Source organism: Dendropsophus ebraccatus, chromosome 1 (assembly GCF_027789765.1).
Source record: "Dendropsophus ebraccatus isolate aDenEbr1 chromosome 1, aDenEbr1.pat, whole genome shotgun sequence".
NCBI classification, from domain to species: Eukaryota; Metazoa; Chordata; class Amphibia; order Anura; family Hylidae; genus Dendropsophus; species Dendropsophus ebraccatus.
Window position 1 is genome coordinate 143272435 of NC_091454.1, and position 247374 is coordinate 143519808.

The window sequence follows — 247374 nt, forward strand, 5'->3', positions numbered from 1 at the left end:
GGTATGAAGTGCCGGCAGCCTATGGGAGAGAATACAGGAGGAGGACGCTGACAGGTCCTTCTCCTGTATTCTGATTGCTTCAATGTTCCGCCCGCTTAATGTGCGGGCGGAACATCAAAGCGATCAATGCATCCGGAGAAGCTGCGCGGCCGCAGCTTCTCAGGATGCTCAGAAACAGGTGGCAAGGGGGGCCGTGCGGGCCCCCCTAGCGTAGCGGTGGGGGGCGGCGGCCGGCGGGCCCGCCGGGCCCCCCCCCCGTGTCTCTTAGGGTCCGGGCCCCATACGGCAGTACCAGTTGTACTGCCCTATCGGCGGCCCTGCAGATAACACCCACATAGTAAACACCCACATATTGCCTGTAACTAAAATGACACACCTTCTCTTCTGAGCCCTGCTGTGTGCCCATACAGTGGTTTATGCCCACATATGGGGTACCATTGTACTCAGGAGAACCTCCGTTACAAGTTTTGGGGTGCTTTTTCTCCCTTGTTCCTAGTGAAATTGATAAATTTCAAACTAAACAAACATGTTATTGAAAAAATTCAATTTTTTTCATTTTTACGGTCTAGTTTTGAATACTTTCCTCCAATACCTGTGGGGTCAAAATGCTCACCACACCCCAAGATAAATTCCTTGAGGGGTGTACTTTCCAAAATGGGGTGATTTTGGGGGGGAGGGTTCTATTCTGTAGACATTACAGGGGCACTGCAAACGCACCTGACGCTCAGAAACTTCTTCAGGAAAATCATGCACTGAAAATGCTTGGCGCTCCCTTCCTTCTGTGGCCCGCTGTGTGCCCACACAGTGGTTTATGCCCACATATGGGATATCATTCTACTCAGGAGTACCTGCGTTACATATATTGGGGTGAGTTTTCTCCCCTGTTTCTCGTGAAATTGAGAAATTTCAAACTAAACAAACATGTTATTGGAAAAATTCTATTTTTTCATTTTTACTGTCTTCTTTTGAATACTTTCCTCTAATACCTGTGGGGTCAAAATGGTCACCACACCCCAAGATGTATTCTTTGATGGGTGTACTTTCCAAAATGGGGTGACTTTTGGGGGGGTTCTATTCTGCTAACACTACAGGGGCTCTGCAAACGCACCTGGCGCTCAGAAATTTCTTCAGCAAAATCTGAACTGGAAATGCTAATTGGCGCTCCTTCCCTCCTGAGCCCCGCTGTGTGCCCACACAGTGGTTTATGCCCACATATGGGGTATCGTTCTACTCAGGAGTACCTGCGTTACATATATTGGGGTGAGTTTTCTCCCCTGTTCCTCGTGAAATTGAGAAATTTCAAACTAAACAAACATATTATTGGAAAAATTCTATTTTTTCATTTTTACTGTCTTCTTTTAAATACTTTCCTCTAATACCTGTGGGGTCAAAATGGTCACCACACCCCAAGATGTATTCTTTGATGGGTGTACTTTCCAAAATGGGGTGACTTTTGGGGGGGGTTCTATTCTGCTGACACTACAGGGGCTCTGCAAACGCACCTGGCGCTCAGAAATTTCTTCAGCAAAATCTGAACTGGAAATGCTAATTGGCGCTCCTTCCCTTCTGAGCCCCGCTGTGTGCCCACACAGTGGTTTATGCCCACATATGGGGTATCGTTCTACTCAGGAGTACCTGCGTTACATATATTGGGGTGAGTTTTCTCCCCTGTTCCTCGTGAAATTGAGAAATTTCAAACTAAACAAACATATTATTGGAAAAATTCTATTTTTTCATTTTTACTGTCTTCTTTTGAATACTTTCCTCTAATACCTGTGGGGTCAAAATGGTCACCACACCCCAAGATGTATTCTTTGATGGGTGTACTTTCCAAAATGGGGTGACTTTTGGGGGGGTTCTATTCTGCTGACACTACAGGGGCTCTGCAAACGCACCTGGCGCTCAGAAATTTCTTCAGCAAAATCTGAACTGAAAATGCTAATAGGTGCTCCCTTCCTTCTGAGGCCTGCTGTGTGCCCATACAGTGGTTTACGCTCACATATGGGGTACCGTTCTACTCAGGAGAACCTGCATTACATAATTTGGGGTGCATTTTCTCTCATGTTTATTATGAAAATGAGATACTTTAATCTTAACAAATATATTATTGGAAAATTTCTATTTTCCATTTTTTTCCGGCCTAATTGTGAATACTTTCCTCCAGCCCCTGTAGGGTTAAAATGCTCATTATTCCCCTAGATTAATTCTTTAAGGTGTCTAGTTTCCAAAATGGGGTCACTTATGGGGGTTTCCAGTATACAAGCCTCCTAAATCAACTTAAAAAAAGAACTGGTCCCTAAAAAAATCAGTTTTGGAAATTTCATGAAAATTTGATAATTTGCTGATACATTTCTAAGCCCCGTAACACCCTAAAAAAGTGAAATATGTTTACTAAATAAAGCCAGAATAAAGAGGACATATTGATAATGTGACTTACTAACTAATTTTTGTCATGTGCCTTTTTTTTTTTTTAGAAGCAAAGAATTTCAAAGTTCGTAAAGTGCAAAATTTTCAAATTTTTCATTATATTTTGCTGTTTTTCACAAAAAACACACAAGACAGTGACCAAATTTTGCCACTAACATAAAGTACCATATGTTACGAAAAAACAATCTCAGAATCGCTAGCATACGTTAAAGCATCACTGAGCTATAAGCGCATAAAGTGAGACAGGTCAGATTTTGAAAAATGAGCCTGGTCATTAAGGCCCAAACAGGCTTGGTCCCTAAGGGGTTAAAGAAGAATTAAAAAAAAAAAGGATCCCTTCCCCTTCTACACGCTGGCATATACTCACCAGTGATGATCGGTGTCCCACAGTGTGGCTTCAGAGAGCAGAGGAGAAGGGCCTTGGTGAGAGAATTGACCAAGAGAGAAGCCTCTCCTCAGTAAAAGACACATGAAATCCATTATGGTATTTGCAAAAAAGTACAGTATTGGATAAGGGTATGTTCACATCTTGTTTTTAGCCGCACGTCGGGCTACACGGCAGAAATCAGTGAAAAAAGGACGCTGCAGTGCAGCCCGACGTGTGGCCGACGGCCACATGACTTTAATGAGTAGGACGGAGTCATTATGTGACTGTGTTTTGCTCATTTGCAGTACGTACACGGCTTTTGTGCAGGACTCAAAAGCGTGGTCGAGGGAGGTTCTTGACAATAAGTTATCGGATTATATGAGGGAGATGGCCCTACCCACAGTAGATGATGAAACTAGAGAGAGCCTTGACGTACCTTTTACGGAGGAGGAAGTGGGGACAGCTATTGCAGCCTCCAAGAACGGCAAAAGTCCTGGGCCTGATGGCTTTACGGCAGCGTTCTACAAAAAGTTCAAGGACTGCCTACTTCCTTTCCTGACGAAGGTCTTCAACGCTGTTTCAGCGGGAGTACAATTTCCAAAACAGGCGTTGGAAGCTCATGTGGTGGTCCTGCCCAAGCCAGGGAAAGATGAGGCCCACTGTAGTAGTTACCGCCCAATATCTCTCATCAACTGTGATATTAAATTGTACTCAAAGATGCTGGCAACTCGCCTAAACCCTGTAGTCTCGAAGGTGATACATTTAGACCAAGTGGGTTTTGTTCCTGGACGGGAGGCAAGGGACAATACCCTACGCACCATTTCTCTTGTAGCTCATGCCCACAGCGCTAAGACCCCGTTGTGCCTGATCTCAGTTGACGCGGAAAAGGCCTTCGACAGGGTCCATTGGAAATTCCTGGTGGCATCCCTGACACAGATAGGCTTGAGCACTGCCTTTGTCAGCAAAATCATGGCACTTTACACCCATCCTTCTGCCCGTGTCAGAGCCTGTCGGAGGTCTTCCACATCAAAAACGGTACACGTCAGGGGTGCCCCTTGTCTCCTCTCCTGTATGTGCTGACCATGGAACACTTGGCTGTCTCCCTTCGCAATGACCCGAATGTTAAAGGAATGGTAATTGGGCAGGACCACCATAAGTTAGCCTTATATGCGGACGACCTGCTACTTTACACAACATCCCCGCATACGTCTTTGCCCTCAATTTTAAAGATATTTGAGGCTTTCGGGAGGCTTAGCAACTTTAAAGTGAACCTGTCTAAGACGGAATGCCTCAATATCTCCTTACCAGCATCTGATTTGGCCCGGTTGAAGTCTAACTTTAACTTTCGCTGGCAAACTGATAGCATCACCTACTTGGGGATACAGATACCGAATAGGCTGGATCTGCTGTTCTCTCTGAACTATGTTCCCTTGCAAAAAAAGACGTTAGACCGTTTACAATCCTATCATAGACAATTTCTATCGTGGTTTGGTAGGATGAGCATCCACAAGATGGACATCCTCCCCCGCTTCCTCTATGTATTCCAAACAGTTCCTATCAGTGTCCCGGTGGCTTACTTCCGTACACTACAAAAAGCCTTCACCTTGTATGTTTGGGGGGGCAGAAGATCCCGCTTGAGCCGACTAGTCCTGACAAAACCCAAAACTGATGGAGGGGTGGGTCTTCCGGACCTACGCCTTTACCACGAGGCCGCGATGCTGACCAGGACCCTGGACTGGGCTCACAAGGGGGCCGTCAAACGGTGGGTGGGCTTAGAACAGAAGATCCCTCCGAGCAATCTACTTGCATCTTTATGGATACTCCCACTAGACAGGGAAGCATTGGTGGGATGGCCATTCCTAGCTAAACATACCTTTCACACATGGGATAGGTGGGTGAGACAGTTCAGGATTTCGTTTCGGCCGGGCCCCATGACGCCCGTTTGGGAACCCGGCTTTTCTGGCGGGGCTAGACGTAGGGATTTTCCTAATCTGGCACCAAGACACTAACCCCCGCCTCCACCAGATAGTGCCTGACAAGAGACTTTCTTCGTTGCAGGCTTTCCGGGAGGCCAATCCTGCAAGAGCTTTGTCTTGGTTGGCACATAATCAATTACAATCTTTTCTCCAAACCTCTACCATGCATGCGGCATTAGACCTTTCCCTGACAGACTTTGACCATTGGGTGTTAGCCTCGGATGGAGGCACACAGGTGCTGTCCAGACTCTACAGTATGCTCATGTCTCTCAGCAACCCTGGCATAGCCCCTTACTTTTCCTTATGGGAAAGAGACGTAGCAGTTTGTTTCACTGCGGAGGAGGTGACTAAGATGTGCACTTTTGCTTATGGCATGTCTATGGCATCCCACGCAAAAGAGAAAAACTTTAAAATCCTGTCACGTTGGTATCGCTGCCCGACTTCGCTGCATCGCATGTACACCGAGGTGTCAGACTTATGTTGGAGGTGCAACCAGGAGGAGGGGACCTTGCTGCATGTATGGTGGGGTTGTGCCCGTATTAAACCTTTCTGGGAGGGGGTCCTCAGAATTTATGAGAGGATCTCTGGGAAACGTGTTGTTAACTCCCCCCAAATTGCTCTATTGTCCCTGCTGCCCGGTACCCTGTCTGCGCTCAAGAAAGACGTGCTGAGACACTTTCTTATGGCTGCTAGAACTGTAATACCTCGCCACTGGAGAACGACAGTCTTGCCTACTCTACAAGACTGGTTTGCAGAGCTGTGTGCCATACAACGCGCGGAAGAGATGGTAGCCGAGGCACAGGGCCGATCGGCCTGGACAGCATGGACGTTCCACGTAGAGGCCCCAGGTTTTTACAGATACCCTAAGGTGAACTGATGGATGATATCTGGATTCCCCGATTATATCCCTCTTGTGCCTTCCCTTGTTCTTCTTTCTTTTCTTTTGTGGTGTTTGTTCGTCTTTCTTCTGTGTCTTGTGGTTTATGTATGGCGTATTTTTCGGCTTCAGATATAGCCAGATGAGGATCAGCGGAAGGTGTAACACTATGGTTTATTGTATAATGTGCTGACCATAATGCCACGATTCTTTTTTTTCTGCCCTTACTGTTCATTTTGAGGTCACTATTTGTGGCACAAGCTTTATTTTGTATTGGCTTCCTGTTTCTTTGAATGTAAACTTTGTTGTTAATCTTTCTACTATTTCTAAAAACGTAATAAAATCATAAACATAAACACAAGGAGGAAAAAACGAAAATGCAAAAACAAAAATTGGCTCCGTCCTTAAAGGACAACTCCGGCGGGACCCCCCCCCCCAAAAAAAAAAAAACAGAGACACACAGACACCATACTCACCATCCCTCCGGTGACGATCGCCACTCCATTCGCCTGCCATCCGCCTCACCGTCACCTGCGTCCGCCATCCAGCGATGCCTCTTACTTCTGGGTCCATGGGAGAGAAAAGGCTGCCAGTGCGCTTGCGCACCGGCAGCCTTTTCATTGGCTGGAGCGCATCACATGGCTTCCAGCAAGCTCAGCCAATCAGGGCTGAGCAAGCTGGAAGCCATGTGATGCGCTCCAGCCAATGAAAAGGCTGCTGGTGCGCATGTGCACCAGCAGCCTTTTCTCTCCCATTCACTTTCAATGAAGACGCCGAGGAGGAAGAAGACCCGGACCGCCCCCCCCCCGGCTCTGACGTCGTCGTCACCAGATGCCGCCCGGGAGAAGAGGACCGCGACGATCGTAATAGGTAATGTATACATTCTTTAACTTCTGGGGGGGGGGGGCGGAAAGTGGGGGAAGGGGGCCAGACCGGGCATTTAATCACATTACAAAGTTATATAACTTTGTAATGTGTGTGAAATAAGCCAAAAAATTTTTTCGTGGGAGTTGTCCTTTAAGGGTTAATTGCAAACCGTACCTGGGCTGGAGACGAGTCGTGTTGTCTCTGAAAGTGGCCATTTTTTTGTAGCACTGGATAACCCCTTTAAGAGTCTCAAAACACAGGACAAGCCAGATATCACTCCAGGGATGAACCTAGCATAGGGATGGCTCCTCTATGGAGACCACCAAAATCACAATATTAAAGTGACTGTACCACCAGGCCCAAGCAGAAGCACTGGAGGCAGGCCGACCCACCCTTAGTGGAAAGAAACTCCAGCCCCTTCATGACGTGACTCCATTAGAATCAATGGAACCCTATCATGGAGGGGATGGGGTTTCTTCCCACTAAGGGTGGGTCGGCCTGCCTCCAGTGCTTCTGCCTGGGCCTGGTGGTACAGTCACTTTAAGTGTCCCCTTCAGTCAATATCCAACTCAATTACAAATCTGATCGTATGACCAGTAAAATACTAAAGCCAGGTATCTATCCAGACTGCTGTTCCTGGGTGTTGCCCCTCATCAGTGTGGAGCCGGATTCTGGCTAGGTGGGAGCAATGCCTAGTAGACCAAAGATCTCTGATCTCAGGGAGACCAGCGAAAGATACGGCTGTTAGCTGCTGGTAAAGCTCCATACAGTGGAATCCTAGTTTCTTTGCCCCCTGGGAAACATCAATATGTTTTTTTTTTTTTTTTTTGTATTTTAGCACAAGAATGCAAGATAACATAATGTGGACAAACTTAAAGGATCTGAAGACTTTCTTCTTCATATCTTCTACAGCCAATAAGATGGCTAGCACTTTGTAAGCACTAGGTACTTTGCCCCTTCCTATGGAGTCCCTGCTGCAGCATGCCACTGTCTATCCTCCACCAGTCACACAGGACATGTGATCCCATGGTCGTCACTGCCACAACCAATATGGTTCCCTCAGTAAGTGGCCCTCTTTGCCACACACACACCCTGACATAGCTTTTTCTTTCCACACCCAAGATGGCGAAGTGACTTCGCCGGAAACTGGACGCCGTCGCTCAGGTGGTGATGCGCTAACGTGCTCGTGCGTGACGCTACCGCCCCTTTGTTGGCTGAGCGACGGGAGCTGCACGGTGTCTCCAGGAGACCGGAACCGGGGGAGGGGGGGTTGTCCGTTACTTGGCGACTGAGAATCCCTGCTGCCGCGCGGCTTGTGGGCTCGGAGGAGGAGCGGACTCTTCGCCCCGGGAGCGCGCACTCACCGGAACGGGGGCGCGCATTGGGAAGGGGCGGTGATAGAGGGGCCTGAGGCCTGTCTGCTCCGGACATACCGGAGACCCCGTGTGTGTATAGAGCCCGAGGTCCGGTGAGCCAGGCCCCGTACACACCGTCTGTAGGAGACGCAGCTTATATCGGCCATAGAGGAGAGGCAGTTCCTGTGTGGAGCCGGTGACTCATTCATAGTATCGGGCGGCAGAGGGGCAGTCCTCAGACACTACACCGGCTGTAGGCGAGCCGTGCCGGACAGCCACATGTCATGCTAGGACTGCCACCTCCTCGCCTTCCCTCCAGGTAGTGCCCCTAGGCTTCCAGTGCAGCTGTAGGCTGAGGTGGGCATCAGTTCTCTGCCCAGACACACTGCCACCTGGGTACAGCAGCTGCCAGGTATGTGAGTATATACAGGGACTTACTAGGGGAAGCAGCGCTGCTGGCACATAGGGGGGAGGATGAGCTGGAAGTGACAGGACAGTCTTACCACATCTCCCTCCCAAGCCCACCCTAGTCAAGGGCCCCACTGGCACCTTACAATAGGGTGGTCCTATATATGTTGACTTTGATATACAGAGCTGACAGAATTACTGACGTTCAGGGGGTAGAAGGAGCAGCGTTCTTTATTATTTTAAGTTCTCTGTTGTGCCGTCTCCTTTGCCGGGACTCTTAAGACGCTGCAGACTTTGTAGCTGATACCCCATATTGGTTTGTAGTTGTGTTTATCTTGTCCCTACAACTGGGAACATGGACTCAGACGAAGGCTACAACTATGATTTTGATGAAGACGAAGAGTGCAGCGAAGACAGCGCGGCCGATGACCACGAAGACGAGCTAGAGCTGGGAGATGTGGAGCTGGTGGAAGCTGGACTTGGCGGATCTGAGAGAGCCGGGATATGCGGAGAAGGAGGCGGAGGTGTTCTTGGACCTGGTCCTGGTGGTGAGGAAGACGATGACTACCGATACGAGGTCCTCACTGCTGAGCAGATTTTACAGCACATGGTAGAATGCATTCGGGAAGTCAATGAAGTCATCCAGGTATACTGTGTAGCATGGTATTTATTTTAGCGGACATGACATTTTTTTTTAGATTTGGCTGGTGGCACATAAAAACAAAAACGGTCTTATTCTCCTTACCCCTGCATCCTGAGGTGAGTCATCTTGGCAGGATCTACCTTTTCAGTCAATCACTCACCTGAGGTGGGACACTGTTACCAGTAGTGATTGGCTGACAGGGCACATCCTGCTGAGACAACTCATCACAGGAACAGAACATGGTGGCGACGGGGATTGCCATAGCATAAGCTATAGGGGACTCATTTAGCTTTCAAAGCACCCCCAGCCATTTGTAAAAAAAAATTGTGTCTAAGGACAACTCCTTTAATGTCTTTTGCAGTATATATGCTACTCCTTGCTGGGCAGACCCCAGGAACCAGTGCTCTAATAAATGAATTACCCATGGTTCAGTTTACACACACTTGCTTCATGGTTTCCATCACGGGCTCTTGTGTTGGGCGGTAAGGGTATCGCAATCCGCTGTGGTAGATATACCTGAACCCTGATGGAAACCAGGATCCAGTGTAGCTGTCAGGGATCTGTTATGAAGAGGAGCCAAGACACCTGTGTGACCACAGATTACCTTTTTTGATTGTCTCTATTGGTGGTGTGGCACATAGTAATAAAGTGGAAATTGTTACTTATTTTAAAGGAGAACTCTGGGCTGGGGCGATTTTTGGCCGAGTGCTGTGGAGGGGGAAGATGAAAGAAATGACATGCTCTCACCTCCCCCGCTGCAGTGCCGCTGCTGGTATTCTGCAGCTCTTGTCCCACGATCCCGGCCATTTTGGGGTCTAAGTGCCCATCGGCACTCGAGGCAGAAGCCCTCTGGGGAGGCTGACTGGCTGAGCGGGCCTGGCATGTCACTTCCCAAATCCCCACTCAGCTCCTGAGGTCCAGGATCAGAGCTGCGGGATACCATTGGTGGAACAGGGGAGGTGAGAGCATGTTTCTTCTCTCATCCTCCCTCTCACCAGCACTCTGACAAAAATCACCCCAGCCCAGGGTTCTCTTTTAATGAGTACAATGACATCTCATTGACTTGAATGTGTAATGTCCAGTTTTCCTTGCAGTGGAGCTGCAGGTAAATTAAACACTTCCAGGTTTTTCTTGCAGATTACAGCTAATCGCTAGTAGTTCCAGCAGTAAGGATTGTTAGGAATTGGTGTATTGTCAAAGTATCCTTATATAAAGTCAGAATTGTCTGAAGTAAAAAGCCCCTTTAAGTTGTACGGCGTTAATCTACTGGTACATAACATGGAATCCATCTATTATTTAATATACCGTATGTATTTTCTGAATAGCAGCCTTCCAGCTGGAGCACAAAACAGTGGAAGATTATTCAGATTCTATTGTAGGTTCTCTTTTCATGGTGTATATCATGTTTTGTTTTTTTCCCTTTAACAGCTCATGTAAAGTTAAAGCACTTACTATCTTTTAATACTTCAAGATTCCTAAGTGTAAAAATACTTGTGGCCATATATAAACAACACAGGCGGAGGCAGCTAGTCCGTGTGGCATCAATGTTGGTTATATCACAGGACTGTTAGATCTATGGCACGGCTCAGTTTACTTCTGTGCACATTAACAAGAAACCTTTAGGTTAATCTGTGTCTGGGGAACCCGCTGATTCTGGCATGACTGGCTGACCATCCAATGTGAATGGGGGCATGCTGAATTTAAACTTCCTGATCTTTTTGTTTTCAGCAAAATAACCTGCCGGTGTCTGGCTTCGGCTTTCTTCCCTGTCCCTGTTCCGAATACTTGTGAAAATGTCTGGGGAATTGGAAAATTAGGGTCCTATTACATTGGCTGCCTACTGCCCGATTATTTTAGTATTAGATGGCCCGATAATTGGGCAGTTAGGGCTGCATGGACATTGTTAGCGATGTCCATGCAGCCTTTGCCCAAACACCTGATACCTTACCTCTCCCGCTTCCGGATTATCGCTCCGTGTTATAGGGCCCTTATTTGTTGGTCGAATGCAAGTTTGTCTGACATCGATGATTTTAATTTTTAAAAATTTTTTTTTATAAACATTCTTTGTCTGACAGCAACCAGACACACCAATAGAAGTCTATGGAATCCATATTTTTGCTGACATTCTGGACGTTCCATCCATAACAACTGCAAAAAGTTCTAGCCAGTGTCAGCATTTTAACTATTCCTCCTTCCCTTTTTTTTTTTTTTTTTTTTTACAAGTACTTTCCTTACTCTTATGGACCTTCAGACTCAGTACCTACAGACTCAATACATATGCATTTTTGCGGATCACGGGCTAAAAATTGCGGGCATAATATACAGACCTGAAAAAAGTCAGGAACTTGTGAATATTGCCTTACTCTGGACACTGGAGCATTTCAGAGTGTTTCTCCTCCTTTGTGTAGCAGGAGGGAATTTGGTTAAAAAATGCAGATTTTCTGCTTTGAAAAGTATGCTTTGTTAATGCTACATGTGACCATACTTGCATAGTACTTCTCTGCGCAAGGTCCAAAGCCATGTGTCACATGACTGCCTGACCGTGACGTCACATGGATAAGAGAAGCCTATTAAATGCAAATCAAAATGAAAGGTTACTCATAAAATAACTTTATTAAAGAGATTCTTTTCAGCTTGGTGGCACTTGGTGGCTTACTTGGCTCTTGACTCTGTAGGGGAAGGAATGTTAGTATGATATCAATGCAGTGACACAGTATGAATAAACACATTAAGATGCAGTTGTGTGACTTTATCGTATGGATAATTTCTATGTCAAGCAAATGATTCACTGCCTGTAGATTGTCCCTGTGACTGTGCCCTCTCCTGGTATGAGCGTCTGGTATATCTGTGTAAGTGACACAATTATACATGAAACATTATTTAAGGTAATGTTGCATAATATAAATTCTGTGAGTGCAACAGGTACCAGGGTTTTATTAGTTTGGCTTTAGTTAGAAATCTGTTCCCCTGTAGAGAAGAAACTTTCCCTAATGTTTTCCTATAGAATGTATCTCCTCTGCCCGCTGCCATGAACCTAATTATTATAAAAAGGGACTCCTTAGGCTGCAGTCACACACAGCTACCACTGCTGTTTTCTAAAGAAAAACTAAGACTGGTTTCAAAGGGAACAGAAAATATATAGGACGGACTTAAGGACCTATCACACTAAACGATTATCGGCATTACTTGGCCGATTACCGGCCGTTCAGGCAGAGAATCGTTTAGTGTCAGGCTAGAAAAACTGATAATTTCCCATGCAATAAAGAATTAATTGTGTTTCTATCAAATCTACTGTCTTTTTCTCCTGAAATATCTATTTGGGTGCGTTCACACATATAGGATCTGCAGCAGATTTGATGGCACAGATTTGAAGTTGCAGATTCAATGCAAAGTAACTCTGGGCCATCAAATCTGCTGCAGATCCTGTACATGTGAGCGCACCCTTAGAGGGACAGTCTGGAGACCTCAACTCACCTTGTAGGCCAATTTCTGCCAAAATCTGTGGCTTTCAATGACTCTTATCTCATGGTGCCATTGAGAACACTGGTGTACCCACTGTTGTTACTCACATTGAAGTAAACAGGGCTGCCGCAGCGCCAGCCATTTAACCATGAGAGAGGAGTAGGCCATCAGTGTTAAACTCTCTGGGATAATCTTACCTTCCATCCTCTGACACTGCTCTCCTTAGCCCAACCATGTACCATGTAGGGGACTGAAGTAATCTGTTCCCTGTCAGTAGAAGCCTAAACACAGGGTTCATATTGAGCCCTGTCTTCCTAAATGCAACAGGGCAATGCTAGAGTGTATCCTATGGCATCATTGATGTCACTGGAATTCCCTGTGCAGAACTTCAGGACATGTAAAGAAGAAGGTGATCTGTGTCCTTTTTACATTTTTCTTAATGCAGATGACTGGTAACTTTTATGTACTAGACTACCAGTTTTATCAGCCAGCCATATGTATCAAGACTGTCGGGAAAACACAGATCATGTGTTTCCTCCTAACCTGAGCCCCAGTAGTGTAGACCTCTATTCACACCATGTCAGTAGTGTCTGTTTGGTGTATGTGTCAGGAAATCCCCTCCCCCCCCCCCCAGCAAATATACAGAAGCAAATATACAGAAATTAATAAAATAAAACAAAACAGTCCAGCATAGATTCTATAGGGGCTACTGGTTAGTTTTTGTTTGCCGTGATACTGTCTGTATGACCAGCCTGTATCCAGAAATGATCTTAGGCATTATTTGTGGCAGAGGTCCCATCATACTCCTTTATTTTGACATTTTGATTGCTTTCTTTTCTATTTTTTGAAAGCAGATTAAAAAAACAGCATTTTTTTTTAACTTGAGTAATTTTATAGTTTAGGTCATTGTGGCAATACTAAATATGTGTATTTGTTTTATTTTATTGTTTCATGGTGTTGTTTTTTAAGTTTCGGGGAATGTGTATGCTCATGTAGGCCTAGGACTGGACTGTGTCTGGTAAAGTCATGTGGTGGAGCGCGTTGTGTACACTCGCTTCTAGACAGCTGTGTTCTGTATTTCATATTTGTAAAACAGAGTAATCCAAGGATATAAAAGAATATTAAAAAAATGTTTTTTGCTTGACCTCAGGTCCACTGGCAAACCAATTTTATGTCTACTTTTGAAATTCAGCATTAATACATGCTTCATATACATGGTATATGTCACATGTTCTACTCACATAAACTCAGCGAGTAAGCATAGGGGAATGTGGAAATGTACCACATGGTACTTATTTTATGGGGGTTATCCAGGATCAGGGGAAAAAACAGCTACTTTCTAGGAAAAACAGCACCATCCTCTGTGTGGTATTACAATTCAGCTCAATTTATTTAAGTGGAAATGAGTTGCAGCACTCCACCCAAACCGAGGACAGGAGAGGTGCTGTTTCTGAAAGAAATCTGCCATGGTTTGCAAAGCATGGGTAACCCCTTTTAATAAAGGGGGAAAAATGGACTTACTATATGAGGGTATAATGGCATACAATAGTGATGTGAGGGACCTAGGTTGGGCAATACATCTAACTGAATCTTACGTGTTAAGCCCTTCATGTAATCGGGAAAGGTGTCCCTCTGCAGTCATTACATAGCGGTATATGCTATGTACATACATGCATACACATATGTGCCCAGGAAGTAGACCTTCTCTTACATTATAGAGTAGAATTATTTCATGAGTTTTTGTGCAGGGCTGTTCTTTAAGGGTACAAACACACTGGTCGTATCCACAGCGGATTTCTCGCTTCTAATTCACAGCGAGATCCGCTGCGGATCCCTGCCCTTTACATTCAATGTGCAGACAAACTGGCAGCGGGATTAACATCCCACTGCCAGTATGTCAGCAGCCCACCCCGTTAACACCCCCGCTACCGGGAATGTGAAATCAGACAGTGTATATCAGTAACAGTGTAAATCAAGTTACAACAAAGGGTTTTTTATGGACAAAACAGATGTCACTAATAGTGACCACATAGTGATGGGGGCCAGGAGCCAACTGCTCCTGTGGTAGTGACATGTGACTACAATACTGTACCTGTAACCATGCTGCCCACTGTCCAGTGATCAGTGTAGTGCAGGTGCTGGGTGTTGTCACCTCACTGATCAGTGGTTGATCACCTATGTTATGGTTGGGACTTCCTGGATCAGGGTTGGCATGAGACATTTCCTAGCTGCTGATTGGCTGAGCAGGCAATGTTTAGAATGCATTTAAATAAGAGGGAAAAAGTGTTTCTCTGGGACCATTGTTTTGTCTACTTCTTGTATATACAGTTTGCTGAGATATCTAATATTTGTTGATAGAGAAGCTTCATGAAACCCACTCCTGGTTTTGAATCTTTGAAAGGTCTTGATCGAAATACTATGTGTGAAGCCCACTGATTTTAGGTTATGTTCCTACTACAACAAACAATATACAACTATAAACAATAGCCGTTATTTGACACACAAAACACGAACGTTGTTTTAAATGAAAAATTGCATTGAAGTCTATGGACAATGTCCAAAAATAAAGGACGAACATTATTTCAATGGCAGTTGCCTAACAATGGCCGATGTTAAATACATTGTTTGAAACAATGTCCGGTGTTTGAATTGACTTTAGTGGAGATCAATGCATTATGAAAACAATGGCCGTTCTTTTTATAAAAAGAACATAGTCTCAAACTGGCTTGTAAGGCATTTTCACTTCAGTTTATGGCAGGGAAGCCCATAATATTTTAGGCTTTAGATCACTGATTGACTTGACAATAGTTTTCAGAAAATGTTGGATAGATGCTTAGACTTATTGTTTTGTGGAATTAAAAGGCTCATATCATGCCCGACCCCTGTCATCACTGGCGTCATCTGTCGTTTGTCATTCGGGAGAGCTTTATACTTTATAAATTCGGGAGTCACTTTATACTGACGGCCGAACCACTGTGTCATAAATATGGGGTGTATGGAGACCTTTAGTTTCCACTGTACATGCAAGCAAGAGGGACTGTGGGAAAGTGTGTGCTCCGTTGCATGGCAACAGCGCAGCCACATATCAGAGAGGAAACCAGGAAGTGATCAAATCCATGGGGGAGAAGAACTCTACAGATATTTAAGTAACTTAAGAACAGCACATTTGAACTCTTTTACATACAAGTATGTGGTACACATCAGATTTTAGCATCCTGTTGACCATTAAAAAATTGCAGTACTTTTAAACACAAAACCCTCTTAGGTGGGTTCACGTGTAACGGAATCACAGTGAAATCCACTGTGATTCCTCTCCTGTCACTTTCAATAGCATTACATACTCGCAGCAGAATTGTCATTCAGCGGGACAGCGCCCTGATCGGCTAAGTGGGACGTCCAGACACCAGGAGCCACAGAACAAGCTGGAGCGCGGACCGTGTACTGTATGTATCGGGCTGCTGGGGGGTTAAGAGGGCTGCCGCCTACATACTCGCAACAAGATGACAATTCTGCTGTGAGTATGTAATCCTATTGAAACTGACAGGAGGGGAATCGCACCAGATGTTGCGAATTTACATCGTGAAATTGGCTGTGATTACTTTACTTGTGAACCCACCCTTAGACACAGAGCAAGAGCGGCGGAATTGTCGCGCGAGCTTCCCATAGAGTGTAATTATGACACGGAGACTGGCGGCATTCCGCCGCTCTTGCTCTGTGTGCACGGGGCCTAAGGGTTAGTTCACACATCTCACCAGCAGATCTCTCCTGGAAACTTTTGCGGCAGAAATCTGTTCCATACATTTGAAATAGATTTGTGAAGTTCTAGCGTGTGCAGCAGAAACACTTCAAGTTATATAGGATGGATTTCTTTTGCAGACATTTTTTTTTATTTTACAGAGATTTGTGTTGTGACATTAATTTGCCCGGCCGGTACTGCCCATATGAACCTTAATAATCTTTATTTATATTTTGAGACTTTCTATATTCGCATGTGAATAGCTGTGTAGATAACACAGCCTATAAAAAGTTGACTGGTTAGGTAAATGGTATGTGTTTCTTAATGTATGGAAATTTTCTTTCTGATGAAGCTTTAGCTTTATTGCCCCTTTAGAGCAAACAGGTTAATTCCTGGGCCTCGGCAGAAGCTTCTTATGTGTGACGCAGAAGCTAATCACTAGTCCCTGTCTCAGTACCTGCCCCCTAAATGTCTCCGGATATTTACTCATCCTGGATTCAGCTTTAATCAGCTTTTATATACACTATTTCTTTATAGAAATGACACAGAGGCAATGTTTTACAACAGAATTTGTTTTTCTTTAATATTAAAGCAAGAAGTCCTGATTTATGGTATGTTCAAACAAAATACGTCCATAAATAATTATTTACAGTTTTATGGATTTTTATCCATAAAACATTGTGTGAACATACCCTTAACCCCTTAAGGTCAAAGCCAATTTTCGTTTTTGCACTTTTTCTTTTTCCACTTTATGTTTAAAAGGGCCATATTTTTCACCTAGAGACCCACATGAGCCCTTATTTTTTGCGAAACCAATTGTACTTTGCAATGACAGGCATCATTTTTCCATAAAATATCCAGCGAAACCAGAAAAAATCATTTGCACTGTCAAATTGAAAGAAAAAAGGAATTTGTTTTGGTTTCAGGGAGTTACGCGTTTACGCTGTTCGCCCTATGGTAAAACTGACATGTTATCTATGTTCCTCACATCAGTACGATTACAGTGATATGTAACTTGCATAACTTTTATATTATTTAACGGCTTTTAAAAAATTAAAACCTTTTAAAAAAACTAAATGTGTTTAAAATTGCTCTGTTCCCATCCTTATAACGCTTTTATTTTTTGGTCTATGGGGGTGTAATTTTTTGAGCCATGATCTATCCTTTCTTTCGGTACCTTGTTTGCGTATATGCGACTTTTTGATCACTTTATGTTAGATTTTTTTCTGGATTTGATGCACCCAAAAATGCGCAATTTTGCACTTTGGAATTTTTTTGCACTTACACAGTTTACCGTGCGAGATCAGGAATGTGATAATTTAATTGTTCAGGCAATTACGCACGCAGCAATACCAAACAGGTTTATTTATTTGTTTATTTATATTTCTAAAATGGGAAAAGGGAGGTGATTTGGACTTTTATTAGGGGAGGGGATTTTTTTATTAATAAAAAAACTTTTTCACTTTATTTTACATTAACTAGGAGTCCCCCTGGGGGACTTGTGTATATACACAGCAAGGATCCATTAGATGGGTGATACAGTGCTTTGGCCTGCTGCAGGCCAGAACAATGATCCCGGCTCGGCAATACAGCGTCATTGCGACGCTCAGGCCAGGCCAGTAGAATGGATCATTGAAATGGCAATACCAAGTACCAAAGTTGTGGTATTGTGGAAAGAATATGATTGATAGACATATTAATGATATGCAAATAATGAAAAAATGGAAATTAAATATTTGAAGCATCTCGATTTATTCGGTATCGCTTATGAGCACCCTATGCAGAAATGTACGCTGCTTACAGTAGCCTGACCAACATGCGCCCTGACTAAAGGGGTCCGACTAATGTCATTTTCCTTTGCGAAGGCCTTGTGGTGATATTGCCCACATTGTTTCCACACCAATCTCGGACAACCATGATAACAGACAACCTAAATGATGCCAAGTATAGTCTTAGGTTACAGTCACTCTGTGTATATATACTCATGTATAAGTTTTAGAATAAAAGTGTGAATGGATGGTAAAAATGGATGCTGCTTTATGCCATACAACAGACAATTGATTTACATTACAAAAAAAAATTTATCGCAGTGTATACATCTTTATTTTTGACGCATACAGTAAATTTTTTGTAAAGTATTGTATTACCCCCTAAAGTTATACAAATCCCCAATATACGCTTATTACAGGAAATGCTTATAAAGTGCTTTTTTCCCTGCACTTACTACTGCATCAAGGCTTTACTTCCTGAATAACATGGTGATGTCACGACCCGACTCCCAGAGCTGTGCGGGCTGTGGCTGCTGGTGAGGATGATGGCAGAGGGACACAGGGCACTGGAGGGACGCTGAGCTTCCCTCTGCCTTATCCTATATGCATTTCCTGTAATAAGTGTATATTGGTAATTTGTGTAACTTTTGGAGGGCAATAAAATACTTTAATATAACTTTTTGCTGGACTTCTCCTTTAATTCTAATGAAATGGAAATGGTGAAACATAACCATAGCCTTAAAGTGTACCTGTCATTCTAACTTTGAAAATCTAAATCAGCAGGGCATGTGATATAAGGTAGAGATGAGCAAATCTACTATAGGAACTAAGTGAATTGCTTTCTCCCTCTCTGCATTCTGCTCCTCAGGCTGTTGGCTTTGAAGTCTGTTCTGTGCTGCTCCTCCCCAGGTGCTGGAAAAAGATGGATCCAGTCCTGGGAAATTTTTCCCAGTTTCCCAGAACTGGATCTATCTTTTCCCAGCACCTGGGGAGGAGCGTCAGGGAGCGGAGCAGACTTTAAAGCCGGCAGCCTGATGAGTGGCCATCACTTACCACCCCAGTGGAGGTTTCAGTCGGGTAATTGGGGGGTCTTCATATGCTATTTAACCTGTGTGGGAATAGGATGTCAAAGACTTGATCCTAATGTCTTTATACATGAGTCTGGCTGCTTTTTAGTTGACCTTGCATTTTAGACCTAGATGAACTATTTACTATTATTCTATTTTGACTAGAACAGTTTATATGAATTTCTACACGTTGTACCTGTGAAATGGCCAGGTACTGCATTTAATGTCCCTGGTTGTGTCAAGTGTCCGAGTTGTGTACACCATGTCCTTGAAACCGGAGAGCTTGTAGCAAAGGAAGATCTCGTAATGTCACTGAATGGTTGCATTAACCTCTCCACTGCCAGCTGTAGCAGCTATGCATTTGTTGACTATGACCCTTTATGTAATCTTTATAATATGTTTGAAGAAATCAATCTTACGTGTCGGTTATTTAAAGTACTATAACGTTTGGGGATTTTGTCTGGATTTAGGTGCTGAAAGTGTGAAAATATCCTTAGGTGTTTTAGATCTAGCGCTGTGGAATCTGTTGGCACTATACAAATAAATAAATAATAATAATATTATTATTATTATTGTTATGATGATTGTTGTTATTATTATTATTATTTTTGATAAAGCAAGGAATTAAAGGGGTTATCCAGTGCCACAAAAACATGGCCACTTTCTTCCAGAGACAGCCCCACTCTTGTCTCCAGTTTGGGTGCAAGTTTTGCTGCTCAGTTCCATTGAAGTGAATGGAGCTTAAAGGAGAAGTCCGGCGAAAATTATTTTTTTATATGTTATTACTTATGGAAAGTTATACAATTTTCTAATGTACATTAATTATGGGAAATGCTCATATACTGCTATTTCCCTTAATTTAGTGTATCAGGAAGTGTTAGAATTATCTCTGAAGCAGTGACATCACGACCAACGGTGTAATTCCTATGGAGTGTCCAGCAGGGGGCGCTATATATATAGAAGTCAATGAGTACCATTGACTTCTATATATAGTGCGCCCCTGCTGGACACTCCATAGGAATTACAGTGTATGTAATGTAATGTAATGCACTGTACTGTTGTGACTTTATGAATACATTTATGGAATACTTTGGGGAGCAAGTGTCCTTGCTCCCCAAAGTATCCCATAAATGTATTCAATGAATACATTTGCAGGGCACCGAGCAGGGAGGGAGAGAGGTGCCATCTACCTCCCCCCTCCCTGCTCGGTGCTGGGAACATATACAAAGTACTACTCCCCCATTATCTGCAGATAATGGGGGAGTAGTACCTGTGCTATCCCTATCACCGCCCGCGCCGCCGCTCACACAGGGGCTGCTATTCATCGCGCCGCTGATTCCCCGCCGCCCGCGCCACTCCTAACTACCCGCCCGCTCGCTCGCCTGCCCCGTTCCTGGCCGCCGCTCTCTGCTCATGCCAGCCGCGTCGGCCCACCCCCACCCCGGCCGGGAGCACGGCGCTTCCTGGTGTCCCCGGCCGGGGTGGGGGCGGGCTGAAGCGGCCGGCATGAGCAGAGAGCGGCGGCCAGGAACGGGGCGGGCGGGCGGGTAGTTAGGAGCGGCGCGGGCGGCGAGGAATCAGCGGCGCAAACGTAAGTTTGATGCCGGGAGGAGGAGGGGGAGCGGCGGGGGGCATGAATAGCAGCCCCTGTGTGAGCGGCGGCGATAGGGATAGCACAGGTACTACTCCCCCATTATCTGCAGATAATGGGGGAGTAGTACTTTGTATATGTTCCCAGCACCGAGCAAGGGGGGGGGGAGGTAGATGGCACCTCTCTCCCTCCCTGCTCGGTGCCCTGCAAATGTATTCATTGAATACATTTATGGGATACTTTGGGGAGCAAGGACACTTGCTCCCCAAAGTATTCCATAAATGTATTCATAAAGTCACAACAGTACAGTGCATTACATTACATTACATACACTGTAATTCCTATGGAGTGTCCAGCAGGGGCGCACTATATATAGAAGTCAATGGTACTCATTGACTTCTATATATAGAGCGCCCCCTGCTGGACACTCCATAGGAATTACACCGTGGGTCGTGACGTCACTGCTTCAGAGATAATTCTAACACTTCCTGATACACTAAATTAAGGGAAATAGCAGTATATGAGCATTTCCCATAATTAATGTACATTAGAAAATTGTATAACTTTCCATAAGTAATAACATATAAAAAAAATAATTTTCGCCGGACTTGTCCTTTAATTGCAAACTGCACCTGAACTGGAGGCAAGAGTTGTGTGGCCATGTTTTTGTAGCACTGGATAACCCCTTTAAAACTAGCCATTAGAGATGAGCACAGCTCGAGCATGCTAGCCATATATTGAAAAACAATTTTTTGCAGCATTGGCTGATTCAGATTTGTGGGGCTCTGACTGATTTGTAAAAGCTAGCCTATGTTTGGTGCTTTCATTGGAAGGAGCCTTCTGAAAGCCTTGCAGAAAGTGCCCTGCTAAAAGAAAAGTGGTGGGCTTGTTTCTAGTGTCATAGACTTCTAGTTACATCTATGAAGAGACTGATGAGATGTGTACACTTAGCAGAGTGTGATGAGGAAAGCATCACCAATGTGACAATATTCTCAGTATTATCGTTATCCAATGACTATTAACTTTGCATGTTTCTGATCAGTGCACACTTATGTGATCTAGGTTACTAGTCAAATATGGCAGATGTTGATAAAGCTATATTGCAGAGTAAAATTTGAAACTAAAAACTATATTCCATGGCTGTGTTAAAGCATCTGGATTACACTTACCCCTTAGTCAGTGCAGCCAGAAATGTGCCTGCCATGCATATTTTAGGTGTATGTTACACCCTGTTGGTTTCTGTCTGCTTGTCGTGTATGCAAGCCCTTTCTGGTGTTGAGTAGCTCTGTCTCCTTTGCTCACAATTTGCTGTGGATTTGTCTTGCAGATTTCCTCTCCAGTTGTTTGCGGACAGTGCAGAAATTGTTAACTGCAGATCCAAACTATGTGGGTGGGATACGAAGGGGCTGCTGGAAGTTTGGAAGGTGCCACATTCCCCTGTAGTCTCAAATAATCACATGTAGTAACCTGGAAAGATGATCAAACTGGCTACGGCTTACCCCACCCTTCCTCATAGACAACACTTGTACGGGGCGACAGATCAGTTGGCTGAATGAACATTTGCAAGAGAATATCTGATCTGGAATATGTAAATTGCATAGTTTAGTCTGCTATGCAATTCTTCATTTTGTGTATTATACTAGTATAATAAGTGGGAAGCCAAATGGACACTCTTCTGGCTGCCTTCTGACCCCTGTGAGGTCTAAGGGTATATTCACATGCTGCAGATTTTTGTTAGAAACTTTTAAGATATCAATTCTGTTCATGTAAGAAGAGTTGTGTTTGGCAGCAAGCACAAGGGTTTCTACAAACCCCATTCAGATGACTAAAACGGTAACAGAAGCAAATCTGCCTTGTGTGATGTACAGTTGTGCAAAGATTTAAACTGTTTCGGACCTCACAACATTCATAATAAATGATGGTGCCAGGAGCTGCAAGGTCCGTTCCGTAGCACGTTGTTCGTATATACGGACCTCACATGAAATGCAAAAATGAGGCCTTAGACAGAAGCTGAATAAGTAAAATCGCCCTCTGTGGTAATAATATCAGAGCACTTTTTATCTTTAATCCAGATCCAGAAGGAAAACTCCATTTATAGTATTCAAGTCCTATTTGACATTTTCTATGCAGTTGTACAATTTGTTTCTTACAAGATTTGTAAGGGCCTGTTCACACTATGGAAAACAGGCGGAAATTTGGGGTTCCGCTCTGAATTTCTTCCTATTGTCCATAGTGTGAACAGGCGCTTAGTGAGCATGCAGAAAGAAAAAGATGAGTATGATGAAGAAAATATCTTTTTGTGAATATAGTTAGTTGCAAGTATGAAGAATAATCTATAAATGTGACCTCGGGTTTGCCTAACTGTATTCTAATTTTATGAAATCCCTAGAATCCAGCTACCATCACTAGAATACTCCTCAGCCATTTCAACTGGGACAAGGAAAAGCTAATGGAGAGGTGAGACTTTTGCTGTGCCAAATCATGGACGTTTAGTACTTATCCATTTAAAATGTTGAGTAAATTCTTACACTGGAAAACAAGATGCTTAGTTGTTCTGTTCAGGGAAAAAAATAAAAATAAGAGTTTAAGAGCTGTGAACAGTCACTCCACTGTGCATGATGTTTGGGTAATACCATGTTAAGCTTTGACAGCCTCCCTTTATGGACCTGTGAATGGAGATGGAGCACTGCTGCGTTACACAGGCTGTCTTTTGTGTACGGTAACAAAATAGGCCCATACTGTATAACTGCTGTAAAATGCAGTGCCTTTATGGATAAATAGCTGTGTAAAAACAGTGGATTGAAAATAAAGACTTCATATGTGCTCATATATCCTCTAACTCAATATCATGCTAATAAGACTTAAGAGGATCCCCATGTTTTGTCTGTGGCCATTTTAACCAGCTTGCTGTCTATTGCAATCCCTGTGAATGTAACTGGTGTCTTTAAAAACAACTTTCTTCTGGGAGTTTATGCATTTGTACCATAGGCTATCAATAGTTGGAGTAGGGTGCTGACACCCCAGCCAGTCAGCTGTTCAGCGCATGCACTACATTGAGAATAGAGCTAGAAGCATTTGGCTCTGTACCCTGTGTACTGGCAACAACCGAGTACTACAGCCACAGCTCCTGTTCATTTCTGTATGAGCTAAGACATTAGTATCCCGGCAGTACAGAGCCGACTCCTTCCAGCAATTTTCTCAGTGTAATGCAGACACCCAGCTGATCAGCTACTGATAGACTATCAATGCTTTTTTTTTTTTTAAATTCCCTTTAAGCTTTTCAGTAGTCTTGACTCATTGTTTAGATATCCTTTGCAGGTTTTTGCCCTCTGGCTCCAGTCTCAGTTACCAGATGGTTCTGTTTTTCTTGCATAGGTATTTTGATGGCAACCTGGAGAAACTGTTCTCAGAATGTCATGTTATAAACCCAAGTAAGAAGTCTCGGACACGGCAAATGAACACACGGTCCTCTGCCCAAGATATGCCCTGTCAAATCTGCTACTTGAATTACCCAAATTCAGTATGTGATTTTGTATCTTATAAAGTAGTCCTACATATCACTCTAGAATTTTCTGTCTGTACTTTTTAGTGTCTGTGTTATCAAGTGAAATGTCAGAATAGGAACATGAGATATTATTCATTGTCGATAAGCTTTAATGCTGTTTGCATATCTACATTGGTCCATCTAAATTGTTTGCTTGTAAATTGATGTTAGTTACCAGTTAAAGCCAGCTAGTCTTGCAGGAGTGAGTTATGAGCAATGCTGGTAATATGAGCACCATTTTTAACCTCTGGGGAGCAAAAACTTAGTGTTTGATCTAGGTGGCTGAATATGGCCCAAGCTGGGGAGAGGGGCAGAAAGCTAACTAGTGTGTTAGAGCTGATGACCTGATTTGTGACCACAAGTTGCAAGTAGAATAGGTTAAAGGAGTAGTGCGGCGTTTAACTTTTATTCACTAAATAACACACATTACCAAGTTATACAACCATTGACTGAGCATAGCTATGCTCAGCCGATCGCAGCTGATGACGCAGCAGTGGGGGGCCGACATGAGGGACGGCTGGAGCCGTCGACCCAAAATAGCGGTATAATGCACCACACTTCCGGGGTGGGGGAAACATGGGGAAGGGGCCATTCACTTAAATAACACACATTACAAAGTTGTATAACTTTGTAATGTGTGTTTTTTAGTCAATAAAAGTTAAACGTTGCACTACCCCTTTAAGGGTCCATTTACGCAGAAAGATTATCTGACAGATTTGACGCCAAAGCCAGGAATGGATTTGAAAAGAGGAGAAATCTCAGTCTTTCCTTCATGACCTGATCTCTGTTTATAGTCTTTCTGGCTTTGGCTTCAAATCTTTGGCAGATAATCTGTCAGATAACACAGGTCAACAGCATTTTTGGGGCCAAAGATATTTCAACGAATTTAGGGTAACTTTGGGGTGCTGATACTGAATATGTCATCAGTTTTGCCAGATTGGCTCAAGTTTTTGATAATTTTCGTGAAATGTGTGTAAAAAAAAAAAAAAAGACGTAATTTGCTACACTGGCATTAACTTTATTGCTATTGTCATGAATACAATAAATTTTACAAAGTAAATGTTGATTTTAGTTTATTTTAACTAGTTTTAGAAAGTAATCTTCAAAAATGAACAAGACATGAAAAAAAACTTGAGCCAATCTGGCATAACTGATAGCATATTCAGAATCAGCACCCCAAAAATACCCCCAAATCATTAAAATATTTTGGACACCAGTAAATTTTTTTTTTTTTTTTTTTTTTGTTGACCTGTGTAATCTTTCTGTGTAAATAGACCCTGAGTCAGTAAAACAACTAAACTTGCAACAACTTAAGCAATTTTCTCAATTACAGATGGAATTTGCGCTTTCAAACCAGCAGTTCCATATTGCCTATACGGTCATGATTCTCCCCTTCTCCCTACCACTCCAGGTTACATCCAGTTGCATTTTTACACTGACCAGGAACAAGAGTGATCAGTGGGAGGTATCTCCTAATTCTACAGGCCCATTACAATTCTACAGGCTTTTACTAGAACATGTTACTAATCCAAAAAAGGAAAGAAATCCCCCTCCCCATTAAATATACATAATGAAATGAGGTGAAGCGAATCCCACTATGTCCCTTAATGAGTCCTACATGCTTTCTCAGATCATTGTGGTACACAGGGTTTATAGGACTCTTTTTCTTCAGTATATGTGTAGATAACTCCATTGTGTCACCTTTTCAGTGATATTTGATGTGAAAGTGTCCACAATTGTTCAGGTATGTGAGAAAGTACTGGATACAATGAACTCTTTAATTCAAACTTTTCTTTTAACACTCAAACTTTACAAAGAAATCCAGAGAATTGATTGTTTTAAATTATCAGTTGGTCATATATTATATATGGCATGGAAACTGATAGCCTGACGTTAAATGGTTGAGGATCCTTCTGTCCATAGCAAGTTTATTACTAAGGGGATAAACTCACTAAGATCACTTGGCTAGTTGTTTATGAAAAGTACATTTTTTTTAAACAAAAAAGTTTCAGGATTGGCTCCACTATCATAGACTCAAGACAGAATCCTGGATCATTAGCCATCATTAAAGCAAATTTACCAACAGATTTCTTTTCTTGAGTGGCGCTGTTCAAAACACCGTCTGGTTGACACACTCGGCTCTTTTCCTGTGCACCGACCTGGGTCTATGCACTGGGCACGGGACAATACACAGGAACTATCACTAAACACAGGAATCAAGCGGCATTTTGAAAAAAGGACGGTGCCACCGCGATCCCCATGCTGGTGCCAATTGAGAAATGTAATTTAAAAAAGCAATGTATGTGATGGCACATTCGTTTTATGTTTGCATCAAGTATTCTCACTTTCTATTTCCCTAAAGTAATTCCTGGTTGCCCCACCATTGTTTTTGAGTTAATGTGACATTTTCCTTTTTATTTGTCCGCCAGAGCACTCTGTGTAACATTTATCACAGTCCTGTCTTGGACTTTCTGATACTTCTTTTTTTGTTATTGGACCTTTACATGCTAGCTACAGTGTTAAGTTTGTTTTGTATGAGATACTACTGTATGTTTTGTTTTATGGGGAGAGAGATGGATTTTCATGGTGTAAATAAGGGTGAAAAGGAACTTTTTCTGGTGTTTGCTTTACATTTCGTTAAAAAAGTAATATGTGATTTGGGGAAAAAATGAAAAAGGCATTTCTTTGCTAAGTAAAAGGTAAAGCTTTGGTATGTGATAAAGTAGAGACCTGACCCCATATGTTTGTTTTGAGTAGTTCAGGGGGGTAAATGCAGAAAGTTTCATTTAGAAATAGAATACCAAAGTGGTGACTGTTACATAGTTCTTGTGGAAAGGATACACACATTACTTTTTCATTTAGCTGTTGGTGACTACAATGTGCTAAATGATTGTTTTATGTTGAATTGATATAGAAAAGTGGTGTGGCCTGGGCAGTACAGAGCGTTTGGCACTTAAATATGGCAAAAAAAACAGCAGGGAAGATAGAGCCAGGTGTTATGCAAATTTTTTTCTAGAAATTTAGTGAATGTTTAACAGCTTAGCCCGTTTTATGCTTTTTAGCACTTTGTATGCAATTCTCTTCAATGTGCATCTTAAAATCTCTTTTATTTCCTACAGTATTTCACAGGCCTTGAGTGTGGTCATAAGTTCTGCATGCAGTGCTGGGGTGAATATTTAACCACCAAAATCATAGAAGAAGGAATGGGCCAGGTAATAACCATAGACCCTACATCTGTCTGGACAGCAATACCATTTGTGCTCTTTTAGTTGCTTGTTTTATCTAAAGTTTACTGATGTTACCTTCACATATATTCTCTTTCTTTTAGACCATTTCCTGTCCAGCTCATGGCTGCGATATTTTAGTTGATGACAATACAGTAATGTAAGTGGTGAGCTAATATACAATATGTTATCTGTATCTTAACATTTTTTCATTGCCTTACATATACGTTGTTGTGACACCATATATGTTCCAAAATATTATATAACAAATATGAGCCTTAACTTTTTTTGTAGTTTTTATACAGATATGACCAATATTTTGACCCTTATTTGTATGCAGTAAATTCTGTAAAGTCTAGAACCAGTTGCCAGATTTCCTGCTAAAGGCCCTATATCACGGAGCGATTAACAATTATCGGCCGTTACGGCCGATAATCTTTCTGTGGAATAGAAGGCAACGATCATCCGACATCGTTCATGTCGGCTGATCGTTGCGTCGTTTGTCTTTCAAACATGTTGAAAGGCAAACGACTTGTACAGCAACGAAATGCTGCCGTTGCTCCGTGGAATAGCAGCGGTGGCAGCAGACTGCTGTTGTATGCTATGCCTTATAAATCATATGACCTCAGCTCTGTATGTAAATAGTTAAAGGGATATTCACATGGTATATTGGTGGGATATGCCATCACTTTATAATAGGAACAGTTCTGTTTTCTGGAACACCTACAATGAAGTGGGAATTAAAGGGGTTATCCAGCGCTACAAAAACATGGCCACTTTTCCCCCTACTGTTGTCTCCAGTTCAGGTGAAGATTGCAATTAAGCTCCATTTATTTCAATGGAACTGAGTTTCAAAATCCCACCCAAACTGGAGACAACAGTAGGGGGAAAGTGGCCATGTTTTTGTAGCGCTGGATAACCCCTTTAAAAGGACACACAGCTGATTTATTGCTGGGTCCCATTCACTGTTTTTCCTTGCACTGTGGAGCTCCTGGCCACCAGGCTTTGCAGGGAGAAAAATCAGGAGGGAATGCATGGCTACATCAGTGCTCTGTTCTCATAATTCTCATGATTGATGGCAATCCCAAATTAGAAAGTGATGGTATAATGATAAGCAGAACATTGCCCAGTGTAATCCAGGCATTATTACATGTGTATTGGCCACTGCATGAGGTTTTGGTGGCGCTTTAAAGTAAAAATAAAACAACAACTAAAAAGCTTTTATCAGATGTAAAGCTAAGGATTTACTTTTTTAAACATTGTTCCAACCAATTTCTTTCCTTTTTTTTTTCTTTATTTAAGGTCTCTTATTTTTGTTCGCTTTTCACAATGACGCCATGTCACCAATTGGCATGACATGAAAGCCAATTTTCTGATCAATTTATGATATATTTTTCTACATTATAACCTGATTCTTCTCTTGTCTCTATTAGGCGTTTAATCACAGATTCAAAAGTGAAGTTAAAGTATCAGCATTTAATAACTAATAGCTTTGTAGAGGTAAGTTCTTGACCTTGTTAGTATACAGTATCTCTGAGAGTCTTATCCTGGGGACTAGTAGCTAGTGTCATGTTTCCTTACATTACAAGTCAGTAGCATTTTTTTATTTATTTATTTAATATTTCTAGCATTCATAAGAATAAATTGACATGTGAATGTTACCAATTACTTTATTTGTTAGCCTGGCCCGTTATAAGTTTGACATTGTCCGGTTTGTACTGACAGACTGTGATAAGACCTACTCTGTTGACAAGGGGAGTGGCAGCACCCAGTTGATAATTTTCTCATACATTTCTAGGAGGTTTAGCCAATAAAGCATACTGCTGAATTTTAGTCACTGCTGAGTCAACTACTGCTGAGTCAACGTCAAAAAGTTATACAGATTTGTAATTTACTTCTATTTAAAAATCTTAAGCTTTCAAGTACTTATTAGTTGCTGTATGTCCTGCAGGAAGTTGTGTTTTCTTTCCAGTCTGGCACAGTGCGCTTTGCTGCCACGTCTGTCTGTGACAGGAAATGTCCAGACCAGGGAAGCTTTTCTATGGGAATTTTCTACTATTCTGGACAGTTCCTGTCATGAACAGAGGTGACAGCACTGTGCCAGACTGGAAAGAATACCACTTCCTGCAGGACATACAGCAGCTGATAAATAGATATATTTTACAAATCTTTATAACTATCTTACTCCAGTTCACTTCAAAATATTTTTATCCTTTCAAGTACCTCCTAACTGGTGTTTCAAACAATGTTACAGAAATCAAAAGTATAAGCAAAAATGAAAGATTCTGTATTAAATACCTTTTGAATAAAATGCTTCCGTCTCTACTTTCAAGTCTATTGAGAGGGGAGGGGCAGGTAGCATAGGGAGAGGGGGGATAAAGGAAGAAGAGTGTGCTAGAGACACAGACAGATATCTGTCTCATCCCAGGTGCTAGATTGACAGCTCAGGTACTTATAATGTCCTCCATGCTGCTGCTACTTATGAAGGTTTGCTACAGAGAGAGTAATACAATGTAAACACAAAATGCTGTGTGACTTTAGCCGTATGTGTACTGTTTCAGTAATGCTAAATAAGAGATATCATGCATAAAATTCTTTGTTGATTTATTAATGTGCTTACAAATATGTGTTTCTTCTCTGTAGTGTAACAGACTATTGAAGTGGTGCCCTGCCCCAGATTGTCATCATGTTGTTAAAGTTCAGTATCCAGATGCCAAGCCTGTGCGTTGCAAATGTGGCCGTCAGTTCTGGTAAGACACAAGTACAATAATTGATATGTAAAGATTACCTCTTTGTGTCCAGTAGTGCAGTAACCATATAAAACCAGGCCCTCTTTTGGCTGTGCAGTTTTGCTGAAAGCCCTGGCAGCTTTACAAAGCCATTAAAGAATGCAAGGGGATCTGGTTTAAGATTAAGACACATGGGTTTGCATGCATGTGAGAACACAGCCTGGGGCTATGTTCACACATAGCATTTAATGCGCGTTTAATTAGCCCTATCTTGCTGCGGATTGCATAACTCACAATAAAATATAAAAAATTTTGCAACATTTCGATCATAATTGCTGCAGAAAAATTGCTATTTTACTACAAAATTGTGAGTTTCTGGCAGAATAACGCTAATTAAACGCACATTTAAAGCTGTGTGTTAACATAGCCTAAAGACTTCATTGGAAACTTAGTCGGCTGTTTATATATCTCCCATTCATATGAAACAACTGAATATACAGGTGTAATGGTCTTCCTCTCCAGCTGAGAATGTATTTGGGGCCTCCTGTGAACGCAGAGGTTTAACTGCCTCAACTAATACAGTGGTATCTTAACTTACAATATTTTTTAACATACAATGATTCTATCTGGACCATTTTAACTTGAGGCTTTAACATACAGTGCTACAGACAGTCAGGATCTGCGTCACATGTGAATAGTTAGATGATTGCATAATAAGTGTCCATTGTATAGTGGTAGATAAAAAGGCAACTCTAGGGGACATCCCCTGTCGGGATATTATGCGGAATGGAAGTATAAAGATAAAGGAAGACTTCTACGTTGGATGAGTCCTCACCATTTAAAAGGGTTAAGGGAGGGATAGGGGGGGGATAAAGGGATGGGTAAGGGGAAAAAAGGAATAATAATGTATATTATGTGTGACAAGATTGTATAATATTTTGTATGGAAATAAAGAATATTATAATAAAAAAAAAGTGTCCATTGTACTGGTAGAACCCCAGTGTTACTGTAGTGCATGGAATGATTACCTGTCTAGTAGCATCCATACAACATGTCTTGCACTGCTCTTTACCTGGGCCAGGATGAGATGTTACTTTGTGCACCAGGGGAGGATGGCTTCAAGTTATTTTCTGGGACCCTGTGTGGTCTGTACCAGACCTGAAAACGCTCTAGTCTTCTACATATAAAGTGATTTACAGTCTCCAGTAGATCTTTGGGTATGTGTACACAAATTAAGTGAGGAAATTCAAGTGGAGTCCACATGACTGGTTTCACTTGAGATTTTGCCTGTCCCAGTGACTCAATGTAATTTGCCAAGTGCAGTCTGCGATCCACCCAAGGAATTGACATGTCATCTCTTTGGGCGGATTGCCCTTGAGAAATCACATTGTCAATGGGACAGGCAAAACTTCAAGTGGAAGCCGTCACACAGACTCCGCTTTAAATTTGTCACTTAATTCCATAGTGTGCACGTACTCTTTCTGACAGTTTTATGTAAGGACTTTATCCATATTAGTTATCTTATTATCTTCATCTTTTCTTGCTTTTAAATGGTATTTTGGGGGCTTTAGAACTAGATACTAGCGGTCCATAGAGTTTTGTTCTCAAGATACAATATTTTCAACATATGATGGTTGTCCTGGAACCAATTAATATTGTAACTTGAGGGACCTTTGTACTATCAGTCTTGTGTTAGTTTTGAGAAATGTTTGACTGTTTTAGAGCACATGTTGTGGTGTTTGATATGTAGTGGTGTGTTTAGACAGAGATTTATAGCCAGGAACAGGCTATAAACAGAGAACAGGTCATAAATGAAAAACTGAGATTTCTCCTTTTTTCAAATACATTCCTGGCTTTGGCTTCAAAAATCTGTCCGATAAATCTCTTTGTAAACTCACCCTAAGGGTGGGTTTATACTGAGGAATTCTTGCAGATAATGTCCGTGGAATTGCGCTGTCTGTACGCACGCCTTTCCGCCAGCTCCATAGGCACCATTCTATGTGCCGGCGTATTCCGCCGAAAGAAGTGACATGTCCCTGATATCTCCCTGATATTCGACTATTCAATCGAATATTCGATCCAATTAAAGTCTATGGGAACAAGTATTCGATTATTGAAAAACATCTATTTGACCACTTGGAGGTTCACCAAGTCCACAATGACACCTCAGGGAAAGGAAAAGGGGATTTGAACGCTTATCGAATATTTATCGAATATTCGGCGTACTATTCGATAATATTCAATACTATTGAATATTTTACTATTCAATCGAATATCTATTCAAACGAACAGTATTCGCTCATCACTACCTTTCAACTCTGCTCCTCTTTGATTTAATACCATATAGAAACCCCTAAGCAGGAAGTTGCATTTGGGCAACCTATTACTTGCCACTGGTAGCTTCTAACTTAGATTGATTTAGCTCCATGCACTTGGCGTTGGGCAGAAGAGCCCATATGCTGAATAGCTGAGAAGCTTGGAAGACGCTTATTGCAGATTGTCATCCCCTAATATAAATTTCATTCAGTAAATGCAGGGTGGCTTCACAAAATTATCATATAAGCATATGGTGTCCGTCTGTTAAGAAAGCAAAACTTGTACATGATGTGCTATTATGATAAATTATTTACCGTGACTGTTGCTTCTCCTTGTCTTGCGTTCAATAAAACACAGGCTCTATAGACTATGGAGCCTGTCTTCAGCGAGTGTAAGACATCAGGGAGCAGCAACACTCAGCCACACATGTCTCTACTGTCTCTTGGTGAGAGTCTCTGTACCCAGACCCCCCACAGAAGAAAACGTTTGACGTTTCTTTATGACAAGTCAAAAGTTTTCTGCGATGACAGTACCACTTTAAGGAGTACCTGTTACAGCTATATGTTGGGAGGATCTTCCAGCATATATTTCTCAATATCTCTCAACATACAACATATACTGATGTGTTTTAGCTAACAAAAGGGTGTGTTTGGCATGTGCTGAGCTGGTATGCCATGGAAGTTTTTTGTATGTTTTGCAGTATGAGATTTGTTTGAATAGAGCTGCAGTCAAACCTGTGCACTGCTGTTCCATTTATATACTATATACTGAAATGATCAACACTAATGGATTATTAATAAAATAATCCTGCTCTCAGCTGAGATGTGGATACAGTCTGGACTCCAGGATAATACATAGTAATAAACTAGTTGCTGCTGCTGATGTGTGCTAGAAGGCTAGATACAATTGTGCCAACTTCTAAGCTAAGTGCACGACTATGGTCTGGTTTTGTAGCTGAGAATGTCATTAAGTATTTTATTTACTTACAGCAAAATCTCCTGACCATTATGAAAATATCAAAGGCCTGCTATGTGTTTAGGGGTTTCCTGACCCGTCCAATGTCTCTGGGGGAAAAAAGGATCGGGCGTTCTGGATTTCAACGTCCTCAATACTTTGGGTGTGTTTACACAGAGATTTATCTGACTGACTGACAGAAACAGACTATAAACAGAGGACAGGTCATAAAGGAAAGACTGAGATTTCTCCTCTTTCCAAATCCATTCTTGGTGTTGGCTTCAAAAAGCTGTCAGATAAATCTCTGTGTAAACGCACATTTTGTTTCTACAGGAGATATGCTGATTCAAGATGGGTGTGGTAGCGTCATGTTGTCGTGTCCGGTGCTCCCCCCCCACCTTTTTTAAATACATAGCCGCATAGATTATTTTTATTAATCTAAAACTGGAAGAAAAACACTAAAACAAGGACAGTTTGTCAGCAGAACATATTGAAGAGTAGATTGTCTTCCTGATCTGATTTTGCCAGTGCCCTTGAGTTGTTTTGCTGTTTGTGAAAGGCAAATAGATAGTTGACCAAATATTTCTGTGTTCTGAGTTTTATTGTCTAATAAATTATAGTTATATAGTTATGATAAAGGTGATTTTATTTGTGTATTGTATTATAAACTTCTATCAGAACACTAACCAATAGCTCAGGGGTTTTATTATACCTAATAAAGCTTAGCACGTATGCCATCTGCAGGTAATTTGCTCTACACTGTGTAATGCTTTATATCCAAGTATAACTATATACATGCTGTTCCACTCTATTGTCATTTGCTGTACTGGAAGTGCAGACTAAATTGATTTTTTTTTTAAGAAACTCTTTTCTTATAGGTGGTGTCAGATAATAATTTTCTCCTTTTGTTACAGCTTCAATTGTGGAGAGAATTGGCATGATCCTGTTAAATGTAAGGTATGTACATTTGGTATGCAAAGCGTTTACATTACATTGCCCCGTCTCGTTTCCTGGAAACAAAATATAGCAGTATTACATTAAGGGTACAAACCCACTTGACGTATTTGCTGCGTGAATCAGTCTTAAAAAAAAGCAGGCAAAACGCAGGTTGGCTTCATACGATTGTTCTGCATTAAAATACGCAATTGCGTATTTTTGAAGCGTGAAGCTTGTTGTTAGCAAAGCATCAGTTGTTAAAATACGCAATTGCGTATTTTTGAAGCGTGAAGCTACATGCGTTTTTCACACAGGTTGTTAACAACTGATGCTTTGCTAACAACAAGCTTCACGCTTCAAAAATACGCAATTGCGTATTTTAATGCAGAACAATCGTATGAAGCCAACCTGCGTTTTGCCTGCTTATTTTTAAGACTGATTCACACAGCAAATACGTCAAGTGGGTTTGTACCCTAAGGGTATAAACCCACACACCGTATACACAGCGTATTTACTGCTGCGATACGCAGCAAAAACGCAACAAATACGCAACAAAAACGCAGCAGATTAGATCTAAATAACTGAACTCAGCATTAAATCTTCACCATCAACCTGCTGCGTATTTGCTGCGTATTTGTTGCGTATACGGTGTGTGGGTTTGTACCCTAAGGGTGCGTTCACACCTACAGGATCTGCAGCTGATTTTCTGCAGCAGATTTCAGTTAAATAACTGAACACAGCATCAAATCTGATGCTGTGTTCAGTTATTTAACTGAAATCTGCTGCAGAAAATCAGCTGCAGATCCTGTAGGTGTGAACGCACCATAAAAGTGGAAAATCTTAAATTGTAAGGTAATTCCAAGTGATTTGTTTGCAGTGGCTAAAAAAATGGATTAAGAAGTGTGATGATGACAGTGAGACATCAAATTGGATTGCAGCTAACACAAAGGTAAGATTTTTATGTTACTTTACTGGCTCCAGTCTTCTAGATGTCCACATTTCTTTTGTTTGAAAGGGTCGATTATTTAGTAGCATCATTCTAGCATTCCCCAGACTTTGAGCACTGTATTTATAATCAGCATTGTTCAGCACCATTAGTTTTTTTTTTACCAGTATGCTAGAGTAATCCAAGAGTATTGCATTTAAGTGATTCTCTGTCTAAGGGCCCTATTCCACCGGATGATTATCGTTTGCATAATCGTTAACGATTAACTATCTCAAACGACCGCTATTGCGAAAGACCTGAAAACGTTCACTCATTTCCATGGAACGATAATCGTTACTTATGATCGTATTTGCGATCGCTTTTTCTTCGCTATTGCGTTCGTATCTACTGCGAATGACCAAACGACGTCTTATTCAATGTGAACGTTTTGTGAACGAGCAACGATAAAAATAGGTCCAGGTCTTATAAAGTGATAAACGATTTCTCGTTCGTCATTGTTAACTGCATTTCAACTGAACGATTATCGTTCAGATTAGAACGATTTAACGATAATCTGAACGATAATCGTCCGGTGGAATAGGGCCCTGGTTAACCGAGTGTCTGTCAGCTAGACCTGCGCTCGCTTACAGAGCTCAATTATTTAATTCATTATTGTTAGCAATGTCCGTGCAGCCCTTGCTTCATATAGAAAATAATAAAGTTTTATACTTAACGTTAGGCTCTCCCGTGCCCTGCTGCTTTTTCCATGCTCACTGCAGCCGCAGCGACTTCAGAAGCTTTGGCTGTGGTGGGCAGGGAAAAGCCAACAGGACACGAGGAAGCCTGAACAGGTAAGTCTAATCTTTATTATTTTATGTGCATCACTATTATACATAGCAAAGCCCGGTCTAATGTAGCCACGTCATAGAGGGGAGGGGGTTTCTCCCACTGGGGGCAGGCCCTTTCTCGGTAATAGACCGGTGCCAGGTGGGGCAACCAGGCCGCGGTTCAAAAGAAGGACCGTGGCACCAGCATCACAGTGTTGGCGCTGGTCTATTCATGGGTAAAAACAGAAAAGCGATGTACCGCTGGTACACTTGTTTTAATTATACCCTGCAATATTATTACACTCCAAAAATGTGTCCAGGCCGCCTTTGAATTCTTGCAGTAAGTTCACTATGACAACGTCCATAGCCTCACTGCTCTTGAAGTAAAGAATCATCTTCTGCATCAGTGTGGAAACGTTTCATCTGTAGGCAAAGCAAATAGCCCGAATTTCGCTAATCTATCTGGGAACTGTAGTCTCCTCATTTTATTTTTTACTCTGGTTACCTATCTTTGAACCTGCCCCAACTCCACTATGTCTGTCTTGTACATTGGTGTCTAAAACCACACACAATATTCCATGTGCGTTATGACTAGTAATGACCTTACAGATGCCGTTAGGATTTTGTTACCCTTGGCGGAAGCTGCCTTACACTGGTTTGCTAAGTTAAAGGGGTTGCTTGTAGACCAGAAAACAGCTTATGCCTTTTGCTCTCTGTGCTTACCTCCACTGTTCTCACATCTTCAAGCAGAAAAGAAGACGGCATAAAGCCCCTATTCCACGGGGCGATGCAGAGGAGCAAACAAGCGATCGTTTGCACCTTGTTTCCCACTCACTGCCGCAGCTATTCCACGTGTCGGCAGTGAGGGGGTGAGTACTGTAGGGGCCGCAGGGAGCTGCAGGCGGGGGTTTCTGGGTGGTCGCTAGATCGTCTGGGCAGCCCGTAGAGGATAGTGGCGGTCTGCTGCCGCTGCTCCTGTCTCACGGAGCGACGGCAGCAGTTCGCTGCTATCACAGTCGCTCATTTTTCAACATGTTTGAAAAACAAGCGACGCAACGATCAACCGACATGAACGATGTCTGCTGATCGTTGCCCTCTATTGCAAGGGACGATTATCGGCTGAATACGGCCGATAATCGTTCCGTGGAATAGGGCCTTTAGTCTTTACTACTGTATGCGGGTGTGATTTTGCATGCTGTTGCAATGATCGCGACTTAAAGTGGCACTGTTACCTCCTTTGTGCATTCTGACATCTCTACACAGGTGTAAAGGGTAAATTTAGCATTTTTCATACCTTATTTCATATCATACGTCATGGTGTTTGTTCAAGTAGAAAGTGTCCTTTTATCAACTGCAGATTGTATTAAGTGGGCGTAGCCTCGCGGCATTAGCGCCACTTAGCTCCCACAATGGCACCGTTGGCCCCGCCCCCTCTCCGGGCATTGGAACAGGCTGGCCGAAAGGTCTAGACCCCACCCCCTTTACGTCGACCAACCAATGGGCGTCAGGGGGCGGGACCACCGTTGCTGTTGTGGGCAGGGCTAAGTGGCGCTAATGCCCACTTAATACAATCTGCAGTTGATAAAAGGACACTTTTTACTTGAACAAACACCATGATGTATGATATGAAATAAGGCATGAAAACTGCTAAATTTACCCTTTACACCTGTGTAGAGATGTCAGAATGCACAAAGGGGGTGACAGTGTCACTTTAAACCCATCCCCTCACTTCTCGTTAGGTATACTTCTATCCAAGACAAGGAAAAAGTGGAAGTGAGTGCTGCTGGGGAGCAGTAGGCATGAGCTGTTTTGTGCTCCCCAAACAATTCCTTCTCCTACTTCTAATGGTGTGTTTACACTGATCAGATTTATGTGACAGATTATTGAAGCCAAAACCAGGAATGTATTTGAAAAGAGGAGAAATCTCAGTTTTTCTTTTATGACTTGTTCTCTGTTTAACCCCTTAGCGACCCATGACGTATCTGATACGTCATGGTGCCGCTCGGGGTGTTCAGAGCGCGGTCCCGCCAGGACCCCGCTCTGAACGGCGCTGATCCCGGCTGACACGTGCAGCCGGGCAGTGCCTCTATTAGCCGGCGCGGGTCCCGTTGCCGCGCCGGCTAATTAAGCCTCTAAGTGCAGCTGTCAAACCTGACAGCTGCACTTAGAGGCTTCAGACCTCACGTCCCTGGTGTCTAGTGGGACGGATCTCCCCCCCGCGATGCGATCGCGAGTGGGAGATCCGTTCTTCTGCCCGTGCCGGGCCTCAGCGTCGGAATGACGCTGATCCCGGCTCGGCAATAGATTGCTATGGCCTGCAGCAGGCCATAGTAATCTATGACCGATCTAATCGATCTTTGCTGTGTATATACACAGCATTGATCTCTATGAGAGATCAGTGCTGTCTATATACAAGTCCCCCAGGGGGGCTTCTAGTTACAGTAAAAAAAAAAGTAAAAAAGTGTTTTTATTAATAAAAAAATCCCCTCCCCTAATAAAAGTCCAAATCACCCCCCTTTTCCCATTTTATAAATATAAATTAATAAATAAATAAACATATTTAGTATCGCCACGCGTAATCGCCCGAACTATTAATCACATTCCTGATCTCGCACGGTAAACGGCGTCAGCGCAAAAAAATTCCAAAGTGCAAAATTGCGCATTTTTGGTCGCATCAAATCCAGAAAAAATGTAATAAAAAACGATCAAAAAGTCGTATATGCGCAATCAAGGTACCGATAGAAAGAACACATCATGGCGCAAAAACTGACACCTCACACAGCCCCATAGACCAAAGGATAAAAGCGCTATAAGCCTGGGAATGGAGCGATTTTAAGGAACGTATACTTGTTAACAATGGTTTGAATTTTTTACAGGCCATCAGATACAATATAAGTTATACATGTTATATATCATAGTAATCGTAACGACTTGAGGAACATGCATAACAAGTCAGTTTTACCATAGGACGGACGGTGTAAATGCAAAACTCCTCGAAATCAAAACAAATTTGTTTTTTTTTCAATTTGACAGCGCAAATGATTTTTTTCCGGTTTCGCAGCATATGTTATGGAAAAATAATGCCTTTCATTGCAAAGTACAATTGGTTTTGCAAAAAATAAGCGCTCATATACGTCTCTAGGTGAAAAAATGCAAGCGCTATGGACTTTTAAACTTAAAATGGAATAAGCAAAAACGAAAATAGGCTTTGACCTTAAGGGGTTAAAGTCTGTTCCTGGCTTTGGCTTCAATAATCTGTCAGCTAAATCTCTCTGTGTAAACACACCATAGTCATTTTTCAATTTAGCATATTATCTTGGTCGGTTTTCATAGTCTGTTTTTCAATTTAGCTTATTATCTTTGCATAGATGATCCTCCCCTTACAATTTTCAGTGTTGAAGCTCATCTGCCACTTCTTGCCCCAAGCCTGCAGCTTATCCAGATCCACTTGTAACAATGGCTGCCCCATTTTGTGTTACCTACTTTAATAAATTTAGTTTCATTTATAAAAATTAGTATTTATTTTGCAGTCCCTCTACAAGGTTGTTACTAAATACATTAAAGACAATTGTGACCAATACTGATCCCTGCATTAATGCTCCAACAGTGACCCAGTGAATATGTAATGACTTCCCCCTAGTTCTATCACTGAGCCAGTTGCTTAACCACTTATACACTTTTCACCAGCATATCTTTTTATGTTCAGTACTAACCTATTATGTGGCACAGTATCAAATGCTTTGGAAAAATAAATATATCACATCCAGCAAGTTTCCCCTGTATAGGCAGCAATTTCACACTCACACTTCCTGTAATTTGCCATGACATCTCTCTACTGCTAGAGACAAACTTATGACGACAAACAGTGGACAGCAAGTTAGAGGAATCAATTAGCTTTTATAAGATAACAATTACACCACACAAAGCTAAATATTAAATGTAACAATTTTTATTAACATGATTTAAAATCACATAAATCTTTTTAGTGCAAAAGGGAATCCAGTAATAGATGATGACCAGAACACCTCGGTCTTGCAAAATCCTATTATATACCACTATGTCATGTAAGCGTCTAAGTCAGTACACAAATGACCATGCAGTGTATCCAGACAGCCTCGGGTAGCTATACAAAATGTCAGCCCAATCCCTGCAAATGCCTAAAGTAATCTAATAAGACGCTTACCCATCGTGGTGTCTGGCATCAGTAACCCCGACGCACGTTTCGCGTACAGGTCGCTTTGTCAAGGGGCGTCGCTGTGTGGATACACTGCATGGGCATTTGTGTACTGACTTAGACGCTTACATGACATAGTGGTATATAATAGGATTTCGCAAGACCGAGGTGTTCTGGTGATCATCTATTACTGGATTCCCTTTTGTACTAAAAAGATTTTTTATGTGATTTTAAATCATGTTAATAAAAATTGTTACATTTAAAATTTAGCTTTGTGTGGTGTAATAGAAATCAATAGTACAAGCAATTTTAAGAAACTTTGTAACTGGGTTTATTAGTTTAATATGCCATTATCTGCATTCAAAAAGGCTTTCCCCAGGTCCCCCCCTCCCTTCCTCTCTCTCATCCACTGCTCATTATCAGGAAATCTTGACTCTCTTATTCGGGCCCTGTCTGTTCTATGGAGAGGAGAGGGGGGAGGAGGGAGATTAGTCGGCAGCAGAGAACAAAGGATTACACAGCAGGAGCTGTGAGAAAGTTGCTATTCAGAGGTCAGATAAGTCAGTGCTGACCTCAGAGGAGATCATAGGTGATGTAGCTGTCAATTAACTCTTTGTTGTTCTGTTTTGGTGCCTCATCTCCCTCCACCCCTCCCCTCTCCATAGAGAACACTGAAGACAGGGGGAGAGCTTCAAACTCATTTTTCATGATAAAAATGCATTTTCCAGCAAATAAACCCAATTACAAAGTTTCTTAAAATCGCCTGTACTATTGTTTTCTGCAAAAAAAAAATTAACGACAGTGACACTTAAAATTTGTATAGAATATAGAGCCTATGAAATGGTTTCTCGTGGTTTTGGAACTTTTTGTTTCTTAAAAGTTTATATTCTAATAATTTTTTCTATTAAAATCTATTAAATCTCCCATTCATACATTTATTTTTAATAGTTATCCATCAGGGAAATATTTACTACACCAAAAAATCATCTTCTTACTGCCACGTTTGTAGCTCATAGGAAATTCTTTTTGTTTTTGTTTCCTCTTCGCCAGGAGTGTCCCAAATGTCATGTTACCATAGAGAAAGATGGAGGCTGTAATCACATGGTGTGTCGGAACCAAAATTGCAAGGCTGAATTCTGCTGGGTGTGTCTAGGTCCTTGGGAGCCCCATGGATCGGCTTGGTAAGGGTAGTAGTATTTGGAGCTTTGACACTACTGGGAATATTGTGAATATAACTTTTCATACATAAAGAATATAGATAGCGTTATGCTATCATGGTATTTGTTTCTGGCAAGTTAGTTTGAAGATGGCTCAATTGTTTTCATACAGAATTACCAATATTTTTTTTTCCAATTTCTTGGGCTTTTATTGACAGGCAGGAGATACTGGTCTCTGTGTATAGAAACAAGATTGTCAGCAGAAAAAGACCACCTAGTCCATTTTAGTCTGCCTTTTAGTTATTACTTATCTTAGGATAGATATATGATTTATATTGTTTAACATTCAGTTCAATTACCTTTTATGTCAGAGGCCCCTGTTAATTTCTATTATATAGTTTAATAACTGTACCAAATATTACAGGTATAATTGTAATCGCTACAATGAAGACGATGCAAAAGCTGCCCGAGATGCACAAGAGGTGAGTAGATAGAAGTGGAAAAGTTACAGGTTGTAGAATATTTTGAAATTTATTTACAGTTATTTACAGTTTTTTTACAATCAGTAGATTAGACTATTATAACCTGCTGATAGCTCCGTATTGTGCAGGAGACGTCAAGAGTGTCTCCTACCTTTTATCCTCGGCGCCGATCCCGTGCACTTAGACGTTTACTCCATTGTCCGGTAAGACCATTTGGAGCACTGGGACCCCGTTAGGAGCATTGCACCACCCCCATAGCGCTGATCCACCCCTTCCCCTTCTAATGATAATCGATGGAGTGTGCTGAATCGTTGCTATGGGGGTAGGGCAGTGATTCTAATGGTCCTGACCAAGTACTAAATGACTAAGTGCATGGGAACAGCACAGAATGAAGGTGGGAGACTTACCTTTATCCACGGTGTCTCCTGCGCTATAGGGAGCTATCAGCAGGGTAAATTTGTCTAAACTGCAGATAGTTCCCCTTTAAAGGTGTTATTAAGGGATTTATTTATTTGGTTTTATAAATGTTCTCACGCAGGTGGTTAAAAAAAAATAAAAAATCTATACTTACCTTCCTCTCCCTCCTGCTCCCTCCTCCTTCTGAGGCCCTATGTGTTCGGTTCAGTACAATGCACTGCTTACTTGAAGCGTAACTGTCATGTTTTTTTTTATTGCAGAAATCAGTAGTATAAGCGATTTTAAGAAACTCTGTAATAGGCTTCATCAGCCAAAAAAGCCTCCTTCTGTACTCAAGAAGCAATCTCCCAGCCTCCCCCCCCCCCCCCCCCCCCCCCCCCCCCCCCCCCCCCCCCCCCCCCCCCCGACTTCTTATCTGTGCATTATGAGGCAAGCACGTCTTCATTACAGAGAAGCCAGTGAAGACGGGTTCTGCTCTCTCCATTGTAAGCCTATGAAGGGGGGAGGGGCTGAGGGAGCAGGAAGAGGTGACATGAAGGTCAGCTGTTTGTAGACTCTCTGGGCACCTAAAACGCAGGATTCAGGTTTCAGAAAGGTCAGTGCTTATCTATGAACTTACTGAGAGAAGATTGCAGGGTGTTGTGCTGTGCAGGACTGCTCTGTGCTCAGTCACTCCTAACAGCCCCTCCCCTCTCCATAGCCACATAATGGAGACAGAAATCCTGCTTCATTTGATGTGAGGGGGAGGCTGGGAGATTGCTTTTTCAGTACAGAAGGAAACTCTTTCAGTACATAAAACCTATTACAGAGTTTCTTAAAATCGCTTGTACTGTTGATATTTAAGGTTTCAGAAAAATGACCCTGAAATGACAGTTACGCTTTAAAGGGGTACTCTGGAAAGTTATATAGCTTTGTAAATTACTTTTATTTAAAAATCTCCAGTCTTAAAGTATTTAAAAGCTGCTGTAAGTTCTGCAGGAAGTGGTGGTTTCTTTCTAATGTGACACCGTGCTCTCTGCTGACATCTCTGTCCAAGACAGGAACTGTCCAGATCAGTAGCAAATCCCCATAGAAAACCTCTCCTTCTGATGTCAGACTGGAAAGAATATTTATATATATATATATATATATATATATATATATATATATATATAAATAAATAAAATCCTGGACAACTCCTTTTATTACAGTCATTTTGCATATAGAAGTGATTTGGTTGAAATGTTTATTTGTCTCGGTTCTACTAAACAAACTTAATTTAAGATAGCGCTCTATGGTTATCTCAATTTGGTTTATTAGAATTGCAGGAGATCTGTGTATTGTGACTGAAATATGAATGCTAAAATGGATCCACATTAAAGGCAGACCTAGTAATGAAAATTCTGTAACTAACAGCAATAAGGAGGGGTAATTAGCTTGTACTGATGGTTACTGCTTAAGTATGTTTTTGTGTATTTTTCATGTTTGGCCTGGAATATGTCCAGTGTCCAATATGATTTGCACTTTTAATTTGAGAAAGAGCTTATAATTGTACTGTGTTCCACTGGTGCAGCGATCCAGAGCAGCCTTACAAAGATATCTGTTCTACTGCAACCGATACATGAACCACATGCAGAGCTTGCGATTTGAGCACAAGCTATATGCCCAAGTCAAACAGAAGATGGAGGAGATGCAGCAACATAACATGTCATGGATTGAAGTGCAGTTTCTGAAAAAGGCTGTGGACGTACTGTGCCAGTGCCGCTCCACACTCATGTACACCTATGTCTTCGCGTTCTACCTCAAGAAGAACAACCAGTCAATTATCTTTGAGGTATGTTTTAATACTTTGTGGATATTGGTGTAAAAGGTACAAATACTCCTGATTATGGCTTACCAATTCTCATGCAAAATACTGGTCCAAATGTGCCGATATAAAAGGGGCTTAACACTGATTCCAGGGCACACAGAATGGGTTGCTTGTTAGAGTAACTGGTGGACATTGCCACCTCACCTGCAGGTAAGGATTCATGTCTGACTGTTATCCTTATCTGTGAGCACACCCTGCTTCTCCTTTACAAGTTTCTTGCCATTAGATAAAAGCCTTCGGGCAAGAAATCCAGTGTGATTTATGATTTAAGATAGGATTTATATAATTTCTAGAGGTTAGCTTTAGCACCTAAATAAAAATCTGCAGAAAGTAAGTCATTCCTCGGTTCAGTATTCCTCTTCTACTAGTTCTTGAGTTTCATGATCACTCACACTGAGGAAAAACTTCAGAACAAGCCTACTACATCTACTGTAGTCTAGCCTGCAAGGACACAGAATATTTTATTATTCAAACAATGACATACTGTATTGACTTTGGGGATTTTGGGGGGTTGTTGGGGATTTAAAGAGGCATTCTGTTTGTTTTTTATTTTTATTTTTTATTGTTCCCTCAGCTGCAGGCTGCCACTTACTAATAATGAACGGTGCAGCAGCTTCGTTCCTGTTCCTGTTCTACAGCGCCACAGGAGGACGGTCTCCAATGCATCTCTATGAGAGTGCTTTTTTAGTGATGCATTTGAGACACTGACTTCTGGCCTTCAATAGACCTGTAGAAAGAAGAGAGTCAGAATAGCAGTGACATCCCCAACAGCGGGATGCACCATAGGACAGGAATGAAGCTGTGCCGCAGGACACCGATCATCATTGGCAAGTATATGTGGCAGCCTGCATCCGGGGAACAGTGTAAAAAAAAAAAAGTATGCTTCTTTAATTAATGTGATATGAACATTTTGTGTCAGTGGTGGCTTAGTATAATGTTATGTACAGTATTTTTACATTTTGGAAAGAGCTGTGTTTTTAGCACAATCTAATATTTAGCATTTTAACTTTGTAGAATAATCAGGCAGATTTAGAAAATGCAACAGAAGTTCTGTCTGGATATTTGGAAAGGGATATTTCCCAAGATTCCCTTCAAGATATTAAGCAAAAAGTACAAGATAAGTACAGGTGAGAACTTTTTTGGTATTTGGGTCATTAAGTGCATGATGATTGTTTATTGCTTAGTTGATTCTCATGTAAAAAACTAATAAATCATTTGTAAAGACAGTCTTACAGTGCCCATACGCATAAAACCAAAGGCATCCAACCCCGCTGATTTTGGCAGGATTGGCCAACTACCTAATGTCTTTGTGTATGGGTCCGTTTACACACACAGATTATCTGACAGATATCTGACAGATTTTTGCAGCCAAAACCAGAAATGGATTTGAAAAAAAGAGAAATCACAGTCTTTCCTTTATGACCTCTTCCCTGTTTATAGTCCATTCCTGGCTTTGGCTGCAAAAATCTGTCAGATATCTGTCAGATAATCTGTGTGTGTAAACGGACCCTTTGAGGCGCTGATCAGTAAATATAAAAAACTTCTCAGCATATGGGCTGATAGGTTTGCTTTAAAGTGTATTTGTTCTGTCACTTACAACATTCCATTAGATTTTATTTGTCTATGTGAATATTGAAAGACATACATTTTTCTTTATTTAAAACTTTCCTCAAGCTGCTATTCCATCCAGTGATCTTAGAATATTTTTATAGGTGCATTGCCGGTTTTAAAAGTATTTCTTAGAAATGGAGCTGTGAATTTGTTAGTTTTTGGCATACTTGGATGAGTCACGTGTACATAGAAGCCAGGAGCTCCATCTTTATCAGGGCTTCTTGCTGTGTCTACTACTAGGCCATTTTGAAAAATATTCATTAGGGAATTCTTGCACGTCCTTTTTCCGTGTTTTTTTTTTTTCTTGTTTCAGACTTTACAGTTTGGCTATTTGTTTCTTGTGCAGTTCTAAATTTGTAAAGCAGAAAAAATGCTAAGTACAAAACATGATGTAACCAAAGCCTTACCTACTTTTGAGCCAGGAGGTCAAGTCTTGATTGAAGTCAGCTCCTGAATGCAAATGTAGTAACTGCAAGCCCATTACAAAACATGTACATTGCTGTAGTGCTGTTTGTTACTGTTTTTTTTTGCTTCCTTTCCTTAGATACTGCGAGAGTAGGAGGCGAGTTCTGCTTCTTCATGTGCACGAAGGTTATGAGAAGGACTTGTGGGAATATATTGAGGACTGAGCCGTCATCACAGACCAACCTGTTGCCACCTGACACTAGATTTCAAATCCCATTAAATGCATCTCTGCCCCATGAGGCCGGTCCCTGCACATTCAGCAGTCTACTTTCCAATTTCTTGCTCTCATTTATTGCGCTCCTATGAGATTGATATTATTTTTTTTCCCTTTTATTTTTTTTTTTTTGTTAACAGAAAGTTTAAGTAAATTATATTGTAATAATAAAAAGAAAGCAGTTAGCAGAGGCAGTGGTTTGACAGTATTGTAGGCTTATTTAACCCCTTGGTAAACAGTGACTGGGAAAGCACTGATCTGCATGTAATATTGTTCGATAAGGCGTTGCTAGTTACTTTGAGCACCAAGGGGTTAAAATGTGTGCAGCACCTCAGCTATTTGCAAATGCTTTCTCCTAACTTTTGGCTTGCCATAATCAGGCTGATTACCCTTCCACTTTCCCCCTCAAGAACGTTTCCCTTCGTTCTTTATACCATTTTGCCAGCCTCGTTTCTGCCTATGTCTCCCCTGTTAAACCAGTCTGCTTTCTATGCCAGTTTCTCCCCCTTTTCTCTGTTTCCTTTTTATCTCCAGACTGCCCCTCAGCACCTTTTTCTATTCCTGGGTTGGAGCTGAACTGCTTTGAAAAGTTGAAAAAATAGAAGAAAAAAATAAAAAAAAAAATAGCTTTGTACATGACTTTTAAAAACAAAACAAGATTAAACTGAACAGAAGACAGCAGTATTTTTCAACCTTGTAAATAGTGCATCTGCATGAGAAGGGTTGAGGTGGGACGCATGGTGTTTGCATCATGTTTAAGTACAAAACAGGAAAAAATATTTATTCTTTCTTGAAGATCATTGGTCCTGGCTGTGCTGTTTATTCTTGAGATCTTTTTGACTGAGCAATGTGTCTACACAGTCTAAAAAAAAAAAGATCCTCCCAGTTGCCACAATAACTACTCAGTAGAGAATGTCGATTGCGTTCATTGCATTAAATCTGGCTGTGCTGGCTGAAATAACATTTCCAGGGAGGCGCTGTGTGTGAATAAGAGTGGATGCCGGTAGATATTAAGACTCCATTAACTATGTTACTTGAAGTGATTAAAATGAGAATGAGTGAAGGGACATTTTGCTTGAATTGGACATAACTTTCTTGCAGATTGTCTCTGTATTGAGTATTTTTGCTAATGTGATGCTACAGAGTTCCTGCAGCACTATGAGAGTTGACCATTAGTGAGCATTGTACAGTAGGTGAACATAATTATTTTTGCCTTTGATATTACAGCAAACCATACATCTGAACAAGAAGAATCAAACAAAAGGGTTAACTATACAAAGCATACATTTTGTTAAATGTGTTATACAACTGTTGAAACTTTTCTTTCAAGAGCTGCTCACGTAATGTTCATTAAATTTGGTAAGACCAAATGATGAAAGCGAAAAATTTGTTCCCCCCCCACAATATTGTGCATTGGATCCTTTTGAATGAACACATTAACTGTATAGACGTTATATTGACACCCGATTGAAGTAATGCAGAAGCTGCTAGTATTTGACTGTTGATGTCATCTCACAGGTTTTCAAATAAGATTCTAGTATGACTGCTCTTTTTTCTATTTTAGGTGTTAGGAGGAATGTAAAAAAGTGGCTTTAAATATGAGTTTTAGCAATTGAATGTGCTGTTTTAAGATTGGCACAAGTTTGAAAGTATAAATTAATTTTCCAGTTTTTTTTTTTTAAATTAAGTGGCCAAATTGCAATGAAATCTGTAACTTAAAGGGACTCTGTAACCTCCAACCCACCCTCCTCAAGACTCCATACGAAATTCATCTGTAGATAACATAAAGGGTGCTGATTCCAAATCTGTAATCTGGAGAGGACTCCTTAGACTGCTTCATTTGTGGGCTTATCGCAAAGAAACGCAAGAACATAGAACAATAAAAAATGCAGATATAGAATCAGTCTACTGATGTATAATCTATTCTAGCAGGTGTTTTGGAGGTGACGGAATCCCTTTAATAATATAGTAATGTCTATAACTGCAATGCCTCTCTGCACCATGACCATGCTCCTGGTGTTTGTCACCAGCTCGTGTGAAATCTGGAACTCTAAATGTCCTGTAGTACTGAACATCACAAATAACATGCTCTCATGTCCACTGCCTCCTAGCACTACCCCTCACATTGTGTTTCACATACAATCAGTGAACAGTACAACAAGGAGAGTTATTAGATTTGTGTTGTGTGAAGGGGTACTCCGGAGACTAATGGCATTTTTATCTTTACCAATTCACAGCTTTAATAACATTACCGTATATTTCTTTGTAATTAATTTTTTTTAAAGTATATATATTTTTTTATATACATGCACACTTCCATTTAGTGGCAGCAGTAAGGGGCAACACGGCCCCTCTGCTGCCACAAATGTTTGTGTTGGGAACTGCAAGGCTATAAGCCCAGCAGTTTCCAGAAGCAAGCTCCAGGTCTCTGATCCCCTGCTCTGTTCTAGCACTGCTATAGCTATGCAGAGCAGGGGCTGTCGTGGTGACTGCTGTCACCGCTCCCTCTGCTTCTAGCACAGAGTACTGATAGTAGTCACTGCTCCCACTGCAGACCCTGCCTGCACTGCTCTCTCCCTTGTGCACTGTATATTAGAATATACAGTCCACAGATGAGCAAATCCACTGCTCTGCATAGCAGCTTGTGTTGGCAACTGAAGGGCTCATAGCCTTGCAGTTCTCGGAACACACATTGGTGGCAGCAGAGGGGTCATGTCACCCTGTACTGCTTCTACTAAGCGGAAGTGCATACGTAAACAAAAAAAATATTTCAAAGTAATATACCTTTATTAAATCAATGTATCTCCAGGGTACCCCTTTAATATTGTAAATTAGCCAGCATTCTCCTGCAATATACATGTATGAGGTTTGGAAGACTTTTGGAATACTTTTCCTCTGCATTTCAAAAAAGGGGCATCTAAACCTAGACTAGACAGCCTAATGCTGCGTTTAGACGCAGCGATAATTCGCCCGATCGAACGATTAACGATTTTGAAGTAACAATTTTTTTTGTTTAGATTGAATGATATATTGTACGGACAAATCGTTTTGCGATCGCTTAAGCCTATCTCGCACATAGGTTAAATCGGTGAACGACTGCACGGAACAATCTGGTTATTTTTTGAGAACGACTATTTAAGAACATGTAAGATCAAAATGAACGATTTATTGCTTGTCGTTTGATCTTTAGCTGCGTTTACACATATGATTGTTCGAATTTGTTTTTATCGTGCAAATTCGAACGGTAATCGTTCCGTGTAAACGCAGCATAAGAATGCAACAATTATCAACTAGCTTGAGCTACTGTGGTAAGTCTGGTGCATTCTAATGCCGCGTTTACATGGAACGATTATTGTTCGAATTTGCACGATAACGATTGAATTCGAACGCTAATCGTACGTGTAAATGCAGCAAACGATGAGCGAGAAATCATTCATTTTGATCTTACAACATGTTCTTAAATCGTCGTTCGCAAAAAATTCGCAGATCGTTCCATGTAAACAGTTGTTCACTGATTTAAAATATGTGCGAGATAGGCTTAAGAGATCGCAAAACGATTTTTCCGTACGATATATTGTTCCGTCTAAACCCTGATCGTTATAAAAGAAATTGTTACTTCGAAATCCTTAATTGTACGATCGGGCGAATTATCGCCCTGTGTAAATGCAGCATTAGACTATCTTGTTTACGTTTTCACTGTCTGTTTTAGTAAATTTGGGCCAATGTTTAAACACAGCACTACCTTACATCTTTGTTGCTGTAGTCCTTTACTTTGGCAACACAGCATCTTGCCAGCATAAAAAAGGTCCTATATGGAGCCCCTTTTTTTTATCATTATAAGAAGGCAAATAACATCAGAGCTATAGTGCCATCATCTAGCAAGAATTACAGATAGGTTCATGGTGCAAATTACCAAATTATTGCAGCAAAATGGTTGAACAGAAGCAAATAAATACTATTTTGCTGTAGGTTTACCACGATTGCACTTTTTGTAATTACCACAATATAAATCCCTTTGAGATTACAGCAGCTATGGGTGGCTTAATAAACTTTAATTGATTTTTTTTTTTAATAAAGTTTATTAATTATTGCTTTATTAAAGCACTGTATTAAACATAATGTTTCAGTCTCCGTAGTACCCCTTTAAGCCACCCATAGCTGCTGTAATCTCAAAGGGATTTACATTGTGGTAATTACAAAAAGTGCAATCGTGGTGAACCTACAGCAAAATAGTATTTGCGTCTGTTCAGGCAGTTTATGTTCATGTATACTTCCAATGCCAGGCATCATTAAGGGGCAAACCTGCTGCCGCCAATAACTGTTGGCTGACACCAATGTCCTTAGATAGCCCTGAAGTTCTTGATCAAATTCTCTGTTCTAGTACTGCCACACTGTGCTATGCAGAACAGGGTCCCCCCCCCTCCCTCAATGTACTATGGTATATAGTATAGTAGTGGAAGGGGGAACACTGCTCTGTATAGTGCTGTGTAGCAGTGCTTGAGCAGATCAGGGCTTCGGAATTGCAGGGCTTAGACAGCAGCTGCAGCTTTAGACACAAATGTTGGTGGTCTGAGGGGGAGGGGTCTGTGTCACCCCTTACTGCTGCCAGGTATTAGCAAAGGAGTACCCCTTTAATCATGTCATATGTACAGCACAATGTCTGAAGTAATATTGCTTCTTGGGTCAGCATGGACAGTATGCTCATGTGTAGACACACATCCCATGAAATTTTTCATTTATTTTTTGGGAGAAATAACAGGAATGAGCAGTGCAGTTTTCACACAGTACGTTCCACAATTTCCATTTATGAATGTATTTAGTAAAGCACACATCAGAAGAGATGACAGGTTGTCTTCAACAATTAAAGCCATTTATGCTGCTGTTCTGTGCACCATTGAGTGTTGCCTCTTAATGTTGCTGTATTTTACTATAAAAGTACAAACACAATGTACCAGTATTTTTCTGGTTAATTATATTATATACAATTTATAACCATATTGTAAATGCTTTTCATAGGCTTAAATTAATGTTTTAATATTTCAACATACAGTGGATTTCTTGTATATAAAATATATAGAAACCTTAAGTGTAGCTGTCAGCCATACATATGGAATTACTGGTTTTATTTTGTATATTGATCATAACAAAAATGACTGTTATCTTTTATTACTGATCAGATCCTGAGGGATATACATTATCTTCCAATGAAAATGTAGTTTACAAAATGCTATTTACATATCTTTCAGGAAAAAAAAGAACCTATAAAAAAATAACCTATATATCATTTACATACTGAATAACTGTCATAGAGTATTTTCTTCCAATGTTGTCCAATATTTACAGTGAAGTGTTTATCTGAGCTTTGCCATTATAGTACATTTTTCTTTTAATTCAGTAGCTGCTACTACAGAGATCTACAGTTTGGCCCTTGTTTTCAACACAGTATGGCATAATCTGCTAGAGTAAGATAAATGTGAACAGAGAAAACCAGTTAGGAGACGCATCTGATGGTTTACACAGCTTGCTACTCTAGATAGCATATTGGGGAGGGGATTATTGATATATTTGATTTGCAAAGTGCTAGGTAAGCAGAAATTGAAGAAACAAAAGCAGCAGCACATCAAGGAAGGGGATAAACTAAAAACATAATTTGCTGATAAACCTGCAGCATATAAGAAAGCTAGATTGCATTCAGGAGGCAGCACTGTGTACATACAGTAGTAGTACTATTGGCCTTACTGGAAGGAATATAGCGCTGTTCAAAATAAGGAGCATGTTTCAAAGCAGGTGTTTGTAAATCTAAAGGTATGCCTGTGAGGGTATCCTTCTAACCCCTGCCTGATGCTAGGATTATTTGTACTATGTGAAACCATCTGACAGCTTCCCTATAATAAGTAAGATATGACATGCTGGGAGAAGAGGACAGTCCAAAAGATAAAAGGATACCAATTTGAGCAAGTATGGTGTTTATGTAGTAGGGCTCGTGTATGATACTCTGTAGAACAGGGGTACTCAACAACTTTTAGTGAAGGTCCACTTACCGGGGTTTATAGTCAGGTGAAGGTCCGAGCTGAACATCAGTAGGAAATGTGTTTTGTTACTTTTCACAAACGTTGTTGAACTATTTACATACAGAATTGATGCTTATTAGCGGGAAAACTGGCATTTTTTCTCTTTCACCAGCACTTTGAATATAGGTACAAAGGGGGTGACTCCCCTGTAGTGTATTGCCCCCCTGTGCGCACTCCCCCAGTAGTATATAGCCCCCCTTTGCGCTCTCCCCCTGTATATAGCCCCACCTGTGCTTTCTCCCCCTGTATATAGCCCCCCTGTGCGCTCTCCCCCTGTATATAGCCCCCCTGTGCGCTCTCCCCCTGTATATAGCCCCCCTGTGCGCTCTCCCCCTGTATATAGCTCCCCTGTGCGCTCTTCCCCTGTATATAGCCCCACCTGTGCGCTCTCCCCGTGCTCTCTCCCCCTGTATATAGCCCCCCTGTGCTCTCTCCCCCTGTATATAGCCCCCCTGTGCTCTCTCCCCCTGTATATAGCCCCCCTGTGCTCTCTCCCCCTGTATATAGCCCCCCTGTGCTCTCTCCCCCTGTATATAGCCCCCTGTGCTCTCTCCCCCTGTATATAGCTCCCCTGTGCTCTCTCCCAGTATATAGCCCCCTGTGCTCTCTCTCCCTATATATAGCTCCCCTGTGCTCTCTCCCAGTATATAGCTCCCCTGTGCTCTCTCCCCCTATATATATAGCTCCCCTGTGATCTCTCCCAGTATATAGCCCCCTGTGCTCTCTCCCCCTGTATATAGCCACACCTGTGCTCTCTCCCCCTGTATATAGCCCCACCTGTGCTTTCTCCCCCTGTAGTATATAGCTCCCCCTGTATATAGCCCCCCTGTGCTCTCTCCCCCTGTATATAGCCCCCTGTGCTCTCTCCCCCTGTATATAGCTCCCCTGTGCTCTCTCCCCCTGTATATAGCTCCCCTGTGCTCTCTCTCCCCCTGTATATAGCTCCCCTGTGCTCTCTCCCAGTATATAGCCCCCTGTGCTCTCTCCCCCTGTATATAGCCCCACCTGTGCTTTCTCCCCGTGCTCTCTCCCCCTGTAGTATATAGCTCCCCTGTGCTCTCTCCCCCTGTATATAGCCCCCCTGTGCTCTCTGACAGTATACAGGCCCCCTGTGCTCTCTCCCCCTTTATATAGCCCCCCTGTGCGCTCCCCCCCCCCCCCCTCACATATAGCATAAAAAAACAAACCACTTATACTCGCCTAACAGTAGTAGTAGCAAAGTTGGGGTATGTTGAATGCTTTATTTATGGGCTCAATTAAGTGAAAGTTCTGTCCTTAAACTGTTCTGCACACAGTGTGTCCAGTCTCCCCCACCTATTTTATTGGTATATAGTTGAGATTAGCCATGTCAAGCTCTGGCACATGGAAGGGGTTAATAGAAGACATGGGTTAGGGGAGGATGGGGGTTAATTGGCAATGTTGGGGGGGATGTTAATAGCAGACGAGTCCATTTACACAGAAAGATTATCTGCAAAAGATTTGAAGCTAAAAGCCAGGAATGAATTTTAAGACGAGAAATCTCAGGCTTTCCTTTATGACCTGATCTTTGTTTATAGTCTGTTTCTGGCTTTGGCTTCAAATCTTTGGCAGATAATCTTTCTTTGTAAATGGACCCTTGCAGATGGGAATTGGAGTTAAAGAGCTTATCCAGTGTTTAGAAACTTTTGATATTGTGCTGCAGTTATAAGGAAAATAATGATGAGCCTATTCCCACCATGCCCAGTGTCCTTCTGCAGTGTCTCGGTGAACTCATGTTGGCAGAGTAACAGCCCACTCACCCAATCACTGACTGAGATGGGACTAAAGCATCCTCCACCCTTTATGTAAAACTAGAGATGGTACAGTATAGCTTACATGACTAGATCTGTCACTAGGCAGGGTTGTACATGGTGACGTGGGAAAATGTTTCTTGGTACACACAAGATTTAGCTGAATATCAATCTTCAGGTGCTTTGTTTCCACATTTTCTGATGGATATTTGTATAATGTAATGTTAAGTCAGATTCAGGAACATAATTTAGTATCATTCAATGGCTTACAGTCACTAGATCTCAAGGTAAATTTTAAAGTGGTTATCCCACAAAATTAATTTTACACTATTATTCTCACACAGTCCCTGTGAGAACAGCCAATCTCTATAGTCATTTTTACCCTATTTAGCCTATTGCTTTGTGCCACTGGAGCTCAACTCCTCCCTTTTTGTGGGTGGGACCTAGTGAGATCATATGACCATAAGGCAGCTGTATTTCCCAGTAGTGCATTGCAGTCTGACCCTTGGTTACTCCCTAGGTACCACAACTTTGTTTGATTGTCTCCCTCTACTGACCTTTGTAGAAAGTAGTCCCTCACACACAAATCCAGAGATCTCACTTATACATAGTGCTATGGGGTCTTATTTCCCTATTTTTTCTTCATTGGTCCCACCACTTTGTTTCTTAATTATTTGACTTTTAATATACTACTTTTATGCACTTCTGTTAGCCTGTATATGTAATTTTTTTTGTGGAATAATTCCTTTAAGGGTTGCTTCACACGTACCATATTGTAGTGGATTTGATGGTGTGTATCCGCAGCAGATCTGATCTAAGTAACTTAACACAGCATCAAAAATGTGGATCCGGACGTGTGAAACCCTTAGGCCATGCTCACACAACTTAAAGGGGTGCTCCGGCGGGGGGGCACTTTTTTGGGGGGACCAGGGAGGAGGTGGCTGAAATAAAAGACGTCCACTTACCTCCCCGGTTCCAGCGGCGGGTCCCACATCACGGCGCTCCAGTTCCCGGGTGTCTGACGCCGCCCGAGACGCTACGTCTCAGGTCCGCTCAGCCACTCAGTGAAGGAGGCGGGATCTGTGTCAAGTCCGCTCAGATCCCGCCTCCTTCACTGAGTGGCTGAGCGGCCCTGAGACGTAGCGTCTCAGGCGGCGTCAGACACCCGGAAGCGGCTGGGGACCGGAGCGCCGTGATGCGGGACCCGCCGCTGGAATCGGGGAGGTAAGTGGACATCTTTTATTTCAGCCACCTCCTCCCCGGTCCCCCCAAAAAAGTGCCCCCACGCTGGAGCATCCCTTTAAGTAAATCATTAATCTTTTACCCACATTGTGCTGCTGGGCAAGGGAATCCTGGCCAGAGTGTATACACGTAGTATACACTCCAGCTGGGATCCCTAGCGGCGCTGCAAAAAAATGGACATGTCAGTTTTCTGTGGCCACTGTTCAATGAATAGCAGCCGCAGAAACCCTGTCAGTGGACACAATGGAGCGTACGGCGGATGATTTTCACTGCAGTTGAATTGGATGCGGGCGCATCTGTGTGTGGCCGCATCCAAATTCAACTGCAGTGAAGATCATTTGGGCGGCACTGCAGTACTGGCCGTTCCGTGTCCTGGCGTCTTACAAAGTCTGAACATAGCCTTAGAATGAATGTGTAGCCAACAACTCTACAGCAACTGTGTGATATCAGCATGGACCAGAACCTTGGGAATGTTTTTAGCACCTTGTTAAACCCATACTACAAAACATTAGGCTTGGCTGAGGAGAAACTTGCTGAGTACTGGAAGGTACAACATTTTAGCTTACCTTAATGCTAACTTTTACTACCTTTGTGCATTGTTTTTCTTTTCAAGTTTTTATTTATTGCTTTTTAACAGTAAATAAAGCAAAACTAAAGATTGTAAAGCTGGGTTCACACTACGTTTTTGCAATGTTTTTTTTTTGTGCAAAAAACGGATACAATTGTGTACATCTGTTTTTCAAATGACTTCCATTATAAATAAAAACGGACCAAAAAAAAAAACTGATTTCAAAAACATAGTGTGACCCCAGCCTAAATCCGTTTGCTACTGGGAGCATATGCAAAAAGGAAATAAGAACACAAAAATCCATGTTTTAGAGGAGGAGAGAAAAAGGTTAATGGAGGCATTGTAGGAAACAATTACAATGGAAAAAGTATGAAAACTACAACATACCGAATGTAGACCTAATCACATCTGCTACACTACAGTCACATAGCGCTCCAGTGCTGAACCTCATCCACTAGTCTAGCATTGTTTGAGCCAATAACCATGGCTTTCAAATATGGGAGAAGTATGTAGTTTAATCCATTCCCTGTTAAACACTTAGGGGAAGATTTATAAAAGGGTGTAAATATACACCTGGTGTAAACTGCCCACAGCAACCAATCACAGCTCCTCTTATATTTTACCAGAGCTTAAAGCTGAGCTGTGATTGGTTGCTGTGGGCAGTTTACACCAGGTGTAAATTTACACCCTTTTATAAATCTCCCCCTTAGGGTCCATTTACACAGAAAGATTATCTGACAGATTTGAAGCCAAAGACAGGAACAGGCCTGAGCCTGAGATTTTTCCTCTTCAAATCCATTCCTGGCTTTGGCTTCAAATCTTTGGCAGATAATCTGTCAGATAATCTTTCTGTGTAAATGGACCCTTATGCTGGGTTTACACAGAGCGATAATTTGCCCAGTCGTACGATTAACGATTTCTAAGTAACGATTTTTCTTTTATAACGATCAGCATTTAGATGGAACGATATATTGTACAGAAAATTTGTTTTCCGATCGCTTAAGCCTATCTCACACATAGGAAAACATCAGTGAACGACTGTTTACACGGAACGATCGGCGAATTTTTTGCGAACGATGAACGATGATTTACGAACCTGTTAAAAGATCAAAATGAACGATTTCTCGCTCGTCGTTCGCTGCGTTTACACGTACGATTATCGTTCAAATTCGATCGTTATCGTGCAAATTCGCACAATAATTGTTCCGTGTAAACCCAGCATTAGTGTCCCTGTCATTATAACTTTCAAAATCTAAATCAACAGTATATGTGACATAAAGCAAGTTTGCTATTTACATTTATTAATTTTTTTTTAGTTCTCATGCTATATTTATTTGAAATCCAGGTCCATTTTCCTAAAGTGTCGTGTTTTCCATGATAACTAAAAAAAATATACTTTCCAAAAGTATACTTTTTTGTGGGGGACTCAAAAGTGTGGCATTGTGTGCACTAAACCTGATGTTGATGGGGTCTTAGTAGTAGAGGCCTCTGATCAGTAAACCATTTACTGTATAAAATTCATCTAGTACAAACAAGATAGAGAAATTATTATTAAGAGTAAATTCACACGGGCGGAATGCAAACTTCTGGCATCGCTTGGGTCTCCATGCAGATGTCTCAAAACCCAGCATAATATAGGGTATGTTCTAAGTCAGTGCTTCTCAAACTCTGGGGCACTCCTTAGTTGTTGGTGAGGGACAGCTGTGGGGGCAGTTTTGACAAACATGACTATAAGCTGCACAGCCCTTTCCCTGGTTGCAAATATCTCTAGTTTAGGAACATGACTCATTTTGCACTTAGTTTAATGTTATACAGAGTTTAGGAGACAGATGAAGAATAGACTGAGCAACAGTTTTTATTTTTACATGTACTTCTACAAGAGATGGTGAGGCACTGGCATCCTATTGGTCAGTCTGGTGAGGCTCCAGTAGAAAAAGTTACCAATAGAGTAGAGATGGATGAAAATAAATTAGTACTAAACACACATGCTAATATTCTTTGTAACGTGGGTTCACATAGTTCCAGTCTCTTGTTCTTTCATTGGAACATAAATCATTTACATTACTTATTAATGGTGCCTAATAGACCATACTGAACATAATTAAGGTACCTTTTTTTTACCAGAAAAATTAGCAGCATGTTGCCACATTTTGCCCAAGTTTTCTGAAGGAATCTGCAGTGGAGCCTTGGACACAGACAAGAACCTGGCCTGAACCTGGTCCAGTGACTGATATATCCATCATGGGGGAATGCAAAATATACATGCAGAGGCCTCTGAATCTACAGTGTTGATAGGGCAGAGGCTCCCCCGGCGCTCTGGGGTTGTTGGGCCCATCTCCAGTGCACCAGCCTTGACAATTTACATATCTAAAAGAGCAGGCATATGTCTAGAAAAGTGCAGCTGATTTTAAAAAGGATACTGCTTGTGCCAATTAGCCAGTACTACACAATACCTAGGTCCAAGGTTGGTAATGGATCTGCTTTAAGGGTACAAACACACTGGGCAGATCCGCAGCTTGCTTCGGGGCTCCTGCTGTCTTCACGTCCCGCTCAGCCAATCAGTGTGCTGCGGCGGGGCAGCGCACTCTTTGGCCGAATGGGACCTGCCGGGAACCCCTGAAGCAAGCCGGAGCGGGACCAGGTGATGTATACGCTCCGGTGGCCGGGGTGTTAACGGGGCGGGCTGCGGACTTACAGCAGGATGGACATGAGTGTACTGGGCAGGAACTCGCTGCGGATCTGCCCAGTGTGTTTGTACCCTAAAGCATTATTGCACTACATTTCCCCACTGATCATTGGGTATAGCCAGGAGCAGTGCACTTTATTCCCTGACCCTGCTTGCTCTGACTTGTTGCAGGACATTGGCTCAAGCTAAGTCTAAACTAAATCAAAACTTTTGATATGTCTGCATGACGTTAAGTTTTTTTTTTTACAAATGTAAATAATTTTGGTTATTAGTAAATATAAGCTCCAGTTTTCCTTCAAGTTAGGAGAAGTTCTATTCAGCTGCCTCATGGGATATAGTGCTGCAGCACCCTTAAAGGGGTTATCCAGCACTAAAAACATGGCCACTTTCTTCCAGAGACAGCACCACTCTTATCTCTAGTTTGGGTGGGGTTCTGTAAATCAGTTCCATTGAAGTGAATGGAGCTTAAAGGGGAACTCCAGATAAGGAAAACTCTTTTTCTATTAAAAGTACATTAAAAGTTTTAAAGATGTGTCTATATAATGTATTACCATATCTGTACGGTTCTGCCACACTGGTAGCTGAGTAACATCTAGAACATGGGTCTCCAAACTGCGGCCCTCCAGCTGTTGCACAACTTAATTTCCCATCATGCCTGGACAGCCAAATGCAAAGCTTTAGCTGTCCAGGCATGATGGGAGTTGTAGTTTCGCAACAGCTGGAGGGCCGCAATTTGGAGACCCATGATCTAGAAAGTGAAGAAAACTGGCCTCTGTGCCGATCCACATTGTCTCCTACTGCTATCCCCCCTTAGGAGACAAATCTTCCATGCTTCCTGAACACAGGCTGATGATGCAGACGGGGCAGGGCGTGATGTCACCGGAGGCTTGGCTGGATCCCCCAAACCCCAGAGTGATTTACCATCTCTGAACGGCCAGAAGCAGCTGCTGCAACTTCACTGTTTGTGCCAAAGTCTGCAGTGAAATTAGGGCTATATTCATGCATGTTGGAGTTACATTGCAGTACTGCAGCGTCTGCACAAAAATGATGCAGAAACACAAGTAAATTATGCTAATCTGCAGAGAGGATCAGAGCCGACACTGCCAATCCCACCTGGAGAAAAAACGAGGAATAAACAGTATATGCCATGTAAGATAATATCAGATAAAGTCCTTATTTTGGGCTCAACGTCATAGATAAAAGATGCTTGATCCTAACATGTGTGTGGAGATGAAAAAAAAAATTTAATTCAAGAAGTTCTTTATTCCAATATTGATATTACAGGTAGAGAATACAGTGTGCTGTGTGTGTATGGGGGGGGTCCCAATGAAATGATAAAATACGGCAATTAATTTAGTAATAGAATGAACCTGCAGTACTGTGTACAACTGCTCAACTAGGAAGTACAGCCACACAATACAGAATGAAACCCCCCAAAACAAATCTCGCTCGAGTATGTTAAAGTCAGCCTCCTTAATTTCTGCACGCCCGGTGCATACATCACCAGGTCTGCGCTCCAGGGATTCCTAGCGTCTGGAAGTCCCGCACAGCCAACCAGTGTGCTGTAGCGGGGCAGAAAGCAGATCCAGTCATTTACGTACCGGGCCGGCCGGGGGAGAGGGGGGCTGTCTTTTACATACTCGCAGCAGGTGACAAGGAAGGATCCGCTGCGGATCTGTTACATGTGAACCCACCCTCATAAGGTAACAACCAGCCAAGCAGTTAGGGCTCATTCCCACGCCATACACAGCATGGAGGAGGAAGCCCTGTCATGGAGTCTTACCCTGTACAGTATGATATATCAGTATGATGCTGGGAGCAGGGAAAGTGTTTGAATATTTCTGTCATTGTAATGTAGCAGCCATGTGTCTCTCATTGCAGTGCTGCAAATATTCAAGCACTTTCCCTGCTCCCAGCATCATACTGATATATCATACCGCACAGGGAAAGACTCCATGACAGGCGTGCCTCCTCCGTGCTCTCTGGATTTCATGGAACCGAAGCATAAGCCCTTAGCAATCATTCAATATAGTTGGTTTATTGTCTTTCAACCAGTTTAAAATCATTGACCGCAAGCTGCACATTGCTTTGTGTGATAGAAAATAATAAAGAAGCTATACTTACCTCTGTGTCATCAGGTGCCTCTGCTTCCCCCACTAATTGCTGATGCAGCTGACCCCAGCTCTGCAATAACAGCCAGTCACTGAGCTAGGAGCTGTCCCATCTCAGTCAGTAATTTATTGGAGCAGCACAATCCCAGAGATGAGCTTATACATGTGTTTGTCTTGTGGACCTTCTATGACTACGCAAGAGAAGATGCTAGCTGAAGCCTAAAGCGGAACCCAATGCGGGCGGCTTCGTTTCCAGAGGGACACAACGAAGAACGCGATGGCCGGAAGTGATGTAGAATATGTTGTCTTGGAAACTAAGCCGCTACTTTATCCTGTCAAGCGATGGCGGACGACGCTCTGACAACGGTAACGGGGCCGTGCATCAGTAGTATGAGGCAGGGGGGAATGACTGGTTGTTACTGACTCCGTATTTGTGAACCACCGGCTGTCCTAGTATCTGCTGGTATGGGTGAGCGGGATATTGGGGATGGGTCGGAGAATGATGGGAGCTGCGGTTAGATATGCGGCTGATACCCGGCAGTATTACCTCCTAGCTGGGGGAGTAATCAGACATGCCCGGGGACGGATGTGTGCGGGTGCAGGAGTAGCTGAGGTCACTGTGTGTGCGGTGACGGGATGATGTGCGCATGTGCAGATTACTACATGGGAATGCTATGGGCAGAGTGCAGCAAAGAGCATTAGCCAGGGATCTGAGCACAGAGGAGCCATTGGTGTCATAAGGAATTATACATGTATTTATAGGAATGTTCTCTTGTGGCCACATCTGCAGCATATTGCAGTGTATCTAGAGCTGACCATACATGTGGCGGATCGTGACCTAGGGTCTGGTAGTGGCATATTACTCTCTAATGGTACTTTTACACGGGACGATTGATTGTTCGTTTTTGCACGATAACGATCAAATTCGAACGATAATCGTACGTGTAAACGCAGCGAACGATCAAACGACGAGCAAAAAATCGTTCATTTTGATCTTTCAACATGTTCACAAATCATCGTTGATCGTTAGCAAAAAATTCACAGATTGTTCCGTGTAAACATTCTTTCAACGATTTCCCCTATGTGTGAGATAGGCTTAAACGATCGCATAGCGAATTTTCCGTACGATGTATCGTTCCGTCTAAACGCTAATCGTTATAAAAAAACCATCGTTCATTCAAAATCGTTAATCGGGCGAATTATCGCACTGTGTAAAAGTACCATTAGACATGCACAGGAATACAGAGAGATAGCATTGGTCCAGCAGCAATGTCCTAGCTCTGTTTCAGGATATAGGGCTGTGTGTGTCGCAGCCTCCGGTGTTTCCTGCCATTGCTTGCCCTGCTATAGCCGCTAGCAGAGTGAGCTGTCATGGTAATCAGTAATCTACACATTTTGCCTAGTAGATGTTACCATTAGTCCTATGTAACCACAGATAGCACAGTGCATGCACAGCGGTTCCTTGTAAGGATTGTCCCACATACATCTGTTCACAGAGCAGGCGAAATGTATGATTTCTGGGGTTTCAACCACTAGTACCCCCACCCATCACAACAGTTGCTACTACAATATTGCTACTATAGTATTTGTGCCAAAACTAGAAATGGATCCAACAAGAATGAGAAGTCCTCCATTTTATATTTTCCATCCCATTTTAATCCACTTCTGGCTTTGTCACAAATAATGCAGTGACAATCCCCCCCCCCCCCCCAAAACTGCCATGTGTGATACCAGCATTATAGGATCTCAGAGTATCTTTCTACTCCATGATGTCAAACTGGCTCCACCTATATTATAAGCATATGGAGAATGTGTCACACACACACAGTGAATCTGCCTTCTAGTCAGACACTTTGGAACCCCATAAAAAGTTATTGGGGGGGGGGGGGTATAAAGCTACCAAGAACATATACAAAGGCATATCTTGCATCATTGCACCATTAACTAGCACGTTGTTTCAGCAGATTGACAGATTACATGGCAATAATGGGAATTCTAATGACTGGTGTTTTATTATTGAAATTTTATTAAGTCAAAAAATGTGGTTTGATTTTGGTACAGGAATGCAGGGGATTTCACGTTGCGAGTTCCCTAACAAAATCCACTGCGATTCCCGATACTGTTAGCTTGTATGGCTTTTCATACCGCTGCAAGTATTTAAACCCTTTCCCTCTTAACCTGCCGCGGCCCGGTGAATACATTACCCGTCCACAATCCAGCTAGCCTGCTTCTGTGGCTCCCTGACATCCCGCTCAGCCAATCAACAGCTGCAGTGGGACAGCGTCACCATGGAGCCGGGAGCCACAGAATCAGGCCAAAGCACGCACAGGTTATTTATTCACCATGCCGCATTGGGTTAAGGGGGGCGGGGTTTTAAAATTCAACTGCGAGTATGTGAATGCATACAAACTAATAGTACCGGGAACCGCAGCTGATTTTGATGCAGAACTCGCAGCGTGAAATCCTCTGTAATTCCAGTACATGTGAACAAGAAATCAAAATTTTTATTTTGGACCATATTACCCAGCCCTAGGGTAAAGGGACAGAGATATGTGTTACTCTTTGGACACTTTGGTGGTTTATAGATGCCTCCATAATAGAGAGAGAGAGACACCTTTGTTTTGACTGGAGAAGTACTGTCACTATTCATCCTCTGATGTGGTTTGTTATTTCACAGGTCCCTTCCGAGTCTACAAACCTGAGAAAACCACGTGTTAAAAAAGGTGGGGTCTTTCTGTTTTTCTTTTTGTTCTGTTGTATATTTTTTGTTGTACTGTTACAGCCACAGTATCCAGTTCCCTTCTGTTTTCATTCTAAGTGCTCAGATCCAAGGACATGTTAACACATTGCAGCTCAACCCAACCCATTAGGAAGTTGCCAATGTGTTTCCAGTGAGGCACACACCCTCATGCTGTGTTCACACACTGTCATAATGATGGCCGTTTTTAGTGGATGGTTGTCATTTAACAGCAAATAACGGCTGTTATTTGCTGTTAAATGATAGTCGTTCACTAAAAACAGCTGTCATTATGATGATGTGCGAAAATGGCCTGAATGTGCACCAGAAGTCCTCTTAGGGTCCTATTCCACGGGCCGAGGAGGGCCCGATCAACGATGTAAACGAGCGGCGATCTGCTAGATCGCCGCTCGTTTACTGGGCCTATTCCACGGCCCGATGATCGTTGAGCGAGGGCTGCAAGGACATCATTACCGATGTCCTTGCAGCATCATACATTACCTGGCTGCAGGGCTTGTCCTCCGCTCCGTCTTCTCTCCGGGTCTCCCGCGCTCTATCTCCTGAATGGCCGGTCAGCTGACAGGCCATTCAGAAGATAAAGCGCGCGGGACCCGGGGATGAAGACAGCGCGGAGAAGAAGCCCTGCAGCCAGGTAATGTATGATGCTGCTGCTGTTTCTTCTCAAATCGTCGGTCGCTTGCCGCGCACCGCTATTCAACCGTAGCGATGTGCGGTGGGGGAACGATGATTTTAGGTCTGGCCCTAAATGAACGATCAGCCGATGACACGATCATCGGCTGATCGTTCTCTCTATTTCACCGAACGATAATCGGCCGAATCGGGCCAAATGGGGCCGATTATCGTTACTGTGGAATAGGGCCCTTAGATATAACATTTAATGAGCCTGGAGTGTTGCAAGAAATGCTCCTGGGCCCAATAATCAACCTGTGTAAAATGACAGCATCATTGGCCTGACATATCCCTGTGTAAACATGATATGTTAAGCTGATATCAATAAAGGCAAACTAACAGCACAAATATACATATATTTATGCTGTCGGTTTCGAGATCACACAGCAGTACATACTTACCTAGTGTGCTGCTGTAATCCGGCATCCTGTTCTCCTGATCTCCCATCCAGCTGCTGTGTCTTCAGGCTCCACCTCTTCTGGCTATCAATCATTCTGGAGGCAGCAGCAGACTGAAAATACAACAGCTGGACGGGAGAGTAGGATGCTGGATCACAGGAGAAGTGCACTAGGGTAAGTATGTACTGCTGTGTGATCTGGAAACTGACAGCACATATGTATGTATATCTGTGCTGTCTGTTTACATGGCTGTATGAACTGTACAAGGATCATTCATGCAGCCCGGCAGCTTGATTTCTTGTGCCGTGTAAAGGCACTATAAACAGGTGCCCATCTCATCTGGATTCCAAACAAAAGAGAGTAGGTAAAAAATCTTAGAAAACATGGAAGGGGAGGGTGTAAAGGAAAAGAAGCTAGCATAGTCCAAGGTAAAGAGTAGGGAGCAAGAAGAAGTCAATTCCATTCCATATAATTTTATTGTAAATGAATTGGGGTAAATAAAAATGGTTGCAGGGGTTAAAATGCTATTTAATAATAGATAGTATTAGATCTTAAAGGACAACTCTGGCCAAAAGCATTTTTTAATATGTTATTAGTTATGGAAATTTAGACAAATTCGTAATGTACATTAATTATGGGAAATGCACATTTACTGCTATTTCCCTTAATTTAGTAGATCATGGAGAGTTCAGATTCTCAAAAAATTTGCTGACTTCACGCATCAGGGTGTAATTCCAATGGAGTGTCCAGCAGGGGGCGCACTATATATAGAATTCAATGAGTACCATTAACTTCTATGTATAGTGCGCCCCTGCTGGACACTACATTGGAATCAATGGCTGCCTATGGAACAGGTTAATCTGCACATATATACTCTGTACTACTCCCCCATCATCTGCTCATACTATGAGTAGTACCAGGGCCATCACTAATCTGGCCCCCCCAGCTGCCGCCACATATGCCCTGGTACTACTTCCCCATCATCTGCTCATACTATAGTACCAGGGCTATCCCCATCACCGCCGATGCCGCCCCTTGTACGTCCAGCCCCGTCAGGCCTACTTCCCCCCCTGAGACCGGGGGCCTCAATTACAGCAGGGGACCCGCCCGGACCCCCTGTCGCCACCGCCGATGCTGCACCTGCTGTCACCTCCGCTGGCCGCAGCTCCGGCATGCCGGTTAGGTCCCCTGCTGTAATTGAGGCCCCGGTCTCAGGGGGGAATTAGGCCTGAGACAGGGGCCTACTTCCCCTCTGAGATCGGGGCCTCAATTACAGCAGCGGACCCGCCAGACGTACGAGGGGCGGCATCGGCGGCGGCGGTGATGGGGATAGCCCCTGGTACTACTTCCCCATCGTCTGCTCATAGTATGAGCAGATGATGGGAAAGTAGTACCAGGGCATATTTGGCAGCAGCAGGAGGGCCAGATTGGGGATGGCCCTGGTACTACTCCCCCATCATCTGCTTATACTATGAGCAGATGATGGGGGAGTAGTACAGTGTATATATGTGCAGACTAATCTGTTCCATAGGCAGCCATGGATTCCAATAGAGTGTCCAGCAGGGGCGCACTATATATAGAAGTTAATGGTACTCATTAAATTCTATATATATAGTGCGCCCCCTGCTGGACACTCCATTGGTATTACACCCTGATTCGTGACGTCACCAAATTTGAACTCTCCATGATCTACTAAATTAAGGGAAATAGCAGTAAATGTGCATTTCCCATACTTAATGTACATTACGAATTTGTCTAACTTTCCATGACTAATAACATATTACAAAAATGCTTTTGGCCGAACTTCTCCTTTAAATGTAAACTAGTTCCACTGTGTATTTCAAGTGTCAGATTACAATCCATCCGCTGGGACCCCTGCTATCTCTAGAATGGGGCCCACACTCCACTGTTTGATCAGAGCTGTGTCTCGCTCATGTGTGCCGCCTCTCCATTTTATGTCTGTATAGCTGCCGAAGAATGCATTTGGCTCCATAGATAATGAAGCGGCAGAACGCATATGCAAGTGGCTCCTCCATTCAAAACAAAGTAGTTTCCAGGGTTCTAAGAGGTTGTGCTTCCCCCTTGATATGACACCTGTTCCCTATCTTATGTATAGGGAATAAGTCATTTTAAGGGTCTGTTCACACGTATTTATCGCTGTGAGTTTCTCACACATAAATCCACAGCAATACTGATTGCTATCAAGTCAATGTATGTGTATTCTTGCTGCGTCTTTGGTGCGATTTTTACATGCGAGTTTTGATTTTCACATGATTTTCACAGGCAAGTTCAACACCACAAAAAACGCAGCTACTTTCATGCGAGTTTGATGCGAGTTCTGTGCGAGTTTTACGCAGCGAGTCTGTACGTGTGAACAGACCCTTACTGAGAATACCCTTTTTCCAATGCACCTCACCATAAGTAGCATAGCATCAAAAAAAGGCAAGAGATCATAATGCGGTTGTTATTAATATGACAAGACCAATGGCCTCTTCAGGTTTTACAATAATTTACCTGTAGAGTATTGTAAATAAATTGTGCTGAACTGGAAATTTCCTTAAAAAAATGTAATTGTTGTTTGAGTAACTGTTGTTATTAATGGTTTGCAGCTCCAGATCTTCCTATCCTGGAAAGACGCAACTGGCTCATTCACCTGCACTATGTCCATAAAGATTATGAGGCTTGCAAAGTGAGTTATGATGGATTCTTTTCAATGCACCCCCTTACTCTATGTACGGTTCTCCGCACCATCCACAAGCTTGGATGCTGCACATTCAATATATACCTGTATAAAATTCTGTCTTCTTTCTGCTCTAAAATCCCTTCATTTTAGTGGTGGACAGTGTCACCTAGGCGGGGCTTCACAGCAGTTGGGCCATCTCCCCTATATGGATAGTGTCATCCAGGCGGGGCTTCATGGCAGTTATGCATCATCTCCCGAGTGGGTAGAGGGCCCAGTTGCCTTAAAGCCCCATCTAGATTACACTGTCCACCGATAAAACTAAGGGTTTTTAGAGCATAAAAGGAGACACAGACACATTGTATACAGATATATATAATGTGCAGCATCTAAGTTTGTGGATGGTGCAGAGAACCGCACATACAGTAAGGGAATGGCAATATCACTTTAAATTATTTTAGGCTTCTTTTCACACTAGCTTAGCTTCTTTTATGTCTTTTATATGCTGTACTCTTCCATTGAATTACTAAAACAAAGCCTGGCAGACCCATTATAATTAACAGAGGAAATTTTTAAAGGGATCATGATGAATAATAACAGAGTGGCTGTATCTGCCATAAATCATGTTATGAGACTAGTGTGAACAGAGCCTAGTAGACCAGAGATTGCTATGAAGAGGTGTTGATGATGAACTTTATATTAATAATGTATATTTCCAGGCTGTAATTAAGGAACAGCTCCAGGCTACAGAAGGGGTGTGTGAATATGCAGTTTATGTGCAAGGTAAGAATGCATAGTTTATAATTTATGCCTTTACTACAATGCATTAATGTAGCAGTTATTCCTCTGCACACTTTCTTAGATTTCACCACATTAAGGGTCTGTTCACACGTCAAGGATTTGCAGCAGATTTAATGGCAAAGATTTGATGCTGCAGATCATTGTGACTTAAAGGGAACCAATGAGCCTAATTGGTTCTCTGGAGCACTGTATAAAGCTGCTGTGCAGCTCGTACCATCTGCGGTTACAGCAGCAGCCTTATACCTGAGAAAATGAAAATGAAGCACGCAGCAGGGAGAATGACAGGCAGAGGGGCCCATTACTGGTGCCTCTCCCTGTCAATCATCCCTGACGAGCACGCTAAAAGGCAGAAAGCGGTGACTAGACACGGGCGGGTCGCCATCCAGAGTACTACCTGCCTCGCGTGGGGAGGAATAAACTTCATTTTCTCAAATTTAAGATTGCTGCTGCAGTCAAGGCCGATATTTGCCACGAGCTGCACAGGAGCTTTATACACTGCTCCAAGGAAATAAATCGGCTCAATTGTGCTGACTGGTTCCATTTAATGCCTGAACACAGCATTAAAGGACAACTCCCGCGGGATCCCAAAAAAAAAAAAACACAGACACACACAGACACCATACTCACCATCTCTCCGGTGACGATCGCCACTCGATTCGCCCGCCGTCCGCCTCTCCGTCGCCGCCGTCCGCCATCCAGCGATGTCTCCGACTTCCGGGTCCAGGGGATGGAAAAGGCTGCCAGTGCGCTTGCGCACCGGCAGCCTTTTCATTGGCTGGAGCGCATCACATGGCTTCCAGCAAGCTCAGCCAATCAGGGCTGAGCAAGCTGGAAGCCATGTGATGCGCTCCAGCCAATGAAAAGGCTGCTGGTGCGCATGTGCACCAGCAGCCTTTTCATCCCCATTCACTTTGCATGAAGACGCCGAGGAGGAAGAAGACCCGGACCGCCCCTCGGCTCTGACGTCGTCGTCACCAGATGCCGCCCCGGAGAAGAGGACCGTGACGATCGTAATAGGTAATGTATACATTCCTTAACTTCCGGGGTGGGGGGTCGGGGGTCCGAAAGTGGGGGAAGGGGGCCAGGCCGGGTATTTAACCACATTACAAAGTTATATAACTTTGTAATGTGTGTTAAATGAGCAAAAAAAAATTTTTGTGGGAGTTGTCCTTTAAATCTGCAGCTTCTGTGCTATCAAATCCGCTGCAGATCCTGAACATGTGAACGCACCCTAAGTCTTTTTGTGGCCGGGATTCACTAACACCCCTTCCAGTGTACTGTTGCACTGGATTAATCAATAGGCACGCCTATCTTGATAAATCCAGGCACATCTGAAGCAAACCTACACTATCTTGGATATTTCAATTACAATTCACTCCAAGCCCCACCTACTTGGCAAGGCGCAGATCGGCAAAAAGTCGCAATTTTTTGTGCAAACTAAGGGGTTAGTGCAAAGTTGTGACATTTAGACAATTTGCACCAAATACAGTACCTAATAAATCTGCCCTCTTTTGTGTTTTCTTGCTTGTGCATCTGCACATGTAGACCATGTTCATATGTTGTAAAATAACGGCCTCTGTTTTTATACTTCCATTTATTTCCATTGAAGTCTATGGAAACAACTGCTGTTGGTTTACACAATTGTATAAAACAACGAACAGCAGCCATCAAATTAATGTTAATTTTATTAATTTGCCGCCATTATTGTGCAAACAGTGGCCGTTATTTTAAGTTTACATGTGGTACTTTATTTTCACTGTCCTTTCACCATCCTTTGTATTAAAATCAATGCGCCTTCTAATTAAAGACCCTAAAGGACCATCTTTGACTTTGAACTAGAATAAAATTCCAACTGTCGTTATTGCAATGATGGCTTTTGCTTGGTACTCAAAACAACACCCGCTATTTGTAACGCCTGTAGAAAATCGTTGTGTGAACTTAGCCATAGTCCGATGTAGTAACTTTGCTAATTTGCTATTAACAGTGCAGGATAGTGACCAGGCTATTATTATAACAATTTCGTACCAATAATTTTTCTTTCTAGCATTGATCCTAAGATTGGAGGGGAAAATCCAGGAATCTCTTGAGCTTTTCCAAACATGTGCAATCTTAAATCCAACCAGTCCAGATAACCTGAAGCAAGTAGCTCGATCCCTGTAAGTGATTAATATTTTCTCACAGAAAACCCCATTTTTTTTTGCTAATTGTTTCTGATTTCTTATGGTTTTCTTTTTTTCAGGTTTTTGCTGGGGAAGCACAGAGCAGCTGTTGAGGTTTACAATGAGGCAGCTAGACTTAGTAATAAAGACTGGGTATGATGTGAACCTCTCCCTACATACTATATTAAGTACACTTCAACCTGTTCTTCCAGTGTGCATAATATATTCTCTTATTATGAAGCTTTAGAATTTGATGTCTCCTGTAGTTGACAAATGTCGTCTGTAGCCATGTGTACTGCTACTCTGTGTGTAGGAAGAACAGATACAGTGCTTACTGTCAGTAGTTTCATGCTGCCTCATTTGTAGGCAGCATATTACAGGTGCAGCATATCATGAAGAACAGAGAACTGTATATTAAAATAAATGAAATACTTGCATATACATTACTCAGATGTCTGCAGTGTGAGCCTGATTTAATAATGAGCTGGAATCGTCTTTCCCACAAGAATCTCATTGACAATTTTTCTGTATTTGCAAGAATACGGATAATCTTGCTTTCAATCGCAGGCTTACTAACAGTAGCATTGCTGTTGCAGAGGTGGTATGTAATGCGCCTAGGGCACCCTAATGATTAGATCAATTTTTCAAACCACTGCCCAGTTTCCGCCATCGGCACCAGTTTTTCCATGTGCAGTTAGGCCCGCATGGTGCACTGTAGGCAGGCCCAGAACCTCCAGTTCACTGATATCGGGCTCAGTGAACCGAGCGGCCCTAATATCAGATGGACAGACCAGCAGAGATGGCAGGAACCAGGTGGCGGTTTAAAAAAATGGACCACATACCCGGCATCTACACACCGTTGCCAGCCCAGTGATACCGAGTGACATAATTTGTTTTTCTTTGGTACATTCGCTTTAATTTTTAATATATTAAATGTATTCAAATTCAATTTATTTATATTTGCACTTTACTCTTTAGGAAATCTGTCACAATTTGGGAGTTTGTTACCTTTATTTGAAAGACCTCAGCAAGGTAGGACATGTGAAGTGTATGTTTGCCAACAGTCTGCTTGTTCGTCTGATTTTTTTTTTCCTGTTAGAAACCCTAGAAACCTTTTGGAATCTAGAGTAAGTTTCAGTAAGTTGCTTTTCTACATACAGCGGGCATGCCTTGTATTTCTAGTCTCACAGTGCTCCTCTAATACTGCTATCTTCAATATTGGTATGTCTATGTGAGCTTTTATTTTTGTGAGAAAATGGCCCTCAGGGACATATGATATCCTGTCTGTAGCATATTAATCTAGTCGAACCACAGATTTCTTTACAGTGCTCAGGAGCAGCATAGTAATAAATTAACAGACATAGATGCACCAGATTTGCAAACAGCACGTATTATAAATCAGGTGCATTCTAAAGTAGTCTAGTCTAACCATAACTATCTAAGGCTAGGCTCCATGAGTTTTTTGTTAAGTTTACTATTTCCATCTTAGTAGAGTCACATTTGTGGTCAACCACATATTTTGTGTACATAGCAGAGATGAATGAACCTCAAGCACACTTTTTTTTTTTTTTATCAAATCTTTTTTTATTGAAAACAATTTTAAAGAACAATTTATCCCCGAGTACAACAAAAACCCGAGAGGGAATACTCTCTCCATCCATTCCCACCCCATTTACCTCAAGCACACTTTATCCAAACTTGAGCATGCGGCATTTGGTTACTGGTGGCTGAAGAAGTTGGATGCAGCCCTAGAGAGTCCCGGGCTGCATCCCTAGAGAGTTTCCAGGCAACCTTTAAAAAAGGAAGAAAAAGGGATGTTTCAATACTTTTTTTTTTTTTTCCTTTTATGTAAGTCCAGGGGAAATAGATTTTGCAGTACAGCACCTTACGTGTTTACCTTCTGTTAAAGGGGTTTTCCAATTAAAACTTAACTGTCCCCTATCCTGTGGATAGGGGACAAGTACCTTTTGGTTGGAAAGCCTCTAAATATATGTACAGTATGTAAAGAACACAGTGTGAACCCAGCCAAAGAACTATACAGTTTTTAATTATGTATCACGTTTATGAAAATCTAGACTTATTGCAGGGATTTGTTAATGGTTTTTGTGTAGGTATTGGTAAAGAAAATGGTTAAAATTTTTGAGCAGTTGCAACTTTTCCTGTGGTTTGCATGAAAATCTAGACTTTCTGGTGAAAGCATTGATAAATTTATATGCATTGGTGTCTCCCGATTTTCACAAACCAAATACTGTATAGCAAATCAGAGATGCGATAGTGGAAAGCTCTGTATATGCATAGTTTTTGTAGGAGGGACTGTATAGATGTCTTTAGACAGTTTTGTAAAATGACCCATTGAACTATTTCTGTTGTCTGTCTAAAGAGTAAAGAGCAGCTGAATCTTGCTCTTCACTTGCACAAACAAGAGCTCAGCTCCATGATGTTGGGAAAGGTTCAGCTTATGGATGGAGACACAGAGGGTGCTATACAGACCTATTTGCAGGCACTACAGTGAGTATTTGCGCAATGTATTTGCTACCCCAATTCAATGTGTTTTTTTTCTAACTAGATACATTTTTGAAAGCATGCTATATCTAAATGTCAGGGGATAACTTTTTCCTTTACAGTACTGTACCTTAAATAAAATGTATGTACAATATGGATAGTGTATCTTTTAAGCAAATCTGCCCCCCACCCCCTAAAAGTGTATTCAGCTGTCAGCACTGTTCTATACATCCAAATAAACCTTGGGCAGTCGTACCTTCATTCATTGGTGGACATTGTCAAAGAAGTGTGGCCGAGGACCGCAGCAACTCTTTGTTATCTATCCCCACTTCTGTCCTTGTCCATGTAATCTTCCTTCTCTTACATACCATGCCAGCACCATGCAGAGCAATATCCTCACATGCGCAGTGAGATTCTGGAGACGCTACCTCAGTTCCTACATTCATTGCGCACATGCCGCTAGAATGACGGCACTAAGTTGATATGACGATTATGTGTTAGTAGTGAGATTATGCATGGAGTCGTGCAGTGGCAGGTACAGATACCAGAGAGGAGCTGTGGACCTAAGACACGGTGACACTAGACCCCCCTTCCTTTGACACTATTCACCAGCGAATAAAGGTGGTTTTTTTTTGACAAAATAAAGACACTGACACTATTTATAGAGGTACGGCTGCAGAAGGTTTAGTTGGTTGTCAGAGTTGGACAGTCACTTACCTATTTGGAGAGGGGGACATACTTGCTTTAATAATAAATAATTTTATTTATATAATGCCAACATACTCTACAGCACTTTACAATTCTACAGGTACCTAAATGCAAAATGAGACATTACAGAGATTACATGTAATCAAGTCGAGTGAGGGCCCTCCTTGCAAGAGCCTAGAATATATTAGGAGGGGGTTGGGTGCTTCATTTCTATAATTTACCACCATCTTTTATAAATAGGATAGTGCAAGTAAAAGTGGATGAACCAGTCATCAACCTATCGCTGTATAGGTATAAGTACTTGGAGTGTAGAGAATTGGCTATTGTGGGGGTGACCAAATTAAGGAACCTGATAAGCCTGCTTGAAAAGACGGGATTTTGGGGCATGTTTACGGCTTTTGGCATGAGGAAAGTGTCTGACTTTCTGAGGTAATGCATTCCAGAGAGGTGCAGCTCAAGTTAAAGTGACACTGTCACCCGCTTTGTGCATTCTGACATCTCTATACAGGTGTAAAGGGTAAATTTAGCGGTTTTCATACCGTTTTATATCATACGCCATGGTGCTTGTTCAAGTAAAAAGTCATCTTTTATCAACTGCAGATTATGTTAAGTGGGCGGGGCCTCGCGACATTAGTGCCACTTAGCCCCGCCCACCGCGACATTAACGCCACCTTTTGCCCCACCCCCTCACCAGCCATTAGAACAAGCTGGCCTAAAGGTCTAGGGCCCACCCCCTCTAGGTCGGCCCACCAATGACCACCAAGGGGGCGGGGCCAATGATGGTGTTTTGGGCTGGGCTAAGTGGCGCTACTGCCACGAGGCCCCGCCCACTTAACACAATCTGCAGTTCATAAAAGATCACTTTTTACTTGAACAAGCACCATGACGTATGATATGAAATAAGGTGTGGAAAATGCTAAATTTACCCTTTACACCTGTGTAGAGATGTCAGAATGTACAAAAGGGGTGACAGTGTCACTTTAAGTCCTATAGACGGGAGTGAGATGTGTAGATTATAGAGAATGTTATTCGTAAGTCATTAGTGGAGTGTAAAGCATGGGTAGGATGGTAAACAGGGACAAGGGAGGAGATGTTTATAGAGTTACAGCACTTTAGAGACCTTTGTAGGTGAGGACAAGAAGTTTCTATTGTACAATAAGTACATTTTATGAAAACCTATTGCAAATGTTATCTGTATGATTAAAGGCGTTTTCACTGCCAAACATTCAGTTAGGCACTGCTGCGTCCCCTTTTACTCCCTGGTTTGGCACTAGGGCAGGGAGGTTGAGACACAGTGGTGCAGAGCTGAATTAGCTTGGCATCGCTGTGTCTCTCACTGAGGTTACACATGTCTCCAGGAATAATCCAAGCTCTGGAAATATGTGTCAGCTTAGTGGGAGACATAGAAGGGAGTGAAATTATATAGCTATCCCTCCCGAAGATCCCAGACACACGAGTGATTAATAAAATAGCCATCAATGGAATCATGAAACATAACATTGTTTTATCATTTTTTAGGTTGTCTCCAGAGAGTACAGAGTTATTAACCACACTAGGGCTTTTGTACTTACAGGTAATAAAAAGAGAGAATCTAGTTTAGACGTGTGTGTGTTTGTGTGAATGAATGTATGAAACAGTGGTCAGGCATGCATGTTACTCCATGTACGCTATAAGGCTATGTTCACACAACGTAAATTTTCTATTAATCACGGCTGTTGTTGCCGATTTGCAACAACGGCCATGATTAATAGAAAATTTATGTTGCAATGCAGTCAATGGGGAAAGGAGTCCCTCAAGGACTTAGGGATCCAACAGTGATCTTCTAAAGTGCAAAGCGCAGATAAAAACTAGGATCGGGTAGTCAGTGGTAAATTGCCGCGAAAGCGGTTACCAAATTAATAACTCCCAATCAAACTAGTCATAAAAACAAATAATTTATTAATAATGGCAGCGACGCATTTCGGCACCAGCATCTATAGGTGCCTTTCTCAAGTCAATGCACATAGTATACACTCTGGCCGGGATCCCTAGCAGCTGCACAACACTGACACAATGGAAAGTGTGGCTCCATTGTGTGCTGTGGTGAATTGGGATGTGGGCGCATCCGTGTTCAGCGCAAATGACGTTCATCCGGTTGGTAATGCAGTACCGGCCGGGATGATCTTTACTGACACTGGCTGTTCTGTGACATTCTGCCGGGTCCTGGAACGGTCGGTGTTTTACAGCGTGTGAACCCGGCCTAAGACTGTTGATGATAGCTAAGAGCTATTTTCAGATATTTTCATTAGTCTTGACTGCTGCCCCATTCACAACAAAGGACCAGATACTTGTAATCTTGAAATACAACTTCTTTGAGATAATGGTCTGATGATACTTACAGATAAGGATAATAAAGCCTTCAGATACCCTTGTTTTTAGCATAGTTTGTGTACTTTCAGGAATACATGTAATATATTCATTGCTTAGATACTCACTGTTTACATCTTATCACAGAATGGTCTGTATCAGAAAGCCTTTGAGTACCTTGGGAACGCTCTTACGTATGATCCTAGCAATTATAAGGTAAATGAATATGCACAGTGTACATAATGCAATGTATTTTATCTGTAGTGGACCTATTTAAATTACACAATACTTGTTTGCATAATGCATTTACATTTTACAAGAAGTGCACTAGTAATGTGGTACTATAAGCAATAACACAACAAAAATTTAAATCCACTGTAAAGTTTGTGACAACTGTACTTTATTATTTGAAGGGAATACTAGCGGCAGGCTGTATGATGCAGTCACATGGGGATTATGATGTTGCCCTCAGTAAGTATCGAGTTGCTGCATCTAGTGTTCCAGAGAGCTCCCCACTATGGAACAACATTGGAATGTGCTTTTATGGGAAGAAGAAATACGTTGCGGTAAGCATGGATATCTGCTTTTTCTCATTTTAATGTACCATAGGCTGGAAATGCTTATACCTGACCAGTCAAAACTTTTGGTATGCCAAAAGTTTTTTTTATGTTTAGGTACTCTTTTAATTCTGTGGTCTAAATGACAACTGGTTGGTGTGATAGCAAGCACACCTCTCATCTAGCCCTTCACTAACAGAGTAGTGTCAGTTCAGTTCATTTTCCTTTGTTATTCCTTCTCCTCCCCACTAGTATATTTGGGCAGGAGAGAGAAAAGATGGATGCTGCAAACAGCGAGTTGTCTTATGTAGCTGAAGTAGGTGCCTCCAAAGAGTAAAGAAGGGTAGAAACCCCTATGTTTGATACCGTGCACTGGAAATATTGTCCACTATTACCATTTTAAGAAAGGTGGAAGTATTCGGGATCACCATTTAAATTACATGGATTTATCATCACAGTTTTAATGTGAGCTAGTGAATGTAAATTGTTCAGATTTGACAGTGTATTATATAGGTCTGTAAGATCTGACAATCAGTGACACCAGTACACAATTGCAGCATCCCAAAGCTGTGGTAAGACGACTGGACCATTAGAGTTCTTACATTCTGAATAAGAGCTACGTTTTAATATACCTCACCTGCTTTTCAGTTTCTCTACGTTTAGGCTATGTTCACACAACGTAAGTTCCGTACTAATCACGGCCGTTGTTGCAATGGCTGTGATTAGTACGGAACTTACATTGTGCTGAAGGCTGAGGGAATTCTGGCCAGAGTGTATGCACATAGTATACACTCCGTCCGGGATCCCTAGCGGCGCCGCAAGAAACTGACCATGTCAGTTTTCGGCGGCCACTATTCATTGAATAGCGTCCGCAGAAAACCTTTCAGTGCACACAATGGAGTGCTCCATTGAGTGCAGAGGTGAATTTGGATGTGGGCGCGCATGGATGCGCCCTCATCTGAATTCAACTGCAGTGAAGATCATCCGGCTGGTACTGCAATACCGGCCGGGATGATCTTCTCAGACATCGGCCGTTCTGTGACCCGGCCGGGTCACAGAATGGCCGGTGTCTTACCATGTGTGAACATAGACTTACCCAGTAAGATTACTGCAGTTTGTCTGCATTGTGAGCCTTTTCCTGGATAATGGCTTAGGGTCATTTTATTGGCAGGTTTATTTATGGCCGATTATTGTCATGCAGGAACCCTCACTGACAATAATCAGCCCGTGTAAAAGTTTGATCGCATCTTTTGTGTGGACATCAGAATCATTGGTAGTCATCTGCACTTTTTCAAATGGAATGTGCGGGTAAATATGATGAAGTTAATAGGCCTAACAAATAATTCAACCTTGTAAAAGCTCTTCAAACAAACTGGTTGATTGGTTGATTGATAGGCTATGTTCACACAAGTTCCGTGGGAATCACGGTCTTTGTTACAATGGCTGTGATTCCCACGGAACTTACGTAGTGCTGCCTTCTGAGGGAATCCTGACCGGAGTGTATACACATAGTATACACTCCGGCCGGGATCCCTAGTTTCGCCGTAGAAAACTGACATGTCAGTGCACACAATAGAGCGAGCGGCTTCGGCCGCACGCTCCACAGTGTGCAGTGGGGAGTTCGGATGCGGGCGCACATGGATGCACCCGCATCAGAACTAAGCGGTGCTAAAGGTCATTGGCCTCTTACAGTGTGTGAACATAGCCTTAATGTGCCTTTTCCTACTGATTTGAATAGGAGATATACTTGAATGCATCATGATGCTATAGTTTGCAGCCGATTAAAACTTTATGCCATCTGTAACATAACATTGAAAACCCATTTAGTTTAATAAATAACATGTGGTCTGTTCTGTATTTGAATCATGTATGTGTGCTCTCCCTCCCTCCCTCCCCCACCACCTACACGTGTGTTGGTGGAACCTCTGTTACAGGCCATCAGTTGTTTGAAGCGTGCTCTTTATCTTTCTCCATTTGACTGGAGAGTGCTATACAATCTTGGGCTTGTTCATCTCAGCATGCAGCAGTATGCCTCAGCCTTCCATTTTCTGAGTGCAGCCATCTCCCTACACCATGGAAATGCAACACTTTACATGCTTTTGGCAGGTGATATATACAAAACTTGGCATCATAGATGTCCATGCTATATAGCATTGGTGTACTATAGCAGCTGATACTTACTTTATCACTCTCTCTTTTCTCTTTAAGTGTCACTTACATACCTGGAAGATACAGAGAATGCAAAGAGCTCATACCAACAGGCAGCTAGTCTCGACCAGTAAGTAAACATAACATGTTTTCAATTCTTTATTACTTATTGCTTTCTTTACCTGAATTTTGGCAGTATAGTATTTTGGTCATATACCTACTCTTTCTCTCAGGACAGACCCCCTTGTGAATTTGAACTTTGCTATTCTGCTGTATAACCAGGGTGATAAGAAGGGAGCTCTGTCCCAGTACCAGGAGCTAGAGCGCAAAGTCGGTGTTCTCAGAGAGACTTCAGCTGAATTTGACCCCGAGGTGAGAATGAAAGCAAACGACAAAGCACAATTGTGCGTCTTAGTGTTAAAGCCAAACTCCATCTTGTATTTTGTAGAAACATTTTAGAGACTTAGCTTTTTTGAGGCTATATTTACACTACCACCAGAGACTCTGTTCCAGGCCTCTATCTGCATTTCTAGATTTGACAGGAAGAAAAGTATACAGTGGTACCTTGGTTTAAGAGCTCACAGTTTTTCTCTATTCTAGCCTGTTGTACTATGCTACTGCATTATGGGATTTTTCACCTCCAAACTGATGCTGAACTTTCAGGTTTATGCCCTTACTATACATTATACTGCACATGCTGATTGCTATACTGTACAGTAACTTATAATATCACATATTCAGCTGTTTCTCAATGTTTGTTTCATTTGTTATACATGTTGTTAAGAATATAAAATCATTATTTTTGGGGTGTGGAACCAATTGTCTGCCTTTCAATGATTTCTTATGGGAAAATTTGCTTTGGTTTAAGAGTGGATTTGGATTACAAGCACGGTCCCGGAACGAATTATGCTCGTAATCCAGGGCACCACTGTAGTTCTTTTCTTATGTTGAGGTCTAACTAGGAATCAAGAAAAGGATCAGGCAAGATTTATCATCGTGAAGAAAGGTATTATACTGGATCAGATTACCTTATGTATTTTGGTGGAACAAGATATACTACTGAAATGTTTCAGAATCGATTCATTTGGTCACCATTCTATTAAACATACCCCACACTGACTTTTCCCCCAGATGGTTGACATGGCACAGAAGTTGGGGGCTGCTCTGCAAGTTGGAGAGAGTCTAGTGTGGACTAAGCAGACAAAAGACCAAAAGGCTAAGCAGCGTGCAGCGATTAAAGGTCCCAGCACAGAGCAGACACCATTGGGCTCTAATCAGGCTCTAGGAAGAGCAATGTCTTCTGCAGCAGGATACAGTAAGGCTTCTAATCTGCCCACAGGTGAGACATTGCACTTAGGTTTTTAAGTGAATTATTTGATGAGAATGAAGTATATCTACAATGTTTTATTTTAGGCTCCACTGCTCCAGTGTCAAAACCTCCTTCTCTACCTCTGGAACCAGAAGATTCTTCAAATTCGGGTTCCACCACAGAATACAGAAGGTGACCCAGTTAGCTCTCATAACATTAAAGAAGAACTGTAACAGATATTCAGTAAACACTTTTATCTGTGCAGACGAATCCTTTTACTGACCTAAAGGTTACTGTGATAAAAGGAGCAGATCTTTCGAGGACTTAGCACAACCATGTGTCATGGCCACCCGCTGATGTCAGTAATTGCTTTGTAGTACAACATTCTACACATGTAGCATTTGTTCATTGAACATTTGTAATAGCCTTGAATATTTCTTTAACAAATGCTCCTTGTTAAGAAACACCTTCTTGTTAGAATGTGTTGTTAGGTTGGCAGCCCATTTAATACGAGATATAAGCTTTTCATGACATGATCAGTTCAATGCCTCAAGCTTGGCAGACTCTTACTGAAGGCTACCAGCCAGGGAAAGTAGAAAGGATTTTTTTTTCTTTCTAATCCCTCTCTTTCCCCATGGAGAAATGAAACCAAATGCATTGAAGTTGCAGTCCATCTGTTCTTCAGATATTGTTATGTTAAGTTCCTGCTCATGCAAGATTGTAATAGAACCTGCAGTGATATACTCTTCATGTGATTGAAAGATGACTATGCATAGCCAACGCTGCACACTGTCATCTTTTTAAGTGCACCGTACTCTTCTATTAAATGACTTTCTTTAAAGACAATCACTTCTAGGTTAAAGGGTATGCTTCAAATGTTGTATTTTAGAATATTACAGCATGAACGAACATGGAATCTGATGTAGGCCATTTAAGGGTATGCGTAGACTGTTAATGTTATATTTAATGGTTTTACTTCGATAACTTATATAGTTGTTCAGCCAAAACTATTTACAAGGTTTCATGTACCACTAGCATAATATGTTTCTTAGTCTTGACTTTATTCTATTCTGGCATTTAAATAAAGATTTGATAAATTTGAATAACACTGCTTTAAGGTAGTTCAGCTTAGGCAAGATGGTCAGTTGTATATAGATTCCTGCTTTGTATAAAATAGTGAAAATAAACAATAAATATTGGCGTTCATTTTATTTTATGTGTAAGGTGGCTGGAGACCTTCGCATTGGTACATATCATAGAGAATATTGAATGTTGTTTGTAGAGCATTTATGGCTTTACTTTCAAATTGTGTAGGTGGCTATCATAAAGCAAAACTGTACTACCAAGTGGCTTAAAAAAACGAACACTAGAACACAAAAAGCTGCACCTAGTGGTAGCTGTTGATAGCCCACATTTGATCATTTCAGGAGTTTGTCACCATTTTTATTATTGGGATTACTTAAGGACTTATTATTTAAGGAATTACAGAGAATCACAAAAAGAAGAAACAGCCAGAAAATGTGTACTACTACAAGTAATGCTAAGTAATTAGGATAAAAGTGGTTATCTGTGATTAAAAAAAAAACAAAAAAAAAAAACACTGTCTTCTAGAAAACAGTGCCACACTTGTCATCCATTTGTGCAACTCAGTCTTCTTAAAGTGAATGGAGCTATGTTATAATACCACAAACAACCTGAGGTTGGTAGGTGTGGGACTGTTTTTGAAAGAAAGCTTATTTTTATTTTATTTTTTTTATTTTGGATAGGCCCTTTTACATATGAAAAATACTGAACTTCATTGCTGTATAAATCTACTTGAAATAAACTCCCTCTTGATTTCAATATCTTTAGCAATGACCTTCACACTATTCAGAAAGAGGTGATTGGTTCCCTGTAATTTGCTAACAATCAGCACAATTGTGTTGATATGGTTCCCTGCCGCACAGCATAGCGTTGCAGCTCCCCGAAGCTACTAGCCGCGGTAGCTTTGCAGTGGGGAAAATTGTGCTGATTGGTTCCCTTTAAAAGAGCTGATATAACTGCAAAACAGGCCAGTGAAAATAGAAGCACACAAAACAGGTAAGGGCGTCTTCACTGAATAAGATGGAAGAAGAAACCTGGTGGACATCTTGCCCTTTCCAGCAAGGGGAAGGTTCAGCAGATCTCTGGTAAGGTTTTAATCTTCCTCCGAAATGGGACAGTCCCAAAGGTATGAATAAAGATACTCACACCCTGTGACGACACCAATACAGGAGGGTTTAATTGGATTCATGGTGTGATGTAAACCTGACATATAATACCAGTTTGTATTGTGTCTCCGTACAGGGGGTGGGCAAAAATGTAATAATGTAAAGGTAATGTGTCATTGGTAAATGGTTACTAAACATAAAAATAAGACCTCTCCTGTTACGCAATGGAAACTTTTCAGTACTTTCCTCATTATCATCACAGACAGGATTACAGTGAAAGGCATCAGTGCGTAGAGATGACAGGATCAGGCCATTTACAATAGGTAGTAGGCAGAGCTCACCCTCCCCTTTCCTGCACAATGACTTCTAGAAAGGTCACAGAGCATGCATGAAGACGTGAAGTTTTTTTTTGCGGTGAAGCAGATCTCTTAAGGCTGTGAAGCAAGCTCAGGTAATATGGCTGTTCCCATAATAATGTATCAAAAAATTTTAACTAAGTAAAGCTTCAGTCCAAAGCAATATATTGAGATTAGAGATGAGCAAACCCGGTTCGGGTTTGAGTCGATCCGAACCCGAACGTTCGGTATTTGATTAGCTGGGGCTGCTGAACTTGGATAAAGCTCTAAGGTTGTCTGGAAAACATGGATACAGCCAATGACTATATCCATGATTTCCACATAGCCTTAGGGCTTTATCCAACTTCAGCAGCCACCGCTAATCAAATGCCGAAAGTTCGGGTTCGGATGGACTCGAGCATGCTCCAGGTTCACTCATCTCTAAATTGAGATGCATGCAGTCTTGTGGACTGCAGCCAGCACTTAATAATTATAGTGTACCTGTCATAATAATAATAATAAAAAAAAACTTTTGACATGTCATAAAAACATGTCAAAAGTTTTGATCGGTCCCTATCTAAGTGCTAGTCACGGTCCTCTCCTGGCTCTGTGTCATTTGATGAGTGGGGCTCCTAATGTAAGTCTATAGACTCTTTTCACTGACAAAGTGAGGAGAGGAGACATTGCAGCACGGTGTTCTCACGATTGGTAGGGGTCTCTACACTCAGACCGGGACCAATGAAAACTTTTGACATTTCTGTGACGTGTCAAAAGTTTTTTTTATAATAACAGGTACACTTTAAAATCAATCCTGTAGCACTACAAAATGTTGCAGTATAGACCAGGTCTAACTGCAGGCTTACAAATCTCAGGAGAGGTGAGGCAGCCCATGGATTTTATTATTGCATATATTTACACTGAACAGTATTTTCTTACATTGTTAGAAATAAGGACCCTTGTGGATAAAATATGTCCATTTACCAGCTGGCAGACCTGATGATCTCTGACTTTCAGAAAATAGAAAAGTGTGCAAAGACAAAGAAAATGGAGCAATGCGCTGGCATGTGTAGTGAAATCCTTGGGAGGCCTGGCCACAAACAATTTACAGGGCTGCTCACCTGGTGGAGTAGTGTATTAAGACATGACTCTAATAAGGGCATCAAAAAAGTGTAAAACTAGATTGTGGAGTCGACACCACCTGCTGGATCACCAAACAATATATTCATTGAAAGACCAGTGTTTATTTCTAGCGTTTTTACCAGTCAGGACCTGGTACCAATTACAAACAACCGCAGTCTTTTATTGGTATTTTGTTCAGTGGACAACATGTTTCGAAGGCTCGGCAAAGCCCTCTTTATCAGGTCCTAAAAATGCTCTTCTGATGAACGCTTCAGTACCATACTTGAGGGAAGACAGTATGGGATTAGGTAGATGTGGATGGCCGAGACAATGAGAGAATTTTGGAGTTGCAAAACAACCTGAATGTGAGAGACATATTTCTCTTGTGAACTTAGGGTCATGCAGGTAAGGCAAAGCCACAATATAGTACAGTATTACTATTCTATGTTTACACACAGTCAAATACTACATCTAACTTCTTCAGCCACCAGTAATCAGATGCCACGTGCTCTGGTTTGGACTGACTCGAGCATGCAAGAGTTGCGCTCATCTCTAGTACGAACACCGGAAATTTTCAGGTTTGTTCGAAGTCGAACCTTCAGCATTTGACTCCCACTGCCTTCCCGTTCCGTGGGGAAGGTGGAGACAGCCCGAGTACCTCCTGGAAAACAGGGATACAGCTTAGGTAATAGGCTGTATCCCTGTTTTCCAGCTGGTACTTGGGCTGTCTCCGCCTCCCCCACGGAATTGGAAGGCAGTGGGAGTCAAATGCCGAAGGTTTGACTTCAAGTTCGAACAAACCTGAAAATTCCCGATGTTCAATCATCTCTAGTCACATGGGATTATGGCTTCTCTTTCAAAAATATCATGGGACTTGACTGTGAACATCACAGGGGGAGGCATAGCAAATGGCTCTGCTCTTTCACTTATCGCTAGAGTATGGCACACAAGCGCTGTGTCTGAAGAGGAGGGTAGCACATCCAGGAACAAGAGACAGCCACTGAACATGGCGTCACTGAAACGCAGCCGTGCCGTGCCAGAAGCATGGGACTTAATATGCCTTTAGAACAGGGAAGGTATGTGCATTATATAGGATTATGTCTGTATTTTGATAAGTATGGCTGTAAATAAGGATCCTGCTCTTGATTTACGACCCGTATTTTTGCCTCCAAAACCATTGTGTGAACATAGCCTAAAAGTGATTTTTTTTTTGTGTGATTTTAAAATGTCACAGTGGAGCTTTCCTTTTATATTTATGATGATGATAAAGTCCTTGAATAGCTCAGTACCCATTCATTACATGGAAATACTATGATTAAAATTTTTTTAAAGAAAGAGTCAGTTATCTATCTATGTCACCCAATCTGATTTTCTCATTTATTCGTACATCTTTCCAGTGTAGGTGTGAAAACAAAAGCCGAGATCTAATGGTTGCTATGAGTACATATACACTGAGTATATGTACCCAAAACACACCCAGATAGAAATGTTGGATTGCTGCAGAATATAACATGCAGTCTCAGGCAGATATGTAAATGATCACAGGTGTGGTCTGATTAGATACTGGGTTTGGCCACAAGAGAACAAAAAAAATTCACCCAATGTCCTTGAAAAGGTTCTCAGTGGCTACTTTTGGGTAGTGTACCTGCTGGTGAAAGAGTATATAATATTTACTAAAATGAAGCACTATAAACAATTTGGTAACAAAACACATTTTTATTACTTTTTTTTTCTTAAAAAAAAAAAGGAAAAAGTTACAAAGTACTATCACAAATATGTTACAAAATTAGGTGTCCTCCGTGAGACAAAGAAAATGATCAACTGAGGCATATGGACAATATATTGTAATCACTATGATACTGTGAGACTCAACATCAGTGTTTCTACTTGGACGAAGATTTTAGAAGAGGGCCTTGTTGCATGTACCCTCCAAAAATGTGTCACCCTTCCCACCATGACCACTATGCTTAATAGCAATATTGCTCTATTATATTGGCTTATAGCTTAAAGTGAATCTGTCAGCTGCAATTCACATTTCAAAGTGCTGAAACTTAGATGGCTTTTAGGAGAAGGAGACACGTGGCGCTTTTCATACATTTGCATTTTTCTATGCAGCGTCAAAGAGGCTTTCTCAAGCCCCTGAACTGCCTCCTTACTCCCTTTCCCATCCCTGATCCTGCTATCAAGCAAGCAGGGAGAGGAAGGTAGCTTTCTATCTTGCAGCAGGTCAGGACTCTGCATAGGAAAATAAAAGCATTTTCTATGTTCTGGAAGCACAGAGAAGTAAATGAAAGGTACCATGTGTCTCCTTACCCTAAGAGCCATGTAACAGAACAGACACCATACGGTTTCCCTTAATGTACTCCAGCAATAGAGCAATTTCCTGATGTTATGGTCAATGTTTCCTCATGTGTGCACAGATCATGTTGGGGGGGGGGGGTTAGGACCTGCTATTGAAAGAGACTGTGATAACGTCTTACATGGTTTTGGTATAGTACTGTAACAGCATTGTCAGTCTTAATAAAATAGAAGTTATCCCTGCAAAAATATAAAGAAAGAATAAGGAGGTAAAAAACAACATTTAGGTCAATTATCTAGAGAAAAAAATGCACATTGACATAAATATTAAAAAGAAAAAAAAGTCAACAACACATATAGGCATCAATATATTTTTGGTCCCAAAAAAATTCACTAGATTTTCAGAGATGGATGCATGTAAAACCAGGAGGTAAGGTGGAGTTTATGATACTCTGCGCAGTTTAAGACAACGTTTCACTATCACAAGTTTATTTTACAATATCCCAGAGATAAAGAACTATATGGATTCAGCTGCCCCACCATGTACTGTAGGCCTTGTGCTTAGGTTAGTCAGCTAGACTTATGGAACTACAACGCCAGCATGTAACTGCCAGGACTGGGGTGATTTATAAGTTGCAACTTTTAAAACCTTTTTTTTTTTTTATTTCACACTTGCACTTCACCCCTTATGCTAGTTTCAAATGCACTAAACATTTCAAGTAATGAGTTTTTTTTCAATGCATTGTTTTTTACATGTAGTTTGTACACAACCTATTCAGTGGAATGAGGAGAAAAATGTGCAACTTTTAAAAATGCAAATAATAAATGTGGCTAAGAACACAATAGTCACATATTGAGTCACAAATAAGTTTTTGAGCATATATTTTGTTGTTGTTGCAAAAAGGTGACTTGAAACATTCCCCCCCCCCCCCCCCCGTGTTTCTAAAACATATTTGCCTGCTTCTTTATTACTAATTTAGTTTTCATTCTGCATTTATATTATGTAATATAAATTATATTGAAACTTGTGTGTTAATGGTTAACAGTTGTTACACGTTTTAAGAAAAAAATTTGCATAATCTCATGTTTACTGCAAGAATCTAACCTGCTGATATGTCCTTATGGCAAACAGGGTGCTGAGGATGAAGGTAATTTTCTTGCCGCTTTTGGGATATTTTTATGCTTTAGGTTATTTTTTATGCTAATTAGGTGTTTTGATGCACTGTGGGGGCAGGGCTACTGCTCTGCTTAAAGCTAATATTAGTTAGGAGGGGCTGGCCAGCCAGGGTGCACCAAAATGCCATAGTAGCATATGAAATAACATACAAATATCCCATAAACAGCATTTATGATCAAGGTAAGAAAATTACCTAAAACCTCAGCGCCCACTGATACTTTCCCTTTTATAAAAGTGTGTCAGATGCATACTGAAGCTATGGATCATATATACAATACACCTAAAAGGATTTAACAGCATACTTTTTCTGTAGCTGCAATGTTGTTTGCAAAAAAAAAAAAAAAAAAAGGGTTCCTCAATATGTCTACACATTGTGCACAAATGTGTTCAGACCTCTATCATGGCAGTCCAATAAACGGTAACCTGTAAGGAGGTACCATGAAAAGCAACTAAAAAAAATACTCTGAAAGGCCACATTTCAGGGCACATTGCTACTGCAACAGCTGTGGTTCCACTGAACCAAATTATGGGCCTGTATACCTAGCATAAGGTTTCTTTCACAGCTGTTCTATAGCTCAGTGCACCAGCTTTATAGTCAATGACAAAAAAGCTTTTGGATCTTTTCATGTAAAATCAAGAAAACCCTTCCACTTTTTTCTCTTGGGAAAGACTTCCTTGATTCGACATGACTGTACCAGATCCTGCATTTTTAGCTATAGATACTGCAATAAAAACTGAAGAACATATGTTAATAAAAGAATAATAACCAGCCTTTGGCTACTATACTTTCTCAGGTACCAATATATGGCCAATCTGGATTTTCAGCAAGATTCCTCTTTAAGGTTTGGAATGCAAAATGATTTACATACAAAATAAATTACATACTTATCAATTTGTAACATTTGTTTTGACCTTTACTAGCATATAAAGCAGGGATGGGGAACCTTTGACCCTCCAGCTATTGGAATACTACAATTCCCGTCATGCTTGGATAGCCTCAGCTTTGGCTGTTCAGGCATGATGGGAACTGTAGTTTTGCAACAGCTGGAGGGCTGAAGGTTCCCTACCCCTAATATAAAGGAATAGTATTTTCTGACCTGAATGAATATAAAACTAGCAAACAGTGTCAGGCAGCTGTAAAGGTGTTCAGATGGTTGTCTTGATGGTGACAGTAGCAATTGCCACCTCTTTTCCTTTCCTGTAGTACAGAGCTGTTTCCTTACTGAGTTTTGGACTCAGAAAACAACAATCCCTCGGCAGATATAGCATCCCCCAATCCCACTGTTCTAGTTGGATCCTTGCAGATTAGGACAGGAGTAAAATGAAAAGTCACCCCTCCTTTATTCCACACTGCTACTGGTTCCTTAGCAGTGATCCTAGCTGTAGAACCAGTCTCTGTTCGTGAAGTAACAAATTCCAATGGACTTTTAAGCATTACACGTGAAGGATCAATGGTCTCACTGGCACATGCCTGAGCCCCAGCAATCCGAGCACCTGCAGCTACTGCGGCAACCTGGTTATCCCAAAAGCCATCGATGGTTGCAATGATATGATATGCCAGTGTGTGAAAGTGGATTCTGGTAAGACCAGAGCCTTCACTATCAGAACCACGAAGGATCCAAAACAAGATGTCACTCACTATTCCAACATCTGGGACTCCAGACCAGGCAGACAAGGTGGAGTGAGGACCATTTGCTGACTGGGCCAGAAACAGTAGTTCTTGTTCATTGAGTCCAAGAGAACTAATCAGTGGAAAGACCTGCTGACCAACAGAACAGACAGATATGGAACTCATTATAAAAAGATGGCAACCCTTCCTACTAAAGTTCTGTATCACAGTGTTAAATGAGAACTCCCATGAAATAAAGGAAAGGCAGGTGGATGAGGGAACATAAAAAACAAAGTAAATGTACATGTCCCCATGCCTCTGTTGGGACGCTTCCAGGTCTCACTGACGGACGCTGACTGTTGTGTTTGGCAGGCATCCAGCTCCCACTCCAGTCACCGATTGGCAATCAGTTGGGTACGTAAAGTTGCAGCAGGAGGACCTGCAAGAGGCCGGCCGCTGTCGGCCAGACCTGGAAGCAGCGATATGTGGCACAAGGCTAGGCAAGTATACTTTATTTATTATATTCCCGCACCCCACTGCTTTCCTGTAATTCTTTTTGTTTTGTGGGACTTCTTTAAATAATTACATAAAAAAGCTAAATTATCCTGTAAACCAAACTGAGGCAATTATGTATTAAGCAGATTATAGTTTCTAGTTGAAGCAAATAATGTCAATAGCTGTACAGTATTTTCAGAGAAGCTTCTTGTATCAGTTGTTTGTAGGGTGGGTTCACCAGTGTGGTACCAGTGTGTGGTTGATATACATAACAGTTGTTAAATTTGCAGCCCTCCAGCTGTTAAAAACTACAATTGCCATCATGCTGGACAGTCAAAGATCAAGCACAAAAAAACTTAAAGGAGAAGTCCCACAAACTATAAAAATGACAGGCAGGTGGGGATGGGTGAGAAAATAACAAAAAAAGTGAACTCACCCATGCCCGTGCCTCTGTACCGCTGCTTCTGGGTCCCGTTCACATCTGCGGGGATCCTGCAGCTCCGCTAGCTGCAACGTCACTACCCCAGCTGAGTGATTCCCCGCCCAGCCAGTCAGTGACACCTCCCCAGTCACTGACTGGCTCAGTAGGTAATCGCTCAGCCAGGCCATGACACTGGTGCTGCAGGAGCAGGGTATGTGACTTGGTTTCCAGCAGAAGATAACAGCTGGCAGAGATAAACAGGACCCCGGAGCAGTGCAACAGAGACCTGTAGCTCCAGCCCCCATAGCGGCCTTTAGATGTCTGTAGACTATGGGGGAGATTTATCAAAGGGTGTAAAATTTAGACTGGTGCAAACTGGCCACAGCAACCAATCACAGCTCCTCTTTCCTTTCACTAGAGCTGGAAGCTGAGCTGTAATTGGTTGCTGTGGCCAGTTTGCACCAGTCTAAATTTTACCCCGCTCTTTTCTCCAGTTCATTTGTGGTTTGCATTTAAAGGGGTGCTCCGGCGGGGGGGGGGCACTTTTTTGGGGGGACCGGGGAAGAGGTGGCTGAAATAAAAGACGTCCACTTACCTCCCCGGTTCCAGCGGCGGGTCCCGCATGACGGCGCTCCGGTGCCCGGTTCCCGGCCGCTTCCAGGTGTCTGAAGTGGGCCCGAGACGTGACGTCTCAGGGCCGCTCAGCCACTCAGTGAAGGAGACGGGATCCGTTTGAAGTCCGCTCGGATCCCGCCTCCTTTACTGAGTGGCTGAGCGGCCCTGAGACGTAGCGTCTCGGGCGGCGTCAGACACCCGGAAGCGGAGCGCCGTGATGCGGGACCCGCTGCTGGAACCGGGGAGGTAAGTTGTTGTCTTTTATTTCAGCCACCTCCTTCCTGGTCCCCAAAAAAAAGTGCCCCCACACTGGAGCACCCCTTTAAGCTCAATTTACTTCAATGGAACTAAGTTTAAAACCCCACCCAATCTGGAGACAAGAATGGTGGCCATGTTGTTGTAGCACTGGATAATCCCTTTAACCCTAAGAGGAGCGGGCCAATTAAAATTTTTGCGTTTTTGTTTTTCCCTCCTTGTGCCATAGCACTTGCATTTTTCACTTAGAAACCCACATGAGCCCTTATTTCTTGCACCACGAATTGTACTTTGCAATGACAAGCAGAATTTTTGCATAAAGTTCACTGCAAAATCAGAAAAAAAAATTCAATGTGTGGTAAAATTGAAAAAACAAACAAAAAACCCCCCTTTTTTTAATTAGTTTTTTTGTTTTTGTTTTTACGCCATTCGCCATGGGGTAAAATTGACTTGTTATATATGTTCCTTAAGTCGTTACGATTACAACGATATGTAACATGTATAACTTTGATTTTATTTGATGGCTTTTAACAAATTCAAACTATTGTTAACAAATATATGTTCCTTAAAATCGCTCCATTCCCAGGCGTATAGCGCTTTTATCCTTTGATCTATGGTGCTGTGTGAGGTGTCATTTTTTGCGCCATGATGTGTTCTTTCTATCGGCACCTTAATTGCGCATATGCGACTTTTTGATCACTTATTACAATTTTTCTGGATTTGATGTGACCAAAAATGCACAATTTTTCACTTTGGGATTTTTTGACGCTTACGCAGTTTACAGTGCAAGATAAGGAATGTGATTAATATTTTAGGCGATTACGCACACGGCAATATAAAACATGTTTATTTATTCATTTTTTTATAACATGGGAAAAGGGGGGTGATAAAAACTTTTATTAGGGGAGGGGGCTTTTTATTAATAACACTTTTTTTTTACACATATACTAGAAGCCCCCCTGGGGACTTCTAGTATAAACACACTGATCTCTCATTGAGATCTATGCTGTATAGTTATACTGCATAGATCGATGCGATAGGCACTCTGTGGAAAGCAATAGAGTGCTGAGCCGGGATCAGCGCCATTACGGCGCAGACCCTGGCCCAGGTCAGAAGCAGGGATCACCCCTCCACGATCAGGGGGCCATTGACCCACTAGACACCAGGGAATAGGCTGCAGTTAGATAAAACTGTGATGTCACGACCCAACTTCCAGAGCTATGCGGGCTGTGACTGCTGGAGCGGATGATGGCAGGGGGACACTGAGGGACACAGGGCACTGGAGGGACACTGAGCATCCCTCTGCCATCATCCTCTCCAGCAGCCACAGCCCGCACAGCTCTGGGAGTCGGGTCGTGACATCATTTTATCCAGGAAGTGAAGCCTTGATGCAGTAGTAAGTGCAGGGAAAAAGCATTTTATAAGCATTTCCTGTAATAAGTGTATATTGGTGATTTGTATAACTTTTGGGGGACAATACAATATTTTTATAACATTTTTGCCAGATTTCTCCTTTAACCCTTAGGCGACCCTGTACGTCCCTGTACGTCCAGGGCCCCCACAGGTGTTCAGAACGTGGCCGCGCTCTGAACCGACGCGTTCCCGGGTGCCGCATGTAGCCAGGGACCGCGGCTATTAGCGGGCACGGTCCGATCGCCACGCCCGCTAATTAGATAGTCGGATGCAGCTGTCAAAGATGACAGTTGCATCCGATTACCTGATGCAGCCGTTCCCTGGTGTCTAGTGGTGGAGATCGCCCCCCGTAGGAGCGATCCCAGTGTCTTCACCCTGCCGGGGTCTGCGCCGTAATGGCGCTGATCCCGACTCAGCATTCGGTTGCTTCAGGCTGCAGCACCCGGAAGCAATCGAGTGCCTATCTCATCGATCTATGCTGTATTACTATGCAGCATAGATCGCAATGAGAGATTAGTGTGTATATACTAGAAGTCCCCCAGGGTGGCTTCTAGTATAAGTGTAAAAGCCAAAAAAAAAAAAAAAGTGTCATTAATAATAAAAAGCCCCCTCCCCTAATAAAGTGTGAATCACCCCCCTTTTCCCATGTTATAAATAAATAAATAAACATGTTTGGTATCGCTATGTGCGTAATCGCTCAAACTATTAAATTATCACATTCCTGATCTCGCACGGTAAACGGCGCAAGCGCAAAAAAATCCAGAGGTGCAAAATTGCGCATTTTTGGTCACATCAAATCCAGAAAAATTGTAATAAAAAGCGATCAAAAAGTCGAATATGCACAATCAAGGTACCGATAGAACACATTATGGCGCAAAAATGACACCTCCCACAGCCCCATAGACCAAAGAATAAAAGCGCTATAAGCCTGGGAATAGAGCGATTTTAAGGAACATATTTTTGTTAACAATGGTTTGAATTTTTTACAAGCCATCAAATAAAATAAAAGTTATACATATTACATATCATTGATATCGTAACAATTTGAGGAACATATATAACAAGTCAGTTTTACCCCAGGGCGAATGGCGTAATGAAAGATACCCTCCAAATAAAAGAAATGCGTTTTTTTTTTTTTCAATTTAACCACACATTGAATTTTTTTCTGGTTTCGCAGTGTACTTTATGAAAGAATTCAGCCTGTCATTGCAAAGTACAATTAGTGGCGCAAAAAATAAGAGCTCAGGTGGGTTTCTAGGTGAAAAAAATGCAAGTGCTATGGCCTTTTAAGCACAAGGAGGAAAAAACGAAAACGCAAAAATTTAAATTGGCCAGGTCCTTAAAGGGTTAATTAGTGTGAACGCACCCTAATATTATATGTAACCACACACTCCTCAAACACACTTCAATTTTGTCAAGCTTACTGATTACCTGGTAGATGATTCCTTTCATCAATTCTTCATCTGTCATACTTGCCAGCTCCAAATGAATAAGGATATCTGAAGGAACATCTGACAAAGCATTGGCAGCCTAAAGGGTGTTCCAAAGAGAAATACAGTGGGTTAACAGAAAAACCTCATAAACGTCATAGGTAGGTGGGCATTTATGCCCAAAGGCATGTACTGGTGGTCAGAAAGATGTTGAGTATAAGTCTATAAACTGTACTTCAACGTAATGTTTTCTGTTTTATTGTCCCCTTTTGGATGGAACCAGAAGTGAACTTTTGGTAAAGCAAAGGCAAATGGAAGCAATTTTCTTACCTCACGTAGACGACTGGCTCTTTTTTCCTGGCTTAATCCCTCCATCATGTGCAAACCAGAAAGAACCAATAATTTTGGCTGAAAGTCCTCTAGGCTTGAAAGCAAAACCTCCAATGATGTCATTGCGCCATTGGACAAGTCATGGGAAAAAATGAATCGGCTGGCAGCTGGAGCATGACTTGAGCCCCATTGCTCTCCTACAAGACAGAATATCAGTTTAATGAAGATTGCTCCTATAGATGATGAACAAGTACACACACAATGCTTGTTTACCAGCTTTGTATTCCAAAATTAGATGATATTCATCCTGCTCTTGTAAAGACCTTGGGGGCACCAAGATCCGATCATCTAGCAGTTCATGAAGTTTAGGGCCTACTGGACCACAAAGAAGAACCTGTGATAAACAAAAAAAAAAACAAAAAACACATTCTTACTAGAACAGAACATACTGATGGCATATACCGCAACTCACAATAATACTAGTCCAAAAAAAACAACTTCAAGATGACAACGAGTAACAATTTATCATAATTTGTAGTACTATTATCATATTTGCAGTCCATCTCACAGAAATTACCCAGCAGCACTTAATTAAACACTGCAGAAAGATAGTCTCTGTTCAGTTACCAAATAAAAAAAACAAAGAAATACTGTCCATGTAAAACAAAAGCACCTCCACAATAAATATTCACAATGATATCTTTTGTTTTAGCAAAACCTAAGCCAAATACAATTAAAAGCACTTAAACAGTACACATCACAGTGGAGACTTTCAGCAGAAGTTTTATCGTCTCCTGTGACAAATACACTTAAAAACACCCTCACACCCTTAGTATTATTGTTTACTTTTAAAGCGCCCTTGATTCCACAGCACTATACATATGATAAAGGGTTAACAATAAAACGTAATGTAACATATATAAAAAAAAATGGTACAAATGACAGACTGACACGGGTGGAGAGAGGACCCTGTTCACAATCTACAAGGTGATGGGAGGGAGACAGCAGGTGAAAGATGCTTCTGGTCACAGTGTGGTGTGATGGCAGCAGGGTTATTGTAGGCTGAAGACTAGTTTAAGAGATGGGTTCCTTTTAAAGGTTGCAATGGTGAGTAACAGCAGATTGTGTTAGTGTGGCGAGTTCCAGACTATGGGGAGAACTCACAAGAAACCTTGGAGGTGGTCATGTGAGGAGTAGACATGGGGAGAGCACAGAAGAATGTCTTGTAAGGATCCTAGATTGCATGAGGGGCGGTATTGGGATAACAAGTCAGAGATGTATGGAGGGAATAGGTTGTGGGTGTCCTTGTAAGACAGTGAAGGGACTGGCAGACAGACACAGGGAGCAAGGGAAGAGGTGGATTACTTGGGCAGCAGAGCTGAGGATAGTCTGGAGGGAATCAAGGGTGTTAGATGGAAGGCCAGAAAGGAGGAAAGTCCACGCAGAAGCTGATGAGGGTATGTACCAGCAGTTCAGTACAATATATAATCAGCCAAGACAGGTACAGTCAATCACATCATTTAGCCAGCGAAAGTATATCCTGAAGGGGAAAATGATATTAATAGGAGTAGCTGACTGTAAATACATTCACTTTGGTAGAAAGGACATGTGAAGTGCCCCCCCCCACACACACCCCACTTCAGTACATGATACCACTTTCTTCTATAATGGTATTATGAGGACTCCATACTACTATCCATGGGCAATTATTGCTTTTCTAATCTGAAAGAACCTCTTTAAGAAAAATGGCTAAATTTAATGGCCCAAATTCATCAATCTGTCCGAGACAAAAACGTGTCTGACCTTTGTCTCCGACAGATAGCAACCAATCACAGCAACTTTGGGAAAGGAAAGCAGAGCTGTGATTGGTTGCTGCCTGAGACAAAAATCAGAGACAGTTTTGTCTCCAACATATTGATAAATCTATGCGATTATCTTTACAAAAAAGAACAGGTAAATGTGTACAAAACGGTGATGGGAACAGATTTTTTTCTGCCGTGAGTAAAGTGTTACAGAGACTGAAGTACTGAGAAACAGTTTACTTTACCTCTGTATCTGGGTGACTGGCCAGTCTCTGAGCAATAAGAGCAGCATTTCCACCAACAAAGTGCTAGAAGGCAAAAGAAAAACAATGAATTACTGAACACTATAAATAACACAGGCAGAAAATTGCAACATGAAATGGATTCAAATATATTTTCTGAACAGACACAATGACCTTTTATAAATCTTGAGGCCCCTTTATTTGGATTTGTTTGTTACAGAGAAACTGGTTTATGTAAATGCACACAAAGACGATCAACGTGAATTGTAAATCCCTACATCCTTCTTATTCTCATATATAGTAATAGCTAGTGTCCTATTGACAGTGAAAACTCAATGGTTTAGTCTCCAGCCCTAATTTCTGCTCCTCTGAATTTCCTTCTAAGTTGGGTAAGCTTTAAAAAAGGGTGGAGGGGGGCAGTTTTAGTGATGGAGGCAGAGACACACAAGCAGCAGCTACCTTTAGACCAGAGCTGTAGTCACAGATCTGTATCTACTGCCATCATTACTGCGAGGGAAATAGGGAGGATAAATCTACAGGAGAAATCATAGTACCTAGTTTCTGCGCTGCGCTGCCGGCCTGAGTGCACTCCCGGCATACAATCTACAGAATGATTTGTTGTATCTTCAAATTGCTACAGTTGCTACTATTGCCTAAACAGAACGGAGGACAACTGAATAGATGACATCTTTTATCTATACACATCTGGATTAAGTGCTATTATATTGTATCATTGCACGATCACAAGGGTTAGAGTAGTGGCGCTGGATGCATACACACATATTGTTTGAAACTACTATCACTTGGAGAAAACAGGTCTGCCTCCACATAGCATCCACCAGCAGCGAGCTACAGCCCGCCAAACAATTAGCGCCATATCTTTACTATAATTTTAGTATACAATTTCTATTCCTAAAAGTTATAGTGATAGCCAACCTATCTGAATATGTTACCTTATGCAAAAGTATTATTAAAATAAAAAAAAAAAAAGTATTTTTAGACATAGACATTATCTGTCAGTATTGTGCACATTAATAAGATACAATAACTCAATGGTAGCATATATGGCCACATAATAATTTCTTACTGTCACATGTTTTTTTTTTTAAAAGATACCAAAGGAGACCTAAACAATGCATTATGCACATAAAAAAAACCTAGGTCAAATGTAAAATGCCAGAACTTTATTTTTACATTTAAAATAAACAGAAGACAAAACCAACCAAAATGATTCTGTAGTCATGGGATGGACAGTCAAATGATTAGTATCACCATAAAGTATATGCAAAGTGGCTACAATCAATTAGCAAAGTCACCATGGCAGGAATGGAGATAAACAAAAGGCCTCCAACTCGCATAGTAACCCTGAAATCACCTTTGTGCTTTACATGCCATGGAAAGGGTTAAATGACTGACATTAGAAGAATTGCTAATGTCAGTTAATAGCTGTGAGTGTCTGCAGCACATAGCAAGCAGACCTCCTTTGTGTATGAAGGGGGCTCAGCTCCTGAGCCTGCTCTATTCATCCATTCATTTAAGCTCACATATATAGTGCTATATATATTTTTTTGTGTACAGGTTGCTTTGTTCAATAAGAGTATGGAGGCATTATTACATCACTGTAAGGCTGGGTTCACACTTAAATTTTGCAATGTTTTTTTTTTTTTTTCATTTGTTTTTGCAAAAAACTGATAGGAAATGGATGCAATTGTGTACATCAGTTTTTCCATTGATTTCCATTATAAAAAAAAAAAGTATCAAAACGAAACTTTTTTTTTTACTGTTTATTTTCAAGATTTTTTTCAAGAAAAGAATAAGATACATTATAGGATATAAGCGAAGTGCAATGAACATAATACATGAGTCGTGAGCATAAGTCTTCAGGTAAGTTCTAATAAGACCTCAGCAATCTAAATAAGTGGACATGGGAAGGTTAAGAAGGTAACATTTCACTACTTGTGAAGAGTAAAAGAAGACCAAGAGTATGTAAGTAACTCAACTGCCATCAACCCAAAAGAAGGCTCTCGCTCTAGGCAAGGCCTCCTTATATACCTCAGGACCAGACATAGGATCCATCTTTAAATGAGGCTTAAACCAAAAACTATTATACACGTAATAAAAGTCAAACAATAACGGGGGAAGGACCAAAACAAAGACACGACTAGACAGACACATCAGGGAACAGGACTAGGACAGGTTGGAGAAGTGTTCAGTGACACTCGGAACAAAACAAAACGAAACGTTTTTTAACGTACACAAAAATAAGGTCAAGTTGTTTTTTGTGTATGTTAAAAAAACTGATGTGTTTTAATCCTTTTTTTATAATGGAAGTCAATGGAAAAACGGATGAAAACTAATGCACACAATGGCAGTCGTTGCAAGACAGATACAGTAGTAGTTTTTTGCTCGGCTAAAAAGACACCTAAAAATGATTTGAGAAGTATCTTTACTCCTAAAAAAAAAGCAGTGCAAGTGGAATCCTTCTTCTTTAATTGTTTCCTACAATACAGTAAAGCTCTGTTAACATCTGAGTTGGAGCACCTTTAGTAATTCACATTTCATGTTGCTAATAAACTAATGGAAGCCAAAACCAAACCCTTTCAGACCCCAGAATTCCCACCAGATTACAGTTTGTCACATATCGTGCAAACCTGGGCGGCTTCCTTTATGTTTACATAGGCCACGACAACTATGTAAACATAGCCTGTGTTATGCAAGCTACCATGCTAACAAACTACACGCTACAGCGATCATACACATGTGCTACATGGGCTTACCTTAGCATCTGGGTTCTGTGTGGCAGTGCGGGAGATGGACTGAAAGCTCTCGGCATCACTGTAGAAACGTTCGGCTGCAGCACCTCGCTGCATGTAGTGCAGGAATGTAGCAGCTAGCTCCTCTTGTGAGGTGAGCACCATATGATCTCTCCCAGACTGGGGGTTCAGCCCTAGAGCTTTCAGCAGGCTTACCCCTGAAACCACTACGTCCACACATGCATTCACTCTGTAAAGAAGAAAATGAAGTAACAGGAGAAGCATATTCAGTGTATAAATTCACAAATACAATGCTGACCTTCAGGACTGGTAAAACTTCACTATAATACAAATGTAAAGGGCAAAAGAATTGTAACAGAGTTATTAGAACCTTAGAAAAGCTTCTAATAACTGGGGGGAAACCGTCCCCCAGGACACATGGATATTAAGCAGACGACATGTTTACACTGCAAAAGACACAGATAGACATGGCAGCTTTATTTTAACTAAGAAAGCCACGGAGAAAGATACAGTATCTATCTATTGCAGTGTACAACATCACCAGCTTCATATGCGCTTTTTTTTTGGTGACGGTTTTCTCTAAGTTCCTTAATTTTAACTTTCACAATTTTTTATCTATTTCATAGTTCCTCTTCCATCAGTAACGTTAGTTATTTGTCAATCTGTTGCTCCATAGCTTCAGATTCCTCCCAATGCTCAGAGGGCTCAGCACCATTTACACAGAAAGATTATCTGACAGATTATCTGCCAAAGATTTGAAGCCAAAGCCAGGAACAGACTATAAACAGAGATCAGGTCATAAAGCAAAGCCTGAGATTTCTCCTCTTTTCAAATCCATTCCTGGCTTTGGCTTTAAATCTTTGACAGATAGGTTATCTGCCAAAGATTATCTGCCAAAGATTTGAAGCTAAAGCCAGGAACAGACTATAAACAGAGATCAGGTCATAAAGCAAAGCCTGAGATTTCTCCTCTTTTCAAATCCATTCCTGGCTTTGGCTTTAAATCTTTGGCAGATAATCTTTGGCAGATAACCTTTCTGTGTAAATGGACCCTTAAAGTGTACCTGTAGTTCTAAGTTTCAAAATCTAAATCAACAGTAGATGTGATATAAAGCAAGCTTGCATTTTACATTCATTATTTTTTTGTTGTTCTCATAATGTAAAACAAAGCTGTACTTACCAGAAATCCAGGTCCAGTCTCCTGAAGACAGATTTTTAGTCTTGTGCTGTTTGAAAAATAAAAAAAAGAGACTAAACACTTGAAGCCAGACTGGTAACAAGTGTCACGGCTCAATGCGTCTATCACATGACTGCCTTCTCTGTGAGCGCTCAGATGAGTCCTGTGTTTAGTCTCTTTAAAAAAAGGGTTTCTCATGATAACTAAAAAATAAGTAAGGAAGTAAGGGTATGTTCACACGTACTAGATCCGCAGCAGATTTCATCTAAATAACAACACATCATCAAATCTGCTGCAGATCCTGTACGTGTGAACGCACCCTAATAATGAATGTAAATTGCAAACTTGCTTTACATCAAATCTACTGTTGATTTACATTTTAAAAATTATAATGACAGTGATACTTTAAGCACCTTGTCTCCCACCTCTGTACAATGTGATAGATATGATCTCATAGTAAAAGTCTGCACCATCTCAGTCTCACAGACCAAGTGCAGAGAGAGAAGCACTTAGCCATGTACTTCTCTCCTTGCTCGCTCTAGTGATCAGTTACAGTCTGAACACTCAAAACCAGAGTAGACATGTAACAATAAAAGTTAACTAAATCCCTTTTCACATTTATCATATAAAAATAAATTGGTTTCTGTAAGCATGTCATGGGGCAGTAGATAGATAGATAGATAGTCAATAGAAAAATGTTCCGCAGCACACAGGTATAAGTGCAAAAAAATCGTTGTGTTTATTACATCAGTGCAAAAACAGAACACGGCATAAAGTGAGACGCTATGCCGTGTTCTGTTTTTGCACTGATGTAATAAACACAACGATTTTTTGCACTTATACCTGTGTGCTGCGGAACATTTTTCTATTGACTAGCTACTTACGTCCCTGGCTGGGACTATCCGCTGGCACCAAATATCCTGATTCTGTGGTGCTGCTCTCTATCATTTTTAGATAGATAGATAGATAGATAGATAGATAGATAGATAGATAGGAGCTGCATTTCTTGATAGGTGTAGCGGGTGCTGCAGGATGTAAGTCCCTTGGCAGGAGGGATCCCCAGATACTACACAAAAGTCCCAAACACTCCAGCATAAGTGAAAAAAAGTAGTGGTTTATTGCAAGGTGCAAAAAATACAAAGATGCAACGTTTCAGTTCTCTCTCAGAACCGTTCTCAACCGTTATCGATAGATAGATACATAGATAGATAGATAGATAATAAATAATAGATAGAGAATAGATAGATAGGAGATAGATAGATAGATAGATAGATAGATAGATAGATAGATAGATAGAAGCACTGTAGTCTGCATACTTACCCCACTGCCACCTTCCCCCAGTGCCTGCTGGGTGCTGTGATGAGCTGGTCCCAGGCAGCAGACAAGGCTTCTTCCAGTGATGGGCTGGAGGAGCTGTCCCTGGAGGAGAGACCCTGCAGGGAGGAGGACAGGTATTCCAGGGCAGCCTCGGGGATGCCAGGCTGGAGATGATGGATGACACCCACAGTAAAGGCCAGCAGGCCCACACCCAGGGCTCTGGCCCACATTACACTAGACTAGAAAGTAACTGATCTATGTGATGAATGGGGGCGACCTGTTACCATAGAGTAGCACGGGGCACACACACTCAGCAAGGACTGACAAATAACTCTGTGTCCATCAAGTCTCAGCAACTCGTACAGCATCCGGGGAGCACGTCAGCAGCAATGAATGAATGGACATACGAACGATCTGCCGGTAGACTTCCACTTCCGACCAACGCCGCTACTGCTCTAGCCTTCCTGACAGTGATGACAACGTAACGTAACTTGTCTCTGTGAATAGAGAAGAGCGTAAGGACCACGGAGAGGAAGAGGTCGCGCTAGTCTTCCAATCAAAAACTGGAAAAGGTACCTAAGGGTTCAACGTGCAGTAGGAACAGGAACGAGGCTTGAGGCGCACCGCCCTCAGCAGGAACGTCCACGTCACCAGCTGCACACGAGACATTGGGAGCATTGTGGTGTTCCCGCTAGAGTAATACTGGGGAGGCCACGGTGTGGAGCGGAGCCGCCATTTCCCTGGAGATTGTAATAGCGGCCTCTACTACAGGAAGGACGCAGAAAAGAGTATTACAGCCTGAACTATATCTAAATATGGCGGACACTGAGGGCCTAGTTAATTACTTCATAAAAATTAATGGAAAAAGCTGAACTTCTTGGCAACAAAAAACTGCCCATAGCAACAAAAAGCTGCCCATAGCAACAAAAAGCTGCCCATAGCAACAAAAAACTGCCCATAGCAACAAAAAAGGATGAAATAAAAAAAACAAACTGGAAGTCTGTGACTTTTCATTGACACCCAGTTTGCTTAGCTTTTCTATTTTACCACTTTAAAAATTGCTCTGTCGCCATATTGTGGGGCCCCATACAGTATTTTGCATCTATGTGATATTTGCAAATCATTGCATATAATAATAATACATTGATACTAACGATGGTCGTTAGATACGATCGTTATTATGATCGTTATTGCGATCGTTACTATGATCGTTCATTCCTTCTGATCCCAGCAAAACAATGAACAATGTGCAATTACACTGAATGATTAGTGAAAAAATGCGAAACTTGAGCGAACGAATGTGGAATTACAGCGAACGATTAACGATAATTTTAGGTTCAGATCAAAAACGACATACGAATGATTTTTCATTCGTTGCCTGCAATTACACAGAACGATAGCATTTAAATTTGAACAATATAACGATTTTCCGGACGATAATCTTCCCGTGTAATTGGGACCTTAGAGGTGTTTCAGGAACAGGAATTGCCACTGCTTGTTACCTGCAACAGAGAGAGAGGAGGTGGCTGTTTAAACTCTCTGCCCTGCTCCAGCTTCTCTCACTTGTGGGGGACACCCTGTAAAAAGGTGGGAATTGCCCTCATTATAATGGGAATCCCTGCTTCTTTAGAGAGTGTCCCCACAGCTGAGAAAAGCAGGAGCTGGGAGGCAAGTTTGACCTCTTAAGGACAGAGCCCAAAATGGCCTTAAAGGAAACCAATCAGCCCAATTAGGCTGATATGGTTCCCTGAACTGCTGTATACAGCTCCTGCAGCAGCCGAGGCACGTACCGACCGGGTCTGCAGCAGGAGCTGTATACCGAGAAAAAAGGACTTTAATCCCCCGGTGTGCGTGACAGGCAGCGGCGGGGAAGTAGTCATTTGGGCTGCTCCCCGCCCGTATCTAGTCACCACACTCTGCCTGTCAGTGCGCTCGGTGGGATGATTGACAGGCAGAGAGGCCAGTAACAGACCTCTCTGCCTGTCATTCATCCTCTCCAAATGCACTGACAGGTAGAGAAAGAGGACTAGATACGGGCGGGGAGCAGCCCAGATGACTACTTCCCCGCTGTTGCCTGTCACATGCCCGGGGGATTAAAGTCCTTTTTTCGGGTATACAGCTCCTGCTGCAGCCGCAGCCAGCCCGATTGGGCTGATTGGTTCCCTTTAAGGACTGGGACAATTTTCAGTTTTGCGGTTTCGTTTTTTCCTCCTTGCCTTCTAAGAGCTATAACTCTTTAATTTTTCCATCTAAAGAGCCATATAAGGGCTTGTTTTTTTCAGGAACAGGTGTACTTTGTAATCCACCATAACATAAATGACAGAACCCCTTAAATATCGTTTATGGGGTGACTTTGGGACAAAAAATGCAATTCCTCAAATTTTTTTTTTGGGGGGGGGGGGGTTCTGTGTTTACATAATGCACTTGACAGTAAAACTGACATTTTATTTTTATTGTATAGGTCAGTCTGAGTACAGCAATATGCATGTTTACAGAGCTTTTCTAATGTTTTACTATTTTTATCAACAGTAAAACTTTTTTTTTTGCAAATAGGTATATTTAAAATGGCCCTATTGTGACTCTTATAGTGCTTTTATAAATTTTTTTACTTACGGGCTTGTATAGGGCATAATTTTTTGCGCCATGATCTTTACTTTTAATTAGTATCACATTTGTGTAGATAGGACGTATTGATCACTGTTTAATAATTTTTTATATGTATAAAATGTAATGAAAAAATCAGCAATCCTGGCGTTTTATACCACTTTTTATTCACGCCATTCACCGTGTGGTAATAATATTGTTTTATTTTAATAGATCGGATGATTACCCACGTTATACAGTATATTATACGTTCATATATTTTATTATTTTTATGTGTTTTACTTATAAAATAGGAAGGGGGGGTGATTTAGACTTTTATTGGGAAAGGGTCTTTGGGGCATTTTTAAAAACATTTATTTATTTTTTTCACACTTTTTCAGTCCCCCCAGTGGACTATTACATACATAAATTAGATTGTATACACTGATTAGTGCTATGCCATAGCATAGCAGGGATCAGTGTTATCTGCGATCTTCTGATACAGCCTGCCTGTGGCAGACTCTATCAGAAGGCAGAAGGTCAGACTGCACGGAGGTAAGCTGTATACCTCTGGTAGTCAGGTAGTGCAATGGGGACCCCCGCAGACACGCTGTGGGGGTCCCGATCAGTAAGTGACAGGAGATGCCCGCCATTGAGGGTGAGGGTCTGGCTGCTGATAGAAGGGGGATTCCCATTATATTGACAGGAATCGCCTGCGTTGCTAGCCCCGCACTGCTCACCTATCTCCCTCTACTCCCCGCCACCAGTGACCTCTGTCCCTGCCTGCTCCCCTCTGCGTCTCCAAAAACTCCATCACCCCACAGAGGCAGTGGTAGTAGATTGGCAGGGCCGCTGGTGCAACAGCTTGTGGGCCGACGAGCGGGAAGGGTGCGGGAGGTTCTCCGGGCCTGTGTGTGTGGGGGGGGGGGGTCCCTGCAGTGGGTACAGAGATCAGTGGTGGCGGGGAGCAGCGGGAGATAGGTGAGCAGTGTGTTGCCAGCAGCAGGGGATTCCAGTCAATATGATGGGAATCACCCTTCTTTACAGGGTGTTCCCCAGAGAGAAGCAGGAGGGGGCGGCTGTTTAAACTTCTCCTGCTCCTGCTTCTCTCATCTGTGGGGAAACCCTGTTATTAAGTATGGATTCCCATCAAAATGAGGGGAATTCCCGTTTCTTTACAGGGTTCCCCCGCAGCTGAGAGAACGAGGAGCAGGTAAGATTAAACAGCCATCGGCTCCTGCCTTTCTCTCTGTTGCGGGGATTCCCGTCATAATGTCAGGAATCCCTGCTCTTTACATTAAGTAGCGGTACAAGATGCCTTACTACTTACTGCTAGTTTCTACACTCTGTGGACCTGGTGCTCTGCACCTGACCCATTGGGTGTAAAAAACAAATAACGAGATTTACATTATTCCCTATGGGAAGTTACAGCTCGATTTTAAAACTGCTAGGTTCTGGAACACCCTTCTAGAACCGATTAAGTTTGAGAACAGAGGTATTACTGTAATAGGACCAGCACAAGATGCCATCTTTACTTTTTTTCCCCCAAAACATTTTATTGGGTATTCTTATCCAGAAAGTCAGATAATACAGAATACATGACTCAACCACTCCTCATTATGCCACCTTTACTCTTGACCACAGCATCTAGGGGTTACACTGTCAGGATCAAACTTAACCCTTTGAGGACCAGGCCCAAAATGACCCAGTGGACCACGCAAATTTTGATCTTAGTGCTTTTGTTTTTCCCTCCTCCCCTTCTAAGAGCTCTAGCACTTTCAGTTTTCTATCTACAGGGCCATGTAATGGCTTGTTTGTTACAGGAATAGTTGTACTTTGTAATGGCGTCTTTCATTTTACCATAACATGTATGATGGAATTCCAAATATATTATTTATGAAGATATAAATAGGTGAAATCGTAAAAAAGAATGCAATATGGTAACGTTTGGGGGGTTCCTGTGTCTACGTAATGCACTATATGGTAAAAGTGACATGATACAATTATTCTATAGGTCAGCCCGAACACAACCATATGCGGGTTTACACAGATTCTCTAATGTTTTATATATATATATATATATATATATATATATATATATTTTTTTTTTTTAATAAAATCCTTTTTTTGGGCAATTAATTATCAATAAAATGGGTCTATTGTGACTTATTTTTTCACCTATGGGGCTGTATGGGGTGTCATTTTTTCCGCCATGATTTCTAGTTTTTATTAATGCCGTATTTGTAAAGATCGGACGTTTTGATCACTTTTTTTAAATTTTTTTATATATATATAATGTAACATAAAATCGGTAATCCGTGCACTTTTCCCCCTCTTTTCGTCTACGCCGTTCACCATTTGCAATGACGCTTGTTATATTTTAATAGATCGGACAATTACGCACACTACGGTATATTATATGTTTATTAAAAAATTTTTTTGTTTTATTTATATAATGGGAAAGGGGGGTGATTTCAACTTTTATTGGGGGAGGGGTTTTGGGGTAGTGTAATAGTGATTTTAACTTTTTTTTTATATTTTAAGTCCCTTTGGGGGACTTGTACATACATTACTTTCATTTTACACACTGATCATTGCTATGCCATAGGCATAGCATTGATCAATGTTATCAGCGATCTGCTCATTGAGCCTGCCTGTGCAAGCTCAGAGAACAGAGCGCCGATCGGACCGCACGGAAGCAGGTGAGAGACCTCCGGCATTTTAATGATTGGGACCCCAGTAGTCACACTGCCGGGGTCCCGAACGGTAAGTGACAGGGGACTCCCCCTGTCACTTACACTTAAACGCTGCGTCCGCTGCGTTTAAGGAGTTAATGTCACGCTGCAGTGATCGTCATTAACGGTGAGGTGCCGGCTGCTGATTGCAGCCGGCCCCCACCTGCTATGAAGCGCGCTCCGCTCCGGAGCGCGCTTCATAGCTCAGGACGTACCGGTACGTCCAGGGCCGTCTGGGCACAGACTTCCAGGACATACCGGTACGTCCTAGGTCGTCTAAGGGTTAAGTGTCAGCTCGTTTCCTTGTAAACAAAAACAACAATAAGGTACTTGTGTAGCATGCGCCTCAGATGCCCCCATAGAGTACTGGTCACAACTATTCCCTATCACTTTCATCCTCCCCATACACATGAACCTTTGGCTCTGCTAATTTCTCCCTTTTTTTGGCCAGTTGATATTTGTTTGTAATTTCTGTGTAGATGGCTTTTTTTTGGCTATCTGGCTTTAAAAATGTGTCCATTTTATGGGAAGCAGCTTTGGGCGAGGCTGAGCCTACAGTCTTTCTACTACTAGCTTTGGGTGGCATCTTTACCATATCCCTTTTCATTTTTTCCCTTTAATATTTACTTTCCGTCCTGCTTCAATGTATTTTTCTTAACTAGTTAGTATTTTCCCCTGGTTTAACCCTCAGGATAACCATTAAACAAATCTTAAAAATCCAGCTTACAGTCTAGCCCCCTGTAGCAGAAGTGAGGAAGAAAGGGGGGAGTATTGGGGGGAAAGCCAAGCCATAGTTTGTCACCAAAAACTCTCTGCTCACTCTGTACAAAACGCATATTAAAAGGTCTCTCCAGATTTAGTGTAGGAAATTCTTTCTCATATGTCTGATGGATACTCAACGGATATGCCCAGACAGGCAGTTTTTACTCACAGATCCAAATGTTTGGCTCACTAAGTTCTAACAGAACTCCTGGGAGGCGATTTTTGTGGTTATTTTTGTGCTGGCGTCAGGCTCAACCTTTAACCTTTATGCATGGGTGACGTTAGTTCCCTGCAGCTCATAGTCTTGTCTTGACTATGAAATTCAGTTATGATAAGTAGTCTTCCTTAAAGGGAGGTTAGATGCTCTAAGTCAGTTGAAGCTTGACTTTTATATAACATTATTGTAAGAACTTACCAGATTCACATTAAAGGGGTTGTACACCAAAAAAACTTTTCTTTCAAATCAACTGCTGCCATAAAGTACCAGAGATTTGTAATTTACTTCTATTAAAAAATGTCAAGCCTTGCAGTACTTATCAGCTGCTGTATGCCAAACAGGAAGTTGTATTATTTCCAGTCTGGAGAGCAGGAGAGGTTTTCTATGGGGATTTGCTGCTGCTCTGGACAGTTCCTGACATGGACAGAGGAGGCAACAGAGAGCACTGTGTCAGACAGGAAAGAAAACACCACTTCCTGCAGGACACACAGCAGCTGATAAGTACTGGAAGACTTAAGATTTTTTAATAGAAGTGAATTACAAATCTCTGGCACTTTATGGCACCAGTTGATTTGAAAGGAAAGAAAAATTGGTGAACAACCCCTTTAAAGGACAACTCCGGCGGGACCCCCCCCCCCCCCCCCAAAAAAAAAACACAGACACCATACTCACCATCCCTCCGGTGACGATCGCCACTCCATTCGCCCGCCGTCCGCCTCACCGTCACCTGCCTCCGCCGTCCAGCGATGTCTCTTGCTTCCGGGTCCATGAGAGAGAAAAGGCTGCCAGTGCGCTTGCGCACCGGCAGCCTTTTCATTGGCTGGAGCGCATCACATGGCTTCCAGCAAGCTCAGCCAATCAGGGCTGAGCAAGCTGGAAGCCATGTGATGCGCTCCAGCCAATGAAAAGGCTGCTGGTGCGCATGTGCACCAGCAGCCTTTTCTCTCCCATTCACTCTCAGTGAAGACGCCGAAGAGGAAGAAGACCCGGACAGCCCCCCAGCTCTGACGTCACCCGACACCAGAGAAGAGGACCGTGACGACCGTAATAGGTAATGTATACATTCTTTAACTTCCGGGGTGGGGGGTCGGGGGTGGGAAAGTGGGGGAAGGGGGCCAGACCGGGTATTTAACCACATTACAAGTTATATAACTTTGTAATGTGTGTTAAATAAGCCAAAAAAATTCTTCGCCGGAGTGGTCTTTTAAGGCTGGGTTCACACTGCGTATATTTCAGTCAGTATTGTGGTCCTCATATTGCAACCAAAACCAGGAGTGGATTAAAAACACAAAGGATCTGTTCACACAATGTTGAAATTGAGTGGATGGCCGCCATTTAATGGCAAATATTTGCTGTTATTTTAAAACAACGGCCGTTGTATTGAAATAATGGCAGTTATTTACTGTAATATGGCGGCCATCCACTCAATTTCACCATTGTGTGAACAGATCCTTTCTGTGCTTTTAATCCACTCCTGGTTTTGGTTGCAATATGAGGACCACAATACTGACTGAAATATACGTAGTGTTAACCCAGCCTAAAACATTTGAAAGACAGTGGTACACTCTTTCAGGTTCCTCTGGTTGGTAAATATAACACACAAACACATATACAGTGGTACCTGTGGTTTAAGAGTAACCAGTGGTTTAAGAGTAACTTGGTTTAAGAGCGTTTTGATATAAGAGCTCACAGTTTTTTTAAATTATGACTTGGTTTAAGAGCATTTCTTTGGTTTAAGAGCTCCCTGTACTGTGGGAGCGCGCATGGAGGAGGGGAATGGTCTGCATAGCGGGGTCTACAGCCCTGTACTCAGACCCAGACGGTCTTCCTCACCTTCCAAATCATACCAGATCCACTTCAGACTGGGGCTTGCATCAAGGGACAGGACTGTGGAGGTAATCTCTCCATAGCTGTAACCCCTCTCTCCCCGGACAGAGAGCGCTGCTATACTGTGCCAACACACCTGTCCTGCTCATTCTTTCATACTCCCTGCAGTCTCTGTCAGCCCTTCCTCTCCATTACTGTACAGTAACCTATAATATCACATATTCTGCTGTTTCTAAATGTTTGTTTCATTAATTTTACATGTTATTCAGAATAATAAATCATTATTTTTGGAGTGTGGAACCAATTGTCTGCATTTCTGTGATTTCTTATGAGAAAATTTGCTTTGGTTTAAGAGTGGATTTGGATTACAAGCACGGTCCCGGAAAGAATTATGCTCGTAATCCAAGGCACCATATAAGAGTTTTCCAGATGTGGTCTAACTAGAGCCCTATACAGCGGCATCATAATGTCCCTCTTCATATGGTTTATACAGTGGTTTGCAAAAGGTATTCACCTCCCTTGGCTTTTCACCTATTTTGTTACATTACAACCTGTTTTTAATTTTTTTTACTGAATTGCATGTGATGAATCTGTACAAAATAATCTTTAGGTATGGCTTCTCTGGGCCTTTCCTAACGGCGGTCAGGGCCTTATACTCCAATCCCACAGCGGCACTCAAATTTCCTCATATGTTGTCTGAGACCTTTTCCCTTTCGAATGGCACTCGCCAGGGTTGCCCTCTGTCACCCCTACTTTTTGTTCTTTGCATTGAACCCCTGGCGGCGGCGATTCGAAACTGTCCGGACATCAGAGGTGTGTCGGTCAGAGGCAAGGAGTTTAAAATCATGTTATTTGCCGATAATGTCCTCCTCACCCTGTCAGACCCGCTCATTTCCCTCCCGAACCTGCATTCCCTTTTGGGTACGTATGGTCGCCTATCGGGGTACAAAGTCAATACCTCTAAATCTGAAGCTATGCCCCTAAATCTGCCGGACCCCTTGATTGCCCTGCTTAGCTCCAACTTCAAATTTAAATGGACCTCCACCTCCATTAAATATTTAGGTATCCGCCTTACCCCTTCCTACCCGTCCCTCTACTCAGCTAACTACCCAGCCCTCTTCCGAGATATACGGAACCTCCTGACTAAATGGTCCCCCCACTATATTTCGCTCCTAGGCCGAGTGGCGGCAGTAAAAATGACCATTTTACCAAAACTTTTGTACTACTTTGAGACGCTCCCGGTTCGTATCCCCCTCTCAGAGCTGCGTAGTGTCCAAAGAGCAGTATTCAAATTTATCTGGGCGTCCAAGGGACACCGCATCCCCAACTCAGTTATGATGAGTAGCAGATCTCGAGGAGGGCTGGGGGTCCCTAACTTTCTCCACTACTATTGGGCGGCACACCTACGCCAAATCACGGCATGGTCCAAATATTTAGCGTACAAGAAGTGGGCGGAAATTGAAAAAATATGGTTAGCTCCCTTCCATCCTAACTCTTTCCTATGGCACTCTTCACCGCCCAGCTCCTCACATCTCTCGCTCTTGGGACCTATCCGATTTACCCTCCACATATGGTCCTCATGTTCTGCCAGGTTTGGGCTCACCTCCTCTGCTTCCCCCCTGAACTCTTTCTTGCTCTTTCCAAATTTCCCCCCTGGCCTTCAGTCCCATACTGTCAAACTCTGGGGATCGAAGACACTCTTCCAGTTTGCCGACATAGTTGATCCCATAGCTCGTACACTCCTTCCTTATGATAAATTGGCTGACAAATATGCTCTCCCTTCCTCAGCGCACTTTATGTACCTCCAGCTCCGACATTTTATGGTGTCGCGTCTGGGAGCCCTCACAGTCTCTAAACCTTCGGCTTTGGAGCAACTAGTCAGAATGGGGACTTCGACCTCGGGCCTTATATCTGACATATATCGCATCCTTGGCTCCCCAGTTGAGGGAACCCAGATACAACACGCATATATGACTAAATGGGAAACGCTATTAGGGAGGACTTTGCCTCCAGAGTGCTGGGCTGCTATATGGGACAGGGCTGCCACCTCCTCCATATGCACTACCTACAAAGAATCCCATTATAAAGTCCTGATGTTCTGGTATCGCACACCGGAGGTACTTCATAAGTTCAATGCCTCGATATCCCCACTATGTTGGAGATGTGCTAGAGTATTAGGCTCCCAGTACCATATCTTCTGGGAATGTGAGCTTGTCCGACCCTTCTGGCGGGAGGTGTGCGAGATATCCTCGGCTATCCTCAGTGTTACCATCCATAGGGACCCAGGCCTTTGCCTCCTCAACCTTTTCCCTAAAACTATCCGGAAAAAACAAGCCAAATTGCTATTGGCCCTCCTAACTGCAGCCAAGTCCCTAATCGCCAAATGTTGGAAGCAATCGACCCCACCTTCCATTCCGCATTTTAAAGCTAGAGTCAGGGAGTTACGCTCTCTCGAGCGCCTTACGGCATCCCTGAATAACCGGCTGGAGGCCTTTGACTCTATTTGGGCTCCTTGGGACCTGTATTCCTCCCCGTCAGCACCTGCCTCTGGTACATCCTAGATTCCCATCCTTGTTCGTCTGTTCCCGTCTTTGTCTTTCCCTGTCCTTGTCTCCCCCCCTCTCCCTCCCCCCCCCATCATTTCCTGTCCCCTTCTCGCCCTCAGTCTGTGTTTTGTTATGTGTTGTTTCGTTACTGGCCCAGTATGGTCTATGGACCCTACCCAAACAGTCATTGTTTTTTTTTTCCCAAACCCTGACCGGAACCCGGTAGCTGTTGTTATATTGCGGTTTGTTATTCTGGATTTCCTATCAGCTCCTGGTTAGGGGTGAAGTTACCTCTTTGGCTTTCATGTTACGCATTATAACAATGTTCTGCTGCCTTCACATGTACCTCACCCAGTTTGTACAATTTTGTGTCTTTCTTTTTTGGAAAAATAATAAAAATTACAATTGTTAAAAAAAAAAAAAAATCTTTAGGTTGGTGAAGTGAAAATAGAAAAATTAATTTGAAGTGACACTGTATCTACAAATCCACCCCCCCCCCCAAAACCGCTAGTATGGTCCATTTGATAAAGAGCAAATCCTTACTGGTCATGTCTTTTAAAATGTAACAGGTGCCTTGGTTATAGCAAAAAAATTATCTTTTAATCTGTAGCAGGCGAGTCAAAGTGGTGTGGCCTATAGTGTCTGTGCCCCAGGTCTGCAATGCCTCTGCTTTCTTTACCCCTTCCTCATCATTAGGAACGCCCGATTTTTCCTATTCATCACTTATCAAAAGGGTGCACATGTGCTTTAATGACACTGGTGCAGTTTAGACGAGTGCTTCTCAAACTGTGAGGCGGGCCTCACCAGTGAAGCGCCCCTCACCAGTGAGGCGCCCCCTAGTTGTTGGTGAGGCCTAGCTGGGGAGCCAGTTTTCCCAAAAGTTACTATGATCTGCACAATCCTTTTGCTGTTTTGAAAAGTCTAGATTTTTGCAACATTATTAATTTATGTAGTACTTGCTTTATTAGCATATAGAGCTTGGGAGATGGATGAAAGATAGTCCTTGCATTATCTCAAGCTTTTAAATCGTCATTCACCACAGATGGTGAGGCACTCTCTTGGTTAGTCTGGTGAGGCTCCAGTAGAAAAAGTTTGAGAAGCACTGGTTTAGAGAATCGATTTTGTTTGCCATTATCTGCACTTTCCATCGATACTTTGCTTGCATGTATGCAACTTTTTAATACCTTTTTATAGCTATTTTTCCAGATTTTTGCACTTTGGCACTTTTTCTCTTACACCATTACCATGCAAGGTCAGGAATGCCATAATTTATGAGTTTGCCAGTTTGAGTTTGAGTTGCCAATACAGATATGGTTCGTGGTCCTGCATACCACTCTAGCGAGGAGCGTCTAGATTGTCTCACATATGGTCAGTATTTTTCTTTATCAAAAGTTTTGATCAGTCTGGATGTGAGTTTTTAGACCTGTGCCGATTATGAGAACAGGCAGGGAGAGGATCATACTTTAGCGTGATCCACTCCCGGCTCTGTGTCAGTGAATTGAGTTGTGCTTCATAGACTTACATAGAAGGAGACTGACTGATCCTGTGACACACAGCTGGAAGAGAACTGCGTTGAGTGTTGTCACGATCGGTACGGGTCTGACAGCCAAAAATAAGGCTTATTTTGAGTTTGTCAAAAAGCACATGGGAGGCTCCCCAAAGGTATGGAGGAAAGTTCTCTGGTCAGATGAGACATGTAACTTTTCGGCCTCCAAGGAAAACACACAAAACCAACACATCTCATGACACCACAGAACACCACAGTGATACATGGTGGTGGCAGCATCATGCTATGGGGATGTTTTTCAGCTACAGGGACTGGGAAACTGGTCCAAGTCAAAGGGAAAGATGGATGTTGCTGGATGGAGGTTTACCTTCCAACAGGACAATGACCCAAAGAATACTGCTAAGCAACATGCAAGAGGTTTGATGAGAAACATGTAAATGTATTGGAACAGTCTAATCAAAGTCCAGATCTTAATCCACTTGAGAATCTGTGGTCAGACTTCAAGATAGCTGAAGACAACGCAAACCATTTAACTTGAAGGAGCTGGAACAGTTTTGCCTTGAGTAAGCAATGAGTAATAATCCCACTACTTGTAGCATGTAGCATGTTGTGGCAATTTCATAGAGACTTATCCAAAGTGACTTGCAGCTGTAATTGCAAAGTACTGACTGGGGGAGGGGGGGGGAATAGTTCTGCACATTGAAGTTTTCTGTTACTTTGTCCTATTAGTTGTTTATGTCACAAAAAGAAAACAAAATGTTTTTGAAGGCCAAATATAGGCCTTACTGTTGTAAAACTGTTTTAAAATCTAATAAAAACAAATTAAAAAAAAAAAAAAAAAAATTGTATGCATGTTACTTTTGCAAGCCGCTGTACCTCTAGCTATACAGCCCAGCATTCAATTAGCTTTCCTTACTGCCTAGCTGCAACACTAACTGATTTTGAGGCTGTCAGAAATACAAAGTACAGATAGGCGACATTGCCAACAAGTACATTAGGAAGCAAAATACCTAACATGGTTATACAAACATTCTGTGGCCTAAACATTGAGATGTCTAAAGTTGTGTCAGTGACAACAAATTGGCACAAAACATGGTGAGGAAAAAAAGTCAGATTTGTCAAATTGTTTGCAGAAGCTATTGGATATCCGATTGTGCCTTTTCATTGTATGATCCATCAGGAGGCTTTATGTGCCAAGGCAGGATTCACCGACTTAAGTGACTTAATCTCAGTTGTTACAAAAATAGTTAATTAAATAGCTGCTTCACAGGCGAGAATGTTCTGCAATTTTACTGGCACCTCTGTGTGATAGGAACTGTCCAGAGCTTGAGAGGTTTTTTATGGGGATTTGCTATTGCTCTGGACAGTTCCTGTTACGCACAGAGGTGGCAGCAGAGAGCACTGTGTCAGATTGGAAAGAATACAGCACTTCCTGCAGGACACACAGCAGCTGAGAAGTACTGAACGACTTGAGATTTTTAAATAGAAATAAATAACAAATCTGTATAAATGCTTGGAACCAGTTGATTTAAAAGATTTTTCTTTTACCGGAGTACCTCCTTAACCCCTTAGGGTGCTTTCACATGTACATGATTTGTAGCAGATTTGATGGCGCAGATTTGAATTTGCAGCAGATCCTCAGCAGAGTAGATTTGATTTGCTTTGAATCTGCAACTTCAAATCTGCTTCATCAAATCTGTTACAGATCCTGGACGTGTAAACAGGACTAGGCCAATTTTCATTTTTGCACTTTATTTTTTTCCTCCTCGTGTTTAAAAAGCAATAGCACCTGCATTTTTTCAGCTACAGACCCACATGAGCCCTTATTTTTTTGCGCCACTAATTTTACTTTGCAATGACAGACTTAATTTTTCCACTAAATGTGCTGCAAAACCAGAAAAAAATTGTTGGAAAATAAAAAAATATTTGTTTTTAATTTGGGGGTTGGGGGGGGGGGGGTTGTGCTTGTCTGTCCGCCATATGGTAAAAATTAAATGTGATCTATGTTCCCCAAGTCGGTACAATGACAATATGCAACTTGTATAACTTTTATTTTATTTGACAGCTTTTAAAAAATTAAACACTGAGAAATTTTTTTTTATCAGCTCACCTTCCACAATCTAACTTAAGAAGGTTTATAAGTCCTCCAGATATGAAGCATGTAAGACCAAATATAGGGAGCAGTTACCTTATCCAATCAGAAAAAATGAAGTGAAGCTCTCCAGCTTCTAAAAATTTGTATCTTTATTGTGGCATAACATCTAAAACAATAAATAATTAAGAAACCTGCCACAATAAAGATACCAATTTTTAGAAGCTGGAGACCTTCACGTCACTTTTTCTGATGAAAAAATGTAAACCTTTAAAACATTTTTTTTTTAAAGTTCTTAAAATTGCTTTATTCCCATCCTTAACCCTTTAAGGACAGAGCAAATTTCGATTTTTGCGTTTTCGGTTTTTCCTCCTTGTGCATAAAAGGCCATAGCACTTGCATTTTTCCACCTAGAGACCCACATGACCCCTTATTTTTTGCGTCACTAATTGTACTTTGCAATTACAGGCTGAATTTTTCCATAAAGTACACTGCGAAACCAGAAAAAAATTTAAAGTGTGGTGAAATTGAAAAAAAAAACGCATTTTGTTTATTTGGGGGAAATGTGTTTTTACGCCATTCGCCCTGGGGTAAAACTGACTTGTTATATATGTTCCTCAAGTCGTTACGATTAAAACGATATGTAACATGTATAACTTATATTGTATCTGATGGCCTGTAAAAAATTTAAACCATTGTCAACAAATATACAACACTTAAAATCGCTCCATTCCCAGGCTTATAGCGCTTTTATCCTTTGGTCTATGGGGCTGTGCGAGGTGTCATTTTTTGCGCCATGATGTGTTCTTTCTATCGGTACCTTGATTGCGCATATACGACTTTTTGATCGCTTTTTATTACAATTTTTCTGGATTTGATGCGACCAAAAATGCGCAATTTTGCACTTTGGGATTTTTTTGCGCTGACGCCATTTACCGTGCGAGATCAGGAATGTGATTAATTAATAGTTCGGGCGATTACGCACGCGGCGATAGCAAACATGTTTGTTTATGTATTTATTTATTTACTTTTATTTATAACCTGGGAAAAGGGGGGTGATTCAGACTTTTATTAGGGGAGGGGGCTTTTTACTATTAACAACACTTTTTTTTTTACTTTTACACTTATACTAGAAGCCCCCCTGGGGGACTTCTAGTATAAGTGCTTTGATCTCTCATAGAGATCTCTGCAGCATAGATATGCTGCAGAGATCCATGAGATAGGCACTCGTTTACTTCCGGCTGCTGCAGCCGGAAGTAAACGAGTGCCGAGCCGGGGACGGCGCCATCTTGGAGCGGTCCCCGGCCGGCTTCATTTGCGGAGATCGCTCCTCCGGGATAACATCCCGGAGGAGCGATCTCCCCACTAGACACCAGGGATGACGCTGCGTCCGGTAATCGGATGCAGCTGTCAACTTTGACAGCTGCATCCGATTACTGTATTAGCGGGCACGGCGATCGGACCGTGCCCGCTAATACCTACGGTCCCGGGCTACACGCGGCACCCGGGACCGGCGCGGTTCAGAGCGGGGCCGCCGCGCGGCCCCGCTCTGAACTCCCTTACCGGCATCAGGGCGTAAATTTACGCCCGATGTCGTTAAGGGGTTAAAACACTTTTATCCTTTGGTCTATGGGGCTGTTTGAGGTGTCACTTTTAGCACAGTGATCTGTACTTTCTATCAGTACCTTTCTTGCGTACATGCAACTTTTTGATCGCTTTTTTTTTTTACAATTTTTCTGGACTTGATGTGACTCAAAATCAGCAATTTTGCACTTAGGAATTTTTGTCCACTTACGGAATTTACTGTACATGATCAGTAATGTGATCATTTAATAATTTTGGCGAAACCAAACATGTTTTTTATTTATTTTATTTATCAAATGGGAAAAGGTGCGATTCGGACTTTTAATATGGGAAGGGGCTTTTTAAAAAACAAAAAAAAAGTTTTTACACTACATTATCTTTTTGCTCCACTAGCGGGGGGCAACATAGGAATCAATGTAGTGTTTCTATAGTACTTAAAGGGGTACTCCAGCGGGGGGGCTATTTTTGGATCTGGCCCGGGAGGAGGTGGCTGAGAGAAAAGACGTCCACTCACCTCCCCAGATCCAGCGGCGGGTCCCGTATCGTGGCGCTCCGGTCCCCAGCCACTTCCTGGTGTCTGACGCGGGCTAGAGACGTCTCAAGACCGCTCAGCCTGTCAGTAACAGAGGCGGGATCCATTTCAAGTCCGCTCAGATCCCGACTCTGTCACTGACATGCTGAGCGGACGGGGACCGGAGGGACGCGATACGGGACCCACCGCTGGATCCGGGGAGGTTAGTGGACGTCTTTTTCTCTCAGCCACCTCCTCCCCGGCCAGATCCAAAAATAGCCCCCCCCCCCCGCTGGAGTACCCCTTTAACATTGAATCCATTTTTTTGCTAATTGATTGTAAGGGCTGCTGCAGCCATTTCCAAACGATCTGCGACGCAGGATTAGCGTCATTCAGATGCTGCATCCCAGCCGGACCTTTTTGTGGGGCTCAACTTCAAGATGCTTGATAATAAGGCAAAAGATGCTTGATCATAATGCATGCGTAGAGATTAGAAGAAACAAAACAGTGCTGTCCAAATTAAATGCAAAAAAAATTCTTTACTTTATTCCGCTATTGGTGTTGCAGGTAGAGAATACAGAGTGCTGTGTTGGTGGGACCACAATGACAGGATGAATAAGGAAAGGATAAAGTACTGCAACAAAATAATTCAATAACACAATAAAACTGCAATGTGTGAACACAACCTAGATGTTCTTCTACAGCAGGCTTTTAGCTTTGGCTGTCCATGCATGATGGGAATAGTAGTTTTTAACAGCTGGAGAGTCAAGGTTTCCTACCCCTGTTCTACAGTGTTGGCCGGGGAATGGGCAGGGTAGAGGACTGTGATGAGCAGCTGAGGGATAGCAATGCATTATGGAACTTGTAATAATAATAATTTTTATTTATATAGCCCCAACAGATTCCTCAGCACTTTACAATTCTGGGGGTACATGCAAAGACAAAAATCAGACATTACAGAGATATACATAAAATTATCCATACAGTAGAGGGCCCTACTCGCATGCAGGAGCTTACAGACTATTAGGAGGGGGTTTGAGACAAAAAGGCAGAGGGGCAAAGTGCTTCACTGTTACAATGGTCCGGCCATCATTATAAATAAGGTGAACCAGTCACCAACCAATGCCTGCATGTATAGGTCTAAGTGCTTAAAGCGACTCTGTACCCACAATCTGACCCCCCCAAACCACTTGTACCTTCGGATAGCTGCTTTTAATTCAAGATCTGTCCTGGGGTCCTGAGGTGATGCAATTATTGTCCTAAAAAAATACTTTAAAACTTGAAGCTCCATGCCTTATGGGAGTATCTGTGCCCTAACTTTGCACAACCTCTCTGTCCCTCCTCCCCGCCCTCCTCATCATTAGAAATGCTTCAGGCAGATTGCCTCCTATTCCCCACCTGTGGCAGCCCGGCACATGGGCTGGATCGTTAAGGACCTGTGCAATGTTCGGCATGGAGAAAATGTTTCAGTGGCATTGCTAATGATGAAGAGGGTGGGGAGGAGGGAGGAGGGACGGAGGGGTGGTGCAAAGTTAGAGCACAGATACTCCCGTTGGGCACGGGGCTTCAAATTTAAAAGTTTTTTTCTTTAGGACAATAACTGCATCACCTGCTGAACGGACCCCAGGACAGATCTTCGATTAAAAGCAGCTATCCGAAGGTACAAGTGGTTTGGGGGTCAGATTGTGGGTACAGAGTCACTTTAAATGTTGCCGTGTGTATGTATGTATTTGTGGGTGTGGGGACTTGAGGTTAGCGGTCAAATCAGGGAACCTGATAAGCCTGCTTGAACAGATGTGTTTTGAGGCCACGTTTGAAGCTTTGTGTATTGGAAGTGAGCCTGACAGTCTTGGGCAGGCATGTCCAAAGTCCGGCCGGAGGGCCATTTGCGGCCCGCGTTCCGAACTTTTACGGCCCCCCAGGTATCCAGCTTGCTATTATCTGCCTGTGTTATAAAGCATATAGCAGGTAGCATGTAAAATGGTCGGCCCTCGCACATGTTCACTTCATCAAATTTGGCACTCTTCGAAAAAAGTATGGACATGCCTGGTCTTGGGTAATGCATTCCATAGAACTGGTGCAGCTCGGGTAAAATCCTGGAGACGGGAGTGAGCGGTGCCGATTAAGGTGGATGTTAGTCTTAAGTCATTAGAGGAGCGTAAAGCACGGATAGGACAGCAGACAGAGATGAGGAGGAGATGTATGGAGGAGCAGCTCTGTGGAGCGCTTTATGGGTGAGCAGGAGAAGTTTGTATTGTATCCTGTGCTTAATAGGGAGCCAATGTAGTGACTGGTACAAGGGGGAGGCATCGGTATAGTGGTTGGACAGGGAGATGAGCCTGACTGCTGCATTAAGAATATACTGGTGGGGGAGGGTTTAGAGGAAGGAAGGCCGATTAGTAGGGAATTGCAACAGTGTAGATGGGAATGAATCAAATCGACAATGAGAGTTTTAGCTGATTCGACAGTAAGGTAAGGACGGATTTTAGAGATTTTTTTTAGATGCAGGTGACAGGAATGTGAAATGGATTGAATATGGGGAGTAAAGGACAGATCAGAGTCAAACATAACCCCAAGTCAGCGGGCTTGGTGTCTAGGGGTTATAGTTGCGCCACAGACAGATATGGAGATGTCAGGTGGAGGGCGGTTAGCAGAGGGAGGAAATACAAGCAGCTCAGTCTTAGCAAGATTGAGTTTTAGGAATAGGGAGGACATAACGTTAGAGACGGCAGACAGACAATTATTGGTGTTCTGTAGAAGTGCGGGGGTGATATCACGGGAGGAGGTATACAGCTGGGTATCATCAGCATAGAGATGAGGAGAGAAGATGAGGTGGAGCCAGTAAATGATACACTAAAGGAGCGGTCAGAGATATAGGAGGAAAACCAAGAAAGAGCAGAGTCCTTGAGGCCGATAGAGAAGAGCATGGAGAGGAGGAGCTGGTGGTCTACAGTGTTAAAAGCTGCAGATAGATCCAAAAGAATGAGCAGAGAATGGTCTAGCCATGAGGAGATCATTAGAGACTTTAGTAAGGGCAGTTTTTTTTAGAATGGAGAGGACAGAAACCCGACTGGAGGGGGTCAAGAAGAGAGTTTTCAGAGAGGTAGCGGGTTAGTCGGGGATAGACTAGATGTTCCAAGAGTTTAGAAATAAAAGGAAGATTAGAGACAGGTCGATAGTTGGCTGTACATGAGGGGTCTAGAGAAGGTTTTTTCAATAATGGAGTGATGACGGAGTGTTTGAAAGTCGAGGGGAAGATGCCAGAGGAAAGGGAGAGGTTAAAGATTTTAGTTAGGTAAGTATTCAGAACAGGTGAGAGAGAGACTGGACAAGGTGTGAGGGAATAGGGTCACTAGGGCAGGTGGTGGGGCGAGAGGAGGAGAATAGTCTGGAGACTTTCTCTCTGTTACTGGTTTAAAGGATTAACCTTAGGGTCCTATTCCACGAGCCGAGCAGGGCCTGATCAACGATGTAAACGAGAGCCGATCTGCTAGATCAGCGCTCAGTTACTGGGCCTATTCCCTGGCCCCACAAACGTTAGCGAGGGCTGCAGGGACATTGTTACTGATGTCCTTGCAGCTCTTGTTTAACACATTACCTGTCCAGGCGCAGGTCTCGCGCAGCAGCATCAGCTTCGGAGCGGCCTGACTGAACTGACAGAACGCTCACCCAATCACTGGCCGCTGTGGTCCTGGCCAGTGGTTGGCTGAGCACCCTGTCAGCTCAGACAGGCCGCTCCAAAGCTGATGCTGCCGCGCGGGACCGGGAGAAGACCTGCGCCTGGACAGGTAATGTATGTAATATAATGTTTTTGAAATCGTTGGTCGTCCTCCGCGCCCGCTATTCCACGTAGCGATGCACGGGTGGTGACTGATGATTTTAGGTTTGAACCTAAATGAACGATCAGCTGATGACACGATCATCGGCTGATCGTTCTCTCTATTCTGCAGAGCCGAATCGGGCCGATTCGGTGGATTATCGCTCTGTGGAATAGGCCCCTTACTTGGGGACTGGGAGATGATCTCCTGACGGATGGTATCTATTTTGTCCTTCAAGTAGTAGGCTAGGTCTTCAGCGCGAAGGTTAGTGATGGGTGTCTGAACTTTGGGTTTAAGGAGAGAGTTGAGGGTATCAAAGAGGCGTTTTGGGTTATGGGAAAGAGAAGAGATCAGAGTGGTAAAGTTAGATTGCTTAGCCGAGTGAAGAGCATAGTGATAGCTTCTAAGCATGAACTTATAATGTAGGTCGGTTGTTGTCTTGGATTTCCTCCACAGGCGTTCAGCACACCTAGAACACCATCTAAGAAAATGAGTTCTAGATGTGTGCCAGGGTTGTGGCCATCTATGTCGGGCTGTTTGGAGTATAGGGGATGCAAGTTTGTCCAAGGTGGTTTTGAGGGTGTCCTGGTATTGTTTGGCAGTGATGACTGAACCGTGACTTAGAATTGTTGGGTGTGTATAACACGTAGGTTCCTGAATGTGAAGGAGGTCGGGGTGTCAAGAGGAGGATGAGAATTTGTGACCATAAAGGAAAGGAAATTGTGGTCTGAGAGTTCAGTGGCAAAGTTAGTAAAGTGGGAAACTGGGCAAGGTCTGAAGAAGAGCAGGTCCAGGGTATTCCCACTCTTGGGGGTTAGAGAGTTAGAATGCTGAGAGGCACCAAGGGAGGACATTAGAGAAATAAACTGAGCGGCTGAGGGGAAAATTGTGTTGTTAATGGGTATGTTAAAATCACCCATGATTAAATCAGGAATTTCAGAAGATAGAAAGTAAGGAAGCCAAGTAGAAAAGTGATCAAAAAACTTATGAGGTGAGCCAGGAGGGAGGTAGATGACTGTGACTCTCAGGTAAAATGGACGGAAGAGTCTTATGGTGTTGACCTCAAAAGAGAAACTGCTGTAGGAAGTACAACCACAAAATACAAAACAAAGAAATTGATTTTTGTTGGTTTTCTTACCTCATGTTGGAGTGCCCTTTTAAAGAGAATCTAGAGTCACAGAGTGCCTTAACAGTACTCTTACTGCACAAGAAAAGTACCAATGTGTCAGTATGTGGTATGGTAGCGATTGATTCCCTTTAAAATCAGGGCAGCATATCAACTGTTTATGAAAAATGTGGTCTTTATTCACACCAGTGCATAATGTTTTGGCTATATTGTAGCCTTTCTGCTTGTAAAAGGCTACAATCTAGCCAAAAAGTTGCATACTGGTGTGAGTAAGGACCACTTGTTCCTTTAAAGTGCTGACTCTTTAGTTATATTTTTGAACAACAGTTCCCCAGTTTTACAGGGCAATCCCACAAGAAAGGTTCTTTAGCCTCATAATAAAGGCACCAACTATTACTTTGTCTACATTGGGTTTGCTCCACTGAAATCTTGCCTCTGTCCATTTGCATGGGGCTTGTCATGGGGAGGAAGACATTAAAGGATACCAAGAAGCATGATGCTGACCAGTGCGCACAGCTAAATAAGTTCATCCAAGGAGCCTGCATGATCATGGCCTGTTAGCTTGTCTTAACTGGTCATTTTTGTTTTATACAGCTTGCCTCCATATAATAGCATACATGACTATGTGATTCCTAATATAGTTTTAAATCTGTTCATTTACCAAATAAGATGTAGTCAATACATCTTGGCCACTAGGTGTCTCACTTTTTGCTTCAGCGCAAATTCTGTTGGACATCAAGGGATCTCTGGGCTCCCAAAGAGGGTTTGCCCAGCAGAGAAACAGTGAAGGACACCTTGGCTCTCTCAGAGGGGGACTGTTGTGTTGTGTGAGGAGTATTTTTATTTTTGTTCATTTCACTGTAACAATGTTGAATAGGTAGGTGGGTAAGACAGGTGGTAGGTAGGTTCCCTTTAAGCACTGTTTTGTACATTTTTCTAATGGCTTTCAGTAAACATCCAGCTACAGTGTATTGTGCAACAAAAAAAAAATCTAATTCTGGGGAAAATGCTAGGAAAAATGTATTTAAAAAAGTACAGTTACCACCTGGCAATACACCAGGATTAGTAAATATGCCTCATTGTGATGACCATGCTTTTTGGGAAGATATTTTTATTTCTGTGTAGTTTACTTCTGCAGAACAGCGACATGCTGTGTCTTTCAATAATTGTGTATTGTAAAGCTATTACTTTCACAGCAGGGCATTACTCAAGAGCTCGGAAACTTCATAGTGCACAGCATAACACATTCGTTAAAAACTATGAAACATAAAAGTAAATATTTTCTGCTCTGATGATAAATTATTAAATGTACCCTTTTACTGTATCTATTATAAGGCTCTATTTGAAAATATAAGGGGTGGTTTGATCATACCAATTTCCTAATTCTTAGACAAGGATACATAACTTTATGTGTATTTGTTCCGTTCTTTCCTAGCTATCAAGCGTATCTATACTTACTAAATCTAACCCCTTCCCTCCCGGGCTAATTTTCGTTTTTTCCTCTTCGTGTTTAAAAGGCCATAGCGCTAGCATTTTTTCACCTAGAAACCCACATGAGCCCTTATTTTTTGCACCACTAATTGTACTTTGCATGACAGACTTAATTTTTGCATAAAATATGCTTTGAAACCAGAAAAAAAATTATATGCGCGGTGAAATTGAAAGTAAAACTCATTTTTTATTTGGGGTGGTTTTGTGTTTACACCATTGGCCCTATGGTAAAACTGACTTGTTATCTATATTCATCAAATGGGTACAATTACAACTATATGCAACTTGCATAACTTTTATTTTATTTTATGGCTTTTAAAAAGTTAAAACCTTTAAAGAAATGTAATGTTCATTACAATTGCTCTATTACCATTCTTATACCTGCCCGAAAGAATGGGAAATACGAAGAAAGGACTGATAGTTCCCCTCCCTGCTGAATCCACTTTGGCTAAAAAAAAACCCCATCCCTGTGTGATATTAGCCTTACATGGAGTAACTGTGTGGGAAAACTCTGTGCGGAATCCACCGCTCGTCCCCGCACGCTCCCACTTACCTCTCCGCTGTCTCCATAGACTCCATTATATGGTCGGGCGGATTCTGTCGTCCGCCCAAAGAACTGACACATCAATTCTTTGGGCGGACAGCGGAGTCCGCCGGAGCATATAATGGAATCTATGGAGCCAGCGGAGAGGGAAGCGGGATTGCGCGGGGACGAGCGGTGGATTCCGCACAGAGTTTTCCAACACAATTACACCTTATAAGGCTGGTATAATACAGGGATGTTTTTTTAGTCAAAGTGGATTCAGTCGGGAGAGGAACTATCAGTTCCTTCTTCGTATTTCCCATTCTTTTGGGCAGTTAAAAAAAAACAAACAAAAAATAAAAACTGTTATGCATGACACCAGCATAATGCTAGCTTCACACATGGTAGTTTTTTGGGAAATTGCCACTGCAGTCTTTTGCACTACAGGGCTCCTGTGAGGTTGGGGGGGGGGGGGGGGGGGGGGGAGACACATGGTAGCTTAATTTTATGAGTAAAGCACAGGAAAGGTCCCAGCTGCCTGAATTACTAAATTTAGGGAAATAGCATTATATGTGCATTTTCCATAATTAGTGTACATTAGGAATTTGTCACTTTGCTTATGTAATCACATATTAAAAATATATGTTGGCTGGAGTTCTCCTTTAAACCTCTGCACGCTTCAATCAATACTGCTCACATGTGCAGAGTGGCCTGGCAGGTACCAGATCTGTCAGGGGTCCGATCGGCACCCCTACAACACAAAAGTGGGATGCTGATCAGTTACTAATTCTGCAAAAACTAAAGGCCCAACAGTTTGACACAACTGGATGGGGCCAGATAGCTTATTAACATACATTACAAAGTTATATAACTTTGTAATGTATGTCATATAAGCTAAAAACACAAATCACCAGAGTTGTCCTTTAAGTATAAATTATTCACAGTGAAACAGCAGCCACTAGTGGTCAATTTAACAAACAACATAATCCACTCAAAAGGATTAACATGTCGTTATTACAATATTTACAATAGTAAAAAAAAATAATCATAATTGTGTTCGTATATTACAATCTATATACTTTTTCTTATATAACATTGAACATTGCAGCAGAATATCGATTAAATTCAAATGATTTAACGATTTTATGCACAATTATTGGCCTTTGTAATGGTGCGTTTACACAGACAGATTTATCTGACAGATTTTGGAAGCCAAAGCCAGGAACAGACTATAAACAGGTATCAGGTCATAAAGGAAAGACTGGGATCTCTCCTCTTTTCAAATCCATTCCTGGCTTTGGCTTCCAAAATCTGTCAGATAAATCTATCTCTGTAAATGCACCCTAAGAGACACACAGTTTAGTCTGTGATTATACAGTCAGCTTATGGTCCTTAAATCATCGATGCGTGAATGCTGCCTAAGGGCCCTATTCCACCGGACGATTATCGTTTAGATTATCTTTAAATCGTTCGAATCTAAACGATAATCGTTCGGTTGAAATGCAGTTAACGATTAACGACCGAACAAGAAATCGTTGATCGCTTTATAAGACCTGGACCTATTTTTATTGTTGCTCGTTCGCAAAACGTTTGCATTGAATAAGACGTCGTTTGGTTGCTCACAGTAGTTACGAACGCAATAGCGAAGAAAAAAACTATCGCAAATACGATCAAAAGGAACGATTATCGTTCCATGGAAATGAGTGAACGTTTTCAGGTCTTTCGCAATAGCGGTCGTTTGAGATCGTTAACGATTATGCGAACGTTAATCGTCCGGTGGAATAGGGCCGTAAGAGTCCTGCTCCTGGTGGTCCTGGCAGCACTGAATTTCTCCATTTAAGAATTTGACTTTCACTGCTGCACACATTTTATTGTACCTGTCCCTAGGTCTGTGTCTTCCTACAATTATTACTCAGAGTCCTAAATGCTTTCACCTGCATGCATTAATCGCAAAACTGGCTGCCTCCATCCTGAAACCACCACAAATTATTGTCTTGTGGCTATGTACCTCCTTTCAACAATTATTCACTACTTTCTGGTTGAGCAGCTACTTAGTACTGCAATTCCCAGAATGCATTGCTCTTTATCACTGTCCTCTCACCCTGTATTTTTGCATTGCTGGGATACAGCGGTGCCGAGCCGAATTAACATGGCTTGCTGTGTCTCCCAGTGAGGTTACACGACTCTAGGGACAATTTAAGCCCTGAAGACCTGTGATCTTGGTGGGAGACTGTAGAGGGGAGTTTTAACATATTTTACCGCTCCTAAAGGTCCAGATCACCCAACTGACATCTCAGTACGGATGCCAATCTCAGCAATGTGGTCGGGAAACTAGGCAACGAGCTATCAACACTACAGGGATACAATGGGGTCAAAAAAAAAAAAAAAAAGACATTTTGCTAATGCAATGCATTTGCAAAATTGCTTTGTTTTGCAATCTCTATTACATAACAAAGTATAGGATAAGTATATGAGATAAACCTCTTTAAAGGGAACCTGTAACCCAGGAGAGCGGGGCCAAACCTACCCTACCCCCAATACTTACCCCCTTCTGATGTCCTTCCAGTAGTGGGGAAAATGCTGCTGCTCCTTTTCTCACTCAATATGCAAATGAGAAGAGATGAGTCCAATGTCCATAGGAAATCAGCACTCCGCAAAGAGGAGTGGTGGCGTTTGCCCCACGACGGGAACGACATTGGAAGTGGGACTGTCAGCATGGGGTAAGTATCGGCGGGTACAGTGGATTCGGTCCCGCTCTCCCAGGTGACATGTCTCCCTTTAATGTGATTTTCCAAACTGAACTGCTCTGGAAAAGTAATGTCACTTTTTTCAGCACTGTTTTAAGCATTCCTCATTGAAGTCAATAGGAGCTAGAAATCATACATTTTATAGTTGCTTTTTTGAGACTTTTCTTGTGAACATACCCTAAGGGTGACTTCACATGTGAAAGATTAGTTGCAGACATTGAGTGGCCTTGACTGCCTTTTCCAGCTATGATCCTGTGGTAGGAGCACAGTCTTTGGGCGCATTCACACGTTGTGTGAATATGGTCTGTTGCACGTCTTCTGGATTCACGAACCTCCCGGCATTATGATGTGGGGAACGCATTTAAATCTTTACAGTACTGTACTGACAAAGCCACACAGCTGTATCAGTAGAGTAGCACAAACATTATAACAGACATATAGCTTACCATACTGAGCCAATATGCCTTTTCTGTTTAGTTTCTAGGGAGAAAAGCTAAACGAAAACAGCCCTTTTGTCTTTTAGGCCAGGGCTACACTGTGACTTGTTGTAGCACTGAGGCCGTTCACTGGTTAGCATGCAATCTTGTGGAATGAAGCTGTCCCTCAACAGTTAAGATCCATTCACTGAATGGAACTGTGTTGCAAAACCACACCCAAATTGAAGACAAGAGTTGTTCTGGAAGAATGCGGCCATATTTTTCTAATCCTGGATAACCCATTTAACAACACATGACATACCAGTATGCTATTGTATTGTTAAGGAGCTATAGAGAGGGCTTGAGCCCTTTCTATAGTCAGCGGCTCCTGGCTGCTATTAGCAGCCAGCATGGTCTCTGTTACTAGCTATCATCATTTAGGGGTTAAAGAGGTGAAAGCATTTTTGTAGCACTTTGTAGGCTTTTTGTTTGCTTTCTATGCCTTCCCAGTTTCCCAGATATCGGGAGCATGATCCACACCCTTTATCCTGATTTATTCCCATCTGACTATGCAAATAGATAGCAAACCAACAGCCCATGAAAGGTAGCAATAAATAAATAAATAAATGCAGTTGAAATCAGTGCACTTTGTATACTAGCCTGAGTTCTGCTCAAAAGGGTTGTCCCACCATTAGACCTTATCCCCTATCTTCAGGATCTGACTGCTGTGACTCCCCACAATCTTGAGAACTGATACCCAAATCCCCTGTCTAAATGGATCAACACTGCATGCTAGGGATGGTCCGATCCTGTTTCGGTTCAGGTTCGTACGAACCCAAACTCTTTGCAATGGCTGTATCCCATAGGCTGTATCCCAGTTTTCCAGGCGGTCCTCTCGCTGTATGCACCCGCTGCATGGAGCGGGCAGACAGCAGGAATCTGATGCCGAGCGTTCGGGTTCATACGAACCCAAACCTCGGAAGATTCGGACCATCCCTACTGCATGCATATGACTTTATTCCATTCTCTATGGAAGCTGTTAGCTGAGTACAGTGCTCTATTATCTTAGGGTCCTATTACACGGAGTGATTTTTAACGATTAATGATAGCAAACAAGATTGTTCATCGTTAACCTGAAATCGTTCACCATATTACACAGAACAAGTCGTTAGTTACGATCGTTACTATGACCATTTACTTCATCTGATCCCAGCAAACCAGTGAACAATGTGCAATTACACTGAATGATTAGTGAATGAATGCAGAACTTGAGCGAACGAATAAGGAATTACAGCGAACGATTAACGATAACGACATACGAGCGATTTTTCGATTGTTGCCTGTAATTACACAGAACGATTGATGTTTTGATTTTTCGCACAATAATCTTCCCGTGTAATAGGGCCCATACTCTGAGAGGTCCGTCTGACTGCTGGGACCCCCCTGATCTCTAGAAGGGGCCCAAAGTGTTATGACACAAGCGGCCAGTTCTTCCATTCTGTGTCTATGGAGCTGCCATCTCTGGTGTAAAGTAGAATTGGCTGGATTGGATAGATTCCACCTATCATTTTTAAAGAGTCTGTGAGGTATATAAAGTGGAATCTGATTGGTTGCTAGGGGCAACTAAGCCAGTTCTACTTTCCAGCCTTAGATAAATGTCCCCCATGGTGTTCCGTTCTGGAGGAGGCAGCGCTCCCTGTACTATCTGACACAGGTTATGGGAGTTACATGTAGGAGCCTGCTGGTGTAGCACTATCTGCTACTTTTACCGAAATGTTGGCACAGCGCTTTGCCAAATTGCCCCCATAACATTGTGACCAACCCAGGAGAGGCTCCAGAACACAGAAGAGGTGCGAGTGTTGGATCTATATATACCAGGTGTGAACCCGGCCTTAGAAATAACTACAATAACCGCATACGATCCTGCAACACGTGACCTATATGTTGCCACAAATCCCCCGCTATCAGTGTCCCTTGCTGCACCGCCCCCAGGAGGTGGAGAACCGCAGGTGGCCGGACAGGAACAGCCGTCAATGAGAAATACGCGTCTTTCTATCTGGCAAATGGAAGCTGCGTTAATAGAACAGGCACGTAGCGCTCCGCCTCAGGGAGAAGCGGCGGGCGCCCTCTCCTCCCGTGTCCACTGCGGGAGAGGAGTGATGACGTCATAAGGAAGCTGACGGGGCGGCTCCGGCTCTTTGAAGCTCCTCAGTGCACACGACGCCGAAGGGCGTGTCCGTAGTATTGCGCGTCCCGGTGGAGGGGGCGTGGCGTGCCTGTAGGTACGGGGGTGGGCGGAGTCTTCAGTGCGCCGCCCCGAGTGATGCGGCTGCGGGGAAGCGCAGGGTCCGGGGACGCGCAGTGTGCTCGGTTGTCTGCTTTGCGCCGTGGTCGCTTTTGGTTGCAGTTGATCTGAGGAGAAAGAGAGAGAGAGAGAGAGAGAGAGGGACGGGGCAGCGGAGCGGGTCTCCTCCAGGGATGCTTAGAAGCAGGACTCGGTGAGAAGGTGAGGGATGGCGGCTTGGAGCCCCCCGGGATTGGGTGTCCGGATCACCCGGGGGCTGCTGGCGGTCTCCATCTATCTCATCCTCGGGCAGGAGCCGGCTGGAGCTGCGAAGACTGCAGGTGAGAGTGGAGGGCCCGGCCGCCCGGGGGGTGGGGGCCCGGAGTGCGCTGCACTGATTGCACTCCCGGACGGGGCAGCGGAGGAGGCTCAGGCTGGGGACCGGGATACTATGCACCGTGATGGCTGCGCCGACACGGCTCCGGGCTTTGTCATTGCTGGGTGTAATGGGGCTGATGTCCGTGCACACCATGGCTCTGCTAGTGTTGGTGGCAGCTTGTTGCCCAGCTGTACAGCAGCCTGCCATGGTGGAGCTCCTGATATACTGCCCTGGTGTGTGCAGCACTGACAAGCTGTTGCACGGATTTCCTTCCAGGCTCTGAGCACACACACTGTCCTAGTGACACCCATCTAACTTGTCTCTGTACATGCCACCATCTCTGGGGCACAGGCCTCATATACACAATTCCCTACAAGTAGGGATCATGGTCTGTGTATAAAGCCAAGCAGTCTCCTCTTCCTCCAGGATGATGGCTTGCTCCTTCTCCTCTTCCTCCTGGATCATGGCTTGCTCCTTCTCCTCTTCCTCCTGGATCATGGCTTGTTCCTTCTCCTCTTCCTCCTGGATCATGGCTTGTTCCTTCTCCTCTTCCTCCTGGATCATAGCTAGTTCCTTCTCCCCTTCCTGGGCATCTTCATGCTCCAGTGTATAAACATACAATGGGCTACACATGTATGTAATTATCCCTGCCGCAGTCTGTCACATATTGTATACCTTAGCAATATGTTATTTATTTGTCTTCTAGGGCTTGTGTGATGGAAACACTCTGATGTCTGCCATTATATTCTGATAGAACGTCCATGCTCGGCCATGTTTATGGATGTGTATAAACACATTCTTAGGTTTCTCCGAGTGGAACAGTTCACAGTAAAACCCTTATTTTTCCAGTGTGATAAAACCAAATAGAATTTATGGGACTTTATTTTGCTCTTTTCCATATGGTTGTGTGTAATAAAGTCAGTGTCCGTGGATGAGTAATACATTTAATAATGCATATCGGTTAGATGTAGAAGACGCCTTCTTTTATGTGTAATTACTCTCATTGCCAATGCAACTGATTTTCTTAGGGCGCTGATGTGTAAATATTTTACTAAAGTCCATGCTTAATAATTCATGGAAAATTCACATATTTGTGCGGTAATTCCTCATATTTGCTGGCGAGCTGCTCAGAATGCTGATGAGGTTGTCGGCACGTAATGCCGAGCTTCAGTTTTATGCACCCACAGAATCAGTTTGGTAACAAAGGAGAGAAACAAAACCCAGCAATATGTTTCCCTCTAATATAAACCATATGCAGTATTGCTGATGGTTGCTGTTTTATTGCTATGGTTGTAGTGTAAAGATGGACATGTGACTGTGCTGGACCCCGGCTGTGGATTTGGCTTGTAATTGAATTAGATGTAATGTGATGTGAAGAACACACTGGTACTGCAGAATTACTCTCATGTACTCGCATGCTTATGGACGCCCACCACGTTGGGTCTCGTAAGATGGAAATTGTTTGGCTCTTGCCAGCTTAGTTGATGGACTGTCACCAGTTTGTTCCTAACAGTTGTGTTGGAGCGAGGTGACTTCTGTTGGGCAGATGACTCTGTTATCAGTGTATGGAGTTTTAACATTGGTAGAGATGAGCAAACTGGGTTGGGGTTCGAGTCGATCTGAACCTGAACGATCGGCATTTGATTAGCGGTGGCTGCTGAACTTGGATAAAGCTCTAAGGTTGTCTGGAAAACATGGATACAGCCAATGACTATATCCATGATTTCCACATAGCCTTAGGGCTTTATCCAACTTCAGCAGCCACCGCTAATCAAATGCCGAAAGTTCGTGTTCTGATCGACTCCAGCATGCTCGAGGTTCGCTCATCTCTGTGTCAAAATGGAAGGTAAGGGTGAAGTTGCCTTGTTTCCATTGGAAACCACTTGCTTTCAACTTTTATTTTCTAATCGGTCTTGGAGATGGTAAATGTGTATTTTGGTTGGCATGCACAGCTCTGCTACATTGCTGGTCAGTTTGTACGTTGTCACGTTCCATTTCTACAGTCCAGAAGTGATCCACAGTAATTGTATCCCATCCAACTAAATACATGATGACACTGTTGTGCATTAGCTTATATGAGGAGAACAGAAAAGATCCCATTTTGTTGTGTCCCTATACTGTTCCATTATAAGTACCAAGACCAGCTGTATAACCCCTGATACCATGAGCCAGCATTCTGCTGTCCTGGTCTCATAGCTCAGTTTTGTGATATAAGCTGCTGACTTGGGTAGTAAGGTCACAAGGTAACAATCTCAAACATACCTGATGATGGCTTCCTGAAAGCCTGTGAAACCATGTTTCCAGGTGTCCAGGAGGTGGGGATGTGCTACTGAAGTGCTGCAGCATGTCACACCTTCTGGCTATCCCTCCCTGTCCTCGCTGAGTGATCAGGTTACAGCACTGAGCCATGATTCCTGCGCATGAGCCATACTTACCAAAAAGCGTGCATGCATGGGATTTGTAGACAGGGCTGGGTGCTGTCCTCTAAAGCTTGGTGTGAATCATTCTCAGAGTGTTTGCTTTGGAAGCTGTGAGGTCTGCCTCTCATCACTGCGCCAGCTTTGCCCCTTCATAGGGATAACCTGCATTGACAGTTACTGTATGCTGCTATTTAGTATTATGTGACCTTTTTAAAAGTGCAAAGCCCCTAAGGTTGTGACATTATAGTAGGTGGATGTAAACTACACAAATTCATTTAAATGCAGAACTTAACTGGATATTACAAGTGATGTTGTGCATGAAATCCTGAATAGTCCTTATCTTTTCTTGTAGCACTAGTGTCCAGCGTGTGATATTGGAAATGAAGGGTTTCTATGGAAACTATGCATCTATTATACATTCCTGTTACCTCAGTGTCTTATCAGTGATGTCAGTGTTCTCCCTGTACTTCTGGCCAGCTGGTCTTTTATGTACATCTTGCACCCAGTAACTCTCAGGGCCTGTTTACACTGCGGAATGTGACATGGAAATTCACTCCAAACCTGTGTCCTGTTATGTTTAATGGGAACCTGCCCTTGACTTTCTACGCTGCAAATGTTTCCCACTTGGTTTAAAAAAAAGAAGTGTGTGTATTTATAATATATATATATATAATTTAAGGCCCTTTTACACTGACAGATTGTCGTTATTGAGCATTCCTAGGATAATCGTCCCTCTGTAAAATGGCAAAGGATCGCTCCTCGACCTAGGGATCTTTTGTGCAGACAGTAAAGTCATTATCGACCACACATCTGTCTTTCCTTGTATTGAAATGGCCGCATGAACGATGCAGCGTTTATTTGTGCGGCCCGGCTGCTTGATTAGTCTTGCCGTTTAAAGGCACTGCAAACAAGTGCCAATCCCAGATATTGGGTCGTGTAAAAGAGCCCTAAGGAGGCATTCACACGGTCCATATATATGAAGATGTACTACAGACTGGACTTTGGAGCTCACTGCATCATCTTTCATTATGATGCTGTAAGCTCCAAAACTGATTAAATCTTTGCAATACTTTTCACAATGAAAAGTCTGGTCCGTAGCACATCTTCCGTGCACAAACCGTAATGATGGAACATGTGACTGCCCGCTAAGTACTGTACAGAAATAATAATGGGGTAGTATGGAGTGGTAAGCATCTATCAGTAGCTATCTGAGCAAGCAGAACTGGAATAAAACAGCAGCAGGGTCATGTGTACCCAAGGCTCATTCATGAGCAGACTAGCCTGTGTGGTCAGATCCCACAGAAGAGCCACTGTAGCCCAAAGTGCTAAAAAGGTAAAGCTGGTTGAGATGGGCGTCAGAACACACAGACCCACACTTAGTAACATTGCCTGAGAGAAAAACTCCTTGTTGCCCATAGCAGCCAATCACAGCTCATATTGCTCTGGTAAAATGAAACCTGAAATGCTCATTGTGACTTGCCCCTTGGGTCCTGGCATTCCTGTGGATGTTACAGGTAGGTGGCTCTTGCCATAGTACAATGCTTTTTTGTCTTTTGTTGCCTGATATGTTTATGAACAGAAGCTCTGAAGCCTTGGCTACATTTTGCAGTACAAGTAAATGTGTACGGGTACATGTATCTTATGTATATGTGGAGAGAGATGGATGACCGATGAGTATTTACTGGTATTTCTTGATGTGAGCCAATCCAGGGCTATAATGTGTGGCTTTTCAGGAAGGTCATTGCTCTGTCCTATTCTGTAATGACTACAGACCAGCCGTACTTTGGCGTCCGCATCTCATGAAGGTGAAGGGGCCAGAATTATTGTTATTGCTCAGTAATAAATGCATCTATAGTGCAGGATTCTTGAGATGGAATGGCTTTATGCCATTACATTACCATACCATTGTCTGCCTCAGTTCCTGTGGTTTTTGGTCCCTTTTCAGGATACAAAGGAAATAAACCAGCAACTGCTTATCGAGACCCTAACAGCGGTTTACCTCAGAATCTTCTTGTGTTAATAGTGTGGATAGCCTGTATAAGATACCTCCTTATCTGCATTGTAGTAGTATAGCGACATGATAGATCTGATATTGTGTGCAGTTTGTGGTTGCTATCCTCCCATTCCCATTTGCCTGTGGTATCATGACTGTACACTGGCCGGTGTTAATCATTAATGGGTAAATGTAGAGGAAGGCTAATGAATTCTGATGTGACCTTTTTAAGCCATGATTGGACACTATGGCCTGTGTTATCATTAATCTTTGCTAAGCTTCTTGCAAATAGAAGGATCTCATGTAAATTAAGCCCTTTAAGTAACATGCCTAGTTAAATCAGCCTGTTAAAGGGAATTAAACCCTTCTTTAGTGAACCCTTTCTATATAGTATTATGGTCTTTGTACGCATCAGTTAGGTCATGTTCACACAGCAGCTTTTGCATCAAATGGATGAAAATATAAAGGAAAGAAATGCGCAGACCATGACATTACTATGGATGGATTTTGTGTTATACTTTGGAAGTGTCATAGATTTCTTGGTGATATGCAGGTGTCCTGCTGTTTCTTATGGGGCATTCACACGTTCCTTGAAACACAGAACCTACGGACAGATAAGCGGTGTAGTGGAATGTATCCCTGCTTGGCATCATGTATCAATATGATGCCAGGAATCTTTGTGTCTCTGTAATAACTCCTTCGTGCAGCTGTATCATTACAGTGTCATAAAGATTTAAACACTGCTCCCAGCATTATATTGATACATGATGCCACACACTGATACATTCTACTACGCCACTTACCCATCCTTAACTTCTGTGTCTCAAGGAACTTGTAAATGCTCACTCAGGCTCTCTGTGACAGATTTGTTACAGAAATAAGTGTTGGTCATACCCACCAATTTTTACAGCACTGACCGATGTAGTATTTGTGGTTGGCTGGTGCTGCAGAAATACACATGATGGTAGATGTTGGGGGAGAGAAGGTTTGGGCATGCTGGATTTCATCCTTGGGGAAGATAAGGTAAGCTAAGCCAAAGCAGCAGCTTTCTCCCCCTGTCCCCCATGTGCATTTTAATATTATATTTATAATCTTAAAAGTTTAGTTTTGCACTAGTTCTTTAGAGAATATAGACATGCCATTGAAAAATGGATTTAGGCTATGTTCACACAACGTAAGGTTCATAATAATTACGGCCGGTGTTGCCGATTTGAACAACGGCAGTGATTTATACGAACCTTAAATTGTGTTGCTTTCTGAGGGATCCGGGCCAGAGTGCCGCGAGAAACTGACATGTCAGTTTTCTGCGGCCACTATTCATTGAATAGCGGCCGTAGAAAACCCTGTCGGTGCACACTATGGAGCATGCGGCTCCGGTCGCTTGCTTCATTGTGTGCAGTGGAGAGTTCTGATGTGGGTGCGCACGGATGCGCCCGCATTAGAGCTCAGCGCGGTGCTAAAGATCATCCGGCCAGTACTGCAGTACCGGCTGGGATGATAATTTCTGAGACTGGGTCATGGAACGGTCGGTCTAATACCACATGTGAACATGGCCTTAAAGAGTCACTGTCGTATTTTTTTTTTTTGCAGAAATCAATAGTCCAGGCGATTTGAAGAAACTTTGTAATTGGGTTTATTAGCCAAATCTGCCATTATCTGCATGTAAAAAGCCTTTTCCCATGTCCCCCCCTCCTTCCTCTTTTTCATCCACTCCAAAAAATCTGAAAATTGTGACTTGTTGCAGGAGACGTACCCTGTCTGTTCTAGGGAGAGGGGAGGGGGGAGGAGGAAGGAGGGAGTTAGCCGGCAGCAGAAAGCAGATAACAGAGGATTACAGGCACGGAGCTGGGTGACAGCTGTAATCTGAGCTCAGACAGGTCACTGGTGATGGTCAGAACAGATAACGGGTGAGGGATTTGTAGATTAACTCTTTGTTGTCCTGTTTTGGTCTTTTCTTTAGCTCTCTCCATAGGAGAACAATGAAGACAGGGGGGAGAGCTTCAAACTGCTTTTTCATGATAAAAATGCATTTTTCGGATAATAAACCCAATTACAAAGTTTCTTAAAATCGCCTGGACTATTGATTTCTGCAAAAAAAAAATTCACGACAGTGACACTTTAAATTGAATCTGTCACCCTGCGACAGCCTGCTGAGATGGCCGTGCTGCTGGATTGATATTGATAAAAGCATTTAAAACATACCCTTGTTGCATGTGTCTGTCTTTTTATCTTTAGAAAGGGGGGGGAAAAAAATTATTTGGGCAGTAAAGTTTTGATAGTATTGCTAGCCATCTCATGGTGCTGCCAGCTCAGTAGGTGGTTCCAGGGGTGACAGCCATCCTTGTTATGTGATGTGGCAATGAAATTAATATATATAATGGGTTTAATGTGTTGTGCTAGAAGTCACTGACCAATGAAAATCCTTTATTCAATTATTTTTTTTGTTGCATCTTTTAAATGTATAGGAAAATTAACATTCCCCCTCCCAGGCATACATAGTTCCCTAGAGGCTGCTATTTAACTAAAGCTTTGTTCTCTAGCTCATTGACTTAGTGATGGAATTGCAGGGAAAGTGAAGGAGCCTTAATAAATAAATAGGCGTTTAAAAACTGTAAACTGCGCTGAGTGGTATAATCTCTATTGAAGTGGGCACCGTAATTAACTTATTGTGAAGGAGCTGAACCTTGTGTTCACCAACTTGCTGTATAACATGTTTTATAAGCTGAAATGTCGGCCAAATAGACCAGAATATTTAACGGTGAATCCTGGGTTTCAAATCTCTCACGTGCAATTCACATTCCAAACTGACACTGTTAGGTCATGGAGACAGAAGGTGTCTTTCATATATCTGTTTGTGCTTCCTGAACATGAAAAAACCCCCCCACAAAGAAGCTACCATTTTTTTTTCTTTGCCATTTTATCCAGTGTTTTTTTTAATTTTTATTAGGAGTCATGTGTTTTAGGATTTCAATTAAAGAATGTAATTCCCTGATGTAGCTTGGTGGTTGAGAGAGCCATTGTTGAGGGGCCTCGGTGCTAAACCAGGATCCATCATAAAGTGGTAGCATATCACAGCCATGTGCAGTCAGTCTACAAAACGTGAATACCTTTTTAAAACGACAGACACATTTTCCCCTTTCTGTCTTCATTAGGATCAAATCTGTTTAAATGAGATGCTCCCCCCCCACCATATCATCAGAATTCCAGAAGTCATGCATCTTTATATTGCTTGACGTGCGTGGAGAAAAGATAGGTTTGCCTTAAGTTACAAAGACAGCAGACAGTAGGATTTAAATCCCGTTCTCTACTTCAAAGACACTGTCACTGCACTACTACCTGCAGTACCATGAAAATAGGGAATAATCTTTTAATTTGAAGTATCCATCATCCAAAAGCTACTCTCTACTTATTTGTAAGACTTTGAGCTGTATAGTCAATCCTGCTCTGCTTATGTTATCAGCTACAGATTTATGAAGCTGCTGTAGGTGTGCGGTACTTGGGCACTTCTGGAAAAAGCTCTTTCAGAGCCTGGAAAACATCATGAACCATCTCTTGCACTGTATATGAAGGCAGACTAGATGGACCAGTCTTTTGTTCATCATCTATGTCTGTAAACTTGTGGCCATGTCTTGTCCTGTAAGCAGCCATTTTCTCATTCTATACTCTTTTGTAAAGATGGATCAATCATATCATCTGATTTGCAGATTATTCAGCCCATAAAATGTAACTGTAGAGTCTATTAGTATCTGTTTTCTTTACATTTCAAAAAAGTTAAAGGGAATCTAGTGGCAGAGCCCTGAATCTAGTGATGTATTTTTGACATGTTTTTCATGCATTTGTTTTTTTAATATCTCTTGAGCACAGCGCAGCGCAGTAGTCCTCTCCATTACAAACCCATATGGTTAATTTTCATAAGTTGCTGCTCACTCCTCCCACTGACCGCTGACTGACGGCTTTGTATCAACAGCTGTCTGTCAAAGAGTGTATAGACTTGGGTCCCAAAGGCTGATAATACAAGAAGGGCTGTATTACATGATGTAATGCATTGAAACTAGTGTATTTGCCACCCTTGGACTGAGATTGCCTTTAATCACAGAATCGAGTCACTACGATGACTAGTTGCCCACTAATCACTAATTCACCAAACTCAAATTAGGTGAATACCTTTGATCTACTGGTCAGTGCATGTCCCCAAAATAATAAAATGACTTAATATTAAATGGAAAAGGAGACGGAGCCCTAAGAGACAGTCCATACAGGCAAAAATCTTCTGTTTTAATGAAGTCTTTGGAGAATGTCAAATTATAGTTTGTTGAAAGAGGGAGTCTGTCCTTGGTTAAAGTAGTATGGGATTCGGACTGAGTGAAATTTTTGACAGGTTCTCTTTAAATGAAAGTCAGATATTTTTGCCCATTTTACTAATTATCACATGAATTTTATGTGAACAACAGTTTGCGTTGGCTGTTGAATGATAGTTGGCTGAAATTATGTGCATATGGTGTGATGTAGAATGAAACTCGCCTGGCAGTAGTATGTTACATCTCTAATACTAAGACATCTTTCATGAGTATTTTTAAAAATATATTGCAACCATCAGATAAATACATGGATGTCTTATATAGCGCCAAAAGCCATACTTGATATAGATCCTTGAATATTTCTAAATTCTTGTCTTTAATATGTTTTATTGTGTTTTTTTTATTGTTTCCATTATAGCTTCAGTGTTCTAATATAGTGCAGGGAAGAACAAACACCCATAGTCACTTTGAAATTTCTAATTTATTTTAAAATAATTTGTTCCTTTTCTGTTAAATATTGATGGAAGTCCTTATAGTTGGGCCACTTAGGGTGAAAACACATGTATGTTCACACTGAGTGAAAGCCGTGGAATTCCGCCTGCCTCAGTATCACTATGGGATGGTTTGGGCACCTCTGCTCAAAGAATTATTTGAGCGGAGAGTGACGGAAGTGGAGGTGCGTGAGCTATCCCATAGAGACACTGTGTGACACTGAGGCAGACGGGATTCTGTGGTGGGAAGCTCCGCTGTGGAATTTCACCTGTTTTGCTCAGTGTGACCATGCGCTCACACATACAGGATCTGTAGCACATTTGTTGTCGCTGATTTGAAGCTGTAGATTTTATGCGGTGTTCAATCATTTGGTTACATTGATACCTGCAACATCACATCTGCTAAAGATCCTGTATGTGTGAATGGATCCAAAGGCTAAATTCACACATCTATAGTGCAGCCCACGACCGTGGACTGCACTACAAATTTGTCTCTGTGCTTCATGGAGCACTACATTGGCACTTTATTGGCATACAGGACCTGCTGTAACGCAGACCGTAATTTGCACAGATTGTGGCCTTGTACGCACGTGTGAATGGGGACATTTAATAACATTGGTCCTATGTTCTGTCCGCTATTGTGGGCAAAACAACAGACTGTGCACGGAAGGAGTTCTGCGAGCTGGACCTCACAGCTCCCAGCATTATGATGTTGGGAGCTCCGATACTGTTTAAAAGTTTGCATGGCTGTGTCAGTACACTAGTGCAAACTTCTTACCACATGACTCACCACTGTCATTTTCACTATACCTAAAATGTACGTATACAGTGGTTAGATAGCAATAGAGCATTCATAGCTTTACATACACAGAGCTGCCGACAACACAATAAATCTTGATGCTGGGAGCTCTGGGGTCCATTCTGCAGACATGTGCACTAGCCCTAAGGCTATGTTCCCACTATGTGTTCATAGCAGGGAAAAGTGGCTGTTTCATAATACCGATGGCCGCAAATAATGATTATTATTTGTGGCCATCAATGTCATGAGACTGACGTCTTAGTGGGAGTACAGCCTAAGGCGATGTTCACGCACCCTACCTTTTTATGAAAAGAACTGTTGTTTTCCAAGGGTTGTGCTTTTCATAATGCAATGATTTCAAAGCAAGCAACGGCCGTTTTTTCACACAATGTATTGGACAATGTTTGTCTTTTATTTCCGGCTGTTGTCCATAGAGTTCAATGCAATTTTTTATTTAAAACAACATCCATTGTTTTGAGTGCCAAGTAACGGACATTGTTTATATGTACCTGAAACATAGCCTAAGGGTACAAACCCACTTGACGTATTTGCTGCGTGAATCAGTCTTAAAAATAAGCAGGCAAAACGCAGGTTGGCTTTATACAATTGTTCTGAGTTAAAATACGCAATTGCGTATTTTTGAAGCGTGAAGCTACATGCGTTTTTCGCACAGGTTGTTAACAACTGATGCTTTGCTAACAACAAGCTTCACGCTTCAAAAATACGCAATTGCGTATTTTAACGCAGAACAATTGTATAAAGCCAACCTGCGTTTTGCCTGCTTATTTTTAAGACTGATTCACGCAGCAAATACGTCAAGTGGGTTTGTACCCTAAAAGTTAGATTGGCTCAGGAATTTATGTGGGTGGATTGTAATGCAAATACATTATTTTGTCCATTTTGTGTATGTTGCTTTATATGTATGTATCAGTCAAAAATCTACATATTGATAAGTCCTACCAAAGAAGCATTCTTTACTGTAAGTGATCCATTCGCAGGCTTTGCTTTGAAGGTTCCTGTTACAATGGTTGTTTTACTCAAGTTTACAATTTTGTCTTCAAAGGATTGTCAGTCAAGCATTTTGTTTCTTCTTGCAGTCTTTATATAAAATGCCTGTTGCTGAGACTAGTCCCAAAATGTGCGTGACAGTTCTTCCTTCATCAGTGCTTCTTAGGAATCTCGCCTCATTGTTGCTCCAATCACCGTAAGCATGTAATCCATGTTTAAATAGACGCTGTGTCTGGGGTACTTTACCTCTGGAGCAGAATTGGGAGTATTTTACACTAGGCCACTGGTGTACCTAATCCTATGAAACCTAAGCCCCTTTTGTCTGTGTATGTAAAGCTATGCATGCTGTATTGCTATCTGACCACTGTATACATACATTTTAGGTATAGTGCAAATGATAGCGGGGAGTCATATGCCCATTTCTGATTTATTCATGGTTGATGTCTGCAGAAAGGAGAAATGTACAATATGGAGTTCCTCAAACAGTTCCACAGAGTAATGTACCAAGAATACCACTGGTTAGGTTGAAGGAAAAATAGGTAGTGGAGAAATAAAACAGTACACTGCCACATCCCTTTACAAAAAAGGTTTACAGATTTACATTAACATTAGCTATTGCCTAGCAGCATTGGAGCCTATCTCTGTCTTATGTTACTGTGCAATGGCACAAGAAATATGGGGGCTAGGTTCACATGCCATTATTTGTATCATATGTATGTTTTTTTATTAATGTTTAAAGTACTTTTTTCCAGGAACCAAAAGTCTTTTTTTTTTTAAGATCAGCTGGGTTTTTTTCTAATTAATTTATTGTGTTTGCTTGCATCTGAATAAAACTGATGCATATATATATATATATGTATGTATGTATGTATGTATGTATGTATGTGTGTGTGTGTGTATATATGAAAAGGATGCTGCAAAGAGGTCCAATGTGTACTGCTCTGCTGCTGTGGTGTTCACATCTTTTTGCAAAGATGCTGCAGCCAAAGGTTTAGCACAGGGGTGGGGAACCTTTTTTCATGTCGAGGGCCGGTCGGGCATTAATAAAATCATTCGAGGGCCGCATACCGTGTGCGGCAGTTATTAGCGTGGGTTTGCAGCACCCGGGGCAAGGCAAAGTATTGTTCCCCTAGTGCCCCTGCTATTGTAGTTAACCCCCAGTGATGCCCCTGCTATTGTAGTTAACCCCCCAGTGATGCCCCTTGTAGTCTAGTTAACCCCCAAGTCATGTCCCTGGTAGCCTAGTTAACCCCCATCAGTCATGTCCTTGGTAGCCTAGTTAACCCCCATCAGGCATGTCCCTGGTAGCCTAGTTAACCCCCATCAGGCATGTCCCTGGTGGCCTAGTTAACCCCCATCAGGCATGTCCCTGGTGGCCTAGTTAACCCCCATCAGGCATGTCCCTGGTGGCCTAGTTAACCCCCATCAGGCATGTCCCTGGTGGCCTAGTTAACCCCCATCAGGCATGTCCCTGGTGGCCTAGTTAACCCCCATCAGGCATGTCCCTGGTGGCCTAGTTAACCCCCATCAGGCATGTCCCTGGTGGCCTAGTTAACCCCCATCAGGCATGTCCCTGGTGGCCTAGTTAACCCCCATCAGGCATGTCCCTGGTGGCCTAGTTAACCCCCATCAGGCATGTCCCTGGTGGCCTAGTTAACCCCCATCAGGCATGTCCCTGGTGGCCTAGTTAACCCCCATCAGGCATGTCCCTGGTGGCCTAGTTAACCCCCATCAGGCATGTCCCTGGTGGCCTAGTTAACCCCCATCAGGCATGTCCCTGGTGGCCTAGTTAACCCCCATCAGGCATGTCCCTGGTGGCCTAGTTAACCCCCATCAGGCATGTCCCTGGTGGCTTAGTTAACCCCCATCAGGCATGTCCCTGGTGGCCTAGTTAACCCCCAAATAAAAAAAATAAACATCCCACTCACCTTACCTCCGCTCCCACGCTGCCCATGTCCTCTTCTGTCCCAGGTCCTCTGTGCCGGTCTTCTCCTGCAGGCGGCGCGCGATGAAATGACGTCATCTCGCGCGGGGCCCGCAGGAGACTGAAGACACGCGCCGCTCTGCTGGGGAAGAAGCCGTCATAGACAGCATCCTCCTGTGTCCGGCAGCTGTCACAGACACCGGAGGATGCTGTGTATGCCGGCTCCTTCCTCCTCCAGAGCGGCGCGCATCACAGGGGAGCTGCGGGCCGCGGGCCGCATTGGGAGGTCTCAGGGGCCGGATGCGGCCCGCGGGCCGGAGGTTTCTCACCCCTGGTTTAGCAGCTATAAAAAGGAAGGCATACTCACCTGCCTCTTTCCCTCACGGCTGCCCAGTCCCTGCTGCTCACTGCTTTTTCCTGATTGCTAAGACATTTAATTCAGACAGGGAATGCCCACTCTGCCAGTTAGTGGCTGGAAAATTATGGAAAGTTTCTCTTAACAATGTCCGTATCACCTCAAGTCTTCAATTTAACTTTAGCCCCCCTGTATTCCTCAGTAAGTATACTCCCCTTCCCCCCTCTGCTGCTCTTCTCGCTGTCTGCACATAATTCCATGCTCTTGCCTACATGAAGAATGTTGACTGGGCTGGCTAGCATACCAATAATGTAACCCCCAGTGACCACATTTACATAGTTTTTCTAAATGATATTTCATATATGATTATGCAGCAGCTCGAAAGTAAAAGCTACCACGTCCAAGTTATTTTTCTGCAAAGATTCAATTAAAACTCAGAACAGGCCTAAAATGCTTCATGGGTTTTTCTCTGGCCCTGTGTGGCATATTCTGGGGTAGCAATTATCTTTCATGTACAGTATTTTATTTTGTGTATATATATGTATTGCAACATTCTCTGAGATGGTTGCCGCGGCTGTTAGATATGTGGATATTATTTGGAATCACAGTGCTAGTGCACCACAAATATCATATGCATTCTTCTGAAATAGTTTTTTTTGTATAATGTGTTTTGTCCTGGTATAACCCTGCTATAAGTAACTCCCTCCTTTTGAGATATGCCTTACTTAAAGGGGTAGTGCGGCGGTAAACAATTATTCACAGAATAACACACATTACAAAGTTATACAACTTTGTAATGTATGTTATGTCTGTGAATCGCCCCCTTCCCGTGTCCCCCCCCCCCCACCCGTGTACCCGGAAGTGTGGTGCGCTATACATACCTGTCACGTGCCGACTCGTCTCAGATCTTCAGTCAGCGATGTCGTCTTCGGCCGAATCCCTCCGTCCGTCCTGAGTGCCGGCCGCCCTTTGCCGCGCCATCGGCTGCTCAGCCGCGATTGGCTGAGCATAACTGTGCTCAGCCAATCGCGGCTGAGCATCTGATGACGCTGAAGAGGGCGTCCGGCACTCCGAAGACTGCATCGCAGACTGAAGATCGGAGACGAGTCGGCACGTGACAGGTATGTATAGCGCACCACACTTACGGGTACACGGGTGGGGGTGGTGGGACACGGGGAAGGGGGCCATTCACAGACATAACATACATTACAAAGTTGTATAACTTTGTAATGTGTGTTATTCTGTGAATAATTGTTTACCGCCTCACTACCCCTTTAAACATTGATGGAGTGTACATGATATGTCGTCCCATTTGTGGTTGTATTTATTGCTTAACCTCACCTTCAGCAGTGAAAAGTTTATTAGTGAAAAGGTATCTGCTTTCATACGTGTATTTTTCTTGTACTGTACGTCTCACTGCTCCAGTGCTAATCATTTTTTACACCGTAATTAGTAAATGACTATTTATATGTAGAAGGCATTTGGGATGACTTGTGAACACTGATTGTTTCCTGTTGGCTGTACTTCTCACCTTCATTCCTCCTTTTTCCGTGACTAGCAAGCTGCCAGACAGTCAACACTTCTTAGAAAAGATTTGTATTGCAGAGCGTTTTTATCAGAATCTCTAATTCACAAATTGCTACCTATTAATAAGCTCTGGATAGCTTTGTCAAACAACCACTGCACCTGGAAGTGGATGATACAACTAAATAGAAGTAAATGTTTCCTACTATTCTGTATGAATGTTTTAAAATTGGCCAATAAAACAATTGCTAAATAAAAAATAAATAAAAGAATATTCAGCATGCTGCTGAATTTTATAGAGAAATTATCATAGAGGGATTTTTCAGACCCAGACTGAAAATTGCCTAAAGGCCCTATTCCACAGTGTGATAATCTGCTGAATCAGGTCGATTTGACAGATTATCGCTCCATGTAATAAAGACTATGATTACCCTATGACAACAATCATCGGCTGGTCGTGTGTTTTGGACCTGATACAAAATAATTGGCTGCAGATAGATGCTCGTTAACATTGCTAATCGGGTCGTGTAATATGGCCCTTGGGGCTTGTGCTCAAAGAGCAAAAGAGGCAGAAATTTCAAGTGGAGCCCGCGTCACTTGAAATCCTGCCTGTCCCATTGCTTCAATGGGATTTCTCATGCGCCTCGTGTGGGACAGGTAGAAATTCAAGTGGTGTCCGCGGCATAGACTCCTGTGGAGTGTGTTATTCAACTGAAAATATGGCCCAATTTTTAGCTCAATTACACTAGTATTTTACAGTGTGTGAACATAGCCTAAGGTTGTTTTTTCCCAGAAAGTTATTTTCTCCCAAAAGTTCCCAACAGTAACATTGGTGGTAGTAAAGGGGCCTGTGTTGCCCCTTACTGCTGCCACTTAACAGAAGTGTATACAGTATTATAACCTACAAGGGATATACCCAAAGAAAATGCCCGACAAGATGTTGTAAAAATATTTATACACACACTTTATTTTATTAAGTACATTAGATGCAGGATTAAAAAGATTTTCAACAATAGGAGATACATTACAAATTCCCCCAAAAGGATGTCCGGAAGTAAATAGGTACTATATAATATATCCTCCAAAATAGATAGAATAAAAGTACACTATAAAATACTGGGTACTAGGTAAAGTTCAATAGTACTGAATGCATAGAGCTCATAGAGCTAATCACTATGTATGCTGCAAAGGCTAGAAAATTTGAAAAAAGCACCTCATGGACAGGAGGTAAATACATAGAGTATACACCCATCTAATGTGCCCTTAGTCTGCGATCACCACACCACTCACCCTGAATATATAGATAAAGAAAAAAAGTATACATTTAAATAAAGTTATATTACAAACTAATACAACTTTATTAAAGCAAGGTATCTGCATGTATTTTTTTACCCGGTATGTTCAGACAGTGGATTTTCCATTGTTTTTTTTCTCGCAGTAGAGAAGAGTCTTAGGGTAAATTATAATCTTATGTTTCTTCTTTATTGTCCTCAATACTTACGTTTTAGCCATTGGGGTGAGGATACTGTCCCTGTGACAAAGGCTTTGTGGAGTGTGTTGTCATTGCTATGACTACAGCACTATTGTGGCAAAGACCTTTTACACCAGGATATGAAAATAATTTCATCTTATTTCCGTAGCTAAACAGAGCCTAGCTGTGTGACTGGTACATACAGCCATTATTCTCTCACGATACAAATCAAACAAAGCGCGGGTTGATTCCAGGATAATTTAACTACAGTGAATTATTATACATTATTCTTAAAGTGACAGAAAGGGCAGCAGATGTGGTGCTGTGTGTGGAGGCATTTGGTCCATGACTATATGATATTACACTTACACCAGTATTAATAATGCCCATCTTCCATTCTAAGCCATTGTACAACATTGTAAAAATCTCCCCCCCTCTTTTATAACCAGCAGTGAGATGTTTTCTGTGTATTGAGTTAATGTACTATGCTTTGCTGCTGGACAGTTTTAGATTTTTATAGCTCTGACAGCTGTGTTTATAAGTGTGCCATAGATAGCTTGACATTGTCTGTCTGCCGAAATGGCTTTACTACCACTGTGCATTAGTAAATTAATCTTGTAAATTATTACATTTCTGTAAGTGCTTTAAATAAAAATGCAGAAACCTTCTCTACTTTATGGCCAAGTGGTGCGTAGTTACCTGCATCCTGTTTTGAAGCCTTATTTGATGTTATATCCTGGGGACTTGTAAATGTCACCCTACATATTGTAGTGTTGTAGCGTGTATTGACATAAATGACCACAAATAACAAACAACTGAGGCCATAACAGCTTACAGATGCATTACTGTTTTGTTCGCTATCCTTTTAGGCTATTTGAGTTGTATCCTAGTAACAAGTTATGTCTTGGTAACATTTCAGACTCTGTTCAATTTTTGGATAATTTCCATACAGTGTTCATTTCCATACCATTTTTGGTCACAATGTGAATGTGTTGATTTCTGGGGAATTGTTTTACACTTTTGTGTGGTGTCTGTCTTGCTGTGCCATTTTGTCCAGTAAGGCCTCATTCACATCTTCAGTGATATTTTTTCAGGTTCTTATAAAGCTGTGCTATTTTTACTTTTTTTGTGGTCTGTGAAATATGGTCCATAATTGCATCCACAATGTATCCGCAAAAGCAAAAATGTTGAAAAGGTTAAAAAAAAAAAATCGTTTGGTTAGGTTTGACTTGCGTTTTTCACGGGCATCATGCATGTGACATCTGTGACATCTGTGATGTCTGCAAAAACCATGGATCCCATAGACTTCTTTGGTAATCCGTATTGCAATCACACTCCATACTAGGACATGTACTATTTTTTGGCGGTATGGATTATGGATCAGCAATATGGAAAAGACTGTGTTAATAGCCCAATAGAAATGAGGGGGCAAAAAGTTGAACCATGATTGCAGATCCGCAATTTAGGACAACTTTGTGGGATGTGTGAGTAAAACCTAAAATATCAGACACTAACAGAAATCTGACGAGTCCTATTGACGAGTCATAGGTATCCAGCATATAGCAGATCCAATTGCATGTCTGTAATAAAAAGCTGTTATATAGCATCTATAAGGCTGGATTGTACTTCCATATATACTCTTGTTTCATATTCCATAGTAATCTAATAGAAATATTGGTAAAGTTACTTTTACAGTAACTGTTGTACTATGCCTATGGACAAGTGCTTGGTGTGGAAATATTGGGTGTAGTTTTTCTGTGTACAGGAACATGTGATGGAATATATGCTGATTTCCCTCCACCTTTCCTTATTTTTATTTTTTATTTTTCTTGTTTCACCTATATTGGAAAGCAAAAACTATTACAATTGTGAAGCCCCTGTATGCTATTATAAATTCTGACCTGTATTATGTGGAGTGTTCTGACAGGAATGGTGTGACTGAATCCCATTTCTCTGTGTTTTGCTTTGTTGAGCATAGACATCTATTGTCTTCCAACAACATCACTTCTCCTCTTTGCTTATACGTCTGACGGCACAATCTTCCAATGACTGTATTCCAAGAATGTAACAAATGCAGAAAGGCTACAGGGAGGGGAAACTGATAAAAATCCTTAATGCCTTCACAGAAACCTCATTCCTCCATAAATTTCCACATCTCACATGTATAGCATTAAATGATCCTTAGAAGTTTCTGCCACTAAGCAGCAGTGCAGTAAAGCTGATTTATAGTCTGCTATAAAGGCTTCAGAAACAAAATACATTCCTTTCAAGCAGCAGGAAAGGAATATTTTCTTAAGTTTGCAAATAAAATATATTGTGGCTGTCCAGTAAACACGAAACCTCAAGAAGCAGTTCAGGTTGACGCTTCTAGGGTATACTATATTCTGCGCTGTAATGTCAACCATCAGCCCAGACACACTGTCGTATGCTGGGCCTGAATGTCACTTCTAGCCTTGTAGTAGGGAATCGGTGCTATATTTTACAGGCAGAGAGTTTGGCTGCTGCTTATTTGAGTTGTGCTCTTATGACCCTCCCTGTGTACATTTAGCTGTATGAACCTTGTGTACATTACCAGCAGTTATAACAATAGCCATATTCCTCCGCTACAAAACGTACAGGATTTTGATGGAATTGGTGGCGCTTCCAAGAAATATCTGTAGGAACAACACACCTCGTTACGTTATGTAAGGGTGGGTTCACACTACGGAATTCCGTCAGCTGTCCGCCCGCACGGGCACGCGCTTTTCCGCCGGCTCCATAGACACCATTCTATGGGCTGGCGAGACACTTCTTTCAGCGTATAGCGGAATACGCCGGCCCATAGAATGTTGTCTATGGGGCCGGCGGAAAGGCTCCCAGATGTGCGGGCGGACAGCTGACGGAATTCTGTGGACATTTTCCGCGAGAATTCCTCAGTCTGAACCCACCCTAAGGCTGTATTAATAGAACATCTAAGCACTGTCAAGCTACACATCAGCACCTCACAAACAGGGATGTCATCTTGTAGTTTAACTTGTTGCCGATAGACCAATGCACTTTAAGGAGCTGAATGGAGTCTAAGGGTGCCTTTACAAAGAGAGATTTATCTGACAGATTTTTGAAGCTAAAGCCACGAGTGGATTTGAAAAGAGGAGAAATCCAGTCTTTCCTTTATGACCTGTTCTCTGTTTATAGTCTGTTCCGGGGTTTGGCTTCAATAATCTGTCAGAAAAATCTCTGTGTAAACACACCCTTAATTGAGACTTTTTGGTCCTTTCCTGAATGTGTATGCTGTATGTGCTCAAAAAAACATGGTCCACCTTTATTTTTTAGTCCTGTACAGATGGCGTACATGTTTGAGAAGTGGACCAAATGTTTTCAGTTACTCTAATGGCCCTATTCCACGGAACAATCGTTTGTCGTTTGTCTTTCAAACACGTTGAAAAACAAACGACTGTGATAGAAGCCATATGCTGCTGTCGCTCCGTGGAATAGAAGCGGCGGCAGCAGACCGCTGCCGCATGCTATGGGCTGCCTGGACGATCTAGCGTTCAGCTGGGCAGCCCCCCCCACACACACTCACCCGCTCGCTGCTGCCACGTGGGGTAGTGGCGGCAGCGAGCTGGGAACGAGGAGCAAATGAGCTGTAATAGCGCTCGTTTGCTTCTGTCAGTCGGTCCGTGGAACAGGTCCTTAAGTTTGGCCCACTGGCGTCAATTGGCATGTCGGGTTCTTTTTTTGAAAGGATGCTGCCATGTAGTCTGATGTAGGGTTTAAAGGTGTTATCCAGCGTGGGGGCTATTTTTAGATGTGGCCGGGGAGGAGGTGGCTGAAAGAAAAAACGTCCACTCACCTTCCTGGTTCCAGCGGCAGGTCCCGCATCGCGGCGCTCCGGTGCCCGGTTCCCAGCCGCTTCTGGATCTCTGACGCGGGCCCGAGACGTGACGTCTCAGGTCCGCTACGTCTCAGGTCCGCTCAGCCACTCAGTGAAGGAGGCGATCTTTCAGCCACCTCCTCCCTGTCCACATCTAAAAATAGCCCCCACGCTGGATAACACCTTTTAAAGGGGTTATCCAGTGCTACAAAAACATGACCATTTTCTTTCAGAGAAAACACGACTCTTGTCTCCAGCTCAGGTGCGGTTTGCATTTAAGCTCCTTTCACTTCAGTAGAACTGAGCAGCAAATCCCCGCCCAAGCTGGAGACCAGAGTGGGGCTGTCTCTGGAAGAAAGTGGCCATGTTTTTGTAGCGCTGGATAACCCCTTTAAAACGTGATGTGAATGCAGCTTTACATGACTTGAGGGGTATTCCCATCACTGCTAACAGTTGTAGAGTTGTGGCTCATAAATATTTATACAAATACTTTTATTTCACAAACTTGTCTCTTTCGTCTGATGTCCCGTCTATGTTCACACTTGACAAAAAAGAGAAAAGGGGTGAGATTTTTCTTTTTAAAAAGATATCCGTTAATACCGCATTTTAATAGACCTCGATGCAATGACAGCCGCCCAATGCACAAAGTGTATTAAATCATGGACGTTGTCTGCACAGACGTCAAAATCATGAAATTTTATTTTTGGACGTCTTTTGCAAACAGCGAATGTTATTATAGTTGTTCACACACAGTTCTTTTGTTTTCACGTCCTTTCACCGTCTTTACTATTAAATTCATTGGACTTTCAAATAAAGATACACCCAATGGCCAATCAGTCTACTTAAACAAGAATAATGTACCAACAGCCATCGTTGCACTGGCGGCCAAACTCTGAAATAACATATGTCATTTTGAATTTAAAATAATGGATGGCATTTAAAAAGAAAAGAAGAAAAAAAACGAACAGGAAAAGACTTTGTGGGAACATAGCCATATGCTGCTATTTCCCTCCCTTTGTTAACAGCTCCACTTACCGATAGTTACTGACCACCGCTCTGCTCTAAAAGCAGTGAACAGACATACACACACATATATAGTGTGTGTATGTGTATATATATATATATATATATATATATATATATATACTGTATAATATATAACCTAGACAAAGAGCGGCATATTAGGTGGAGACAAGTTGGCTAAATGTAACAAATTTAACTATATTAGTTGAGATGGGAATACCTAATTTTAACATTCTGTCTGTACTTTTCCATATTGTAGTCAGTTGGGGTAAAACACTGCATAGGCACCATGAAGCCGTGACAATCTCTGGTCTTTTTGAAGCCCTTAGAAATGGCTTTTAAAGACAGTGTGAATGAAATAAAATATCTTTCTGGACAAGTTGGGCTGAGGTATAAGGGTACAAACACACACGGCATATACGCTGCGTATTTACTGCTGCGATACGCAGCAGATTAGATCTAAATAACTGAACACAGCATCAAATCTGCTGCGTATACGCTGTGTGTGTTTGTACCCTAAGACCTCTTATAGGGCAGTGTGCATTGGGGAATACTGATTGTCTGCAGCTCAGTCATTTTCTGGCCTAGAAACGATGCTTGTTGGGTGAATAGCTATGTTGTACTGGAACATGAACATACTGTATATTTTCTTAATATTCATGAACGGTAGGACTACAGAACCTCTGAAAGCAGAGGTTGTCCGGAGCTGTGATACTTGTGTGCACGAGGCCTAACTGTTGCAAATTGTAGAAATTCCGCAAAGTCTGCACTAATGTTTGAATTGTGGTATTGTTAGATTGATTAGATACAAATCCATAGCAGCAAAAAGAGTAATTATAGGATGTAATTCATTTACCCTTCATTGCACCACAGGTTCCATTACATGAATTAAATTCTCTAGAAAGAGAGAGATGTTGACCTTTCATCAATTCGCATCTCTTGAATATGATATTTTTTCTCACCAGCGGCTGTGTCTAAATTACAGATAAAATGCATTTAACCTAAACCTGGGAAGAAGCCTAATTAGATTACAGAGATTTTCATAAAGGGGAAGAAAACCCTAAAGTGAAATAAAGAACAGAAAAGCAGCTGTTCATTATCCTCGGCATGTGAAGTCTGGCACACCTTTTTAATTACCAGAGAATTCAGTTGCAATCTTCATTCTATCATGTCTTGTGCAAGCCGATAATGTTCTAGTAACAGCCTGGAACCTGATAATTACGTACTGTAGACTCACCAATCCAAAATAAGCAGCTCCCCACCCCCAGCCTCTTAATTCCCAAATATAAAAAGCTGAAATCATTAACCCCTGCAGTGCCAGCTGAAAGCAGCAGCCATGCACAATGTTAGAAATCTGTCGCCATCAGGCCGCCTCTGCTTTTCTTGGATAGAGATGTACAGGCGTACCATAGCTGTAAAGAAACACACAGAAGTTGCCTGTTTTCTACCTGCCTGGATTTCTGATAATATCCTTGTGGAGTTTAACGCACTTTTGCTTTCAATTCCACCTTGTGTTGAGTTACATTTAGGCAAAATGCCCAGTGTGCTCATATATATATATATTTTTTTCCTTTTCCGTCTTGTGGTTCCAACACAAGCACAATAAAGACGTATGAAGAGGCCAATGTTGGCTCAAAGTCAAGGGCTCAACCCAACTAACGTCTGAACCAGCTCATCGAGGAAAAAAAGGAATGTATAATAGGGCAGACACTTTTTTTTTTTTTTTTTTTTTTTTACACTTCCCAGTTCACATTTCAAGTGAAGCTCAAGCCTGCAGCCCCCCCCCCCCCCCCCCAACAGCTATTTCCTTATGTATATCAGCCTATGTATGTTTGCTTACAGGGATTGTTAGGTTTCTAATTCGTAAAGGTTCCTATATGAGATTGGCAAATTCACGTCAAGTTATCAAAGAGAGAATGGAAAAGATGAAATTGGCATAAGGCTGGATTCACTGTGGATTATTTTGTTTTATCAAAAACTATGGCCAGGTGTAAGCTTTGAGTCAATAGTTAAATATGAACTGCCATATCCACAGTGTCTTTCTTAATGCCATTTTTTTCACACTTTGACTGTGTTACCACATCTTTTTTTCTAAAAAATACTGTTCGTTATTTTACAATGATGGCCATAATCAAACAACGGCTGCTGTCCTGCCTAAAAAAGAACTTGTGGCAACATAGCCTTTAGTGGTTTTAGGCATAATGGTAATTTATCACAATTGGCATTATTCTTCTCATAGACCTCTATAGGGGTGTGTGTGTGTGTGTGGGGGGGACCATTTCTTTTTACTTGTTGACATTTTTAAGGAATTATTGTATGTAGAGAAGCCTATGTCAACACACACTTTGAAATAAAGTGCACTGAGGAGCAGAAATGGAGGCTCGAAACAGAAGTATAGAGTGTTCCAGCATTAAAAGATAGGGCATCAGGTTAGATTCTGATGATCCAAGGACTGTAGTGCCAGTGTCTGCATATTGGTAATTTGATAAGCGTCCTTGAAGAGGTGTTTCCAGAGAGTATATCTGTAAAGCTCAACTTAAGAGGCAGGTCTCTCAGATGGGTCAGCATTTTGTGTGTGTGTGTGTGTATATGTATATGTATATATATATATATGTGTGTATTTTTGGTGTGTGTATATATGTAGTTATATCGTAGATCTAGTTTTATGTCAGCATAAGATCTACCATTCTAGATGTGCCTCCCACATTCTGTTTATTTGTCCGTGTAGATGAAATGCCCTAGGATAGCATGGGGTGGCCTTTGCACTCGGACCAGAGCTTGTTTCTTGTGTATGTAAACAAAGTGGAGTCAGCTCCCCATAGGAATGCTGGAACTTCCTCTCCCTGAGGCCATGGTATATAAACACAAGTTCTGCTGCTAATAAGATTTCTGGCTTGTGTGTCTCTGCTTTTCCCTCCCCTTTTGCTCAGCTGTCTGTTCCTTTAAAATGAGAAGTCTTTATATGAAGAAGGCCACAATATCAACTCACACACGTTTTTAGGTGTTCTAAAGTAAGAGTTTTGTGTGTTTTTTTCATAGCAGTTTTTGAAGTGTTTTTGGTGGCGTTTTTCTTTTTCAATTGTAAGATGTTGTTTTTTTTCTGGTATTTTTTCAAATATGTAGTACCATGCTATACATTTTTTTTCTTCAAATATGTAGAAAAGCCTATGGCAAAAATGGCAGATAAAAACACCTTACCTAGCATATGCTGCAATTCAGCCAGTATGCTAAAAACTGTAATGCTGGATGTGTAGGGAATGTCATATTACTCTAAAGACATTAATAACCTCTGCACGAAAGAAAAGGGGAACCAAAACCTGCCATAAAAATACAGGACCCCGCTACAGCCACCCATTGGCTGAGTGGGCCTGACATGTTACGTCCCGGGTCCCCGCTCGGACCAGGAAGCAGCCAGGGGACCGGAAACTGGAGTGGAGCACCGCGAACCCCAGCCCTGAAGCCAGGGAGGTAGGTGTATGTTATGTTCAGCCACCTCCTACCCAGCTCTTAAAAAAAAAAAAAAAGTCAGAGCCCAGACTACTTTAAGGGGTATCCAGACAAAATGTATGGCTAGTCTTTCGGAGCTATAAAGCATTTGAAAAAAAACAAACAAATACTTTCTTGCAAAAACAGCACCACCCCTGTCCTCAGGTTGTGTGGGGTATTACAATTCAGCTCCATTCACTTCAGTAGAACTTGGCCTCAAAACCCCACCCAAACTTAGGAGCTGTTTATGCAAGAAAGCAGCCATGTTTTTGTAAGCCTGGATAACCCTTTTAGTCATATTAGATTGACTGGGGTCAGGTTCCTGGCAATTGTGGCGACCAGCTGTTTGAAGATGCTGCAGCGTTCATGTAAGTCATACAAAGTGAAACTATACTTGTATGTGTTTTTTTTTCTTTTTTGCTCCACATACAGGAAATTCTATATCAAACCTTTACTACAAGAATTACACCATTTGTGAATCCACTCCTAGGCTCTTTAACCACTTATTTTTGTCAGTATTTTTTTTTTTTTTTTTTTTTTGTACACAGCAAGATAGACAGAGGATTAAAAAAAAAAAGCTTGTGTTTTTTATTTCTTATGTGAAAGCCCAATAAAGCAGATGGATGTAGGCGCTATTTAGTGCCTATTCTATAAAAGAACTGTCGCAGTAATAATACTTTATATTTGTTATTACAAAACCGGAACATCTGTGTTTTATTTTTTTCAGTATTTCTCATTGATAGAAATAACATGCACCAGTATTTGGCTTTTTAGGATTATTGAAAAGATTACATTAGTCTAGGAAATATTTTTCTTTGTGGCACTTGCTATATTTAGTTTAAGATATTTTTATGCTGATTGTGCGTATTGCTTGCATTCCTTCCCATGCATTATGTAGAACCAAGGGATTTCTTTCTGTTGCCCAGAGTCAGCAAGCCTAGTGACTGTGTTTGTCGTGTGTGTGTGTGTGTGTGTGTGTGTGTGTGTGTGCAAATAGGAGCATATGTCCTTCCTTTATATTTTGCATTCCTTTTGAATCTACCCTTGACTACTAGAAAATGCTGTGTGAAACCACCCTACCTATCTTGCCTGTCAGTTGGAATACAGTTATGTTATATTTCTATCCATAGGGTATTTAGGCTCTGTTTACATGATCAGTACTATTCTGGCTTAAAAGCGGTGTGTTCATCCATGTGTGAACGCTGACACTTGCCTCTGTGGAGCTATGCTAATCTTACTACACTTGCTTGGTTGATTGTGAGCTAGAGCTCTTAATCTGATGGTAAGAATAAGGATAAATCTTGTAGTGTAGACTGGAGATCAGTCTAGAGAAATCAATTTCCTATCTTAATGGCTTATTGGGATTTGAGGTTTTTTAGAATTTCCATTTCAAATCCTAATGTTCTGTCCGATGCCTGGCCCCATATACATAGGCACCTTTAGGGCCCTATTACACGGGCCGATTATCGTGCAAAAAATCGCTATATCGTTTGAATTTAAAAGATAATCATTCTGTGTAATTTGCAGGCAACGCTCGAAAAATCGTTCATATGTCGTTAATCATTGATTTAGATCTGAACCTAAAATTTTGCTAATCGTTCGCTGTAATTCCACATTTATTCGCACAAGTTCCGCATTTGTTCACTAATCGTTCAGTGTTAGTGCACATTGTTCATTGTTTTGCTGGGATCAGAAGGAGTAAATGATCATAGTAACGAACGACCATTGTTCTGTGTAATATGGTGAGCGATTTCAGGTTATCGATAAACAATCTCGTTTGCAATCGTTTGTCGTTAATCATTAAATCGCTCCATGTAATAGGACCGCTTGGCATACACTTAACCGCTGTCTGTCATTCTTTCATAAGCGCCTTTGCTTGAATAAGGCATAGTTGTTGACTGCCATAGGTGGGGGTGGCCACTGTTTTATTTCTTTTGTTTGTCCATTGACTTAAATGAGGGAAGAAGACACACATGCCGTTTTTACTATGTATAATCTTGCTGTAAAACACATGGTTTTGTATAGAAACTGTTCTTTTCATGTGCTATGCTCCGCTTAATTATTGTGAATTCCTATGGAGAAACGGTCAGTACACTTAGTTTTTTTTTTTTTTACGTAACAAGCGTGACTGATCAATAATGGCAAAAAGCCATGGAGGCTAAGCTATTGATCTCACTGGGGTATCAGCATCTCTTTAAAGCTGGGTAATTGCTGCTCATGTAAACAAAGTTTTAAAGTGGCTTTTTTGTCGCATCTAATCAGAAATTCAGCATGAGGCTTCACCAGCTCACACACTGGAAAAACAACTGAAAAGTGACAATACATATGTGCCTGGTTAGGTTCTGGTGGCACTGTGTGTTTTGTATTCCTATGTCTCTCTATCCTTATATATCTATATACCCGCTATAACAGTAAGATAACCTTCGAAGGGGCCATGTAGTCTTTGACGTCTAGACGATAGCCAGGTGTTATGAATGGGGATTACAGGGTTGGTCTTGTTTTTCCAATTTATGTTTGATCAGATTGAGTTTTAGGAAGTATGGTGGCCAAGTGAACACCTTGACTCCTTTGCCATGTACCGTGCTCTTTCAGATGTTCCAGTGTGGCAGAGCACGTTCTTCTGAATGATCCCACTCACAATAGGAAGTACTCTTGCAGTGAAGGGGTATATTTGGTCAGCAACATTGTCCACCCCACTGGGGGAGATCTCAAGCACGCAGTTCATATAAGACAGCCCAGGAGTTCACGGGAACTGGAGGCTTTTTACCAAGAAGAATGGGCAGCTTTACCATCTGATAAAATAAACAGCCTCATCCACAACTACCACACAAGACTTCAAGCTGTCACTGATGATAGAGGGGCAATAGACGGTATTAAGAACTGGGATATGTAAACTTTTGTTCAGGGTCATTTGGATGTTTTTGGTTGTCATTATTATTTATTGGTAGAGATGAGCGAATTGGCCAAGGTTCAGGTTCGTGTGAACCTGAACTCTAGGCTTCTGATTCCCGCTGTCTTCCCGCTCTGTGGAGAGGGTGGATACAGTCTGAGGACCGCCTGGAAAATTGGGATACAGCCTATGGCTATGGCTGTATCCCAGTTTTCCAGGTGGTCCTCCGGCTGTATCCACCCTCTCCACAGAGCGGGCAGACAGCAGGAATCAGAAGCCGAGAGCTCAGGTTCATACAAACCTGAACCTCGGCCGGTTCGCTCATCTCTAGTTATTGGTTGTCATTATTATTATTATTATTATTATTATTATTATTATTATTTTAAAAGAGAAAACACAATAATGTGACAATAAATGCCTTCATCCAGCCAGTAACCAAGAGTGGAAAAAAGTTTTTTGTGTTATCATTCGTATTCTTTGAAAAAAGAACAAGAAAGCAAAAATTCAGCGAAGGTATAAATATTTTTCAGCACAACTGTCCAGGCCATCTTTTTCTAGTTTTGCTTTTGCAGTCACTTTAATCGGTGGACAGGGCAGGGGCACTGGTCTGCAGCAATGGGATGCACTGTATGTTCTGACACATGTACAATCATAAGGTTTTGTGACCTAAATTCAACCCTCATCTTATTTGGTGTGAATGGATGTAATCCATTTACACAAGTACTGTTTATATGTGGTTTTATAAACTGCCCTAATGAAGAAAATCAGTTTCTGGAAACTGCTTATATTCCAAGCAAGTTAACAAGTGAGCCACATTGAGCTGCCTGTGTGGAGGCATGGGGAGGTAACATAAGTACTGTACAGAAGGCTTGTGTGGAGCCGTTATCACAGTATATCTGATGATTGCAGCACTATTGCCCTGTTAATGTAGCTGTGTGCTGACATTGCTGTAACAATAACTGTTCCTGGCGTATTACTGCTGTGTGCATTCTGCTGTATAATTCCTATGCCCAAGATCCCTGCTTCTTTCAGACAAATAAAAGCCTGTGTGACAGCCACGTAAGCCCTTCGAAGAAACACTTCTGAAGGAAAGGTCTGGAAATGGTTTGCCTGATATCCTCTGATGGGAGCTGTTTTAGTTTTTAGGACTTATGAATGAAACCTCATTGGTACAGACCCAGTACAGTGTCTTGCAAAGTCCTGGTTGGTCTGTAGTTAGGACCCCTGGCACCTATGCTGTTGTCCATTGGGCAGCATAGTCTACCCCCAGAAGTATTAGAGTAAGTTCACATGGACGGCATCTGTTGTGGATAACGGTATGACTTATTCACATCTGCATTTCAGCCCCCATTGATTACAGATCCATTAATGTTCTTAAAAAGATCTGTATTAAATGGGTGATAAAATGATGTATCATTCATTTACATTTGTTCCCATCAGCTTCAATAGAAAACATTTAACTAAAATCATAAACTCAGATGTGAACCCCAGCCTACCGTGCATATGGATAAGATTTTACTAATCTCATGCACATGCTATATTTTTTTCTGCAGGATATTGACCTATGGTGTGGATTTTTAAATCTGTAACAATTTCCTTCATGTATTGAATAGTGATACGTTGCAGCTTTTTCCCATTTAGCTCGAAGGGGATGTGCACCATTAATTGTTGCATATTTAGCTTTATATGCCACAAAATCTGTGACCGTGAATTTTAAATTTTTTTGCATAATAAACAGCAACAAATGAATGCCAACATCCACAAAATTTGGAGGAGCTGAACAGTTTGAAATAATTTTCAAGGAAGGATCCAGGAGCCAAGTGGTCACATGGGCAGTCCTACTCAGTGAGTGATAACTCTCTGTGTATAAGTGTACATAGGGAGAGCTGTCTGTCACAGAATAGGATCACCCACTTGACTACTTAGCTTAAAATGAGCAGAGGTTTACATGCCTAACTGGAAAGTTTTCCAGGAACTTTTCCACTAGACTATATGCTCTGTAACACGCTACCTGCAGGTTGGACTGCAACATGATGTGTTCCCTTTTAAAGTCTGTTGGTTTTAAAAAAAAAAAAATTGTAAAAATTGCCAGTTCTTTGGGAGGAAAAATAAATGTTTGCATACTGTTTTACAGAGGAAATTACTTGGTAAACTTACCGTAGCGACCAGGCATTTCCATCTATTTGGGCAGCGTTAATACACAAATATAGCAGTAGGGTATATTTGACTTGGTCCTGAAACTCAAGGCCATAATTATTTGCCTGTGTCTAAGCTGCTCCTTGTCTTGGTGTTTATTCATGTGACCCTATAGTTGTACATAAAGTGCTACACCACTGCTCAGACTAACAGGGAGACATTAGAAATAGCTGTAATTTGGGGTCCTGTGCTCAGATCCACACAGACTGCCAAATCCCCTTTAGCATTATTGGAAGAGTTCCTTCACTGCAACAAACTATGGCATCCCAGTTTTCTTTATATAAATACATTTTCTGAAAATGTTCCTTGAATACCAGATTTCTGTCTGTTTCAGATGTCAAAAAGTTAACTTTGATGGTTGTATCAATTTTCAGTTAAAGGAGAAGTCAGGTGAAATTTTTTTTTATTAAAGTATTGTATTTCCCCCCAACAGTTATAGAAAATTACCAATATACATGTATTATGGGAAATGCTTATAAAGTGCTTTTTTCCCCTGCGCTTACTACTGCATCAAGGCTTCACTTCCTGGATAAAATGGGGATGTCACAACCTGACTCCCAGAGCTGTGCGGGCTGTGGCTACTGGAGAGGATGATGGCAGAGGGATGCTCAGTGTCCCTCCAGTGCCCTGTGTCCCTCAGTGTCCCCCTGCCATCATCCTCTCCAGCAGCCACAGCCCACACAGCTCTGGGAGTTGGGTCGTGACATCACCATGTTATCCAGGAAGTGACGTCACTTCCTGGATACCATGGTGATGTCACTTCCTGGATACCATGGTGATGTCACTTCCTGGATACCATGGTGACATCACCATGTTATCCAGGAAGTGACATCACCATGTTATCCAGGAAGTGACATCACCATGTTATCCAGGAAGTGACATCACCATGTTATCCAGGAAGTGACATCACCATGTTATCCAGGAAGTGACATCACCATGTTATCCAGGAAGTGAAACCTTGATGCAGTAGTAAGTGCAGGGAAAAAAGCACTTTGTAAGCATAATGTATATTGGTGATTTGTATAACTTTTGGGGGGAAATACAATATAAACATTTTTCACTAGACTTCTCCTTTAACATCTCTTTAAAAAACATTGATGTTTTAGCTCAGAGCTATAGGAAGCTAGGAACAGTTCTGGAATACTTGTTTAATGAGGCACAATACATTAAACCAGTTTCATGTTGGATCAGAAGTTCTTGCTCTCTTTATGCATACTGTATTACTAATGTATTCTGCATTTTAAGTATTTAGTATAAAGGCCAATGGTCCCTTGAAGGCCAATGGTCCCTTGAAGTCCAATATATGGTGTGCTGCAGTGTGGGGTTTAAGAACCTTCCATGAGTGTTTACTTGAAGTCTCCTTGTAAGTTCACTGAACTTACTGAGTCTAAAATGGTTATAACCATGTTTGCAATTATCACTAAAAGGGAATCTGTCATATAGAAAATTTGAGTAAAGAGACTCAGGAGACAGCACTTTAGTAGAACACGTGTCTTTACTCCACACGGCGAGTGCAACGTTTATAAGAAGTTTGCATAGTGAGAAACTGTCAGTCTCAAAACATTACCACCAATTTTTTAAATTGCTCTGGTAAGCTGAAAGCTGAGCTCTGGTTGGTTTGTATGGGCACCAAAGAGAATCTTATTATATGACAGTGGGGTATATCACACCCTATATCAATCCACTTAGCTCCTCCTGTTCTACAACATGCTGCCTCCAGATTGAACTTAAAGGGGCTGTGTCACAAACAGAGAAGGTAAAATCAGACATGTATATGTGTGTGAAAAGAAGGCCAGATAAGCTGTTTTTAGTAAAGTAACTTACATCCCTGTTTTATTTTTATTTTACATTAGTCTATTCACTCTTTGGTTTCTTCTCTGAACTGTGAGCCTGCTGTTGCGATGAAACACTACAGAATATTTCCCACAATCCCCCTTGCTTGCATGTTAAGTTAAAACCAACTGCTGGTACTAATGGGACAGATCATGGGACTGTGATTGAACTAAGCATGAGTAACTCAGTCTGGTGGATGCCTGGTGGGCCGGAACAATGGCAACGGGTTATTAAGGAAAGTAGACACATTGGGGAGTTAGTGAGTTTCTATCTTTCAAATTATACATTTTAAGAAATGTTTGTACATTTAAAATAGGTTTTGTTTAACATAATGCATCAGTATAGACCTAGTTTTCATCCTGACACCACTCCTTTAATTTTCAAAAGGTAGTGTCAACAATAGCTCAGTACAGTGCTGACTTATTTAGTGTGCAGGGGCAATTGGGGTGTCACTGTTAATGTAATGGATGGGGGTCCCAGCGGCCAGAATCCCAGTGTTTACATTACTTTTGTAATCTTAGGATAACCCCTATACTGTCACATTGGCTGCCTTGAAGTCTCCTCATGCATTTATAGAAAGCTCACCAGCCCCCATAATCTTTTGGTGCTTGGACAGATAGGGAAAGCAAGGTTCTCAAAACGATGAAACAAAGAAGACCTCCATAAAACATCCATTCTTTTTCCTGTAAAGGATGTCCAGTGCACAGAACGATAACCTTGCTTCTACTTCTGGTGTTTTCCCCCTTCATGTTCCTGTTCAGAAATATGGTTTTATTCATTTGACCTTTGCTTTTATGTAATTAAATATGGCCACAAAAAGAGAGGAGTGAAATAAAATAAAACCTAGTTTCTTGCGACCTCGACGTAAGCTGATATTTCTCTGGCCCCCGTCCCGTCTGCTGGAATGTGCCACTTAGCGAGCCAAACTTTGAAGCAGGTATTGCTTTCCTGTTTAATTGGCTGCGTACATTGTGAGAGAAGCTGTGGCGCAGAGTGTTTTTCCACTGTGGGGACATAAAGGACCCGTTTCAAAGCTCTGGAAAGGCGTAAACAGAAAGGGGGAGAGCACAAGGTAGCTTGTGTGAGCTGTGTGTACTTTAGTCCAGAGACGAGAGGAGAGGGGGTGGGGAAGGGAACACAAATGTCTTCATTTAGGCTTCCAAGGAAAACTCTCCCAGAGACTAGAGGCCCCATATGGTATCATTTAGGTGGCCACACAAAGCTGAGGCCCAGCTATTGTGCTGCATGGATAGGCATTAGAGGTGTGTAAAGTCAGGACTTTGCTCAGGCATTCTTAACTTGTTCCTTGCCACTTATATTCAGTATATGTGCCATACAACACCATTTTTGTGCTTCTGAAAAAGCACAGCAGTCTCTGACTGTCAATACTGTATCAAAATGTAAGCTATTGAGATGTAAACACAAATGTGAACAAATAAACTGGCCTGCTGGTATACTATTCTTGGTTGCAAAAAAATTAAAGGGGCACTGCAATTCAATAGTAAACCCTTTTATATCAAAACCATGTTATTGTGCATTTTAAATACGTCTTATGGAGCTTGCTTTGCACATGGAATACACAGCACATAGCCATTCGGGCTCCACATGCAGGGCTTTTAGGCAGAGAAACCTGTTCACAAGGAGTTTTGGATTTTGTATTAAACAAACAGGAAAAAAAACTATGACCGCTATATTATGACTCCAGTATTGTGCGTTGAGTCCTGATCTGCCATGGCCTTCAGTGTTTTTAGTTTGTTTTTGCAGTCACTGTATTATTTGTGAATGGGACAACAATGTTTTAGTATCTTGCACTGCATTTTCTTAAAACAGCTGGTAAAAAGGGAGGCCAGGAGTCAGACCCCTACAGTACCTTGCATTCTCTTCAAACAACCAATCAGCAGGGGAGCCAAGAGCCAGACTCCCACTGATCGAATACCCATGGCCTATCCTGATCACAGTCCATCAGCTGGTAAACTTGGATAACCACTGTTGGAATGGAACAATGCAAAAAAAAATGTTGGTTCACTTTTCAAATGGATTTTTATATGCATTTTACACTGAAATCCATGAGAATTCTGTCCAGGAGGCACTTTTCAATAATTTCAGGCTAGACCATACATTTATATGGGGAAAAAAGTAAAGTGGTTGAGCACTTTTATATGGCTTGTTCTGTATCTCCAGTAGGTTGGTAGGAAATATGGAGAGATAGCTGTATAAAGAAAGGATCGAGCATGGCAGACGTTAAGATGTATGTCAAGCTTTACATTACATTATTGTGATCTGTGTGCTATAGAATTTAATAGCCAATATCTGATTTAAATGGAGTTGCCCTTTATGAACCAGCATGCCTATCCTAAACAAATATGGATCACAAGGACAGATTATCTTACAGACATGTTGACACATTGGTTACTAAAACTGATTCCCATACACTGTGATTGTGCGTGTGTACATGCCAATGAAGGATCCAATACAGACTATGTTCTGTGAACTATGTCATTTCTGCGTAGATGAATAGGGATCAAAAAATGTGGTAACCACTGATCCTGAATTCCACATCATTACATGTATCTCCATAACCTCAGAGCTTTTCTTTGTGTGTTTTTATGACTTAATATCACTTATAGTAGAAGTTGGGTGTAAAATTTCATCCACTACAAACAGGTGAACACTAACATTATCTTTGTAGTTTCCTTTCACTCCATTCATACCATGGCTTTGTACAAGGTTGGTTGGAATGTTAGTAATTTGTGTGAAAGTGGAAATGCCAGTTTTACTCAACATATTGTAGCCATTATTTATTGTATGTTTTCACATATTTTCTATTATTTTGTATTGACTGTCATTACAGGAAAATAAGATGTTCCAAGACATGCAGCCTTATTTACTTGTTGGTGCAGGTCCTTTTTGTTGTTTTTTTTTTTGTCTATAGAAGGCAAGTAGCCATTTAAGCTAAGACAGTGACTTCTATGCTGTTGACATAGGGCTGGTAAGAGAGGACTGGACACACTTGCATTGTGCTTGGGAATGTTGAGGCAGAAGGGGTTACTGATGCACGGGCTTTGCAAGGTGTTACCTGAGCAGAAAGGGCTGGTCATCTGGCAAATAAGCATGCCTAGGAACCCTCATTTATGTTAATTGGCCAATGTAAAAAGACCAGAAGTCAGCCGATGAGTGAGCTTATTGGATATTTCGTGCAGCCCATTAAATACAGTGTTGTCGGCTGCTCATCGTCCTGTGTAAATGGATAATTTGTGGCCGACAGTGTAGCATCGATTGACAACAAAAGAGCGGCTCATGTAAAATAGCTTTTAGCCTAACCATTTTTTCTTTCTGTTAATGTTTGTTTAGTTTTTATATACTTTTTTCATATGTCCGGTTTACATCTACTCTTTAGGGAATAGTTCTATTTTAATTACGGTGGAGGGTGAGTGGAATCTTGTGCCCTGACCCTGTGTTTGTAACATAATCTTAAGGGACATGAAAGTCTAGTGTTTGACCTGTGCTAGCAGGAGACAGTCATATATGTAGGCAGCTGTCTCTGGTTTCAGGATCTTGGTGTATTGTAGATGTTCACTTTTGACCTTAGCTAGATAACGCCTACAGCACGTTTATAGGATTATTGAATAAATCATATTTTTTCTCCTTACAAGTTGATTGATGTACGCTGAAAGTGGCAATGCTATTTTTCTGAAAGAAGATTATATCAGGAACCCTTGTATTATTAACCTCCTGCTCATGATGTCCTCAGTTTCTTCCTCTTGTTATGGATCTTGATATAGAGAGTTTCATTCACCATTTATGATGTATTGTAGTATAGTCTGATTATACACATGGAAAGTAAGTGCAGCAGAGAGGCCGGACTAGGTCGGTGTACTCAGGCTTCATTCACACAATGTACAGGGCAAAGGAACAGCATTTGGAACTGCAGTGCTTCCAGCAGATTATATAGCCTATAATTCTTAATTTTTTATCTGATAGTAAACTGTACTATGTTGTGACAAACTACAGACTGGTTCACGTATGTCATTTCCATCAGGATCTTTTTTTTTTTTTTTTTTTGTGCCTGAGGCCTTTTTACCATTTTCTAGCACCATTCAGAGTCGTGTAGACAAATGCGGCACACTGCAATTACTTTGCGGTACTGAATCATTTCTGTGAAGATACTGCAGTACCCCAACAATACTGCAATGATACTACAATGTGTGTCAACAATAGCCTTCTTGCTGCCTTATTTCATGCAGTAGCCACCCACTACTTCAGGTCACCCGCATGTCTACAGCTGTCTGCTGCAGTCGGTCAATTGGATACAGCAGCTGATTCATGTTGGACGGGTAATGCTCATCCAAACACACAGAGACACCTACCCAGCATGTGGCCGATGGAGTACCAACCAACATTAGCCATGGTTTTATATTTATGGCTTAAGACAATCTTCTTGGTGGCAGGTGAATAAAACAGCTGACAGGCGCACAGACCCCAACATACCCAGCACAAAGGGCTGCTGCATGTAGGCCAACAGGCTCTAGACAGCAGCTTCTCAGCATCACTCCTGTCAGGGTATACATAGTAGCATCACAATATCACTGTTTGTTAGTCTATAGACAACAGCATCTTGGTAAAATGTCTGACAGACATGAGGCTGTGAAACTTCTGGTTGACATAAGTGATGAGATGCTGCTGTCTATAGACTCACAGGCATGATGCTGCTGACAGGCATAATACAGGTATAGTACTTAATATAGACTGACCGGCATAATACAGGTATAGTACTATATTTAGACTGACAGGCATAATACCGGTATAGACTCAAAGTGCATAGGGTGTGTTGTGGAGGTGTTCAGTTGCTTAATAAAGGTCCATAATAAATTTTCAAGTGTGAAAAAAAAAAAAGATTCAACAAGTGGCACTTGTTCTGGAGAATCTGCTTTTTATTTCATGCAAAAATAGGAGAACTGGAGCAGGATAAAACGATCCACCGTGCTGCTGAATGGGCAGGCTACAGCCTGTTTCACTGGGTCAAAGATGCCAGAGGAAGCGGGCTTTGACCCCTCCAAACAGCCTGTAGCCCGCCCATTCCACCGCATGGCTGATTATTTTACCCTGCTCCAGTTCTCCTATTTTTGCATGAAATAAAGAGGAGATTCTCCAAAATGGTGAGTGCCACTTGTTTCATCTTTTTTCTTTACACTTGAGAATATAATACTGGTTAAGTACTGTATAGACTGACAGGCATAATACTAATATAGGACTGTATATAGACTGACAGGCAGAATACTGGTATAGTAAAATATGTGGACTGACACATAGTGCTTAGATGCTGCTGTATATAGACTGACAGACATGATGCTGAGATGCTGCTGTATATAGACTCAGACATGAAGGTAGGATGGGCTTCTGCCTTGATGATGTGTTTTTAAATGAATCTAAGAAAGGCATATCAGAGTTTTATTCTATAAAAAAATAAAACCTGAAAGCTGCATAGGCTCATAGTATATTGTACCAAGACAGAATTGAACAAAAAAGTAATGTGAATGAAAAGACTGCATAAAAAATATAAATGCTGAATTATCTTTATGGTTATAACCTGCACATTTGCTTCAACTTGAACATTGTGTAATTGTGAGATCTGAATGCCTTAGCACTGTAGTTATTTTACATGTCATGACTGTAGTTATGGTGGTGTGTAGCTTTCCAGCCTTCACATTGTGGTTTTCCTGAAAGGAAGCAATAGTGAGATGAGCAGGAAGTCGTTGTGAATTATGTGGTTCCTGTGTGTAAGTAGTGGCTTCTCTGTGTACACAGATAAGAGCCGACTGGTTTCACAGGGAACCTTCCTTTCATTGTTGCTTCTCGGTTTTCAATCTGTGTTTTTATACTTTTATATTTTTTATGTATTTTTTGAATTTTCGTTGCTTTACAAGTTTCTGTTGTGTCCATTATAAGTGACCCATGTAAAAGTGACAGGCGATACTGGGCCGATCGCATCTCTCTTTGCTTGTTATCGGCCAGACGTCCCCCTATGTAAACAAATGTGCGGTTGATAGCAATAGATGTAAATGACCTGGCCACTCGATTCATCATGACTTCTGAAGGCACTGCTGCCACTTGTGGCTGATCGCCACTTGTTTGTGGTCGCAAACAGACAAAGCTCTTCACTAGTAGCTACACAATGTTGCTATGATTATGAAGAAATGCTAATGTAGTTTTAGCCGCATAAAGTGGAGGCCTAATGGTGTGTTTACACAGAGAGATTGTTCTGACAGTTTCTTGAAGCCAAAGCCAGGAATAGATTTGAAAAGGGGAGAAATCTCAGTCTTTCCTTTTATGTCCTGTTCTCTGTTTAAAGTCTGTTCCTCGCTTTGGCTTCAAAAATCTGTCAGATAAATCTCTGTATAAACACAGACTAAAACTTGTAAGGGCTCAGAAAATAATTGTCGCTCAGTTTCTAAATGTCGGCCATGTAAGGGTAGGTTGACATCCCGTTTTTGGCCTCACGTCGGGCTACACGTCCGGAATCAGTGAAAAAAGGATGCTGACCACGCTTTTGAGTCCTGGTTAAAAGCAGTGTACGTCTGGCAAATGAGCAGAACGTAGTCGCATAATTACATCGGCCGCATACACGTCAGCATCCTTTTTTTTTTTTTTTTTTTAATTGATTCCTGACGTGTAGCCCGATGTGGGGCCAAAAACGAGATGTGAACATACCCTTAAAGAGCCCTTAGACATCCTCTCTAAAATAAAGTGGTTCAAAGATAGACAGTAATAGTAAATGCCTCAGAGTGGGTGGCTTCCGTGGTACTGCCTTTGAATTAAGGGTAGTGACGTAGACTTATTGTATTTTAGTGGAGCTAAAATGCAGAATCTGAGGTACGAGAGAGCATACTGTGCACTTTAAGATCTGCAGTACATTCATACATAATCACAGCAATATGTCCTCATCTGTTGGCAGCACATCTTCACATGTAAACAGATGATGTGCTGACAACAGTGATAGAAGTGAACATCCACCCAAACATTCCAGTGAGCATTTGCGCCGACATTTACCGCCAATAATAGCGACATCTACCTATTCACTGCCAATAGTTGTACTGTCTAATGGCCCTATTCCACCAACAGATCTGACAACAGATTATCTGCAAAAGATTTGAAGCCAAACCCAGGAGTGGATTTGAAAAGAGGAGAAATCCAGTCTTTCCTTTATGACCTGTTCTCTCATTATAGTCTGTTCCTGGGTTTGGCTTCAAATCTTTGGCAGATAATCTGTCGTCAGATCTGTTGGTGGAATAGGGCCTTTAGGTCATTCTTAGGGTACTATTACACCAACAGATCTGACGACAGATTATCTGCCAAAGATTTGAAGCCAAACCCAGGAATAGACTATAAACAGAGAACAGGTCATAAAGTAAAGACTGAGATTTCTCCTCTTTTCAAATCCACTCCTGGGTTTGGCTTCAAATCTTTGGCAGATAATCTGTCGTCAGATCTGTTGGTGTAATAGTACCCTTAGGGTCCTTTTACATGCACAGATATCTGACAGATTTTTTTAAGCTAAAGCCAGGGACAGACTAAAGCACGGGTCATAAAGGAAAGACTGAGATTTCTCCTTTTTTGGCTGACTTTGGCTTCAAAATCTGTCAGATATCTGTGTGTGTAAAAGGACCCTTACATGTGGCAGTATCAGCAGTGGCTTTGGCATGCATTCCTTGTGATACAACTTTGCTCCATTGTCTTCAATGGAACTGAGCTGCTGTAAAACCACACCCAAGCCGAGGATAAGAGGAGTGATGTTTCTAGAAGAAAGCAGCCATGTTTTTCTAAATACCCATCAGCGCTTGTATCGGACAGTTATCTGAATCCTGAATGTGTGAACGCAAGCTGAAAATGAAGGCTTTTTAGTAATCTGCTCTAGGGAACAGTGCAGAAATTTGCATCCCTACCTGAACTATATAATGTGTTCCTTTCCTGGTTGCTGGTATAACTTGACGTGGTATGTTCTCTTGCAATCTCAGTCTAGACTTTCTGAGAGAATACTTGCTTGGGGTCAGTAAAATGTTTAGTTTGTATACGGGTGGGTGTGAAGTTTTTACTGTTGTATTTTCTTAGCCACTTAGCCACTTATGCTTATTGTAGAATTGTTTCTGTGAGCAGATGTTTCCATATACAAAAGCTAAAAATAAATTTACTATTCAATTTCAAGATGATTCTGCAGCATGATTCCCTGCCATGTGTCATAAAGCTGTAAAACTGCACCCATCTCCCATTGTAGTATCTAGGAAGGCAATAATGGCCCAGCTATACAATCCTTGTACTATTGGTTCCAGAGATGGATATATGCTGATTATTGTAATTTAATATTGTTTGTATGTGGTTCACTGTATAAATCTGTGTACTATACACTAAATGATGGGCCACAACCTTGTAATTGGGCACAGTCTTTTACACTTTTATTCTTGATTAAAAAACATTTTTTAATCTTTTTGTAGCTTTGTTTCTTTTTTCGTGATTTTTCCCTATTTTCCTACTCTAATGACCCACTATAGAAAATGTGAAACTATGAGTGAAAGGAGAAGTATACTTTAAAGGAAGAGGTCAGGCATAATATAATAGTATTCCAATAGCTATACCTGTAATTCCATCTAACTATATATAGATTTTTTTTTCTTAGGTACAAAGGTACTGTGTTGTGGCTTTTTGGTGCTTTATTAAGAAGTGATTGGACCACAAAACTGTGATCACCACCATCTTTACTTTTAGGTTACAAAATGTATCCTCCTCCTTTCAAATCTGTCAATCCCATGATGCATTATTACAGAATCCCAGAGGCAACTGGAGCCGTTTCTGCCGGCTGGGAGGACAGTGTAATATATGTCTAAAAAAGCTAAGGGACCACAACTGTAAAGTCTTAGAGGTAGAGCTGTCATCAAACCCATTATAACTGTTTGAGTTTGACAGGAGCCATATAATCATCATCCGTAACTGTAATGGGAGCCTGCCACCCCCCACCCCCCATGTGATGAGCCTGTGTGCAGCAGTCCTTGCAACTTTATCATATAATAACTTCTGGCGGAGATTGTGACCCCCTGGAAAATACATGCGTTTCTGTGCTCACAATAGGGTTGCCATGAGATCACATGACCCAGCTGCAGGGAAGGTTTTCAGCAACTTTTTAGATAGAAAGAAACAACTACCGTAAAGGAGGAAATACAAGCTGAATTATGAATATAATGAATACTAGCTGTGTAATTGAAAGGCAAGTAGTGTGCTGCTTCAGCCTTCGCAGGCAGATCTTATCTAGGCGGCTTCTACTTACCACACAGAGGGGGGCGATTTAGTTACAAATTTGTGCCTCCTCATCTCCCCACAATTAACCAGCAATTAAATATCATGTGGACATTAAATCCTGTGAATTCTGTGAGCCCATTAACTGGATAAGCCATTAAACTGTATTCAAAGTTAGATTAGAATTGCTATAATCTGCTTTAAGGAGTGAGGCAGGGATGGAGTAATGTAATCCACGTTGAACGTACACATATTTCTTATATGGCTGAAATAAAAGGAAACCTCGGTCAGAACCAAAATTAATTTAAAAAATGTACTTTTATTGTACGCCTATTCATGAAACAGAAGTTAAGATTTGCATCCTAGATGTCAGTATTACATCATGGGGTGAGACCCTTGCCTTTGCCTACACTGTCCTGGCAGGGCAGTGTAGAAATACCTTTGTCAAAGGGTCCATTTGTTTTTTTCTTCTACATTCTATGATATAAACTGCCTGTAATTCATGGTCTCATACTGAATGTTTTACACATTTCTTCCCTTCACTTATTTAGTGAAAATCTGTGAAAATAGAACATTTTTATGCAGCATATGCCATACTGTGAAAGTATTTTCCCCTATGAAGGGCATCTTTATCTGCATTTTGTTTGTCTAAATAACAGGATCGGATGTTAGAAGTCTCTAGAAGTCGAAGGGTATGCACAATTAATGCTGCTTTGGTGGCATTTTTTCTGGGTCAGTGTGGGTTTTTGTTTTCAGACAGCATACTCTAGATGTGGTTTGTTTTTTTTATATGTTTTGAATCATGATTTGTAGTGTGAGGGAAAAAAAAAAAAAGAAATAATGCATGTACTATACAGTATAAACACTATTTTTAATCAATGTCTCAAAAACTGCACACAAAAAAGCTACATAGAGCCACAAGCCTTATAGAGAAATTCTGAGCATGGATAAAAATTTTAAGTATTGGTGTTAATATTAAATCTAAATGTAAATTTTACTGTAGATAAACAGAAGTTTACTTTATTCCATTGAATATTGATGGGGTTGCATTATGGAGATGATTTGTGTGTGTGTCTATATATATAATATATATTATTATTTTATAATCTCTCTAAATCATGATCATATTTGTTTTGAGAGCTTTATGTGATCTAACCAGGAAAATGAGATGTGAAACCATTGAATGTATCTTGCAGAATTAGCATCATTTCCTAAAAGATGTGAAACAAACTGCATTTGTAGCTGCCTTTGTTGGCTCTAGGATTAGTTCATCTCATTTCAGGTCAGCGTTTAAATCGGCTTAGCTGCACGGAACATATAATGCAATAAATAAAATATAAGCTTTATCGTGTGCTCCTCCAGTCTGTGCGAAATGAGTTTTGCAGCACGAGCATAGCAGGGAGCATTGAAGGGTCAGTGAAAGTCACGGCTGAGCGTCTGCTCGGGGACCCTGGTTGTTGGGAGCTGGAGCCAGGATTTCACGCACAGCTCACTTTTGAGAAGCCAGAAGCCATTTTTTCTGGCCCAAGCATTAATGGCCTTGTGTTCAGAGTATGAATGGTTCTCCACTCCTACTGTTTTTATGCAATTAGATTATTGCACAAGATATGTGCGATTATCAGCGGTGCAACATCGTTGTCTGTTCTGGTGCTTGAATTTGCAAAAGGGTGAAAGACACCCAAGAGCTTTAGAATTAAAATGTATCAGCTGTCAGCATCTTCATCCTCTGAGAGGGTCTTGTCTTATCTGTAACAGAACCTTATGCCTAAAATAGCATGATGCATTTATAATGGTGGTAAGCCCCGACTCACCACAAATTAAATAGTACTAAGCAGGGGAAACCTCAAATGATGGATAAAAGCTGGATGTGCAGTAGAGACTTGGACAATTCAGACTTTTTTTTTCCCAAGAAAACCCCAAAGAAATGTTTCAGCATTATGGTTTCAGTTTATAATTAAAACCATTATGCTGTATCCATGACTCGGTGGACACCTGCAGTTCCCGACATACTTTATAGACTTGTCAGGTTCTGTCATAGTGTCTGTTTTTTGCTGGAAAAATAGCACAGAATGCAAATGTGACCAATTTTGCAATGAGAAGCCTAAGGGCCCTATTCCACCGGACGATTATCGTTTTGCATAATCATTAACGATCTCAAACGACCGCTATTGCGAAAGACCTGAAAACGTTCACTCATTTCCATGGGACGATAATCGTTACTTATGATCGTATTTGCGATCGTTTCCTCTTCGCTATTTATTCGCTATTGCGTTCGTATCTATTGCGAACGACCGAACAATGTCTTATTCAATGCGAACGTTTTGCGAACGAGCAACGATAAAAATAGGTCCAGGTCTTATAAAGCGATCAACGATTTCTCGTTTGGTCGTTAATCGTTAACTGCATTTCAACCGAACGATTATCGTTTAGATTCGAACGATTTAACGATAATCTGAACGATAATCGTCCGGTGGAATAGGGCCCTTAAGGCGTATTATATATTCAGTAAATAGGGGTATGTATGTATGTATGTGTGTATGTATGTATGTATGTGATCTTTAGGGCAGAGGAATTAATGTGAAACCATGTTGGAAAATTGTATGGCTTTTCATTAATCACCCTATCAATTATCCTGTTCACATCCTCTTCACATCCATTATTGATTACTTTGACCATTGAAATCAATGAAGCATGGAAGGGTCCCTTTGGGATGTTTTCTTGTGATGATGCATTCCTATTTTATCATAATTGCTAAACATTTGTATTTCTAAAAGTGAATAAATAAATGGGTATATTACTGCCTAATCATAATGTATAAAGAGAAATAAACATCACATTTTCTTATCTTGATGTTATATTTCAGGATATTAGCAATAAGGAATTCCATTATATACAGAAGTATATACTTGGTGCATCCATTGACTTCAAGGCCAGGGCTGCACAGCAGTTCCTGGCCGCCTGACCAGGAGTAGCTGTGTTACACTGCCTGTTGTGTTACCCCTTTACTCATACAAGCAAACAGGGTCACATTGCCATTGATAGGTGGCAGCTCCAGGACAGAATTTTTGACTGCTAGGTTGCGGGTCACAAGGCAAATCCATTCACTTGTATGAGTAAAGTAGGTTGTCTGGAAAACATGGGTACAGCCTATTACTATATTCATGTTTTCCACATAGCCTTAGGGCTTTAGCAAACTTCAGCAGCCCTCGAGGTTCGCTCATCTCTAGCTGCTATCCTCTATGGGCTGCCCAGATGATCTAGCGATCACCCAGGCTGCTCCCCGCTGCCCCCTCCCCCGGCTCTCATCCGTTCGCTGCTGACAGATGTAATAGCGCCAGCGAGCGGGGAATGAGGAGCATACGAGCGTTCACGGTGCTTGTTTGCACCTCAGTATCGCCCCGTGTTAAAGGGGCTTTACCTGGTCTCTTGCTGTGCTGAAGAACGCTCCCTGAGCTTTGGAGCCTGAACTGAACTTTGAAGCTTTCCCTTTCATATTAACAAAGAATTGACTTGTCCATTCTTTGGGCAGATGGCAGATTGAGCTTCCGAATATCACTGAGACTGTGGGATAGGCAGAACTTAAAGCAGAGACCGCCACATGGATTCCGATTTAAAATTTCCGCCTAAATTCACTAGTGTGCGCATGACCTTAGTCTCAGGGGGAGGGGGGATGATTCAACGTGTATTTTACCTAATCAGAGAACGCCTTTAAGAAATGTGCCCCAGTATATCAGAATTTATTTTTGCCGACAGCCCTAAAATGAGCGTTGAATGGGGCCTTGACTGTCCCGAGATGTATTTTATTAAGTACTTTTATTCCTTCTGATATGACGATGCTTGTTTATCCTGTTACCATTTATCTTGTCAATAGAAGGAATATCAAGAAAATAACTAAGGCTGAATAACTCAATAAAATCCCTATATACATTTTCTATGAGGTTATTAAGAAGATATCACATCTATTATGTAATTAGGGGAATGATTTTGATGCTCACTCTGAACCCCCTTGTGGTTGTGTCAGGACTCTTTTGTGTCTTTAGGCTTGATGACTGATTTCCGATAGGTTTCTTAATCCTCTGGTCCCACAAGACATTAAGTAATTACTTTAGCCAGCAGGAATTTTTGGGAGATTCATGTGCCAATATTGGGGGCTGATTGAACAGCCTAGCAGCCAACAGACTTCTGTTCCTTATCTGCTTGCTTTTTTTTTTCTAAAATCCAAGAAACTGAAACCTATTTTTTTTTCCCCCCTTAGGAGCATTTCTACCCAGATATGTGTATGAAGTAAGCGTATATGCAGATTTTGTGAGGTTGATATTAATCTAATGAATAAAATGCTGGGTGGAGATTGTTCTTTGGCTGCCGACCATGCCTCCTCCGTGCTTGGCAAGACACACAGATCTGCAAGAAAATGTCTGTAGGGTGAATTGGTACTATTTTTATTTTAATTAGAGTAAACCTTTTGGAGGAGGTGGAGGATATGTAATAATGCAGTGGAATGAACAGAATTTACCCTGCTTGGTATATTTCTATAAAGAACGCTATTGTTTGCTTCTGGCATCTTCTTTCTGTCATGTGGTTTTCTGACCATATTGCAGTTTAAATGGAATAATAATAGTTATTATCCTGCAGAAAGAGCCGTGTTTCCTCCATCAATCGCAGCAGAGCACAGTATGGATATATGCAGCCTAGAGAAGTGTGTGCTTTTTGGGGAAATAAATACCTGCCTTATTCTTTGTCAATTTATTTTTGAACATTCTGATCAGTTGAATGATTTCTGATTATTCAAGAAAATAATAATCCATGTTCTATGCAAGTAAGCAGTACTAGAAAGCTGGGAGGACCAAATCCATGAATGTTAAAGGGTTTGTCCAGGGATGTAACATTTTGTTTATGTATGGCTAGGGGTGCAATAACCATAATTGAAGTCTTACGCGCCCCCAAAACATTTTCTTTTCTTGTAGTGGTGCCTTTATATTATTATAGATTTTAAAGGGTTTGTCCAAAACAATAAAATCTATGCATCGGGATGGGTAAACATTTTTAAAAGCTTATACTTGCCTGCCCTGTTCCTCCCTGTATGTGTTCCCAGTCCCCGCAGAGCACTGCTTCCTGCTTTAGGGTGGCTTTACACTACAGAATCTGTGCAGATAATTTCCGGATCCCGTCGCTTGTACCCGCTCGTGGTGGCACACATCTCTGCCCATGCCATAAACACCATTCTATGGCTGGGACAATTCTGCTATCTGTTAAAAGAATTGACATGTCAGTTCTTTTGGCGGACGGCAAAATCAGCCCAGCCATAGAATGGTGTTTATGGGAAGGGGCGGAGATGCATGCCACTGTGAGCAAGTATGAGCTAAGGAATCCGCAGGTAACTGTTCCACGCAGATTCCGTAGTGTGAACCCACCCTTAGTGTCAACATGCAAGGAAGCCCCTGCTTAACCAGTCTCAGGCCAGGGTCCGTGAAAGTAGGCATTGTATTGAAACAAATGAAAAAGGTGCTGCTAAACTGTTAGCAGACCAGCAATTTACAGGCTCACCCCTTTAAATCACTTTTATTAGTATTGAACACATTTAACAGAATTTGAGATGTCCTTTATTTATTATCTATGTGAAGTTTATGAACAGAATTGGCAGATCTGTAAAGTGACTGTGCATTTCCTCCATCAAATAATTGTTATTGATGTATGGAGGGGCTTGTATGAAACCGTTCTGAGCAATTTTTAGTCACGTTTGTGTGAGCACTCTCCAGTCGCAGCAGCAGGACGCAATTCATGCTCTGTTTACTATGGGGACAGTTGATGGCTTGATTTAGAGTAACTGGCGTAGAAAGTACAGTGCAAAATAAAGATGTCTGTTTTGCTTCACAGGAGGATCTCGCAGCATGTGCTCAAGTGCCTCTTTCCTTAGCATTTCCATTTAGGCTTCAGACTGGCTGGTTCGTCAATTAGTTATTGAGATACAAGGGCATTTTTTAGCAATGAGCTTTTTGTTCCCATTGTGTTTTTAAGAAGGTATTTCAGATACAACTGTGTGTTACTAAGGTGCTGTGCAGACCACACAGGAATACACTTGTTGTTAGTCCCTAGAAATAAAATGGTTCCTCCCTAATCCATGTAAATTATGGGCTGCTTATTGGAACGATGTCAAGTTGGAAAGAATTGCTTACTCTTAATTAACTGCTCATGAAATAGTTATAAACTGGCTTTAATTACTCTTTAGTTGGGCTCTGACCTCTTTCCATTTAGTTGACATGGTTGTCAGAACGCCGTAGTCATATCTCAGAAAATGAAGTGTGCTGTGGTTTGTAATGCTCAGAAGGTCATAGGGGATAGAGCGTAATAGTTATAGGGTTGCTGCAGGACCCAGCAGCTGGAGATGCACCTAACCTTTACCATGTGCTTGTTTGCTCTTATAAATCTGATCCTTCCTCTTTTATGAGCTTTTTACGACCTATGCTTTTAACTGTTTTGCATCTTAGGATAGAGTACCTCATCCTGTTCTCTCCTTAGGTTTCTCTTTTAAAAATGTCTGCTAGTAAATTATGTCCATTAGTTTTATGTATCTTTTTTTTCAGTAGTTGCTGTGATGTATTAAATAGATTTATTTGTTGAAATAGATGCAACATCAAGCCTATGACTAGGCCATTAAACACACAGTATGTTAGGCACACAGATAAACAGCAAACCCCAAATTAGTGAAATAATGGGCACCAATTGAAAAGGCAAGATACATAATAAGCTTTATTAATTCACAAGCCTGGATTCAAACGTCCGCAAATTTTGTGGACCTACAGATGGTGAATGGCTGGCCTGCATTGTTTCCCCGCCCAACACGATGTATTAACATTATGCTGGCAGCGGGGGAAACTGTTTGAATCTCTGTGGCACTGTAGTGACACAGCCGCACAGCTCTGCCAGTACAGTACAGGGATCTGTCAAACAGTTTCCCCGCTGCCGGCCACAAAATTTGCGGACATGTGAACGCATCCTTAATGTTACATTAAGAGTGCATACATGGGAAAAATACTAAGGCATAGGTGCAATACAGTTTGGTAAAGTACAAATTTCTCTTACTCAAATTGAGAAAGATAAGGAAGGACAAGTACCAAGGGAAATGGAAAATGTAAATATGTACCAGCAAACCATAGTGTAGCCATGTACCTACCCCAAAGGGCACAACGTGAAAATCCAGCTGACTTACTTTAATAAATGTTTTTTCTAAACTATACAATGCCTATGGCTACAGTCACACTGTGTTTTTTATTTTTGAGGGGGGCGGGGGAGAGGGTAAAAACGTATGCAGTTGTATGCCATCCAGCGTGATTTGTTTTCCCATTTAATTACATTATAAAAAAAGGGTCGTTTTTTTTAACGGACAAGTTTTACAGTAAGGAAAAAGCAGTGTGAGGCTAGGTTCACACTACGGATGATATTTGCGCAATGATGGCCATTATTATGAAAGGCGTTTTTACATAGTTTGAACCCAGCCTGAACCTACAAGTACAAAATACTGTGCAATAGTAGCAGGGTTATAAATAGTATGTTTAGTAACACCTAGAAAGCCCTGCCTCTAAATATATTCACAACAAAGATAGAAATATAAAAAGAATAAATAATATTGATGACACATTGTCCAGCATAAAATTCATAATAACACTGTTAAAAACAGAGTGCTGGCAGTCCTCCTGTTGAAGCCATTTGGATGAAACGGACGTCTGAGTTTGAGGTGGGGTCCCAGTCTCTGATCACTGTCATCCTATTCGATTGGACACATTCTGTGCAGGATTTTGAGGTAATCATTTATATATTACTTTGCTGATTTGTGCCACAGGACCAGTATATTAAGTGGAGGCATCATTAGCATATTAGTATTTTTCAAACTACTTAGGTTCTGTTCACATCATATTTAGACGTTGTGTCGGGTCCATATGTTAGGAAAATTTTTTGATGTAGTCGCCGAAGGTAAAACTGTATATTCTACACAATAGCAGCAATTTTTATATCTTTGGAGAAAGCGAACCTGGATTCCTTTTGATGTGGTCTAATCCTTTTTTGGCACTAAATATACTGCTTCTATGTAGTAATGTGTTGCAGTGTTGTAAATTCATAATATGGTAAGGCTGTCATATGAAGGTAAAGAGTCTGTCAGCAGTTTTGAGCCAGAAGAACTGCAAGAACTGCTGACAGCCCTATACAGAGGTCAGGGAGGGAGTGTAATGATACCTTATGTTTGGGTCCTGCAACTTGCATAGTCAAGAAAAATGTTTGCTGTCCCGAAGCGATGGTCTCTTCATGTTTGGTACCCAGAGCTCTCTATATTGAGTGCTTCCCTGGACTCTCCTCTCAGCTATGATTGATAGCACTGGGGAACACTGGGAGCTGGGGGGGGGGGGCGGCTGCCCGGGCAATCGGTAAATCGTCTGGGCAGCCTATATAAAATGGCGGTCTGCTGCTGCCGCTCCTGTTACACATTGCAACGGCAGCAGATCGTTGCCAGGCTGATTGTTTGTGTTTCAGCCTGTTCAAAGACAGCAATCAGCCGACATCATGCGTATCAAGTGTATTAAATTTTAAATGTGGTGTCATTGGCAAAAAGGCATTGCTCTGGGCGTTTTTGAATGGTATCAAAGAGAATACTAATGTGTATAGGACCTACATATAGGGACAAATCTATATACTATTTTTTGTAACAAACACCAATACTGTATTGCAGAGAATTCACCTTTTTCACTTTTCATGTGACTATTAAGAATATGTTGTGATCATATTTAAGAAACAATCTTGTGTATTATGTCTTTTTATACAGAAAAGAGGCTTTATTTTTCAGCGACTAAGTGTCTGCATCCATTGTATTCACTGTTTACTGCTTCAAGCAGAGACCAAGGGAACATACGGTAAATTAATTCTATTGATTGAAGCAGTAATTACTGACATACGAGGAACACTTAGAATTATACAATCATGGAATTGTGCTCTGGTTTACATGATAATTATCGGTTTGCTTTTTCTCGATGTTTAGCTTAAGAAGTTGCCCGCTCTAGGCTGACGCTTGTTGCTGCTTTCTATGTAGATGTGCAGTACACATCAGTCTTGTAACACTTCTCATTCTTTCCACGGCCTGTCCTTTCCACGCTCCCATCTTTAACTTCTCCAGAAGCATCCATGGGGACTTCATAAATATCACTTCCACAAGCATGGACGTAGACATGGAGCAGATTCCTGCTGTGAATTATTCATCACTTCTCCACTTCCCTTCCCCCTTCCACAATCCATCTCTCTTCGCTAGTCCCCTTCCCTTCTGCCAGTTGTCTTACTAAATGTCTTCACCTCCCCTTCTCCAGCTGAAGGTTATTTGTTTAGTACAGTGATGTAAGGAAACCACATCCCATCATAAAATAGGCAGACATTCATATATATATAGTGTACATCTGATGTCTAGTAAATGTAACCAGAGAAATCCAGACATCATCATGGTGCATGCATTACATTATAAATTTTCTACAGTTTCAGGGTTGAAGTTACATGTAGTTACCAGATCTCTCATTTTGTTTGGTATATTCAGGCATAGCCTAGAGGGAGGGATGTGTTCCTTTCTAATGTAGACATATGCAGTGCTTAGCTTTACATGCAGATGGATTGACCATAAGAAGGCTACCTGTGATGTGGTTGTGTAGCCTGTGTGTAAAAGGCCATAGACACAAAGGTTTGTTTCTGTTCAGAACCTGTAATACAAATTCTGCCATTTTACTGTGACCACAATAATTTTCTGAATCATCACAAAAATCTTTACCTATTACATATGCATGAAGATTTCCTGACTTTGTACAAAGGGAACGTGTCAGGGGGATATAGGCCCCCAAACATGCTACACTGGACGATGATCTTCTTTTTGCTGGGCTGCGTACTATAACTTAGAAAATGTAAAAAAAAAAATACCAGTAAAGAGTCATGGGGGTGGGGCCTCTTCTGTGAAGAGTCATACTAACTGAGCCCCTCCTGATTCCATGTCCATAATCACAAGCCAGTCACATCATGTGTGTAGCACTTTGTAAGCATTGTGTGCCCGGGCTGTGAAGGACACAGCATACTGATTAAAAGAAGTCATGTGCAGCTATGGAGGGGATCAGGAACCTTTCATACACTTGTAAGCCTGTAGGACATCAACGTCTCTGAGGACTTGTCCTGTCTGTTGCCCGCGTCTCTCGCCGTTAGAGTCTAATTACAGGACAAACAGTTGATATCATGCCCTCTTATGCAAATCAATCCCCACTGCTCATAGCAAAGAGAGGGATTCTGAGCTTGCTGTTCTACTACAGCCTTGTCTGTGTTTTTATGAGGTCTCCCACAGGGTAATCATGCCTTTGCAAAGATGTAGCAGAGGAAATGTGAGGAGGAGCGAGCAATAAAATAAGAGAAATTATGGGCAGCTAAGTTGGTTCCAGCGAGCACCCTCATAGTCACAATAGGTAGCACAAAAATATGGAGTAATTCTTAAATATTTTGCAATGTTTTAAGTGATACAATTTCTAATACTAAAAGCTATCTTAATAAGCACATTACTATTGGAAAAATAATCCAGGAGCTGTGTCTTAATGAACTGATACATGTCATTGTAGTACGGTGTGTGGCAAAGCTGCATAGTTTACTGCTCCCCCCCCCCCAAATGTATATGATATTGTTTATGTGTTGTATCTGTGAAATAAATGTAGGCAATACTGCAAAACCACAGCAGTTTGTGGTGAAATGCATGCAATTTTGCAGCATGGCGGTTGGCAGAGCAGCACGTTGTTACAGATGCGTCACACATACATAATCTGCTGCAGATCTTATACTGTTCTGCACTTCATCAAAGCCGCTGTGTGGAATCCAGAACATATAATGTACTTGGAAGGTATTAAACTTTATAGATATGTTCTGTAATATCTAGAAATTGATCTGTTCTTGTAATGTAATTGAGCACAATCTTTTTCCAGTGTTAATCTTCTTAAAATATAAACCAGTAATGACTGAAAGATCTAGTAAAATGTGCCGAGGATTCTTTTCTCTTGTGTTCATGCTATATACAGATCCCCCAATAGCATCTATGTCATCACCAGATTATCCTGGGCCTACTATTTGTGACCACCACTGACACGCCACTATTCTAATAAGGATTGACTTCACCTGCCAGAGCGCTCTTGCATTGTTGTCTTTTGATGTCAGCACTTTGGTAATGCCTGCCTATTCCTGCTGCACACTTCACTACTGTCTTCTTTCTACACAGCCACCAATCTAATAAATGCATTGGTTTATGCCTATTGTAGTCATTTCTATTGTCATTGTAGTGCAGCCTTTAATGCTGGGAACAATACTAGTTTATGCCCTCTAAGAGATTGTAATTTCTTTGTTTGCAGGTTACAATTCAGCATTCAGGTTTTTTTGTGTGGTAAAATTGCTACTTATAATCCTAGCTTATTATATTAATAGTGTATTGTTTTCCTCTGCGCATTTTGTATGCATGAGATGCAAACTCAATAGAGATATTACATTTGTGTCATGTAAAAGAAAGTCTTTCCATTATCAAGGTTCTTCTTAGTAGGTGTTTCTTTATCATCATTTACTTGTTCCTTTCTTTATACGGTTTACATCTCTTTCCAGTAATGTTAAGTAGGACAGATGGGTGTGTGACCTGTGGGGCTGCCTTTCCTGGGATAGAATTCCTATTTCTGAATCGTGTGTTATTTGAACTGTAGAAGTCAGAGGAGGTCACTTCTCTGTAATGTATACTGCCTTACTGCCAAACAGCACATAGTCGGCCTGACCGAGGCATCTGTCTTAGCACAGATTTCCAGTAACTATGGCTTGTGACCAGCAAACTGCAAATCCAGTGGACATATGTCATCACACTGTGACGCTCATGAAATTCGCAGGTGGTGAAGCCGCTGTAGTGTATGTTTTATACATCAAGATTGTATTCACTTGGATAATACCTTATCTTGCTGCCAGTGAAATATAAGCATTTATCTTTTCTATTATGTCATTTAAGTCTATATATGTTCAACTAACATATATTACAGTAAAAAATGAATGAGCAAGGGAAGTGTAATACAATCAGGAGGGAGTCGCTACCAAGGAGCCAAGTAGGGGAATAATCATCCTGCCTCCTGTAACAAGTGTTTGTGTTGATTTTATTAATTAGCTCTGGTCTGTTTGCTGCCTTAATGGAGACAAGAGTTCATTGGTGTAATTACAGCCTGGATGTGGAGTGGCAGAGTGACAGCTGAATGTCTGGGGGGGAGGGTGAGAACCTCTTAAACATGTGTCTCCTCGCTTCCAACCCACCTCTGTTCTTTTGAAATCTGAATTCTGCAAAGGATAAATAATAATTTCGGTTTGTAATGAACGTCACGTGAGGATGATTATAATTTAATATATGCACACAATGCTGAGAAGGGTTTCGGAGAACAAATGTTGGCTTAATAAATCCTATCCAGGGTGGACAAATTACTTGAGACTCCTGGAGCCACTATAGTTCTTTTCCATTCACGGCCATGAGAACTTTCTCTAGACACATTGGCCACCTGTTTCCTTAGAGATGTCAAGCTCTGCCATATTGCTATACAGTGGCCCCTTAAGATACAATGGTCGTCCTGGAACCAATTAATATTGTATGTTGAGACCAAAACTCTATGGGAAAACTGGTAATTGGTTCTGAAGCCCCCAAAATGTCATGCTAAATTTAGATAAAAATTGAGGATTAAAGAAAAATTTGTTGATAACTAATATGGATAAAGCAAGCACTTACATATAACAGTCAGAGCTACTGGAGACTGTACATTACTTTCTATGTAGAGGACTGGAGCCTTTTCAGGGTCCTGTACAGCTCACACAGGGTCCCAGAAAAATAAAATGAAGCCGTCCTCACCTGGTACAAAAAGGAGCAACATCTCCTGGCACAGGTAAAGAGCAGCACAGGTCATGTAGTATCACACTGTAGTGTAGAGAGGAGATACTAGACAACCGATGACTGCACGCACTTCAGTAACACTAGGGTTTTACATATAAAATGGTCACTTTTATTGGTTGATAATCTAGTTATTTACATGTTCCACAGATCCTGACAGTCTGTAGCATTGTATGTTGAGTCTGGTCTTAAGTTATGATGGTCCAGAAAGAACCATTGTATGTTGAAAATATGATAACCTGGGGCCATTGTTAGTTGAGGGGGTCACTGTATTTTATAAAAAAAATTCTATGATGATCAATTAGATATTGGAACATTGTTTGTTTGGGCTTTTAAATTACAGTTGAACTATAACTTCCAGGAGTTTGGCTAAGTGTAAAGGGTTTATATGAAAGTCCTAGCTTTTTTTAGTGCTCTCAGAACCATACATTTTTATCATTCAGATCATGTTTTCAAATAGAGAAGAAAGGCAGCTATCATTGTGGCCCCTTTGTAGTGAAGACCTTGTTGCATTGAAGAAACTGATTCAAAGAAGAAACACATTGATTAACACTTTGAACTAATGAACCCATTTTATTTATGTGCAGTCTTTAGTGTGTCATTCTGGGAGCTCAGGAGCGGTGTCTACAGTAGTGGTCAAAAGGAAGGCTTTTACCCTCTTCCCCTTCTTGTGGTCTATCCGGCCACAAAGTGCTCCACAGAGGCCACCCTTAAGGCCCTATTACTCCAAACGATTATTGGCCGATTATTGTCTGGTGTAATAGAAGACAACGATCAGCCGTCATGAACGATGTCGGCTGATCGTTTCTGTTGTTTGTCCGGACGATCTAGTGATCACCCGGGCAGCCCCCCTTTACTTCTCCGCATGATTAATAGTGCCTTATTAAGTCAATGTAAGTGAGTGCAGATCTTGTTGATCATGACTTAGTTGCACTTGTACACTGCTTTTATATCAGGCTTTGTAAAAGGGCACTTAGTCTTCAGAATACAGAAAGGGTTAAGCAGTGACGTGTCATAATATTTCCACACAATTGTCCACAAACTTGCTGTACTTTCTCCCCTCCAAGGCAGCAATAAACTGGTGTGGAAGCATATGGTCGACTTTACACAATGAAATCAGTAACAGGTCAGACTTGTTTGAATTCTCTAATTAATACATACTTAATTAGAGCATCTTTAATTATCACTTGGAGAACTGGGGAATCTTATCTAATCTGGTGGCATATGGGAGAGGATAGACGTGAACTAATATGCAATTCTGCTAAGACTAGAGAATGATTTGGCTTGAAATGTACTCTCACCACATGAGGCCTGACTGTACTCTGTAGGCCTGTGTTACACTGCCCAGAACTGTCCATTTTGTTCACTAGGGTAATCTGTCCTTTTTGCTGAGACTTACCTTTTATGCTGCGTTTACACGTAACGATAATTGGCCCGATCGTACGATTAACGATGTCGGAGTAACGTTTTTTTTCATAACGAGCAGCGTTTAGACGGTACGATATATCGTACGGAAAATTCGTTGTGCGATCGTTTTGCGAACGCTTAAGCCTATCTCACACATTGGTTAAATCGGCGAACGACTGTTCACACAGAACGATTTGCCAATTTTTTACGAACGACGATTTGATAACATGTTGAAAGATCAAAATGCGCGATGTATCGTTGTCGTATCATCGTTCGCTGCGTTTACACGTACGATTATCGTTCGAATTCGATCGTTATCGCGCAAATTTGTACGATAATCGTTACGTGTAAACGCACCATTAGTTTTTGCTATTTGCGATAATTGAAAATCTTGATTTAAAAGTGTTTCCTGGGACTTTAGGTAAGCTTTCAGGAATTGATCAGTAAGGGACCCTGCATTGTACAAAAAAATAAAAATCTCTTTTCTGTCCTCTATAAAAAAAAAACAAAAAAAAAAAACGGGATGTTAACCTGGCTCTATTTGTTTGCCCCTTTTTAAAAAGAGCTGATCTTAAGGAAAACTTGGCAAGTGCACAGTTGTAACCATGATTAATGCCTCATTAAAAACATACAGATCCATTCACAAAGCAGTTTGAAGAAGAAAAAAATATCCATCCGATAAATGGTTTAACAGTATAACCAAATGTCATGCGAAGAGGCCCTAAGCAACTCTGCTTCAAAGGATGATAGTCTGCTCTGGTCATGTGCTTCTCAAACTCCAGCGTTGGCAGCGTTATTACAGGAGGCTCTTATATCTGTATTGCATTGTACAGTGCCATTCATTATATTGGCAACCATTTTTTCATGCTATGGCATACCATAATTTTGACTTTGATACTGATATCAAGTTGACTCTTCTCAATACCAAAACGATGAATTGTTAAATATATGCAAAAAACGCAAAAATAGAATTTCCTTTTTCTTTCTTTTCCATGAGCAAATATAAAGTAATCCTCTGGAATTCACGTCCCAAACTGCTGAAACTATTAGTTGTCCCAATGGGGCCATTATATGAAAATGTCCCCACAGACTAAGTATATAATGGCCACATGGAGACTGAGCAAATAATGAGGCTCATACACTGAGCTTTCAAGTCACACGGTCAGTTTACAGGGCATACTCTGCTCATGTACCAAGATGTTTGGGTACAGTTGCATACAAATGCAAATAACTTCCGGACTGCATGAATTTCGGCTTACGCTAGACTAAGGGCCCTATTACATGGAAAGATTATTGTAAGAAAAATCTTCATATCGTTTAAATTTAAGTGATAATCTTTCAGTGTATATGCAGGTAAAAATCAAACGACAAAATTTGTTTGTCTTAGATTGCATCTTTTGAGATGACCATAAATATATTGTTAAAGGGAACCTGTCACCAAGGCAATGCTATCTAATCTATCACCATCATTTTATAGAGCAGGAAGAGCTGAGTAGATTGATGTACAGTAATACCTTGGTTCCCGAACACCTCAGTGTTCAAACAATTCGGTATTCAAACTAAATTTCCCCCTGAAGTTCTGCTCGGTACTCGAACATTGATCGGTATCCAAACAAAATCAGGGGGATAACTGTCAGCTGAACTAATGTTCACCTGACAGAGGTGTATTTGGAAACAGGAGCAGGGGATTCCTGTTCCCCGCAACAGTGAGAGGCAGTAGCTGGCTTCTTAACAGGGCGTCCCCGCAGCTAAGAGGAGCAGGAGCAGGACTGCAAGTTTAAATAGCTGCCAGCTACTGCCTCTCACTGTTGCGGGGAACAGGAATCACTGACATGCTTAATTTGTCACTACAAAATCTAACAATGCGAAAGTAGGAAGTTTTTGTTTACTAAAAAAAAATATTAAAAATATCTGTGTATCACCATATCCTGATCTTTACAGCTTAATTTTTTCACCCATGGAGCTGTGTACAGGCTTGTTTTGTACTGTGATCTATGATTTTTGTCAGTACTACATTAACCAATACTTGACTTTTTTTAGATTTTTTTTTTAATTACCCTGCAGCTTTGTCACTGGCCCTGCTCCAGAACCTGCATCATTCTATACCCATCTGACTCCTACTGTAAGGGAAGTATTACACGGGCCGATAATACCTGTAAACGAGCGCCGATCTGCTAGATTGGCGCTCGTTTACTTGGCCTATTACACGACCCAGTAATCGTTTAACAAGGGCTGCAGGGACATCGTTACCGATGTCCTTGCAGCCCTTGTTTAAACTGTATACATTACCTGTCCATGCTGCAGGGCTCCCCTTGCGCTCTGCTTCTCCCCAGGTCCCGCGCGCTCCAGCTTCAGAGCGGCCTGTCTCAGCCGACAGGCCACTCAGCCAATCACTGGCAGCGGCGGCCTCAGAGAGGCCGCTTTGGAGCTGGAGTGCACAGGACCCGGTGAGAAGCACAGCGCAAGAGGAGCCCTGCAGCATGGATAGGTAATGTACAGTATTCTTCTTCGTCAGCCGCCTGCCGGGCACCACTGTCATGCATAACAATGAGCGGTCGGCGCCCGACAATTATAGGTCCAAACCCATAGCAATGATCAGCCGATGACAACAATCATCGGCTGATTGTTGTGTTTATTACACGGAACGATAATCGGCCGAATTATTGGGCTGATTCGGACGATTATCGTTCCGTGTAATAGTACCCTATGTCATGAGTGGAAAAGGGGTTAAGTAAATGAGGCGGACCAGGGCTGGCCACTAAGTTGATTATTGAGCAGCAGTGTACCTGTCCTTAGGAATCTTCACCCAATCAGCCAGCAAACAGTCACTTCTGCTGTTGGATGATTGAGTAACTATGGATACAACTATGGAAGGTGAATTCAGTGCACAAGCCCTATTCTAATTTAATAAAGCTCATAAACGTAAGTCTCCCATAATGATTGTATCCATAGTTTCCTGATCTTCCCACTTTAGCAGCAACTGCATGCTGATTGGGTAAAGATTCCCAATGACAGGAATGAGTTAAAATAAAGGATTGGAAACCAGTATTTTACATATGTATATGTATTATTTAAAAAGAAAATGTATTACCCTCCCCTCATGGTATCCAAATCGTACTGAAAATTCAGTGCATCTTGCATATCCACGGACGAAAATGAGTATCGGATTCTGAAAACTGATAATTTTCTACATTGTTTGTATCAATTATGTTTTTTTGGAGGGGGGGGATTTGATTTTGCTACTGAAAAATTTGACGAAAATGTATATATTGATGTGTCTATGTTTTGCTTTATGTCTTTATTTGATGGATTTATTAAAAGGTTGAAGTTTAAGCTTGCACTTAGCTTTTTCTTCATCCTGTAACAATGCGTGTTATAGAGCTGATAAAATCTACAAATGGATCTGATATTTTAAGGTTGTGATGTGATGAAAGCTTTCTGCCTATATATACACTGATTTTACTGTCGCTGGATGGAGCCTTGTTCGTCAGTTTGACTAATGTCCTCTTTCTGTAATAGCTAGGTTGCCATGGAAAAGCCAGAATGGAAAGGTTTATCTAAACAAACAGCATCTTGATCTTCCTTACCCTCCTCCAAATGCACATTCACTTTGTTTCTTCCCCGTGTAGGCTTCCACGTTAAGAAAAATATTTTATTCTCCCTTTTTGTCTAATTTCTTCTATCAAATATGGATAAGAATTTCTGACCTATTTTTCCTGGGACATGCATTAGTGATTAGTTGGGAGGGGGATATGGTTGGCTTTTATATAACATTTTTCTGCTTCTTTATATGCAAAACTGCTGGTTGGTATGGTAAAGAAGTTACCACAGGATAAAGGAGGAACAGATACTACTTTTTAAAGTGCGTTCAATAAAGGCACAGTCCCAAGACCAAATGGGGTAGCACTCTTAACTTAAATTCATGTAGAAAAAAAATAAAAAATAAAAATAAATTTATATATATTATAATTTTATTTTTTAATGGCTTTTACCCCCTAATTTGTTGTTAGCAGTGATCAATTTACAGAAAATCCAGTCCATTATAACTTGCAGAATTCCACCTTTTTTGCTCAGTGTGAACTGGGCCTTAGTTGGTAGTGCTGCTCATTTAAATAGTTAGACTGTCATCTTTAAATATTATTTAAGATACTGAGATTGAGGCATTCTGGGACAAAGAGTGGTGCTGTTTCTGGACGAAAACGGCTGTGTTTTTGGAGCCTGGACAATCCCTTTCATAGCAACATATGTATCAGAGGTATACAGAATGTTTTTACCCCTATTTATGGTGTGTTTACATGTTATGGTTTTGTACTGCATTTTTTTTATTCAAATCCTGGAATGTATTTATAAATAGGAGAAATTTTATCGCCTTCTATTGATCTGCAGTTCGAAGGGATGTTTTATTTATTGTCTTTTTTGGATTCCGTATATAACTGTCAGAACACACCCCATCTGAAATTTTTGATATCCTGTTGCCACATTATGGGTTGTATAAAGCCTAGATAAATGTACCTAGTAGAGCTATAGAACAGTCTGTTGGATTTTGAACCGCCAATTCCTTTATTCTCCAGGAAGATGAACGTTACCAGAAATGTCTCCCTGTTGAAGTAATCCTGCACTTTTAATGAATCTATGCATACACTTTTACGTAGTGGTTAGAGGAGAATATTTATAGGGTTCGTATCATAACTGCTTTTTACAAGGTTCTTTTTTTTATTATAAATAATAAAAAAGATATGGCCAGCTACTCCTAAAATTAGTTTTTAGTAATATTCTAGTTGCGGTTTCTTTTTCTCTTAGTATTGTTTTAATATTGTTGTGTTTAAATGGACTGTCAAATATTCCATTGTGTTCACAGCCCATGTTCACCTCCAACAGCAAATGACCATCTTAGCTCAGTTTTGCTTGACTTTGAGTGGGGGGGGGGGAATGTGACTTTACGACAGAACCCATATAAAGGGACCTTGTGTCTTAAAGTTTTTTCTCTTGCCTCCTCGTGGTATTTATGCTGTTAAAATGGATATTGAATGTTACTCTTCTGTAGCTAGGGACAGATACCCTTAGGGATTTTTATTTCCTTTTGTTCTCTGCTTGTGTTATACAGCACTTGTGGGCAACTCCTGGCGCCAATTCTCCAATGAATTTTCATGGATAGTCTCCTCCACATGAGGCAGGATGAGCCAGTTAAAGGGCTGATGGACAGACCTATAAGTTCACACTGCAGGGGTTATGAGGTGTCTTCACACTTTGTTTCCAAAAGAAAAAGGGGCCAAAAGACTCCTCGGGTCGTGACACTTATCCTCAGTGATCAGCCAGTGTAGTAAAAATTTATAGTCCTTTTCTGTTTGTGAATGGACTGTTGGTTCATTAAGTACAAAATCTTCATTTCGGTCATTTCTTTATGCAACATATCCTTTTTCTGTGTACTTGTTAGTAATGCTTGAAGGGCTTGTGTTTTACTTGCCGTAAATCACCATAACGTATGGTATGTGGTTAGGTCATAGTATGTGGGGCATGTGCTCACTGAGTCATACTACAATTGTTAGCCCGTTTTACAGAACATTAGTATATAAAATAATGTACTATAATATGTGATGTGTCCTTCACTTGAAATATAGTTGCTAGTCTATATATTGGTGTCTCTGCATAGTTGGCTTACATTTTAACTGCACCTTAAGCATTCTCCAATACATGCCTACAAGTGCCAGGTTGATCGGAAGCCGGATAATCTGTCAGTATGTTATTGTAGTGAGGGAGGAAATTGGAGTGCCTAGAGAAAATATGTGGTAACAAGATGAAAGTTCCGTCTCAATATTACATTGAGGGAAGACATGTTAGCCATGCATAACAGAAAATTGCCTATGGCTCTGTATATTCTGGGAAACCAAAGCATAGGCATGCACTCTTTATAACATTTCATTCACTAAAATTTGAAATGAATCCAGTGAAATCCCTATTAGAGAGGGGAGGGGAGATAGCAGGGTTTCTCTTCTTGTGAACTGCGATTTTGCTGGCAGGATTGTAGCCCCATGCATGTTAGAAATGACTGCTGTTTAACACAATACAACAGAGTGATCGAACCAGAAACCATAGATCCACCTTAAAGGGGTTATCCAGCGCTACAAAAACATGGCCACTTTTCCCCCTCTCTTGTCTCCAGATTGGGTGGGGTTTTGAAACTCCGTTCCATTGAAGTAAATGGAACTTAATTGCAAACCGCACCTGAACTGGAGACAACAGTAGGGGGAAAAGTGGCCATGTTTTTGTAGCGCTGGATAACCCCTTTAATTGCAAACTGCAGCTGAACTGGAGACAAGAGTCATGTTGTCTCTGAAAGAATGTGGCCATGTTTTTGTAACGCTGGATAACCCCTTTAAACCGGATATCCAGCGCCACAAAAACATGGCCATTTTTCCCCCTCTCTTGTCTCCTGGTTGGGTGTGGTTTGAAACTCCATTTGAAAGTTCCATTGAAGTAAATGAAGCTTAATTGCAAACCACACCTGACCTGGAGACAAGAGCAGGGCAAAGTGGTCATGTTTTTGTAGTGCTAGATAACCCCTTTAATGGATGTGATATGTTCACATCATGTTTCTGTTTTGGAACAGACTGAAAAAATTGGAATGAAATCTGCATGGAAACATGCCACATGTGAACATGGCCTCATGCATGTGAGCAGAGAAGCTGTATTACACAGTGCAATTTTTTTAGTGGAAGTAAGTGCTGACTTGTCAGTTCAGTGCTCACTTCCCCTGGTTCCCTGTTGGATGCCTGTGCTTCTACACGCTCAGACAACTAGGGCAGAGCAACAGGAGGGACCCCCATTGAAGTTAGTGACGGTCTGCTGCTTCTAATGGGTGGGGTGACACACAGCAGACTAGCGCTGACATGAATAGAAGTCAATGGCGGGAATTTACTAAGTGTAATATTCACGTGAGTCTTAAAGGGGTTATCCAGCGAAAAACTTTTTCTTTTATACCAACTGGTGTCAGAAAATTACACAGATTTATAATTTACTTCTATTAGTCTTACCATACTTATCAACTGCTGTATGTCCTGCAGGAAATGTTTTATTTTCAGTCTTAGGACTCATGAACACTAAGCAAATGATGAGGAATTGAAGAGGAAAGATTTCTGCTTGAACTTCCTCTTCTATTCTGCTCTGGCAGAATAGCAGCTGAATTTAAGCGGAATTCAAGCAGAATGCAAGCAGAATTCAAGCCCCATTGACTTCCATAGGATTCTTCTGCCCAAAGGAGTGACATGTTACTACTTTGGGTGGAAAGTGGATCTGCGGCAGAAAATCAGAGCGGAAATCCCATTAAACACAATGGGACATTGCTTTGTTCATATTTTACGGGATGAATTTCAAGCAGAATTTAAAAGCCGATTCCTCTTCTTCAATTCCTCGCCTTTTGCTCAGTGTGAATGAGCCCTAACACAGTGCTCTCTGCTGACATCTCTGGCCGAGACAGGAATTGTCCAGAGTAGCAAAGGTTTTCTATGGGAGTCGTTATGGAAAATCTCTCCTGCTCTGGACAGTTCCTGTCTCGGCCAGAGATGTCAGCAGAGAGCAATGTGTCAGACCGAAAATAAAACAACATTTTGTACAGGACATATAACAGCTACTAAGTACTGGAAGACGTGTGATATTTTAATAGAAGTAAATTACAAATCTATATAACTTTCTGACACCAGTTGATTTGTAAGAAAAAGATTTTCACTGGATAACATGTCCACTTTCTTCCATGGAAAGTACCACTCTTGTCTCCAATTTGGGTTAGGTTTTAACCAAGACCACATTCACGCGTCCGTAAATTTTGCGGACCTTATGGACGAGAAGGCCTGTCATGGGATGTTTCCCCATCCGGCATGATGTATCAGTATCATGCTGGCAGCGAGGAAAATGAATCTCTGTGGCACTGTAATGACACAACTGTCATTACAGTACCGTGAAGATTCAAACAGTCTCACCACTGCCGGCATGGTATTGACACACCGGCCATGACAGGCTTTCACCAGTCTGTAAGGGCCGCAAAGGTGTAAATGCTGCATCAGTTCTATTAAACTTAATGGAGCTTAATTGCAAATCACACCTGAACTGGAGACGAGAGTGTTTCTGTCTGTGGAAGAAAGTGGCCATTTATCTAACGCTCGATAACCCCTTTAAGTAAAGTTGTGCTGGCTTCCAGTAGTTTCGCTATAGTAAGAGACACACACTTCTTTATAAAGCAGGTGTTACAATGGCTGCCTGTGTGCTTCCCCTTTTTTCTCTCAGGATTACCTATGGGATCTGCTGAAATACATTGAATCTCCGATCTTTCCCAATACAGCAAAGCTGGTCTGTGTGGCCTTCCCCCCATAGTTTATATCTTGTTCTTGAGCAGCTCTCGGTGCTCTGCGTGTGTGAATCTGGTTTCTATGAGATCTATTATTGTGAATACCAAGAACTCAAGTTCATCACAAAAACTATACTCTGAAGGTAGGGCCATCATGTAAAATTGTATTGCTCTTGTTGCTGTCTCAGTGGTCCTATAGATGTTTGTGGCATACATCTATACTATCTGCTACTATCATCTGTGAGAGTCAGTCAGGCTGTAGTTACACGTAGGCCGCCATGTGCTTGTCGCCCTCCCCCTCCGAGCTGCACTGTACATACCCACAGTCTGCAGGCAACTCCTTAGAAATGCAACTTGCTGAGCCCTAGGTATCCATGGAAACCAGTGGCATGGGACTCCTGACTGCCCTCCCCCTTCTATTATACACATGTCTGCGGAGGGGGCGTGTGATTTGTGGCGTGTAGCTGGTAGCAGGGGGGCTGTTATTGTGCTTTGGGGGTATGCAACAGCTCTCTGATGGATGGGGGAAGCTGACACATTATACAGGGTGAGGAAGCTCCATTTATCACTGGGAATCAACCAGTCATGCTGGGCCTCAGCAATGCATTTATTTGCCTTCCCCTTTTAATATGCTGAGGTTTCATTTCCATATTGACTATATGAGGTGTTTTTTTTTGTTTTTTTTACTTTGATCTTGGTATAAGGTGTCTTCTACCTGCATTCTGGTTTTTAACCAGTTTACCAACAACCACAGTATATGGAAAAAAGTATAATTTAGAAGCAAGTAAATCACAGCAAATTGCTATCACATATATATATAGTATGCTGTTAGAAAGCCTCCCATTACAGTACATGGCTCTATCCCGGGTTACATGGGGCACTTCTCTAGCTTGTGTTCATACGTGGTGTTTTTCTGAATATTGCACTTGTATATTAGGAGTTAATAATTTTCTGTGTGTAATAATATATATATATATATATATATATATATATATATATATATATATATATATATGTATATTATAAAATAGAATTTTGATCAACTACTCACTATGTACCTTGTGGCCTATTCTCTCCCTTTACAAGCTGGAGAAATCTAGTTAATAAGCAGAGCGGCTTTGGGAAATGAAATTCCCCACGGTTGCTCTCTCCAGTGCTATCGGCAGAATAGAGCCTGTATTTTGTCAGTAGAGAAGCTGTCGAAATAGCCTTCAGCACTCTGGAATAGCCTTTTTGCATTGATAGAATTCAGACTCTGCTAGCTTCAAATGCATTATGTGCTATACATGGAATTTGTGTAGTTCTCAGTGTTTGCTGTATGTTTTGTAAAGTAATTGGAAATGGCGCTTATAACAGGAAGTGCATGTATATGCCTATACTTTATGATGCACATCCTATCTATCTATTTATCGGGACTGGTTGGACCCTTCTGTTTGATCTTTTATGAGGTTACAGGATGAGACGATCTTTATGTTCTGTGTTTAGTCCATTCCAGAATAGAGCTCACCTTGTGTGATGGCCAGAAGCAGCATCTAGTGCCATTCCCCCACCACCTCCTTCCTTTGTGAATAGTGAAGTTTGCTTTAGCTCTCCTACCCACACAGGCATAAATACCACTTTTCCTCCTGGATTCCCTGTCGCCCTCTTCCTGTATTTAGTCACTGAGGATTGAAAAACAGTTTTGCCGAGCAATGAAATGGGTGAACTATGTTCTCTGTGATGATAAAATCTGTAAATATGTAAGCATGTTATTATGGAAAACCTTTTACTTGAATCATAAATGCTGTTTGAAGGTGACCTCCCCACTAACCGCTATAGTATGTGCTAGGCATATTGTGTACAGAAAGTGATTTGTTTATAGGTTGATGAAAAAAATAAAAAATATTGACACTTTGCAGTCTTCAGGATTGAATAATTGGATTTAAGACTTAAAGGGGACCTTTCACCTTCCATTTCCTTCAAGGGTACCTCCATTAACGTTGACTGCATCTCCTGCCATACATTGAAAATTGATAGTGGGGGAGAGGGCGGTCGCCTTATGAAAACCATTCAGCAGCAAGCACTTCCTCTGCAAAGGAGCTGTGCCGAAGAGGCTTTCTATGTTGTATTGTTGCCTAATTGCCCTCTAGATTATGTTCACACAATAGATTTTTTTCATTGGTGAACTCATTGTAGTATCCAGAGGCAAATCCCCTCACTTCTGGTGAGGATTTACACTCTCAATGACATGCATTTTGGCTATGGTTTCTAGCACAGTTTAGCTCTATTCAGTGGGCATAATCTGCTTCTAGGATACCTGTTGTGGAATCCATTTTTTTTCCTTTGAGGCAAATTTTATCTCTGTGTCATATGAAAGTTACTTAATATGAATGCAACCCACTCTAGTGATAAGTTGGGGTCCCTGGTGTAGGGTTCCCAGCAATCACACATTTATCCATTGGGAGTCAAAATTTGTATGGGAGAGACAGTAGCTCTTGGCCACATGCAGCCAGAATGCAGCTGAGAGCCCTTATTTTTCCATTAAAGGGGTACTCCACCAAAAAGAACCTTTCAAATCAACTGGTGTCAAAGTTTTATGTAGACTTGTAATTTTACTTCTATTTAAAAATCTTAAGCCTTCCAGTACTTATCAGCTGCTGTATGTCCTTGAGGAAGTGGTGTATTCTTTCCAGCCTGACACAGTGCTCTCTACTGCCACCTCTGTCCATATCAACAACTGTCCAGAGCAGGAGACGTTTTCTATAGTGATTTTCTACTGCTCTGGACAGTTTCTGACATGGACAGAGGTAGAAATATGTCCCCCAGGACATACACCAGCTGATAAGTACTGGAAGACTTGAGATTTTTAAATTAAAGTATATTACAAATCTATATACCTTTCTGACACCAGTTGATTTGAAAGAATTTTTTTGCCAGTGTGATTTTACTAATGTTACCATTAGTGAATACGGCAATGGTACTTGTACAGGACTGAAACCATGTTCTGTATGTTTGTCTGGGATGGATTCCTATGAATTGTGAATTTTAAAATGTCATTGCTATAACTTTGTAACATGATTGAATGATTATTGTTCTGTCTAAATAAGCAGTTTCTGAGAAGTTGCTGTTGCTTGTCTTATTTAATAAGAATTGATTATATGACATGTTTTGGTGTGACAGCTCTTCTCCCAGATTTATCTAAATACTGTCACACTGCTTAAAGGAAATGCTGAAGGAGAGAGGGTGAGGAAGGACACGGTCTGCCTGCCCTTACAGAGTCTTGTTATAGAAGAACTGCTGAGTTAGCAGATTTTCACGGTAGGGAGAGGTGAGCTGGCACTGTGTTGCTGTACCATCCTCAGTCTTTGCTGTTGGTTGCACTGTTTAAGTGTTATCTGTTCCCCCTTCTATTGCTGAACAGATGTTCAGAATGCCAAAAGCAACATCAGGCTTTCTCTCATATACTGCTCATGCAGGGACCATTGTCCTAGACATGGGGCTTTTGTGCAGAAAAGCCATGCAGAATAAAACTGTGCGGTAACATCTCTGTTACGAAGTAGTATCCTTGTGGAGAGATTTGCTAATAAAATCACAAAAACCCTGTTGCACGTTTAGTCTGTATTGTAATTTTTGTTTTCTTCAGGAATTGGACCATTCACTTACAAATATTCACAGGGTCAAATATTCCATGCTGGGAAATGCAACAATTTTTGCTGCGATCTGAGTAATCTTTTTGGCGGGATATTTTTAAACAACTTTATTAACTAAACTAAATAAGTAAGTTAAATAAGTAATGTCCTGTGGTTGTTTAGCTAGAGCTAACAGATTTCCTATGTGTTTCATTAAGGAAGTAATGTGTTAGTCCCTATGGGGCCTACATCATTGTTGCAAAAGCACCAAGACGTGCATGACCTGCACTACATTTATTATGGACAAAGGGGAGAGTCCATAGTATAAGGGTGGTGCTTCTGTTAAAATTAGAGTGCTGTAAAATATGACAAAATGGTGGTGCATGCTTCTGGTTTAAAGTAAGCTACTAATATTTGGTCACAATGTAGACTAGAAGTCTTCAAATATATCACAATTATCAATCCGCCTGATAAACATTGATCTAAATCTGGTGCATTTAGAGACTATTTAAATTTACACTGTCTAAGGGTCCTTTTACATGGGCCATTATGTGGCAGGCAGGAGTGCTCACTAGCCATAATCGACCCGTGTAAGGGCAAGCAGTTGACAAAAAGAAATCGCTTGTTTGTCGTCTGATCGCATCTTTTTTTTTGGGTAGTTAAAACATTACAGTCTGAGTCGGCTGTTTTGCCAGCTAGTGAGTAGAGGGGCACTGCTGCTTGGCGCCTATCTGCGGTGCTGAATTGGCTGTGTAAGAGGGCCCTAAAGGTTGGTTTTAGAAAATCTGGGCTGCTCTTGTTTATGGTGTTATCCTTGGAGCTGAAAAGATCTTACCTATTATGCTCCTCCACATGCCACTTCCTCCCTCTGGCTAGCTCAAAAGTATAGAGATGGGCAGCTGCATGTCAGGAGCAATGCGTGTGATGCCAAAACCAAGCCTGCATTCAATGTTTAATACCTGCCCAATGTTGTGGAGACATCAGGCAGCTATTGGACACTGTGTGCAGCGTGGATTCGCCCACACGCTATGCTTAGAACTTGCACTTGCCCACTCCTTGTCTCGAAAGATACCTGTCTGTTGGAACTGCGACCTGGAGGAGCATGTAATGCGCGACATCATCAGATCGTTGCACAGTCCGTCACGTTCGGCAGCATATCTACTACAGAGCCCTGCTTATGTGCAGGTGCTGGTAATGTTTGCATTGGGGATGACTGGGTCCAGTGCATGAATTGAAAACAGGATGGCTTAAAGGAGAACTCCAGCAATTTTTTTATTAAGGTATTGTATTGCCCCCAAAAGTTAGACAAATCACCAATATACACTTATTACGGGAAATGCACATAAAGTGCCTTTTTCCTTGCACTTACTACTGCATCAAGGCTTCACTTGATAAAATGGTGATGTCACGACCCGACTCCCAGAGCTGTGCGGGCTGTGGCTGCTGGGGAGGATGATGGCAGGGGGATGCTCAATGTCTCTCCAGTGCCCTGTGTCCCTCAGTGTCCCTCTGCCATCATCCTCTCCAGCAGCCACAGCCTGCACAGCTCTGGGAGTCGGGTCGTGACATCACCATTTCATCAAGCAAGTGAAGCCTTGATGCAGTAGTAAGTGCAAGGAAAAAGGCATTTTATGTGCATTTCCGGTAATAAGTGTTTGTTGGTGATTTGTATAACTTTTTTGGGGGGCAACACGATACTTCAATAACAAATTTTGCCGGACTTCTCCTTTAAGGACATGGCACATCACATGCTCCTCCAGGCTGCTCTTCCAATGGACAGGCTGAGCAGGGAAATGTGAACACTCCAATAGCACAGTGCCAATGAAGCAGAATTGGTGAAGACACTGAGCAGCTCAAAGTTACTGAGCACAGCACTTCTGTAAATTTAAAAAAATTTTAGATTGAGGATTAACCACAAATAGTTATAGGAAAGTGGCCAACCCCCTTAAAGGATTTAATTTATAGTAAAATAGTTCAGTGTACAGTATTAGCAACTATACTCACTGTATATACTGATAGAAACTTCCTGTGTACCTCAGAGTTAAAATCAGACTCCCCTCCTCCAGGCTGTGCTGCCCTGCTTTGTGGTGTTTCGGTCAATAAGATGGCCGACATGGAGGAGCATGTGACCATGTCCCGGCCCCCTGTGTCCTCCATTGACATATACAGGCTCAGTAGTGGACAGAGGGGGTGGGGCATGGTCACATGCTCCTCCATGTTGGCCATCTTATGGACAGAAACTGCACAGAACAGTACACTGAACAATTTTAGTATATAGTGGCTGACCCCTTTAAAGTGTCACTGTTGTTATAACTTGAAAATCTAAATCAACAGTAGATGTGAAATAAAGCAAGTTTGCACTTTACAGTCGTTATTTTTTTTTTTTAGTTTAAGCACAGGAAGTGCTGTGTTTTCCTTGATAACTACATACAAAAAATGACTGTAAATTGCTAACTTGCTTTGTCACATCTACTGTTAATTTAGATTTTGAAAGTTATAACGACAGTGACACTTTAAGTTCACACCCGTCAGACACCCAACTGAATTGCCAGACAAACTATTAACTTGCATATCTCAACAACAGAAGGTGTATCAAGAAACTGTGAAAAGGTGTGTAATCGGGATAATTATTTTAAATAAAATGTTATTAATTAGTTTTATTAACATGCTTTCCTTTTTAACACTCTCCTCCCCTAATAGGGGGTGGTGAGGGCACCAAACTTTGTTACATACAACATAACAACAACAACAAAAGAAACAACACGCTGCGCTGTGTAATGATAGTTTCCTAATTTTTAGGCTTTGTACAGGTCCCCTCTAAGTGGTGCTACTGCTGAATTATGAGATTGGTCATATAAGAGACAGCAGGTGAAAATTTAAATTCTAAAAAGCATCTAATCAGAGGCAGACAGGAGGCTGAGCTGCAGGGAAGTGATTGTACTATACATAAAAGATGTCTAATGGTGTGTTTACACAGAGATTTATCTGACAGATCTTTGAAGCCAAAGGCAGGAACAGACTATAAACATAAAACAATTCATAAAAGAAAGACTGAAATTTCTCATTTTCAAATCCATTCCTGGCTTTGGCATCACACATCTGTCTCTCTGTGTAAACACACCATAACACTTAATGGACAATTAGGTAGGGTCATATGTTGGAAATTTGTGTTTCCGATGGAGAGCTTCTTTAAAATGGGGTGGGATTACCCCAAAGGTGAATGGTTGCATTGTGAATTTCTGGACAAATGCGAGCCAAGACTTTACCCTGCCTGGACAACAACCCCAAAATATCCTGGTTCTCTAGGCAAGAAATTGAACTACTCTTGGAAAACTAATGCCCTATAGATACTGATGACCTACTGGTGCCATACAGAATACTTACAGATTCATCCATATCCCTCCCTATAGATATTAATGGGTATTTTCCATCAAAGTGTTAAATGGACTAGAGTAAAGCATGCTGTATTTTAAAGTATATACATATTTCATATGCCCATGTGAATTTACCCATAAATTAACATGGAAACATATTTAACTTCATTCACTGAGTATTTTACAACCACATCTGCTTGAGGTTTGTCCCAAGTATCTACTACTCTTTCAGTAAAATATTTTATCATGTTGCTTCTGATCTTTCCCCAACTAACCTCAGACTATGCCTCCTTGCTATGTTTAGTCTCTTATTAAACCTTGGCTCATTATTACGGTCCACAAAATGTAGATGTTGTACAGATGCACAATATACATGTGTGAAGGGGTTAGTGGAGGCACCCTAGTCACAATGGTGCTAGTTAGTATTGTTATGAACTATTTTATAACTGTATCTATGTAAGCCAAGGTTCTGTTAAAGTTGAGATGGCTAACTATTTTTTCTTTGTATCGTTTTCAGGCTCAGCTTTCAGGACATTCACCCCCTTTTACTTCCTGACGGAACCAACAGATACTGTAACTCTTCGTGGGACTCCTGCGGTTTTAAACTGTTCTGTGTATGCTGAGCCAGCAGCAAAAATTGAATGGAAAAAAGACGGAACTTTTCTTAATTTAGTATCAGATGATCGGAGGAGACTACTACCAGATGGGTCTTTGTTTATCACCAGTGTGGTGCATTCAAAGCACAACAAACCTGATGAGGGTGTCTATCAATGTGTGGCAACGGTGGATAGCTTAGGTAGTATTGTCAGCCGTACAGCACGGCTTTCTGTAGCAGGTAAGTACACGCATGTTGCTTAGATTGTCTTGTTTAGATCGCCTCATCCACACATTTTAAGCTAGTTTCTAAATCATTGTTTTTCTGTTTTTGGTGCTGTATTCTTCTACAGTATACAATTTGAAAAGTATCAATGAAAATTGGACTTTGGTTTTCGGAGATGCACTGCTATGGTAGTTTAGTACAGTAGTACAGCAGGGAAACCTCATTTGAGCTGCCCACCTGAATATGTGAAAACAAAAGTGGTCTTTCATGGGTTGTCCTGTCTAAGAGAAAGGGGTACAGAATGATTTTTTTTAAGTGTCTAGGAAAGTCAAAAAGCATGTACAGCACACAGATCAATATGAATATCTTTGTTTCATATGTTTAATAACTGGTACCAAACCTGGTTCGCCTATTCATGGTCCTAAGCACGATTCCCCTCCCATTCCTCAGTCATAGTCCAAAGCAAGGCTACCAACCTCAATCCTCATTTCGAGCATAGCCCCCTTCTCTTTCCTAGTCCCCAGCATGACTCCTTCTCTCCTTTCTAGGCTCATACATGACCACTTATTTCTTTTACTAGCATGGCTCCCCAACTTATGTATCATCCACAGCATATCACATCTTACTCTTCACACATTGATCCTTATCTTATTTATGGTCTCTAGCATGGCTCCCAATCTTGTTCCTGATATTATATTATGAAAGTATGGCATTTGTGTAGAAACATGCAATGGTGATTTTCTCATGTCATGGTGGGTATACCCCAACACAAATGTCAATGTCTCAATAACTTGTCATGTGCCCTAGAGCATCAAATAAAGCTTGTCAACAATGTCTAATGATGTTCATAAGCCAAATTATTGTCCCATTATCCCATTCTTCTTAAAGGGTTTTTGGGGGGTACAGATTTACAAGCCTCTACACAGTGATGAGGCTAATCCCATCATTCCGATGTTCCCAGTTTGCCAGCATCTTTTCCCTTATGAATGAGACCTCAATTGAGCATTGTCGTCTATGAAGGTGAAATTAGGCTTGTGGTGTTTATGTAGAGGCACAATGACTGAATTATTGATGCTATTTGAGTAATATAGGCTTGTCACTGTACTGGTCACAAAGTGTAGGGCAGTTCTGTATTGACTAAACACTGTAACACCACCACCGAAAGGCAACAAAGGCTGATGCATAGTGCTCTCGTTGATGTCTCCAACATCGTTGGCAGTTATTATTTCTGCTCAGTGTGAATTGACTTTTAGCAGTTAACAGCACTGAGGCCCACTGGTCCCTCATCCAGTGTGGAAGGAGAGCACTATCAGCCACTGTTGTCAGATACATAGTATTAATAGGCAATAATGGGCCATTTAAATCTATTTTTATTTATACCTAAGCCTCTGGCGCAGTTATGTAATTCTTCTGTAAATTGACTCCCATTCATTGCAGCTGCCATAAAACACTACCTGTGCCGAGGAAATATAGGAAGGCAATCTATGTTTCCAATGGCTGACCACAGGGGAGTTTTACTTTCCTACAGAAATCTAATTAATGAAACACTAAATGCTCTCTTCCTTTACATGCAGTGACAAGCAACTTCTATAAATAGTGACAATTTATCTTAGCCTGTAATTATGAATTTTTTTTCCTTTAAGTGGCAGTTGTCCCAGATGTGTTGCATGTTTTCTTCCCAATTGGCTGCAGTAGAACAGGTTGCAGACATGTCTCTGCTCCTCTTTCATTCTTTGTACCTTAGAACGAAATTAATAAAAGGCTAAATTTTACAATTGCCATTTTATAAAAATTCTCCCCAGTCTGGAAGGCTTTACAATCTGTTTCTGCATATGAACGCATTTGTGTGTTATAGATCTAAATATGTGTGTGTATGTAATATACAGTACACACCCTCCTGTGTTTTCTATAATTGGACTATGTAAAGTATAAATGAGAGTGGAATAACTGGTTATTTAGGTAATCAAATTTACATCGTTCTCTGTTCATCCTGTCTGAGACATCCAAGTACTCACTATTACTTTTGTGGTTTCCTTTCCCCTGCTATAGCAATGTGATCGCTGGTTGTTTACATACAAGACCCCTATCCTTTTTATCAAGAGGTTGATTTTATACATTAAATGAAGTTGTAGTTAAGCCTCATTCTGTTCCTTTATCACCCGGTGCAGGATTATCCACACTGCGGTGTGATCGATAGAAGAATGTGGCACTGCCGTTGAGTGATTCATTGGGAGCGGAGAGGCAGGCGGGGGAGGCTGGGGTGCATTGCCTACAGGCTCTTAATGAACAGAACATTGATCTTTGACAAGATGTGTTGGTGTCACTAATTGTATTGTATAGGCTGCGCAAGGTGAAGGGTTACGGCTGCAAGTCAGTGAAGAGACTGCACATTCACACTCAGTACGGCCTCTCTGTCTAAATCTGTCACTGAATTCTTTCAGCTTTATCATCCTCTCTATGCTTTTGCCTTGCTTGCTACACCATAACCATGATTAATGTACCCCCTCTGTTCTCTTCAGTCCTATTCCAGCATCTTTGAGCTTGAAGTAGCTAGCATATAATGCCCTTAAAATACCTCATATAAAGTTTAAGGAATAAGAAGTATGTAAGGTCTCATCCACACCTATTTTTTTTTTTTCTGTCCGTGAATCAGGGTTCTGATTTACAGACAGAAAAGAACAATCGATTTAAATGTGATCATCTACACATCCCTTTTAAAGAGGATGTACCATCAGGTAATCTGACCCACGGATAGAGTGGCGCCGTCACGGGGAAGCCGGTACCCCGATCCTTTTTTCGGACCGCGGCCTGTTTCCGTGTATGGCGCCGTTTTATCGACTGGGCCGGGGCTGAAGCACGGGGGACCCCGCCCCTCTATGACGCGGCTCAATTGATTGTAAAGGAGCCGCATCATAGAGGGGAGGGAATTCCCTCCCACTGGGTGTGGGCCAGCCCGCTTCCTGTGTTCAGCCTCGGCCTGGTACGCGTGGATAGAACGGCGGCATATACGGGAACCGGGCCGCGGTTCAAAAAGCTGTCTGTGGCACCAGCTTCCCCATGACTGCACCTTTCTATCCCGTGGGTCATATTAAAAACTGATCAGTTTTTGGCCCCTGAGCTGTTCCACAAAAAAGTAGGAATTGCAGTTATAAGGTTGGTTTTGCAAAACAGAAGTTCCAATAGAAGTCAATGGGTCAGTTGTAAAAGGATGACAAGTAGATGCACCATCCTTGTGCCGTTCGTTCTCACTGAGGCATTGCCTGGCAACTTCTAGGCAGGCTTCTCCCAATGGCCATTTATTACCGTCCTCTGTGTTTTGTGGATCACTTATGCAAAATGGATGGTTTCTCCAGGACATCACTGATTCATTTTTCTGAGGTCCCAGAAGAAAAACTGATGTGTGGATGAGGACAGAAATTGATCAGGCTGGAAACTTACCTTGTGATTCTGTCATGTATAACTTTGACTTTCCTTTAGTTTTATCCAGGGATGGGGAACCCTCAAGCTGTTGCAAAACTACAATTCCAATCATGCCTGGACAGCTACAGCTTTAGCTCTAAAGGCATGATGGAAACTGTAGTTTTGCAACAAATGCAGGGCCAAAAGTTCCCCATCCCTGCTTTAAGCCTTTCCTATAATGTGTTAAACCACTCTAGAATCAACACCATTGCATATTATTATTTAGATACTTATGATGCAGATCAGCTCTTGTGTAGAGCATGCACCGTGCCAACCCTTACCAGATGTATTATGTAATGCATACCTTTTTTCATTAACAAACTCCATTAGCACAGATGTTATTCACATACGGCCAATAAGTTTTTAAAGTGTCAGTTATTTAAAATTATGTATAGTATGGTTGGTTTAACATCTGGATAGAGGGGCACCACATGTATCATTACAAGTATTAACTAGACCGCAGGAAAAGATGAAATGGTTGGAACCACTAACAGTCTGATGTAACCTAAATCTCACTGGTCCTGGTGCACAGTCTGCACAGGGGCGGCTAGTTATTAAATGCCATTTAAACTACTGCTATTACACATAAGATCATTCAGTGCACATAAGATTATTTCCATCCCTGTTTCTTGCAGTTATACATTTGCTTATGTATTTTTGTCAACCAATCTTTTATTCTCCTTTATGAATGCTTACTAAACATTAATTTCAAGTAACTCCATAATGTTTGGAATGATCATAAAATACACAGCAGATCACTGCAGTTGTTTGCTGTACCATTCTGATTCTTTTCACTTCTATAATAGTCAAAAATTGGTTTACCTTTTCATCAATTTGCAGCGTACTTTAAGAATAATGTTTTAGAATAGCATTTGCGCTAAAAGCATTTGTATTTCTAGATTGTAACATCCGATTGGTTATGAACAGCTGTTCAATAGTGGTTCTGTTTTCCTACCTTTTCTATGACTGTTCACCTCATGTTGGTCTGATGTGGTAATTAGTATTTGTAAGGAAACTGCAAAGCTTGTATAGGGTTCTTGTGATCTATAGTGTTCAATACTCCTTGTGTAAAAAAATAAACTAAAACACCAGCTAGGCAAAACTATGTATAGATCCTTGCAGGTACAGTATCTATATAAAATAATAAAGACTACCTCCTCTCAGCGGTGACTGTCCGCTCAGTTTATCACTGACCTACATCATTCTGAGCTGCTGTCTCCCACAAGTCGAATCAGTCTCTGAAGTGGAGGCGAGATCATTCAGCGAAGACCCAGAGGATGACACTACGGGAGCAAAGCGAGATAAGCATGTGCTCTTTATTGATGAAAATACCTATATTCCTAGGAAAAACTAATATACACTTTTACCTTAAAAATTAGCACCCAGTACCTAACTCAATAACAGAAAACACCTATAGAGTACTATGTGCCCCAAATAGTCATAAGTCGCTCCGAATTTGCAAAATATACAACCAAAGTTAATTAAAGCCACCACAAAAGAAAAAAACATAAAAACAAGACCTGTGAGGTGGAAGACCTCACTACTGGGACAAAAGTAACAAAATGTACAGAAAGTGTGCATGTATGTAAACCTCATAGTCATCTCACTTAGCATAAATACATACTATAAAATAAAGTACATGATGCTCCAGTACGCTGAACAGAGTAATCATACAGAGTATACCTATACACATGCCAACAGTGTGTTACAAAGAATGTGCATAGTCCCAGTCCGCTGGCCTCCCACCTCACTCCGTCGTTACGCTACCGCTTCCTCAGGAAAGACCCTTCTGTGGCAGATGACATTTGTCCCACACTAATGGAAAGAAAACCCTTCCTGATTAAAAATATGGCAATCAAAATTAATCTCTGAATCAGTGAATTCAGAAAATATATTTTTAGAAAAAGGGGGAGATTTATCAAACATGGTACAATGTAGAATTGGCTCAGTTGCCCCTAGCAACCAATCAGATTCCACCTTTCATTTTCCAAAGAGTCTGTGAGAAATAAAAAGTGAAATCTGGTTGGCTGCTAGGTTATACTTTACATGACTTTGATAAATCTCCCCCAAAGATGCGGAGCCAATTGATAGATTTATAGAAAACGTTCTGGATAAATTGTCATTTTGGGCTAAATGGTCAAGTGGGATGATCCACTCATTAACTGCTTTTTCTCAATGCACAATTATACACCAATAGCAGTAAACCACTGAGAAGGACTACCTACTTGACACCTACTTGACTACTTAGCCCAGAAGAAGCAGAAGCTTAAATTAAGTTTATTCTGGAACTTTTCCCACAAAGCTGTGTATCAGTCTCCTCCTGCATATTAGACTGCATTTTTATTGTGACAGGTTTCCATTAAGCCTATTGTGGGAAAACTTGAATTCTTCACTTTCTTCTTGTAAACAGTATGATTTTGATAGCACATTGGCATTTTTTGTTTCAGTTATTCTGTAAATTAAAAAAAAAAAGTGTGTAAAACACATCAAACACTGTAAAATAGAAATTGGTGTAATCTGCCCACAGAACCAATGACAGCTCAGCTTTTATTTTACCAGATATGAAAGCTGAGTTTTTATTTTACACACTTTGGTTAATATCCTGGCCCAACATTATGAGATTGGAAATGTTCTCATAGTGATCTATTTAGGTTTGACTATTCTCCAGGTTGTTGTTTTTGTTTGCTGTACATATTGTCTTTTTTTTAGATGTTTTTTTTTTTTTTTTCTTTTGTTTCAGGACTTCCCAGATTCGCCAGCCAACCAGAAGCCTCCTTAGTATATGTTGGAGATAGTTTTGTATTAAGCTGTGATGTCAGTCCAGAACTTGTTCCATTTGTTCACTGGGAGCAAAACCGTGTACTGAAAGAGCTAGATGATAGAATCTCTATACTAGCTAATGGCAGTCTTGTTGTAAGCAATGCCAATGAGAGTGATGTTGGACTGTATCGCTGTGGCGTGGGAAGTGGCGCAGCTTTGAAGTATAGTGAAGAGGCAGAAGTCAAAATTCTAGCAGGTAAAATTGTGTGTGTCTGGTAAGTGCTTGTTACCATGTAATTTTCTGGTTGTCTAACTGGTGGTCACATAACCCAGATGCAGTAATGAAATGTATGGATACACCTGAGAATGGATGAAACAGATGACTTGGGTTAATACTGGGGAGTTAGTGTTATATGGGCAAAAAAAAACACTGTGCTCCTTTAATTCTTGCAAAGAGAGACATTTTTTAAAAGAGAACAGGTTTGTGAAGTTCCTCCATAGAATTTCAGTCTTATACCTTGTTTCGTTTGTTATGTTTATACCAGGGATAAGGAATCTGTGGCCCTGCAGCTCTTGCTAAACTACCAGATTGTATAATGTAGCATAAATAAATTGCCAGTGGTATACTGTCTGTTTGCTTATTTTATGTTTTCAACAAGTGCCCTGCACTGTGCCATGTCTGTGATGAAGTAGCAGTGGGCACCAGCACGGCAGATATGATTACTGCAACCAACCTATACTAAATGCAGGAGGATTGTTTGAATAAGCAAAATACTGAGTTTAGCACTTGTATATACAAGGATAAGAGTGTTTTTGTTTCATATTCAGATCTTTTTGTTTTTTAATCCTCAGAGTCTGGAGAGAATCGTCCTTTAATATTACTACGTCAGCCTTCCACCTTGACCAGCGTTGTTGGACAAACAGCAGTCTTTCCCTGTGTTGTATCTGGTTACCCAACCCCCAGTGTGGTCTGGAGTCATAATCAGGAAGAAATACTTTTAGGGAGGTAAGTTATTGAATATGTATCGGCCACTGTTTATGTACCAATGTTTGGTGTAACCATTTTTATTAAACTACGATACTGGTTACAGTGCTGTTTTGTGTTTTAATCGTGACACAGAGCTAATGTTGCAGGGGCTTAAATCGCTTAAAATAACCATAAGCAACATATTCTGATCTGTACATCATTAAAGGGGCTAAAAGCTGATCTACAGCCAAGATGGCGCCGGCCAGGAAACTACATCTCCCATCATGCATCTCTATGATTGGTTCGGTTGCATACTCGCCCCCTTAATTTTCTTTCCTGTCCACTGCTGTCATTACTATTGCACAGTAAACACAGGACTATTTTTTTTCACTGATTTTGCATCACATCACCCCAATATGTATTCCATACTAGCTGATGATCTAGCAGAACTAACCCGCGCATGGTTTAGCTTTGTGCTGGATAATGGGCATCTGTTTACCAGGGGTGTAGTGTAGGTTTAGATCTTTGCTTGCTAAATGACAATGAAAGCATTCTAGTTCCATCCAGACTCTAAGAACATCCATGACACTTAAAATATACAGAGCTGTGACACAAAGACAGGCACATATGCCTGCATTCACTGACAGCAAGCAGAGAGAGAACTATAACTTTTCTTATTACAGAAACCTAGGCTTAGGGACACATGTAAGTCTATGGAAGCAGCACTTTCACTAGTGAACAGGTGTATAGAGATGATCCAGAGCTGGTAAATATGAGGGGGAAAAAACAGGGTAAAGGTGCAAGATAGGTTATACATGTATATTAGACATAGGGTGGTGTTGAGAAGGTTGGTCGTTTAAAATATTTTTGTTACCCAGATAACCCCTTTAACAGCTAGAAAAAAAGGAAAAATAAACCAAATACTGCAAAATCTGTTAAATGAAGTAAGTTTGGCATCTATCTCTTTTTTTTTTTACTAATGGAACAATTTTCCATTGGTTTTCTTTAAATGTTTGCTTCCAGCCACTGAGGAAATTCCTGTCTTCTATTTTTCTCAGCAGTCCCAGGCAGCTTGTTCCCTCCCCAGTAGGTTGATTGGCAGATCTCTCCCTATTTCAGGATAGGGAAAGATCTGTCGACCAAGGATTGGAAACAGTTTAAATCTTCATGCGAGAATATTTAACCCCTAGACAGTCTAGGACATACCTGTATGCCCTGACTGTCTGTCACCAGGCAACCCTGGGCGTACCAGTACATCCTGCATCCCCTATGAAGCGCGCTCAGTAGCTGAGGCTTCATAGTAGGTGGGGGTGCATTACGTAGACACGGAAACCCCCCAAAAGTAAAAAAAATTGCATTTTCCTCCCAATTTCAACCCATAAATAATAATTTTGAGGGTTCTGTCATACAATTTATGGTAGATTGAAAGGCGCCATTACAAAGTACACCTGTTCCTGGGGAAAAAAAAGCCCCTACATGGCCCTTTAGATGGAGAAATAAATACAATATAGCTTTTAGAAGGCAAGGAGTAAAATACTAGGTTTCGGAGCTCCTGGCATCATAATAAACAATGATGCCAGGACTTCTGAATTGGGGTCTGGTTTACAGACCATAATCATGGAATGTGTGAATGCCCTCTGTTTATAGTCTGTTGCTGGCTTTTACTGGCTTTGGCTTCAGAAATCTGTCCAATAAATCTTTGTGTAAACTCACCCTTAGGGCCCTATTACACGGATCGATAATCTGCCAAATCGGGACGATCATCGATCCGTGTAATAGAGACAACGATGAGCCGATGATCCTGTCATCGGCTGATCGTTTATTTAGGTTCAAACCTAAAATGATCGTGCACTGACCGCGCATTGCTGCTTGTAATAGCGATGCACGGCGGGCGACTGAAGATTGCACTAGCACCATACTTTACCTAAACATGTTGCAGGTCTTCTCCTGCGCTGCTTCTTCCTCTCGGTCCTGCATACCAGCTTCACAGTGGCCTGTCTGAGCTGACAGACAGGCCGCTCCAAAGCTGCTGCTCGGGATCGGGAGGAAGAAGGAGCCCAGGAGAAGACCTGCAACATGTTTAGGTAAAGTATGGTGTTTAAACAAGGGCTGCAGGGACATCAGTAACTGTCCTTGCAGCCCTTGCTAAACAATTATCGGGGCGTGTAATAAGCCCAGTAAACGAGCACCGATCTAGCAGATCGGCGCTCAATTTACATTATTGATCGGGCCTCCCTCGGCATGTGGAATAGGACCCTTATGTTTGATTGCAGTTCCTTATGCCATACAGACATCCAGGTATTTTGCTAGAGCACCCTTTAGACATTTGGTGTTGAAATCTAAAGCACTATACTGTATATGGTAAATTGACTGACATTATTTACATTCATTTTACGTTACACAAGGAGTTATAAAATGTTAACAGTTTATACTCTTAGAAAAAGACTGCCTTTCGATGGTAATGAGCTGTGCTTGTCCTCTGCTCTCATCAGTAGATTCTCCGTGTGAATACTTTAATCGGCAAATGTTATTCTGTATCCTCTTCATGATTGCTGCATTTGAAATCCCTATACCTGCTTAAATCCTACAGGGGTGATGAAGATGCCCAGCTTATCCTAAGACTACCCATTTTATATGTGTTTTCTAAATTAAAACAAAATGCACCGATCCTTTAATTCCTTCCTCCTGTGTGTTAAATTTGTTTAAAATGAACGCACCATTGTTGTAGCAGTTGCATCTTTTAGCCTTTCTGTTCTTTAGTGTAGCCTGTATGGAATTGCAACCATCAAAAGAACACTCATACCCTGTAGGGTGATAAAAGATTGTTGCACAAAGCTCCATTCTGTTTTGAGCTTTGGTAATATTGGAAGATCAATACAGCTCAGATCACTTCTATCATGTAGCTGTCATTGTTAAGTACAATGCATACCTAGATGGCTTGACTTTACGTGTCCGTTTACTGTGCTCACCATTTACAGTTCAGACAGATTGGCGTTGTTGGCGGGAGGCAGCCTGCAGATCAGCAATGTCTCAGAGGAAGATGCTGGGACCTATACATGTACTGCAGACAATGGGAACCAAACCATCCATGCCCAGGCTGAGCTCTTTGTACAAGGTATAAAAATTTGTTTTACTGGGAATTTTATGTGATCATATTATGTGTTGCTTGTATGTATGAGTAATGTATACTTAATTGTTGAGTAAGGCTAGCATTCCTGTCTTCTTATTGTTAATATTTTAGTTCATTGTATTGTAGTTTCTATTTGAAAGTCAACTATTTTGCAGCATGTAGTTATGTTATGATCCATATATGTAAAAAATTACCCTGAACCATAGTAGCACTCCAAGACATGTTTTACTCCAATCATATAAACCCCCTTTTTCTGTTTTCACCCCTAAGCTACAACACCTGAACACATGAAAGCCTTTTGGACTCACATTGTGTTCATGGGTTTGTTTGAATTCCCAGTTAAATCTCCCCATGGCTTTTACACTGGGAGGCTCATTCTTTTTCTGTTAACTTTCAGGAGAGGCATGCAATGCTGTGCTCCCTAGGGGCCTGTCCCACTTCCTTCCAGGTGATAAGAGGGGCAGATAGAAATAAATTGGGTCACTCCCTTCCATCTCCAACAGAGATTTTGTTGGTGACACACTGTCAGGATGTGTCCTATGGTGTACTGCTTTAGCAGCCTTTTAGTAAACCTTTATCACATCTGACTGGGTGGTGTGCATCTGTATGGTGTTTATCCTGTGTTTTATTGCTTTGTGTCTGAATCATTTAACCTTTTTACTTTGAGCTACCTTTTAAAAGTCAGCTCCGCCTAATCCCATATTTCCCTTATTGCTTTATTATCTAGTTTTTGAGATCTACGCAGGTTTTTTTTTTTTTTTTTCAAGTTCTTTGCATCCTGCACCATATTACTAAATAAAATGAATGAGAGCTTGTCATTGCTACATCTGTGTCCTACAATTTTGAAATTCAGCTTTAGAGTAGAGACACACACACCGGATCCGCAGTGGATTTCACGTCACAAAATTCGCTGCGGATCCCTTGGCGGTCATTTTATATCAGATTACATACTTGCATCGGGATTGACATCCGGCTGTGAGTATGTAAGTGACAACCCCCTTAACCACCCACCAGCATACTGTACCTGATCGACACTTCGGCTTGCTTCGGGGGTTGCCGGCTGGATGTCTCGCTCAGCCAATACAGTATGCTCTGGCTGGGGGGTTAATGGGGCTGTCATTTACATAATTCTGCTGCGAGTATGTAACCTGATTGAAAATGATCAGCAAGGGATCCACAGCAGATTTTGCAGTGTGAAATCCGCTGCGGATCTGGTGTGTGTGTGATTGTACCCTTAGGGTACGTTCACACGTACAGGATCTGCAGCAGATTTGATGGCACAGATCCACAGCAGATCAAATCTGCTGCAGATCCTGTACTTGTGAATGCACCCTTATGTGGAACTTGCAGCAAATTGGGACTCAAGGGTTCTGCAGCTGCTTTGTTGTCTATGAGAAGTGACAGGTTCTTTGCCTCCTTCCTACTTTGAATGGAGAACAGGCCCCAAAATCCTCCTCCTATGTTAATGACTGAATCCAGTTGTGAGCTTGTTTATTAATATATTTCATTCTGCACGTGACTTACGTGACTGTATACACTAATAAAGGTTACATATATTTTTCTTGCAGTGCCTCCTGTGTTTTTTGTTAAGCCAGCCAACACACATGCTCACGAGTCTATGGATATTGTGTTTGAGTGTGAAGTTAAAGGAAAGCCTGCTCCAACTGTGAAATGGGTGAAGAATGGAGACGTGGTCATCCCAAGTGACTACTTTAAAATAGTGGTAAGTTGTAGTTGTGAGTTGTAGTCTGCATATTAGTTCAATGCGAATGTCATAGTTCAAAGTTCAATCTATATATTAGCTCTAAATAATTATTATTTATACTTTATCTACCTGTTATGCTGGTATTGCATATTGATACTGGTTTGACTTCTTAAAGGGGGGTCCTGCGTAAAGGAATCCTTAAAAAAAAAAACTCCAAGGGGTTGTCAAGATGAGAAAAACTCTTTATCAGTTCCTAGCTGGTGCATAACTGGAGAACTTTTTTTGGTAGAACTGAAAAAATGAAGTACTTTTGGTAAAACATCACCCTTGTCTCTTGTTCAGGATGATCATAACCTTCAGGTTCTTGGTCTTGTGCGCTCAGATGAAGGATTTTATCAGTGTATAGCAGAGAATGAGGTGGGAAATGTGCAGGCAGCAGCTCAGCTCATAATCATAGAGCCAGGTAAGATGTGTTACTCCCCCTGCCCCTTTCCAGTGTCCTGCATCCAGTCCCTCCTAGTCAGATTTATGACAGTTATCATATCACAATATTTCCATAGTTAATAACTGAGGGTGTGCTGTTGGCATGCTTTATAGATTTAGTAGACAATTTGGCTTTTAAAAACCATTGACCTTTTGTTCTGTAGTTAAGCCATTTAAAAAATTACTTTTCCTGGTAGTCCCACCTGCAGGGTATTGTTCCAATGACCCTTACCTATTTATTATAATGCCAATCTAGTCCCCTCCTGATTCTTCTTTCCATTGCCCCCTACATAACATCCTCTTCATGCGTCATGCAGCCTGCTGCTTTCTGTGTCATGGAAAGTGCCCCATGGCTTCCTGACATTGAGGTCAAGATTCTATGTCACAACAGATGTTCTGCCAATATTGTTTAATCCAAAGAAAAAAAATATAGGTCTTTTTAAATTTAAAAATATAAATATGTAATTCATTGTATCTCAAAAAGTGTGCCTTGCAGCTGTGCCCTTTTAAATATACATTTTTATTTTTACTGTACATATTTAGGTTCCTAGATTTTGCATGTAAGTTTATGTGACTGCCAATGATACAGTCCTTCCTGCTTTCAAATTATTCTAACACACATCCATAAAAAAATAAAACCTTGCACATTTAATTAGGTTTTCTCTATACAACTTAAGGCTGCGTTCACACTACGTATATTTCAGTCAGTATATGTATATTTCAGTCAGTATTGCAACCAAAACCAGGAGTGGATTAAAAACACAGAAAGGATCTGTTCACACAATGTTGAAATTGAGTGGATGGCCGCCATTTAATGGCAAATATTTGCTGTTATTTTAGAACAACGGCTGTTATATTGAAATAATTGCCGTTATTTACTGTTATATGGCGGCCATCCACTCAATTTCAACATTGTGTGAACAGATCCTTTCTGTGTTTTTAATCCACTCCTGGTTTTGGTTGCAATACTGACTGAAATATACTGACTGGAATATACGTAGTGTGAACATAGCCTAAACAATCATTAAAAATAAATTTAGGTTTAAAAAAAAAGTTGTCTCCATACATATTGAAGAACTGTATCATTTCAGAGTCTACTGTTAAAGCAAGTTAACCCATTAACTACAAAGGGACCTACAATGTGGCTGTGCAGTACTGGTCTCCTGGATACTTAGTGGGGCAAACTTGCTGTTTTGCATGTTTGTGGACTACATTGCCAGCCAGAAGTGGCACCATGTATAAACTGAGGGGTACCCTGAATTGCTGTTTTGACTCCTTATTTTTAGTGGTGACCTTTTGAGTGGCAGATGGCCCATGTCTGCATGGAGGCTGTGCTTGGTTTGTTTTGTTTATTTTCTGTTCTTGTTTTTCGCTCCGTGTCTTTGTGCCTGTGCTTGTCCTCTTCCCCTCCCCTTCCCTACTCAACCATGTCAAGGTGTTACCGTCCCAACCTCTCCTGCCCCCTCACTGACCCGTGCCACTGCTCACCATGTAGCTGCCACACCAGGAGGTCCCCTTCCTTCATCCCCGCGGGATGTTGTGGCCTCTTTGGTGTCAACGCGCTTCATCAAGTTGACGTGGCGTGTCCCTGCTGATGCTCATGGAGAAAATCTTACCTACCAAGTATATTACAGCAAAGAGGGAATGAACAGGTGAGTTTTGTTTTTGGATGATGATCCGTTACGTGTGAAGGCACCCTTAAGGTTTTCAAAGATTGCATAAAATTAGTGTGTGTGTGTGTATGTGTGTATATATATATATATATATATATATATATATATATATATGTAAACTATTTATACTTTTCCAAATATTGGGAATTTAAAAAGAGTATTTCAGTGAAAATAAAAATACATTTTTACATTTCAATTTTTTACAATATGACTGGGCATGGGCCATTTTAATATATTAAAGTAAACTTGACTCCCTGTCTTCAGTGCTGCTTCCGCAATCCTGCCGCTCTGTCCCCTTGCTTGTCTGCTTCTGGGTGGGTGCTGGGACAGTGTCGGGAACTACCAGGCTGCTAAAGCCTTGGTCCCAGTTACATATCGCTAGAGCTTCTGCATGCAGCGTTAGCAGTACTGAGCTCCCCTGATTAATATTAGAATAGACATTAGAGACGATAAAGTCAGTTTGTGATGACTTTGGGATTTCACTTATTGAACAATGTCAGAGATGGTGGGGGAGTGGGCAGTTTCCACAATTTTGCTAGTAACGTTCTAGCAGCTAATAGAATATGATGTATAATGCATATATATGGTATGCATATGGAATTAGAGGTGTTGCGAGAATATATCTAATACAGCTAGTGTGGGGTCGGGGAGAATAGGCTCTACAGCATTAAAACTGTGGACTCTGCTAACTTGCTGCATTGAGTGTTAATGTGTAAGCAATAGAGATGAGCCAATGACTATATCTATGTTTTCCACATAGCCTTAGGCTGCATTCCCACGTTCCGTGATCCTAACGGATCACGGACGTGGAATGCATGTACTGGAGTCCCCCCGCGCCCGGACAGCATCTGCTATTAGATGCTGGGAGCGGGGGAGACTGTATTCATAAGTGCCGCGCTGTAATGAATCAGCCGCGCGGTGCTGTTACTACAGCGCGGCGCTTATGAATACAGTCTCCCCCGCTCCCAGCATCTAATAGCAGATGTTGTCCGGGCGCGGGGGGACTCCGGTACATGCGTTCCACGTCCGTGATCCATCAGGATCACGAAACGTGGGAATGCAGCCTTAGGGCTTTATCCAACTGCAGCAGCCACTGCTAATCAAATGCCAAAAGTTCGGGTTCGGATGGACTTGAGCATGCTTGAGGTTCGCTCATCTCTAGTAAGCAATGTTCCTTTTTTGTTTTGTGTTTAGCTCTTCAGGAGATTGTTTGTTTGTAAAAGTATTTTGAAAAATAAAAGGAAAGTTTATAAATTTAAAAAAATAGACTTTAGACTTGGGAAAGTTGTCTGTATCATTAGCGCTGCAGCCGTGGTACCCTGTAGCAGAGCGAGCAGGGATAACTGTCATTAACCACTCACTCTGCTACAGGGTGTCATGGCATGCATTAGAATAGATATCAGGGCATGTTCCACTTACCCACTTGGCCTACTACATAATGTATATTGGTCCTGCCCACTCTTCCCCATTGGCAGATGTTGAAGAAGAGAAGGGTTGGGCGTGTTTGATTTCAGCATGCTGAATATTTTTGCCAGTGGTATCTGGCAGCTGCCTTCTCCCCCTCCCAGCACATTGTGCATGTAGCTATTAGCTGGTTCAGCGGATAGCTACTAGAAATGTGTGGCCAGCTTATCCAGCGTTTTAAATCATTGTTATGTATTGCTGCCCTGCTGGTAAACATAATAAATGTTATGATTACCTTCCCTGCACTCCACTGGTGTCGCTGGTGTCCCCCACTGACTGCATCCTGGATAGGAAGGGTAGTGCCACAGACAGTAATTGGCTGAGCCGGCTGCAGTCAATGGTGGATGCCAGAGAGGCCGTATTAAGGGCACAGAGAGGTAAGCATAACATATATAACATAACATATATGTAGCAATATATTTTAAAAAAAATTTAAACGCTGGATAACTCTTTTAAGACTGATAAAAAGGCAAAAACTGAAGTAATTTGGAACAGAACAGTTGTACCAACTTATGTGATCAATAATGCAAAAATAATTGTGGTAGTGGAATTCAACTGAAAGGCCCTTTTTAAAAAAAAGAACTGTTCAGATAAAAAAAATGTACTCATTTTATTTTATTTTTTATTGTTGACTTGATCTTTGCAATCCTTCATTTTTTTTTATTAAATAATGCAGGGAGCGTGTAGAAAATACCAGCCGGCCCGGAGAATTGCAGGTTACCATTCAGAACTTGTTGCCAGAAACCGTTTATTACTTCCGTGTTGTGGCACATAATAATTACGGTGCTGGTGAAAGCTCACCCCCTCTCAAAGTGGAGACGCAACCGGAGGGTAAGAAATATTGTAGTTTTTGAAGAGTGATAAACTGTGTTTTACATCTGGATAAAGTTTATACCTGTTATAACATGTACTGAGTCCATTAACTAGTGCGTCATCTTTCAGTTCAAGTTCCTGGTCCAGCCCCAAATATCCGAGCTTCAGCAATCTCACCTACTTCTGTTAGTGTCAGCTGGGAGACTCCCCTTTCTGGAAATGGGGAAATTCAGAACTATAAACTTTATTATATGGAGAAAGGAGCTGGGAATGAGCAGGTAAGCAAAACCGATAACTCAGCTGTATATTAGCCTGCACGTGGATATGGGAAAAACGCCTGATATAGGACTGTAATCATGATGACACCTGAACCTATGCATTCTTCATCCACAGAGTTTTAAAACTCTGAAAACTTAGAATTAAAAAACAATAGGGTGGTCTGGGCAAAACTCCGGAAAATGTTAGTCTTGGGCAGGGGCGTGGCTAGCATTCATGGGGCCCCATAGCAAGAAACTGTATGGGGTCCCATGAGTATGTGCATTGTGGAGGACCCACTTGTGGGTGAAGGTGCAAGGCTGCCTAAATATATTTAGTGAATACTGCTCTAATATAGTACTGTATTCTGTCTGCAGGATTTTGACATTGCAGGACTTTCATATATTGTAAATGGGCTGAAGAAATACACAGAGTATACATTTCGGGTTGTGGCATTTAATAAACACGGCCCTGGAGTGTCAACGCAAGATGTTATAGCCAGGACTCTGTCTGATGGTTTGTTTCTATCTTCTTGTGATTTTTATTACCAATTCTGTAGTGTTGACACCTTATTGACATTCTTTTTCTGCTTCAATTTCAGTGCCCAGTGCAGCTCCTCAGAACCTTACCCTGGAGGTGCGCAGCTCACAGGTACGGTTTATAATATAAGCTTTTTTCTTAATGTTTGTGTAAGATCTTTGATTTCTAAATGCTACATTGTATATCAGTTGCATGTTTTTTCCACCTAAACAATTCTATAGTGTTTTTGTTTTTCCTCCTCAATCTGTTGCTTTTCTAAGCTTTCCACTTATGCCTTTTTTATAGTTTAGCCCTATGTAAAATTATCCCAAGACTTTATTTATTATGTGTGGGGTAAGATGATCTAATTAGAACTTATAGTTTCTGTCATAGTGCCCCCTAGTGGCAAAGACTCCACATTAGTGCATGCAAACATTAAAAAAATAACTAATATGTTAGTGTGTAAGTGCAGCCAATAAAGGTTGGTGCACTGTATTGAATTGCTGTCCTCTCAATCAGGTATATACCTTTTCTCATACAGAACAGCTGGCAGTTGGTTTAGTTTATCCATATTAATTATTCATTTTGCTTTAGGACAACATATTTATTTTCCTAGTTCGGATGGGGTTTACTTAGTAGAATTACAATTGTAAAAGTAATTGTGTTTGTTTGTCATTGTTTTTGTTACTTTTCTTTATTTACATTTTAATGCAGCAAAACTAAATCTATGCTCTGCCTATGGAGAGTGCTTAAAGTGGTATTCTTGCAGGATTTTTTTTTTTTTTTTTTACATATCTTTAATGAAGTAATATAACTGTCATATACCTTTATTAGAGAAAACATAGACTTTTTTAACCTTGTGTAGCAGAAAAAAGGAGACAATGCAGCTTCTCTGCTGCCACCAGTGGCAGTGTAAGGAACTGCAAGACTGCTCAAGCCCTGATCCTGACACAATTACATTTTGCTAACACTGCATAACAGTCAGTCACCACCTGCTCTCCAGCAGGATACCACAGCTGCAGGACACCTGACACAGCTTCCTTGCATGTAATGTCTCTTCTAATGCTAACATGCATTAGAATAGATATCAGGGGAGACTCACTAGCGCTGCATGCAAATGTGTGTGTGTGTGTGTGTGTGTATGTATGTACAGTATGTATGTGTGTGTAACTGTGTCCGAGTAAGAGCTTAAACAGACCGATGGCAGCAGAGAGGCTACCCTATTATAGAAAATGTATCTGTTTTTATTTTTTTTATATTGCTGTCAGGAACTGCATGTATGCTTAAAGGGAACCTGTCACCCGGGATGCGGGCGCAGAGCCCACCTGACCCCCTGGTGCAGCCCCGGATACTTACCCTTTTCTGCAAGTCCAGCTCCTGGGACTGGTCCCGAGACGAAGATATCCCCATCTGAAGCAGTGCCCGCGCGCTGCAGAGTTGTGTTCGATGCCCATAGAGAATGACTGTTTCAGTCATTCTCTATGGACATCAGACTTAACTCTGCTGATTAGCATACAGCGCGCGCTCAGCTTCGGGTGCCAATATCTCCGTCCCGGGACCGGTTCCAGGAGCTGGACTTGCAGGAAAGGGTAAGTATCCGGGGCTTCACCGGGGGTTCGGGCGGGCTCTGTGCCCGCGTCCCAGGTGACAGGTTCCCTTTGATCCTGTCTGTATACAATTTGCATTGAATTTCCATTTCCTTTTAATTGAAGTTTTGTGTTCAGAGACTGCAAGTTAAAACCTAACATGCAGATTTCGACTTTCCTGTTGAAGTTAATTTGGAAAAAACTGCAGCAAATCTGCATTTGGACATGCCCTGATTGTGTGGGCTCTGTAATATGGCCTACATTGACTGTGTGGGCTGTGCAATGTGATTATATATTGGCATCTTTCATGATGAGATCTGATGCAAAATATTTTTCCTGCTGCTGTTTAAACGTGTGCAATGTTGAGTCAAAAATCTATGATTGAACAGATCATTTCATCATTCATGTACAATTATTTACCTTAAGCTAGCTTTGCTAGCGTGCATTGTTGGTATAAGCTGTTTTTGACATTTTATTTTATATATTTTTGTTCACATTTGCATTACTTATCCTTTTACAGAGTATTTTCGTGCAGTGGCAACCTCCTCCTGCAGGAACCCAGAATGGTCAGATTGTAGGGTATAAATTGCGTTACCGCAAGACTGCAAGGAAGATAGAAACAAATGAGATCCTAATAGATACCCAGCTGTCACAACTTGTCAGTGGTGAGTAATGCAACATTGGAGGGAATTTTATGTTACATTTCAGATTTGTGATGACCCATCTCTCTCCAGGACTTGATCGTGATACCGAATATAGCTTCCGGGTTGTGGCCATGAATGTAAATGGAAGTGGACCAGCTACTGACTGGGTATCTGCAGAGACTTTTGAAAACGATCTTGATGGTAAGGGCTTCATAAACTTAGTTTAAAAGTTCCTTTTGTCTGTGCTGTTTCTTGAAGAAGGTTACCAGCCCATTTGCCATTTAAGGGAAATGTGCAGATTTCCAGATACATAATAAAAATTAGTATATCACACTGTTATCTGGGCACCAGATGCTACAGACTCTTACTGGTCACTTAGTTTTTCAGGCTGGCAACAGGTCCTCTTTAAACCAATCGTGTCTAATTTATCATATTTTTATTTCACGTTATTTTATAGAAATGTGTTAGAATTTAGGGAGTTCTTTTGTCTACTACTAGTTGTAGTCAGCAAAATTTAAAGGGGTTTTATGTTCCTTTTATGTTTTAGATATTTTTTTCCTGTGATTTATCCTAGTGTCTTGTAGTCTGTTTATTTCACATTCAGCCATTGTGGGCCTTAGTTGTGATATCTGTGTTTTACTTTCTATGCCTTTTGTCTTGCTTTTGAACCAGTTTCTGGTATTTTATATGTGACTGTTGTGTGTGTTTTGAGCTTCAGTTAACACATTTTGATAAACTTTGTTATACAGAATCCCGTGTTCCAGATGTGCCAAGTTCTCTCCATGTACGTTCATTGGTGACGAGTATTGTTGTAAGTTGGACACCACCAGAAAATCAGCACCAAGTGGTTGTTCGTGGGTATGCTATAGGTTATGGTCTCGGGAGCCCTCATGCACAAACAGTTCGTGTTGACCATAAGCAGCGCTACTACACTATAGAAAACTTGGGTGAGTGTGTTAGTATATTTCCCCCCCCCTACTCTTGCAGTTATTAGTGGTTTACATCATTCAGTGGTACAACAGTGCCCTCTGGTGCTTATAGTGCAGTCTGACAATTGTGCCTGTTAAAAAACCTGGTATAAAAAAAAAAAAAAGTTCTTTTGTGAATGATTTGCACATAATTGTTTCCATGTAAATTCTGCCCCCAAACTATGTCCTGTTATTTTTAAAAGGGAATTTGTGACTTAATTTATACAGTGCAAATTTAGTTGCGAGCCACACATGGGGTAAAAAATAAAAAGAGATGTGTCACTTAAGTGTGAACATTCTTTATTTGTACACTTGTGTCAGCTTAATAGATAAACTCTCATATTCAGAGCTCACATACTCTATCCTTTTTTTTTCCTACTCACATACATATGTATAATTTTTTTTTTTTTTTTTTTTGCAGATCCCAGCTCACATTATGTAATTTCCCTAAAAGCTTTTAACAATGTTGGAGAAGGAATACCTTTGTATGAAAGTGCTGTCACCCGTCAGCATACAGGTAATCACCTGTTTAGAAATTGTCACTGTTGTAAATAGCATTGGTAAGCAGACTTAGGATGTTCATACACCTTAGATTAGCCATGATAACCATCTAATTTGATTTAACCTTACCCCTGGCATATTTTGCTGGGGGACAAGGATCAGCTAGGGGGATTTTAACATACCTGATCCTTTTGTTGCCGTTGGAGGTTTCTGGCAGGGGTTTACCCCCTCCCCATGCAGAACACATTCACTTTTAAGTGTACAGCGATGTCTAATTTGTATGGACAGTTTTTGTCTCTGTTGCCTCTTATTTGTTCATTGTTAATAATAAACTTACTTGTTTCTAACACTAACAATATCTTCTCTCTTTCTCTCCCTTCCCTGTTACTGCATTGAATTTTTCTCTTTTTATGTCTGTGTTTTTGTGTATTTTAATTTTTGATTCATCGGAATCTTAATTTTCTTAATTTGTGTTTGCCTTTTTATACCATTGAATTTTATATTCTATTTTCTTTAATTTCTTATGTTTGCATGTATTTATGTATCTTCTTTACTACTATATTTTCATCGCTCCCACCTTATTTTATTTTTGTTATACTGTGGTTGCCAAATTTGCTTTTGCTACATCTTTATGACCTAGACACTTCTGAGGTTGATGTTTATGTTGTTCATGCCTCATACACCCCAGTTCCAGAGCCCACTCCTATGTTGCCCCCTGTGGGGGTCCAAGCTGCTATCCTCAGCAGTGACACAGTGCGCCTTACCTGGGCTGACAACTCCCTCCCTAAGAACCAGAAGATTACAGATGCCAGATACTACACTGTAAGGTGGAAAACAAACATTCCTGCCAATACAAAGTATAAGGTGAGCATTTAGCAAGTCTCTGTGAGTTTTAAGAAAATATTGTGGTTTAATGGAAAGTGTGAAAAAGTCTCAAGTCTGTATTGGTTAGTATCTGTTAAATTGTTTACCTAAATGTTTTTATTTTTTATTGCCTTAGATGGCCAACAGCACTGTACTAAGTTACCTGGTCACTGGTTTGAAGTCGAATACATTGTATGAATTCTCTGTTATGGTTACTAAAGGTCGACGCTCAAGTACATGGAGCATGACTGCTCATGGCACTACCTTCGAGTCAGGTATGTCATTAATCTTCAGGTTGTTTTTTTTAAATGTATCTAGTCTTAAGCAGAAAGACATTATTCTTTTCTACTTTCCTTACAGTGCCATCCTCCCCGCCTAAGGATGTAACTGTGGTAAGCAAAGAAGGAAAGCCACGTACCATAATTGTGAACTGGCAGCCCCCATCTGAAGCCAATGGCAAAATTACTGGTGAGTTTCCTTTTTTTTTTTTTAAACCAGGTTGAATATTTCCTGCCCTATTATAATTTTTGGAAGATTTTGCTTGAGTATTTTTAGATTCATCAAACTTTTCAGTCCTTTTCAGTACCTGAATTATGCTTTGCTCCCTGCAGGTTACATTATATATTATAGCACAGACGTTCAAGCAGAGCTTCATGACTGGGTCATAGAACCAGTAGTTGGAAACCGTTTGACACACCAAATACAAGAGCTGACACTAGACACTCCTTACTACTTCAAAATCCAGGCTCGAAATTCAAAAGGAATGGGCCCTATGTCCGAGGCTGTTCCTTTTCGCACTCCAAAAGGTAATCAGGGCCAGACTTGTGTTCTGCAGTAAACTTTGTTTATCAGAAAGTTAATTATTGTTACACAAGGCCTGAAATTAAAAGGATAAGTTAAAGTGTCCCTGTAATTTGGGGGGAAAAAAATCTTTTGACATGGCAAAAATTTTCGTTGATTGGGGGTCTTGGTGGTTAGAACCTCACAGATCATTAGTTAGAGCCAGGAGGAGTGCGTGGTTGGTTGAGCACCTCATTTCGCAGCTAAATGCTTTCTCCCTGTCTCACTGCAGGGCCCCATTGTATGACTATGGAGCCCGTCTTCTGCAGCAAGATAGAAAAAGTAGTGAGTCTGGGGGTGAAACACTTGGCTCATGCTTCTCCTGCCTTTGGTTGGGATCTGGGTGTTCAGATCCGCACCAACTGTTTATCAAAAGTTTTTTGTTTTTTTTAATGACTTTAAACAGTTGTAACAAAGATTGTGTCTATTTAGCTGTATCTACAGCATTTAGCTTATTATGAGCTGCTAGATCCAGGTGGATTGACAGCGGTTACCTAATAAAATTTTCTCAATGTGATATGAACTCCTCTGTTTAACATACATTGCACGTTTTCTGATTGTTTGCATCCTAACCTTTACTGACAATTCCAACTTGTTTTTATTAACGCCTCCCTATGGCAGAATCAACACCTTACATGCCTAACAATCAAGGTAAAAACTTGTTAGTAAGCTGTGACATGGGAAATGGGATCTCAGTTGATTAGTGTTATATTGTTTTGTTTTTTTCTTTTCTGTTTTAAAATGAACCAATCAGCTCTCTCAGCAGACCCCAGCAGGGCGGCAATTTCAAAATATCGATGTTCATACTCAGTTCCAGTGCCCGGTACAGAGCTGTCCTGGCACCATTAAGGATTGATACTTTGAACCTTTCACCCTGATGGAGTCTGCAGGGCACAGCATCAGAGAGCTCTACACAGCACTTGTAAGGTACTGGTGCTAAGTCACAAGTGATTGGTTCCCTTTAAAAAGACTCTGTCAGTAGGTTTATGCTAGCCTATTTAAGGGTAGCTTAAATTAGTGACAGAGAAGCTGAACAGAATAATGTATCACTTACATTGTTCTGTGCTGCTAATTCAGAGATATTGTCTGTTATTTAGGAGGATAAGTAGTCCTCTCCATTATGTACGTGAGCTCAGTAGTCCTAGATATTCATCATCACCAGCAAACTCCTCCCACCAGCTGGTCATTGGCAGTTATCTGTCTATGCTGTGTATAGGCTGTCGACTGTCAATCAGCTGCCAGAGGGTGGAGGGAGTGGTGCTGTACAAGGTCATTGCAATCATAACTCCACTATTTACAAATTGTTGTCATATCTTTTTAAGCTGTGTACACACATGGATTTTTATTGCAATACTGCATCATTTAATTATTTCATTGCAGCACTGCAAAATTTCATTGCAGTAATTAATAATTTCATTGCTGTCCAGCCAACCTTCATTGCATTAACCCAATGAAACGTCAACGTGTGTGAACATACCGTTACCATCAATGTCTGCCTTATCTTATTGAGGTCTTTCTTTCAGCATCAGGTGTAACAGGAAGAGGAAGTCGCCCTCCAGATATGGGAGTAAATGGTGGACCTCCACCTGGAGGTAATGCAACATTTTAATTTTATGCCAGCTAGTCCACAAATTTGTTGTAAATTATCTCTCATAATGAGACATTGTCATTTTTTGTTTTTTTAACCATGCCAACTTTTTGCAGGCAGTAATAGTCCTCATGGGAGTCCTACCTCTTTGGATCAGAACATGCTGCTCACAATCATTGTATCTCTTGGAGTTATAACAGTGTTGGTGGCTGTGGTCATTGCTGCTATCTGCTCTCGTCGCTCCAGCTCTCACCATAAAAAGTGAGTTATCAAGCTGTAATGTTCCTACAGTGACTCTTGCTGCAGTATCTTCATTGACTCTACCTCTTCAGTGTCTATGAATTGTATTGTATATATTTGTTGTCTTTAGGAATAAGCCCTATATATTTCTTTAAACTCGTTGGACTGTCCATATCTTAAGTTTCTCATATGTTCATGTTGACTTTGATTATAAGGAAAAGAGCTGCGTGTAAATCAGTAAATGGATCCCATAAATACAAGGGCAACTCTAAGGATGTTAAGCCTCCTGATCTTTGGATTCATCATGAGAGACTGGAGTTGAAACCAGTGGATAAATCTCCAGAAACAAACCCAATGCTGACAGACAACACCTTGCCTCGATCACCACAGGATCTAACCCCTGGAGACAGCACCACAGAAGGCAGCATTCACCAGCACAGCAATTCATACCGAGGTGATGAGAAAAACAGATTGTTAGAAAGGGTTAAATTGTGTGCTCCACTATGTATAATCGTTGTCACATTTAAAGGGCTATTCCCATCTCAGCTTGTTATGGATATGGGATAACAGGCTGATCACTGTAGGTCCAACTGCTGGCAGTCCCCACTAATCCTAAGAAAGGGGGCACAGTCTTTCCTGCAATGAAGCACTCACTGTTGCCTATGCTGCATTCATTCTCTATGGGACCAGTGCACATTTCCAGGTTCATCGCTTGGAAACATTCATTGGCTCCTTTTAGAATGAATTAAGCACAGACGGTGGTGGCTGCTCAGATACGTGCTTCACTCATTGTGGAGATGATTGCAGTGGTGAGACCCTTAGTGATCAGCTTATCCGCTGTAGATAGGGGATAACAAGATGACATGGGAATACTGCTTTAAGGGAAAACTGGAATCATAATGGAGTCTAGTAAGCTGGCTTGATGTATATGTATTTTTTTGCTAATTTAATTTCACCTTTTTCTAGGCCTGGAATCTGAGGATTCTGTGTCCTCACTCGCTGGACGTCGGGGGATGAGACCAAAAATAATGATGCCTTTTGACTCACAACCTCCACAACGTGAGTACTTAGACAAAGTCTACTCTATTACATAGTAGAAATAAAATGCATAGGCTGTATCACTGCCTGTCTGTTAGCTGTTGGGTTTTTGCTTCTAAGCTGCAGCTGTCTAACATCAGGATAGTTTTCGGGCCTTTAGTTAGGAAGTGTTTTATGCAGTGTTGCTCTATGGTAAGCAGTTGATAATGGAGCTAATTGATCCGAAGTTAGATGTGTGAATTAATGTGTATTTGGTGGTGGATGTGCGCCATTGTGATCATCTCTTCCACTTCTTCTTAATGTTACATTATAACATTTGCTGCATTTATAGTTCCATGATTTCTCATTCCTGTTATCTGTTCCCACTTATATCCCATTCCACTGGATGACCTTCATTATTGCTTTCTGAACATAAGTTCCCATGGTCTTTGACCATGTTGTCATCTCCCCACATCATTGCATTATGCAAGCAATCACCATTCTGTCTCTGTTTCAGCGGTTGTCAGTGCTCATCCCATCCATTCCATCGATAATTCTCATTTCCGTTCTGTACCTGGGTTCATGCTGCACGTGCTGGGTGGTGCTCCTCAGGCCACAGGTGAGAAAAAGGATATTGGGTTTATTTTAGAATTATTATTTTTTTATTCTGAACTTAAGCAGACAGATTTTTGTGCAAATTGAAAATAGGGTAGAGCTAGTCTCTGTACATATACAAAGTAAATAAAGTATAGGGTGACACTGCTGAATACATATACAAAGTAAATAAAGTATAGGGGGACACTGCTGAATAAAAGGTAAGGGCAAATTTGGGGAAACCGATTAGGGAATGCTAGAGACCTACCTAAAAACATGTGTTTTAAGGCATGTTTAAAGCTGTAAACTGTGTCAATTAGTTTGCCAGTAAGGCATATCAAAAAAGTGCCATCCCTTTTCTAGGTCTTTCCCTGGAGGGATATCTGGTTAGTTCCGTGTTTTGAGACTCGTAACTGTGGCTCCGCAGACCCTTTTGCAAATAGATTTTTTTCACAGGGGGCAATACCTAGGATTAACTTTGAGTGCTTTTTAACCAGCAGCCGACAATGTCTGTCTTGGCTGGTCTCCCTTAGATCAGAGATCTTTTTGCCGTATTGGTCTACTAGGCATTGCTCCCACCTAGCCATAATCCTGCTCCACACTGATGAGGAGCAACACCCCGAAAAAGGTGTCTGTGGATGGATAGCTGGCTTTGGTATTTCCCTGGTCATATCATTAGACTCCTATTTGAGTTGGTTACTGACTGAAGGGGACACGTAATATGATGGTTTTGGTGGTCTCTGTACAGGAGCCATTTCTTTGCTAAGTCCTTCCCTCGAGGGCTATCTGGCTAGTCCTGTGTTTTGAGACCTGTAACTGAGGCTCCACAGACTCTTTTTGCATATTAATGTTTCCCAGGGGGCAGTGCACCTAGGATTTCACTTTGAGTGATTTAACCAGCAGTTAACAGTGTCTTCTTTGGCTGGTCTCTCTGAGATCAGTGATCTGTTTTCCATATTCCAGAAAACTGGCACAGCACAAGTAAAGTTTTGGAGACAAGAGTGAACTTTTTAGCTTATGAAGGATGTTGATCTTATTTAATTCGCATAACTTAGAGCTGGGGTAGGGTGGTAGACAAGAGAGGGGGTGGTGCAGCACTGTGGAGAGCTTTTGTGAGTGAGACTAAGAAACCTAAAGGAGAAGTCTGGCAACATTTTTTATTAAATTATTGTATTGCCCCCCCAAAAAATAACCAGTGTACACTTATTACGGGAAACGCTTATACAATGCTTTTTTCCCTGCACTTATTACTGCATCAAGGCTTCACTTCCTGGATAACATGGTGATGCCACTTCCTGGATAAAATGGTGATGTCAAGACCCGACTCCCAGAGCTGTGCGGGCTGTGGCTGCTGGAGAAGATGATGGCAGGGGGACACTGAGGGACATTGAGTATCCCCCTGCCATCATCCTCTCCAGCAGCCACAGCCTGCACAGCTCTGGGAGTCCAGGGTGACATCACCATTTTATCCAGGAAGTGATGCCTTGATGCAGTAAGTGCATGGAAAAAAGCACTTCATAAGCATTTCCCATAATAAGTGTATATTGGTGATTTGTATAACTTTTTTTTTGGGGGGGGGGGGGGGCAATATAATACTTTAATAAAAAATTTTGCCGGACATCTCCTTTAAAGTAATCTGTCAGCTGAAATTCAACTTCTGACACTGTTAGCTGCTAGGTCCATGACACACACAGTACCTCTCATATATGTCTTTGCTTCTGTTACGTAGAAAAATGCTTTTATGCCATAGAACAAACAGAGGCTTTCCCAGGCTCCTGAAGTGCAGCAAGCTGTAACGCATCCTTTCTCCCCCACCCATACCTGACCCTGCATGGGCCTCAGCTTTCAGGTGTCAATCAGGCAGGGTGTTGGTAGGAAGAGAGGAGACATTCCAGCTTGTAGCTATTCAGGAGCTCGGGAAAGCCTCTTTGGCTCCTTGTACCAGATAATAAAAACATTTTTTTCTACATTCTGGAAGCACAGACAGATATACAGTATAAAAGGTTTCCATTGACCAAACAGTTATCTAACAGTGTCAGCAGTTTGGAACCTGAATTACAGCTGACAGATTGGATACCCATTTCCTATTGGGCTTTATGTGTTTCCATGAATAATAAATCTATATATGACACAAGCCTCCAAGCTTGTGATAATATACATTTTCTGTTTTAGTGGGATAACTTTCATATTTTCTTGATCATTTAGAGTCAGTCCGGCATACTCCCAGCTGTGATACAGTAGTTGCTGCATCATCATCTTCACAAACTGGCCCTGAAGACCCTGAACCCCCAGGGGGAAGTTTTCTGCCTGGTTCTATGGATGAGGATTCTGGCCCCAGTATTCCTACTGCACATATCAGACCATCTCATCCCTTAAAGAGCTTTGCTGTGCCTGCTGTTCCAGCTCCAGCCTCTGGTACAAGCTATGAACCATTGCCTAGCTCGCCACTTTTGGCACAACAAGGTAAACTTAATGGAATGATTTAAATTATAATTATTATTTTTTATCTGTTTGGTTTGATTTATTTGTTGTGTTTTCAGCTCCCTCTGCGCTCTCCGTGAAAACTGCATCTCTCGGCACCCTGGGAAGGGTACGTCCTCCACTTCCTGTTACTGTACCTAGTGCCCCGGAACCACTAGAGACCAGCCGGATGCTTGAGGGTTCAGAATGTGTATGTATATTCTCCTTCTCTGGTATCCCTATTAGAAAATACTTTTGTATTATTAAAAATATATTGTAGCAGGAATTAAATTTAGTTCTTTACCTTTTTAGCCTATGTTCACACTACGGAACAGACCGGCCGTTCCGTGACTCCGGCCAGGCCACGGAACGGCCGGTCTGTGCCTGGATCATCGCGGCCGGTACTCAAGTACCGGCTGGATGATCCGTCCGGCCGCAGAGCTCTGATGCGGGCGCATCAGCGCGTGCCCGCATCAGAGCTTCCCATAGCCCACAGTGAAGCGAGCGGCCGGAGCCGCTCGCTTCACTGTGTGCACTGACAGGTCTTTGAATTCCGGCCGCAGAAAACTGACTGTCAGTTTTGTTCCGGCGCCGCATGGGCTCCCGGCCGGAGCGTGTACGATATGTGTGTACGCTACGGCCGGGATCCCATTCAACATAAAGCTATGTCACACACCACAAAACTATGGCTGTAGTTCTGCGGTGAGAACTACGGCCGTAGTTTTACGTAGTGTGAACATAGCCTTAAAGTACTTTGCCTTGTGTGACTACATCTCTAGGTTACGTTGACACAACCATAATATGGACACATTTTTGCTTCATATTACTGCTGCAAATGATGGCTCCACTGACCGCATCAGAGCTCATTCAGACCAGGATTTGTGACTATAAAACAGACACAGAAGTGCGTCACATGTGATTCAGTGTGATTGTGATGTGATTCAGAAAACTGAACCAGAACATTTTTTTTCTCTTAGAGCTATGAACCAGATGAGTTAAGCAAGGAGATGGCTCACCTTGAAGGCCTGATGAAGGATCTGAATGCCATAACCACAGCATGAAAGAACACATCCCCACCACAGAGGCAAACTTGACACTGTATGGACAGAGGCAGTTCAGCCCTTTAAGGGCTTGTTGTGCCACGCTGAAATGTACAGACAAGAACAAGTGGGGGGCCCAGACTGTTTTTGCTGTGGCAACCACAAAGGGCTGAGGCCTGGTATTCTGTACCTTATCTCCTCTGATTTATAAGATTTTTGGGGGGTTTATATGAAACAAAAGAGAAATTTTATGTAATCCATGGAGGAATATTGTATATTGCCATTGCTTTTGTTGTTTTTACCGCTGATGGGTCATCAACCTGTTGCTGTGGCTCAGTGTTACGCCCCACCTTGTGGCCAGCAGGAATGCAAAAGGACGGTTGTTTTTTGTGCAGTGTTTCTAGGCTGCAAAGCACATCAGTTGGCAGCAACTCCCCTCCAGCCTCTGTGAGACTTAAAACAGTGTTACTACCCCATCATTCCTAAATTTTGGCTAGATGTTTTTTCCACATCTCCGTCCATTTGTAAGGCTGACCTATTGAGGCAACTGTCTTGGACTGCTGCAGCTAGTTGGGAAGTCCGGATTTGTGCAGTACATGTGAGCTGAAAGGACAGAACAGTTCCCTCATTTCCTAATACGGAGAAGCCCTGTGTCATACATGTTATTAGAGGCTACAAGAAGAGGCAACGAAGGAGCCGTCTTTTAACAAAGCTGGTTTCAGCACTTTCACATATCAAAAATTTTCCATCTTGTGTGACTTCCTTGTGTTGTAAATGAAATTGACCATCCCCACACATCCTTCTGTATATTGTCCTATCCTTCACTATCCAGTCTCTTCTGTACAGAAAATTCATTATTTTTTTTTTATTGCTTTCTCTGTAGTGTTTAGAATGTATCTTTTTATTGTGAATTTTTTTTATAACATCATGATTATTATTTGGTATTGGATTTCAATACACTTTTTTTATTCAATCAAATTGATTTTCATTGTCCTGTATGCTGATGCGTCATAGGCAACCCAACTTGTTTACAGACCTCTATTAAACTAGCCACTTATACATTACTGTTTGGAATCAGAATTACCTGACATGTAATATATAGAATGCTTGCACATATAGTGTAGGTAGCATGCTATTATTGCTCTAAGGATAACAAGGTAATTTTGTCATTATGGCGGAAACATTTCAAAAGTTTTTATCAATTGGGGTCTGTGTGTTCAGCCCCCCGCTGATCTCTAGATATAGTCGTAAAGTGTACTGCTGTGCACTTTTGTTGCTGGCTCCGTGTGACCTTCATCTTGCTGCACAAGATGGGATTCATAAACTTATTGTGGAGTTGTCTTGCTGCATAAGATTGAAGTAAGCCTGGGAGAGAAGTCATGGCTTACTACTAGCTATATCTAAACATCTGTGGGGGTCTTAATACTCACCCCTGCCGAGTGCAAGAAGTTTTGAATATTGATTAGACATCCGTCTTTGTTAGAATCATGTATAGCTAACAAAAAGCACAAAAATCAGTTTATAAATTCATACCTTAAAGGGAATCTGTCAGCATGTTATCTGCCTCAGAGGTGCTGACATTGTGAGGAAGGTGTGTGTCCGTCATTGTGTGTGTTACCCTTCTTTTTTCTGTAGCTACTGTACTTTTTCCACAATCTTTTCCGTACCTTCGACACAAGTGCCAAAGAGGAGTAATGGTGCCGCACTTCGTCCCGCCTCACAACTACTTCCTCCTCCCAGCTTCACATGAATATTCATTGCGGGCTGGCTCCGGCTTCCTGGTGACGTCATCTAGCGCTGCCGTGTCATTTTGCGCATATGCCCTGGCTGTGTGCGGTGCGCGCGCTCCTGACGACAAGTTTGCGCATGCGTTGTAGTGCGTTGGAGGGATGCAGGAGTGCTGAGGGCAGAGCCGATGCCTTCAGTTGCTACATACAGTGCGCCTGCGTCGCTTCGACGCACTACGGCACATGCGCAAAGTTGTCATCAGGAGTGCGCGCGCCGCACACAGCCAGGGCGCATTCGCGAAATTACACGGCCTTTGCCATCTACGGCGTAGCCGCAGCGAGAGATGACGTCGTCAGGAAGCCAGAGCCAGCCTGCAATGAATATTCATGTGAAGCTGGGAGGAGGAAGTAGTTGTGAGGCGGGACGAAATGCAGCACAAACGCGGAACCATTTCTCCTCTTTGGCACTTGTGCCGCAAGTTACAGAAAATATTGTGGAAAAAGTACTGCAGCTACAGAAAAAAGAAAGGTATCCTGCACAATGACAGAGACACACACACCTTCCTCACAATGTCAGCACCTCTGAAGCAGATAAAGTGCTGATAGATTCCCTTTAAGGCTGCGTGCACACTACGGAATTGCCGCGTATAACCCGCGGCGTATGCCGTCGCTCGTCCCCACACGCGGCGGCGCGCTTTTCCGGCGGTGCCATAGACACTGTTCTGTGCACGGGCGGATTCCGCGTTCCGTCGAAAGAATTGACATGTCAATTCTTTTGGCGGAACGCGGAATCCGCCCGTGCATAGTATAGTGTCTATGGCACGGACGGAAATGCGCGCCGCCGCGTGTGGAGACGAGCGACGGAATACGCCGCGGGTTATACGCGGCAATTCCGTAGTGTGCACGCACCCTAAAGCAATTGTGCAGCAGTGAAGATCATAGTAAATCAACTAAGCTCTGACACTAGCTAGATATATCCAAATACATATATCAGACTGTACATCATATACCCCCAAGTCACTGCCTGTGGGGAAGGCTGCCTGTCACTATAGATGGGGTCAGTAGCTTTTCCACAATGAGCGGTGATTACTATCACCACGCGCTCTGGTAAAGCAACTAGCAGAGCAAGCAGTGATTCACCCTTTTCTGTGGATAGGCTGCTTGTGCCCGTGTTGCCCCTTACTGCTGCCATTCAACTGTGGTAAAGTAAAAAGTATTAATAGCAAAAATGCATTTACAAAAGTATGCCTTTAAACATTGAATTCAGATGTTCAGATGATTCATTCAGTATCATTGTCCCAGTTGTATAGAATCCAGCACTAACTAATGCAGTCTGACTGTACAAGTATAAAAAACACACATATAAGCTCTTCAGCTTCTTTAAAATGTAACGTCTTTATTTCATCCTTTAAAACTGATGTGGATCCTGGGTAATACCATTTAGAAAACACACATATAAGCTCTTCAGCACAGTTAAAATATCTTTATTTCATCCTTTAAACACATCAGTTTTAAAGGTTGAAATAAAGACGTTACATTTTAAAGAAGGTGAAGAGATGGTAATACCCAGGATCCAGGGGTATCCTCATTCGTGCTCCACCAATTCAAGAAGAAATACATAATTGAGTCAAGCAGGATCTGCAGCAGATTTGATGACCTAGAATTGATTTGCTTTGAATCTGCAGCTTCAAATCTGCGCCATCAAATCTGCTGCAGATCCTGTATGTGTGAACCCATCCTAAAGGGGCTGGACACTTTGCACTGCTTTGATGAGAAGACAAAACATTTAGTGTATGTAACGGATAACTTACTAATACAAGGTGGCTTCTTTGCAGCCCTGTTCTCCATCTAACAAAGCAGTTTCTCAGGACTTGATCCAGTTTTCCCAGCACCCGGGGGGGAGCAGCGCTGAGTTTGAAGGCAGCAGGCTGTTAAGCTGATTACCAACATAATTTAACATCATGCTTTGTTGTTACTACAAATTTGCTCATCTCTAATGTAGCTTCGCAGCTTCTGGGCTGTTCCTGAGCTTTTCTATGGCACTCACCCCCTCAATATAATAAAATTCTCCTGAATGGAGTCCTGTCACGTCTCCCTCCTTGCTCGCTCCCTCCTCCCAACAAACATGTGGATCACATATCCTCTGTCTCTGCAGTGGGCTGGGTTAGTGCTTAAAGCCCACTGTCTAGACGCAGGCCACGTGATCTAATGTGGTGGGTTAGGTTAGTGTTTACTATGGCTCACACTCTAACAACCGCCCCTGCCCTCTGTCACCCACTCAGCTGTTTGCCTGTGCCGGTTTCCGGTAGTGAAAGTCTTGAATCCTAGGAAGCTTCCTGATGGTCTCCAGCCGCTCCTGAGCAGTGAGCAGCAGCTGATCTTACAGCAACTGCGCGGCCACTGTGTCCATTGGCACTCCCATCTGGGGCTACCACACTGACTGATCCATCTGCACCACAAGTGATACCTGAGGGTCTGTCCAGGCCTGGACCTGCTGCTGCAGCTAGTAAGCCACAGGTTGGGGATCACATCTCTCCAGCTTATTTTTTTGTCTGCTTCTCTGTGTCCCGTTGCTTGGTTACAGGGGTGAAAGCTTTTGCAGCAGCGGTGCTTGGTAGAGGCGAGTGCACTATACTGCCTGTTACTCGTTATGCCAGACCGCCTGCTATCACCCGCTACCGATATATATTAGCATAGTTCCTAATTCCTGTAGTTCTCTAGAGATGAGCGAATTTACAGTACAAACGAAGCGAATCACTTTGGCAATCTGCTCATCAGCCTGCTGCTCCACCCCAGGAACCTGGATCCAGTCTTGTGAGACTTCTCCCAGGCCTGGATCCAGCTTTTCCAGGCACCCAGGGCAGAGCAGCACAGATTTCAGAGGTGGCAGGCTGATAAGCAGATTGCAGAAAGAGGAATGTGGCATGCTGGGAGATGGCACTTACCAGGAAACCACATCTTGAATATAGTTTGTGAGAGGTCTCTACAAATTCAGTAGGGGGTGATAAGTAACACTGGGTTCCTATGGAACTGATAGCTTGGGGAGGGCCTGGGCGGAATACCCTTTTAATAAGCTATTGGTTATAAAGGCATGATGCTTTCTTGTTCCTTTTTAAAATATATTTTTTTTCAAAGAGTAAACAACTTACAAATGAAGAGAATGCTGATTACTGCCAAACTGAGATTTCATGTATACAAGTAGATCACATATACAAGTGCTTTTCATTGAAATTATGCATAATGCAATAATCTTGCTGCTCCTACAAACATTTTAGGATTTGAAACAAATAAGCAAGGTACTATTTATGAATTTATTCCTGAATTTTAGCAACCATGTTTTTTCTGTCTTTTGTATTTGGCAGGATAACAAAAGGAGCAGAGAAACATGTAACGGACGACATCATATGCAGGAATTACAAAACCAATCACATACATGATTAAAACCATATTAAAAGAAAAAAAAATACTGGTAAGCCTAACAAATGTCATTGTGACAAATATGCACCAAAGCAAATCTCCATGAATATAAACTAATGATGTGGTGTCAAAGGAGTAAAATAAAAAAAAGTCAGGTTTGGAGTATAGCAGAAAAGAGCAAATGGAAAACAGTGTCCCAGAGTCCCGCAAAAGGCAATATTAAACATAATTTCCCAGATTCAATTGTGAATCTGAGTAAGGCAAAATTGAACATGAGTCGATCGGCACCAGTTAAGGGCTATCACTAGGCCAGTGGTGTAGCTACGGGGGTCGCAGCGGTTGCCATGGCGACCGAGCCCTGTATGCTAGGGGGGCTCGCTGACTCTCCCTCACCACTTCCTTTCACGCTGCAGTTCTCCTGAACTGGCTGAGAAAATGACAGCCAGTTCGGGAGAAATGCACTAAGCCCTCCCTGCCCGGACTGACAATCTGGCAGACTAGTGTGCTAACCAGATTGCCAGTTCCTGTGGGGCTGCCTGATGTAATGCTGCATAAAAAAAAAAGTAACAGGCAGCGCAGGGGACAGCCCTTACTTCCTGCCCAAGGCCCCTTCCTCCTCCTGGAGCTACCTGAGCATCTGCTGAGAGCCGGCCCCCCTTACATGGCTCTAGGAAGAGGAGGAACATGAAGTCTGTTGCACAGGTCCCAGGACGTTGATCAGTGAGAGAGGAGAAAGCTCCGTGCACAGACTGCCCGGCAGGAGAGGAGAGCCACATGCGCTGGGCCACTCCGCTGAGGGTAGTAGTAGGTGGTAGTACTGGGTAGGGACCCGGTTAGCCACTTACCTGATGGTATGTCACGGTATGGGCACGAGGGATAGCAGCTGTAGACCGGGAACCTGACCAAGCGGAGGCCGAGCAATTCTTCGTTGTCCTTAGTCAGGGCACCAATAATTACACCAATGCCAAGGTTCAGAAACAACGGTAGTTGTGTATTTATTATAACGGTGGTAACTAGTAGCAACAGTCTCTCCGGATGCAACCAGGAATAAGGCAGACTTAAATAAGGCAGAGTAATGGGTGATGCTGCAATAGGCTGTGATGATAGCGTACTGAATGATCAGAGTAGTAGTGAAACTGAGGATAAGATGCTGGGCGAAATGAAACTGAGATGAATACTTGCTGTTGATGATTAGAGAAGATGATGAGAGGAATGACCGAAGAACGGCACCCAGATCTTGTGGTTAGCATGAGAATCTTGAGAATAGATTACAGCCAGGAACACTTCTGGTAATGCTGCAGCAGGTACCGCAAGGTTGCTGCCTTGTGACACAGGAGCAGCAGCAACACACAACCTATCCCCCTGAAGGTGGAAGACAGGACTGAGGCAGACAGGAAGTCACATGGTATCCTCAGCCAAAGCTTGATGGCCATTGGGGTTACCATGGAAGCAGGGGCAGTCACGTGACATCCAGCCATTGCATCATCACACCATTAGGACATATAGGACCAAATATACATGAGAAGTACCATACTTGAACACTGGGGGCGACATAATACCCTTAGGCACTGATAACTGAATATGCATACAAGAAATGAATGGAATAGCAGACCTGAACACTGAGAGAGGTGACACAATACACACAGTTTGCAGTGGACCATAGCTTTTCAGAACAGAACTGGCCATAATAAAGGTGCAGAGATAAAGTGACAAATAAATACTCTGTTCTGGGACACTGCACATGTGTGTGTAACAGGCAGGGTGCAGGGCTGTGTGTTACAGGGATAGAGCAGAGCTGTGTGTGTAACAGGCAGGGCGCAGGGCTGTGTATTACAGGGATGAAGCAGAGCTGTGTGTGTAACAGGCAGGGTGCAGAGCTGTGTATTACAGGGATGGAGCAGAGCCGTGTGTGTGTAATATGCAGGGTGCAGGGCTGTGTGTGTAATAGACAGGAAAAGTGGAAAGTGAGGACAATGGGTAAGTGCTGCTCACATCCTGTACAGTGTTTCCCAACCTGCAGCTTTCAGCTATTGTGACATTACAACTCCCATCATGCCTTTGGCTCTCTGGGCAGAACCACAGATAGGAGAGTCATGTAAGGGATATACATATGGAAAGTATACAGATTTCTTACTAAGACCCATTCATTTCTATGGGCATGTTCATCTGACGATCTGTAGTATTGGTTGTGACGTGGATTAGGTACAAATATGGATGTGTGTTTGGGTCAGTAGTAATAAATAGGTGCAATACTTTTCTAAATTATGGATCTGTATCTGCAGTCAGTATTGGGCCTCATTCACACGTCCGTAGCACTGTCCGCAATTGCCAACAGAGGACCAACGTTTTTAATTACTTCATTTACATGTCCGTATGTATGTACGGGTCACGATTCGTGCCGCAAACAAAGCATATGTAGTGCGGACCGGAATTTGTGGCACGGATCACGGAAAATGCCTAAAAAGCCAAGCATAACACCCATGTATATGTGAGCAAGTGACCCAAAACAACAAAATTCACTGCAGTGCACATTGCACCACCAATTTTGTTTTTTTTTTATGGAGTGCGGGAATTATATTTTGTAAGGGCTTTGTATGCCAGGGTTGCTTTGTAGTCCCAGTGTGGCCCTGTCTCCCTCCCTATTCAGTTGTATCAGCAATTGCTAATACAGCTGACTATACTGCTGGTAGGAGCTCCAGGTTGCAGAACTACAACACCCATCATGTCCGGCTGTCATCTTATGATGAGTGTTATAGTTTTGCAGTCTGTGTATCTCCTGGTTGTAGCACTACAACCTCCATCATGTCCTGCTGTCAGTTAATGATGGGAGTTGAAGTTTTTCAGCTAGCGAGTCAAAAATTGGGAAACTTATTAGAGAATGCCATAGTACAGTCCATTAAATATAGGAGACAGTGGCACAGTACTAGGTGGAGGCAGTAGCACGGTACATGAGGGAACACAGTGACAGTTCATTAGGACACATTGGCACATAAGGGGGCGTCACCTTAGAGTAATTGGTGACAGGAGGGGGGGGGGGGCCCAAGCTAAAATTTTGCATCAGGGCCCATTAGCCTTTAGCTACGCCCTGCACTGGACCTTTTACACATGACAGTAATTTGGAACAAATGCGCCTACAAATGTCCATATAGCCAATAATTGTTCTGTATCAAAAGGCTGAACTATGCCATCCTGATAAGAGTAATCATCTCACTCCCTGGAGGTAGAGAAGCAGAGTAGTGCAGTAAATAGATTGGTACATAATGTACACCTTGCCTAATATTTAAAGTGGGTTTGGTGCCTAGCACTGTAACCCTATTTACATTATTATTTTTTCTTTACTACTGTCTGAGACAGTCACCGGGCCTCTGTTCTCCAGAAAGATTGAGGTCCCAGATGTTTATATTGGTATGTCATAAATATGTCAGTGGGTAATACCTTTTTTATGTTCATGTGTACTGTATCAACTGTGGATTTCACACCGCAACAGATTTGTTACATATTAGTACATAGCAGACCTATGGTTTTCACACCTAATGAGTCAAGTGCAAAATGCCTGGCTCATGGAGTGTAAGGAGTTAAGTAGTGATGCTTAGCATTACCTGGGGCCACACAGTATGTGCCACTGGTTACTGTACAGGAGTGAGGACTCGTCATAATGACTGGACTGTGCACAGCAAAAGGGTTTCCCACTCAAGGGGGCTATATGCAGCTGGGGTTGAGCAGGAGGGATATATTGCATACTCTTCTGCCAAGTTTCCCGAGGGAGGAGTTAAAGGGGTACTCCAGAGGGGGAAAAAAATAAATCAGTTGGTGTCGGAAAGATATACAGATTTGTAAATTGCTTGTATTAAACATTTTTTAACCTTTAAGTACTTATCAGCTGCCATATGCCCCACAGAAAGTGGTGTATTCTTTTCTGTCTGACATGGTGCTTTCTGCTTCCATCTCTACATGTCAGGAACTGTGCAGAGCAATAGCAAATTCCCATAGAAAACTTATTTCTCTGGACACTTCCTAACACAGAGACAGATGTGGCAGGAGAGAGCACTGTGTCAGACTGAAAAAATACATCACCCTGAGTTTTTTTTTTTGTAATTTACAAATCTGTACAACTTTATGATACCAGTAGATTTAAAAACATTTAAGTGGAGATGTTGTGCATCACCACTTAACTGTTTCTGTAAGGGACACTGTATAGATTGCTGGTTACTGCCCCCCTGAACTCACCACACATAAATGCACACCGCGCCCAGACCAGAAAACAAATGGTTTGGTGCAGATGTACAGCGTCACCACTTAAAGGAATTCTGTCAGGTCCACACCAGGTACAGAGCTGCACATAGGTGATAGGAATATAAAATAATTAATGCTGTTGTCTTTGCTGTTGGAATTCCAGGATTCAGCCTAGGTAATAGGCTGTATCCCGGAATTCCAGGCGGTCCCCGGGATGTCTCCTCCTTACGCATGGACCGTGAAGACATCAGCAATCAAATGCAGAAGGTCCTGCTAGGTTCAAGTTTGATCGAACCTAGCTTTTTCCGATGTTTGATCAAGCCTACTCAAGAGGTGTGAGAGCTATTTTGCATATCCTTTCTAGTCAGTTAATAGTCACATGGGCGTGAACTTAGCTTTAATAAAGGAAGTGAATGTCAGGTCAAGGGGTATGTATTAGATATACACACCCTTCAATGTAGAACATTCACACTTGCTTACTATATAATCATGCCTGTAACTTGATATCCACTCCCACAAAAAAAACAGAAAAGTGCAACAACACGCTGCAGATGTCAAGACATATAGTTAATACAGATATTTAGAATTGCAAATATATAGAAAAAAAATGCTATAGAAAAAAAATAGGTTCTTGGCATATCATTTGATCAAATAGTATGTCGCTAATTTAAAGTGACCTCAAAGGGATGGCACCTATACTATAATCTGCCTGCTCAGTGTATAGGATTAGTAGCCCAAGAGAGGCCAATGTATAGATCCATCCCTTTAAAGTGACTGTATCACCAGGCCGAAGCACTGGAGGCAGGCCAACCCACCCTTAGTGGGAAGAAACTCCAGCCCCTCCATGATGTGACTCCATTAGAATCAATAGAAGTAGAATAAATCCCGGCATTCGCTTGTGTAAACTGCTTCAAAGGATGTTTATGACATCAACACTGCACGCGTATCGACCAAACTGGTCTTTATCAACAGCATGCTTCACAGTGATACAACGTACATTTAAATACCTGTAATCTGGCGCCAAAATGTGACGTCATAGGTAACATAGTAACTAAAATATAAACATAAACAAAAACAACAAGCACATGTAATCGAATTGTCAATGAATGGAGTATCAACACATAGTAAATAGATAGTGAATGACGTATATGATCTCACGTATCTAGGGTTCACTTATCATGTGGATGTCCAGAGAATTATGAGACAACCCACATTTGGAGCAAGCAAGCAGGGTACATTTCCCTGTTTGCGATGTCAACAATGCTCCAACATCATCCGTGACGACACCTTCACCCACCCACAGACAGGCAAGAGGTACAGAATTAGAGGCCACTTCACGTGTGACACCCGCAATGTTATTTATAGTCTTAAATATCCGTGCGGGATGATGTATATTGGAGAAACAATCCAGAAGGTCCGTGATCGGATCGTACAACACAAATCGTCCATTAGACGACAGAACCTCCTTCTACCAGTACCCGCACATTTTCACACACACAACCATCAAATCTCACAGTTGCGGTTTCAGGTCATCGAAGAAGTGAAATTGCCAAGGAGAGGGGGTGATATCAAGCAGTTATTGAGAAAGCGTGAGGCGTACTGGATCCACACATTACGCACTCTCGAACCTCTTGGTCTTAATAGAGATTATGAGATTAGCCATTTACATTAGTTTTTTTCTTACATTTGTTGTTTCTATTTTCTTTCTCAGCTACAAGGCGGTCCACATGATTAGTGAACCCTAGATACGTGAGATCATATACGTCATTCACTATCTATTTACTATGTGTTGATACTCCATTCATTGACAATTCGATTACATGTGCTTGTTGTTTTTGTTTATATTTTGGTTACTATGGTACCTATGACGTCACATTTTGGCGCCAGATTACAGGTATTTAAATGTACGTTGTATCACTGTGAAGCATGCTGTTGATAAAGACCAGTTTGGTCGATACACCTGCAGCGTTGATGTAATAAACATCCTTTGAAGCAGTTTACACAAGCGAGTGTCGGGATTTATTCTACTTCTATGTGACTTACTGCCACTAGCACCGCGCCGCAGAAGTACACGGAGTGCCGGTTGTCTAGATCTTCCATTAGAATCAATGGAACCCCATGGGGCTAGGGTTTCCTCCCACTAAGGGTGGGTCCACCCCCAGTGCCTTAGCCTGGTGGTACAGTCACTTTAAGGTCAATGGAACAGCATATAAAGAATCTGTAAAAGGTGCATAAACAGGGCATCCTAAGCTAATTCATGATGGTTTAATAGGACCATTAAACTAAAGGTACCCATACCTTTCCTTTACATCTACATATTTTCCTTGCTTGAACTTGATTTGCCTGTGTCTTTTTTCAACAATACCTCCATTTTCCTATTGTGGTGGTTGCTATGACCAGTGGTGTTAATGTTGTGACGCCAGTGCTAGTTCAGCACACAGGTGTGATGTTGGTACCTGCTTTAGTGTCGCCGGTGTGTAGTGTTCCCCAAATGATTGGTGACCTGCTGGGTTGTGATGGGTTCCTTGGGCTCTTGTAAACTGAGTCCTGAGTAAAAAATTGACCCACGTGGACTATCGGTACCGCCACCCACAGAAGGGGAAAAATAACCCAAGATGTGTGGTTAGTGTGTATACGTGTGGTGGGACACAACACTTTGGTGTGGCTTACAGATCTGGATTAAAATAAAGATTAGAAAAGCAATATGAGTTTCCTCTGAAATCAACAGGAAGTAGAATAAATGCAAGTTTTGCATCTGCATCAGAATCCACACAGAATTTTTGCCACCTGACCATACCCTTATGATTTTACATAACAGCAGATTTGTTTTGTTATGTCCACTTTATGTTCTTTTCCTTGGGGCCTATGGTTCATGAGCACTGTGCCTATTGTGTATGAACTATAGGAACAAGCAAAGACAGCGCTCCATGATGTGGAAGTATCAAATAGAAGATGTCTCACACCTTTGTCAAGGAGTAAAGGTGTGAGACAAACCGAAACGTCAGGATTAACCAATGTTCTAGTCTGTGGATACCTTATTACCAAATAAAAACCTTTAAAGGGGTAGTGCGGCGCTCAGCAATTATTCACAGAATAACACACATTACAAAGTTATACAACTTTGTAATGTATGTTATGTCTGTAAATCGCCCCCTTCCCGTGTCCCCCCACCCCCGCACGTGTACCCAGAAGTGTGGTGCGCTATACATACCTGATCCGGCCCCCCTCTGCCACGTCATAACTGTGCTCAGCCGCGATTGGCTGAGCACAGTTATGCTCAGCCAATCGCGGCTGAGTAGCTGATGATGTGACACGCGTCATCAGCTGCTCGGCCACGATTGGCTGAGCACAGTTATGCACAGCCAATTGCGGCTGAGCAGCTGATGACGCTGCAGAGGGGGGCCCGCATGCGGGACGGCCTGCAGCGGGTCAGTCTGCCTCCCGAAGATTGCATCGACAGAAGACGGGGGTCGGTACGCGTCAGGTATGTATATCGCACCACACTTCCGGGTACACGTGTGAGGGTAGGGGGACACGGGAAGGGGGCGATTCACAGACATAACATACATTACAAAGTTGTATAACTTTGTAATGTGTGTTATTCTGTGAATAATTGCTGAGCGCCGCACTACCCCTTTAAGCATCTGCATAAGCTTCTTGAAGACTATTATTTACCAGACAGCCATTGGGTGGATACAACAATTTATTAAGCAAATACTCCCACCCAGCTACAAACCAGAGTGCGACCCGTTACTCTCCACAACGATAATCATCTTTTACAGGCTACTAAATGCAGGACAAGATACTATACAATATTACAGTGTACTATTTAAGCAATCAAAAAGTGATAAAGCACAAGCCTGGAGACAAAAATGGCTGCACATCGCACCCATGGTTGATACTAAAGCTTGTTCAGTTACATTAAAAACCAACTTCAGAAGTTAGTATATAATTTGATAAAACCATATTGCCTCATGTACCACCTGCAGGTATTCAGTCCCTACTTTAGCCATGGTACAGCATTCACCGGCGACCACCGCCGCAAAGCTAACGCCCATGGGGAGGAAGCAGCCCTGCGGTACAGCAACCCCATTGTCACAGAACCAGAGCCACAGCGCCTCGCAGGCATAGCCGGCAGCTAACACCTAGTGTGAACAGATCTAAAAGCCCACTCCATGTGCTCAGAGCTAGACTGGGAAAGAGGAGGTACTTACCATGCACATCACTTCACGCTAATTGGTCACATATGGGAGGAGTGCAAAACCACAAAGAAAAGGGAGAGAATACAAAAAAAAGAGGAGGTACTTCCCATATGAAAAGTGATAAAGTCCCTTCTCAAAATGGTCCCAATAAGAATTAAAGATCATAGGGCAAAAAATTTAGCTCTTACACAGCTCTGTGGATTAAGTTATATGTGGGTGTTAATTTATTATAACTGTTATTTGTAAAAATTTATAAAGAATAAGTAAAAAAAAAAGAAAAGAAAGAAATAGGGGGTTAGAATATGGTGGTGAAAAGTGATGCATTTTTATTTTCTAAAAAGAAATAAAAAATAAAACATAACAGAAGCTAGATACTGTAAATGGAGCATCTTTGTAATTGAACTGTGTAATTTATGATAACATGTCAGTTTCAATGCATGATGAATGTTCTAAAACTTGAACTAAACAGAAGTTGCAGAATTGTTTTCTTTCCAATTTTACAGCAGAAATAATTTTGTTAAATTTCACAGTAAATTTTGGTAAAATGAAAAGTGTAATTAAAGTGTAATTGATCCCACAAAAAAAAACAAAAAACAACGCAACAACAAGCCTCACGTGGCTCTGAAGATGGAAAAGAAGGCTAGGAGGAAATAAACATTTTTTAATTGTGTTTTACAAGGTACTCAGACATCAAGTTAAATAAAAACACACTAAAAATCCATTTGTTTTATGTGTTTGTGTTCCTCTTCCCAGGATGTCCTCTCACTACTTACTGGTTGAGCAGTTGCTCAGTACTATTTCCAGAATGCATTATGTTCCCTCAGCTCTCCATCACAGTCCTCCCACCCTGCCTAAGCCTCTCCCACAGTACTCCTGCCAGATCCCTGCCCAGAGCTGCTGCTGAACACTGCTCTACACACCAGACTCTCTCTCCAGCTGTTATATCATTCCCTTTCTGCTGTTCTACCTCTGGTATTGCTAAGCACAAGACAGCATACTGTAAACACACCTAATTCTTCCCTAAATATTCCAATTCTGATATATGTGTATCTGACAGGGAACTGGTGATGTAGGCTGGAGGGGCTGGGCAGAGGTGATAACTAGAGATGAGCGAACTTTTCAAAAGTACGATACAACAGGTTCGCCGAACTTAAATGTAAAGTTTCGGTTTGTGTCAAACCAAACTTTAACGAACCACATTAAAACGGCTAAACAACTTGAGATTTTTAGCTGCTTTAATGCGTTTTCTAAAGGCCACTCATTATACTTATATGTCCACACTCTTTTGGGGTTTTTCTTCTCCGGTTCTGCCCCAGCGTCTTTTACTGTTAAGCCCCGCTCAGCCAATCACAGGCTGACTAGGACAGGGCAGCACCGCCGCCTGTGATTGGCTGAGCTGGATGTCACTCTTGTCTCTAGAGTGACAGCCCACTCAGCCAATCATGGGTGGCAGTGCTGTCCTGTCCTAAGCAGCCTGTGATTGGCTGAGTGGGCTGTCATTCTAGAGACAAGAAAAGGTCTAGGGACCATAGAAAATGTTATGAAAATTACCATTAGGCTTCTGTTACACACAGCAACTTCCAGTGCAGTTTTATTGCTAAATCCAGAAGTGGATCCAGAAGGAAGCAGAATTATATATCCTTCTTTAATGTTTCTAATTTCTTTTTGAATCCACTCTTAAGCCCCTCTGTTTTGCTTAGGTGATTGACATCTGGTCTTTTCACTCCCCCTTTGTCAGTCTGTGTGTCTGGTCCAATCACGTGCTGGAGCAGGTCTCTGGCTGCCTATAAAGTGTTCAGATGCCCAGTAGTCTTGGCCAGCTATCATTCTAGGTTGAGCGTGCTTGTGTGGTGACTGCTGTGAGGCACTACCGGTCACTTGCCAGATGGTACTGTGTGACGCCACTACTGTGGTGCTTGGTCAAAACAAAGCTCAGCCAGATGGAATACTGTTGTGACGCCAGTGCCAGGTGGGTACACAGGTATAGGGGCACACCTGCTTTTAGTTTAGAGTGGCGAGCTATACCCTTTCCCCTGTGGTTGGTGACCTGCCTGGCTGTGAGAGGGTCCCTTGGATGCTTCTCATGGTGGTCCGGAGTGGAGTTGAGACCCACCCGGACTATTGTTACCGCCACCCACAGAAAGGGGAGACGACCCAAGGAAGGTGCAAATACTGTGTCGTTTTTTAAGTAATAATCACTCCTGTTACCATAAATAAACTCTTCTCTACTTTAGGGTGCCTTCACACCTACCAGATCCGCAGTGGATCTCACTTCTGCGGATTCGCAGCGAGATCAGCTGCGGATCCAGTATCATTCACCCCTATGATAGCACATACTCACAGCAGGATTGACATCCCACTGTGAGTATGTGCTTTAACTCCCTGGTGCCCGCAGCCCGCATCCCTGTCCCTTCATCCCCATCCCCAGCATCCTCCATCCCCATCCCATCATCCCCGCCGCCGTCATCCTCCATCCCCGCGCCTGCATCCCACTGCCGAGAGCATACATTACCTGCTTGGCGGTGCAGCTACAGTGAGGTTTCCGGCTCCGGTGCCGCTGCGGTGCACTGATCGGCTGAGCGGGACCGGAGGCGGGAGCCTCACTGCAGCCACGCCGCCGAGCAGGTAATTTATGCTTTCGGCGGCGGGCTGCAGGATGCGGGCGCGGGGATGGAGGATGCCTGGGACGGGGATGCGGGCGGCGGGGCTGCGGGCACCAGGGAGTTAAAGCACATACTCACAGCGGGATGTCAATCCTGCTGCGAGTATGTGCTATCATAGGGGTGAATGATACTGGATCTGCAGCTGATCTCGCTGCGAATCCGCAGAAATGAGATCCGCTGCTGATCCGGTAGGTGTGGAGGCACCCTTAGGAATACTTGGTACA

General features: G+C 41.8%; 4 protein-coding genes across 10 annotated transcripts; 3 read left to right on the plus strand and 1 right to left on the minus strand.

Moving 5' to 3' along the window:
• The first annotated feature begins 7704 nt into the window (after window positions 1-7704).
• ARIH1 (ariadne RBR E3 ubiquitin protein ligase 1) lies at window positions 7705-47164 on the plus strand. The gene is made up of 14 exons (XM_069981017.1): window positions 7705-8923; window positions 22935-23002; window positions 23921-24065; window positions 27209-27301; window positions 27418-27473; window positions 28747-28813; window positions 29957-30063; window positions 34227-34269; window positions 35126-35197; window positions 41225-41355; window positions 41756-41813; window positions 43783-44043; window positions 45094-45206; window positions 46235-47164. The coding sequence occupies exons 1-14, from the start codon at window positions 8633-8635 to the stop codon at window positions 46317-46319; spliced, it is 1590 nt and encodes a 529-aa protein (XP_069837118.1). The 5' UTR covers window positions 7705-8632; the 3' UTR covers window positions 46320-47164.
• Window positions 47165-60903: 13739 nt separating this feature from the next.
• On the plus strand, window positions 60904-81062 carry BBS4 (Bardet-Biedl syndrome 4). Its single transcript, XM_069981030.1, has 16 exons — window positions 60904-61182; window positions 63494-63539; window positions 67251-67330; window positions 68041-68104; window positions 70167-70278; window positions 70362-70434; window positions 71260-71313; window positions 72662-72789; window positions 75010-75064; window positions 75985-76053; window positions 76251-76403; window positions 78329-78500; window positions 78603-78672; window positions 78776-78914; window positions 79674-79881; window positions 79956-81062. The coding sequence occupies exons 1-16, from the start codon at window positions 61159-61161 to the stop codon at window positions 80045-80047; spliced, it is 1539 nt and encodes a 512-aa protein (XP_069837131.1). The 5' UTR covers window positions 60904-61158; the 3' UTR covers window positions 80048-81062.
• A 6954-nt stretch (window positions 81063-88016) lies between these two features.
• Window positions 88017-101436, minus strand: ADPGK (ADP dependent glucokinase). Of its 2 annotated transcripts, none has more exons than XM_069956354.1 (7): window positions 100852-101436; window positions 98359-98584; window positions 95585-95647; window positions 93811-93931; window positions 93538-93734; window positions 93209-93307; window positions 88017-88728 (listed from the first exon to the last, which is right to left on the minus strand). In XM_069956354.1, exons 1-7 carry the CDS (start codon window positions 101076-101078, stop codon window positions 88189-88191), a joined length of 1473 nt encoding a protein of 490 aa, XP_069812455.1. In that variant the 5' UTR covers window positions 101079-101436; the 3' UTR covers window positions 88017-88188. The 2 variants fall into 2 exon arrangements, with proteins under 2 accessions (XP_069812455.1, XP_069812452.1); XM_069956351.1 differs by having other exon boundaries at window positions 88017-88731.
• A 17954-nt stretch (window positions 101437-119390) lies between these two features.
• On the plus strand, window positions 119391-231886 carry NEO1 (neogenin 1). Of its 6 annotated transcripts, none has more exons than XM_069981082.1 (28): window positions 119391-119446; window positions 201036-201353; window positions 207538-207813; window positions 208410-208563; window positions 211503-211639; window positions 213223-213377; window positions 213702-213822; window positions 215278-215494; window positions 217656-217810; window positions 217922-218070; window positions 218425-218563; window positions 218649-218698; window positions 220673-220817; window positions 220887-220997; window positions 221546-221743; window positions 222186-222281; window positions 222906-223129; window positions 223266-223404; window positions 223490-223597; window positions 223741-223935; window positions 225493-225561; window positions 225674-225818; window positions 226013-226251; window positions 226764-226856; window positions 227332-227433; window positions 229614-229871; window positions 229949-230079; window positions 230846-231886. In XM_069981082.1, exons 1-28 carry the CDS (start codon window positions 119443-119445, stop codon window positions 230927-230929), a joined length of 4212 nt encoding a protein of 1403 aa, XP_069837183.1. In that variant the 5' UTR covers window positions 119391-119442; the 3' UTR covers window positions 230930-231886. The 6 variants fall into 6 exon arrangements, with proteins under 6 accessions (XP_069837183.1, XP_069837154.1, XP_069837145.1 ...); XM_069981053.1 differs by lacking the exon at window positions 119391-119446 and adding an exon at window positions 129634-129958 and having other exon boundaries at window positions 225499-225561; XM_069981044.1 differs by lacking the exon at window positions 119391-119446 and adding an exon at window positions 129635-129958.
• Window positions 231887-247374: the final 15488 nt, after the last annotated feature.

What these genes read in the sequence shown, in the direction of transcription:
- ARIH1 (XM_069981017.1), top strand. Translation starts at nt 8,633, where the DNA reads ATGGACTCAGACGAAGGCTACAACTATGATTTTGATGAAGACGAAGAG. An exon ending in ACCAGTCAATTATCTTTGAG is followed by an intron (nt 44,044 to 45,093) that starts GTATGTTTTAAT and finishes TTAACTTTGTAG; the next exon opens with AATAATCAGGCAGATTTAGA. An exon ending in AAAGTACAAGATAAGTACAG is followed by an intron (nt 45,207 to 46,234) that starts GTGAGAACTTTT and finishes TCCTTTCCTTAG; the next exon opens with ATACTGCGAGAGTAGGAGGC.
- ADPGK (XM_069956351.1), bottom strand. Translation starts at nt 101,078, where the DNA reads ATGTGGGCCAGAGCCCTGGGTGTGGGCCTGCTGGCCTTTACTGTGGGT. An exon ending in CCAGTCACCCAGATACAGAG is followed by an intron (nt 93,932 to 95,584) that starts GTAAAGTAAACT and finishes TGTTTATCACAG; the next exon opens with GTTCTTCTTTGTGGTCCAGT. An exon ending in AATTTTGGAATACAAAGCTG is followed by an intron (nt 93,735 to 93,810) that starts GTAAACAAGCAT and finishes TCTGTCTTGTAG; the next exon opens with GAGAGCAATGGGGCTCAAGT.
- NEO1 (XM_069981044.1), top strand. Translation starts at nt 129,847, where the DNA reads ATGGCGGCTTGGAGCCCCCCGGGATTGGGTGTCCGGATCACCCGGGGG. An exon ending in AGCAAAGAGGGAATGAACAG is followed by an intron (nt 215,495 to 217,655) that starts GTGAGTTTTGTT and finishes TAAATAATGCAG; the next exon opens with GGAGCGTGTAGAAAATACCA. An exon ending in TGCTTGAGGGTTCAGAATGT is followed by an intron (nt 230,080 to 230,845) that starts GTATGTATATTC and finishes TTTTTCTCTTAG; the next exon opens with AGCTATGAACCAGATGAGTT.
- BBS4 (XM_069981030.1), top strand. Translation starts at nt 61,159, where the DNA reads ATGGCGGACGACGCTCTGACAACG. An exon ending in TAGGGCTTTTGTACTTACAG is followed by an intron (nt 75,065 to 75,984) that starts GTAATAAAAAGA and finishes ATCTTATCACAG; the next exon opens with AATGGTCTGTATCAGAAAGC. An exon ending in GGCTTCTAATCTGCCCACAG is followed by an intron (nt 79,882 to 79,955) that starts GTGAGACATTGC and finishes GTTTTATTTTAG; the next exon opens with GCTCCACTGCTCCAGTGTCA.